This window comes from Microtus pennsylvanicus, chromosome 1, assembly GCF_037038515.1.
Source record: "Microtus pennsylvanicus isolate mMicPen1 chromosome 1, mMicPen1.hap1, whole genome shotgun sequence".
In the NCBI taxonomy this organism is placed as follows: Eukaryota; Metazoa; Chordata; class Mammalia; order Rodentia; family Cricetidae; genus Microtus; species Microtus pennsylvanicus.
The window spans coordinates 28509836-28791856 of NC_134579.1; the positions used below are offsets into that span (position 1 = coordinate 28509836).

The 282021-nt window shown below is 47.1% G+C and overlaps 1 protein-coding gene across 1 annotated transcript; it reads left to right on the forward strand.

Annotated features, from left to right (window-relative positions):
• The first annotated feature begins 76134 nt into the window (after positions 1 to 76134).
• Hunk (hormonally up-regulated Neu-associated kinase) lies at positions 76135 to 185736 on the forward strand. Its single transcript, XM_075959489.1, has 11 exons — positions 76135 to 76643; positions 121370 to 121662; positions 135156 to 135211; positions 140767 to 140902; positions 151768 to 151895; positions 159254 to 159389; positions 163557 to 163719; positions 168487 to 168570; positions 173499 to 173546; positions 180182 to 180362; positions 182372 to 185736. The coding sequence occupies exons 1-11, from the start codon at positions 76383 to 76385 to the stop codon at positions 183028 to 183030; spliced, it is 2145 nt and encodes a 714-aa protein (XP_075815604.1). The 5' UTR covers positions 76135 to 76382; the 3' UTR covers positions 183031 to 185736.
• The last annotated feature ends 96285 nt before the right edge of the window (positions 185737 to 282021 follow it).

The window sequence follows — 282021 nt, forward strand, 5'->3', positions numbered from 1 at the left end:
TGCTTCAGTTCTTCCACATTCCTACTTTGAGTTCCTGTCCTGTCTTCCCTCACTGAAGAAGTGTGACTTGAGAATCATAAGCAAAAATTAAACCTTTCTCCCCAAGTTGCTTTTGGCTACAGTGTCTCTGTGTTTATCATAGCAATAGAAAGCAAGCAATGCAGTTATCAATGAACATGTAATACCATCCCACTGTGAGCTGAACAACGCAGTTATCAATGAACCTGTAATACCATTTCACTGTGAGTTGAACAGCTCAGTTATCAATGAACATGTAATACCATTTCACTGTGAGCTGGAGCCATAATTACTAGTTTGCAACACAAAATTGGAGTATTGTTTGCTCACTTTTATGTGTAATTAGTTCATAATAAACATTATTTCTAATTTCCCTATTAGAAACATTTTCTATTTTCTGAATTACTGTCTCTTAGTTATTTCCTCTCTCTGCCTTAGTCCCTGGAGAAAAGGTCTGTCACTGTCCCTTGTGCTCTTGGCTAGACTGGCAGTCAGTGAGTCCCAGCCATTCTCCTGATCTCGTGTCTTCATGCTTGAATGCATGGCTTCTACCCTCTGAGCCATCTTCTCAGGCCGTTCAGTAATTTTTAATAAGGAAGCAGCCTACATTCCTTGAAGGTTGAATGGCTGCATTATACTGTTCCTTTAATACACTGGCGGACATGAAATTCTGTATCTTTGGTTCTTTATGTATGTTTTATATATATATATATATATATATATATATATATATATATATCATGATATATATATAATGTTACATGTAGCATGTGTGGCCAGGTCGGCAGTTATAACTGCATATCCACCATCAGTATTGTGATTCAGCACCAAGTAGCTTATACTTTGTTTTTATTTTCTTTCAAACCCCAGATTTATTTAGTAGAATGTTTAAAAATACCCAATAAATTAAGTTTAATTTTTATGTTTTGATTCCCCATCCCCTCCACTCTACCAGGAGCTCTCATCTAATTCCCCTTCCCAGGGTGATTCATGTGTTCCTCTTAGGGTCCTCCTTGTTACCCAGCTTCTCTGCAGCTGTGGGTTGTAGTCTGGCTATTGGCTCTACATGTAGTATCCACGTATGAGTCATGAGTACGTACTGTGAGGGGGGAGGGTGGAAGAGGGAGAGCAATGAAAGAGATATCTTGATAGAGGGAGCCATTATGGGGTTAGGGAGAAACCTGGTGCTAGGGAAATTGCTGGGAATCCACAGGAAGACCCCAGCTAAGACTCCTAGCAATAGTGGAGAGGGTGCCTGAACCGGCCTTCCCCTGCAATCAGATTGGTGACTACCCTAACTGTGGTCATGGATCCTTCATCCAGTAACTGATGGAACCAGCTGCAGAGATCCACAGTCAAGCACTGGCTGAGTTTTGGGAATCCAGTCGAAGAGAGGGAGGAGGGATTATCTGAGCAAAGTGGGTCAAGATGATGGGAAAATCTACAGAGACATCTGAACCTTGTGGGAGCTCATGAACTCTAGACCGGCAGCTGTGGAGCCTGCGTGGCACCCATCTAGGCCCTCTGCATGTGGGTGACAGTTTTGTAGCCTTGTTCGTTTGTGGGGCCCCTGGCAGTGGGACCAGGATCTATCCCTGGTGCATGAGCTAGCTTTTTGAAGCCCCTTCCATCTGGTGGGAAGGCTTGATTAGCCTTGATGTGGGGGGAGGGGCTTGGTCCTGCCTCAACTTAAAGTGTCAGGCTTTGTTGACTCCCCAAGGGAGGTCTTACCCTTTGGGGGAGTGAATGAGGGGTGGGTTGGGGGAGAGATGAAGAGGGATGGGAGGAGGGGTGGGAAGGAGAATTGTGGTTGGAATGTTAAGTGAATAAAAAATTTTTTAAAAGTTTAATTTTTATGGAAATTAAAACTTTTAAAGATTTTAGTTTTGTCTACGTATATGTGTTTTCATTTCCTTTAAAATACAATATTTACTTAGTAAAATGTTCAAAAATATTCAAGAGCTTTTATTTTTTGTGGGTTTTCTTTCTGATTTGTGTGTGTGTATGTGTGTGTGTGTGTGTGCTAGTCTCTTCTAAGGATGGTGTCTTATGACCTGATTACTTTCTGCATGGCTCCTTAAAGATTCTACCATCTCGGGCTGGAGAGATGGCTCAGAGGTTAAGAGCACTGACTGGTCTTCCAGAGGTCCTGAGTTCAATTCCCAGCAACCACATGTTGGCTCACAACCGTCTATAATGAGATAAATAAATAAATAAAATGAGATAAATAAATAAATAAAAAGAAAACCTATTAAAAAAAGATTCTACTATCTCCTAAACTGCCATATTGCTGATCTAGCACTCTATAAGTTAGGGGACAAACCATATGCAAATTATAATCCCCAGCCAAGAGCTTCCTCATAAGAAACCAAACCAACGAAGGGGGTTGTATCTTTAAGTTCTGTGTTGTATGACGAATGGCTAGAAAACACGGAAAATGAGAATAATAAAAAGAAGCTATGCCTATTACTGAAAACAAAGATCTGGATGCCTGCCGTAGGTCAGGGTTCAACTGGGCACTTCTCAGGCATTCTCTTCTCCCTGTGCGGCCCCAGATGGCTGAGTTTTATTGTTTTACAAATGAGTCAACCGAGGATCCGCAAATAAGCTGCTCAGTACCAGCCTAAGAAAGTGACAAAGGCAGGGTTTAAATTTACATCTTCCTGACCGTCCTCTACTGTGCCCCACAAAACAAACCCAGCCGCCCGAGATTCAAAAGCTACATGATTTTATTTTTTATTTTAGGACAGGGTCTCATTTACTATAGAGTCATACCGATTCTGAGTTTCTGATTGTGCTGCTTCTATCTTCTTAGATCTGGGAGTACAGGCTGGTACCACTATATCTGCTTTTATTCAGCATTGTTCTTTGAACCCAGGACCCTGTACATGGTGGGCAAGACCTCCACCAATTGATTCATGTAGGAGCCAGCCATAATAAGCTAAATAGAAACAGACCACCCAAAGGAAGTTCTTTATTTCCAACCATTATCACTTGTCAGATAGGACTCAACCATCAATAAATTTAATAGAGGCCTGAGTCTCAGGACTTTACCCTGAAGCAATACCTGGTTGCGGGAAGAACCACAATCTGAGATTACCCGAACACCACCCAAGAATAGATCATCCAAAGGAAATGCATAGCGTTCCAACATTTGTAGATAGGATCACCTGCCAGCACACAGGCACCAGGACACCTCTAGACAAGTGTCAGTCAATCAGGGGTCCTAAACCTCAGAAGCCCCTTACCCCCATCTTTACTATTATAAAAACCCAATTCTAACTGAGCTCGGGGCTCTCCATTTATTCCAATACATTTGACACACGGAGAGGCCGAGTTTGCAAACTTGTATAGAATAAAGGCTCTTTATTTTTACATATGGGACTCAGTCTCCTTGTTGGTTTTTGGCGGACATCGCGGATCTGGGCATAATAATCCATAGCCCAGCCATTAGTCGTTTGATTTTGGAAAGCCAGTGTTTTGTTTGTTTTCCTCCCAGCCTTGCTCTCCTCAAGGGTAGAAAGGCGATAAGGATGAGTCAGAGTCTAGGCCCCTCACAGTGCTTTGTTAAGCTGTCACAAAGGGAGGACTGTGGTTTTGAATGACCACTCTCTCCTAATACCAGTTATTTTATGGCCTGGAGGAGTCTGTGCTGGACTTTAGAGTTTCCAAGTCTAAAAGAAGACATTTGACCAGCATCTCTGAAATTTCCATGCTCTTGATCACATGACAGATCTTTCTATTTTAAGCGTTCAACTTTCTCTTTTGTTACAGTGCACCAACTTTGACCAAGTTTCTGTTCCTCAAATCAGTTTCTTTATCTGAATCAGGTAGGAGTATTGCATAAACTTACTATTGTCTGGAGTCGTGGAAGCCAGCACTTCCTGTGGGCTGGTAGGAAGAGACCTTGATTGGTTGTCATGAGCTCTGAGGAGGAGCCTGACCCTGGTGCTCAGCATCCCTGGGATCTTAGAGGAGCTATTCCACCTCCTTCTTCTCAGATCTCCGTGTCTGCAAAGTGACCAATAGAGCTCTTTCCTAGGGGTTCCTTCATGAATGACTTACAAATGACTGCGAAAGGCTGGGGGTGTTGACCTCTGGAGGAGTGTATGCTTAGCATGTGCAGGCTGTTCCACTACGTCTTACTGAGTTTGGGAATCATCTCTCTGTCCAATGTATCCATGCTGTATGAATCGTCCACCCATTAGTAAGGAGCTAGTTCAGTTATCCTATCAGCCATTTAGCTATTCCAGCTTAATAATGGCCCCCAAAGTACAAAAGTAGTGGTACCAGCAATTTTTTTAAGTTTATTTATTTATTCATTATGGATACAATATTCTGTCTGTGTGTATATCTGCAGGCCAGAAGAGGGCACCAGAACTCACTACAGATGGTTGTGAGCCACCATGTGGTTGCTGGGAATTGAACTCAGGACCTCTGGAAGAGCAGGCAATGCTCTTAACCACTGAGCCATCTCTCCAGCCCCTAGCAATTTTATTATTGATTATAGTATGCCATTATTATTGTTCTATTTTATTAGGGTTATTGGTGTCATTTCTTTTACCCTATCTAGATGTTAACTTTTATTGAAGGTGTGTATGCACAGGAAAAAAAATGTTGTATCCAAAGTGGCTGGTACTAACTACAGTTTCAAGTGTCTGGAGGAGATCTTGGAACATATCTTCTGTTGATAGGGACCTGCCAGCCAGATTCCCACCACAATGATAAAGTGCATGAGATAATTAACTCACTAAGAGTAAAGTTTGTTTCAGCTCACAGTTTCAGAGGAGTTCTTATTGGTTAACCTTGTTGCTTTGGGCCTGCACCAAGGTACCATATAACGCAAGCATCGCCTGGATCAAATCCACTCATTCCATTGCTAAAAAAGGAGAAGAGGAAAAGCACAGGGTCACAATTCCACAATCCTCTCAGAGGGCATGTTCCTAAAGATCTAAGGACTTCCCATCAGGCCCCTCACCCTACAGATCCAAACACTTTTCAGTGGTGCCATCTTCAGAACCAGGCCTTTAACATGCAGACATTTGTGACACACAAGATCCAGACAGCAGCTAGGGCACTGCTGTGATAGGACTCACCTCCGAGGAGCACGGGAGGGAAAGGCTGCGGTCAGGCTTATCTGTCCCAGCAGAGACACAGCTAGTTCTCCTGTAATTTCCTTCCTCTCAGCCGAGGCCAGAAGGTAGTGGGGTGCTGTGGAATGAATGGATGTTCCTTCTAAGTTCAAGTGTTGCAACTGACATCCCTGTCCCCGTGTGAGGGCATTAGGAAGCAGGTTGTGAAAGAGGAGTCCTCATGACAGAGACACATGTCCCTATGAAAGGGCCCAAGGGAGCACTCCCTCCTCTTTTCCATCATGTATGTACAGATAGACTTAGAAGTCAGCTGTCCCCACCGCGGCGTGTCTGTCTGTGTGTGTGTGTGTGTGTGTGTGTGTGTGTGTGTGTGTGTGTGTGTGTGTGTGTATGTGTAGGTGCACAAGGGGTGTATGTTCATATGTGTTTGTGTGAGTCCAGAAGTCAACCCTGGGTGTTTTTCCTCAGATACCGTTACCCTGCATTTTTTTTTCTTGAGACAAGATGGCCTGGAACCGACCAAGTAGGTTGGCCAATGAGCCTCAGCATCCACCTGTTTCTACTTCCCCAGTGGTAGGTGTTAGGAATATTTCCTAACACAAGCTCCCGCCGATGCAAAATTCCCAATCAAGCCAAATCAAAACAAGCCAAATTAAGACATATCCAGGTTTAATGGGAGATCTGCGCTCTCGGGTGGCCCCGAGGTGGGAATGCAACCCCAGGGAGGAAGAAAGGGAGACCACATGTTCCTCTTTTGAGGGATCACTTAAATACTCTGGGGAGTGGTCCAGGGAGGGGTCAGTACCTAGCCTGCTGAGATTTGGAGTCCAGACCAGGCCTGGGGGCTGTGATAGATGTGAGGTGCAGGGGCCTAGGCTCCCAACCTGACAGTAGGATTACAAATGTGCCACCATACCCAGCTCTTTCGAAACATGCGTTCTGGAAATGCAACTCAGATCCTCACGCTTTTGAGGCAAGGACTTTGCCAACTGAATTATTTCCCCGGGTCCTAGTTTTTACTCTTTAAGTTTGTGGTATTTTGTGATTGCGGCTGGAGCTTACCGAGATAGAAGGTCCTCAATCACATTCCTTCTTCTTGTTTATGGTCTGCAGTTGTCACAAATTAAAGACTCACATCTGTTCAGACAGGCCACGCCTCACCATCAGCATCTGCTGAGACAGGCCACGCCTCGCCACCAGCATCTGCTGAGACAGGCCACGCCACACCATCAGCATCTGCTGACAGCCCACACCACAGCCACGCCTTATCATCAGCATCTGCTGAGACGGGCCACGCCACAACATCAGCATCTGCTGACAGTCCACACCATAGGCACACCTCACCACCAACATCTGCTGAGACAGGCCACACCACCAGCATCTGCTGAGACGGGCCACGCCTCGCCATCAGCATCTGCTGAGATGGGTCACGCCTCACTATCAGCATCATTTACATTTGGCCCCCAGTGATTTGTGAGGGTTTCTCTTTATTAACTAGTGAGGACATAACAACAATTCATGATGTCACCTGCTACTGAGGGTCCATATTTCTATCAAAGCAGTTGTACCAGCCACAAGGTAGCCAGCGAGAGAAGTGCCTATCTCCTGGGTCCTTGATCAAACAGAATAACGTGAGTGATGACGATGAGGCCACGCCATGTGTGCAGATGATGTCTTCACAGGGAGTTGCTGCCCCTCAAGAAACCTGCCTATGTTTCCTGCCCTTCCTGCTTTCCTCCTCAATCTCCCCCACTCTAACCCTGCTTTGCTACGTAGGAGGTGAAGAAGCCCGAGGTTTGGGGAAAGTCCTGTTGATACAAAGCTAACCTTTTTCAGTTTAATAAGACTCAAGCTGTCGCTAGGAAGCACCATATGGACTAGTCATATTCAGTCCTGCTTCCAACTGGTTCATGCGTCACCTGTTCTTACTTGTAAACAGAACTCAGCATATGCCCAGTTTTAGAGGTTCCCCCAGCCCATTACTGTCAGTTTTCCGTCATGACATACAGTATTCCTGCAGAGTGGATCAGAATACCTGAGTGACCAACAAGTGGGCTAGGTTGGAAGATGCCTGATACCTTTTCTGTAACCAGATGCTTTTAATAGACCTGGGACATGAGGCCATTAAAATTCCTAAGTGCATTGTTAGGTGCAGTACAATTGGTGGACAACTCATATCCAGGAACGAAATTGTAAGCATTCTGCCTCAAAAGGAGTCTGCATCTTGCTAGATCCAAGAGCCTCTCTAGGGAGTGTTCTCTAGAGGACACTCTATGGTACTCTCTGCTCTCCTGCTCATCTTACCTGGCAAGGCACGTCCCTTTCATCTACCCTGTCACTGTCAGACGGCTGTTCCTTAAACAGCTGCTGACTGTGTTTAGATGTGTCCAGGAATAAAGATGTGATCATAGTTACGTAGCTAGCAGAAAGGGAAAGAGTTATGTCGATTCTGTAGACAGAGGTTTCTGTCCCACCCAGTTCTGTAGCCATTCAGTCCCAAAGAAACACACAGAGACTTGTATTAATTATAAACTGTTTGGTTTATTAGCTCAGGCTTATTACTAACTAGCTCTTACAACTTAACCCATAATTCTTGTCTATGTTTAGCCATGTGGCTTAGTATCTTTTCTCAGTGAGGCATTCTCATCTTGTTTCCTCTGTGTCTGGTTGGTGACTGACTCTCTGCATTTTCTCTTCCCAGAATTCTCCTAGTCTGGTTGCTCTGCCTACACTTCCTGCCTGGCTACTGGTCAATCATCATTTTATTAAACTAATAGGAGTGACAAATCTTTACAGTGTACAAGAACATTATCCCACAGCACTATTCTATCATTCCAGACTCGATTGGTGGGCATCCAGGAAGTCTAGTGTGGTATACAGCCTCCACTGGAGAAAACCCTTGGCAGCCTTTTGTTGGCTTTGGTGCTCAGTATTGAACCTTCAGTTCCACATAGGCTGAACATATGCTCCACTACTGAGCTCCACCATTGGCCTGAGCGTCATGTTTGTTAGAGCTAATACATAAATAAGGAACCCATCTAAATGTCCATGGACCAAAGCATAGATGAAACTGAGATCACAAAAGAACTAAGTGCCAATGGATGGATGGGTGGGTGGATGGATAGTGTGAGCAACAAAGGAAAGTCTCAGAAAAATAAGCTAATAACACTATATGATGTTTAGAAATGGTCGAACCAGGATTACATATAAGGAAGCATGCAGATATATTAAACAACCAAAACAAGGAGTGGCAAAGCCAGAGAGGGCAGTTCCTGTTGAGGGAGAGGGATGGAGGGTAACCAGGGTGGGATCGACAGGGAATTCTGCATACATTCATGGGTGTGATGTTGACTTTCTTAGCTGGTTAGGAAGACTATCCAGGATTTTCCTCCTCCTCTCCTTTTGCTGAACTTGGGATGGAATTTAGGGCATTACACATTCTAAGCAAGTGCTCTATCCCTAAGCTACACCTCAAACACTGCATTATTATTATTCCTTAACTCTTGCAAGTAACTACTTATGTATTCATATACATGTGTATGTATTTAAATAGGAATTTAGCTGTGTGGGAACTTGTTCTGAGGTCACCATTCTCTTTATTCCATGTCTTACTCTGTTTATCTTCTTGAACACAGGACTTATTTCCCTTCCACTTCCTGGTACTCTTTTTCTCTTCAAGTTGTATATTCTGTATTGTTTTTTTTTGCTCACCTCACTCCTTTTTATTATAAATCTTTATAAGCATGGGCACTAGAAACCACACGAGAGAGTCTACATTAGTCTGTTTTGAGATTTTCTCTGCCAATAGAATTACTCCAAATCTCTTCATTTTAGCCTTAGGCAGACTCTTCAGACAAGGGCAAGAAGCAGCTACTCTATCACCAATAATAAAAACCCAAAGACAGATATTGGGGTTCATGCTGAAGATCTGAAAAACAAAGCAGCCAGCCACTGGCTCTTACCTCTACCTCAGACTGAAGTGCGTGATCCTGTCTCACAAATTCTCATACTGAGACTGAGCGTGAGACCTGTCTCCTCCCATCTTATATTCCTCCTAGTGCTGAGATTAAAGGCATGCACCACCACTGCCCAGGCTCTATGACTAACAAGTGTAGCTGCTGGGATTAACGGTGTCTGCCACCACTGTCTGGCCTGTATGGCTGACTAGTGTGGCTGCTTTGCATTCTGATCTTCAGGCAAGTTTTATTTATTAAAACACAAATACAAGGGGCTGGAGAGATGGCTCAGAGGTTAAGAGCACTGGCTGCTCTTCCAGAGGTCCTGAGTTCAGTTCCCAGCAAGCACATGGTGGCTCACAACCATCTGTACTGAGATCTGGTGCCCTCCTCTGGCGTGTGGGCATACATCGAGGCAGAATGTTGTATACATAATAATAAATCTTTAAAAAAAACACACATATACAATACCACTATAAGCCAATTCTTTACTAAAATGTCACAAGAACAATCTCTAGGCCATATATTAACATTCTTTTTCTCTGAAACCTCTTGAGCAAGGCCTGTACAGTTCATCAAATCACCCTCAGCACTACTGTCATCTATGCTCCTAATCGTATAGCCCAGTAAGCAGTAATTATAGCATTCAACTGCTTTTTTAATCCACAGTCCCAAGGTTCATAGTCCTTCAAATAAAAGCATGGTTAGGCCTATCATAGAAATACCCCGGTTCCTGGTACTGACTTCTGTTTAGTTATAGTTGCTATTGCTGTGAAGAGACACCATAACCACAGAAATTTTATAAAGGAATACATTTAATTGGGGTGACTTACAGTTCAGAGGTTTAGTCCACTATCATCATAGCAGGTCCTTTATCATCAGGGCAGGACATGGTAGCAGACATGGTGTTGGAGAAGGAGCTAAGAATCCTACATCTTGATCCACAAACAACAGGAAGTAAACTGAGGTAGGTGTACCTTGAGCATGGGAGACCTCAAAGCCCAACTCCACAGTGACACACTTCCTCCAACAAAGTCATACTTCAACAAGGTTGTAGTTCTTAATAGTGGCATTCCCTTTGGGGGCCATTTTCTTTCAAACTACTACAGGTTGAATCTTAGGAATTACTAGTGCAAATACAATTCCAAGTTCTTGGCTGAGTTCTCAAATCATGGGGCCCAGGCATGGTGGTACATACCTAATCCCAGTACTCTGGAAGGAGAGGCAAGCAGATCTTTATGCGTTCAAGGACTGCCTGGTCTACATAGTGAGTTCCTGCCCAACCAGGATTGTATAATGAGATCCTGTCTTCCCCCACCCACACCACCACCACCACCACCACCACCTAAAACAGAACAGAGAGAGGGTACGGAGTATACATAGAAAAGCCTGGGAAGCATAAGAGATATGGTTATTGCTGAAAAGAACCCCTAACTTTTATAAAGCTTCTATGTGATGTTTATGAAATGGTTCTCCATTCTCCCAGTCAATACCCCTCTTTTTTTCACCCCTTCTTCTCAATATTTTCCTATTGTTTTCTTTGCCATGGTAACATTACCTGGAGACCTGGGGTCTGTTTGTAAGAGGTCCTTTGATGGCTTCTCTTTATCCTCCCCCTTCTCTCTTCAGGTGTACTGCACGTGCCTTTTAGAGCGTCTTTGGAGCTTGGATCCAATCACATAGCTCATCGTCCAGTTAATGAGTCTTCTGGGGCCCTACCACCAGACCGTCCTCGGAGTCTGTGACTCTCTCTCACATAGCCTGTGTCATCCCTGCTCTCTCTCTCTCCATCGACAGGAATTTACTGATGCAGCTCGTCTCTTCAGGCCCAGTTTAAACACCACCGTATCCATTTCCCAAGAAATCACACATGTGGATGTGATGGGGTTTCTTAAAGCTGTTTGAAATCTTAGACCTTTATTGTCTTGTGGAATTCCTATGAAGATTTTATAAAAGGTTAGCAGCTTTTCCATCTTCTATAAGCCATGAATTGACACTTTTATTCAAGAATAAAATATTCTAGATGTTGGATAATTTACAATAAAAAGAGTAAGCCTTGAATGTCAAATCACCTGGTTTCTCTCACACAACGCTGCTTTCTTGAGAAGCAAAGGATTTGATCTTTCACTATAGAGGTGTTATCAATTATGGCTAGTGAAATTGCTTTAAAATTGTTCATCATGTAGCTGCCGCCCCCCCCCCCCCCGACAAGAATTCACAAAAATCTAAGAGAGCTGCTGTTTAGTACTTCTGTATTGTTCAACTGAAGAATCCACATTAATGAACCAACCCACTCTGAACAGCAGAGGGCACTTATGTACATAATACAGAAGGTTGCCTGCTTTTGACTAGCGGCTGAGCAGGTGTGCAGGCTCCACGCCATCATCTTGAGAGCGATGAGTTTGATGAGTATAATTACTTTTCTCAAGAGCTCTGCCATTCATGCCTTTTAGTGTTTAAAACCCAGCTTCTTAAACTGTGGTTTAGGAAGTTGTATGGTACTAGGCCACTCAGTGGGAGGGTCATAGAAATCTGGCAATTAACTCAACATTAAACAATAGTGAATCTGGTGGTGTTTGCACATATTGCATCATGTGACTTCGCTGCAGCCTTGCAAGCGAACACTCTGAACACTCTACATTCATGCTTCACACCGTTCTGTTACACCACACATTATCCATGGACACAGCCTGAAGTACCTCAGTTTAGAGTCAAGACTATTGTATGCTACACATCAGTGTTTTTACTGTCCACTAAAACTTTTCTGTTCTTACAGAAAATAATGTTTTAATTATGGAAACAAAGATTTTTGATATTTGCCTACTCTAATTCTTCAGCATGTAAGTATCAAATGAGTATGTCTTTGGAATATATTATGTTAGGATATTTGGTTTTAAAGGTTGCTGCTTGAGTTCCTGATTTACCTCATAAAAATTCGCTGAATGAGGGGCTGGAGAGATGGCTCAGCATACAGAGTGCTCACTGCTCCTAGAGGCCCAGAGTTTGGCTCCCAGCTCACTACTGCTTGGGACTCCAGCTTCAGGGAATCTGACGCCTCTGGCCTCCGTGTGTAACTGAACTCACGTGCACAAGCACTCTCCAACATACATGTAATTAAAAATCATATACTCAAAAAATTTTTAGATAAAATTTGGCTCAGGATTAGGACAGAATTTTCAGTAAGTTTTGAAATGGCCCTAAGCATACTTCTGCTATTTTTTACTGTGTATTTATGATGTTTGTAATTTTGCATTTTCAGCATTGACCATTATAAAATCAAACTATCAACTCCAAAGAACACTGAAGATGCTGTATCAAATATTTCATTAAGACTTAATTCCTCCTTCCTTCCTTCCTTCCTTCCTTCCTTCCTTCCTTCCTTCTTTCCTTCCTTTCTTCCTTCTTTCCTTCCTTCCTTCCTTCCTTCCTTCCTTCCTTCCTTCCTTCCTTCCTTCCTTCCTTCCTTCCTTCTTTCCTTCCTTCCTTTCTTTCTTTCTTTTTCAAGACAGGGTTTCTCTATGTAGCCCTGGCTATCCTGGAACTCGGTCTGTAGACCAGGCTGGCCTACAGAGATCCACCAACCTCTGCGACCTGAGTATTGGGATTAAAAACAGCTCAACCAATGCGGGGACCAAATGTTCAAACACATGGCCCATGGGGGTGCCTTTCACACTCAGTGTCGACTCCTCAGAGATGCAGTTCTAGTTCCATCTCTGTTGCTATGAGACAACACTCTGACCAAAAGTGATGTAAGGGGGGGGAAAGACGAAAGGATTTGCTTGGCTTATATTCTGTGTCATAGTCCGTCACTGAGGACGTTAGGGCAGGAGCTCAATCAGGAGACTGAAGCAGGAATCTCAGAGGAAGGCCTCTTGCTGGCTCATTCACAGGCACTGCTCGTTAGCTTTCTTATACAGTCCACGACTGCCTTCCTAGGGAATAGGGCTGTCCACGGTGGGCTGGGTCCTCCTATAGCAATCGAAAATTAAGACAGCTGGGGATGGTGGCACATGCCTTTAATCCCAGCAGTTGGGAGACAGAGGCAGGAGGATCTCTCTGAGTTCAAGTCCAGCCTAGACTATATATTGAGTACTAGGCCAGCCAAGGCTACATAGTGAGATCCTGTCTCAAAAATAGATAAACTGGGTGGTGGTGGCACACACCTTTAATCCCAGCACTCGGGAGGCAGAGACAGGTGCATCTCTGTGAGTTCGAGGCCAGCCTGGTCTACAAAGCAAGTTCCAAGACAGCTATTCTGTCTAAAAAGAAAAAAAAAGAGAAGATCCAGGCAAATTCTCAGTCAAGGTTGTTCTCTCAGACGGCACGAAGCTACCTCACATGGACAGTTAAAGGTAACTAGGACAGAGACCCTTTGGATCCCATCTATCGTGGTCCAGGTGTTCTTCACTCTTCCTACCTGGGCTCCGTACGAAACACTTAACTACCCCCCCGGGGTTCCCCGCCAGCTCCATCACCAGTTGCCCTCAGATTCCATCTGGTGCTTTCTTCCTGGTATCTCTGAGTCGTATGTTACACCTCCTGGGATTACAAAATACAGGAGGAGAATTGAGAACATAAGCTTTCCTTCACCAAGTAAGTCAAAGCATGTATGTGGAAGGAACCGTACCAGTGCTAACCTCTTAACATCACCCCTTTATGGAAACCAGATGCTGGATGGCTTTGGGATCCAGGGCAAATATGACTATATCCACGAAAACAGACACAGTGACTCACCAGCATTGAAGCAGACGTCTCACCGGGATTTCCCTGACATGTACCGTATGAACTTCCCTTTAGTTAATAGTGGACATTCATTGAACATCCACTGACACACAGGGACAATCATAAATACAAGGAACCCTCACTGTGTGTCTACCATTCATCCTCCCTTCCTTGCCTACAGCATAGTCCACAAGTACATAAAACTCTCCAAGCTTGTATGTAATGCATGTTTCATTATTTGAGAGGCAGCTGCAGTGACCGATCCGTTAAATCTATCACGACAGTGACTTGAAGTGGCAACTTTGACTGCTACATGGTCATTGGGCAGACAGTCCATCCTCTCTCCTCTCTCTTCTCCCCACCCCACCTCACCTTATCTTTCATGTGTGTTCATTCATGCACATGTGTGTTCATGTGTCACTGTAGCTGCTCATGTACCCAGAATGTATAGAAAGCTAGCTAAGTATAAGTCTACCTGCCAGTCAGAAAGCCTCTTCCTTCATGGTTTCTGCTGAACTTCCTTGGCTTTGAACACGTTTCCTGAGTAGAGGTGATTCTGTGTGGAGGAGCAAGCAGACCTGCCTTCAAGTTCCAGTGTGAATTCTTGTCCTGAATTCCCTCAATAAAATAGACTGTAACTTTAAAGTGAAATAAACCCTTTCCTCCCCTAAGATGCTTTGGGACAGGATGCTCGTTCCAGCAGCAGAAAGCAAACTCAGACAATAGTTATCTCCGATTATATTAACTTTCCTGCAGATGACAGAACTTCCTTCTTTATGGATGAAAAATAATTCATGTATGTTAGAAATGACAGCTAATGGTTCCTTTTCACAGGTGCCTCAAGCCAGCTTAGGTTCAGCTACAAATGAGTGGAAGACACTCTACCCTGCTAATGTCTGCTAGTCTAACTATCCCCCCTAAACTCTGCTAAGATACTCCCCAAACTAGAAGTTTAGAATAGAAAATTACCAAAAGCCAAGGCCAAGGTCAGGCCTACAAGGTCACAGGGCTGGTGTGGGAGTCCTTCTGTATATGTGTTGCTTTTATTGGTAAATGAATAAAGAAGGCTGCTTTCGGCCAATGGCTTAACAGAATATAGCCAGGTTAGAAAAGACATATAGAGAGAGTAGAAAGAGTCAGGAGAAGCCATGTATTCTTTGCAAGAGAAAGATATGCTGGAACCTTGCCGGTAAGCCACAGCCTTGTGGTGATACATGGATTGATAGACATGGGTTAATTTGAGATGTAAGAGCTAGTCAATAAGAAGCTAGAGCTAATAGACTAAGCAGTGATTTAATTAATACAGTTTCTGTGTGATTATTTTGGTTCTGGGCAGCTGGGAATGAACAAGTAGCCTCTGCCTACAGAGGAAAGCTGAGCTTTAAAATAAAACAAAGATAATGCAAAATGTGGACATGAAACCACACAGTATTTGTTGAGAAAAAGACAAAGATAAGCAAGTGACTGAGGAATAGATAAGACTCAGATAATTGTTCCCTCCTGGCTATCAAAAAGGGAAGAAAGGGTCATGCATTCAGGGTTTACAGACTGTTCTTAGCCATGGTCAGTGCACCTGCCATTCTAGGCTGATGTCTGCCCCCCAAAGTCTTAAATAAAACTGCTTCAACTTCCCTTCTTGAGTCTTCAGTATTCTTTTCCATTTTAAATTTATTTATTTGCTTTATATATAAATGAGTGTTTTATCTACAGGTATGCTTGTATACCATGTATGTGCCTGGTGTCCATGGAGGCCAGAACAGGGTGTGGGATGGTTGTAAAACTGCTATGTGTGTGCTGGGAGTCAAACTCAGGTCCTCTGGAAGAGTAGCCAGTACTCTTAACTGCTGAGTCATCTCTCTCCAGTCCCTCCTAGACCATTATCTATCTGTCTATCTCCATATATATACATATACACAAAACATTTTTATCCATAATAAGTTTCATTTAGTTTTCAAAGCAGGATGCTGGAAACCCCTTCCTCTCTTTCTGCCTACTCGCTGTGTTGCCTTGGGCAGATACTGTAGCAGCGCTGGGGTACAGTTTCTCCAGTGGAAACAGTACCTGTCTATATAGGAACATGAAAGGCCCTGACCTTCAAGGTGGTTGTGAGGTCATCACTGCCACCAACACAGGCCTTTTTATCTTCAGCAGCAGCAGCAGCAGCAGCAGCAGCAGTGGCAGCCGGTTCTTCCTTCCTCCTTCTTCAGAAGGAAGTTTCTCTTTAGTGCCCTTACTTCCTCCTTGTCCTGGAAAGATTCTAAAGAAGCTTACTCCTATACCCTACAGGGGCACGTGGGGGAAGGAAGTCTTCAGTGTAAGAAAGAACCCAGTTTTAAACTAGGGAGCTGCTTGTGTGTGAATTGTCCTGAAGGGCTTTGCTGTTTGCTAAGCAGCGCTTCCCTCCTCTGTCTCCCTTCCACAGGTTTCTCTGCTCTCTGGAACGCACATGGCTCTGAGAATTAGAACCCGGTATTTCCTTCTTGGTTCTACATTCTGAACCAGTTTGCAAAATGCGGGAAAATAGAGTGTGATCTGAGTCAATTGCATTTTTGGGGGCGGGGGCAAACGTTGATTTCAATGTATGGGCAAAACAAGACAAACCGACCAAACCATCTAGGAGAAAAGAGTTGGCATCTCTGCATGGTAAATACCTGCTCTACAGGCTACCCCGCCCCCTGGTCTGGCTCACACAGGATATTATGGGTAGAGAGTGGAAGCTTCTTGCTGAGCACAAAGACAGTCTCTTAACACATCACGCTGGGGATCCTCTATCCACCAATGGCTTTTGAGAGAAAGCCAGTTTGGTGGGAGGGACGAAGGATGGTCAGTGGGTCAGGGGTTTCAGGCAGACTGGAGGGATAACTTCTAGCATTCTATAGTGTAGCAGGGTAGCTGTGGTCATGCACTGTTAATTGGGTACTTTGAGACAGTCTGTAGAGAACATTGCCCACACCAAGGGATGCTGTGTGTCTGAGGTAGTAAGCAAGCCAGTTACCCGATCTGGCCGATATACATAGAATGCAGGAATTGAAATGCCACACTGTACCTTATAAATATGTTCAACTACTGTGTGTCATCCCAAACTATAAAATATACAAACCCAAAGTTGGCACCTATGAGACGTTTCACTTCATACCTCACTCATCTCTCTCCTTTCAAAGTGGAGTGCTTGGATTAGCACAGTCTACTGTAGGAACCATGTTGTTCACTGAGAGTTCATCTTAGTCTTTTGGAAATCTGTGGGACATCTGTCCATCCATCCATCCACCCATCCATCCATCCATCCATCCATCCATCCATCCATCCATCCATCTATCCATCCATCCATCTATCCATCCATCTACCTACCTACCTATCCCCCCCCCTCATTTATTTGAGACAGATTGGCCTTAAAATCATGATATTGCCAGGGTTGACTTGAACTCCTGATCTACTGGCCCCCATGTCCCAAGTCCTGGGGTTACAGGCATGTACTATCATGCTCATATGTAGGACATGTTTTTGTAGTCACAGTAGTTGGAGACATTCCTAGTACTTTGTAGTACAAGCCAGGACTTGTAGGCATCCTGTAAGATATGGGGTTTTCCTCCATGATGAAGAACTGTCTCTAATGCCTGTTATTATTGCGTGTGTATTTGTGTGTGCGGTTGTGTGCATGTGTGCGTACTGTGTGTGTGTACGTGTGTGAGTGTGCACATTACACATGTTTGTGTGTGTGCACATGTGTGCTAGTGAGTGTGTGACTGTGCATGTAGTGGTCAGATGGATGTTGGGTGTCTCTTTTACTGCTTGCTACCTTATTTTTTGAGACAGTGTTTCTCATTGAACCTAGAGCTTGCTAATTTGATCGGACTGCCCAGCCAGCAAGCTTCAAGGATGCCCCTGTCTCTACTTCTCCCGTGCATTATAGGATGACAGGAGTGCACTGCTCTGCTGGTCTTTTTCTTCACATTGGTGCCAGGGATTAAACTATGATCCTTGTGCAAATCAAGCACAAGGCCTGGAGGACTCACTTTCCTAGCTGAGCTATCTCTCTGGCTTTTCTGCATTATTTTAAATTTTTTAATCACATTTATTCTCCCCCACCTCGTGTGTGTGTGTGTGTGTGTGGACAATTTTTGGGAGTGAGCTTTTTCCTTCTACTATGTGGATCATGCTCAGGTTATCAGGCTTGGCAGCAAGAACTTGCCGGGTCTTGGCTCTTTCTATATTATTTTTAATACCTAATTGGTCATTAATGTCAGTGAAAAACCCGTTGATCACAGTCTAATGCCAGACCTGAATTTCGTTTACATGTGATACGAATAACTTTTAAAACGTTAAGAATGACATGTAGTTATTTTGCATGTACATGTGTATGTGCATGCTGTGTTAAGAATGACATGAAGTTATTTTGCATGTATATGTGTATGTGCACGCTGTGGCACACATGTGGAGGTGAGAGGCAGCTTGCAGAGTCTCTTCTCTCCTTCCACTATGTGGTCCTGGGGACTCAGGTTGTCAAACTTAGTGGCAACTTTACCTGCTCAGCCATCTCATCTGCCCACAAATTATTCTTTTTAGAATTTAAATTATTCATTAAATGATGGACAAAACATAAATATTATACATAAACATGAGATGCACATGTCCAACCGTGCAATGTTTAAATCAGACTTAATGCAGACTGTTTTTGTTCTTTTAATAAACACAGAATTTCCCAATAGCATTACTACCTCTTCAGCACACTTGCTATTTCTCTTCTCCTCCTTTCTCTTTCTCTTCCCTCCTTTCTCTTTCTGTTCTCCTCCTTTCTCTTCCTCTTCCCCTCCTTTCTCTTTCTCTTCCCCTCCTTTCTCTTTCTCTTCCCCTCCTTTCTCTTTCTCTTCCCCTCCTTTCTCTTTCTCTTCCCTCCTTTCTCTTTCTGTTCTCCTCCTTTCTCTTCCTCTTCCCCTCCTTTCTCTTTCTCTTCCCCTCCTTTCTCTTTCTCTTCCCCTCCTTTCTCTTTCTCTTCTCCTCCTTTCTCTTCCTCTTCCCCTCCTTTCTCTTTCTCTTCCCCTCCTTTCTCTTTCTCTTCCCCTCCTTTCTCTTCCTTCTCCCCTCCTTTCTCTTTCTCTTCACTCCTTTCTCTTTCTCTTCTCCTCCTTTCTCTTTCTCTTCCCTCCTTTCTTTTCCTTCCTTTCTCTTTCTCTTCCCCTCCTTTCTCTTTCTCTTCCTCTCCTTTCTCTTTCTCTTTTCCTCCTTCCTCTTTCTCTTACCCTCCTTTCTCTTTCTCTTCCCCTCCTTTCTCTTTCTCTTCCTCTTCTTTCTCTTTCTCTTCTCCTCATTTCTTTTTCTCTTCCCCTCCTTTCTCTTTCTCTTCTCCTCCTTTCTCTTTCTCTTCCCCTCCTTTCTCTTTCTGTTCTCCTCCTTTCTCTTTCTGTTCTCCTCCTTTCTCTTTCTCTTCCCTCCTTTCTTTTCCTTCCTTTCTCTTTCTCTTCCCCTCCTTTCTCTTTCTCTTCCTCTCCTTTCTCTTTCTCTTTTCCTCCTTCCTCTTTCTCTTACCCTCCTTTCTCTTTCTCTTCCCCTCCTTTCTCTTCCTCTTCCCCTCCTTTCTCTTTCTCTTCACTCCTTTCTCTTTCTCTTCTCCTCCTTTCTCTTTCTCTTCCCTCCTTTCTTTTCCTTCCTTTCTCTTTCTCTTCCCCTCCTTTCTCTTTCTCTTCCTCTCCTTTCTCTTTCTCTTTTCCTCCTTCCTCTTTCTCTTCCCCTCCTTTCTCTTTCTCTTCCCCTCCTTTCTCTTTCTCTTCCTCTTCTTTCTCTTTCTCTTCTCCTCATTTCTTTTTCTCTTCCCCTCCTTTCCCTTTCTCTTCCCCTCCTTTCTCTTCCTTCTCCCCTCCTTTCTCTTTCTCTTCCCCTCCTTTCTTTTTCCCTTCACCTTTTTTCTTTTTCCCTTCCTTTCCATCCCCCCCCTTTTTTTCCCCATTTTTCTGAACAAAGCAACATACTGCTGTTACGCAAGTTCAACTGACTGGCAACTTTAATTCCTACACTCTCGTTTCCCTTTGCCTTATAACATGCATATTTGTGATTCTGGTAGTTAGGAGAGCATCATACCCTGCCCCTCACAGTTACAGAAATGTCTCTTTCCTTTTCCTAAAACTAACATGCTTAGATAGGCAGCAGGATTAGGTCTAGATTCAGCCTCATTCACTATCACTGAACTCATTGGTTTGGGTATTACTGAGTGGTATTGTGTCTTTCCCTAAATTGCAGTGATGAGAAAGACCTTTGTGATGACCTGTGTAACTCATATGTATTTTTTTACTCATGAGGAAATGGAGTTGGGCTGGTGAATAACTTCTCTGTGGTCTCCCAGACTGTGGGAGCAGAGGAAAACCTCTGCTAACATCCTTGGTTCTTCACCCACTGCTCCTGCTATTCTCTTCAATTATACGAAATTATTTATTTCTGTCTTTTCTAACCCTCAGACATGTGGGTTTTGACCTTCAGAAGGCATTTAATTCTCTGACTACCCCAGTCTCGTTGTGTGCCTGGGTCTGAAAGACAATTATAATAATGGGATAAGATGCTTACTTGATTTTTGCTGCATTTGCTGCCCAAGGCATATAATGAGTCAAAGAGGCGACTGCCTGGCATTTGGCCGGACTGCCATGGTATCGAGAAGATGCAGATAAATTGGAAGAGGTCGGGAGGAGATCAGCTAAAATGATGCAAGGAGGGGAAATTGAAGCAGCAAAACAGGGGATGCTTCACTGAGCAGCCAGTCGGCTGGAAGAGAGTGGGCTCTAGGAGGTCTTTGAACATTTTCAAGCTGCAACAGAATGGTAATTGCCTTACTGTTTTGGGCCTAAGAAGATGCACTGAGTGTACACACACATTTAGATAAATACATAAATGTAATAGAAATAATGAAATAAGTGGAGAGGAAACTTTGTTAAAATAGCCTTTAGGAGACATTTAATAGCGTGTTTTTGTATCTGATTAAGAACTTGAAGCTGTCAGATGCATCTCCCCTCCCTCATTGCCATGCTCCCTTTGAAATCAGTCAGCCCCTCCCCTGGATAGGACCACACACCTGCTGGAACAACACAGTCTCCATCCTACTACATTTCACATCCCGGTGGCCAACACTGAAGAGGGTTACTATACCTCCTTGCTGCACTTTATCATAAAAATAAAAAATGGCATTATTGGGGGACAGCCCCTGACTCCCATGGAGTTCATCCATCTGCAACAGATTGACTCAGTTGTGGCAGCAACCCTACTTCCCTTTGGCAATTGAGGGGGACCAAAACCCAACATTCAACATTGCATTGTGTGTGTGCGTGCATATACATTTGCCCAACTAGTTCTGGGGTACATTGCCCAGTGTTGGCCACAGAATTACACACAGTACCCCATTGACTTATTCCTCTTCTGAAATGTGCTGCTGAGATAGAAGCGGTGTGTGTGTGTATGTGTGTGTGGTTGGTGATGCTGCTCTAACAATGGTAGTTGCAGATGTTCATTCAAATCTAGAGCAAGTCTGAATCCCCGAGGGCAGATGTCTACCAGCGCAAGGAATGGAAAGGACTGAACTCAGCCCTTCCACCACCAGGGGGCAGGCTGGTTCCACCAGGAAGGAACTACAGCGGCTGCAAGTTGCTGCCCTTAGAACGTGAGCCTCACTGGGAAGGCAATCGGATCAGCTGTGAAGAAGGAAGCCCACGTCTTTGACTCCATGCATGGATTCCACTCCTGATTTCAGGCCAGCTCTGTGCATAAGCCCACGGAGGAAGCCCTCAGTGGCTGGGAAAGAGTTGGCCGGTGACTACAGGGATGATCGTGACCGCTCTTCAACTTTCCCACTATGGACTAAAGGTCTTTGGGGGAATACACGTTCGAGACACTTCTAAATGCCTAGTCTATGGCGCCTGTAATCTCCCCGGTACTGATTTTCCAGACTGTTTCCTCCAGGTTCCCAACCAGCTAACTAACACCAACCACTCTTTAAGAAGCAAATAATATTCAATGTCAGGCTTTCTCAGCCAGCAGGACTGGGCAATAGAATGCCCCACTGAAAGGTCAGCCATGTAGGATGTAGGACAGTTTTCCTTGCCGACGGTTTTTAGGGGATAGTCAAGAAGGATGGAGGCGGGCTGGTGGTACGTGCACTTCAGGCAGATCCCTCTGATGCCAGTATTGGCTTCCTCCTTCTTGGCTGAGTCGTCAAAGGGAACTCCTGGTGAAAGTGGAGGTGTAAGTGGGAGACGGTAGTAAAGTAGGGGTGAGCCTCTCTTTCATGGAACAATATGTCAAGTTCTTGATTATCCTCCAAATCAGTGTGGTCTGGAGATGCAAAGGTTAATGACATGCAATAGATCAGGGCTCATTCTTCCGTGCCAGACACTAATTAAATTTGCCATAATTTTCATTACTCCTTTTTTTCTGATAGATCTTAGGTCCTGGCGAAAGGCAGGGGGAGATATCAACAGATCAACATCACTTGTAGAGTCTACTCTCTGACAGATGTCACTCAAACGATTCAAATGTGTTCTCTCATTGAGTTCTAGGTATAAGTGGATGACTGGGGTTGCTTTGCTCTCTCTCTCTCTGGAAATCATGAACAGTATGGGGCAGGTCCCTTTGCACTGATGACCCCGAGTCTCGGAGATTCACAAACCAGCCTTTCAATCCAGAGGCTTATTGCTGTAAGCCTTGAGAACTGGAGGCTTAAGGCTCCAGGCTTTCAAAGCAGGAGGCTTACAGTGCCAGGGGCTGGAGGCAAGGCTTAGTGCTCTAGCATCAGAGTGCTAAGACCTGGTGGCCCTCTAGAGTCAGAGCTGTGTGTCAAGTCTCTTAGCTCTTTAGAGCCCTTGGCGGGGCTGCTGAACTCCGCCAGCGGCCAGGGCTTGCAGTCTTCACACACAGCCTCCACCCTCAGGCCTTTTGTATTCTGGAGTTTGCATGACCTCTCACCCTCCGTGCCCACCACTTTTTACACAGCCTTACTGTCCTGACCATTTGTCCCCAATGCTCTCTGGAACTCTCCAGCCAGCACCTGGTGCCGCAGCTCTGCACTTTGGGTATCAGGGTTCTCGGCTCCCAGGAACGGGCTGTGGTTATGAATCTTGATTGATAGCTTGGTGTGATTTACGATCACCTGGGAGACACCTCCATGTGTGTCCATGAGAATGTTTCCAGAGAGATTTAACTGAGGAGTGAAGAACCACCCTGCAGGGAGTGACACCAAGTTGCGTGGTATTTGTTTGTGTTCTGACAGATGAAGTTTGCCTGGAGAGCAGAAAGTAGAGCTAGCAACCAGTTAGCCATAGAAGCTGGGTAGTGGTGGCTCACGCCTTTAATTCCAACACTCAGCAGGTGCAGACAGGAAGTGATAAATTGGGGGTGTGGCAGGATCTCAGCACTTCTGCGCTGAGGGACGAGAAAGGAAGTGACTGGCAGCTGGTCCTGGTTCTCTGATCTTCTGGGTTTTGCTCTGATATTTGACTCCTAATTTATTATTGATAAGATTAATTCAATTTATGCTTCAACACCATCCATGGACTGAGGTCCTGGACTGAATAAAAAGAGAGGGGGGGGATAGAGGGGGAAGGCATGGCTTCTAGAGTTCCTTCTTCAGTGTGATCAGCGGCCTCATGACTTTGTTGTTACAGATGGGGCTGCTCTTGCTGCCAGCCCCACCCTGACACACGGACTGTACCCTCAAACTGTGAGGCAAAGAAAGTCTTCCTTTATTTAAGCTGTTTTTGTCAGGCACTTTGTGGTGGCCATGTGCTAAGACTCAGCCTGTCTTACCTGCGACAGCAGATCCTGAAGACTGTTTAGGAGGAGCCTTTAGTGGGGCTGCAACCCTGGGCGGGCAGTGCACCCAAGAGAAACTCCACAGGCCTGCGGTCTTGGCACGTGGGGATAGAAGAGGATGACCATGAGTTTGAGCCTAGCCTGTGTTCAGTAGCCACTTCCAAGCCAGTCTACAAAATGACAACAAATCTAAATCCGCAAACCGGCCATCTTCTTACAGCGTGGCTTATCTGAAGGGAAAGTAAACGCTAAAGAGTGCTTACGACAAAGACCATCAATAACCCTAATATTCCACAGACCAACCCTTTGAAAGTGTATATACATATATACATCCACACCCACACATACACATATATACATTTATATGAGTGTGCATATGTATATATATAGTATAGCTTAGCCAACTCCCCCTTAGTTTCTCTTATCCCGCCTTCTCTCCCACAGGATCCCTACTTACCAACAAGCCACTGGTGACCCACTGAACTTAGTTAAAATTGCACGAGCATGGGTGGGGGCTTGTTTACTAGCACGTGAGTGTTTTACCATGGGCTACTGGACTGCTGCAGGTCACCATAGACACTGTGAATTCATGGATACAGTGATGGTCATGCCGTGTCCAGCCCCCAGCATCTCATAGCGCTCCCCCCATCCTGTGGCTCTTACGTTCTTTCCACCTCCTCTTCCATGAAAATGAGTCTTGAAGCAGTTGAGACCAGTGTTTGGTTCAGGGCTAAACACTTGACGTTCCCTTATTCTCAGCACTGTGATTGGGTGTGAGTCTCTGCATTAACCACCACCCACTGCCAAGAGAAGCTCCCGTGACTACAGCTAAAAGCAGCTCTAACCTATGGACGTCAATGCCAACCCTTTAAACCATGTCCAACAAGACCCACACATGCTAGGCAAGCACCCTCCTACTGAGCTGTGCCCCTACCACTAGGAAAAGACGAATCTTTTTTAATTTGTTTTGTTTTTGTTTTTGTTTTTTTTTTTGTTTTTCCGAGACAAGGTTTCTCTGTGGCTTTGGAGCCTGTCCTGGAACTAGCTCTGTAGACCAGGCTGGCCTTGAACTCACAGAGATCCACCTGCCTCTGCCCCCCGAGTGCTGGGATTAAAGGTGTGCGCCACCACTGCCTGGCAGGAAAAGACGAATCATATCTGTTTTGTTTCCCCAAGAACTCTACAGAGTATTAACGCTGAAGACAGAGGTTTCTCATGGTGGTCGTCATGCCAGGTGTGCAGAGCAGACTGACTCACTGACATCTTTCTAGGTATTGCCTGGAATAACTTTATTCATCCGGGTTCCTGGCATAGGAAGATGTGGGTAAATAACACTAGTTCACACCTGTGGATGGTACCGCCTCGCACGCTCACTTGTCTATGAAGAGATAATTGTGTGATCTTTCCCAGCCTTCCTATGCCAGCTGTGCACATAACAGCACTTAATAAATCATGTAAGTATTCCGTGCTCTATTTTAGTCAACCAATGGAAAGTCTCCAGATACCAGACATGGTCTTCATGTCCAGAATAAGTCAGTAAACAAAGAACAAAGACATTCTTTCTCCATATCACTTAAATTTTATACCAAAAGAGACAAACTACCTTTTAGAGAGCTAAGTTGAAGGCTTTTGGGGGAGACGGAACGTATGTAAATTGCTTAAACTGTTGTGGTTGAGACGACTGTAAGAAGATTGGAAGAAGTACTGCAACGATCTGGAAGGATTCCACTCTCAAAATACTCCACAAGTGTCCTAAATTCTTCTATCTTAGGAAACTCCAAACTAGAAAGGCACGGATACAGTTTATCCAAGAGGGAAAAGAAAAAAGCCCTCAAAGACATCCCATCAACAAACGCAAAAGGCCACCCAAGCCTTTTAAGGTAAATAATATTTGTATTTTTCTTCTTAAAAAATGCATTTTTACTGTTCAAGAGCTTTAAAGATTGACAGCTTCCAGCTAGTTCCAAGTGGGTCAAATGATTTTCTTGTCTGGGTTTTGAAGATCTCTTGAATCAGAATTGCTAGGGAGCAGTGGTTTTGAATTCTGGAAGTGGGCTCTGGGTACCTGCAGTTAGACAGGTTTCCTAGGGACCCACGACAGTCAGGGCATGCCACACTCTGGGCCTTTCTTGTTCTGGACCTTGGCTTTGAAGATCATAGCTCCTGATAGCAGAAGAGTGGGGAGACAGCCTGTGCTGTCTTTCAGCCTTGTCAGTTTGATTACGTCATAAGAGAGATCTGGTATTGAAAGAAGTAAAGTGAGTACGTGATTGTGTGTGTGCGCGTGCTTGTTTGCACACATGCGTGTGGAAAGCAGTAATCAAGGCTGAATATCTTTCTCAGTTGTTCTATGCCCGAGACAGGATTTCTCACCGAATCTGGAGCTCTCTGACTCGTTAGGCTGGCAGGCCAGCAGGCATATGCTAAAGTACTTGGTATTCTTTTTTAAACATGGGTTCTAGAGCATCGGGCCTCATGCTTACACAGCCGGCTCTTTACCAACTAAGCTATTTTCCCAGCCCTCGGTGTATAATTCTTGGTACCCGAATTAGGCATTCCAAGAGATGAAAGGTGGTTAATCTTAAACCCTTTATTACCTTAAGATAAAATCAGCCTGTGACTCACTGAGCTGCAGTACTATACAGCGATACAGGGTTATTAAGATTGTGTAGTTGTTGCTACAGACTCTTCAGGGTGTGAGAGGCTCAGGTTGGCCCAGCAGTCTGGGCTGATTGGATATGGGACTTCAAGAGTTAAATCTGAGATGGCCCTGGACAAACTGGAGAAGTCGGTCACCATATCTGAGCGGGTGGATAGCCACCCAGAGCCGGGGAGGGGAGAAGAGCGAATTCTAATTCAGATGCACAAGCACCTCAGAATTCCTAGCACCGTTTGCTTAAATCCGGGTATTTTAAACCAAGCATGTTTCTAGCGATCACTTGGCATGTTGCTACAAGAAGTGTGATAGAGCTAAGTGGTTCTGCACGCTGAAGTGGCAACAATTCCGACGTGCACCCACCTCAGAATACAGGTTAATTAGCTGGTGTTGGCAGAAGCCTCTGAGAGCCGGCAGCACATCCCCTCAGCTAGATATTATTAGCCAGTTAGCGCCACCTTGAAAGCATACAACCCTATTTCTGTCCTTCCATCAGCCCCTGTTTCTTCAGACTTTTTTGAAACAGCTGGGTTTCTGCAGATTTCAGCGTAAGCGTCTTGCTGGAGCTGAAGAAGCCACAGTGCCTGTCATGTGTGTGACTTGGTTCTAAACCAACCCCAGGACTGGACTGTAGGGTCATCTTCCAAATGAAGCTGCTGCCTTGTTGGAAGGTGTTCTCTTTGTAGCTTAGTCCTAGATACCAATTACATACAATTCTCATGTATCCTTTTTATGCTATACGTGTGGAACCTCATAGACCCTGTGTTAGCTGGTCACAAGGTATCGTATGTTGTTTATTTATTCTTCTTTCTCTCTCTTTTCTCTTCCTGTCTTTTCTTCCTACTTATAATAATAGCAGATTAAATGTTCTCCCTGGGTTGAAGTTAGCTGACAGACATCAAGGCAATAACTAATATCCCGTGCATATCAGGTAGATTAAAATGGGTCCACCTCACATAAACCGGAAAAACCTTGGAGAAAGGTGTGAATAGAAAGTTATGAGAGAAAATAGAGCTTAATAAGTGGATAAATAAGGAAAAAGTGCCAAACGTTAGTAATTATTGACACAATCACAAAGAAAGGATCGAGCAGGTAGAAGAATGAAGACAGACTTCTGTGGACATGAAGTGCTTTGAAAACCGCAGGTACATAGACAGGGTAGGAAGACAGACGGTTGAGTGGTGGATTTGACATTCTTACCTTCTGAATTCCCTCTCAGGAAAACCCTTTCTATCCCATTTGTACAGCCCTGCCCACTCTTTGTTTTCCCAAGGGTGTGTCAACTGCAAATAACATTCTCTTTAGGAAATACACTGGCATTTCAATACAGAGCAGTCTCAGCCTACATCAATCCCACCTCCCCCAAGCCCATAGGTGCTCTTTATTACGTTCAGTTCCGCGAGTGCAGCAGAGGAGAGTTGCAGAGTTCTAGATCTTTCTGTTGTCTGGATCCCACACTTGGAGCTTTCAGGAGGGATGGAAGATGAGGGTACAGAGTACCAACGTCTTTATCTTAAGAAGCCACTACAGTACAACAAAAGAGAAACTTCTTTGGATTAATTTATATGGAAGTCTGCCCTTGCCCTGATGTACACATGCTGACTCTGATGGCTCTGTAGAAAGTGCCTTTGAAATTTTCTCCCACCTGCCAATTCCCAAATAACCATTCTGAGGCTTAATATTAATTATAAAACTCAGGCTTATTATTAACTAGCTCTTACAACTTAAATCAACCCGTTTCTATTATTCTATATTTCCCCCCGAGGCTCACGGCTTATTACCTCACATCTTACTTCCCCTGCAGCTGATGACATCTCCCTGACTCTGCCTCTCTTTCCCCTGTATCTTTGCTTGGATTTCCCACCTGGCTCTATTCTGCCTGGCTATTGGTCAAATCAGCTTCTTTATTAGCCAATGGTAATAAAACACATTCACAGCACACAGAAAGGCATCCCACATCAATCTTCTGAACATTGGTCTTCATAGTTTCTACACACTAAAAATTCTGACTTGCAATGTGTCTTTTACCTATGGGCAGCCAGTCACCTTCAATATGAGGTGTCCCCTTAGGCTCATGTATTAAGGCTTGGTTCGCAGGCAACAGGCAAATGATTCAATGAAGTCAATGGATCCTGAGGGATCTGACCTAATTAATGAATGATCAATCTGTTGATGGATTTCCAATTTGATAGCATTATTAGGAAGTGGTAGGAACTAGGAGGTGGACCTGATTGGAGGAACTGGGTCACTAGGCATGCCTTTGAAGAGTGTATCTTGTTCCTGGTACCTTCCTATTTCTCCCTTTGTTTTACAACCATCATGAGGTGAGCACGTTTGCTCTACCATGACCTCAACTCAATGGAGCCCAATACAGGATGAACCATGAAGGAACCTCTGAAACTGAGCAGCATCCCAGCAGACTTCAGACAAATTGGCCTTTGGCCATTGGTTTCCTTTTGCTTTAGAAATGATGGATCCCCTGCTACAGCCAGGGTTTGCATTGTTGTCCAAGGTTCCTGTTACCACTGAAGGCTGTATGGTCTCCTGAGATCTGGGCCATATTGGTGTCCGAGGGCGACACTGCCACTGGGGCCATTCCGATTTGAGTGGCATGCACTGCCACCTGGGGCAATGGTGACATCCTGATCTGGCTGCTGCCAAGGATCTTGTCTCAGTCCATGGTCCCTACCACAGCTGGGTCTGTGCTGAAATCCAAGGTCTGTATTGCCCCAAAGGTCACATAGAATGCCAGGATTGGGGCCACAACCTGAGGCCTTGATGGTGCTCGGGGGCCATGCTGTCCCCAGAGCCATCCTAATCTTAGTGACCAGTGCTTCTACCTGGAGCCAGGATATAGTCTGGGCCCAAGCTCCTGCCAAGGGTCATGTCTGGGTCTGTGGTCCAGCTGCATCTGAAGTTTGTGTTGATGTCTATGGTCCTTGTCACCTCAGGGGACCATAGGAAACATGTGTGATAAAATTAGAGGACCATGCCAAGCTAACTCTGCCCTTTGCCGGCCCAGGGAAAGCTGGCTCTGACCCTTGCGGGAGAGCTGACCCCTGCTTTCAGGGGAGATGGCCACACCCCTCACCACAAGTGAGGGAGAACCAACGTTACGGCAAGGGCATTGGGGAGCTGGCTCTATCCTTTAGCCTGAGTCAGTGGCTCAGAATGACCAGCTCAGCTACCACGCAGGCTCATAGGTGGGCCTTGGGTTGGCCCACCCCAATATCTACCCCATATAAGACCTACTGAAGCATATGAAGGAACTCGGTCTGTGGAACAATACCAGGAGGATCTTCATGACGCGGGGTGGTTGCGGGCTATCCTAGAGGAGATCTGGTGAGGATCCAGTAAGGATGCGTACCAGAAACCAGAGGCCTGGAACCAGACCAGTGACTCAGTGCATTGACCATTTGTTAGTAAAGCTGATAGGACAAAAGGGTGTACTATGTGATACACCACCCCAATGTCACCGAGATGAATGAAGAGATGTTAGAGAGGCGGGAAAGAAGAAATGAAGAGGTGTTTTTTTGGAGGTGGGGAGGGTGGTTTGTTCTAATTTTTGTTTGTTTGCTTCCTTGTTTTGTTTTGATGTTTAAAAATTTTCTTTTGGGAGAGTGCTGTGGGGGTGAGGGGAAGATACGGGGGGGACTGGGAGGTGAGTAGAATTCGGATACATGATGTGAAATTCCCAAATAATCAGTAAAGAAATAATGTTAAAAAAGAAGTGATGCTAGTCCCATGATGGCTCCCTCAATCAAAGTATCTTTTTCCTTACTCTCATCTCTGCCCTTCCTCCATCTCGACTACCCCGTTTCCTCAAGTTCTCCTCCCTGCTTCTCCTCTCCTCTTCCTCCTCCATCCTCTCTTCTCCCCTGCCCCTATAATCCCAATTTTGTCAAGTGATCTTGTCTATTTCCCCTATCCAGGTGGATCTATGCATGTTTTTCTTAAAGTTCACCTTGTACCTTGTTACTTAGCGTCTCTAGGATCATGAACTATAGGTTTAATGTCCTTTGCTTTATAGCTGGTATCCAGTTATGAGTGAGTACATACCATATTCATCTTTCTGGGTCTGGGAAACCTGGCACTAGAGAAATTCCCAGGAATCCACAAGGATGACCCCAGCTAAGACCCTAAGCAATAGAGAAGAGGGTACCCAAATTGGCCTTGCCCTGTAGTCAGATTGATGAATATCTTAAATGTCACATAGAACCTTCATCCAGTGGCTGATGGAGACAGAGGCAGAGACCTGCAGCAGAGCACTGGGCTGAGCTCCTAAAGTCCAGTCGAAGAGGTGGAGGAAGGAGAATGCGAGCAAAGAGGCCAAGACCATGATGGGGACACTCACTGAAACAGTCTACCTGAGCTAATGGGAGCTTGCCAACTCCAGCCAGACAGGAAAGGAAGCAGCATAGGACCAAACTAGTCCCTCTGAATGTGGGTGACAGTTGTATGGCTGGGGCAGACTGCAGGGTCACTGGTAGTGGGATTTGCAGGGTCACTGGCAGTGGCACCAGGACTAATCCCTACTGCTTATACTGGCTTTCAGGGAACCTATTCTCTTTGGATGGATGCCTTGCTCAGACTAGCTGTAGTAGGGAGGGCCTTGAACCTTCCCCAGAGCAATGTGCCTTACCCTCTCTAAGGAATAGATGGTGGGGGGCAGATAGGTGGAGGGAATGGGAGGAGGGGAGAGAGAGAGAACTGAGATTGGTATATAAAATGAAAAAAAATAGCTTCTTTTCTTTAAAATAAATTAAATAAAAAAGAAGTGATAGTCCTCTTGGATGGAGGGGGCCTCTGGTGTGCCCATCATTTGATTATTCTTGATTTTTTCTTTCTGTTCTCTATGGCCGTCTTTCATTTGATGGATGGAGAATCTTTTAATGATCTCTTAACATACTGTTTTCCTCCCACATATTCAGCAAACCACGTCTATATTTCCCCAACACTCACTTGCAGAGCAGAAACACATCTTTTCATAGATTTCTTATAATCATTATTCGTGTTATGGATCAGACCTTCCCAGTAGAAGTTTCTGCCATTGTGCAATTGTCCTCTGTTTTCGCTGTCTACAGAGGCCACAGTCTGCCTTGTGTACTTCAGATGTGACTACTGCCAGCCAGAAGCCACATTTTAAATGTTATACAAATTCAGTTTTAAATTGCTCCCTGTAGTCTGTGGCTGCAGTACAGTACAGTTAGACAACATGTATGTACTGTCCGTGGTTTCTCCTCCGAGTCCTAGTCACAATGTCTTTATTGGGTCACCCAGGTCCACTCCTTCACTGTCTCTAGGGTCCTTGACACAGAGGAAGCAAGCGCTCAGTGCTGTGCCCTCCAATTTCTGCCGCTCTCAGACTCCTTCACAAGCTGAGTGGGAGGGTGGGCGGGCCAAAGCTTACCGAAACGTCAGCAACCCCAGTGAGAAAATTCCAGTTCTTTGCCATGGGTTTTCTTTATTGACACAACATAGTTGCCTGATTCTGGGAAGAGGAGGGCAGCAACTATGTCCCAAAATGAGACACCCAAGTCACAGGTGGATCATAGTTCTATTTATTTTTTATATGTGTTTAATATAAGTTATTAGAGTTGTACACACTTGAAAACAGTAGAGTATCAGCATTTTAGAAGAAAGCTTATGGAAATGATAAATACACAACCAGAAAATTATTGCAGGAGTGAGTTCTGAGTTTGCAGAGGAAGGCAGCTGCACTTCACTCCAGCTTCCAGTAGAGGCAGCATCTCTTTAAGATGGTATAAGCTGACCACAGGGATGAGGGAGAAGATTGGGAAAGGTGGTTTATACAAAGGTGCCCCTGGGAGAACACAAGGACAAGGAACTTCCTGGGCAGAGAAAAGCTCATTTTGTGAGCAATCTTCAAAGTCAAATTGGGAAGCCTGCAAGCAGGGGGTGCCTGGAGAAAAGAGCATGGGAGATGCTGTGTATTTTAAAGGATCCAAGGTGCCCAGTGGCACTGGGGCAGAAGGTAGTGGGTCTGCCACAGAGTGGGTCAGACAGAGACTGTGTAAGGGACAGTTCTCAGGCTTGAAGGAAGCTCAAGAGGCCAGCACGTGTGGTTCTCAAGGGCTCTTTCCTGGCTTCTCACCATGCCTCACATCACAGAGAACTCTGGTCTCTTTTTCGTCTTCTAAAGACACAGCGCCACCATGAGGATCCCACCCTCCTGATACCACGTAAGTCTCAGCATGAACCTAGCCTGCTCACACCTTTGGATCTCAGAGTCTCCGCATCCAGGACTGAAATTAATTTCCATTAAGCCACCTGCTCTGATACTTTCTGGCTGCAGCCACAGCAGAAGGATACTACACCTACTGCACACTCCCATTAGCTTTCCGCATGGGTCTCTATGCTCCCCTTTGTATAACGGGAGAGTCCCGAAGAGGCCTAGGCTGATCATAAGAGGGGAGGTCGGTGACTCTGTGGGCTGGATGCTGTGGATGGGAGTCTCCCGTACCTAACGGATTTCATCCAGCTGCAAGGAAGACCCGGACTCCGAGAATAGGTTCTGTCTCAAGGGAAACAGGACATTGCTTTTCCAATTAGACCCCACTAATACCTGGAATGCATCTCCCCAAAAGGATGTGTTAGGAGCTTACCCAAAGTGACAATGTTGGAAGAGAAGCCTTATAGGAGGTATCAGATGACCAGGGCTCTGCCCTTGTGAATGGGTCATTACAGAAGGCTTTCTGTCTCTGTTGCTCCTTTTCTTTTCCCCTTCTCTGATGCCCTCTGCTATTTTATGATGGCAGGTACTAGCCTTTCCATCTTGGACCTTTTAGACTCCAGAACGATGCTAAATACAATCGTGTTTGTGGCAAGTTGCGTAGACTCCAATTTTCTGTCCTAGCAGTACAGATTGCGCTAAGACCCATCTAGCAAATTCCCCTCGTTTACATATGGCTGTCTACATGTAACTAAAGAGGGAGAACTGTATAGTCTGTAAATTCCAACTCAAATAAGCCTTCAGAAAAGGGAAATGAGCCATGGGAAAATAAATACAGAGTGGCTCAAGTTGTAGAAAATTCAGAATCCAGCTACTACGGCGAATGTGTCACTTAGGATAAGCCGCAGAGGTCTCGAGGGAATGTGTGCCGCAATGTCAGGCTGTGCCTGAGGTGTCATGGTACCCTGAGGAGAGATGAGACTAGGAGAAAAGACTACAGTGCAGACAAGTCATTTGGCTTTGGGCTGCAAGGTGTGTGGGAAATGTTTTCCTTCAACATGAGGGAGTTCAAGAGGTCGCAGCCGTAACTGTAACTGAAAAATATAAGTTCCCAGGTAATCGGGGCTTTTCCAGATTCTTTTGGTTTGCTTCACCAAGGATCTCTCTTCCATTTGGTAGCCTCATGGAGCTCAGTATCCTAGGAGATTGGCAGTATTGCCTCCTGTGGGCCCCCAGAGTGAGGAGGAGAAAACAAGTCCTGCTGCCTTTTCATGTCATCTGGGGGTCCTGGGGTGCATGCTTGCAGGGCACTTTCTGCTTCCGTGCTCTGAGAATGCTCCCTCCGCAGACTCTTCTTATGTATTTTACTCTGGACTTCTCTCTGTGTCTCTGTCCCGCTCTCTCTGGGAACCTCTCTTGGCTCAGCCTATGAGAAAAGCAGAAATGGACCCCGAGGGAAGAGACTCCCAGGCAAAGACGTGTTAGATGAGTAAATGTCATCTTTCCAGGTGGAGGAGCAGGTCACGATGCCAAGATGGGAGACACTGTGACTGGAGCAGCAAGAGACAGACCCAAGCAATGTGTGAAGTCCAGGTGGGTTAAGCAGTTTGAACTTGATCTTTTCCCCTGTGGCTATTGAAGGTTTTGAAGTAGGTGGTGATACAACCAGTGTTGACCTGTACCTAATGAGCAGTTACTCAGCCAGGCGTTGGATGCATTATCTTAGGAATCTCCACAGTGGTTCTGAGTTTGCATGGATGATCTCTGTTGATCCAACCATCATTTCTTTTAAATTTTATTTTAATTTTTTATTATTTCATTATTTCATGAGCGTTTTGCTTACCTGTATGTCTGTGCACCATGTAAATGCCTGGTTCCCATAGAAGCCAGACATGGGCATTGAATCCCCCTGGAATTGGAGTTGCAGATAGTTGTGAGCCATTATGAGTGCTGGAAATTGAAGGCAGATCTTCTGGAAGAGTGGCCTTTGACCACTGAAGCAACTCTCCAAACCTATCCATCATTTCTTTAAAACAGAGAGATGCCTTTGGACCACTTGCCATGCTCATGTTTATTAGGCAGATGAGAAACTGAAACTCTTCAGTCTAAGAGGGCCAAATCAGTTTCTGAAAGGTTAGTCATGGCCCTGATCAGCTTGAGAGACCTGGTCCTTGTCATTTCTTGTCTTTTTTCAAGAACTGAGCTTTTGAAAGGAAGGGTATAAAGAAAGGCAGCAATGAGTTCAACTTTTAGAGATGAACCGTGATTGGTTCTAAACCACTCACAGGTAAGATGATCCAGTTTGTCAGATCCTCAGGTTACTGTCCCTGTTTTGAATGCTGGGGGACTGTGTGACTAGGTCTTGATCAATGTTGATGTTTGTGAAAAATAGGTTTGGTTCCCCTTAATAGAAGGCAGGAAAAGTAAGGGATCCAGTTAGTCATGATTTCTAGAGCCATGGCAACCATCTTCTGACCATGAAGCAACAAACCAGCAATAAAAAGCCAAGACATGGAGGGTGACAGGATAGAAGGTGTAAGCCTGGGGGAGTGAGTGAGCCTCCAGAAGCAGCAAGGATTCCTGTCAGGAAGAGCACACCCTCAGGAGTTCACATTCTTTCATGACCTCTGGCTGATCATGGGCCGGCTACTGTGATGGACCAGTTAGGAGGAGGCAGGAAGCGGAGGCATGCCAGTCTGGGAGGCAGGTGATGGGAAGGTAGACTGCTTTGTTTTCTAACTGTTTCCAGTGCTGTAACTCTCCAGATTCCTGTTCTTTCTTTTCCATCTGTCCCTGGCCTCTCCCTCTTAGAACCCACATGAAGGCCGCATGCTCCATCTGTTTTTTTTTTCTGTGAGAAAAGATATTTCCTCCTCATGGATTCTCATTGTTCTGCCACAGTATCGGAAGTGCAGGCATCTGAACTCCTTCACTGGGCTCTTGAGAACGAGGCAGACACTTGAGTGCCTCTGAGGGAGGGTGGTGATTTAGAAGCTAAGTGATCTAGAGAAGGAAATGCCATGACAGACTCTGGGATGGGAGGAAGACACTTGTGACAATAAAATGGCCGAGACAAAGGGAGGGTGGCAAAGACAGGATGAAAGGGGGAGTGAGTGCTTCCTGTTGGTGCTGTCTTGGTATAGGAGCCATCCTCGGCAGAGCTTTGGTGACTTTCCTGCCAACACACTTGTTCTGCTGAATCCTAGCAGCCTTTTCTTCAGCAAAGGCAACTTTCAGAAGTGATAGGAGACTTCCCCTGTGGTGGCAGACACTGTTAGTTTGCCTCAAATGGGGCTAGAGAGATAACTCAGTTGGTAAAGTGTTTGCGGTGCATACATTGCAACCTGAGTTCAATCCACAGAGCCCATGTGCAGAAGCCATGTGTGCTAGCACATGCGTGTAATCCCTGCACTGGGGAGGCTGAGATGGGTGGTTTTCTGATGCTCACTGTCCAGCCAGTCTAGCATAATCAGTAAGCCTTGGGCCCCAGGAAGAAATCTTGTCTTAGAAACCAAAGGTTCTAGGGCTCCCGAGACACTACTGCTCAGGTTGACTTCTGACCTTCACATATACAAGCATATGCATACACATACATGTACAAGTGCATTTGCCTACACACACACACACACACACACACACACACTGGTCATTACTTTCCTCGTTTCATTTGAACAGAATCCCATGTTTATTTATCTATAGATTGAAGTTTCTGTCCTGCTCAGTCCTGCAGCAATTCAGTCTCAAAGAAACACACAGAGGCTTATATTAATTATAAACTGACCTATTAGTTCAGGCTTATTATTAACCAGCTCTTACAACTTAAATTAACCCATAATTCTTGTTCATGTTTAGCCATGTGGCTTGGTATCTTTTCTCAGTAAGGCATTCTCATCTTGTTTACTTTGCATCTGGTTGCTGACTACATCTCTGCTTTTCCTCTTCCCAGAATTCTCCTTGTCTGGTTTCCCTGCCTATACTTCCTGCTTAACTACTGGGCAATCAGCATGTTATTAAACCAATAGAGTGACAAATCTTTACAGTGTATAAGAGCATTATCTTGTAGCAATTATCCCCCAGAATATGATCACACCATTCAGATTAGAATGAGTCTCTAGACCAAGGAGAGGGGACCTTGTTTTCCTTTAGGATGTGGCGACGTGGGTGTGCGTTGTGTCTCTTAAAGGTTCATATAATAAAAATTTGGTTCCACTGTAATGGTAATGAGGTGGTGGGGACTTTCAGAAATGTTGAGGTCCTGGAGGGGGCACCACTGTGGAAGGGATGGATGTGGTTCTTGCAGGACCAGGTAAGTACCTTTGAAAATGAATTGTAAAAGGGCATCCACTATGCTGTAATGGAGTCTAGGGATCACCACAGATACAACCAGATGTGGCCACCAGATTTTGGACTTCCAGCCTCCAACTCTGAGCTAAATAACCTTTTTTCTTTCTAAGTCATTCAACTTCATTTATTGTAGCTTACAGTTTGTAAGGGTTTCAGTCCCTCATGACAAAAAATGCTGGAGGTGGTGGTGCCTCAGATCTTGGTGGGAACATGTGGAAGAGCTGTTCACATCATGGTGGATGAAAAAGAGGAGAGAAGACCAAGGAAGACCTACAAAGGTTTGCTTCTAGTGACCCAGTCTTCCAGCTAAGGCTCCCACTTCTTGAAGATTCCACCGTCTCCCCTCCCCCCCATAGCAACTCCAGCTAGGATACAAACATTCCAAATATGAGCCTGTGGGGAACAATTTAGATTCAAACCATAACCCAACACATTCAGCAACACAGCACACATTGGAGATCTCTTTAAAGATTGGCTATAAGTGTTCATGGGATTCATTTTTGGCCAATGAGGAAAGGGGACAATATCCACCAAAGGATGCAGGCTAATGTGGCCGAGGCCCATTGGGACAGAAGTTTTAAACACAGTTGTAGAGAGTGACTTGGTCATTTGTGTCCCTGTTGGCTGTGAAGAACCAGCATGGTACACAGGGGCTGCTCCTCCAACCTGGGTGCTCTCAGAGTGAGAGGGCATATGAGACAGACTTGTACCCTTCCTCTAATAAATGAGAACTACAGGCTGGATGGTGGAAGACTCGGGGGCTTAGGGATTGCTTATTACCCAGAGAAGACTGGTCACGTGTTATCTATTATAGATCATGAAACACCATCGACATGGCATAGCAGCACGGATCCTACAAAGTCCTCAGTCATTTATCAGGTCACGAGGGTGGCTCTCTTTCCAGAGGCCTGTCCCCACGCATGACTATGGCATCATTTCCTGGGCATCTCTCTATTAATCTGTGTTTAAAAATGGCTTTCATAAACTTCAACTCTGCTCATAAAAGGCTAAACAGGACCTGGTGTCTTTCTATCCCATGGTGGATGGAGGATGAATGGGTCTTGGGGACTTAGGCCTGGTATTAGGAAATGTTTGAGAAGGTCTCTAGACAAGGCAAAACTGGAACTTCGGAAACGCGTCGATGGGGGTGAAGCAATGGAGAAGAGCATGGGAGCAGGACCATAGGCGTACACAGAGCCATGGAGGTCCCAGAATGAAGAAAAGGGAACGAGTAAGTGGAGAGGAAGCTGGTCACCTCAGCGAGATCTCTTCCTCAGCATGTCTCTCACCTCATTTCCTTAGCCAGAAAGGAAAAAGCCGCCCCCTGCGGGTTTTGATGTTAGTGTTGTGGGTGGTTCCAGGTGCCCAGGAGACCATGCAGGTCATGCTCTTTCTGATCCAAACTGTACACGTTGGCGCATGTGCATGGCGTCTTTCCTGAGTTCGTCTTTCTGAATGTTCCTGTTTTCTTGACCTGGAGGTTTCTAGTCTCGGCTCTATTCTTTTCTTTCCTGTGTACACCGTTTTCCCAGGGGATAGATCGCCATGTTCAACTTTGTAAATAGTCCTTCTCTCCCACCCTCTCCCCTGTCCCTGCCCTTCCCTTGTCCCTTCCTTCCTTGGAGAACAGTGATTTGATGTCATCAACCGAAGACATTTCACGATCATCGAAATGTAGGTGGCAAGGATTTAAGTTTATACCTAATAACTACCTCAGCTTAAAAAAAAATATTTTAAGACTTTTTTTTAAAAGAAAAAAATCTAATTATGCACAGGAGAAAAATCACTTAGAATTAATTCACTAGGAATTAAACTAAAATTAAAAGGTAAGGATGCTAACAATCCTTTGAAAATAATTCAAATTAGAAACGCTAATTATGGAACCTTTTACATAACATGGGAAACAGCTCGCCAAGGCAGGGGAAGAGGGACTGCGAAGGGAAGCAGGAAGCTGGCTCACAGAGCACCAAGGTCCAACATGGTGGGGGTTGTGCCAGTGGGAAACTTAATTTCCTTTGATGGCTGCTGCCAGTTCTGTTTAGGGTCTATCCGGTGGTTTGAAGAGACTGCAGGGCATAACACGAGCTACATTCAGTTCTGGAGTCAGGTCCCAAATGGTTCATCCTCTCGGGTGGAGGGAACTGGGAAGGAAGGAAGCCAGAAGTCCTGATCAGAGCTGTCAGCTAGTTTTCCACATGACACGGCTGATTCAACAGTCTCCCCGCAGAGCAAGAAGATGCAGTGAGTCATAAAGGGGGGGACGTCTCTGTGGGCGTGTCCCACCCAGAGCTTTTCCTCTTTTCCTCTCATTAAGTATCACTGAGAACAGCAGATTAGAATTTGAGGGCGTCCTGGCCCACTTTCATGGCGGCAGAAGGTGTCATGCAGGGGGAGAAAAGTCATGGATGGTCTGGGCCAGGCATGATGTGCCCACTGGTGCAATAGTGGTATGACTGTAAGGAGGGTAACCCACTGTATTCTGATTGAGTTGGAGGCCCACCCCAGAGCAGGACGTATGGACGGGTACCATAAACCTGGTCGAAAGCTCATGGCTTGAAAGTCAGAGACCCTAGTGGAATGTCCTGTTATTTTTCTGGGTGGATATTGTGTCATCTGCCTACTAAAACATTTATGCGTAGATTAGTGCTGCCCTCGGATTGGTTAAGGAAGCCTCTGTTTGCGGGGGGACACAGTTAATGCATGGAAGCATAATTAGTGGAAGTGCTGAGAATGAGTGGCTCAGCCATAATGGGACATCTGTACCACCCTTCCCAAGGCTCAGGGAAGAGGGAAGAATGCTCAGAGCCGGAGGATGTCAGGAGCCTGAAACACCGTTTTCTGGACCTGGTATGGCCACTGCACCCGTGAATTCATAGCTGTGTTCACAAGACCCACATAACCTGGGGCCTGGGAACGCTCCATCGTGGACGGGAGGGGGACTCGCGAAATCCTCCCCTTCCCCAGGAGCTGGCTACTGGCGGTTCATGGTTGCTACAGGAAGGAGAGTCATTTTCTTCAGTGATGTAGTCACTGTTAATTTTCCCATGTTCCAGCCAATAACTCTCAAGTCAACCTCACACAAGCAGACCCTAAATTAAACTCAGTTGGCCACCAAAACAAGACAAAAGACATACACAATTAGAAGACAGTGTAAAAATAGGAGACGGACCAGCTGGGGAGAAGGAGGGGGTGAGAAAGGGTTAAAGAGCTAAAAGTTACAAAAATACGTTAAACACATGCATGAACTTATCAAAGAATTAAAAAAGTCTGAGGGTTGTGTCTTTTGACTCCATATCAAGGTTATATTAACTACTGGAGGAAGTTGAGTGATTGGCATATGCTCTTGAAGGGGATATTGAGACCCCGGCCCTTTCCTGTCCTCTGTTTTCTCACCGCCCTAAGGAGAACCGCCTGCTCCACCACATCCGCCTGCGCAATGTCCTTGCCCCTCAGTGCCAAGCTAACAGGACCACGTGTGGACTGAAGTTTGAGCCAGAAGGAACCTTTCTTTTTCAAACTTCGTTATCTTGGTATTTTGCCACAACAGAGGAAGGCAGCACAGGTTGAATCCCAACCTTTAGTTTATGGAATTAAATTAGCACATCCCAAGAGAAATATTTAAACAACAGAATAGAGTAAAGATGTGCGTATTTGGGGGCAACATGGACTGAATGGCATCTCTCTCCCTATGCCCCCACTCCTCCTTCACACTCTTCACATTCCGGGAAGCTGACACTGTTTACAGGTAGCTGTTCTGTTTGTTCACTATGTTCAAGTGGGGTTACCTAATGCAACGTAACCGGTGTCCTTACAGGAAAGGCAGATTCGGGCTCAGATACGCACAAGACGCTAGACCTTGCGTAGTCCAGTGGAGCACGTCACCATCGACATGCCAGAGAAAAGCTTTGGGAGGAAGCAACTCTGCTGACACAGTTACAGGCTATCTGCTCTCCGGAATTGTGAGATAATAAATTTCTGTTTGCTAGGCCACCTTGTCTGTGGCCCTGGCAAGCTAACACAAGGGCTGTTAGATTTTGAAATTAAATCTTTGATTATGTATGTTCTCATATTCTTTTTTTTAAAAGATTTATTTATTTATTATGTATACAGTGTTCTGTCTGTCTGTATGCCTGCAGGCCAGTAGAGGACACCAGATCTCATTACAGATGGCTGTGAGCCACCATGTGGTTGCTGGGAATTGAACTCAGGACCTCTGGAAGAGCAGTCAGTGCTCTTAACCTCTGAGCCATCTCTCCAGCCCTGTTCTCATATTCTTAAAGCTATGTAGCGTGATGTGGGAGCATCACCTAAAATGAGGCTGCTGTGGTCTATACGCTCAGACGGACGGCAGAGTGCACCTGCACTTCTCTAGGTGAGAACGATGAAATCAGGAGACCCTGGCTGTCAGAAGCTACTGGTTTCTCCTCAGTAGCGAAAGAAGGCTGTGGCTTAGCATATGGTCATCGTCTATCATGTCTGTGAAATTAAATGTTTCTGTATTACAGGGGGAGAAGCAGAAATACATCAAACAAACCAACCAAAACAAGAAAAAAATGGTTTAAGACAGCAAAACAGCAATCTTTAGTGAAAATTGTTTGTATATTTCTTTAAGGGAGCAACTTAATTGTATTGTAACTTAGCATTTGGAATTCACCTAGCAGCCTGGTAGAAAGAAAGACATTTTATAATTTACTTAAGACTCTACACTGGATAGCTTTTTTTGTTTTGTTTTGTTTTGTTTTTGTTTTAGGTCAGTTTGACACAGGCTAGAGTCATCAGAGAGGAAGGAGCCATAGTTGAAAAAAATGCCTCCATAAGATCAGGCTGTAGACAAACCTGTAGGGCATTTTCTTAATTAATGGCCAATGGGGAGGCCCAGCCCATTGTGGGTATGGGCTTTCCTGGGCAAGTCCTCCTGGGTTCCATAAGAAAGTAGGATGAACAAGCCATGAAGAGCAAGCCAGTAAGCAGCACCCTTCCATGGCCTCAGCGTCAGCTCCTGCCTCCAGGTTCCTGCTCTGCTTGGGTCCCTGTCCTGACTTCCTTCATTGATGGACAGTGATGTGGAAACATAAGTCAAATAAACACCTTCCCCCCAACTTGCTTTTTGGTCATGATTTTTCTTGGGAGCTATAGAAACTCTAACTAAAACAGACTCCATATCCTAAAATCTGTGCCTTGAATTTATCTTCTGAGTTCATCCTCATGCCGGCTCTCTATTCTCACCGTAGGCTGTAACAGTTTAAGTATTCTGTGCATCTTAGCAAGTTTTAAAAGTTTTTGTTGACCAAAATCAGGAGTGGACTCTCTCCATCAAGCTAATTCCTAGTCAGGTGGGAAGGAAATCTCTTGGGACAGCCAGAGATTGGGCATCTCAAAAGGCATTTTGATTTTCCCTCTGTTTTCTTCCTTCCTTCCTTCCTTCCTTCCTTCCTTCCTTCCTTCCTTCCTTCCCTCCTTCCCTCCCTCCCTCCCTCCCTCCCTCCCTCCCTCCCTCCCTCCCTCCCTCCCTCCCTCCCTCCCTCCCTCCTTTCTTTCTTTCTTTCTTTCTTTCTTTCTTTCTTTCTTTCTTTCTTTCTTATTACAGTCTTTCACATCTAATTGCCCTGATTTCTGTACTGTAGGTGAGATCAGTTACAGTTTCAAACACCTAGACAGATCAGGATTCTGCAGCTTGTGGGGGAGCCTGAGACATGTCTGCACAGAAGGTGGTTGTGTTGGAATTTTCATGGCCCCTCTTGTGGCACTGGTGTGATTGACAGCAACAGGAACCAATCACATCTCTCTGACCTGAGGGCGGGCTTCATTAGCTTTTCCTTTAGGGAGCAGATGGCTCACAAAGGCTTTGCCAGCAACAACACTCTGGATTTCTTGCTGTGGGATGGAATTTACCTCACAGAACCATGCAGATGCAGTATCTGTTTGTTTCTTTATTTTTATAGTACTTGGTATTAAGTTGAGGGACTTGGGCATGCTAAAGAACCTCCCAGTTAGTGGTCTGCATCACCAAATCTTGTTCTTGTTGTTGTTGTTTGTTTGTTTTTCAGTCTGTTAGCGTTAGAGTCAAGATGGCTGACCTCAAGTTCATGATCTCCTGCTTAGGTCCGAATTGCAACATGTGTAACCATGCCTAGCCAACTTTCAGGGTTTGTTTTTTTTGTTTTCAGTACAATACCCACTGGCGTTACATCGTTTTTCTCCCAGAAATAAGGAGAAAGCTATAGATTCTGTAGAAAAGTTGGACTAGACTTTTCAAGGGGAAACTGGCCAAGGTTTTCCGTAACAACAAACCAGGATTAGAGCATGCTCACACGATCTACCCTACATTCTAGCGGGAGATGTTCACACAGGTGCAGCGCCTGAGAGAACAGCTTGTTGACAAGGGCCAGACGAAGGCTACTGGACTAACAGGAGTGACAAGCAAAGTATTAGCATGAGACTTGCGAACTTGGGACGCTCTGTCCCGGAACAACCCACGCCCCAGACCTCCATGGCCCTGGAGAACACAGGTTTTTCAGACCTGCGTGGTGCAGTTGAGTAGTCGGGGAGACAAGCTAAGCTATCTTAGAATAATGGCAAAGACTCGCTTCTGACCTCAGTTTGGTCAGGCTCCTCTGAGCCCTCTTCTCAACTAGCCTTTGACCTTGGCTCTGTTCTTGCCAGGCCGGCCTCGCTAGGTCACAGTGAGTGCTGTCTTCGGTTTGGCCTGAGTCTCCCACTCTTCACATTTAATGCTCTTGACCTTCCTTCAGAAAGACTCCTGCGAGGTCAGCTGGCCTCTCATTGTCTCTTGGCAAATCCCCAGCTGCTGCCTCCTCTCTTTGCTAGCTGGCTTCAAGCCCTCACCCTCTGTATTTAGAGTTGAACTTGATGTCCCTTTCCTATTGAGTTAGTCTTGCATATTCCTGAGGTCTTCCTCACTATTTTAACAAGTGTCACAATAGGTTTTTGTTTTGCTTTGTTTTGACTTTAACAGTAATCAAGTAGACAATGTGGTTGCAGCAGCTTGAATGGAGACATTGAGTCGTAAGAGTAGGTGCCAGCTGTTTAATTTCTTCTGGATAGAACAGATCCAAGAAGCAGCAATCCGGAGCCTGATTTGTCTTGAACGCACGGATGCACAAGTCCCTGATCCACAACAATGTTCAGATGACCCCATTCTGTATGTGTCTCGTTCTGCTGTGGGGCTGCATCTTCAGGGGAACTGGATGGAGACCTTCACAGAGGAATGGTCATCTCTTCAGAGTGCATGTGTGTGGCTTCTCCCAGAAGGTTCTGTGCAAGCACGGTTCAAAGGACTGAGAATGTAGCCCTGTTGGGAGTGTGCTTGCCTGACTTGCATAAAGCCCTTGGTTCGCCCCCCAGCACTACATACCTATAATTCTAGAACTTGGGCAGGAATATGAAAACAGTCAAGGTCACCGTTGGCTATACGATTAATTTACCCTACTTCAGAAACAAACAAACAAAAATCACTACTCAAAAATCTGGCTTGGAAATACAGTGTAAATATAAGCAAAAAGGCAGGTAAAACAGAACAAAAGGTAAGTGTACGTAAAGGACACTGAGCGCCAAGTCAACCATCACAGAAGGAAACTGTTCGCAAGCCAAGCCACTAGCCTGTCAGCCAAGGATCCTCACAGCTCTCCAGAGTCACTGGTTGGAGGTGACTCTAAAGGTGCCCTCAGGGGAGTCCAGTAGCACTGGGTGGGGCTCGGGGCTCTGTGTTTTAAATGAGCACCTGTAGTAGTGTTCATCTTTTTAGATAACAGCCCTAGGCTCCACTGTCTGGAAGGAATACAGAATATCTGTAAGGAAAAAACCCAGCTGCTATTTTGACTTACAGAAATACTGCAGTAGGTAAGTTCTGATTGTGAGCAAAGATGGCATTGTGCACTATGCAAAACCACGTAGCAGGAATCTTAAAATTGTTAGAAGCTTCTAGAATGGTGGAAGAGGCTTATCTCATAAGAAAGAAAGGGCCAGTTGGGTGGTAGTGGCACACGCCTTTAATCCCAGCACTCGGGAGGCAGAGGCAGGCGGATCTCTGTGGGTTCGAGGCCAGCCTGGTCTACAGAGCTAGTTCCAGGACAGGCACCAAAGCTACATAGAGAAACCCTGTCTCAAAAAACAAAAACAAACAATAAAGAAGGTGCCAACCACTTGGTAAGAAGTAAGGAACTGTGGAGAGGCTGGGCTTAGAAGCGGCAGGGACGCAAAAGGGACTTTCTGAACAGTGACATCCAATCTGGTTTAAACTACTTCCTGTTTGGGGCTCTAAGCTCCTTCTATGACTTGTGAGGACCCCGTGGGTCTGCTATATAAACTGCTCTTGGTCCAGGGAGAGAAGTCCTGCATTGACAAAGAGGCCAGAACCAAAAGCCTCCAAAGCACAGATTGCAGGCTCCCCCACTTTCTTTGAGCAAACGCGTCTGTGAGTAAGGAGAAGTTTTGTATGTGGGCATCCCATTCCATTGTATGGAATCTATCCACAGACATGCAGTTGGGTCAAACATGGCTGTCACATGCTCTACATTCCTTGTCAATGGTTATTTTAGACTTTGCTGTTTGGAAGGCTGCTGTAACACAATGTCTTAGCTTGCCTCTCCGTTGTTGTGGCAGAACACCATGACCGAAAGGAACTTGGAGAGGAAGCTTACATTTCATAGTCCATCCCTGAGGGCACGGACTCAAGGCAGGGACCCGAATGCAGGAGCTGATGCAGAGTGAGCTGCCTACTGGCTTGCTCTCCATGTCTTGCTCAGCCTGCTTCTGTTATACAATCCATGGCACCACTCGGGAGTGGTACTACCCAGAGTGGGCTCAGCCCTCCCATGTTGTTCATCAATCCTGAAAAGCCTCTGCAGACTTGCCTATAGGCCAATTCAATAGAGGTGTTTTCTTAATTGAAGTTCCCTCTTCCCAGATGACCCTAGCTTGTGTCGAGTTGATAAAATGAATCATGCCATGTTACGTCAGCAGCCTCGTGCATCTTGAATTTCCTGCGCTCTTCGCTGCAGGGAGGAGCCATGTTGAATGATTGCACTAATCTATCCAGGCTCGTGACATTTATTTCACTATGTTTCTTGTGTTAAGAAGTATTCATTTCCACTTTAAAATTGTAACCATCTTACTGCATGTGAAAGTGACATTTCACCATGGTTTTAATGTCTGCCATCTGAATAACAGTAATATTGCAATCTTTTCATGGGATTTTTGGTTATTCATATAGCTTCTTTGGAGAGATGCCTGTTCCACTCTTTCCCCATACTGACGTCTTTATTGTTGAGTCACAGGAGCTCTTTGCACTGTTGTAGGATCTCCACCAGAGAAGACTGTATTTATTAGCCGCCCGGTGGCTGCAGTAGGAGTTTGGGATCCCAGAGTAGCCCCTTTCTCAGTGTGGGCTTCTAAGCACACAAACCATACCCTGGACTGACATACTTCAGTTAACAAGAACAGATAGTTAGAAACGGAACCGTAGAAGCCAAAAAGTAAGGTCAGTACATTTAGAGACTTTCCCAGAGCTATGGACTTTGATGAATTAGTTCTTTGTTTTAGTTTTGGCTAGAGGTACTGTCTATGTGCTGAGTTTCACAGCCTGAATAGTACTTCATCATGTAGTCAGTTGTGCTAAGGTCTGGGTGCCTACTAGTTGCAATATCTCCTGGATATGAAAGTCATATCAGATGTAGATTTTGGAAGTGTTTTCTTCCACTACGTAGGTTTCTTTCTATTTCCTTGACAATGTTCTTTGATGGGCAAACATTCTGAGTTTGATCAAGCCAGGTTTTTACCTGGATTTTCTCTTGTGATCTGTGCTTTTGGTGTCATATTGAAGAACCCATTGCCAAAAGACCATAAATTTTGGTCATTGATCATTTTGAGTTAATGTTCTCTGTGGTCTGAGGTGAAAGCTGATCTATCTTTATTCCTTCACTTGTGTGAACCTGTTGATGGAGCTAATCCGCTGAAGATATTCGTTTTCCATTGAACGATCTTGACAATCTTGGAAAATACCAGTTGATCACATAGAAATAGATTTTTTTTTGTATTTAAAATTATACTTCCCTGGCCTAAATGTTTGTTTTTATACTCGTTGTTTGGGTTATTTTTATCTTGCTAAAAGTCAATTGGAAAGCACAAGCTGTTATTTCCTAGGACACTGTTTGATTACCCAGAGTCCAACAATTCCATAGAACTGGCTTGGCTTTTCCCAAAAATTTCAGTAGGGCTTGTGTGTAAACTGTGTCATGTCCAACTCTTCCTTTCTTCCCTGGCCTGTGCTCTGACTCCCAGTAAGGCCTCTTAGCTGATCCCACAGGTGTCAACCCAGAAATTCCTTCCCAGGAGGCTCCACAACTGCTCAGCACCCTGTTAGTGTAGCGTTTGGAGCCATTAAATCAGCCAGATACTCAGTGTCTATCCTTTCTCCCAGAACTGGCTGAGTACATCATTAAAAACCACCAGCATGTCTCTGTCTCGCATCTGTTCCAGACCAGAGGCCAAACATCAGAGCACACTGTCTCTGCAGGCTGGTGAATCAGTACCTAGCCGAGGGACTGAAAAGGGACAGGCTGGGTATTTTGAGGCTCAGCTGAAAAACAGGCATGGAACGAAAGCTTAGCTTTCTAGCAATGCTTCCCCTCCTATGGTTGTATTTTAGTACTTCTGTGGTTAAATATGTTTTATAATTCATATCTATATACATATATATGCAATTCATATATATATTATATATATATAATATAGGGATATGTTGTATGTAACAGATTTATTTTTCCTCACACAATAAAAAGTCCAAAGGTAGGTGGCGTCTGGAATTAATTCAGGCACTCAAAGATTTCAGGGTTGGCATCCTTGCAATTCTTTTCGTTGCTCACTATTTCAAGATGGCTTCACTCAAAATTTCACACTTGCATTCACAACAGAGAGGGTGCAAGAGGCACCCCAGAGCTGATACCCAGAGGACATCTTTCCTAGAATTCTTGGAATGACCCATTTATTTTAGTAGCTAGAATAATGTTCCACGCTATCTGTAGTTAGGGATATCTGAAATTCCAGGGAACTGGGTTGTCAAGAGTGGATTCTATTATTCTTGGTCCACTGCCTAGAGCTGGGAGCATGGTCTTCCTTGATATGGCCGGGACTATGTTGGCAAGAACTAAAGGGGAGCAAAATGCCACTGTCACATGTGTGCACACTGGTGAAGGATGCCATGACATCTCCTAATGTGCCTTCTGCCTCCTGTGAGTCTGTCTCAGGAGTGATCTTGCCTTCCGTATTTCTCTATTGGGGCTGGACAGTGGTTTGGCACACAGAACCCGGTAAAAACAGAAGGATGTCACCAGCAGACAAGCATATGAGGGAGTATTTCAAGGGAGGGCTAGGATTGTGTCGCTAAGGTCTTGTGTGGGCTAGGATGAAGAAGTCAGGTTGAGCCCATTCGAAGCAGCTGCACTGTGTTTTCAAGGCCCCGAGTTCACACTTTGTGTTGTGCATCCTAATTCCATCCTTTGAACGCTGAAAACACTCTCTTTTCTTGCCCTTTAGGGGTGGGGGAAACATGTTTCGCAAAGCATCTCATCAATGATCCAATCAAAGAAATGCCATTCATGAGAAAATAAATAGGAAAAGAAATCCCCCAGTGTTGCATTTGGGCAGATTTAAACCGCTAATTTATATTTCAGGATGTGAATGTAAATTAAAAGGCTAAATACTTGAAAGTCAAAAAATATCCCTGGTTTGACATTAAAGTCAGCGAACTGATCACACTTGCAGAAGATAGCTAGTAAAAAGTGCTAATTTATGGCTAAGCAATTAAACAGGGAGACAGATGGAGAATCAAATGAGTTTTTCCTCACATCCCAATTTGCATACCGTTCCTCATGGTGCGTGTTCTCACTTCTGTGGACAGTGCCCCGCAGCACTGAGAATTCACAGAGAGATATGTAAGTCACTTTCATTTTCATGTATTCAAAGAAGCCAAGGGGGAGATACATGGATCCACAGACTTAGGAAAACCCAGGCCTCTGCGAGATGGTCTTTCCTGTTCCTCGCTCACTCAAAATGTTTCCCATTCTTACAGGAACAGCAGGCAACTGTCAAGGAACACAGTTATCTCTCTCCTCCACTGAGTGAGAGAAAGCACAGTGGTCCAGGAAGCAGTAGACTGCTCTCCTCCAGCTTCTCAGTGGCCAAGTGAGAGACGGCCAACAGCTCCCTTTCTCTACCTCCTGGTTGCTCACATCGCCTAGACTGCCTCAAGAACACAGGACAAGCGGTGAGAGCAGGCGTTCTCCTTTTGATCTTGGATCAAACCTCTGTTGGCTGGGTGACCTTGGGCACATTAGTTCAACCATAGTTCCTTATCTGCAAAATGGGGATGCTGGGTAATTGCTCCACAAGAAGCCCGGTCTATGATAATTACCACTCTTAGGTTAGGTGTTGATTATCTCTCAGAGTCTCCTCTGCAGTAAGAGCCCCTGTGTCTGCACGTTCAAGTACGAAGGAAAGTAGCTTAATTATAGTGAATCCAACCCGGTCCTGCCCGAGCAAACTGGCAATTTCTAGAAATTACTTGCAGGGATTATTTAACTCTCAAGATCCTACCTGTATTGCCCTTGACTCCACAGTACCACTGGAAGGAAGGTGTCAGCCTCTTCCAGGCTGCGCTCATACCTGCTAGGGCTGGCACTGGCTAGGGCCCGTGGGCCAGCATGCACTCATATTGTCCTCAGGCTGCGCTCATACCTGCTAGGGCTGGCACTGGCTAGGGCCCGTGGGCCAGCATGCGCTCATACTGTCCTCAGGCTGCACAGTCTTCTCTGTCTCCCATGACTTCAGTGGCTTGGAAGTGTGTATCCTTGGGGTTAGCAGGAATCTGAGCTGGAACTGCCCCCCCCCCATCCTCACTAATAAGGTATTGTTGGGGTGGGAAGTGGTCGCTTTCTCACTGTACTCAGAGGACTGTTCTTGGTCTTTCACTAGGCCTTGAACACCCCTGGATAGGGGGTCCCCACGATCAAGCTACAGTTGGTTATACATGCCATTTCATTTTCATGTCTGTGTTGTAGTCGTTTGGCTGGGGTTACAACAATACTGAAAAAAAAAAACCCCAACAAAACTACTGCTCAGAGATGTCCCTGGTGACCGTCACCATCTGGCAAGCAGGTGTTCTTGTTCCCACAAAACACCCTATGCACACTCCTTAGTGTTGTACCGTGACAACAGCGTTGTGCCCCTTCCTGCTGGAGCGTGACACTCATTCTGCAGGAGGCCACTTGGGCTCTCCTCTAACTGACTGGCTTTATTTAGAGACAGGGTCTCACTAGGTAGACCAGGCTGGCCTCAGACTGACAGAGATCTGGTACCTGCTTCTGCCTCCCAAGTGCTAGGATTACATAGGTGTGGGCCACCACGCCTGGCCCTCCCCTCAAATCTCAGGCAAAAGAACGTGAGATGGAATGCTGGTTGTCTTCGTCAGTGTCCTGTCGCTGTGAAGGGACGTGGTGACCAGGGCAACTCTTATCAAGGAAAACATTTAACTGGGGCTGGCTTATAGGTCCAGAAGTTTAGTCCATTATCATCGTGGCAGGAAGCATGGTAGACGTGGTGCTGGAGAAGAAGCCAGGGGTTCTACATCCAGATCAGGAAGCAGCAGGAAGAGAAAGTAGTCCTGGGCTTGGCTTGAGTATCTGTAACCTCAAAGCCCCACTTCCTCAGTGACACTCTTCCTCCCACATACTTCAACAAGGCCATACTTCCTAATGCTACTCCCTTAGTATTGACATCTTAGTCTTCGGGGGCCTTTCTTATTCAAGTCACCATGCGGGTCTTTTTCCACTGGTGTTTCCATCTTTATGTCCTAGAAGTTTATCCCTCAGACAGCAGAAGTGGATGACCTTGACTGCTTGCATTGGGCTTGGCCAATGGAAGACATTGTCAGATCAGCAGGTGAAGGGTTGAACTTGGGGGAATTCTCATGTTCCTCTCTGGTGCTGTGGGTTGAGTCTCTCTCTCTACCAATGCCTGTTTTCCATATGACTGTCCTAGAAGACAGCAAACCCCTTTCCACTTAGTGCTATCAGATTATTAGTATTGCTTTATGAGAACGTCGAAAAGCTTAAAAATCATTTCTAAAGCACGTGTTTTAAAAGATAAAATTAGGGCCTGTGAGATCGCTAAGTGGACAAAGGCACTTGGTTCCAAACCATCTGTGCCTGATCCCTGGGAAGGGTGTGGTGGAAGGGAGAGAATGGGCTCCTGCAGGTTGCCCTCTGACCTCTGCTTGCACGCTGTGGAACGCAGGTGCCTGTGCACATACACACATACACATACACGTGCAAATAAAGAAGAGGTAATAAAATGAATAAAAGTGAAATTAATTTATAGCCTTACCTTTTCCTTGACATTTTCATTTCTCTAAAAATATTTTCAAGCTTATTGTTCAATTTCTTTTTCTTAATTCTTTGAGTACTCCATTTAATTTTGACATTTCCGTGGCTCCATCACATTTTCTCCGCTAATTGACTTCTGACGTCATCGCACTGTGGTCCAAAAGCAAAGCTCGGAAGCTGGGATTAGTGATTGCCTAATTCATGCCTTTCCTGTAGAATTTTGTCCTGTGTTCCACAGAAGGGTGTATTGCTCCCCTATGAGGGGCAGGGTTCTGTTAATGGCTGGGCAGTCTGATTATGTTACAGTTACAGGTTTCTAAGGTTCTCTTTATTTCCAGTTGTTCAGATCTGCCAATGATCTGATAGCTGTTTCCACTACCGAAAGTGAAATTTGAAGCCTTCCAAATTATTGATGATTAGTTTATGTTCCCTTTATAACTGCTCTTTTTTTCCTTCTTTTTTGCTTCAAGTATTTTAGAGCTCTGTAGTTAGGTGTGCATGTGTTTATAACTGTTATGCTTTTAGATGGATTGTTCCAAACCGTGTCCTAATTTCTAGAATTCTGAAGTAGTGGATTTTGATAATTTGTGTTGTGTTTTTGATGCTTTTGTGGAGGGTTCCCTTCTGGAGGCCCCTACCTTGCCTTTCCTGTTGACCTCTCTCTACAGTTCTTAATGAGACCAAAGTCCCTGGTGATGTGGGATTCCCCTCTGTATGCTGTGAATACCAATGGTCAATAAAGAAACTACTGATAGGGCAGAACTTAGGTAGGTGGGGAAAACTATACTGAATGCTGGGAGAAAGGAGGAAGTTAGAGAGAAGCCATGTAGCCCTGTGGGAGACAGATGCCCAAACTTTGCCAGTAAGCCACTGCCACATGGTGATACACAGATTAATGGAGATGGGTTAAATTAAGATGTGAGAGCTAGCCAATAAGAAGCTAGAGCTAATGGACCAAGCAGTGATTTAATTAATACAGTATCTGTGTGGTTATTTCAGGTCTGAGCTGCTGGGCAGTCGGGAACAAAACAAGCTGTCCCTTGCTACACCCTGGAATTTTCAGAGAATGATATTGTATATACAGTGGGTTCTTAGAAATACCTCTTCCAGGTCTAGGGAGATGGCTCAGTGGTTAAGAGCACTGGCTGCTTTTGCAGAGGATCTGAGTTTGGTTCCCAGCACCAACACGGTGACTCATAAACATTGATAATTCCAATTCCAGGGTATCCGACCTCTTTGTCTGACCTCTCTGGACACTAGCACATACATGCACATATATCCATGAGGCAAATGCTTACACATGTAAAATAAAATCTTAAAAGAAAGAAGCCAGGTGGTGGTGGTACATGGCTTTAATCCCAGCACTTAGGAGGAAGAGGCAGGTGGATGAATCTCTGTGAGTTTGAGGCCAACTTGGTCTACAAAGCAAGTTTCAGGACACCGTTACTACTCAGAGAAGCCCTGTCTCAAAAAAAAAAAAAAACAAAGAAAGAAAAGAAAGAAAGAAATATGTTTTCCCTTGGACCATCACTTTTATTTGAAACAATCAGAAGATACTAGACTGAACTAAACCCTACTAACTGCTACTAAGCTGACCCTTTTTCACATAGACATTAAAGGTGGAGCACGGTCTGAATAATGCATTTCATTTGCTGATTTATTTTGTCGATTTAGTTATGTGGCTTTTCAAGTCAGGCTTTTCCTGTGTAGCCCTGGGTGTCCTCAAACTTTCTCTGTAGACCAGGCTGGCCTTGAACTCACAGAGATCCGCCTGCCTCTTCCTCCGAAGTGCTAGAATTAAAGGTGTGTGCCACTACCCCCTGGCTGCAGATTTTATTTTATCTTTGCTGGAGAAGTCTGCTGACTCACTCCTTTAAATGTTTACTGTATTAGCCATCTTTCTATCTGGGGTGTGTTGCGTTGGGCTCTTCTCGCAGTTATCAGTGAATAAGAGGCTGGAGATATGGCTCGATAGCTAAGAGCACACACTGCTCTTGCAGAGGACCCAAGTTCACTTCCCAGCACCCATGTTTTAAGCTTCTCACAACCGCCTGTCATTCCAGCTCCAGGGAGCCTGACACCCCCTTCCGGGTTCTGTGCACAATTGTTATGATGGCATCCCTCTCAATAGAGGGGTGTTTGATGGAGATTTACCCACCATGGGCTGTTCATGTGGAGATTCCACCTTCACATGTTTCCAATCCACTTACACCCTACACAGAGGAGCAGGAAAGCAATGGGGAATCATCACTAAAATAGCAAACAGTGAAGTGACACAGGAAAGGGAATCCACGGGAAATCAAGACGTTACAGATAAAAGTAAAGAGTGTCGAAACCCGACAACCCACACTGAGAAGGCAATACCAAGCGGAGCCTCTTGCTCTAAAGAGTTGTCTGAAAACTCTTGCATTACTTTCAGTATCTCACACACTAAAACCAAGAAAAACATGGGTGGACTGGGGTTAGGAGCCATTTAAGTGGAACCTTAGGACTTTGCATTAAGAACACTGGTGATTACAAACCTAAGAGAGAAAAACAAAACAAAACACAACCCGCAGTAACAGCTGGAGAAATGCCACGGTCGCTGGGGTTATTTACTTCCTGAAGGTGTCCTGTCAAGAACTGGGGGATGTTTGCCCAGCAAGGACCCGAGTTTGATCTTCAGGACCGTGAGAGTGACACTGGAGGTTGTCTTCTGGTCTCCATGTGCAGCCTCCACGTGTGCACACCTGGGCACACACACACGAATAAAAAGATGACAGTATACACTTCTTGTCTTAGCTCCTCGCTGTGTTGGTGAGTGAACTTTTTGTCTAGTCTGCCTGTTAGAGTGAAGGATTTTGCATTCCTTAAGTTTACTTACTTACTTGTTTGTTTGTTTGTTTTCGAGACAGGGTTTCTCTGTGTAGCCCTGGCTGTCCTGGAACTTTCTTTGTAGAGGTGTGCGCCATCACCGCCTGGCATTCAATTTCATATATTTAAATATAAGCTCAAATGCTTGGTCTGAGGAGGTGGAGGCTTTGGGAGGTGGCCAGGTGAGGGACAAAGCACTCCTGAATGTGGCTAATCTTTTATACCAGGGCCTCAGGGAGCTCGCTCACTTCTCAGTCCTAGACCTGAGGATGCAATGAACTCTCCGATGTTTGTAGCCTGCAAGGAGGTCCTCACCAGAACCTGGCCACGCTGGACCCAGGATCCTGGACTGCCAAACTCTAGAAGAGTAATTTCTGTTTTTATAGAAGCCACACGGGTGTGACATTCTTTTTTAGCAGCCTGAGCAGACTAAACCGCTGTCCTGTTGCTGAAGCTGCAGCCGTTTGACTGCCAGTTGCTCCCAGGAGTTTGGCTTCTCTCTTCAGAACTTCAGCAGCTATCACGACATGGACACCGACACCAAGCTTAGAGTGCACCTAACAGTGTCAGCTCACTTGCGTGCCGGTCCTTACCTCCTCCGTGCCCACTGCAGTTCCCTCTTCTCTCTTGTGTGTTCAGTTATACCTTTTAAATTGATTTTACAAATCTGCAGTTAAGGCAGCCTTTCAGGAAGGGGAGGGTTCTGATGTCATCTCCTCTCTTAGTCTGCTTTCTCACTAGCAGACTTCCCTTCTTCCATTGTTGACTCAGAAATTTCTTCTCCTAGGAGAGTGTTGTCCCTGGGAGCGATATGAACCTAGTGTCGTCGTGTCTACGGGGTAACACATAAGGAAAGGGGAGAGAAGGAGAGAGGGAGAGAGACGTAAGAGAGCACCTGCATCGCTTTCTGTTCATGGCAAAAACAACTTAGATGAGAAAACAGTTTCCTCTGGCGTAGGCCCACCATGGATACAGTCCATCACGGCGGGGAAGGCACACAGCAAGAGCATCAGGTTTGCCCGAAGCAGAGGCGTCATATCTCATCCACATGAAGGAAGTAGGGATGGGGGTTGTGGACCAGACTAAAACCTCAAAGCCCACAGCCAGTGACATACCTCCTCCAGCATTGCTCTGCCTCCTAAAGGTTCCATAACCCCCGACTAGGGAACCGAGTGTTCAAATACGTAGGGTGGGATGCCTTTCTCATCCAAATCACTGCAGTAGTTTTACACGGAAGTGTGATTTTTAGGCCAGTTGTCTCAGTCTTGTTGGTTTTTTAGTGTCATCTCTAGACACTTCAGTTGAATGATTGCTTTAGGACTAATTACCAATGTGTAAATGATTAGATCGACCCTTGTTCCTCTTGTCTATTTATTAGTCTCTCTGCAGTGGTTCAACCACAGAAAAAGATGGGATAGGAAACACTTAGCAGAGCTGGTTAATAGCCGTCATTAACGTCTCTGATCGAACTCTGAGCTAGAGAGTAGAGAAATAATTGGCTGGAAAAGACCTGGGTTTTTGCCAGTTCCCTCCCGTCCTCTTGCTTGGCACACACAAGCGTGAGCGTCACATCTGAACCCTGTAGAGACCATCCATTCATGAAAGAGAATTTGAAATTCTCCAGAGTTCCTTGGAGAGTCCTCAAAGAATTCCTTGGGATTAATATACCTGCTTATTTATTCAGGAAATATTCACTGGCTGTGGCCAGATGTCTAGCACTGGGTTGGATGTGATCCTCGTGGAGGGCGCGCTGCCAAGTTTCTGCTGTCACTCCTTCCTGCACAGCATCTCTGCCCGTGTCTGCTTCACAGCTGAGACCTCTGTAACAGCGCTGCCCCAGGAAAGCATGGAATCTGCTCGGGTATAAGGAAGCTTATTCTTTGCTGTTTGTTTTATTAAAGCATCCCTATCTCGAGGCTGAGCCTAATAGATATGAGAATTATACACCAGCACACGATGGACACCTAATGGAATCTGTGCTAATCATGGACCTCTGTAAGAAATGATCCCCAAATCTCAGTGACATTCGATGTGAAGGATTAGTCTTCCACTCATGGCTATGGCTTTTAAATGTTGGTTAGTGCTGAAACTCAATTTCAGTTGCCATTGTTAACAGAGTTGAGACACCTTTTGACAGATAGCATGGTTAGTCACCAGTCACCTCCCCCACCCCCTTTAGCTTGGCTCGTGCTGGCTCATATCCTTGTGCGGTAGACAGCATGCATCTACCAGACAGGGCCAGGGATCTCCTGTGATGAGGAGAAAATCATCATTTACAACTTAGAGATCACTTATGTCACTGAAATGTAGCTTAGCTGGGAGAATGTTAGCGTGAACCCATCCTAGAACCAGAAGGTGGGAGGCAATGTGACACCCCTACAGACCAGACGAGAAAATGGGAGGAGTCATAACCCCCTAAAAAAGTCTGCACTGCTGCTACCCCAAAGCCTCTCCCTCCAATCAGCTGCCTGGGAACTCCCGGCTAGGCCTGCCCACTTTCTGAGTTGTGACTCAGGAACCATAACCTTTGCTCTTTCCATTTCCCACTCTAGACCCCTCACCAAAACCCCAGCCTGCTTGTGTGGACAATCTGGGCATTTTCACTGTCTCTGAAAAATGCCTCATCCGACCCTAGAGATTCAGATGCCCTTAGGATTTCATTTCTGACGGCTTCTTGACCCCTAGCTCAGGAAACAGTGACATTTTTCTTTTCTTTCTCCTTCTCCCTCCTCCAAGAGACTGTGAGATCCCAATTTCCTTGTTCTGTTATTTTCTCTCTTAAGTGCTGAAAAAATTGTCCTCATTAGGGAAAAAATAAAGAGCCTTTAAACAGTGATGATATCACATGTGTGGGGGGGCATGGACGCATGTATATGTGTGTGTGTTCCTCCTTCATGACGTTATTGAAAAAATAAAAGTTGCTTTTTAGAAAGAAAGGGGCTGGTGAGATGGCCCAGTTGTTAAAAGTGAGGACTGGAATTCATGCAAGCATGGGAACTTGAGCTCAGTTTCCAGAATCTACATAAAAATGCTGGCTGTGGTGGCTGAGTTCTGAAAAGTTGAACATGGGGAATGCTCGGGCTGAGTGAAGGCATCAGAGTGACAGAGGGAGGAAGACACCTAAGGTTGACCTGAGGCCTCAGTGTAGGTACGTGCACGTGTGCATCTGCACATGCGTGCATGCACACACCACACACAAACACCACAGGAAGAAAAAAAAGAACGAGGAGGAGGGGGCAGCCATGGCAGTGGTAAATCCGGCTCCACACTTGGCATGCGTCTGTCTGTCCTTCTCCAATATGATGACACAGCTCAAAGTCTTGCACCAGCTACAGCTCCTTGATCCTAGAATTCCCATTCTCCAACCACGATCTAAAGACATTTGCAACCATTATAAATTCTGTTCTATCAACAGAAATTGGACTTGGTGACTCATGGCCACCATGCTGCTTCTTTGGCTCCAGTCTGTGCGCTGTCAACTCTGGGACTCAGTCGGGAACATCTCCAGTCCTTGGCAGGGGGTGGGAGAAGGACATGGTGAACCTTACATCGGCTCTTGGAGTTTCTGCCCGGAAGTTACAGGTGTCTGCTATTGACTTCTCATCGGATAGAAAGGAAGTGCTTTCCCTTTATGTCACAGGCACACAGACAAATCGTGTCTCCTCAGGGACTGGCAGCAAATATTTGGAAATGATAATGCAAAGACCAAAGCACTCAGTAAATATTTGCCGATTGTTTCTATGGAGTAAGGAATCACGCCCTAATCTATGACAAGCTTGTAACCCTGCAAGCCACACTCTCAGAAGCCCACGGTCACGAAGAGCTAAAACAAGCTTGGAATAATCTCAGATTTTAATTGCCAGATCTAAGCCACAACTACCTTGAAAACTCTCCACCACAGGGTAAGGATACCCCAGCCTCCATTTTCTGACCCTATATCCAATCTGCTTTTTGAAATACATAAGAAAATACTAGAAAGAGAAAGGTCTGGATTACAAAGAAATTCCCATCAGCAGAAAGTCAGGCTGTAACTCCCCCAGGACTGGAAGAGCTTTAGTTTCAGAGCCAGAATGTAGAAAACAGGGCTTTAAAAGCAATCTGGAGCCATCCTATGTAAAACAAATTTGAGGCCAGCAGGAAGCCTCAAAGGGGGCTGCAGAGTAGGAAGGAATGAAATGGATTCCAGACTGCCTGGAGGATTTTCTTGATTGAAACAAGACCAAGTTACAGAACCAGGCTCTGTGTGAGCCTGTAATTCCCCCATTTTCTGAAGAAGAAAAAAGCATGAAAGAAAGCACACAGAGTGTTTGGAGTAGCTGGGCTACACAGAGGAAAGGAGCTTTCTGTTAAAAAGGATGTCTAAGCAGTGCACTCTGCGGTGGGAGAAACTACACCACTCACCTTCACCGAAGCCACTCACTCTGGCTCTCAAAGCTGGATCCAAGAGGCCATGCACCATCTCCTGGACTCTCTCTTGTGGTCTGTTTGTTTGGTTTACTTTACAGACTGGGTTGCACCCATAGTTTTTCTGCGCTAGGGCTATGACTGCTGTCATATATACCTTGACTGAACTTCCAAATGTCTCGGAGCTGCCGGCAGCAGACCCGAGTCTTCACCCTGTTGTGTTCAATTTTGCAGTGGCAGGCCTCCTTGTGAGTTCCTCCCAGGTCTTCTGGCTATGCCGCTGTGCCACGAACAACCAGTGATCAGCCTCAGATATGCACATCCTTCTGCAGGAGGCTACCACGTCCGCAGAACTTACCCTGCACTACTGTTTTTCTAGACTCTGTTACCCCAAGATTTATCAAATGCCAACATCATTGCTGTAATGATTTCAGCCACATAAGGCTGATACTTCCGGGTTCTGGAGCCACGCATGGGCAGACTGGCCTTTAGGTGCAGAGGTGCCTGAATGTTAAAGGGCCCTGCATGACCCACGTGTGCGCATGCCTGGTTACGTCCACAGTGATTCAGCTAAGGCCCTGCACGCACGCATGACTACGTCCACTATGACTCAGCTAAGCTCCTGCGTTCATGTGTGAGCCTGTCATCTGCGTCATCTGCGAATAACGTAGTCACGCCCCCCTATGAGCATGCACTAGGCAGCTTTTAAAAAGCTGAATGCGCCATCTCCCCCCCCCCCACGGATTCCCCAGACCTGTATGCACCCCCCTCTAATAAACTCCTAAGCGGATTTGTTGCATGTTCCATGTTTTCTTCTCATTTGCACCAGGTGATTTCAGTCGCACCTGCCATCACAGCCATCCCCACTGGCCACGTCCTCCAGTGGTAATCTTCAGCAAAGGAGTCATTGCTTGTGATGATAGCTGTCACCGCCCAATTCTCCATTCAGATAGTCATTTTGCCCCCCCCCCCCAGATTGTAGATGAGAGTCAACTGAAGGTAAATATTCTCAGGTCTCTCTCCGGTCTCATCTGGCCTCTCCAAATACCATCTAAGCTTCAGACTTTCTCCAAGGGGCAGACACTGAGATGTGACAGGGCACACAGATTTTACTATGTCAAGTGTTTGTGAGGAAATAGAACCTGAAAAGGTAGGAGAGCTGTCAGACCGTGGAGGGAGGGCAGAAATGTTCTTGATTAGTGTGCAGTACTAAGAAGCTTGGTTCTTCAAAGACGCCAGGGTATCCCCTGGCCAATGCTGGCTTCCAGAAGACTCCTGTTTCTGAGTAGGACCAACTACAGAATTTTCAAGGACCATGAGAGAGAAACACTTAGGATTTCTCATTAGAAAATTATTGATATTTTCAAGACATCAATGTCAGATCTTCACTAAACAAAACTCAGATGACCGTGTGAGTCCAGAGCCTTGTGTGAGTCCTGTCAGAGCTTGTGACTGACAGACAGCATAGGGTCTTGGAGGGCATGAAGCTGGGTGGGGGCCCCATAAGTGCGGCACCGTGCTGAGTCATTGCCAGGAGCCATCGGTGGGTAGAGTGACCTCAGTGCCACACACGGATAGACTTCAGAGCCCACCAGTCAGGCTTGGGGACAATTAGGCTTTCTAAAGTTGGCCTCTAAAGAGCTTTCTCACGGCACCCAGGCATGGGAAAGATTTTTATGTGTGTGGTTTATGCTGAGGTTAAATGTTATTTTTTGTTTCTAGTTCACATTTTTCTTTTGCTGGTGTATATGGTGTGTGGGTGTGTGTAAGAGAGGGGGAGGGGAGAGAGAGAGAGAGAATGGTTTAGGTCAGAGGGCAAACAGCTGTGAGCCCTTGTTTCACTTTGAGACAGGGTCTCTCTTGCTGGTCACTGCTGTATACGCCAGCCAGCCAGCTCATAAACTAGAAATGTTCTACCTGTGTCTCCCATGTCCATGTAGGCACAGCCTGGGGATTGCAGATGTGGCCACAGCATTCCGTGATTACAAAGGCGCTGGAGAACGCAGGTGCTCAGGCTTGTTCAGAGAGTGCTTCACTTTGAACTCTGCCCAGCCCCATCTAACCCATTGTTTTTGTTTGAGGTTTAATCCTCGTTTGGTATGGAGATTGACTCGATGTTTGCCCTTAGCTGTTAATCGCGTGTGCCACCATCATTTATCGATGGTTATTATTTCCTCCCAATTTACATTGCCCATTATATCAAAGATCCCATGTAAATATGCACAGCAAGAAGAGAGAGTGGGGCTGTCCCCTAATGAGCAGGTACTGGGCTTGTGTTACAGCTCGGTTCAACAAGAGACATCACTTCTGGGACGAAGGTGGAGAGCAATGGAGGAGGATACCTAGCATCCTACTCCGGCCTCTGAGTGCAAATACATGGTCTTTACACCCCTATGCACATATCTCACACATACATACATACATGTGTACACACACATTACACTACATGTACATGACGGAACATGTTGTCTTTTTTTTTATGAAACCATGTTACCTCAATATTATACATTTTTTTTATGCTGTGTTTACAGCTATACAATGTCATGCTCAGCCTCTCATGGGTTTTGGGGATCCTTATGCTTGTGTGGTGAGCACTTCACCCACTGGAAGCCCGTCCCCACCTCAGCGAGCCCTTCAGGTCTCCCCTTAACGATCTTCAAGTGCTTGGTGGTATTTTTGTTGTCTACAGTGTTCTGCCTATTGAGACACGGCAATCACTTCGCTATGCCCACACAGTCACAGTCCACGGGTGAGGAACCCAGAGAGGGCTCCATGAGAGGGCTCGTTTTCTATTGCTGGGATAAAACACCGTGATCAAAAGCAAAGGAAGAAAGGGTTTATTTTGGCTTAAAGTTCCAGATGGCTGCATGTTTATAATGGTGATGAAGGCATGATGAGAAGGAAGCCAGGAGATCACATCTCATCGGCATGAGGGACACACACGGACACATGCAGGAGAGAGAGAGAGAGAGAGAGAGAGAGAGAGAGAGAGAGAGAGAGAGAGAGAGAGAGAGAGAGAGAGAGAGCTGGAGATGCAAACAGCAAGCTCCCAGCAGGAATGCATCTCCTAGTTTCCATACGCTCTGTCCAAAAGTGCCACCAGCTGGGGTCCAAGTGTTCAAACACATGGCCAATGGGGGAGTTTCCTCATTCAAAACCCAACACTGGGATGGTATTCTTGACTCTGGGCTTCCACTACCGAGGAGCCACAGGAACCTCGTCTAAGGTGCACCTTGTCTGAGGCACCTGGCACCTGGGCTGAGCAGGCTGAGGGCAAGCTGGGTGGGCACTGACGACAGGTGTGCTTACACATGGCATGGCGTGAGACACAGACACAGCGGGCTGCTGGGTTTAGAGAGGACTGTGCTAGGTTGCAGGAGGGATTTCTCTGTATTCCAAGAGGGATGTCTTCATAGCCCGGTGGGAGAGGATGTCTTTCCCAGCCTCCTTTCAGAAGTCACATCACATGACCTCTCCATGCTCTGTTGATTAAACTGTCACCTATCCATATTCACGAGGACGGGATACGGACTTCTCAATTCAAATCTCACACTCCGCACAATTCCAGACATGTAACAGGGACTCCACAATGGAGTCGAGTTTAGTACATGAACGTTGTCCAAACCCAGCAGAATAAATACTGCACTCTTCTATCCTTAACTCTTTTTTTGAGACAGGATTTCTCTGTAGCTTTGGAGCCTGTCCTGGAACTTGCTCTTTTAGACCAGGCTGGCCTCAACTCACAGATCCACCTGCTTATGCCTCCCGAGTGCTGGGATTAAAGTGCACCACCACTGCCTGGCCTATCCTTAACTCTTTATCATTGTTTTAAAGCAAAAGATACCACGCCCTCAAGGGCTGGTATCTCAAAGACTATTGGCTAAAGGAGCAAAAGGAGCTCCCACAACACATTATGACATTCTTATATACATACATAACATATTTTGATTGTTTTCTTCCCACCCATCTTGTCTCTTGTCTCCTCCGTCTGTGGATCTCCTTTCTCTTCCTCTTCTTCTTCCCCTTCTACCTTCATGTTTGACTTGGCTTTGTTTGGGTGACCAGTGTGTTTCATCAAGGTTTAGTGTTGTCTAGAGTGGGGTTCACAGAAGTGTGGACCCTGGGAAGTAGCTATACCGCTGAAGAAAGTGATGCAGGGATTGCCTTCTGATGGATATATCTTTGCACGTTGGAAAAAAAAAAACCTATGATGTCTTTTTATTTTGTTTCATGGTGTTAGGAATAAAACCAGGGTCTTGTTTATACTGGGCAAGTCCCTGCCACTGCAACCTCTCTAGCCTGCTTTTCACATTTTAAAAGGAATTCTTTTAAATATAAATTTCTGGAACTGAAATTGCTGGGTTAAAGAATGAACACTCTCAAAAGATTTTACACACACACACACACACATATATATATATATATAAAATCTTGTATATTTAATTTTATAATATGGCTTTTTCATTTCTAAAGAACCAGAACTGAACACTCTACAGTGTTCTTGTTCTTCTTGTAGATCTTAAATTTAACTTATTTTCTTTTTTTAAAAACATCAGGCATTATTGTGTTCTTCATTCTAAATATTTACCTTTATGATTTTAGCTTTGTTACAGTTGGTATTTCAATAAAATCAGTGGTTTTGCTGAAAAGAACTATCAGAAGGATTTCTAAAAATACCACTGCATTGTTGAAGTGTTCAGGTTTGAAAATGAAGTGTGCCCATAGTAACTGAATCCCGCTGTAAACCAATCCGACTCAGTTTCGGGGAGCAAAGCACACCGCACAAGAAGAGTCGTGATGGCAGCACATCACCCCTGACTCGCAAACTCACTTGAACAAAAACCACAAGCCCAGAGGCAGACAGAGAACGCAACTTTTAGTTTTGAGACATGATAACCAGCCTCATGCCTTCACATGTGACAGTGTTCTGGAAGTCTTAATATCTAAAAAAAAATTTCTGATTTTCTAATTTTTTAAAAATAGTTTTATTTAAGTGTATGGGTATTTCGCCTGCATGTGTGCGGGTGCCCTACATGCTTGCCCAGTGTGGCAGGAGGCCGGAAGAAGGTGTCGGCTCCCTGGGACTGGAGCTACGGACAGTTATGAGCCACTGTGTAAGTGTTGGGAAGAGCAACCAGTGCTCTCAACCATGAAGCCACGTCTCTGGCCCTGTAAGTGTTAACCTAGTGAAGGGATATTCTGTCTGCTATGGTTTTACTGGGGCTTAGTGTGTCCCCCAGAGGCTTGTGGGATTGAATCTTGGCTTCTACCTTACAATGTAGGGTTTTTGTAGAATCGACCGCTCTGTGAATCTGTGTTTTAAATATTACGTGCTAAAGTTGAACATTCTGGGTCAGCGCGGTGGCTCAGTGGGTGAAAGTGCAAGCACGTGTGTCCACGCCTGACAGCCTGAGGTCAGTTCCTGGAACCTACACGGTAGAAGAGGAGAACCAAACTGCAGTCAGCTCTCCGCTGACAATATGCAATACTCATGCATATTGGAGCATGCGTGCACCCCCCACACCCACACTCACGCACACAAAATAAATGTATAAGGTGGAACTAGAAAGTTGCTCATTCTGTATGTGGTTTCATAATACAAATATTTCGTTTGCTTGGCGTGAGGCCTAACGATGCCAATAGTATGAGGGCAATGAGCTATAAAACATCTATTTATCTAAGGCAGGCATAGTATTACATACATGTCTCAGCCCACAGGATGTTGAGGCAGGAGGATCACCAGCTTGAGGACACCCTAGGCTATATATAAGATTCTGTCTCAGAACTCCAGCTTCCCAGGGGCTAGGACATGACTCAGTGGTTAAGAGCACACACTACTCTTGTGTAGGACTTGAGTTTGGTTCCTAGTACAGTATTAGGCAGTTCACAGTGGTTTTAACTCCAGCTCCAGGGGATCCAACACCCTCTTCTGGGCTCCAACGGCATCACACGCACATACTCACACACAGGCACACTACACATAGTTATAAACAGGATACACATGAAAAATTTAACCAATGAAACACCCCATATACCTATATGTTACATGTTTATGCATAAGTATTTAATACTTACATATATATATATACCCATCTTTCTTAGAGTATGACTGTGAAATAAAACACCAAGGGATCCAAGTGATGAGACTGAATGAGATATATATGTGTGTATACACACACACACACACACACACACACACACACACACACACACATGCACTGTATAAGTGGCAAGCAGCAGTAGACTCTCATCTGAGAGCAGAGTTTATCTTCAATGACACGGTCATTGTCAGTGACTATTACTAATTAATGATCACTTGTGAAATTCAAGATCCTGTCCTTTCAATAAGCCCTTTGTGTCAGCTAAGTGAGATATCACTGTGAGAGATCATTATTAATTCTTGAGCAGGTATTGAGACAGATTCCAGACTGGTCTCTGGCTAGCGATCTTCCTCTCTCAGCCTACCAAGGGCTGGGATTACAGGCGTGAGCAGCTATGCCTGGCTGTGAGATGTTCTTTGAGACTCTCTCAGTCTCATGTCATGTGATGTATGTGTCTGTGAGCCTCTTCGCTTCCCCCTCTGCTGCCTTGGGGACATTAGTATTTCCTGCTATCCGTTTCTCTGGGACCTGAGAAGATGAAAATCCACACGGGAAGAGCTTCAAGATGAGCTTGAAAAGATAAAATAACCAGCAATTTAAGATTCTTTGAGTCTTCCTGAATAAACATAAAATTCTTCAGATGTGGAATTAGTTTATGTAAGTTCATTGAATAGAGATGACTAACATTTTTTTTCCCTCAGACCAAACAAATTTCTGTTAGACAAGGAATTTGTTCTCCCCAGTGAGGACTTACTTTGTAGGCTTGAATTTGGATTCAAGGACTGTACAGATAGAACATGAGGTCCTGGCTGGGTGGCGTCAGCCGGCCTCCTAGGACAACAGCGGACACTTAGAAGTGTCTGTACTATTTCCTCTTATCTTTTGGGTGCCAGTGTCCCTTGAAAGAATTTGGTTCCTGTTAACAATCGGTTGTCCTCATGACTTAGGCCAGAGACACTGTAACCAGTGCATCTGCCACCACCTGTGATGAATTCCAGATATTTCTACAGGTGCCACACGAAGGTACAGGTCCACCTCAGTATTGATGGGTCCCCTTTAGGATCCACTGACATGGGGAAACTTATGTTTAGGATATCTGAATTCTTAGTTATAGTTTAGGAAGTCTAGGAAGTCAGGGCAGAGGAAGAAAACGGAGACAGCAGTCTCATTTCACGAATAGCATCGGCTTCCCGCCCACATTTCCCTCTGGGGTTGGATTAAACTGGTTCCTTTGAGTCCATTTCCATGGTGTTATTTTATCTTAGAGCTGGAGTTTCTGCCTTGGACTCTTCAGCATCACTCTAGGGGTAAATATACCACTGGCCACCGAAGTCTTTTGTTGTACATATTTTCTATTGTATTGTATACTACCTCGCTAAAAGCTGTCATTTTGAGTTGAATTATTAAGATAGATCTCACTAAACTCTTTCATTGTGATTTGGTATAAATCTAGACTCAGCTTCAATTACACAGTTTTATACCTGTTTGCTTAATCTTAGACGTCTACTCCCTGGCTGATTTTCTTTTCAAGTTGGGTTTGTGTTTTGCATATGATGCTATTGATCCAGATAGGGTTTATAGTTTTAACATTGTTTGTTGTTTATTTCCACGTCCTTGGGGCACTCACCATCTACTGGAAGCTTAACTCTCTGCCGTGCTTTTCTTTTCTAGGTTAAGTTGCAATCTTTTTGTATTTAACGATGTATAAGTACATATACGTGTGTAGGCATGGATGTGTATGAGTGCAGGAACCATGGAGTCCAGAAGAGGGCACTGGATTCCCCTAGAGATGAAGTTACAGGAAGCTGAGCGCACCAGTGTGGGTGCTGGGAACCAAACTTGGGCCCTTTGCAAGATCAGCGTGTGCTCCTGACCACTGAGCTATCCCTGCAGTTCTCTGCCATGGCTTTCTCATATAAATATTTTGTTAATGATTTCTGTGAATTGAGCCCTTTTTATAAGAGATTTATCCACAAGAGCAGAACCCAATACAGGCCTAAATACTGCACATTGGAATTAAACTTTGATGTGCGTTTTGGAAGAAACACAAACATTCAAGATTTAGCAGGAGTGGCTTATATTCCACTTGCGGGACTAGAGGACAGTAAGGTTGGAAACTGAGGTGATGGTCATGATTTGTTCTCGGGGCAGCTGCTCTGGTCATCCACCCTTGACTCCCTCAGAGTCTATAAAGCAAAATGGTATCCTTGCTTGCTTGCCATCGTCTCACCACTAGGGATATCATATTCTTTATCAACATAGGTCTCCTAGGGAGAACTAACTGGGTGCCGCAAAGCTTCTACTCTCATCCCAGGGACTGCACCTGCCTGGCTGCTGATGGTTCAGTCCTGCCACCTGGCCTTTGTTAGTTCAAGATCCTACTGTACATGTCTAAGTGTTGTGTTGATATTTTCTAGAACAGCAGTTCTCAGCCTGGGGGGCGGGGTCACATATCAGATATTCACACTACAACTCATAACTGTAGCAACATTACAGATATGGAGTAGCAATAACAATAATTTTAAGGCTGGGGGTCACCCCAAGTGTATTAAAGGGGTGCAGCCTTAGGAAGGCTGAGAATTACCACTCTAGGGGAACGGAACAGATAGAATGAGTATACAGCAAGGGCATTTATTTGAAGAGCTTACAGGCTGTGGCGGTTTGAAAGAAAATGGCCCTGAAAGGGAGTGGCACTATTAGGAGGGGTGGCTTTGTTGAAGTGGGTGTGGCCTTGTAGGAGGAAGTGTGTGTGTGTTTCTGTGGAGGCGGGCTTTGAGGTCGCATTAAGCTCAAGCCACACCCAGTGTCTGAGCTCACTTCCTCTTGCCTGCTCAAGATGGAGGATTGTGAGCTCCCTCACCAGCACAATGTCTCATCATCATGACAATGGACTGAGCCTCTGAACTCTAAGCCACCCAACTCAATGTTTTCTTTTATTAGAGTTGCGATGGTCATGGTGTCTCTTCACATCAATAGAAACCGTCACTAAGACACAGGCCCAGCCATTCTAACAGTGGCTGTTTATGAATGGAGAGCCCAAGAATCCTGTAGTTGTTCAGTCCATGAGGCAGGATGTCTCAGCTGTTCTTCGTTATGTGTCAGAATCCTAAATAAGAAGGTTCTAATGCCAGCAACAGAATGGACTTGCCAGGAAGTACGAGAGCAAGCAGGCAGAGAGGAGAGAGAGAGAAAGCATCCTTCTTCTATGTCCTTTATAGGATACCAGTGGAAGACACAGCTCAGATAAAGGTGAATCTTCCTACCTCAGAAGATCCAGGTTAAAGATGGGCTTTTCCACTTTAACTGATTTAATTTAAATGAAATGAAATTGAATAAAATTAAAAAAAATCTCTCACAGGTGTGCCTAGCCACTTGGGTTTTAGTTAATTCCAGATGTAGTAACGGTGACAACCAAGATTAATCATCATGAGTATCAAGGAATCCAACTCTGCAATGGTGTCTCCTGCTGCAACTCTAGAAGGGGTATCAGTCAGGGTTCTCTAGAGTCACAGAACTTACAGAATAAATCTCTCTCTCTCTTTCTCTCTTTCTGTTTGTGTCTCTCTCTGTGTGTGTAGATGGAGGCTGCTCATTCGTTCCTGGCTGCCCAGACCCAAAATAATCACACAGAAACTATATTAATTAAAACACTGTTAGGCCGAATAGCTTAGGCTTCTTATTAACTAACTCTTACATCTTAAATTAACCATTTCTATTATTCTTTGTATCACCACAAGGCTGTGACTTAGTGGGTAAAGTTCTGGCATCTGTCTCCTTGGGTAGCTACATGGCATTTCTCTGACTCCACCTTCTTTTAATCCTCTATATCTGCTTGGACTTCCTGCCTTGCTCTATTCTGCCCTGTCATCAGCCCAAAGTAGCTTCTTTATTAACCAATGATAACAAAACACATTCATAGCATACAGAGGAGAATCCCACATTTTATATATATTAGAATGACATGCAAGTTGCAGTCTAATAATGGTTAGTTATGAATTGAAAGTCCAAGAATCTAGGAGCTGCTCAATCCCATTGCCCTTATGTAGGCTTCTAACAAAAGGTGTGGCCCAGATTTAAAGCATGCCTTCTAGCCTTAAGGTCTGGATTGCAGGCACTCTGTCTTCCTGCCTCAAGATCTAGATTACAAATGTGCTCCCATTCTGGATTATAGTTCGTTCCAGATACAGTCAAGTTGATAACTCAGAATAGCCATCACAGAAGGTCAGTGCTGAGCTAGCTCTTTGTCAGACAGACAGACAGACAGATAGATATACATCTGGGTGGACCCCACTCTCACAACCATATTCCTCAGCGTCTGAGCAGAGCCTGAGGGTCAAGCCAGCTACAGAAGCAGACACCCAGCTGTGTGTATAACTCCACTGTGACTGCAGCGCGGGCTTTGCCCTAGCTCACATCCATGCCTATGGGCAGAAGGGATCACTGATGACCCACTGGCGGGAGGAAAAACATAAGCTTGGATCTTGGATGCTGTACGAAGGTACAAGTCACAAGTTGAAAGTGAGTGGATTTAGCTGCCTTCGCGGAGGCCCCAGACCGGCAGTGGGGTCTTAGCGGTGTACGCGCTTTCAGGGTGCACCCGCTCATCTTCCGTGTGTAGACAGAGTTCATCTCCTCACCTTGCCATTGTCGATGACTTCATCATATGGCTAGCTGTTGATTAACTTCTCTACTAACATTGATTTAGGTATCATTTGTTTCCTTACTGTTATCTAGGCATCATCTATTTATCTAGAGTTTATTGATCGACTCGTATCTCTATTTGCCCACTATCTATTAGTCATTCTCTGATGACCTATTCTCTCTCTCTCTCTCTCTCTTTCTCCATAGTCTCACACAGGTAGCTCAGCCTGGCCTGGTACTCACTATGTGGTTTAGGGTGGCCTTGAACTACTAGCAATCCTCTTGCCTTAACCTGAGTACTAGGATTATGGCTGTGTGTTACGTGCCCACCTCATCTCTCTTTATCTGGTCATTGGACACTTAGTCTTATCTACGTATCATGCGTTGTCACCATCATTATCAATGTATCTACTTACCCGCCATATATTCGTTGCTTTCAATCATTTACCTATTTTTTTTGTACATTTTCTGTCTAGTCTATCTACTGATTTATCACCTTCAATTATTCTATATAGAGACTCATTGGCAGTAACAAATGCATCAAAACAGACAGTCCATAAGGTCAGGGTCAAGGAGGCAGGTGCAGAGGCTTGTGGGTGGGTCGCAGCAGTGAGCACAGGGCATGACGATGTCTCCAACCCAGTATTCTCCCTAGATGCTTCCATCGAAGAGTTGACAGCCATGTCATTTAAACTGTTCACTCTTGCTTTTCTTTAGACTTACCATTTTCTGACTTACATCTTCAATGACTGTGATATAAAACTGCCATGCGAACAGTAACAGCACACAGAAATGCTCTTCCCTTTCCAGAGGAAGAAAGCTGGACCTAGGAGATGAGAAACCACTGTGTGGTCCCTGCACCGGCCTTGTTACCGTGAAGGGAAAGCAGCGGTGTCCACCAGCAGGGGGCGCCCGCCTCTTCTTGTCAGCCCACCTGCCTGCTCCAGCCAGACCTCGGCCGTCAGTTTGGGCTCAGGTCATCGAATCAGTGCCAGAGCCTTTCCTCTTACTGTCTCCACACAGGCTTGCTCATCGTGTACTCGCTCTAAAGCTCCCTCACGCTCTTGCTACTGCCGGCTGTGTCCAGAAACGGATAAGAGGAGCAGCTAGGCATGATCCGTAAGCTTGGTACTGATGGTAGCCCTTCCCTTCCGGCTATAATCCACACATGTAACTTATCAGGGAGCTTTATCTCTGTGGCATGAATATTTATTTTTTTCATAGTGTTCCCTTGGGATGTATACAACTCCAGCAGGACCCAGTTTTTCTTGCAATTTCTCTTTTTCTGTCTTATTTATTATGGTGAGTTAAAAATTCCACCAACCACTCCAAATTTGTATTTGTTTTCCTCCCGGGAGTCAGGCTTCATGCACAGCACACTTAACCAAAATCCCAGCCCTCATGAGGCTGTAGGTCCTGAAGGGATACAACCAATAAAGGAAACTATGTAATTTCTCAGCTGACAATGCCTGCTATGAAAAAAATAGAAGAGGGAAAGAATACAGAGGTGGGCGCAGGGGGTGGGGTCTGTTTGTATTGCAGAGAAAGGGTCACAGAAAAGGCCCAGGCTGGCGACATTTGAATAGGCGGCGCAGAAAGTCCACAGGGCAGTGGGCTTCCTGTGCAATCTACTGCAGCTGGAGTGGGGTGACTGAGGGGGGATGAGGGAGGTGACACGAGACATGGGAAAGAATGTGGGTACCAGGGGGAGATGCAAATCTCAGGGCTTTGTGAAGTGATGGGGGGACACTGGTGTTGATGTGAGATGGGACACCATTTTGACCCGCAGGAGGACTGTGCGCTATGGTGTCTTCCCTGTGGAGTGATTTCAGCGCCATTCCTCCCCAATGCCTCCATCTGGGATTTGGAATCTGAGAGTCCCGAGATCCCTGATGCTGGAGGATACATTGCTCTTCCTGCAACAGAGCATCCTTTGGTTCCCAGGACTGAGGCAGGCAAAACTGTATAAAAAGTACAGCTTTCCTAGAGGGAAAACCATTGTCATCTTGTGTGAAAATGCACCCCCCCCCCCCAGGATGTCACTGTGGTGGCTAGTGGGAAGCAGTTGCGGAGGTTTGGCTTGGTAGGACCATCCACTGAAAATGCACCCCCACGCCCCCAGGATGTCACTGTGGTGGCTAGTGGGAAGCAGTTGCGGAGGTTTGGCTTGGTAGGACCATCCACATCCTGTCACCTTCTACTTGCCATGCCCACCCAAAGCCCAGAACCACCTTTTTCTCCCATATCGATGAGTCGAGATGAAGTTCTAGGTTGAGCATCTGCAATAAGCCAGGCACATGAGTGTGTGGAGCAAAGAAGTGGTAGAATCTGAGTCCCGTTTAAAAATAAAAGAGATTTGTTTTATTTGTTTTATATGTGCCTGCTTCTCTGCATGTGTGCACCACGTGCATGCAGTGCCGAAAGAGGCCAGCAGAGGGCACCAGATACACCTGAAATTGGATTTGTGAATTGTGAGGGTCATATGGTTACTGGAACCTGGGTTCTTTAGAAGGAGAGCTGGTGCTTGGAACCATTTAGCTGTGTCTTAGACCCTGATTAGTAAGAGAGAGTTTTGGCTTGGTGTAGAAGCAAAGGACCATAGTTGGGAGGTGGTTGGACTATGGTGACGGGGTGGAAGTGGCAGGTGATCACCAGATGATTTTAGGTAGAGACCAGGATTATCTGATGTGAGAGATACAGGGTTAAGGCGGAGAGGAAGCAAAGGATGACTGCAAGAAAAGCAGAAAGGTGTGGGTCACGGCGCCAGATCAAGCCTGAGATCCCATCAGACAGCCTGGTGTGATGAAGTCAATCCATGGGACTTGGAGTGAGGAAAGAGGTCCAACCTGGAGGTAATGAGGCATCTGCAGGGTTTGGGACAGTCTGAACTGACTTCTCTCGGTGTGCTGGTGGTCTGAATGAGAACAGACCCCATAGGCGCATGTATTTGAATACCTGTTCTGCAGTTGGTGGAACTGTTTGGAAGGGATTAGGAGGTGTGGCTTTGTTGGAGGAGGTGTGTCACTGGACATGAGCTTTGAGGTTTTAAAGCCCATGCCTTCCCTAGTGAGGTTTTAAAGCCCATGCCTTCCCTAGTGAGGTTTTAAAGCCCACGCCTTTCATAGTTAGCCTTTCTGTGTCCTGCGGCTGTCTCATCAAGTAAGCTCTCAGCTATTGCACCAGGGATGCCTGCCTGCCGGCAAGCATGTCATCACGATCACAGACCCTGTTCTCCTCAGGAACAATAAGCCCCAAATTAAATGCTTTCCCTTATAAGTTGCCTTGGTCACGGTGTCTCTTCACAGCGACAGAAGAGTAGCTAAGACCAATGAGAGAACAAGGAAAAAGAGACGAATTATAATATGACAGCGAGTGAGCTAATGCTGTTTTACATGTTAAGGAAACTGAGGCAGAGAGGTGAAAGGTCACTATTCCCTCATGAGAAGCCATTGTTGTGTGGGTACAGCTAATGCAAGGCTGCCCCTGCACACCAGACTTTATGGCTGGGGAACCCCTCATTCCTCAGCCTTTGCCCTGAGCATAGTCAACAGCTGGCTGTGCGGCAGGAATCACAGCGGCCATGAACTCAGGGGACACGGTTCAAATCCGGAGTCTGCTATTTACCGGCTGCTTTGCTCGCCGAGGACCGATTCGCTGATTTTTCAGGACGGGTTCCAAGCAACTTTTCTCCATGTCCTCTGCCTTTGCTCTGCTGCTGCTTCTCCAGCTACCATGCCACCTCTGCCAGCCTAGCCCTCCTTGGCCAACTCTCACTTCCTGGCAGTGCCAGCCTGATAATTTCTAATTGTCTTTGACTGCTTCCAGCTGGGTCTTGTAGCTGGCGTACTGTGGGAGCACACAAACAGTCTCTCAGCCATATGGAGGGAGGAAAAGGAGAAAAGGAAGAGCAAGAAGGAAGCAGCTGGTACAAGTCAACCGAAACAGCTTCTCCAGGCGCCCCCGGCCCCCTGCGAATGACGATGCTTTTGAAAGGGTCTGGCAATGATAAATGATTAAATCTGCTGATTCCCCAGAGGTAACAATGGAACAATAACTTTAGAAAGTAATTTTAAAGGTTTACCTGAGAGAAGATGGGGGTCTTGCTGTCCCCAAGCAAGAAAATGTCATTGGACACTGGGTAACTGATAGCCTTCATTCAGCCAGTTGCAAACACTCTTTAGACAAATTTGTAGCTCAGACACCATGCAGGGCACTGTAGGGCAAAATACAAACCAAATGAACACAGCCCCTGTTCACAGATTCTAAAAAAGAAGGACATCCAATAGGCAATCTGGAAGAGAGAAGGCGGATGTGAAGCTAATGGTACCCAGTGAGAAGAACAGAGGGTTCAACAGCTTATAGCAGCTCATTGGTTGGGAAGGGCTTCTCCTTACGGCACACCTATGATGGGGGAAAATGGGTCAGAAGCAGCAGTTTGGAGGTAAGCGTGGATCAGTGAAAGAGCGGAGTTAGGAAAGCCAAGCCTGGATGAAGACAGATAACTTGTTTGTAAAAATGCTTTGTTTTAAACCATGTATGCATGTATGCGTGCATGCATGTATGCGGGGAGCATGTGCACACAAGGGCAGGTGCCTTGGGAGGATAGAAGATGGCATTGGAGTTGGAGTTACAGGTGGTTGTGAGCAGATCAGTGTGGATGCTGGGAACCGATCTCTGGACCTCTGGAAGAACAATGTAGACTCTTAGGCACTGAGCCATCTCTCCAGAACAAAGGCTGCTAGCCTGTAATACCCTGAGAAACCCTACAAACTTGGGGCTTAGGAGAGGCTCTTCAGTGATGTGTGTTGGCTCCTCAGATATACATTTCCAGAATACCTAGTGTGACGGTGATGTAGTATTTTGTGCGCTTATTTATCTTCTGAAACGAATTCTGGAGACATTCCCTGTTGAGGAGAGCCACTTCAGACAGCAGGAACTGTAGTTCAAGAACCAGTTACTAAACCCAGTCAGGGGTGGGATTTGAACTTCTCTTTGGCATGCATCCCAGCCAATAGAATTAGCAGTGAGCTTGGAACAGGCCCAGGCAGCAGGCCTGAGGAAGATTTAATGGGCCTGTATTTTCTCTCTTCTTCACCCCTTTCCTGACCTCTACCCTGGGAAGGCATAATCAAAACATCAAAAGGATAGAAAGTCTCCATTTCATCATCAGTGACTTCCACCACTTATGAAGTGGCTCCTCTACAAATGAGCAGGTCTTTCTGGGATTTGCCTTGAATTGCAACAAACAAATCTCCAAATTTTCACAAAGAGCTAATTTCCTAAAATTAAATTATACAACATTGGGAAACTTTAAATCCTTTCCAAATGGAAGAGCCACCCCAACAATGGCTTAATCCTCCCCACACTTTGGACCTAGCATCCCCCTCTTTCCCCACCTCCCGCCTCCTTAAAATTAAATTACTGAATTAGAAACACGAGAGCAATTGGATGAGCCCTGCAGAAAATGTAGGAATTAAGAAGTCCCTTAAGTACAGCAAGAAAGCAGCGGAAAGCCTGTCTTTAATGTGGGAAATGCAGAGCCAGGAGACCCCAGCAGAAGACAAGCACCAGACTGGGTCATCATAGCAAGGGCGGAGACTGACAGTACGTAGTTCATAACAACTGACGCTGAAACCTGAAAACGGGCATTTTTCGGGTTATTTTTCAGATGGGTCAGGGACTCCCCCTCCACTTCCCCCCTTGAAGGGTGATAACTGTATCCCCTCCCCCACCTCAGAGTATTAATGTGGATCGATGATGTCATACCTGTTTACTGCAGGATAAACAATGAAATGAACTTTGTTAGAACCGAATCCTCTCGTTGAGCTCAGATGATGTGTGATCAGAGGTTAAATTCTTTGCATTAGACACGGCCACCTCAACAGGTCGCATTTTGGAAAAGCCTGTCTGCATCCTTGATTTGTTCAGGGGAAAACGAAAGAGGAGCTCTGGGCTGTAGGAGGATTGAGCACTCTTTTCAGTTCAGGAAGATGTTGAGGATTCTGGAGATATCTGGTAGGTGTCTCGGAACAGATGTAATTGTTTATGTGAGATCAGTACAGTCACAGGGCCCACAGAACAAAAGCATCCAGGAGCTGCAAAGCTCTGGTCCGGATCATCCAGCAACCACCTACATCATCGCTATGGAAAGCAGAGAGGGTGCAAACGTACAAGCATAGGCAGCAAACGCCCTGGTTCCTATGCTGCCGCCACTACTGTTAACTGTGGCGGCTCCTTCTTCACCAACCCAGCAATCTGGTCTGCGTGCGAGCACAGCCTGCTACGTTCCCGTCCGTCCGTCCATCCATCCATCCATCCATCCATCCATCCATCCATCCATCCATCCATCCAGGGTCCCTACTGTGTGCCGGGTTCTGGGCTGAGTACTCAACCCTCCTATAGTCCAGAGCTCCTTTTTTGTCTTTCCCCTGAACCTGGTGGGTGCGGCTAGTGCGGAAATTCACCCGGGAAAAATCCAGAAAGCTCAAGCCCAGAAGCAGCCCGATCCGCGCCGCCACAGGCGGCAGGTCTTGGGCAGCCCGGGAGCGCGCGTCTCCGTGGCCGCGCGGGGTCCCCCTGTCTGGCGCTCAGGTGGCTTCGCCGCCCACTCCACCGCTCCCTTCCCCTCCCCTCTCCAGAAAGGGTCGAGTTCGGCTGTTGCGCGCGGGGAAGGAAGGAGGGGCTACGAGGGATTTGAAAGTGCTCAGGCTGCCGAGTGGAGCTCTCGTCTGTCCCCGCCGCCCGCGAGCGGATTAAATTTCTGCAAATTTAAACTGAATGAGGCTTTCTTCTGCTGCCTTCCAGAGGGCGCCTGCAACCCGCCGTGCGCTCCTCTCCAGCGGGAGCGGCCCCGGGGTGCACCGCTGACGAACGGGCGGGCTAGAGGGCGGCGGCGCCTGTGTTTGGGGGACCTCGCCACCCGACTGCGCCCCTCTTGGACTAGCAGCCGCTGCGCCCAGCACCCGAGCAGGGTACCCGACGGGACGGCGGACGCGATCTAGGCGACCGATCCTCCGAAGACGAACTTCTCGGGGGCGGGTCCCCGGTCGCCCCGTCGCCAGCTATTGTCTGCGCGCCGCGCTCGCAAGGAGGCGCGGGGGGCGTGAGCGCGAAGACCCGGGCCGGGCGGGGCCGGGCCCAGGGCGGCTGCAGGAGGAGCCGGGGCAGTCCGGGGAGCCGGAGGAGGAGCGGCTGTGAGCGCGGGAGCCGAGCGGGCGCGATGCCGGCAGCGGCTGGGGACGGGCTCCTGGGCGAGCCGGCGGCGCCGGGGGGCGACGGGGGCTCGGAGGACGCAGCCAGGCCGGCGGCGGCCTGCGAGGGAAGTTTCCTGCCCGCCTGGGTGAGCGGCGTGTCCCGCGAGCGGCTCCGGGACTTCCAGCACCACAAGCGCGTGGGCAACTACCTGATCGGCAGCAGGAAGCTGGGCGAGGGCTCCTTCGCCAAGGTGCGCGAGGGGCTGCACGTGCTGACCGGAGAGAAGGTGAGCCAGGGCGCGCGGGCCTGGCGGGAGGACCTGGAGCACTGTCCCGCGAGCACTCTGCCTGACTTTCCAACCCTGTAGAGCTAGACGCACTCTCAGGCTCTTGCAGTGGGCCACCAGGCATTCACTGATGGGTGACTGGGGCAGGGGTCAGACTCGTGGGGTGGGGGACCCGGACAGATAGATGTACCCGCGAAACTACCCCGCACTGCCTTTCTGTTTTGTTTCGGAAGGGTGCCGCCTGGCGGACGCCAGAGAAGGGGGCGGGGGGGGCGCAAGCATAGAGTTGGCGTTGGGGGTCCTCCTGTTTCTTACCTTAGGGACGATAGAACTAGATCTAGACCGGTGTGTGTTTGGGGTGGGGGTGGGGAGCAGGGGGTGTCAGCCTTGCTTCTGGAATGTGAGGCGGGAGAACAGGGCAGCCAGTCTCTGAGACTGCTTAGTTTCATCCCTCCTGGGCTCTGGTGAGGACGTGGAAGAGAGCGGAGGCCCAGGAAACTACCCTCTCCACCCGCGTGGGCTGTGATGATCCTGCTTTTTGCAGGTGCAGAACTGCACAGCTAGACCCTACCCCCCGGGGGACTTTAGAGATTTGGAGATACCTTTTTATCTTTCTAGGGGAGGGTAGAGGAAAGGAAGCCCTCCCCCACTGGAGTGACACTATTTCCACCTAATCAGAAGTTAGAGGGTGTGAACTCTTGCCAGGCCAGGTGTAACTTAGATTTGTGAGAAGAAACCTAAGAGGCTGCCTTACTTTAGAGGCTGGGTGGCCCCACACAGGGAGTTACTCCTGGCTGCCAAGCTGGTACCCTCACTCAGGCATCATACTCCAACACTTCCCCCAGGCTGGGGGTTCATGCGGGAGGAGGAGCGCTCAGAGGGTCCTGGAAGCGAATAGCCTGAGGGACAAACCCTCGCATCTGCTGCTCTAGGTTCCCCTGCCCAGCCTAGGAGTTTGCCACAGTGTTAAATCGGGAGAACTCTAGTGACTGGCCCAAGCTGCTGCGCTTGCCTTGATACTTTGTTTCCCTTCTGGTTTCTGCTGTCTTGGAGACCCCTACATCTGAGCAATGGACTCCATCATCCTTAGAATTGCCCTCTTTTTCTGTTGCCGTCCCAAGTGGGGTGCCCCTTCATACTGGGTAAGCAGGGCTAGCCTGAGTCACTTTCAAAAGCACCTCTTGCCTGAATTCCCAAGCAAAAAGCAAGAGTTCAGTATGAGCTCACTTTAGCTCTTCAGAGAAGAACAAACTCTTCAGACCCAGCACTCGACGTTCTAATCGGAGTAAGCAAAAGTTTATTTACTCTTCCGTGTGCCGTGGGCTGCCTATCTGACGCACCGAGGTCCACTCAAGGTGGTGGGTTGCTGGGTGACTCTGTGAACGTGAAGTCACGTTCCTGTTCTTGTGGGGAGAGGTGAAGGAGTTGGTTTTTACGCCTAACCTCTAGGATTCAGCCTGGCCATGTGAATCAGCTCTTTAAAAAGGGGAATCTCCATGTTATCTGCACAGTGGCGAGTGCCTCCCGTTCCCCTGACCTATTGCTCCTGGTTCCTTAGAGGTTCTTGCCACATTGGGCTGGACCTCAGCTCCTCAATGGTGTAGTTTTGCCCCATGGCATAACACTTTTGACCTTGGCTGACTGCCTGGGGATGCATTCCAAGTTCAGCCCTCTACCCCTGTCCTCCAACAACACTCCCCCCCCCTCCATTTCACTTCTGGTCTCCTGTACTACTCTTGCCCAACGAGGAGTCCTTGGAATACAAGGAATTTCTACTCAACTGGGGCCCAGGCAGAGAGTCCCTTTCCTCTTGTCTCTACGATGGCTCAATTCATCTTTGCAGTGAGGAGATGCTCGGTGGATATAAAATTATTTCTCTGGTCTAATTAGAGACTCTGGTCCTGGATGGAGAGGTGGAGGCCAGGAAGGGATACTTGGTCATTCCTGCTGTGCTTTTCTGTAGCCAGGAGAATCCCCACTCTGGGGACAAGGCTGCATCAGGAGGAACCTGGGTTTTTAGCTCCTTCAGTTGTGAACTTTAAAGAAACAGTGGAGTCACTCATGGCTTTTTATCTCCCTCCACCTTTTGTGCTTAGCTAATAGATGTGGGCTTTAGCAGACTGTAGAGATGAGAAGGCAAGGGGAAGGGGAAGAGGGAGAGAGAGATATCAGTGAGTTAATGAGTCCCCAGCCGTCTTTTCTTTTGGGTTTTGCCTTATTAAGCAAAGCTAAAGGAAAAGTGAAGGCAACCTCAAGCCATTTGCAAACTAAACTGCAGGCCAAGGGCTTCCCTCAGGGGCAGCGGCTGGTGTGAAGCCTGCCTTCAGCATATCCTCCATTGCCCATTCTTGGGATGTTTGCTTTTAGGTGAAGCCTTTCATCTTTTCCTTCCATTTTTCGTGGGTACAGGTTTTCTTTTTAAGAATGCAGTGATGAATACTGCAGTGAGCAATAAGCGTGGAAGGCTTCAGAAGGAGCTCGTCCTGAGAAGTGGGTGCTTGGACCAGGTGATGGAGGGAAACACCAGGGCACAGCACCTCAGATTCCGCCTGTTTCAGAGCATCTCCTAGCAAAGCATGTGTTTTATTTTGGTTGATTTGTGGCCAAATTCAGACTCTTGTTAGTTGAAGGCATTTGAAGCAGCGTGGGTGGTGGTGTGGGGGGGTGTTTTGGATAAGGTGCACATTTCCAAAGCGCTTTGGATAAAATCCTCCAGGGTTTGCCTGGTGTTTCTGGCTTGGTCCAGGTGACAAACAAGTTCTCTTCTCCCCTCTTTCATTTTGGGCTCAGCCCTATCTCGAGAGGCTCCTATTGCTGCTGCTGCCTGCAGGGCAGGGCAAGGCAGGGCATTGTTTTCACCTCAGTGGCCTTTAAAGTTGGTTGGGAGTAACCTGAACCTAGATGGCCCCTTTACTGCTGGACACAAAGGACGCTTTAGGGCTGGAACCTAATTTTGCTTTCCTTTAGCTTTCGGTGAAGACTGTGAGATCTGTCCGTCTGACTATATAAAAATAAATATCCCCTTGATCATGTGAGGTTCTTAATTACTGTGTTCTCAAAAGTGACGTTTGTGCTGATAATCATGCATTAGGTTCTGAAAAGCGACCGTCACTGTGGCTTTGAGGTAGAGAACAAAGTTGCTGAGCAGGAATAGGGGCTGGCAACTCTGACAGCCTGGGGGAGGCTGCACAGTGCTTCTCGGTAGGTAAGACATACTTGTGTTAGCCCCCCCGCAAAGTTACTACCTCATCTTCAAAACATGGATAGAGTGTAGCTAAAACGTCTCAGCTGTTAAAGGAGTCTGCTGGCAAGCCCGATGACCCACAGTTCCTCCCGGTCTTCCCTTGGCGAAGACAAGCCCTGAGAGTTGCCCTCTGACCCTCGACTGCCACAGGTGCACTTCGGTGCACGCCCCCTCCCTCCCGCCGGTAAATGTAATAAAATTAAAAATACTGAAGAACAAAGCAAAGAAACTTGATAGGGGGAAAGAACAAGACCGCCTCGGACCCAGCCGGCTTGGCAGGCAAACTTAACTCTCCAGCAGGGCACAGAAGGGTAGCCGCCTTCGCTAACCTCCACCTCACCTGTGAGGAAGAGGCCAAGGGTGCACTGAGCTATTTCAGATAACTCATTCTAATCTTTGATTTTTATTTTTAAAAAAGCTCATTTATACATTTCATTAGAGCTATTTCGGGGCTAAAAACAAGGACTGCCTGCTCAGTAAGCTGCAAGTCATCACGCACGGAACACAACGGTACCAGGTACCTGGAGAGGAGACGTTACTAAAATTACCCTTTACTATGTTTTGCGAAGCAGGAGACATGACTAATTTTAGAGGTGGCCTTTTGGCAGACCCGTTTTTAGCAAGTATTTCTGAAACAAACAGATGCTAAATCCTGTATTTCTTCTTAAGTGCTAGGAAGTTCAGGGGCAGTGGCTCCTCTTCACCGTCAGCAGGGCCCCGTGGTGAGAAGGAGGGGTTTGCAGAGGCACCTGTCCTGTGTGCCTTACGTGGTGAAGCAGTGCCTGTAATTTCCTGGATTACAGGCGGTGCGGCTGTGGGCGTGCTCTCTTGAGCTTCCCGCCTGGCCTCATCTTTTTGAAGTACTGGGGGAACGGTGGAAATTGGCATGGAGGGTTTTTCTTAGCGCTCACTGATACCGGGCCAAAGGACTTCAAAGGGCGCCGTGAGTCAGCACTGCGGCGCGGACTGGTGCCCGCGAGGAGGAGCACACCTTGCATTTTCTCTGCAGGTGCTGAGTCCAGGCTCTTCGGGCTCATCCGCGTCTGCTTGTCACTGGCTATTCCGGGGAAGTGGCAATCGTCCAGAGTGGTGTTTTTCTTCCCAGCAGGGGTGGGGAGTGGCAGCCACATCCATCTGGAGAGATGGGCAGGTTGGGTCGACGGCTTGGGCATGAAGTGGGGTTTGTACTGGAGTGTTTTCCCCTTTCTATCATTCCATGAAAGACGAGACTTTCTGTCTTGCCTAACTGCGCCCCTGTCAATGAGCCTTATTTTATTGTTTTGTTGAGACAGGGTCTCACAGGCTGGCCTCAAAACTTGCTGTGTCACTGGGGAAAGTGACCTTGAGCTGCTTGGTCCTCCCACCCCCACCTCTAGAGTACTGGGGTTATGGGTGTTTGCCATTATGCCCCGTTTATTCAGTGATGGGGATGGCCTTATTTACTGCTCTATCTCTGTGAAGAGACACCAGGGCCAAGACAACTTATAAAAGAAAGCATTTAACTGAGGGCTTGTTTACAGTTTCAGAGGGTGAGTTCCTAACCATCACGCTGGGGAGCATGGCAGCAGACAGGCAGACATGGTGCTGGGGCCATAGCTGAAAGCTTACATCTGATCCATAAGCAGGAGGCAGAAAGGGAGACTGGACTGGGCTTGGACTTTTGAAACCTCAAAGCCCACCCCTAGTGACACACTTCCTCCAGGAAGGCCACACCTCCTAATCCTTCCCAAACAGTTCTACCAACTGGGGACTAAAGATTCAAATACATGAGCCTGTGAGGGCCATTCTTACACAGGCCTTCATGCATGCGAGGCAAGCATCTACCAATTGAGCTACTCCAGCCTTCCTGTTTGCTGTGCCCCTGCTCTGCCCACATCCACGTGCTGACCTGACCCCAATTTCCTGCTTTCTCATGGGAGTGTGGCTGGATGGGGAGACTGTCAGAGCTGTTGGACATGTCCTGAGACATTCTTTTCAGAGGCTTCAACCCAGATGAAGTTGGATTCTTAATGTTAGGGCAGAATAGTTCCAGGATAAGCAAGAAACAGAGTTGACATTTATTAAGAGATTTTTTTTAATAGCCCAGGGGGTAGGTAAAAGCCCTGTCACCCACACTGATGACCTGAGTCTGATCTCCAAGGGTCCACACGGTGGAAGAAAACAGCCAACTCCTGCCAGTTGTCCTTTGACCTCCACAGGTGTGTCCTGACAACCCCCCCCAAACAATAAAAAATGTAATAACTTAAAATTGTAAATTTCAGGGCTGGGGAAGTGGCTCAGTGTGGAAAGTGCTTGCTGTGCAAATGCCGAGTTCGGACTCCGGGTACCCACGTGAAAGCCCTCTGCACACGGTAGTCCGTCTCGAATCCTAGCATGGGGAAGCAGAGACGGGGAGCCCACGGAGTAGGCTGAGCTCGACTTTCTCAGTGTGCAGAGTGGAGAGCAGCTGAGGAAGACACGTGACATGTGCAGGCTTCCACACGCGTGTGCACACCCACATACACATACGCCCACATACATGTGAGGACACATGCTGGCGCGCACACACAAACACATAAAGAGAAGCAGTTTTAACATAGATTCCTAAACATGAGGTTGATGGAGCGGTGATTAGGGAGAGGGCGGTACACCCCCACGTGTGGGTGTAGCCTCTGCGAGGGAGAACTCTGCCTGATTGTCTCAGCAGTAGCCACACTTACGGTTTTCGTGGTTCTCTAGTTGTGTCTGAAAAGGCTGCTAAGAAGTCCCCCTTCTTTGTCCCCTCCTTTTTATCTTCAAAAAGAAAAATGAGACTATGATCGTTGGGCGGATCCTGGAGATGCCTTGGGAGGGCTATAGTTTGGTACGGTAAACCCGTGCATCATAATTGTTGTCTTTTACTGGAGATGGGGTTTCTTTAGGAAATTTCTGGAACATGGCTGGTGGAAGGGATATATGAAGAACTGTGCTTAGCCTTAAGCATAGTTCATTGTTGTTTTAGCATTCGTACGTAAAGGATCTCTGTGAAAGAGGTATTGACTATGCAGACAACCTTCACAGCCAGTGTTAACCGTGTTGGGATCCTTAACCAACCAGACTCCTGGGCGGGGCTTCTCTTCCTCCTAAGTTCCTTCATTTTCCCCGTCCTTCTATTCTACCTTAAGAACTAAGCAGGAAAGTATAGGAAAATCAGGGCCTGTGTGTCTCACACATTGGGTGATGCTGGTGAATTTGAGAGTCCTTGTCCTGAGTGCTAGTCCTGGGGCTGATATTCAGGATCTTCTGTGGATTTTCTCCTTTGATGCTGTCCGCAATGCTTCATAGGTGAGCATTCCCTTGCTAGTGTCTTTACCGGCATTGCCTAAGCAGAGGGATAGCTTGAGCAGATTTTCTCTCTGACTTTCTCTTAGTTTGCTAGGGTGGCACATTACTATAGATTCGGTGGCTTAAACAACATATATTTGTTATGTCACGTTTCTGGAGATCAGAGTCCAGAATGAAGGCCTGGGCAGAGACATGCTCCTTCTGGAGACTCTTTGCTTCTTCTAGTGCTTGGTGTTCTCAGCATCTTCAGTATCCCGTGTTGGTTGATGTGGCCCACCGGTTTCTGTTGTTCCTTTGTTTGTCTCCTGGCTGGGTTGCTTCCTTCTTCCAATAAAGGCACCCATCACTGAATTTAGAATCCATTCTAATCGAGTTCTGTCTCCTTTGAACTTGATTACATCTACAAAGACCCTATTTGCAAATACGACCACATTCACAGGCACTAGGGCACGGGTCTCCGCCCGCAGTCTCGACCCCTTTGGAGGTTGACCACCCTTTCACAGGTCGCATCTCAGATGTCCTGCATATCGGCTGTTTACAGTATGATTCAAACCAATAGCAAAATTACAGTTATGAGGTGGCAACAAAAATAGTTCTATGGTTGGAGGTCACCAATAACATGAGGAACTGTGTTAAAGGGTTGCAGCATTAGGAAGGCTGAGGACCACCGTGCTGGAGATTAGGACGTGAAGCTGTCTGTGTGGGAGTGGGGTATAGTTCACCCTGCTACACCTTAGGTCGCTGTATTGTGTCATAGCTGACTTCCAGGCAAGCTGACCGCGAGGAAGAGAGGAATGTGTTCCTAAGGGCTAATTCTGGAGGCTAGAGGTCCGAGGTCAGGCTTGGTGGTGTTGGTTCCTTCGGAGAGCTGTGAGGAGAGTCTCAGACTCTTCTAGACGACTGTCTTCCCACTGTGCCCTTCCATGTTGAAGGAAGCAGTCACCAGGTCAGCGTCCCCTCTAATGCCACCACCTCAACTCCATTACATCTCTAAAGACCTTGTCTCCGCATAAAGCCACACTAGGGGCATGGAGAGCTCTCAGCTGTGAATGTGGGAGGGGTGCAGTTGGACTCTTACTTGCGCGTTCACACCATGCATGCTATTTGTTCAGAGGGATGCAGTCGGACTCTTGTTGGTGTGTTCACACCATGCATGGTATATATGCTCAGAGGGATGCAAGGGACTCTTATTGGTGTGTTCATACCATGCATGGTATATGCTCATGAGTTCATATCCCCATTAGACCATAAGCTCCGTGAGGAGAAGAACTGCCCTATTCCTTATGCCAATAATGACTTCTGGCACACACAGGGCACTCACCAAAACTCATGATAGATGGAAGGATTGCTTTGATCTTCTTAGGTGTTATATAGCACTTTTTCTTCTGGTTGTAACAAGATGCCATCTTGGACTTTGCCTGGTAGCCATGGCAACTAGAGCAGAACAAGACAGTGCAAGCCAGGCCTGAGATAATGGCAATAGGACTTTAAAAAACACTCTCCAGGAGATGGAGGAGAGGCGAGTCAGGAAACCTCCCCTGAGACTCCAGCTACTCTTCCCAGCCCCCTTCCAGCAGCCTCAAATGATCCTAGGAGATTTGGAGTGCATGGAAAAGAAAGGGTTAATTAAAAGCGGGGCTCCACACTGTAGTGTCAATGAGGTCACCACCTATGATGGAATGGGATTTTTCAGTGATGCAGCTGTTTTTGTGGGGGGTCACCCATATTCCTGTGAGTAGCCCCTCACTCATGCACTGTAAGGTAGCCCGATGACTCCTTGATCTCGCTGAGCACTTTGGTGAGATTGCCTGCTGGTGGTGCCCATCCAGGGTGAATGAATGCGTACTTCTGTATCCCTAGGGAGAGTTACCACAAACAATTATGTGGGGAGGGCTTTCCGAGTGGTCGTCAGGCTGTGGATTCACAAACGCTCTCTTTCCCTCCCTGGGGCTGCTGGGAATATCCGGGGTTGAACCCATTGCTGGACTGCTGTCCGAAGAAACACCCTGGCCCAGTCACAGCTGTGCTTTCTCTAGAGATTCGTTATGGTGGGCAGCTAGTTATTGGAGTGCTGGGACAGACAGAAGACACATTTTCTGCAGATCATAACCCTGTTCTTGGGCCCTCAGCTTTCCCAGAGACTGAGCACCAACACTACAGCAGATGAGAGGTTGCTATTTGCAAACATACATTTTTTTGGATGTCTCCCATGGAGATATATGTAGGCTTGGAGTCTGTCTCTGTGACTATATTTTTCTCCATAAGTTTATTAGTCTCCTAACCCAGATTCTTGCTGAAACATTCTGTAATCCTGCAGGCTCTGCTCGCCTGTCTTCTGAGCTGTCTGATGAGTTTTGGTCTCATTCCCTTGTTAACCTTTGCCATTTTCATCCTCCGCTTGAGGTCTAGTTGTCTTATTGCCTGGGTACATGTCTGCCACGGTTTGAACACTATTTACTAATGTATGTGTGTGTTTGCTTACATGAGTTTATGCATGCCATGTGTGTGCAGGAACCTGGGGAAGCCAGAAGAGGCCATCGGATCAGTACTGGGAATTGGGCCTCTGTAGGAGCAATGTGTACTTTTAATTGCTGAGCCATCTCTCCAGTGTCCTGTTTGAACTCTTTCTCCATGAAATACCTCTATTGGTCACCTGCCCTTTGCTTCTAGACTAGGCAGAAAGCTTGAGTGTCCACGGAGCACAGAGGCCACTGAGGAGTCTGTCTTCAAGCTATGAATAGGACAGAGGTCAGAATCCTGCATCTCTCTGTGTGAGACAAAACAGAGTTTCATGGCCTCCCGATCCCCAACCTGCTGGAAAGAAATGAACGGGGACCAGGAGAGTAAAGATAAAAGGTGACCAGCTGCAGGCCAGGTCTTCCACGTTGTGTTGGATAAGATCTTTTCTGCCATGTGGCATTTTGTGTTGGTGCTAAGGTCTTCATTTTCCCCTTCAGCTTCCACCAGCATCCTAGGAACCTGTTAAAGTTAGCATGTGAAGGCCTACATTTTGGGAGATCCATTTGAGAACGACAAAGCTGGCTTTACCCAAGAAAACATTTCATCGGGGTTTGGGGTCTTAGCTGAGAATTCCCAGAGAAAAGTGTTGGTAAAATAGGCAGCTAACTAGGCCCTGTGACAGTGGAGAAGGAAAGCTGAGAGCCCTAGGCAGAGCTTGGGGACTGGTGGGTCATCACCTTCATGTGTGGTCCTGGGGAATGAGGGACACTGTCCCATACCTGTAATATCTAGCTGCTGTCTTTTGCAGGTTCACCACGAGGTTAAGAATACACACACGCCGGGTGGTGGTGACGCACGCCTTTAATCCTAGCACTCGGGAGGCAGAGGCAAGCAGATCTCTGTGAGTTCGAGGCCAGCCTGGTGGTCTACAAGAGTGAGTTCCAGGATAGCTAGGACTGTTACACAGAGAAACCCTGTCTCGAAAAATCAAACCAAACCAAACCAAAAACCCAAACACACAAAAAACACACATAGACATGCACCCCCCACAAATGCATGTGGATATATATAAAATATTAATATAGATTATATGATATTACTCTGGGCATAGATATAAGCAAGTAAAACTTTTTGGCAGCACAGTTTCTCGGTGAAAGGTACAGGATGTAGTGGAGGGGATGGGGTGAGGCAGAGACAGGACCAGCTAGCAAGTTTTGTAAGTTCCCAGGAGGAGACATCGAAGTGAGACACCGTGTCTCTCCCTTCCATTATCATTCTGCTGAAATTATAGACCCCCAGAGGAATCCTGTGCGGCAGGGAGGTAGAGGCTGGCACCCTGGTGCCGGCGGGAGGAAAACCGTCTCCCAGAAAGAAGTTTCACCAGGTCTGACAGCTTGGCAGGAGTCTTTCAGAGAGACTGGAGGTGAGACAAGGATGGGTGGGTGATGGGTGGGGCCACTGCTTAATTATGTCTTCTGGCCTGTGTTTAAGCCTAAACCTCGCGAGGGAGGGGTACAGCTGGACCTCTGGATGTGTTCCTTTTCCCAGTGGGCCACCAAATGGTCTTGGATGTGAGGTTCAAGGGCTTCAAGGAGGAAGACGGTCTCTTTGAGTAAAAGAAAAGTTACTAATACCACAGACAGTTGGCAGATGGCAGGGTCTCAGTAGCGTCCAGGCTCACACGGCAGAATGGCAGATTTCAGAGGACAGCGGCTCTGTCCCGTGCTGTTGATGAGTAGCCAGTAACACAGGGCACTGCCTCTTACTGGTGGGGAGGGAACCCCTGTGTTTCGAAGAAGGAAAGTGTGATCTTGAGGGTTTGTAGAGCAGTGTGGAGGAGGGTCTCACTCAGTTAATGTGTGTCCATCCCAGGGGCCGAGAGAATGGAGTCCGGTAGCCCGAGTCCTGTGTGTGTGTTCAGCTCTGAGAGGCAGGGAGACACAGCTGCCCACTGGCATGGCCTTAGCCATGACTAGGCTAACATCTCTGCCCTGTTAGCTTATATAAAGGAAGGGGGAAAAAAGGAGGGATGGAGAAAGATGGGATAGGAAGCCTTTGGTGGGGGGGCGGGGGATGGCTGTCTTAGTTTCTGACTGTTTCCTGCGGACTCTTGGGCGTCTTGGAGCCCCCATCCTAGGGCGATGGTCCAGAGCCTGGTGTCAGTACTCATATACTAGGAGGACCTTGTCCATATAAATACAGATGGCGTACTTAATGGTGGTTAGCAGAGGACTTGGAGAGCGATGATGACATAAGAATAAACACTATTATTAAAGGAATAACCACAGGTGTGTCAGGATGTCCATGAAGAGTTTTGAAGTCAATCTGAGTTGTATTTGTTGCGAAGTGTGGGCAGAAGACGTGCAGAGAGGTGAATTAAGCCAGATTTTAGGCGGCCGCAGGTGAGATTAGGTGAGATTTTATCCTCACGGTAAGGATAGATTTTAGTCTGGTTGCCATAGCTCTCCTTAGAGTTGATGTCATTAAATAGTTCTGATTTGGTTGCACGACTTTTAAGTCACATGATAAGGTAAGAGACTGCCTGTTTTTGTTGTTGTGTGTTTTCTTTTAAGGCTAAAATAGCCCGAGATGTAAGCTCTGGCCGGGGGCCGTAACATTCCAGCTCGCCACACCCGCTGAAGCGCTGGCTGGCTGCGCAGAGGGAGCTTGCTGAAGTCGTGCAAACACCAATGTTGCTTTCTTTTCCTTGGCTCTGATGAAGATGAGACTGAGTGACTGAGTTATCGGGAGAGAGAAATGGCTGCCAAGCCACCACGGGAGAAACTCCTGCATCATGTTAGTCTATTAGCCATGCGCCAGCCTGAGTTTTTATGTAGTATTGTGCCTAACACTAGAGAGATAAAAAAGCACAGGGAGCGGCAAAGTCTAAAGTGAGCGCTCTAGTTTAGACGGGAGAGCCTTTAAAATCTTAGGTCTCCCTGGCTGTAGTAAATGGCTCAAACTCCGCTATGACTTTTCTTAATAGTAGAAGGTTTTTGGCTATAAGAATTCAGATATAAAATATGAGAACTGTGCTGGCAAAATGCTTGGTCAAGGTGCTTGCTTCCAAGCCTGCCAAGCCAAGTTCAACCTACATGACCCACATGAAGGAAAGAGAAAACGGATTCATATATATATATATATATATCACACATCCTAAAATGGACTTTCTTTTGGCATATTTAAGATAAGTTTTTGTCTATCTTAAATTAGATTTCTTCATATACAAATTATACTGTGTAATCATAAAATACTTTTACAAAGACAGCGACACATTTGAATGTTTTTAAAGCTGAGAACGTGGTTGCAGTAGAGTTGAGTCTGGGTAAGTGAGCAGTTCTACCCAAACATGATTAAAGGAAGGGCTCGGTGCCATCCTCTTCTGTAGTCTGATCAAAACCAGGATTAGCATCATTTTATCCCTGAAGAATAAGCCGGCAAAGCCATAAACATCTTTCAAGTGTAGCAGGATTGAAGGAAAGTTAGAATATAGTGCTTTCCCTCCAGGCTGGCGGAGTCTTCTTCCGGTAAATGAACTCCGCCGACTTGTCTTCTTTCAGAAGGAACTTACTGTGATGGACTCATGATCCGATCCGTTTGTGGCAATCACTTAAATCACCAGATCTTCCGTCTGGTGGACTGAAGATCATAAGCACAATGAGGATTTTGTCTACCGGCCAAATTTATAAATAGATTGAATTATTTGTCTAACAGAATAAGTTTTATGATCACTGTAATTTAGCCAGAATGTCTCAAGTAGGCATAATTCTTTGTAAAAGAATTCTTTCCACTGTTAAACAGTGTCTGTCCAATAAGAGACAGCTTTGCCATTGAAAGTACATATGAGCAGGGTTTGGAGAAATCTAATCACAGGTTTTACATGTCTCATTCAGTAAAAGAATAGAACGCAATCATTATATTTCTAAGCCCATTTCTGTAAACATTTCTAAGGCAGATCTGTACTTCAGAATTTATTTTTTCTGTAAGCAGAGTATCAGGCATCATTAATCTCAGTATAATAGAATTTTGACCATAGGAATTAAAATTAATTTAGAACTAATAAACCATCTTTTTATAATTTTCTCATAAATTTTTTTTTTATTCAAAGCCTTTCTGTTCTTTAGGTTTTCTTTACCAAAAATGCACTTTATAGTGTGTGCATCCCTTAATAAACAAATGAGGACACGGGAAGTGACAGTGTGCTGCAGAAATACAGTGTAGAAGAGAAGTTTATGTTTAAAGTTCATTAATCTTACTGGTAAATTCCAAGATGTCCCTGCATGGAGAAAACAACAACTCTCTTTGCCTTATGCCTACCTTCCCGCTCATACATACGTACACTTCTTTTTTTTCAAAGATTTATTTATTATGTATACAATGTTCTGTCTGCATGTGTCCCCGCAGGCCAGAAGTTGGCACCAGATTTTATCACAGGCGGTTGTGAGCCACCATGTGGTTGCTGGGAATTAAACTCAGGACCTCTGGAAGAACAATCAGTGCTCTTAACCACCGAGCCATCTCTCCAGCCCTGTACACATCTTAAAGCCGGGAATATGGCACTCTATCACCTTGATGGCGGCCACAGGGCTTAGGGTTCGTTTGTGTGTTTTTCTCTTTGAACACAGGATGACTCGGGAAGATGGTGACCATGCTGGCAGCGAACGATTGCAGCTTGCAAAGTGACAAACAGTTCGGGGACAGAGGGCCACATCTGCAGCCTGAGAGGAGCTAGGCATGGGAGGTTTATATCTGAGCTGAGAGAGGCGCATTTGGGAGAAGGGAGGGGTGGCGAGGAGCCAGTTTGGGCGGTTTGAAACTTTTCTTTTTCCTCTAAGAAGGGTTTGCTACTTGGGGCTGATAATTTGGGGCAGAGGAGGGATATGGGTGAGCCGACATTTTCCTTTCAGGTGTGTAGCTCAGGGAGGGGGAGGGGAAGAGCTGTGGCTAATGGATTTTGGAGGCTAAAGGAAAACAATGTGGGAGCCTTCTGATTGAACCCAGAGTATCAGATTGCCTGGGCTTCAGAAGTAGTATGTCTTGCTCAACTCTGGAGTTGTTTGCCAAGAATCAAGGCCCCCAAACTAATGGATACTGCAGTCGCATGCTCACCCAATTCAAGAGATTTGCTAGTTGGTGAGGACTCTGTTTTTTGATCAGCAAGAATCAAGACTCACAAGCAGCTTTGATTGCCAGGGATCGAGCTAACTAACCTTCTTCCATCCCTTCCATTCGCCCCTGCCCTTCCTGTAACTCAAGAGCATTTGGTGTGGGCTCCAAGGCACGAGGGACCTCCTTTGTGGGTTCTTGTTTGCTTTGGAGTTAAATCTGGTTTTACTTTGAGTCAGTGGTGAGGAAGGGGCGTACTCACTATTTGGAGGGGCCAACCAGTTGGAGATGGAGGGCTGGGGAATTCTCACGGGGAGAAGCAGTGACTGTTTCCCGTGGCATACTGGCCTGGAGATGGATCCAGGCAGGGTGCCCATGTAGAGCGGAAACAGCCAAGGGAAGAAAGTTACTGCTGGGGTAGGGGGTGAGGGTGGGGGAGGGGCAGGAGCGGGAAGCAGAGAGAGATGCAAAGGTTTTACAGAGAAGATTTCAGAGGGAAGGAGAGTGGCAGTCAAGTATGAGGGATGCCTAAGCAGGAGAACCTGGCTGCCACCCTTAGGAGAAGAAGCTGAGCCTCTTGTGTGATCAGAGGAGGAGATTTGGCTGGGAAGGACAGAGGCAGGAGGCAGAAGCCTTGTTATCTCCTGAGGAAAGTTGCACCCGGCCAGCTGGAAACTCTTTTGAGCAGATTTGTAGTGACGTGATTTGGAAAGTAGTATCCAGTCAGCTGAGGGACGGCAGCTTTTCAGACAGAAAAGGTTCCAGTGGGAAGCCTGTGCCATTTGCCCCGCACTCTGTGAAGTTACCCGGATCTGTGTGATCTTTGGGATCAAAGTTACCCGTTGTGAGGTCAGGCGAGTTTGAAAGGAACAGGAGGAGCTGATGTCCTCCTGGGTGTGTGAGCAGTGTTACAGCCATCACTATACTGGCTGGCCTGGAACTCAGTATGTAGACCAGTCTGGACCGGAACTCCCAAACATCCTGGCCTCCCCAGTGTACCACCACACCTGGGCAGGTTTGAAAATCAAATTGCAACGCTCTGAGCTCTGATTTTGTATAGTAGGGTCTCCTGGGTGCCCCCAGGATTCCCAAATTCTTGTGTCCTGGGACAAGAGATTGGGTAGGGACAGGTGGAGAGTGGGAGAAGCAGAGAGAGTTTAGTCAGGGGCCACTTCTGAGTGAGGAAGCTAGCAAGAGCTGAGAGCTCCCTAGTGGTTTTTGCGGTGGACCGGGACTGTCACGGTCATTCAGAAAGCACGGGCCCCTCTGTACACGTTCAGCTATGTGTGTTTCTGGCATTGGGGGGGCTTCCTGTCTGGTTTCTTTTATATGGACTCTGTTCTCTACTTTCTTAGCACACCACTAGAATAGTGACTTTTCTACCGGAACCGCCCCGTTTGCCGACTTGATCATGTGGACCGGCTGGAGGCTGCACAGCTTTCTCAGGTTTTGTGGGGCCTCTCTTCCTCAAGGGGGGACTTCAAGGCCCAAGGAATGAGGAAATGGCCCAGAAGTGAAACTCTGAGGGAAGGCTGGCTGCTGTGTGTGTGTGCATGCCTGTGCGCGCGTGTGTGTGCGGGTGTCTGTGTGTCTGTCTGTCTGTAGGTCTCTGTCTTGGGGCCGCGTAGGTGTGGTGTTATGAGAGCATTCCTCAGAGCCCCATGTCACTGAAAGCGAATGTGGCTAAAGCTAAGTGTCGTCACTTACGTAATCTGGCTTTTCATCTGGAATCACCCTGCTCCCATGCAGAAACAGGGCTTCCTAAGTGCATTCTTTATTCCAGGTTAAAATTTAATTAGAGAAGCTAGTCTCTGACTCAGTTCTCAGTCGAACATTTACATTTAATAACACTAATAAAGAAAGCTTGTTTTGCAAACACGGCTGCAGGTTCGTGAAGTGTTGTTCCCATAGGATGACATTTGATTCTATTAAAAACGAACATTTGTGAGCAGTAGTTGCCATTTCAAGGCCAATTTGAAGTAATAAAACTCAGATTTCCCTCTGGAGGGAAAGTGCTCTGTGGCTATTGTACGCCCACGAAATTTATTTCTTCATCTCCCAGCTCAGAAATGAGTTGCTGTCTTGTTCTTTCTCACTTCCATTCCCTCCTCCCTCCCCTCTCGTTCCTTCCTTCTTTTTCTCCCAATCACAGAGAGTCAGTCGTTGAAGCAGCTGACAGAGAACCCGAGAGCACGCGGAATAACAGTCTAGTTTTTTGCAGTCAACAGACGAAGAGCGGTGGCTTCCTGCCTTCAAAAAGGCCATTATTCAGCAGCGTGTTTGTTTCTATGTGAGTCCGTGTACACGTGCGTGTGGCATGCGTGCATGTGTGTGTATAAATTACCAAATGCCACTCTGTTCTTATGATCAACTACACACATGGTACTAGGGGTCATATGTGTTGAGGACACAGTCTACCACATAGGAGTAACCCTCGCCTAAATACTGTAAAAATTATATTTTAAAACATTTTGACAAAGCATTTCCTATTTTGAACTTCAGTCATGGGAGTGCTTTCTAATTTTTGAGGTTTTTACACATTCAGGTCTGTCTTGGCTAGTGGCTGCCTGTGTTGTTCTGCACAGCCACTAGCACACTCTTTCGTCATCGAGTCTCTCTCTTGCTGTGCACTTTAAATTCCACGATCTACTCCCCTTTCATTTTAGATAACATTAACTTTTTTCTCCTGTTTAGTTAAACATACCCCCTTTTCTTGTTGAAAATATATACAAGGTTTAAATAAAAATTGCTTTGAGTCATAGAGTCCAGAGAAAGTCAGTATGAACATTTCATTCACATGCGCTCCTCACACACAACAGCTATATGTAGTTACATGTAGCACACACACATGATAGTTATGTATAGTCACAGATAGCACACATGCAGTAGTTATATGTAGTTACATGTAGTATATGCATGTAGTAGTTATATGTAGTTACATGCGGTATATGCATGTAATAGTTACATGTAGTTACATGTCGCACATGTATGCACTAGTTATGGACATTGCTAGTCTTCCTTTCCCCTTTGATTGTATATCCACTGTTCATACTGTTGTTTTTTTTTGTAAGTACCCCTTATTTTACTGGCAATTCAGAAACTGTTTTCCCACATTGTTAAATATTCTTTTAAAATGTGTTGTTTTGAGATTTATTTCATTATCTGAAGTTACTGCAGTATTGAAAAGGTGGGGTTGCCCCGTGTAAACCCTGCTGCTGGGACTGCCCTTGTGTCTGTATCTGAGCCATTCCTTAGGAACAATACTTCAAAGAGTGCTCACATAGCTTCAAGTTGCAATTCAGAAGGATTCTGTTGCATGACAACATTGTATGAGACTGACTTTTAAAATATGCATCTTGATAATTTGTCAGCAATTTTCGCCATGTTTTGCCTCCTTCTTGGCTTTCATGAGCTGTTTACATATTAAGGATGTTAACTTTACCTTTGTTGTGTTGTAGGTCTTTTCTCCTTGGTCATTTACTTCCCTTCGGATTCAGTTTATGACCGTCTTTGGCAGAGGGGTATTAAGGTTTTGTTTTGTCTAGTCAACCAATTAATAGTGTTCTTTAGTGTCCCCTTGTTTTCAAGCTTATCCAGAGGGAAGGATTTGCTGTTGGCTTTGCTTTGTGCATTGTCCGTGATTGTTGCCAGTTTCTTGTTGTTTGTGCAGGCATCTTTGTGCTGGGTAGGGAGCGATTTTTGACTGCGCCTCTTGTTTCTAGTGACAGGCTGCAGGCTCTGGGGGCTCACAGCTTCTGTCCACCATCTTTCTGCTTCTTCGCAGCTCTATGGTCTTGGGTAAAGTATGGAAACCCTCTTAAACGTCAGTTTCTCCATCTGTAGCATAGTGAAATATATCTCATGAATATTCAGTGACAATCATGTACATATGTGTATGTAAATGGTGTGTGTGTGGGGGGGCGTTTAATTAGCTTAAAGTATATTCATCACTGCACTGGAGAACACACGGCAGTTGGCTATGCTTTTCATTTAGACCCTCAGACCTCTTTTTAAACATAAAGGTATGTAGAGGTCAGACCCTGGAGCCGGCAAGACGTAGACCGCCCACTCAGTTTATCTGGATGATGGAGTTTTCTTCTGAGGAGGACAGAGGCGAGGGGGTGGAGAGGATCGTGGGACACCTCTGCAGCAGTCACCTCCCCAGGGCAGGAATGGCTCTGGACGTGCCGAGACACACATGTCTGCATTCCTCAGCTTCCACACCCTTCGTATCTGCCTGTGCCATGAGCCTCTTGGCAGCTTCCTTTCTCTGCCTGGGGAAGGGGCTTCTCTGTCTCTGAGCTCTGTTCCTGCTCTTTTTAGATCGTGTGTGTGTGTGTGTGTGTGTATGTATGTGTGTGTGTGTGTGTGCGTGTGTGTGTGTATGTGTGTGTGTGCGTGTGTGTGTGTATGTGTGTGTTGTGTGTGCGTGTGTGTGTATGTGTGTGTGCGCACGTGTGTGTGCTGCCATTCGCTGACCCCTGGCTAGAAGGCCCTGGAGTGTCTGAGACCTCCATTGACAGACCGGGACTGGGTAGGGAATGTGATCTTGTATTAAGAGTTCCTGGAGTTCTTTTTCCAATCCCACGGTGTCTCCGTCCTCCCTTCCTGCAAAGCCATTTTGTTCCTGTACCTCTTGGGCTGCATGTGGCTGCCAGTTGTCCCAGGATGGAGGCGGGATATTGATTGTTTCCTGTTGCCTGTGGGACTGGAATGCTTCTTGAATTAAAGCTAATTTTGGAGTTTGAAGTATTAAATGTCAAATTTGAAAGCGAACGTATCTAAGACTTCTTTGTTGCAGAAGAGGAGGTCATCCAAGGCCTAGGGGAAGGGAAAGGAAAAAAGAAATAGGAGAAAGAAAGGAACCGATTCCTTCCCTGTACCAAGTGATTCCCCCTACACTTATGGAAGCTCACCATTTTCATAAAGTTTGCTGTATTAGTATGCGTATCCCTCTATCAAAAAGTCATTTACTAGGTAAGGTAGCCTGAAACCTATTTCTTTTTTTCTTCTGTTTAAAATGATATTAAATCATTCTGTTATAGTGTTATTTAATATGTAAACTGTATTGCTATGCATAAAATATACTTTAATTTTTTTTTTTATGAGAAGTCATTTGGTAGGGACAACACTGGGGAAATGTCCTAGCTGTAGTTAACTGAAAGAAGACAGTGATAAACGGGTGACTGTGGGGGTCACCCCCTTCCTGCTTCTGTATCTGTGACGGTGCATGTGCGTTTGTGTGTGGGTTTGTGCACCCAGGAAAGGGTGTTGAATTCCTGGGGCTGAAGTTACAGGTGGATGTGAGCTCTCCAGCAGGCACTAAGACCCAAACTGCAGGCCTCTGCAAAAGCAGCAAGGGCTCCTAGCTGCTGAGCTATCTCTGTAGCCCCTCTTCTCTCTTTTCTTTTTAAAAATTTTTGTGTGCATTGGTGTTTTGCCAGCATGGGTGTCTGTGTAGGGATGTCAGATCTTGGAATTATAGATGGTTGTGATCAGCCAGCCATGTGGGTGCTGGGAATTGAACCTCTGGAAGAGCAGCCAGTGCTCTTAACTGCTGAGCCATCTCTCCAGCCTTCCCCCATTCTTTTTTTTTTTTTTTTTTTTTTTTTTTTTTTTTTAATTCAAGCAGCATTGGTCCCTTCTTTGTGTAAAGTTTCTGCTAATCACATGTATGGGCTCTTATACAAATTAGAGAAGCTCAATTAGAAATAGAACAACAGACCAATATCCTAGAGGTCTAGCAAATTGTTAGTTAAAACCAGCCGGCAAAGTCTATGCTGTGGCTTCCTCTAGAACAGACAGCAAAGGAGGGGGAGGACTGCGGAAGGGAGTTGGTCAGTGTGTGTGTTGCTTGCTGCCCAGCAGACCTGGTACCCCATCTTACGGAACAGGTAGAGTCTAAAAGAGAGAGCCTCAGGCCTCAAGACCTCCATCCTGTCTCCACTGTCTTCACCCCACTGGGTATGGGAAGGACTCATAGCGTGGCCAGAGCCCCAGAAAACGTTGGAGCTGGCAGCTTAGCCCCGCTCACCCCTTCCCACATAGTCTCTCCCACGGATGAGTGAGCACTGTGACAGTTTAATAAGAGGCTGTGACAAGGACATGCAATTGGGGAGAGTGGAAAAGCCAGAGCCTCTGAGCTGGGATTCTTTTCCTTTCTTTCTGGGAAAGGAATTCGGCGGTTTTGGGTTTCTTGGTGTGTAACCTGAGAGGCTCATCCATCTCTCTGTGACAGAACGCTTCAGCTTTGGGAGAGCAACTTCTGATTTATCAGGCACAGCTGGGTGGGCTGCTGCTCACTGGTGCCTCACTGCGCCCAGGAGCAAGTTGCTCAGCAAGGCCTCAGCCTTCCAAAGGCCCACGAGCTGGGGCTTTGTGTGCCGCAGTGGCCGCTGGGAGCTGTCACTCTGAGCATGTGTGTAGAGAAGCTCAGATGAAGGAGGGATCACTTGGCCCCTATCCAGTCTTGCCTTTGTCAAGGCTGAGTTGGGTCCCCCTAAAATTCCTTTATTAAAGTCTGAATGCTTGGTGCCTCTGAATGTGTGTGTGTGTTTGTCTTTAAGAAGGAAGGGGAACTGAAATCTTAGGTAGTAGCCTTAATCCAATACAATGTTTTCTCCTCCCCCAAAGGAGGCTTGGGCAGAGATGTGTGGCCATGGGAAAGACCTGGGATGGAGATGGTCATCTGTAGCTGTGGGGCACTCGGCAGAACGCTGCTCTGCCTTTCTAACAGGAGACAACACATTTCTGCTGTATAAGCTGGCCAGCGTCTGGAGCTCTGTGATGGCAGTGGTCGCAAACACTGCGTTTACACGCTCTGCATGCCCAGGGTCCCGCAGAGTCACGGTGGGAACTTTGGAGGTTAGTTACTGAGAGCTTTCCCTAGCCAGACCCTTCCACGCCTCTCTTCCTCTGGAAGGAGCCTTGGCTCTCATACCCTTTTCTTCACTGAACTCTTGCTCTGCGGTGAATTCATCACACCAAATACCACGTGCCTGTGCTGAAACACAGCCTCCCCACAGAGCAAGGGACTGAACTTGCTGCTGGGACCTTGGTTTGTTTCTGTGGTAGACAGCCCAGGGCTGGCTGTTTGAGTCGGGGGAGGGGAGGAATTCCTTTCTGGAAACACTGAGTCCTAATACTGGTTTCTTAATGTCCATGGCCTTTCCGTAACCATCTAAAGAGCGAAAGGAGGCTGAAGCAGGAGGATAGCCAGAAATGTTAGACCAGCTTGGGCTCCATGGTGAATCTCTAGCCTGCCCAAGCACTGGGACTTTGTCTCAGAAAAAAAAAGTCCCAAAGTCCCCATTAAAAGAATGAAGTGTTTTAAGTTCCAATTAGAAACTTTTCCCGGGTGTGTACACGGAATTATGTGGGCGCCCAAAGAGGCTTAGGCTGGTTGTAGGATACCTTCATGTGATCCGTGAGCATTGGGAATTTACCTGTGAGGTGTGAGAACCTGAAAGGCTGCTCTGTGTGCTTCCTCGAATGTTCCCATTGAGCTGTGGCTCTTGCTAACAGCCTTTCATGCAGAGGCCTTTGCAGAGGCTGTTGGTACAAAGTACCACTCACCCGGTGTCTGAACCACAGATGTTGTCTTGCGGGTGACATGGGCAGCGAGCGCCTTCTGAGGAAAACTCTCTAGACTTCTTTCTCCTAGCCGTGACAGTCTCAGGTGATCATGGATCTTTAATGGCCCATTTCACTGTTTCTCCTCTCCGTGTCTCTCCCCTGCCTAGATTTTGACTATGGTGACATTGCATTGGATGAGGGTCTATCCTGGTGACCTCATCTTAACTTGAACAGCTGCAAAGATCCTATTTGCAGATGCTGGGGTTTAGGACTCCAGCTTCTTTGGGGAAGATGCAATTCAATCCATAAGATAATGTGTGCATGTCATGGCCCATGTGTGGAGGTCAGAGGCAAACTTAGGTGCCAGCCATTACCACTACTTTATTTGAGACTAAATCTCGCGTTGCTTGCTGCTGTGCCCTCCAGGCTAGCTGGCCCATGAGCTTCCGGGAACTGTCCTGTCTCTGCCTCCCACTTCAACTTAGAGCACTGGGATTACAGCTGCCACCGTGCTAGCATTATGTGGGGTTCAAACACAGGTCCTCATGTATGCCCTGTAAGCAATTGCCCACTGAGCCATTTTCCCCAGCCCTGTTACGGTTTTTCTTATTGGCCTCCTGTGAGGACTAGTATTGATCAGCTTTACTACATGTGGAATCAATTAAGACCCAAGCCACTGGGCACACCTATGAGGGATTTTCTTGATTGGGTCATTTGAGATGAGACGACTGCCCTAAATCTGGGTCATTTGAGGTCAGAAGGCCCACCCTACATCTGGACCACACCTGGTGGTATCCCACATGAAAGCACAAGAAGAAGGAAGCTTTGGAGTTTTGCCTGCTTGTGCTCACTCTCACAGGGAAGTTCATCTGTTCTGCTGCTGTTGATGATCCCTTTGCTGGTAGTAGACCCTATTTCTCCAGGCTTCCAATGTCGCCTGAAGACCCATTGAGACATCCAGCCCCATGGACTGAAAAACATTGGGATTCTTGGCCTTTCTGTCAAGAGACACCCATTGTTGGACTAGCTGGACCACAACCTGTAATCTGCTCTAATGAATTATATACATATATTATAAGTATGCATATATATCCTTCACATATAGACTTATATAGGCCATATGTGCATATATATGTGTGTATATACATGTATATATATGTATATATTCCTGTTATTTTTGTTTCCCCACAAAACCCCGACTAATACACGTCCCAAAGGTCTTTGGTCTCACAAAGCAAAAAGCACGATACAGGCAACGTGAAGAGGGGGTGAGGTAGTCATAGCCAAGAGATATGCTGCTATTCTTGGGGGTTTGCAGAGATTCCAGGCCAGGATCCCCGTTAGATGCCAACATCTTCAAGTGCTCAACATTCCTTATGTGCAGTAAATAAATACACTGTATCATATGACCTGTGCACCTGTGTATTCCCAGTCATCCATCTCTAGATGGATTCTAAGGCTAAGAAGATGCAAAGGTGACGTAAGTTGTTGCTATACTTGTTTAAGGACTAACGCCAGGGTGAAGTCTGACGATGTCTAGGACAGACACCAGTTTCTTTCCCCAAATACCTTCCATCCGTGGTTGAACTAATGGCCGCAGACCAGAGCCTCCGTTCCTCCTGGCTCTTTAGGGCCATCTTTGTTGCCACTACCTGTGTTTTGGCTTTTGAAATGCCCATGTCATTAGTTCCTGTTCTTGTTGTGACGAAATATCTGAGACAAACCATTTGAAGGAGAAAGGATTTGAGGCTCACGGTTTACAGGAAGCTGTCAGTCCTGGGGAGGGCATAGTGGTAGGAGCGACTCTGGGCTGTAGCCGTGGGATAATGAGATACCTTGTTCACATCTCCGCAGAGCAGGAAACAGAGACCCAAGAGGGAAGCAGGGCTGGGGTTCATCTTCAAGGCCTGTCTTCCAGATACCCATCTCTTCCAGCCAGGGCCCACTTCCCAAAACAGCTCACCTGAAGACTAAGTGTGCAAACCCATGAGCCTATGGGAGACACCTCATATCAAGCCCATAGCTCCCACCTAGAGCTATTCACTCTTGGGGTGCTTGGGCTAATGGTGCAGCGGAGGCAGCGCCCATGTGGAGGAGACATGCATAGTAGAGACAAAGGTGGTCATGTGATCTGCTGAAGCGGGCGCTGGCAGCAGTCAGAATCCGTGATATCTTTAGTTGGTCTGACTTCCCAAGAAAGGCAGAGGCGAGCAATACCACATGGTCTCCTCCACCTTCTTCCCCCACCTGCCCTGTGGTGAGCGAGCTCCCGCCCAGCAAAGCTTCCTAGTTATTATTAGAGCAAGCTTTACATTTTGGGATTTTGAAATTAGGACAAAACTCATTGTATTGAACATTTTTTTTTCCAGCTCATGTGTCTTCTAGAAATTTGTAGGTCCTCTCTCATCCCTGTATTGAGCACTGTTCTGATGTGGACAGAGCAAGGTGGGCAGTTAGAAGCCTCGGGAAGCAGGGAATGGGGTTATGATGGGATGCCTATGCCAGACTGCTCTTCATGGCCGCCATTGAAAGGGAGTGTGGAAGGTTAGTTTTCATCGATACTAAGAGCTGATGCAAAGGCAAAGCCTTTGATACCCAGGAAGTATCCGATGGAGCCAATGGAGTAGTTGGTCAGGAGTCCCTTAAAGAATCCTGTGTGTGGGCTGCTTGTCTTTTGTGCTTTCGTGTTGCAAGCATTTTGTTTTTTGTTTTTTTTTGAGACAGGGTTGTTTGAGCCTGTCCTGGAACTAGGTCTTGTAGACCAGGTTGGCCTCAAACTCACAGAGATCCGCCTGCCTCTGTCTCCCGAGTGCTAAAATTAAAGGCTTGCGCCGCCACCATCATCTAGCCATTGCAAGCATTTGTAATAGATGTCAGGGAAGTGGGTTTGCCATGGCTCCATGGTAATCCTCACCATGACTCTCCCTAACAGACTGATAAGGGGGAAGGGAGGAAGGTGTCTCTGCCTTGGAGCCACACGCTTTGACAAGCTCCTGCTGTACCAGCCTCACATAGACCTGCTGTGTCTGGGGTGGCCATAAGGACGCAAGCTGTGGGCTAAAGGCCCTGGGGGCCACCAGCAGGAGATGGGATGTCAACACCTCCTCTGTGGGGAGGTACTTGGGCTTTGTGCTAATTTTTAGTGGTTGCCTGCAGTTTGTGGCTTTCTTTGGCACCTAACTATGTGTGGTAGCATGAAGAGGTCCCCAGGAATTTGCGTGTGAGAACATCAGTTGAGTAACTCCATGGGAGTGTTGGGAGGTCAGGTGGTTGTGGGCCCTACCTGCACGAATGGCTTGATGCTGTTCTTCCAGTCACTGCAGGTTATTATAAATTGAAGGGGTCCCTGGGTGTTGTCTTTCCGCACGTGTCCTCTTGTCTTTCATTTTGTTTGACAAGTCAGGATCCATCCATGAGGTCTTCATCGGAAGGAGCAGACATCATCCAAACCTTCTGCTCTTGGACTTCTCAGCCTCCAGCCCTCCAGCCCAGGAGTTAGATAAACTTCTTTCCTTTATAAATTCTTTATTTGTGGCAGACAACGGATTCAGACCCTTGTTTTGCTCTTTCTTTTTGTCTGGCTCTTCATTTGACCTTTCCCTTATGTGTGTCCCTGTGTCCCCTCTTCTTGTAAGGCCACCATGGCTGAGACTCTATAGACGAAGTCTTAATTGATTAGGCCTGTAGTGACCCTGTTTCTAAGTGGGTCACATTTAAGGGTCACATTTGGATGTACTGGGAGGGGGTATAATTTTATATCTTTGGAAAACACGGTTTGGAGGCTAATGTGTTCCAAAGTGGCTGTCGCCATGGAGGTGACATGGCTGTCGCCATGGAGGACTCTGCCTCCACATCTCCCTCACTGTGATTTGCTAGCTCTCTTCCTCAGCATCTTGTTGTCTTGGATTTTCCACCCTCTTGTATCCATTGGTTTGTCTGTTTGGCTTTCAGCTTCCTCTAAGTGATCAGTGTCTACCATAGCCTGATTTTGTCCTCCCTCGTCCTCCCTTCTGCAGTGCCTCATGCTATAATCCATGCTGACTGTCCAGATATGAACCCTAATCAGGCCACAGCCCTGCTAACAGCACCTGAGGATCTCGGAAGATTCCAGCTGGTTCTGTGTGTCCAAGATCGTCAGAGTCAGCCCCACGATCCTCAGTTGTGCTGAGGAGCTCTCTGTCCTCTGTGGGGACCTTCTGGCTCCCTCTGCTTCCCCCTGGTGCCACAGTGAGCAGAAGATTCTGGGGCACTAGCATTCATCCACAGAGCTGTCATTTGCTTGGATCGGGTAGTTTCTCCTACCTCTTTGCTCTGCCTCCTTGCCACTGCTCATACTACACGTGAATTTCCAGCATTAACGAGTGTGTGTTGGCTTCTGTATCAAATCCTATGATTTCTGGCAGAATTGTGCACTTAGAAATTTTAAAAATATACTCTTCTCTATCCACCACGATTGTTCCTAAACAGTGGCTGCTTAGTCAAGCTCAGTGGAGCAGAGGACTCTGGGAACTTCTGGCCATAGTCAGGAGGCTCTGTTATGGTCCAAAGGTTTCCTTTTCGGGCCCTGAGTGCACAGCAACACCCAGGTTAATCAGTGTCCACAAGTTGGCCTTTCTCCAAAGGCACTTACATCCCTGTAAGGGATGGACCTGTGCAGGCCAGCCATTGGCTCCCGTGTATGATCCACTGCTTCTTTTCAGAGGCTGGACAAGCAGACATTGCCTTCTCACTACCTGACCTAAGACATAAAAACCTTTTCTATACCTGAAAAAAAAAATGGTGACTTATGTATTAGCTTCTTGGTGGGTTGGATGCAGAGCAGCTGGAAGGAATTCCCATCGATGGAGTCCAGCTCAATGGAGGGAACCCTTGAGAAGTATGTTGGATTCCTTGAGCTGCCTTCATGGCGCAAGGTGGGGGCAGAGAAGCGGAGATGCACTGTTCCCTGGTTCTGAAGGCCAGAGGGCCAAGACCAGGGTGCTGAGAGGCTGCATGCCCTCTGGGATGCTAGCAAAGTCTTGTTTCTAGGCATTATGTGGCTTCCCATGGTGCTGTGGCTCATGGTAGTGTAAAAACAGCTTTTACATAGTATTCTCCCTGTGTGCCAATTATCTTTTTATAAGTCCAGCATCCTAAGAAGCTCTTTAGTCTATTGTGTTGAGGTCCTGGGAGTAGGACTTCAAATGCTTCAGAAGACACCTTTCGACGATAGCCGTTGCTAGCCTAGGCTCTCCTACAGAGCCTAGAACATGTCTCCTGGGGGGATTATTGAAGTTTGTCTGGTCAGAAGGATGTATCCTGCAGGTAAGGAGGTAGCACCTCTATACACTCTGTCCCCATTTCGTCCCTGGGGAGTTCTAGCTTGGTACATCCGGCTCATCAGGAACAGTTCTCCACCCCGGAAGCCTTGGGCTGATAGCCAAGGGCAGTCACCCTGGGTTGAGCGTGCATCACGTCACCCCAGCTTGCTCTGTACAGAGGCTAGGGGGCTGTGTTAGAGTGAGCTTTTGAGATCTGTGTTGAGGCCCTGGGTTAGTCACGAATGTGTTTAGTGACACTTCACCTTGTCCATCGCCCTTGTCTGGTTAGCCCTGCCCTGCCTGGATTGTTTCTTTTTCAAAAAGCCAAGTTCTGACGGTTGATGACTGGGTTCTTGCTGGTCACGGAGTTCTGCAGCCAAGTTCTGATGATCAGTGGTTGAGTTCTGATGAGCAGTAGGTGAAAGAGTTCTTAGTAATGAATTCTGATCATTGACTTCTGCCGATTATTGAGGGAGTTCTCATGGTCAGCGACTGAAGCCTAATGGCTGGTCACTGAGTTCTGATGACCCACGAATGAGTTCCGGTGGTCCGTGAGTGATGGTCAGAGATCAATCTCTAGTGGCCAGTAAAGGAAGGCGGATGGTTGGTGACCAAGTTCTGATGGTCCATGGTGGAGTTCTGGTGACTGAAGTTTGAGTTTCTTTTCCTGTTTCTGAGAAAATACTCTGACCCAAAGCCGCTTCAAGGTGAACTTCCAGTTCACTGTTGAAGGTGCGTCCATCATGGTGGGGAAGTGAAGGTGACCGAGCGTGAGCAGCTGGCCATGGAGTCCAGCCACAGAGTGATGAATGCTGCTACTGCTGCTGCTGCTGCTTCTGCTGCTGAGGTCACCTTCTCCATGTATACAGACCAGGATCTCGGCCAAGGAATGTGACCACTCACAGTGGGCTATCCTTTCTGTGTGTGTGTGTGTGTGTGTGTGTGTGTGTGTGCGCGTGCGCGCGTGTGTGTGTGTGTGTGTGTGCGTGTGTGTGTGCGTGTGTGTGTGTGCGTGTGCGCGTGTGTGTGTGTGTGCGTGCGTGTGTGTGCGTGTGTGTGTGCGTGTGTGTGCGTGCGTGTGTGTGTGCGTGTGCGTGTGTGTGTGCGTGTGTGCGTGTGTGTGCGTGTGTGTGTCCGTGTGTGCGTGTGTGCACATGCACGCGCATGCATAAGCACCACAAGGTCGGTCCTGGGAGCCATCTACCCTGGTTTATTTTGGTAACAGAGCCTCTCACCAGTTAGGCTAGACTGGTTGGCCATTGAGCCCCAGGGATCCACTCACCTCTGACTCCCTAGTGCTGGGATTGTGAACACCACCCACACTTGAGTATTTTGAATTTGGGGAAAGGAACTCAGGTCTTCAGGCTTGTACTCCAAGTCTGTTACCAACCGAGCAGTCTCCTCAGTCCCCTAACCTTTTCTTCGTGAATGATTACAAAAGATGCTTAGTAAAATGAGAGCCTGCCTCTTGATCATTTTTTGAAAATATGATAACAATCAAAGTGTCTTTGCTTTTTTCAAATTCTGACTATTTTTGATGGGTGAGAGGTTAGATTTGTAACCAGCACATCTTGTTTCCCACGAAAGCAACATTAAAATCTATCCGACCTGATTCTGACCTAGCAAAGCTCCGTTAATTGCGATGAAGGAAATAGATAAGCCAGTCGTTAACCCAGATTCTTGGGCTGAGGCCCACCGGGACAGGCACTTAAGATCTGAAAATGGTAGCTGGCGATCACAGCGGCCTCCATGCGGAAGACGAGGCAGTACCTCAGGATTTACAGGGTATTTTCAGTTAGCGATCACATTCAGTGGAAAACAGGCCTTTGGAGTCCGTGATGGTCTCCTTTCTTGAAGTGGTTCTTTTATTGACTTGATTATATAAATATTCATATCCCTGGATGTTTGCCTTTCACACTTCTTTTTCTTTAATTAAAATTTTTTTTTACATTTGTATATTTATTTTGTGTGCAGGGAGTGGCTCGTGTGTCTGCACTGTTGCAGAGCTCAGAGGACACCTTCTGGGAGCTCTTGTCAGGCTTTGAAGCAAAACCCTTTACCTGGTGAGCCATCTCTCTAGCTGATATAGTCCTGGAACTCGCTCTGTAGACCAGGCTGGCCCCAAACTCACAGAGGTCCGCCTGCCTCTGCCTTCCGAGTGAGACCTGCACCACCACCACCTGGCTATTTTTTCCAGCTATTAAAATAGTTTATTTTAAAAATTGTTTTTGTTTTTTTTCCTTTAACTATTATTGAGTTAAAAAGAAAGTTCAGCACTCAGGAGGCAGAGGCAGAAGGATCTTTTTGAGCTCAAGGCCAGCCTGGTCTACATAGAGGGTTCCAGGTCAACCAGGTCTATACAGTGAGACCTTGTCTCAAAATTAAACAGACAAACAAACAAACAAATTCAATTATTTACCTCTTATCCACACAGATCTACTTATTCTTTCCAGAAAAGAAAAAAAAGAAATTTCTTTTATAACTAGGTGGTTGATTAAATGATGTTAGAGATTTTCATTCTGAAATAATTCTGAAAGTTGATATTGAACATAGAAGAGGCATGTTTATGCTTCAGTCTTGGGATGGCCACCCGTCTGTGTGACTCTAGTTAGGTCCCCAAGCTCATCCCTCCCGCAGACGGAAGCTAGCTGGAAACCCTGAGTCCTTCTCTAAAGGTCACATTTTCGGGGTGGGGAGGGGGGCAGTTCACATTCCCAAGATGGATCCAGAGACTTTGGAGGACTGAAGAGAATTGCTTCAAGTTAAAATGTGCTCAGGCTGAACAAGCCTGGGTTCAACCTGAGATGCATAACTGGTCAAGATGTTGAGCCCGAGGTGGGACATCTTTATCATCTCCTCTCCCACAAGGCTCAGGGAGGATCTCAGAAGAGGAGGCGGAGCATGGGGAGGAATGCTGGGTAATGCTGTCTTCAGAATATGATGTGGCTATGGCGGTAATGAACTCAAAGCAGCTGCGGTTACCTGCACAAGCATAATGTCTACACAAGGTCAACAGCCACGGTTCCTGCATAGGAGGGGTCAACAGCCACGGTTCCTGCATAGGTGGGGTCGACAGCCACGGTTCCTGCATAGGAGGGGTCAACAGCCACAGTTCCCACATAGGAGGGGTCAACAGTCACGATCCTGTATAGGTGGGGTCGACAGCTACGGTTCCCACATAGGAGGGGTCGACAGCTATGGTTCCTGAATAGGTCTGGTCGACAGCCACGGTTCCTGCATAGGCAGGATCAACAGTCACGTTTCCCACATAGGCAGGATCAACAGCCACGTTTCCCACATAGGTGGGCTCAACAGCCATGATTCCCACGTAGGTTGGGAGTTCCCTCCAGAGCCCACCCCTTCCTGAGGCGCTGTTGGCAGTTGATAGACTCTGGGGAAGAAAGAGTCATTCTTTTTGAGGGTGTGGCCACTAGTAGGCTTCCAGCGCTGCAGTGGATGGCCCTACACCCGTGAACGTATGGACAGCATTAGTTAGACGCTGTGGCTTATAGAAGGAGTAGGAGAAGATGATGACCTGAGATTGGGATGAATGATGTCTCTTGTGTCATGATACCATTAAGAAAATGAGACAAGGGCTGGAGAGATGGCTCAGCCCTTACAGGCTAGGCTCTCAACCAAAAAGACAAGCAAACGAAAGAAAATCAACTAGGAAAATGCCCATGTGCTGGTGGCTGTGAATTCATCACGGGACAATTTCAGTGTCTGTAAAGTCTCAGAATCAGTTTTCTGGGACGTGGTGCCAGCGATTGTTTCTTCCCAGAACCAGCTTGACCACCCCTGCTCTTGTGAGCTAAGGTGTCAGTTGTGACTCTCCATCTGTGTACAAACCATGGCCCTTGACCACAGCAGACGACAGGCTCACACCTGTCAGCCACCTCTGAAGTCCTGGAGGGTTTTTGACATGGGCTTACTTTAGGAAATTCTCTTTTGGGGTCTACTTTTATGGTCTCTGTTTCTGTTTAGTCTTTTGCTACTCTTTAATACTTGTGTGTGTATGCCAGAGGACAACCCCAGCTGTCATTCTTAAGGAGCCATCCACCTTGTGTTTTGAGGCAGGGTGTCCCATTGGCCCAGGGCTTACCAATCGATGACAGCCTGGCCGTTCAGCGAGCCCTAGGGGTCCTCCTGTCTCAGCTTTTCCTGATTTTCCTTCTGAACTTTAGCTTTCAGTGATGAAGACCAGAAAGGATATTAACCTGTTTCCCCTAAACTTTCTCACTAAAAACTGCTGAGAAGGGAGAACTCAGAGTGCAGATGAAGGCGTGGGATCCAAAGTTCAGGCGCAAGAGTTGCCTTTATTGATAAAGAGGTTAGTGACTCAATCGGAAGCACACTGTAGTGGCCCAGCTGGGGGGCTGTCTGGAGACTGGCCAGGGTCAGCTGACTCGGTCACTTCTCCTGCTGGGCGCTGGGACTCCTGTCCTTCAGCTCCTACCTCCTTCGCATCTAAATACATGAACTCTCTTGACTCTGTGGACCCTCCAATTTATGTCAAAGCTGACTCCCAGGACCTGGAAGACAGCTGTTTTTACAGTGTCTTTTAGAGGGACTGAAGTTTAAGGGTCATCTTCAGCATGGGCTCTGGTCCAGGCTGACTGGTGTCTATACAGAGTGTGGATTCTTTTAAGAGATGTCTGGTTGATGCAACGGAGAGGGAAGGCCCAGAAGAGACGTGGGACGACTGTGTATCACAGTCAACTCCTTCAAGGAGTTGGTGCATGGTGAGGAGGAGCCAGGCAGGAAGATGGAGGGAGCTGGTCCTACAAATGCTGAGGGGAACCGAGAGAGTGAGGACCTTTCCCGGGAGCCAAGGAGATAGATATACAAGAAAACGTGCAAGGGGCTGGTTGAGATAGCTCTGTGGGTAAGGTGCTCGCCACAGAACCTGATGACCTGAGTTTGGTTCCTACATTATAGATGCAGAGAACTGACTCTAAGACGTTGTCTTTTGACCTCCACATACCCGCGGTGACACTTGCAACCACACACATGTACAGCCCTCAAAGTAAATGTAATTAGAAAAAACCAAGAGAAGTTTGTGTACAGGCCCGGGCTCATTGAGGACAGCATCCGGCCCCACTGTGAGAAGAGGCCTTCTCCAAACCACAGCGAAGCCCCACAAGAAACCACCCCTGTAAGATCTCTGATCTCGGGCTTCTGAACTTTAGAATTATGAGGCCACCATTGTGTGGCAATCTAAGGAATGAATAAGTATTCGGGGAGATGATTAACCGGGGAGGTTGACGGAACAACTTGTGTTAAGAAGAAAAGGAAGAGAGACCTCGGTTGAGAATCTCAGCCACCAGGTTCCACGCAGCCCGGCCCTGTTCACAGAAGCCTGCCAACACAGGCTGCCCCCCCACCGAGTTCCCCTCTCTGCTTAGGCTTCTGTGCCCTTCCTGAGCGGTTATCTGCTCCTCTCCGGAGCAGAGCGTCTAGTCTTCCATGGAGTGGAAAGGAAGCCAGGAAGACTTATGCAGGCCTTGCAGGAACACAAATTCTGCTTTATTCAGACTGACACTGTAATTGCACACGGATAAATCAGAGTGGAGTCGGAGAAGGGACTTCTTTTCCCTTTCTGAGAAATGCAGCACCAGGCCTGGTTTGACAGCAGGCGATTTAGGCGGGACTTAGGTGGCAGGAAGGAAGCCACCTGCATTGGGTTGCTAAGGAGCTTGCGGGAGTGCGCACTGGGAGACCTATTGGAGCCTTGTGCGAACTTCTCCCTTCCTCCACCGTGTCTGTCATTCCCCCAGGTTTTGTCATTTCTGCCTCCTGCCGTCGACTTCTGTGCCCTACGTGCAGCTGTGTTGTTGTTATTATCGGCTCAGTTAGGATCCGATGGGTGACGCTCACCATGTGCTGGGCACAGCGCATTCTATTGAATACCGTTACCATCCCCACGTGACTACCGTTACTATCCCCATGTACTGGAGGGGAAGTTTCTTGCCTGGGTTTTCTCAGTTCCGGGACCCTGACTTTAGATGTGAGTGCCAAGTATTTCAGACACACTTTGCATATGAGTGGACAGAGGCTCTTCTGCCCTCATGCCTCTGCCTGACTTTCTGACCGAGTTCCGGGTCTTCCGCAGGCAGTGTGCTTAGAGAACAAACGATTTGTCCAGATCCATGTGGCTAGAACTTCCCTATAGCTGCTGTGGTTGCTCTCACCACAGATGGCTACTGAGGCCTAGACATACGGGTGAGTATAAAAGATGTGCTGTCGAATATAACATACAAATCAGAGTTTCAAGGCATTGCAAGTTGTAGAGATAGCTCATTAAGGATTCTGAATACAGGGGTTGGGAAAAATGGCTCAGCGGTTAAGAACACCTGTTGCTTTGTCAGAAGACCCAGGTTTAGTTCCTAGCCTTTATATTATGGCTTACAGCTATCTGTGGCTCCAATTCTAGGGGATCCCACACCCTCTTCTGCTCTCCTCAGGCACTAGTCATGCATGTGACACACACACACACACACAGAGACACACACACACGACCTGGGGGTTCACTGGCTAACCTAGCCCACCTAGTTGATGAGCTGCAGACCCCTGATGATCCTGTCTCAGAAAGCAAGGTGGAGGGCTCCTGAGGTTGACCTCTGTCTTCTGCACAATCACAGACCCCTGCAAGCGCATCCTCACACACACAAATGCAAGCACATATCAAATGCTGAAGGTGGTTTAGTTACATGTCATTTTAAGAAACTAAAAAACGAGAGAGAGAAAGAGAGGCGGAAGTGGGGCACAAGGGAGGATGAGAACCGAAGACCAGCAAGGCGGTCCAGCCACACCTGAGTTGGCTCTCTGGGCCACATCAGAGTGTGAGAAGAGAAATAACTCCACACAGTTGCCCTCTGACCTGCATGCTCAGGCTGTGACATGTCCTCCTCCCACATCTCATACCCACAGACACACATACATCCCATAATAAACAATGGACAAAATAGAGGATCTGATGTTCCATAATGGCTATTGTGAGAAGGCATTTAAAGGATGAAAACTTTATTTGAGCAAAAGCAATAGCGCCACACGAAAATTGATAGAACATCAGCCGTCAAAATGAAATTGTTCCAAGAAAAGTAAAGAGAAGGAGCAGGGTGCAGGCTGGTACCAGATCATGGAGAGTTTCACATTTCTGGTTAAGAAATCTTTTAAAAAGAGTTCCTGTCATGAACAGTTAAGGGCATCTCTTCAGCCTCAGTGAGTTATAGATGGGGAAGAAGAGCAAGCTAAGAGCACGTGCTATGCATGCAGCCTTGGAGGAGGCTAGCCCAGATGGAATGTTCTGGAAGAAGAAGCTTGGTTGTGAGGAAGAGCAAGGATTTGGGTTACTGTAGCCGTGGGTGAGAACATGAAAGAGTCTTATGGGACCCAGGGGGCTTTTCTCAGGGAGTCTCAGTCGTGGTTATGACCTTAGGGATGGTGCATAAGGAATGTGGGGTACAGAATGCCCACCTTGGGGTGTCCTTGGACAGTGGGGTTTCTGCTAACCTCCATGAGTGAGTTCAGTGGTCAGGGAACCCTTGCTGTCAAAACCCACCCATTGCCCTCTGCATTTCTTGGATCTCTTTGCTTTCAGCTTATATAATTTGAGGCTTTCCCCTCTGTTGCCATTGGTTTAGGCTCTTGGGGGAAAAATGGAGCGAAGATGGCTGGTGGAGAACTGATGGGGATTTGAGACAACCGGAGTGCAGTGTTTTAGCTCCTTTATCTATAGACTGGCTTCAGAGGGCGGGGTACCGAGAAGGGTCAGCTGGCCTCTAGAAACTTCTGCTGGGAAGAGAAATGACATTTGCATCCCGGTTTCATTAGCTCCTCATTCGCCCGTGAGATGCCCCAGGTTCCTCGGTCCTACTTTGTACACTGGTTGACTTGGTGTCCTTTTATCATGGCCTACAAAGGCAGCCTGGCCATGAAGAAGAAAGAGGCAGACTTTGGTAGGAATTCCAGGCACTGCTGGCACCTGTGTCTGTAGTCCAGCCTTTACCAGGCCTGCTCAGAAAGCGGCTGTTTGCTTTCTTTTTTTCCTTTTAACCGGTCCAGCAGGATCCAGTTTCTTGTTTCCCACCAGCAGGGTGTGTTTCCAGGGTGATTTGCCCAATGAATTAGAGCCAGAGTGGAGTGTGTGCAGAGTAACCCCGGGAAAGTAGCTTCTGAACTCCACGGGGAGGGCAGCGTGGGAGGGCTTCCCGGCCCTGCAGCGGCTGACTGTTTTCTCCCTTTCAAATGGGGTGGAGGCCTTGGCTTTTGCCCAGTGCTGGGTTTGTCAGTTATCGGGGAGATCTGTTCTAATGAGCTCTGTGGCTTCATCTGGGGAAGGAAGCTTCCCCCACTCGTTTTTAGTGCTGGGGGAGAAGGCACTTCCCCCATTTAGAAAGAGAAGAATTTTAGCTTGCAGCCTGGGTGGTGGTGGTGGTGGTGGTGGGAGGCCAGCAGGGAGCCCGGGGTCGGGTATAGTTGTGTTCAGCTACATAAACAGCAGCAATTAGTGGGTCCCTGTAAAAGACAGTCATGCGTGTTTGTCGTCTGGCATCTCTTCCTCTGTGAATCAGAGCAGCACTGAAATTAATTATGAAGACGGCAAAGGATACTTTTGCTTCCTGTTAACTAAGTCTCGTGCACGCAGGAGCACGTTCCAGTCGGATGCATGCACACACAGTTTCTGAGGAAGAAGGCATGAAGCCAATTGATTTTCAAACCTTCCCAATGGGTCATGCTAATCATGCCGGCGTTGGGCCCTTTTACACTGAGTTCTGGCTAGGGCTGGAGAAGCAAGGCCCTAAGCCCCTTGTCACTTTTCTTCCTGGCTTCTTTGGAGGCTGGGAGCATCTCTCTTTTTGCTGATTTCATGCTGCAGGGTCACCCAGATTTTTATTGTGTGTAATGAGGTTTACCAAAAGTGGTGCTAGTAGCTAGTTCGTTTGCTCATAAGAGAATCCCAGGATGGGCAGGGAAACCACAGTCCAGGCCTCGGCAGTCCATGCCTCGGCAGCCCAGGCGCAGAGGTTTTCTTTCTCCCCAGGCCTCTCTTGGTCCTGCAGATGGCCGTTGTCTGGCTATGTCTTCACATGGCCTTCTTTTAACTCTCTGGACAGGGATGGAGGTACTCTAGGAAGACATTTGCCCTCTTCCTTTTGGTGATCAAACTATTGAGACAGTGGTTCCCCCCAAACTGTAACTTCCCCAGGAGTGGGGTGGGGTGGGGCTTGTCTCCCAAAGAGAGACTTTACACAGTCCTGACTACTTCTCAGACCACCTTGCAGGAGGGACTGCAGGCTGAGACAGTCATGGGCCAGCGAGATGGGCCAGCGATGGGTGGGACTACACCCTGACCTGGTCTGCTTTCGTTAAGCATATCCCATGACTGTATTTAAACCCAGCCCTCATGTCAGGACCCCACGGAATGGGTTTGGAGGTCCCTAGACATCTTTATTTCTTCCTTTTTCTAACGTGATCGAATTGAGTAAAGCTCCTTTCTCTGCTGTTTATTGTTCAGTTGGTCTATTGAGGATGGCGGGCTAGCTCATTAGGGCCACCAGGGCCCAGGCCCTGACCCAACTCTTTACTAAGTGCTAGAAGGCCAAACACGGTTTCAGCCTCTGTGGGGGTATTTCAGTCCATCTTTCCTTTCTCCCCTTCTCTCCCCCCACCTCCCTCTGTGTGTGGTGTGGCAGCCAGGGAGGAGGAACCGGTTGGTGGGAGTGGCGGGATAGAGTGTGTAACCTGAGTCTGAGGGAGGAGTGTGCCTGGGAGGAATTTCCAGGCCAGGGTGAGTGCAGACCAGATCAGGGGCCAAGGATAGTGGGGGGGGGGATGTGACCCAGGTCAGTGTAGCGATGGGGGGTGGAGGAGGGGAAAGAGAAGGGAGACTTTAGGAGGTGTAGCTAACCGGCCTTGTGATTAATGAGGGATTGGGCTAGGGATGGGTGGGGGAGTGGAGAGAGAAGGGGAGGAGGTTGCCAGCTGGGACAGCCTGTGGATACCTGGAATACACAGAAGAGGTACAGGCTGAGCGGCCTTTGGAAGACCCACACAGATGACTTCAAGCACGTGAACGTGGAGCAGAGCCCTCTGCCATTGCCTGTGGGCATCACCTGAGTCAGGACATAGAGGAGGGACATGGGCTTTCCTTAGGCGAGAAAAGTGGCCTTGTCCAGAGATAAGAAAAGCAGGAGGTGCTACATCTGGGAGCAAGGTAACCAGGTGGGGCCAGAGAGAGTTTGGATACTGGAGTAGGTATCTCATGACACTGGGGACTTGAGGGGACAGTGGCAGGGGATGGGGGAGTTGGACTGCAGGAGTTTCCTGGCTTCTGTTTTTACCTTCCTTTCTCGTGCAAAACACACTTACTACTTAGAGGAATCTGGTGGTTGTTGTGCCAAGAGTTCATTTACTTCTCCAGCATCCTAGACGGCAGGCATTAGAGTCTCTTCTCCGTTATTCAAACCAGTGAGGGAGTCTTGAGAGGTCCAAGCCTCCAAGGGGCACAGTTGGAAGTCTTGTGCTCAGCTTGTACCTTGAGCATTGGCCGTGCTGAAGTGGTACTAGGCACTCTGTGTTGTCTGTGGCAAGCAGGCTGAGGACAGAGAGGGGCTCTGAGAACTGCCTCAGCCTCGGTGACTGAGCCCTGGTGCCTTGTTCTTACTGTGGGGGGCCGTGGAGAACTTGTAGGATGTTCTGTGGCCCATTTGTCTGCTCAGCTTCTATAATGAGAGCCCACAGACGGAATGGCTACAATGGCTCACATTCATTTTCTCTGGCTCTAGAAGGTTAGGAACGGAGATGTAGAAAGTTTTCTGCTCAGGCTTGTCCCCCACTTGCAGTGTCCTCCAATGGCCTTTTCTGTGTATAACAAAGAAAGAGACAGAACTTGGCTCTCTCTTCTGTTTCCGTGGGGACCCAGCAGCATCGGGTTAGTGCCCACCCCTATGACCCCACCTTACTTTCAATCTCCTCTTTCAAAGCCCTGTCTCCAAATATCGTCACACTGGAGTTAGGGTCTCAGCTTATTCATTTGAGGAAGGAAAATTCATTTTATAAGAGTAATTTCAAACCACTATAACTAATCATGAACTGTCCCTACAAATGAGGTTGAACACTCGAGCCAGTTATGGGTATAGTTGTTACCTGGAACAGTATCCAGCGTGCCATAGTGCTGAATGCCTGTTCATTAAAGTAGAAAGATTAATTTCACTTTAACGCACAATATCCATTAAGAAACCAAAGGGCTCCAAAAAGAAAGCTTCTGGGGGCTCATTTCCATGTAAAAAGAAATCTAGTTGTTAGGGCCTCTTGTCCCTGAGACGAGGGGGCATGAACGCCCCGAAACCCAGCCTCCTCTGTGAAATGTGTGAAGCGTGTGTATACCTCCGTTGTGTTAAAAGGAGTCCATCTTTCTTCCAGCCACATACAAGGCTCATTTTATACCTGAGTTTCCTCTTTAGGGACTTGGTTCATCATTCTGGATCTGGCTTCAGAATGATTGATGGGTAGAGAATCCAGGAGACAGAAATGAATTGGAAATGCTGTGGACAGTCTCGACCAAGCCAGTGTTTGGAGATGAGAGACAAGATTGGTAGACTGCTGCCTGGGAACTGGAAAGTAAAACCAGTGCAGAGCGTTCAGAACACTGAAATGCAGGCCTGGCTTCTTGTTTGTGGGCCACGACTGTGGGTCAGGGCCGGGAATGTTTTTCCATCAGTTGACTGGAGCCAAAGGCTTTCTCGCTCCCTCCCGGCTGATCTGCTGAAAGTAAAGTGTTGACAATAACGGCATCAGTTTAAGGAGGACTGACGAGGTGTGGGACGCAGGGCTGAGTGCTTGGTGTGATTAGGGAATTGTGGGCCGTCTCTGTGTCCACATGTCATGCTCTCTACCATCTTATGATCATAGACTCTCTCCCCGCAAAGCAGGTGACAAAGGCACTGGGCTTCCTTTCCTCCTGGGTGTGGACCCCGGAGAGCGACACCGCTATTCCACGCAGGACAAAGCCTTCTCGTGTTCCTTTTGGTCTACCTGTTTGGTTTTTTTTTGAAATTAATGTCAAGGGATTTCCATTTTTCTAGTGAGCTTATCTCACTATTTAAAGGTTGATTTCAGCCATCTTGGTTGGGCTCTGGGTTTGTTTGGACAGGGAAAGAGGAAGGAAGTTGGAGGGAGTGAGGCAGCCTCGGGAGGCTCGCTGTTTCTTGTGGGGGCATAGATGGATGAGCAAGCATCTTCCAGCTGTGCGTCAGACCTGTCCACAGCTCTGCCGTTTAGCATGCTGGAAATATGGGCAATCTTTGAAAATAGATTCCTTTTTCTCCACTTTTAAAATTTTATGTGTTAGGATGTTTTGCGCGTGTGTGTCTGTGTATCACATTCTTGCCTGCAGAGGCCAGAAGCAGCTGTCAGATCCCCTGGGACTGGAGTTACTATGTGGGTGCTAGGAATCAAACCTGGGTCCCCTGGAGAGCAACCAGTGCCCTTCATCACAGAGACACCTCTCTAGACCTGAAAGTAGATACCTTTGTAAAATTCCCAGACTTTTAAACTCAGATCCTTGGTTTCATGGACCTCGTAGAGAATCGGTTCTCTTGATTTTCTCAGGGAGACATGTAGGCCTAGATTGTCCCTTATCTTCTCTCCACTTCCCAACCTGGGAAAATGAAAAACCGCACATACACCTCTGGCCGGGAGTTCCTACACAGCGTTGCCGTGGCCCTGACCTCCAGTGGCTTTGTAGCGATGGTCTTAGCCACTGGTGTCTTCTCTTCCGTGGTCTAGGCCATGCCGGATCTGCTTACTTTGTGGTTGTTTGTTGACAGCTTTCCTCTAAACCTCTCCTGCCCGCCACAGTTTTCTCTTCCCGGCAGAGACCCAGGCTCACTTTGGCTGTTACAGCGATGGAACGGGTGTCAGACATGTTCCTGCAGATATCTGATTGCCGTCTTATTGAATCCAGGCCTCCCTGTGTCGACCGTTGATTGTTTTCTCCTTGACTCCCGCTCAGCTTGTGTCCCTGTCCAGCTGTTGTGAATGCAGGTGGTGAGATGGTTTTGTGCAACCGGAATGGCCTTCCTCTGGAAGCGTTATCAGTGTGGAGCCCCGTCAGTGCCGGGTGAAATGGAAGCAAGGCGTTGGTTTGGAAGACGAGGAGAGTTTAATAGGCAGCCTTTTGTCCCTGCGGTAGCTTTAATCCTTGAGGGTGTTCCCACAGGGCCGCCGGACTGGCAGGACTCAGGAAATAAGACATCACATGAAGGGGACATGCGATGTTAGTTTCCTGGCTGCTCTGACAAACTGTCGTGGACTTGGTGGCTTGAAACAGCAGGAAATTATCCTTTAGTATCTGATATCCAAAGTCCAAAATCAGCTTTATCAGTTCCAAATCAAGATGACCACAGGGCTGCAGTTCCTCTTGGGACCCTCGGGAGATCTTGGCTTGTTCTGTTTTCTGGTGACTGTACTTACTGGTCATGGTTTCCTTCTTGGAACCTTCTCTGTGTGCCTGTCTGATCTTCCTCATCCTCTAAGGCCATCTGGGAAGGTCTCTGAGACTTGCTCCATCCACGTAGGGCAAGCTCCCTATCTCAAGCCCATGTTACTAGGTTGATAAAAACCCCTTGCTTAGTTAGACAGCATTTACAGGTTCCCCGACTTGGGATATGAACCTGTCTTTGTGATTTTTAGTTTCCACATTATTATTACCACGGACCTCCGAGAGACAGCTCAAGGGTAGGGCTGAGGTGATAGTTTGAGGGTAAGGGTCGTGGTACTCTCTGCCATGAGTCATCTGAGGTGCTTCCTGCTGAGTCATCCAAGGTGCTTCCTGCTGAGTCATGCCGTTACCTTTTCCCCCTTCCCTTTCCAAAAGTTGAGAGAAGGGGGAGATGGTTGGGAAATGTGGACATTCTTTGACTTAAGATGGTTCAATTTAGGATGACTTGATTGCAATAGCACAAAGGTGACGTATATTCAGTTAAAAAGTACACTTCACTGTACCGCATCAGGGTCATTTCCTGAGCTGGCGCTGTGTGGTCCAATGCCCTTTCCCCGTCAGTGGTCATGTGTGACAGTCCATTCCTGACACCCCGCTGTACCGTTGAGCCAGGAGGCGTCATATGTTAGGGGTATGCCGTCGCGAATTCCTGCCATGGGTTTATCAGGGCACAGACCCATGATACAAAGAGAGAATCCTGCACTGGTGAGTGTTAATTCTGTCACTTGACAGAATCCAGTGTCCTGGCCGTGCCTGTGGGGATCCTTGTCAGAAACCGCTGACATTACAGAGGAGAGGAGTGAGGTGGGCCTTGTGCATGGCTGGCAAGGGAGGTGGGCATGGGTCCTGGAAATGTACTCTTAGAAACGTGCACCCAGGCAAAGTTCCCCTCTGTCCTCCGGGGAACTTATTTGTGCCCTTGTCGCTGCTATGACAAATTTCTGCCAATTTGATTGCTGGCAGTTGTGAGAGATTGATTCAGATAGAGTTCTGGGTACCAGAGGTCTGAAACCAAAGTGCTGGCTAGACTTTCTGCCCCTCCCGAGGCTCCTTCTCTCTTCCAGGTTTTTAGTGGTCACAGGTGTCCTTTGGCTGGTGGTCCTGTCTGTTCTCTACCTCCTTCGCGTGGCCTTCTCTGCTGTGCCCTCCGCAAGCTCCCTGCTGCTGCTATGGCAAAGGAACACTTGGGAGGATGTAGAGCCCACGCTCGTAGTTCAGGTTAATCTTACCACATCCCGTAACCGTGTCTACAAGGGTCGCTTTTCCAAAATAAAGTCACATTGATGTGACCTTGGGATTAGCGCTTCATATCTATAGATGGTCGTTCTTCAGCCTAGGACAAGCAATTCATGAGCTAAGTAAATGATCGTATTTTTGCTAGCTTTTCGACTACTGTTTATTTGTTGTGCTTTCAAGACTTCATTACCAAAAGTTGTCCTTTTAAAAACACCCACACAGAGATAAGCAGAGGCAGAACTTGGTAGTGGCTTTTCAGCACCCTCCCATCCCCGAAAAGACAGATCTGTCTGTCTATGTGATAGATATACACATAGGTGCATACATATAAGTGTGTGCATAAAGGGGCACCCGTATGTCTGGGTGACCAATGTGTGTACACGTCTGTCTACACAGTTGACCCCCAGTCAACTGTGACCGTCATTCGTTACACACTACCCCTTTTGTTTTTTGAAACAGGGTCTCTTAGTTGCCTGGAACTTGCCAAGTAGGCAAGCCTGATGAGCCAGTGAGCCCTAGGCTTCCACCTGGATTACTAGCACACACCACCATGCTGGGCTCTCCCCTCCCCACTGTGGATTTTAGGGATGGAACTCAGGTCTTCCATTTGCAAGGTGAGCACTTTACCGATGGCGCCATCTCTCCAGTCCAATACATATACATTAAGACACAGACAGACAGACATACACACACACACATACACACACACGGGCCAGGATCTATAAAGCTGTGAGGTTAGCATCTGGAATGAGTTTGGGACACATCACAGCCAGAGTGTAACTGTAGCTGGACCATGAGCGCTGGCCTGGGAGGTCAGGGTAAGATGGAAGATGACCTGTTGTGAGGGAGGAGTTGAGCACGCCTCCTCCAGCCTGTCTGTTCCCTTGCTGACTGCCCTGCGGAATTGCTCTGCTCTTCATATCTTTGGGCTAAGAGTTTAGTCCCTGTTAGGAGGAAGCCACAGTAGACTCAGGGCGCACAGTCATGTGCTCTTCAGTCATTTCATTGGCTAGTAACCTCTTGGCTACCACTGTTTATAATGCACTGTGATGTGCAGAGGGAACGGGTCCTTCGTTAGGAATGGGGGTCTTAACACCCGACAGCAGCTCAGCGTGCAGGGGTGTGGAGGGGGTCCTGCTGGCCATCTTGAGTTGGCTTATTAGGGTGTAGGGACACACAGAGGCAAGGAGGGTGGCAGAAGTACGTAGGTAGTGTAGACATGTCTCAGAGGGTTGAGGGAACCAGATACTGGAGACGGGCTGCACCCTGGGTGGTTTATGGTGGCCTGATGAGAAAATGTGCAGCTGCTTCTGCGTGCAGCAGTGAGCGAGCCCCAAAGCAGTTCACCCAGAAACCAGGGACAGCCTCCTCCATCCAGTGTCTATATCCATATCCAATGTGAAGTATAGACTGAATTCAGGGGAGGTCTGGGTCGTGGAATTGTTAGGCTACTGATGCCGTAGTCCAGGCTGACTGCTACTGGCCATTGCTTTGCTAATTTAAATTTGTCTTTGGCTTGTTCTTTTTCTCATTTCCTGTTTATTAATAGTATTTTTATAGCTCCATTGAGGCTTAATTGACAGCTACAATGTGCACGTGTTTATTGTGTGCAGTGTGCTGTTTTGATATGTGTGGATGTTGTGAAATGATTTCCACCCTCAGGCTCGTTAGCATCCCTGTCACCCACATTTCCTGTGTATGTGCTGAGTGTGTTGAAGCCCACGGTGCATTACTGTTACCCGCAGTCACCTTGGTCTTTGTGAGACCTCGAGTCTTAGTGACCATGAACAACATCCAGAGTGTACTATCTGAGCCTCCCACCGCAAGCGTATCTATTTACATACAGACCTACCTTTCATTTATGTGTAGAGCTGTACCCGTGCTTGGTCGCACTGAGTGTGCTGTGCACCGGGTACCAAATCTGGTTCTTCAAAAGGAAACAGAGAGGAGTGTGAGGCACACATGCTTCCGTTGCACCTAGGAGCGTCAACATCTCTTACGGAGCATCCTCCAGAGGTAGCTGTGCTGGGTGTGAGGGAGTCAGCATGCCAATGGACTGAGAGGAAGGACAGATGGGGAGATGAACCCCTGGCAAGGTGAACCGGAGTCCTGTTCACTGCCCGGCCACACTGGGAGGGGGATCGAGGGGGAAGAGAGGGTGTATCTTAGGACCTGGAAGGTGAAGAGGTGACCCCCCAAAGGAAAGGAGAAAGCTTAGCGTGCTGCTGATTTGGGTGGATGATAGAGTCTTCACCTTTTGTCCGCTCTTCTTCCATATTTAGGACAAGGTCGTTGTGTGGAAATGGCCCAGAAGGGGCGTCTGTGGGTGGTTGCTATGTGAGGTGGGATCTTGACAGCGGGGTGAGAGTTTACCCGAAAGTTGATTTGACAGGGAGCCACCACCGGGTACCAGAGGCAGTATGACAGCAACCTGTGCAGCTCACAGGGTGGGCAGAGCTGAGCCTGAGAGATCTGCATCAGTGACGGTCCCTCTCCAAGCCCTCTAACTGTGCCTGAGAACTGAAGATGGGGTTCTAGGTGTAGCTGTTTGCGAAGTGGGGCCTTGGGAATCACCAGACCCGAAGGAAGCAAGTGGCAGAGCCCTTAGTTCCAGAAGAAAGTAGTGTCCCATCTCAGGACCACCCTGTGGGGAGCAAGTTTGACGTGGTCTCTTTGCTGAGTTGTCAAGATTCAGGTTTGCTTAAGTTAACGCTGTTTTTCTTCCTTTAAAGGAATTTTTTGATGTTTTAGTTTTCTCATCGGATGCTATTTGATGAGCTGGCTCGTTGTTTTATTCATGGCGCTAGGAGGGGACGCATGGCCTCACGTGTGCTAGGCAGGGGCTGTGCAGCTGTGTCCTTCCCAGCCCCCACCACTCTGCGTCAGACCCAGGTTTCTCTGGGGCGACATCTTCCCCAGAGTTCTGGAAGCCTGCCGAGGACCGAATGACCTTTGCTTACAGTGTCTGGTAACAGCTCTGCTTTCTGGTTCACCGCAGGTCGCCATCAAGGTCATCGATAAGAAGAGAGCCAAAAAGGACACCTATGTCACCAAAAACCTGCGGCGGGAGGGCCAGATCCAGCAGATGATCCGGCACCCCAACATCACGCAGCTGCTGGACATCTTAGAGACGGAGAACAGCTACTACCTGGTCATGGAGCTGTGCCCCGGCGGAAACCTCATGCACAAGATTTACGAGAAGAAGCGCCTGGATGAGGCCGAAGCACGTAGATACATCCGGCAGCTCATCTCTGCGGTGGAGCATCTGCACCGGGCTGGAGTGGTTCACAGGTGAGAGCCGCGCATGCGCCGATCCCCGAGCCTGTACTGAGGGGACCCTCCTAGCAAGGCTTCACAGTTGGCGGCTCTGGGTCTTGGCTCCGCCCTTTAGCGGCTGTTTGTCCCTGGGTACATTACTTGACCCCTCTGAACAGCCTCTTCATCCGTGAAATGGGAGTGCTGACATGCCTCTCTCCAGTGAACCAGTGTTGGGCCAGATCCCTAGCAGTGTTTGATACATAGATACACCAGGCCAGGCTCTTCTTACGTCCAAAGGCAGCCATCTTGGCTTCCCTTCCGCAGCTTTGATAAAATACCCCAGCGAAGGCAACTTAAGGGGGAAAGGCTCAAAATTTTAGGTCACACTGTGATGACATCAACAGCGGCAGGAGCTTGAATCAGCTAAATATTGCATTCGCGATAGAGAGCAGTGAGCGCCCACATGGCAGTTTACACCTGTCTACTGTAACTCCAGTTCCAGGGGAACCCGACACCCTCACACAGACATACACACAGGCAAAACACCAGTAAACATAAAATTAAAAAATACCTTTATTTATATAAAAAAGAAAAAACAAAAAAGCTCAAACCCAAAGCACCCAACCAACCCAAAACAAACAAACAAAACCAGAAACAAAAACAAAAAGGAGAGAGAGAGAGAACAGTATGCGGCTCTCTAATAAATGTTCTTTTATTTTTATAGAATTTTAAGTAATTGCCATATTCTTGAGAAAAATTGAAAGTCGTTTAGCTCATTTTAAGAAGCAAAATCAAGGCATAAAATGCATATGTATGCATTTTTACATGTATACATGTGCATTTGAATGCATGTTGAAATGTGAAATTGGGATAGAATGATAAAATTCACAATAGAAAATGCACAACTGGTTTAATGGTTTTAAGAATATTCAGAGTTCTGCAACATCACTACATCCAATTTAGAAATAGTTGTTATCCCTCACCGAGAGCCCTGTCCCTACCGGCAGTCACTCACCATTCTTCCATCTCAGCGCCTTTGGCTAACTCTTCGTCTGCTGCCTGTCTCTGCGGACTCGCCTGTACCATGGTCTCGCGTTGCTGGTGTCTTAGGCGGCGTGATACTGCTCAGAAACCTCCATAATTTGCTAGTGCTTTCTTCTTCACAGTTAAGTGATATTTCCGCGTGTGGATTCACCATGGTTTATTACTCTCTCCATTTGCGAATGGACACTTGGGTGGCTTCCTCCTTGGGGCCATTGTGAACAGTGCTTTGGCAAGTGTTCATAGTGGCCTTTTCCTGTGGCTGCTGGGGAATTCTTTCCTGCACGGGGAGTTACCAGGTCTACCTCTGCAGAAACACGTATTTTCTTTACATTCAACTTTGAATGCTGCCTCTTCGCTTTCTGAAAAGCCACCCGCTTCTGATCAGTGAAGGACTCCACCTAATAAATCCCAGCACTTCCCAGTTCTACAGGGCTGAGTTCTCCCCAGTGAGTCAGGCACCTGGAGTGCTCTGCCCTGAACCTAGGGGCAGCTTCAAGGACACCCCGTGGCTTGCTGCTTTTCTGGACAGGCTTTGGCTGGTCACCATCTGCTCCTGTCATTTAGTCCCTGCTGAGGTGAGGACCCTCTCCATACAGGCAGCCTTAGTCACACACCCTCAGGCGGTTTCTCTGTCAGCATGGAAGGGAACATTAGCAGTGGACGGGAACATTAGCAGTGTGTGTCACTGCTTTTGACTTGAGTGTCCTGCGCTGTCACCTCGAGCCTGTTATAGGGGAAGGATGCAAAAAGGGTGCCTGGCTCCGTCTTGCTCAGATGACAGAGGGAAACCTCAGGACTGAGTCAGCTTGGACTACTGACTCCGTGGGTCACAGCAGAAAACAGAAGCAGGACCACAAGCTGTGGAGTGTTTCCTTGGACTTGATATTTTCTTCCCAGGGTTCTGTGCTAAGTTAGGCGAGTGCTGGGCTTCTGAGGGTTGGAGGACAACACAGGAAGCTGAAGCGAATCCTGTGGGGGTGCCTGTGGGTCTCCCCTGCAGGAAATTCTCAACAGTCCCTCTAAAGCAATTTTTAACAAACTCCAATCCCGCAGTGCAATTACTGTCAGAATGTCAAAGGAAGGAATTTAATAATGTTTTGATAGCAGAGACAGGACGCTTTTAAAAAGCTCTCAACTCCAGCTTTTTCTGTCTTCCCCTCTCTCCTTGGAAATAGCGTTATAATCTAATACCGGCTGGAGCTCTGGCCTTTTAGAGTTAGAAGAGAGGGAGCAGGAAGACGGACAAGTATAGTTTGCTTTTCTCTCTGGAATTCATACTGTGTGTGTGTGTGTATGTGTGCATCTTCCATGTGTGTGTGAGAGCGTATGTATGTGTGTGTGAGTGTATCTGTGTGTACATGTACGTCTGCATGTGTGTGTGAGCGTATGTATGTGTGTGAACATATGTATGTGTGTGAGCATATGTATGTGTGTGAGCATATGCGTGTGAGCATATGTATGTGTGTGTGAGCATATGTATGCATGTGTGAGCATATGTATGCGTGTGAGCATATGTATGTGTGTGAGCATATGTATGCGTGTGTGAGCATATGTATGCGTGTGAGCATATGTATGTGTGTGAGCATATGTATGCGTGTGTGAGCATATGTATGCGTGTGTGAGCATATGTATGCGTGTGAGCATATGTATGCGTGTGAGCATATGTATGCGTGTGAGCATATGTATGCGTGTGTGAGCGTATGTATGCGTGTGAGCGTATGTATGCATGTGTGAGCGTATGTATGCGTGTGTGAGCGTATGTATGCGTGTGTGAGCGTATGTATGTGTGTGAGCGTATGTATGCGTGTGAGCGTATGTATGCGTGTGAGCGTATGTATGCGTGTGTGAGCGTATGTATGCGTGTGAGCGTATGTATGCGTGTGAGCGTATGTATGCGTACGTGAGCGTATGTATGCGTACGTGAGCGTATGTATGCGTGCGTGAGCATATGTATGTGTGTGAGCATATGTATGTGTGTGAGCATATGTATGTGTGTGAGCATATGTATGTGTGTGTGAGCATATGTATGCGTGTGAGCATATGTATGCGTGTGTGCGCATATGTATGCGTGTGTGAGCATATGTATGCGTGTGAGCATATGTATGCGTGTGAGCATATGTATGCGTGTGTGAGCATATGTATGTGTGTGAGCATATGTATGCGTGTGAGCATATGTATGCGTGTGAGCATATGTATGTGTGTGAGCATATGTATGCGTGTGTGAGCATATGTATGTGTGTGTGAGCATGTGCCTGTGTGTGTGCATCCCTGCAGGAACATGTGCATGTGCAGGCCAGAGGTTGACATTGGGTCTCTGTCAGTTGCTTTTCCACCTTAGTTTTCGAGACAGCCTCTCACATGGCCTTGAGCTTGCTGATTTGATTTCAGTGGCAGGCCCTGTTTCTTCCTCCTCGGTGCTGTGTCTACAGGCATGGTCCTCTGCGCCTCGCTTTTATGAGGGTGTTGGGGACCTGAACTCAGAATCTCATGCCTGTACAGCAAGCACATTAGTGCCTATGCTGTCTCCCCAACCCCCTGCAGCCTAGTAGGTGATGTCATCCTCCATTCACAGCGGCTTTCTTTCAAATGTCTTGACTTTCAAAAATCTCACACGACTGACTTTTAACTAACTAATTATTTATTTGTTTTTTTTTATTTGACATTTTTGATTTAGGGGCCATCAGCATACTTTTGCCTGCCACTCCTTTGGTCTCCGTTCGGCCCCAGTGGTGGAGAATTTTCTTTTTCATGTGGTAGTGGAGGAGGGAAGCTCATAAATGATTCTAAGGTTAGAGAAGTTAGCATTTCAGAGAAGCCGTGGTCTCTGGTGGGAGGAAGCCTTGTGAGTGAAGAGGAGGAAGCAGGCGATAGGGATGGAAGGGATGGAAGGGATGGAAGGGATGCCACTGGCTGGCTCTGGGTGCTTTTGTTGGAGGATGTTAAGCTCTCAGAGTTCTGAGGATTCGAACTTGGGCCTCACACCTGTGCATCAAGCGCTTCCCCGCACTGAGCTGTTGCCCAGGCCTCTCTGCCCCCAGTTTGTTTTATTTACCTCCCCTAAAATGCTCTCGCAGCAGGATGTTGCCATCAAACAATTCACCTGCTGTATGTGAATTGACTGTTGAACCCGCAAGAACAGCATGATGGGAAACTAATCTGAGACTCATCTGGTCATTCAAAGTAGCAGATTCCAACCAAAGATGGCTAGAGACACAGCAGCATTCCGGAGTAATATGATACCGCCTGTCCCTAAGCAGGAAGAGACAAGCCACAGGCCTGCGGGCCAGAAGAAAGGGCTCCGTGATCAAAGGGGAACTGGAGCCCATGCTTAGACAAGTGTTAGCACCTCCCTGCCCAGGGCCTTGACCCTCCTTATTCATCACCATTGGGGAGGTGTTGTCCTCCCTGAAGGGGGACAGCAGTGGGAAAGAGGGGTGCCCTTTGTTCTCTCAGACTGACATGAAGCAGGCACGACTGGACAGGTTGTATAAATCCTTTTAACTTTTAGGATTTGTTCCTTAGCAAGGGGAGGAGAAGGCAGGTCTGGTGGAGAGATCCCGTCTGTCACTTCCAGGACCTGCTGAGGATCCCAGGGCCTTCTGTGGGGAGCAGACATCTGTCTGTGGATACTGGATACAGCCAAGGCTGTGTGTGTGGTTGGGTTTGAGAAACAGGGTCGTGAATGGTAGTTTTAGTCCAAGCTCGTTGTGGATAGACGTGTACGGCAGCAACCAGGACTCAGACGGCTGCTCTCTAGACTGTCCCTGCTTATAGGCTACGGTGGGCAGGTGATTCAGGCTTCCTGTGTCTTTGGCAATATGTTTTACAAGGACTTTGGGTCATCCACTGTGTGTGGTGACGGGTCAACGAGTGTCAAGTGTTCTGAGCGAGCTTCTCTGTAGGGCTGAGTCTGTAGGGAGTGTTGGAGTCCCCGTCTGTGACGAGCTCTGGACGCTCACGGCCACCACTGACTGTCCTCTGCCCGCGCTCTGCCCGCGTTCTCTGGTCCCGCTTCGAGCCTGCCTCCTCTGGGAAACGCTTCCGGCCAGGCACCCTGGTCACATCCACACACACCAAGCATTTACTTCCCACACTCATGATCCTGGAGCGTTTTGCCTGGTCTCTCTCTGTCTTCTGCCCAAATTCTGCCTTAGACCTGAGCTCAGCCCAGGGCTCCTGGAAGGAAAACAAAATGAATTCAGCAAATGTCAGTCTTGGTACTAATGGTGCTTTTCTGGGATCAGTCCCAGGTTCTTTGTGGAATATTCCATGGTCTCCCTGTGATTTCAGGGGAAGTTTCTTGGTTCACTTGGTGTGAGTTTATTTACTTATTTATTACTATTTTTTCGTTGATTAGCAATTTGCTTGTGGAACATAATAGCAAATAAATATTTCATTTTAGATAAATAGATCAGGCTTCACAGGTTGTATGTGTCTTTTATACCACCAAGCCATCTTGGAAACAGTCAGATTTATAAATCAGTGTTTCTGAAGGGAAGACACCAGCTCGCCACAAAGAGCCCGTTGCCTTGAGGAGCTGGAGGCTTTGCCCCACCCACTCTTATTCTGAGCTTAATACTATAAAGTCTGTCTGTGGCTGTCCCCCACCCCAGAAAAGTCTCTTCCCCCAAGCTTTATCCTGCCTGAGTGTGGTCTAGCTCTCCCTGGATTCCACCCCTCTGACTTCCTTTGGGAGGGTTGTGCCCTTAATACTAATTGTTTGTTGCCAAATTGTTTATCCTTCATAAGTCTTTTCTGGAGTTGTCCTTCTTTCACAGTATTGTGTGTGTGTGTGTGTGTGTGTGTGTGTGTGTGTGTGTGTGTGCAGGTGCTCATGGGATCTAAAGGTGTCAGATCCTCTGGAGCTGGATCACAGGTGGTTGCAAGCCTCTTCACATGGTGCTGGAAGCCAATCTAGAGAGCTCTGCAGGAGTAGTATGTGTCCTGACCCTCTGAGCCATCTCCCAGCCCTGAAGGATGCTATTTGTTCATTTTGTCTTCTTCTAAAGGAAAAATAAAAAGCTCAGGGAGTTCGAATGACTTGCTTGGGGCAAGTCGGTGGTCAGTGAGAGAGAGCGTGGAGCCCACGCCGCCTTCCTCACGTTTGTCTACTGTCTGCTCAGGCCCCGGCTGTGGGAGTCCCTGTTCTAGCATCTCAGGTCCCTCTCACCTCTGCAAATCCTGGCTGCCTCATCTCATGGCACGTTCATTCCCAGTGCTTCTCAACCTGTGGGTCACAACCTCCTCACAAGCCTTTATCTCCGAGAAATATTTACATCATGCTTCATAACAATAGCAAAATGACAGTTATGAAGTAGCAGTGAAATAACTTTCTGGGTGGGGGTCGCCACAACAGAGGAACTGTGTTAAAGGGCGCATGTCAGGAAGGCTGAGAACAAGGTCTACTGTAACCCAGTCAAGTGACTGACGCACGGGTCTCCCCTCCGGTCTCATAGCTGAGTTTTGGTTTTCATTTTTGGAGATTTTGGCTTCTTTAGTTCCTTATATACTGAGTTTCCATGTTTCTCCTTTGGTTTTTCAGGGTTCTGGCTGAGAAGTTATTCTGATAAACTTAGAAGGGTTGCAGCTATCAGGAAGGTTGAGAACCTCTGATTTAGGGTCTCATTCCTGAGCGTGTCCCTTTGGCTTTTTCCTGAATTCTTGCCACTCCTACCATTCCTTCTTTTTTTACTATCCCATGATCCTGGAAACATGTGACACACACACACACGCCCCCCCAATCATATCTGTTCTGTCCACATGGATATGTACATGGTCTCGTGTATGTGTGTGCATGTGTTGCATTCGTAGTTTTGAATACTAGGACACACATTGTGCATGCATGTATGTGAACCCCATGCATGCACACATGCATGCACACATGTACATGTAATGCTCTCGTGTGTGGGTGTGTATATGTCTATGAGTATGTATGTGTACTCATGCCCACAAGCACACAGTGAATACAGTGTGCTCACATGTACATCTGAGCCCCCTCTCCTGTGCCCCTTTGTTCCGCAGGATTTGGAACACAGTTATTATCCCTGCGTAGTCAAGATCCAAATGTGTCTGACAAGAGTCCCCCCCTGGCTCTTTCTTCCATCATACTCTTTTGTCTGGGGGGACAGTGGCTGGAATTCCTTGTGACCAGTTCCCCCAAATTCAAGACGATTATCTTCAAAAGCTTCAAGCAAAGTTTGGGTGGGTGAAGAAGGAAGGAGACACACATATGAACCTTAGGATTGGCCTATTCTCTGTCAAGGACCTAGACCAAAGGTCCATTGGTATGCTCTCTGTGAACCCCACCGGACATACCCGCTTGGGCATCAGCTGCGGCCTCTGGCTCTTTCCTTCTGGAGCTGAGCACTTGGCAGAGATGGTCCAGGGACCTTTTGTTTGCCTACTTCCCTTGTCTGTCTGGTGACCTCATCTTGGCAGGACTCTCTCCTTGACAAAAGGCAGCTCAGGTGGGTCTCCTCATTGGTGCCTTGGTGTTGTTCTTTGTTCTGAAGACTTGGTTCCCTCCAGCACTGTCCCAGATCCCATCTTCGGAGCCACCTGGTAGCACAGCCTGCTCCATCCTCATCTCCCCCACTCTCCCAGGCCTTTTTAGTACAAAATGGTTTCATTTTTCTTTCCTTTTAAATATTTTTAACTGACACATACTTTTGCACGTTTATTGGGTACCGAGTGATGTTTTAATAGGTGCATACAATGTGTGATGGTCAAGCTAGGGTAATTAGCACATCATTTCAAACATCATTTCCTTGTGTGAGAAGAGCCCAAAGCCTATTTTCTACTTGCTTCAATTCACACTAGATTATCTTAACTTTCATCACCAGCCAGGCTGTAGAACCAGATCTGGCTTCTCTGGTTTCTTACCTGTATCTTCAACCTCTCTCTGCCCTCCCTCCCTGAATCCTCCCCAGATTCTTGCAAAGGCTGTCCTGCCTCCTCTTTAGAGGAAGTCACTTCTTTTGCCTTCCCAAATGGTTGGGAACATTCAGTATTTATCTCCCCGCGTTTGGCTTATTTCATTTACCACGCTACCTTTAGGTTACAGATCCAGAGGATAGAAGAAGTCCAGGGGCACCTGCATTGCCTGGCTGTCCATCACAGGCGGTGGACAAAATAACACGGCGCACATACACAACAGTCATAGAAAAGAGTGGCAGACCGTCGTTTGTGGCAGCATGGATGAGCTTCCGGACACCGTGTTACGTGAAATAAACCTTGTTCCTCTTTGAAGCCCCGCAGCCTAGGAAAAGTGACTTTCACAAACCAACACTGAACCGCATGGTCTCCTTGCCATGAGGACACATTATTAATATTGTAAGATGGTGGGAAGATCTGCTCATTTCCCCTCCTCTGTGTTGGCCGTTGGCACCACTCTTCCCCCAGGGTCAGTGAACACCTGGGGGGATGGGGGCTAGCATGTTCCTAACCCTAGGAAGAGAAAAGCGTAAAGGCTCCTTGGAAAAGATCATTGACTTTGTAGAGAACTGCACAGAAACTCCAGGCTCCCCATTCACCTTCCCTTTGTCTACTTACATATCTCGGGTAGCCATAACACCCTGTCTTAGTTGGTGACCTAGGACGAAGACATGGACATTGACTGAGGGCAGCAGTTGGCACTAAGTTTCATGGCATCGTGCATTTCTGTGAGCCCTGTAGATCTATGATGCCGTGGATACAACAGCACAGACCCACAAAGGCCGTTTCACCAGCACCCCAGCATCTCCCATCCCATCTTTCAGATACCCCAGCCTCTGAAATGAAATGACCTATCTCGTGTTTGCACAGAGCCCTTGTAATGGCTAAACCAGTGCAAACACCACGTTAAGTTCCACTGCCCTCCACGACAAGGACAGCGTCTGGGTACCCTCCGCACAGGAAGTGTTTCTCCTCCCATATGTTTTCAGTCTGAGCATGGAGAACTCCTGAATCCAGAGGGCTTGCTGTGATCAGGAAAAAGCAACATTAGAAAGCTGGACATGAAGGCAGGGGTGGGCAGCTGAGGCAGGAGCATTGCCACAAGTTCAAGGTCAGACTGAACTGCGTAGCAAGACACTTCCCTTCCTCAACCCTCATTCCACCTCATCTTAAAGCAAGCAAACAAACAAAACATGCCTTCCCCTAAATTTGGACATGGGAGACCACGGGGAAGCAGTCTCCTTTCAAAGCAGGAAGTTGGAATAATGTCTGAGAGGCCCAATGCTCCAGCCACCTCAGCAGTCAAGATCACTTGGTACCCAGAGACTTCCTGTCCCCACCGCTAGCCTTGGGACATCCTGGTAGTGAAGCTGGTTCCCGCTGGAATCATCTAGGAAGCTGAACAAGAGTATTATGGCGTGGCCGCTTGCTAGCTAGGTTTGTTCTCTCGGTTTTTCCTGGTGACTGGAGTCGAGCGCTTCAGGAGAATTGTGCGTAGGAAGGTAGTGTGGCTTTGAGCTGGTTTTATTCTCCTTTTACCAAATAATTATATTTTATACTTCCTCTTGGTTTTATAAACTTTCTCTGGTTTCTGTAGCTATTTTTTCTTTTATAGTGTTTCTTTTCTGTGCTTGCTCTAATCATTACTGTTTTTTTCTAGGCATTCATGGCTCCAGAATTGCTCGGCTTCGATTATTATTCTTATCAATTACTTTCTCCCCCCCCCCCGACTCTTTAAGCTGTTTTTTTGTACAATATTTGTTCTGAACAATATTTTCCCCCTTTAATGCCTGACCGTGACCTCCTTTAGGCAGGGAGGCTTAATTTCACTTGAAGCAAACTGTGTCTTTTCCTTAGATTGAAATAGTGCCGTGCTGTGTAGTCAGTATTCACCGAGTCACACTTTGGCTGTTCCTGGCTCTCTGCTGTGTTTGTCTGGGTGTTGGAATTACCATAAGTGCGCGAGTAAAAGTCAGGCTCGTATAAAGCCGCGGTTATCTCTGGGAAAGAAGCCGTCCTTTGCAGGGTCTCTCTGGAAATCCCTGTCACCGACCCAGCCGTCGCTGTAGAAGACACATCACACTTGATTTGTGTCACCGATGACACTGCGGGGCTCCAGCAGTCATCCTAGGACGATGGCAGAAGGGACGATGAAGACAATGGACACAGCTTCTGGAAGAACGGCTCCAGCTGTGATGGCTTAGGGACTACACGGAAAACAACCCATTGAGTGGTTAATTTATGGGGATTTTAAATGGGTGCCTATGGTTTAGGGTTTCAAGCAAATATTAACATCCACAGATACGCATTTCCGCAGTGTTAGCTAGTGCTGAGTCTCAGTGTGAGAGTTCCTGCAGAAGTGTGCAGGAACCCAGGACCGTACCCCAGCAGCAGAGGACAGCCAGGTGTGCCATTGTGAATGTCTAGCTCAGGAAGGCTTAGCTCCCATGCGGTGACCCAAAGAGACATTGGTTCTGACTTGTGGTAGTGACGCTGTTTCATGAGATGCAAGGTGGGGGTGTGTGCAGGTAATAATTCTAAAGTTATGGCTGGGTGTGGTGGTGTACACCTTTACTCCCAGAACTCGGGAAGCGGAGGCAGATGGATCTCGTGAGTTCTAGGCCAGCTAGATCTACATGGTGAATTAAGTGGGCATTTGAATATATCATCTTTTGTTTTTGTGGTGTTGGGGCAGAAACCAAGGCTCCACGTAACCTTATAGTCTGATGTAACATTGCGACTTCAAAGCTGAATATTAGCCAGCGTGACTCGGTGGTCCCATCACGGTCCTGAAAGCTGACATCACGTGCTTCCAAAACCCTGATTCAAAGGGAGGTCTGCCTATTGGGAAAGCGGGTGGGGCTGCTTTACATTTAGGGTGACCTGATATTTGGGCACACGTGTTGTCTTTTCAAAGCAGTGTCCAGTGAGCCGTGCATAGTTTCGCTTGAGCTTAAGATGTACGGACTTCTCCCCCAGTTACGTGTGCATTCAGAGGGCATTATATGTTTATATTCTCTAACTTGGTGTTACCACACCCCTCATCCACATGCCAGGCCTCAAGGCTCCCGGCAGCCTTCTGGTCTTGAACTCACTGACCACGCCCCATCAGCTGACTTCCTGATTCTTCCCATTCTAACCCATCCTTGGTGGTTCTGAGGAAGCCATCTCCCGGCTCTCTCCTGCCCAGTCCTGCTGCAAATGGCTGGACCCCGCAGGGGCCTGTGCACACAGATTTGATTTGATTTTTGTTCCTCCTGTTTTCTACCCTGGACCTGGACAGTCCCATATCTCTCCTGAGCTTCATCTCCTACTCATGCTGAGTTGAGAATTGGTTACTCGCAGGCCACATCTTGCCTCAAGCTTGACTTGCATAGTATGGTTATTGTTATTTTACACGCAAGTTTGCTGCCGGTATTTAAAAACTGAGACCAAATCAAGACTTCCGGCTTTTCACAAAATGGGCAGGCTGGCAGCACTTGAACTGGGCTATAGGCAACCGTCGCTGTTGAGTGGGACATTGCTGCCCTGTTTGGTGATGCTCATCTATTCACGGACATTGCCGGAAGGTGTCAGCCGCCATTTTTGCTTCATTATGATTACACTGTTAAGTTACCCATAACAGACATAAGAAAAAGAGTATTTATTGTCTGATTTCTCTATTCCTATGTAGGAAAATTAAATCAGGACCAAACATAGTAGATGATGTATAAATGTGTATATATATACATTTATGGAAAAGTATTATTAAAAAGATTTTTAAAATTTTGTGTGTATGAATGTTTTGCCTACATGTATGAATTTACACTATGTGTGTGCACTCACAGAACCATAGGAGGCCAGGTCTTGGATCTCTTGGAATTAGAGTTATAACCAGTTGTGAACCACCATGTGGGTGCTGGGAACCAAACCTGGGTCCCTTGCAAAAGCAGCAGGTGCTGTGACTTGCTGAGCCATCTCTCCAGCCCCTAGAAAAGTACTCTTCATTAATGTTCAGCGTATGTCTGAGTCAGTGTAAGATTCCAGAATTTGTGTGTTGACTGAGACGCTTCTGAGATGGCTCGTATATACACACATTCGTACAAATACACATTTTGCTTCAGAAACCCAGGACGTTCTCTTTGGCTTAATTTTGATTTGTAGTGGTAGGGATCGTGCACATCAGCCAGTTACCACAGCTCCAGACCCCAAATGATCTCTTTGCTAATCTAGCTTCACTCTGTGTTAGTGACTGACTACCTGCAATGAGCAAGGGTTCCCTGGTACAGTGGAGAGAAAGGCAGGCCTGATCCCTGCCTGGTAGGAGCTTACAGTCAGCTTGCACAGCGCTGAGTCTCCCACTCAGAGGGCTCTATTTGCTTTTCGTCTCCCGCCTGTCACCTCCGTGCCTACGAGTGACGTCACCTACCATCCAAGGGGCATTCTTCCTTCCATCTGCACACCCTTTGCCATGTCAGGTTAGCATCCACTCAGGCATGGCACCAGGGATTAGGAGGCTGACATCTGTGAAATCCATTATTCCACCTGTGATAACATCTGTTTGCTAAATAGATTAAAATATTATCATCTGCCAACGTGCTGTGACATTTACAGGCTAAGCGTGGAGGCCCGTGGAGGCTGTGGAATGGATGTATTAAATCAACTTTCAAGTTTTATTTATTTTACTGATGTTGCTTTATTGATAAGAGGCAGGGGAGGGTGGACCATAGCATGTGTGGAGGTCAGAGGACAACTTGCAGGAACTGGTTCTCTTCCTCCACCATGTGGCTTCTGGGGTTGAACTTGGTGGTCATGCCCAGTAGCGAGGGCCTTTGCTCCCTTAGCCCTCTTGACCCTGTTTTGTTTAAGTTCTTCCCCAGATCCATCGGTGGCTGTAGCTGGTGCTGTTCACAGTGTCACCACCCCGGCCCCAGAATCCGTAACTGTGATTCTCAGGCAGCACCTGTGTGAACATTTGTGTCCCTATGTTTACTTACTGATTTCTTTCTTTCTTTCTTTCTTTCTTTCTTTCTTTCTTTCTTTCTTTCTTTCTTTCTTTCTTTCTTTCTTTCTTCCTTTCTTTCTTTCTTCTTTTTTTTTTAGATTTATTTATTATGTACAACACAGTGTTCAGCCTTCATGCCTACAGGCCAGAAGAAGGCGCCAGATCTCATTACAGATGGTTGTGAGCCACCATGTGGTTGCTGGGAATTGAACTCAGGACCTTTGGAAGAGCAGTCAGTGCTCTTAACCTCTGAGCCATCTCTCCAGCCCCTTATTTATTTCTTGGTCTCAGTTACGTTTAATGTTCAGATTTGAGGTCCACTCTGGAAACTGCTCATCTCTTCTGCCCCCTTTCACGCTGGATTCCCTGAAATCCTTCAGTTTTTTATACCCAGCGGTAACTAATTATGTCCCTTCTTATAAATCTTTACTCCCTGGCCAGATTTCGGCAGAGAGGGTGAGGGTGGGTTCCAAGAGGTCCTCAAAGCTTTCACGTTCTCCAGGAACAAAATGTCACTCTGTCCTCCCGAATGTTTATCTGAAGTGTCTGGTTTTGTTTGTTTCAGAGACTTGAAGATAGAAAATTTGCTACTAGATGAAGACAACAACATCAAGCTGATTGGTATGGCTTTTCTTTTTTTTTAAAGATTACCCCTTAAGTGTCGTGCTCCTGATTATTAACTTTGGAAGTTGTTCATGCTCTGTATCTGATCTGAAGTCAAGATTTCCATATTACCCCTTGTACTTCTAACATCTAATAATAGTTTTGAAAATTAATTTAACAGTTTATTTAGATAATAAATTAAAAGTAGTGTCATTTGATTGTAAAATGAATTTTATACTTTCAAGTAAATATTTGTTGATCACATATTTCTTTGGACTTTGTAAACTTCTTATATGTGCCATGTTTGGTGTATGCATGCACACACGTGTGCATGTATGTGCATGCATGTGCACATGGATATGGAGGGCAGAGGTCAAGAGTCTTCCTCAGTCTCTTCCCACCTTATGTTTTGAGAAAGGGTCTCACTGAACTCAGAGCTCACCCAGCTGGTTAGGCTGCGAGGCCAGGGAGCACCTGGGACCCTCCTGTCTCTGCGTCCTGAGCAGCGGAACGGCAGACATGTGCCACTGTGACCAGCTTTTCCCTTGGGTGCTCGGAACCCAAACTTGGGTCCCTTTGTAGACGATCTTCAACTTTTAAAGCATTGTATTTTTAAGTGTGAATTAGCAAGAAAATATATTGTTAGTAGTAGAAAACAGTTTGGCTCAGCAACATTGCCCATAGCTTCTTCATATCTTATTACCCTTCTGTGTATCTGAGGATGCCCCAGGACAAGGAAGGGCGAGAATGGCTTTTCCTTTTCAGTAGAATCTCATGCAAACTTTGCAGCAGGCTGGGTGCTGTGAAGAGAGGGGCCAGCAGGGGGATGGCTCGAACCTGGGTCCGCTGAAGGGAAGCTGCAGGACGTTAGAGGTTGTGACTTCCCCGTGGCTCTTCAGGAAGAACTGGGTTATTTTTGCTGGTGATGCTCTGAGTGTGTGTAGTTGCTCTTGACTGCCAAAGTCCACATCCAGCCATGAGGTAGCCAGCGCCAACTCTCATTTCTCGCTTTTCTTTCTTCTCCTCCTTCACATGCGAGACCCACTGGCATCTGGGATCCCACTTAGTGAGGGATACGCTGCTCCTGGGCTGAGGGACTCCAGCCTGCTTTTCTGCACAATTGATGAGGCGTCCTGACAGGTGGTGATGGACTGGTTTACCTGTTAGTGGAAAATTAACAGTTCCGAGGAAACCAATCTTCCCCACCCAAAAAAGGCCCTTTAAGGACCTATTTTTAGCAGGTGATTTAGAGCAGACCAGTGATTTTCTTTTTGTTAAATTGCTTTGCTGATTTCACCGTGAATGCCCTGAGAGCCAGACACAGAAGCCGTGAACAGAGGCCCTGCCGGAATGCCTGCAGAATATCTTCTGGTCAAACTCTGGGATTTCTGGCTTTTAACAAAAGAGCCTCCTGGAGGGTAAGGGCTGGAGGGAGGGCGATTCCACCCATCCATGGCTAATGTGTGATTTGTCTTTGGAAACTGTAGTGGTGGCAGTGACAGAGATGTTTTAATAGCAGAGACCCTGAGAGAAGAACCTTGGTGAGGGCCGACTGACGTCACAGTAAGAGCGCCAAGAATTCCCGTCCATCTTGTTGATAAGGCCCCCTCCAGCAGAGCGCCTGGCCTGTGGAGAGTTTCCAGGTCCTCCCAGGGCACTGGCCACACTGCAGTCTCCTCACTCCTTCACCTCGGTGCCTTTCCTTTCTGTCAGGCTGTAGCGCTAGGTGACCCCTTACAAATCTGTCCTGTCGTACAGCAGCACTGCAGAAGACAGACCTCTCTGTTGACGAGGTGACGCTAGGCCAGCGATCTCATGGCTGCTGTATTCACAGTGCTGAGGGTTTCTCATTGAAATAGCAGGTGCTTTTAGAAGTAGCCAGAGATTGGCTGAGTAATAAACTCTCTTAGAGGAAACTCACACAGACACCATGACCACAGCAACTCTTATAAAGGAAAACCCACGCATATTTCAGAGGTTTAGTCCATTATCATCGTGGTGGGAGGCATGACAGTGTGCAGGCAGACATGGTGCTGGAGAAAGAGCCGAGAGTTCTTACATCTTGACTCACAGGCAACAGGAAGTGGTCCGAGACACTGGGCGTGGCTTGAGCATATATGAGACTTCAAAGCCCGCCTCTACAGCAACTCATTTCCTCTAAGATCACACCTACTCCAACAAAGCCTCACCTCCTAAGAGTGCAACTCCCTTTGGGGGCCATTTTCTTTCAAATCACTCTAGGCAGGCTGAAGAGAGGGCATACCTAAGCTAGAGCCTGGAATTCTCTTCTCAATGAGTATGACGATTGCTTTTGGGAGGTCAGGAACCTCTCTCTTCACTTTCTTGGGTTCTCACCTCCTGGCTGGTAACCATGGGAATAACACCCAGCCAGGTATTTCAAGTCAAGTCTGTAAAAAGACAAATCACATCTAGTTGTTCGACCAGATTTGCCTTTGAGAGTCTCGCAGTCCTGACCATAAATCGTTGAGAATACCCTGGCCTGCTCTGCGTGCATGTTGTGTTTATAGCAAAGGAAAGAAATGACGTACAGGAAACAAGCAGGAGAGAGGCAGAGTGAAGCTGATTGACCCACCCAAGACTCTGTTCCTGTGGTAAGAGGAGTTGCAGTTCATTTACTTGTCACAGTAGGTCAGAGTTCACTATGCAGGGAGATGTCTTCCATCCAAGCTCAAACTACACAGTGACATCTTTGGCCAAATTGAACTGGGCAGTAAAAGATGGGCCAAGCCTGCTGGGAAAAGCCCCGGTGTCAAAAGCCAGGATAGACAATTGTGAGGAGGGAAGCTCTGGTTACTGGGGTTTTCTTAGTCTCTTCCTTCTGTCACCTCCCAGTTCATTCATGACTTAAATGATACTATAAATGAAAGTCACATCGTCCTAGCCTAGAAGGTAGCCAGTTCTTATATTTAGCCTGCTTCCCTCAAGGGGAAGTGTCTGTGGCTTTCTAGCCCCTGGGATGGCAGTGTGGATCAAAGGTCTTTCCTAACCCTTATTATTACGATGTTAACTTGAAAGCCCTTTGAACCTCTTCCCTTCAAAGGATTTACTTAGGTGTTTTTTCAAAGAGGATTATAGCTATTATCATTTCTTCTTAATAGTTTCCCTGTTTTTGAAATCATTTGGTTTAAATAAACTTGCTTCAGCCATGTTTCAAATTAGCTAGAATTATCAAGAGTAAGATTTTTGATTCAATCATATATTTTTCTTCTTAGAAGAAGAAAGGAAAAAAAGAAAGAAAAAAGAGAGAGAAGGCAGCCGGATGTTTGCCGGATGTCCCCCCACCAGGGGGGATAACTCCAGTTTAGATGAGCTGTGAATATTCTCTGGGGCCTTCTTTTGAGATTTCATTTTGCAGCTCTCAGAAAATTGAGTGATAATTAGCTTATGTATTTACCAAATCTAATTGAGGCCGACCTATCTGACATTACTGGGAGGCAAATTTCTCTCTGGTTTCACCATTCTAATTATAGGCATACGTGTAAAATTTTAATAACCATAATTATGAATGTGAAATATTCTGCCGTTTATTTCTCTACAATGTCTTTAAAATCGAGTCTTCTTGGCTAGATGAAGAGATCTTTAAATGCAGGTTCTGCCCTGCCGCTTCCCAAATCCTGAACTAATTTATCTTCTTGGAAAACTCTTGAGATAAGGCCAGGCTCTGTTTCCTAGCTTGCCCGGGACAGTGGCCGGTGCTCTGGCCTTTTATCTGATAGATCTGATAGATCAGATAAGGGGGAAGGGAGGAGGTGCCCTAAAAGACTCCGCCCTTTGCTTTAACAGAGCCCCCGTTGACCTGAGGAATGGTAGCTTTGCCTTTAATCTTGGAAATTCAGAGACACATTTTTCTGGAACCGCTGTGTGTTTGGGCTTCTAACAAGACAACTTTTCTTAAAACTTTGACTCCCTGCAGCACTGCCACTCCCTGGGCTGAGCTCGGGACTGCACAGCAGGGGTTCTTAAGCCAAGAGGCGTGGGTTCCTCCTGCTAGTGCTCCCCCCCCCCCCCAGCTCGTGCGCTGCAGTATCTACTGGGGTCTGGGAACAGGGCAACTCATCTTCATTGCAACAGATACTCTCTCAGATGGGAGGCTAGCCATTCTCTGTGTTCAGACAGGCTTTTTTTCCCTAGTGTTTTCTTGTGGTACCTAGTTGGGCAAACTGGACCAAAGGGGAAGAGAATGGTCAGGTGGAGGTAAACGTGAGGGGGCAGGAGGAGGGGGACAAGTGGAAACAATCCAATCAAAGACAAAAGAAGAGAAAGGTTGGTGTTGAAGCAACTTTCTGGTGGTTCTTCGGCTAGATCCCTGAGGGCTCTGTATTCTTCGGAGCCTGAAAGAGCCGATTGGGTTCTCTTTGAACAAGCTGTTCAGTTATACAGCCCACTGCCATAAGTGTTAGGGATCTCTTCGGCATCGTCATCGCGACCCAGGGTGTGCAGATGGTGTCACAGCCTCCCGGTTTTCTCCTGGGCCGTTTGTCATTTCTCTTCCCTATGGCTTTTGTGATGGGTGTGCACTTGCAGGTGGAGCCAAGCGAGAGCCAAGCAAAAGGCGGTCATGAAAGGAGACAGAAATGGCGTCAATGCAGAAAGTACGGGGTGTGGTCGCAGCCTCCTCAGAGCCAATCTCTGACCTGCCCTGAAACTTGGGAGTCTTATGCCTATAGGTTCGGAGCTCAGCATTTGCAATGGAGTTCAAAGGATGGCCCAGGATCTCAGCCCTTCAGTCCGAGATCAACAAAGATGGAAGAAGATACTAGGGGAGGGAAGAGCACTAATAGCTCCCTAATTACCCTCTAGATGCAGTATCTTTAGATCAAAAGTGAAGCCTTCACAAAACTCCTAATAGACCCGGAGTAGCTGTGAGGCCCATCCGGGCTTTCCTGCAGGCCTCCCAGATGCCTTCCCATCTTAGAACAAAGCAACGCCATGAGGTCACTTAGTCTAGTTGGCATCGCCAGCCTGCTCCATGTTCTTTCTCCAGCCAACACGCAGGGCTGTTCAAACAGTCCTCCCCCGCCCACCCCCAAATTACAGTATACCTCTGGAAGGAATTTCTCAGAGACTTTGATGAAAGAAACCGAGCTGAAGAAGGCAGCCGTAAGTGGCCAGAGATGCAGACGGCCAGCCGCAGACAATCAGTCACCGTTCGGGTTCTCCCCGACGGCCACCAGGCAGCCAGGATCTCAGCATGCTCTCCGTTCCTGCCTCAGTCCTAGAAAGCTAACAGTCTCTCTTCACCCCAGATGACTCATTTACAAGGCTCGGTAGAAATATGTTTTGGCTCCTCACACTGTTAGGTCTAGCCGGATTGTGCAGCGAGGGCTGATGTAAGATGTTCCACCGAAGCAAGGGAGCCACCACCCGGCACGCCTTTGTCTTGAGAAGTCTAGCAGGGGTTATGGTTTGCAGCTGGCGGGTTTCCTGTTGGATGCTAAATTATGTGTTAGCCTGAGAGAATGTTTCCTTTTCTGCTTTTTCCCCTTCTTCTTCCCTCCTCGTTTAAGCAATTTTCTAATTTAGAGTTCGTGTTTGTCTTCTCATCTCTGCAGATTTTGGTCTGAGCAACTGTGCCGGGATCCTGGGTTACTCAGACCCATTCAGCACACAGTGCGGCAGCCCTGCCTACGCTGCTCCGGAACTGCTCGCCAGGAAGAAATACGGCCCCAAAATTGATGTCTGGTCAATGTGAGTTATCCAGCTTGTAAAAGTCAGTGTTGCCTCCTAAGGTCACTCACTATCTGATGAGAATGTACCTACTATGCCGGGGTCTCATCAATGATTCTCGGAGTCCACCCTCCTTTTTTATTTCCAGACTTTTCTTCATAAACTTTCAAAATGGCATTTACAAACATTTCACTGGGGAGTTGGGAAAAGCGCAAAGTCTAGCCTTCACAGACTTCCACTGGTGTTCCATGAACCACCCAGGTTGTATGTAAACCTTTTTATAAAGCCAGATCTGAAATTACAGCTACCCAAGAGGCCAAGGCAGGAGGATCGCAAGTTCAAGGCTGAGTTTAAGGTCCCATGGGCAACTGAGTGAGACTCTGTCTCTGTATCACAAGGATAGAGTGGATGGAAAGGCAGCTAGTGCTGAAATCCTGGCTTAGTGTATGGTAGGTTCTAGGTTTAATCACCTGTGCCACGAAACTAAACCAAACCAACACATGTGCTCATGTACACACACACACCCCAAACCAAACCAAAAACACAGGCCTATGCCCCTGTACGCCTGCCGCCGCCGTTCACGCTCCCATTTGTGAGCTCCTTCACTGTCTTCTCCATACTTTTCACAGTCTTGGAACAGCTGGGGAATTCATTAACACGCCATGGAAGAAATGAAAGACTGTGGAAGCCCCAGATGCCAAGGGACATTTCAAGGGTGTTGTGTCCTGTGGTGACGGGGAGGTGACCAAAGGGAAGGTGGAATCAGGGAGCAGATGGCAGTTTGCTCCTTGGGGTCAGGCTCTTAAGGGGATGGACATGGCCCCAGGTGTGACCACACAAGCTGAAGCCGGAATCTCCTGCGCGTAGCAGGTGTGTAGAGGAGGGCACAGGTCCAGGCTCCTCTGCCGCCTTGTGCTAACTCTGACACAGAGTGAGTCGGTTATCCACATGGAGATGAAAGCCCAGGCCGAGCAAGGCTGGGTTTTGTTTTTGGCCTTTTTGCCAAGTTGTTCGGTCAGGGGAAGGAATTCATATTTAGCAACCGCTGACACCCCATCTCTCAGTTCTATGACTAAGATAAAGGGCCGTGCTCCTCAGGGAAGCTTCTTCCCCCATTTTCCATGGCCGCCAGCTCACTGTCTGTCTAGAAGCGAGAACTCTGTGTCTGTCTGGAAGTGATGGTGACAGGTGACACTGGAGAAGAGGAGGGGAGATGGTGTCCAGCCACAATGCCTGGATGCGTCAGAAGCCTTGTCTGCTGCCAGTGACCAGTGGGCTTCTTCCACTCATCCATCACGGACAGGTCCCTCCTGGCATTCCTTGGCGTTTCTGTGTTCGCGTTCACTTGGTGAAATTATTCTCCCCAAGAAGACAACGCATAGCTGTAGGTGCTCAGAAAATCTCTATGGCTTCATGGTGAGCAGACACAGGAGCAGGGCATGGAAGGTGTAGAGTTCATTCGTGCCAGAAGAGTCCCCGGAGCAAGATGGCAAGCCGCAGCACCCAAGACCCAATGAGTACTTTCTTGTCTCCTTTACTTGTGCCTTAGTGGGCAGAGCCAATTGCATGGCTCAACCTTGAGCTGGGAGAGACCTTCTCTCCTGCTTGCTGGGTATAGCCAGTGTCTGTGACTCACTTGCCTTCTTCTGTGACCGAGTTGTGTCACCCAGTCCCCACTTAACCTTCCGAAGCCCCAATGCCCCCGGTCGAGGTATTTGGTGATGGCACCTTTGGGATGTATTACTTTCAGATGTAGTGAAGAAGGCGGAGTCCATGCTGCTATGGGTGTTCTTCTAAGAGAACTTGTGTTGTCTGTGTGCCGTGTGAGGTCTCCTGAACCCAACTGTTGTGTGATCTTGATCTTAGACTTTCAGCCCCACAACTGTAAGACAGTATCTATTGTTTGAGTTCCCCGTTCTGTGGTAGTTTGTTACGGTAGCCTGTGTTGGCCAGCTTTTCATTGCTATAACCGAATACCAGAGATGGCGAGCACATGAAGAGTAATAGTTTATTTTGGCGAGTACCTCTGAAGTTTTCAGTCTGTGATGGATTGACCTCATTGACTGGGGCCTGTGTTGAGGTGCAGCACTGGGGATGGAGCCTGTGACAGGGCAGAACTGCTGGGGTTACACACCAGGGGCAAAGAGAAAGTCCAAGTTCCCTTTCAGAGCATGTACTAGCTGCTTAAGGATTTCGGCTAGACCCACTCCTAAAGACCCCACGTCTACTCCTAATGCCTGTCTGGGAATCAGGCCTTCAAAAGCACACGAACCTCTGGTGGAGATTTGCCCAACCCACAGCGTAGACCAGGCTGATGAAGACACATACCTGCCTACAAGCCCCCTGTAAAAAGATGCAGTGTCAGGCAGCCTGGAGGCAGACACACAGCTGGATGAAACTGAGAAAGTGGTGTGGGGGTGAGGGGCTTTAACCTGCTCTTGAGAGCTGAGTGAAGCTGGCCAGGTAGGGGAGGGGGGACGGCTCCCGGCCGTGTACGGCTCAGGCACTGCTGGCATCTGAATACTGCCTGCTCGGCAGGTCCTGGCGAGAGCATGAAACTTCAGAGCCTCCGTTAGAAGATGGATTTTCCACTACCTTGGAGTCCTCTGTCTGGGGGAGGGATTAGGTTTCTGTGTGGTACCCACGGCTTTGTTGACAGAATTGGGAAATAGAAAACCCAAAGAGAATTTAATTCAACACCGCTTAAGATGAGACGGGAAATGGAGCCACTGGCGCCCTGCTCTAATACCGTCATTACAAAACGCCTCTTTTTGTGTTTAATTGCTGTGAAACAGCATAGTAAGGAATTGACTTCTAAAATCAAAAGCAAATATCCCTCTCCAGAGGATTTTGAGCCTGCTGGATGGCAGGGACCAACTCCGAAGCTTCTGAGGCTGGTGAAGAAGAAACCAGCCTGTTGCATAGGAAGGCTTGGAGCATCCTTCTGGTAATGTGAGCATTAGCTGTGCAAAAGGGGATAGGGTCCTGGGGCGCTCCTCCTTGTCAGTGGTGTCACGTTCAGGACCATTTAAATCATCCTTAAAACCATGTTTACCTTTCTCCTTCACTTCAGTCAGAGGTCTTATATGCTCACATATGTGCGCACGCACACACAAGCACGCGCGCACGCACACACACACACACACATTCATTCTCTCCCCCCTCCACCCCTTCCCCTTCTCTTCAGCGAACTTTGAGGTTTTAGACACGAAACTGTAATGGTCACTCTAGTACATCAAACATTTATTATTGCTTCTTGCCTTTTCCTCCGAGTGGCATGCATTATGATTTGAAAATAGCGTTAATGCAGACATCTTTTTAATTGAAGAGAATTTAACTTCAAGACTATTACAACACTTGCTCGAGAACCTCAGCGAACCTTTAAAGGTTAGAATGGACAGCAAGAATCTTGTCCCCCAGGAGATGGAGGAAGCTCCATTCTCACAGCACAGTGGTTTGTCCTGGTGGCTGTGCAGCCTCGGGACCTAGTGCAGAGTCGTGCACAGACATGGTGCCCCACCAGCCCCATGACCCCAAGCTTCCTGAACCGTTCTTTCGCTGAATTCATGGGAGGGACCTGTCTTTTCCAAATTCCTTTGGGTAGATAAGTTGGGCAAGGCGTACCATGTTGTTCCAGCTCATCTGTCTCTACAGAACACGGTGTTCAGGAAGAGAATGACAAAACCAGGCTGTCATTTACGGAATGACACCAGATGCTCTCCCCTGCAGGCAGGGGTCACAAACAGAAGGATTTTCTTTGTATTCATGATAAAAGCTGATGAGGAAGGTGCAAGGAGAACTGTGTTCATTTGGGGAAGGTGAAGGCTTTTGACTTTTGAAAGAGAAATTCCGTGCTGGCCAGGCATGGTATACTCGCCCCCAATCCCAGTGTTCAGGAGTCAGGGGCCGGAGGCATTTGAGGCTATCCTGGGCTACATAGTGAAACCTCATTTCAAAGACGAAGCCTCCTTCAACTGGTATTTCCGTGCTCTTGTAGCTAGCACATTTACTGAAATAGAGCAGGGAAGGGAAAGGAACAAACACCTTGAAATCCACCAGACTTATTTTCCTGCCAAACGCAGACCATTTAACGGAAGAGGGCTGAGACGGGGGCTTTTTCAGATGGAAGCAGGATTCCTCCTTTCCTATCAGGACTTCTTCTGGGAGTTGTTGCTGAAAATTGATGCAGAAAGATACATGTAACCTTCTGGTGGAGGGTTAAGTTTAGATTCTTCAAGGTAGTTCCTTTCTTAACCAAGGTGTGCTTGGTTCCCCTCACTGTCTTTGTGTGAGCTGGGTGGTTGCTGAGGCTCCTGGCCACATGTCCCCAGGACTAGTGACCTCACCCTCCACCTGCTCAGACAGAGTTCATATTCGCTCTTTCCTTGAGTCTGGATAGTTTCTGGCAACTTTTCCAGGGAGCAGCGACTCAGTGTCCTTCTTGGAGGAATAATAATGAATAATAATAATAATAATGATAATAATAAAATATTCCTCCAGGGAATATTTTAATGTGTCGGACTGACTGTCAGGACCAGCGCATGCCTTCTGACTCAGTACCGAAGGTTCCACACCTTCTCCACAGGGCCCCTTTCTTTCTTCCAGCTGCCCATCACTGCCACCGGTTCCTTCTCTTTCGACATCAGACCGTTGTGCAATGTTCTTTACCCCGTAGGCTTTCCCGCCCTGCAGTGGCTCCCTGCGTTTTCTGTCGGTTGTGAAACCAGGGCTGTTGGATTGCTGCTCTCCCCGGCCCTGTCTCTGTAATCGCTGGCTCTCTTCAAAGCTCTCTTGGAGTTGTAGAAGTTCCATGTCTGCCGCAGAGAACCCAGGAAACCCCTGGGCCATATTTCAAACGGCTTTTCAGGAAATTCTGAGCATGTTTGGAAACTCTGCCTGATTCTATGGGATTACAGGCTTTATAAACCACATTCCACATCTCCCTTGGTATTCTCGCATGCTTGTGAAATGTCAGAGGGGCTGCCTCTCTCTTTATCCACCTATTAAACATGGATGAAAACTCTAGGGGAGAGGAGTTAAGATGCCCAATCTGGTGTGTCTTTTAACCTCTCCTATCCAGTTATTAATGTGGGTTTCCATCGTCATTTCCCCAAAAACAATTGTATTTCTTATTGTTGTTTTGTTTTATTTAAAAATGAGGTTTTTTTTGTTCCTTTTTGTTTTTGTTTTTAATGTGACAACAGAGAAGATTTATTTGGTGTTTAATTTACTCCAGATGCAGCACTCAACTCTTCCTGTGGTTTCAGTTATTTGGCCTTCGTGCTTGGGATGAAGGGAGAAAAATCTCTCAACGTCTGTGAGTTTGTAATTGATAATAATCCATAATAACTGGAAGCCTTTTGGTAAGACAGTCACGCTCTTGCTTGGAGTTCCCTGGCGCCGTCTTGAACACAGTATCTCTCATCATTATCTGTGGTCCAGGGTATGTAAGGAGGAGACAGAGACCAGTGTGCTATGCAGTGACACAGGGAGCTGGTGTTTTGTTTTGTTTTTGGTTGTTAGTTCTTATTCTTTGAAGCCAACTGTTGATAAGAAATCAAGTGATTTTCTGTCTTCAGGTCACCCAGAAGAAACTTTTGCAATAGTTTTAGAGTTTCACTTGGTTCAGACTTCCAACGAATCCCTTCAACAGGGTCCTTTCCCACCACACAGCATCCTGCCTTCAGCCGGGTCCTTCCCCACCACACAGCATCCTGCCTTCAGCCAGGTCCTTCCCCACCACACAGCATCCTGCCTTCAGCCGGGTCCTTCCCCACCACACAGCATCCTGCCCTTCAGCCGGGTCCTTCCCCACCACACAGCATCCTGCCTTCAGCCGGGTCCTTCCACACCACACAGCATCCTGCCTTCAGCCGGGTCCTTCCCCACCACACAGCATCCTGCCTTCAGCCGGGTCCTTCCCCAAAACAGCATCCTGCCTTCAGCCGGGTCCTTCCCCACCACACAGCATCCTGCCTTCAGCCGGGTCCTTCCCCACCACCCAGCATCCTGCCTTCAGCTGAGTCCTTCCCCACCACACAGCATCCTGCCTTCAGCCGAGTCCTTCCCCACCACACAGCATCCTGCCTTCAGCTGAGTCCTTCCCCACCACACAGCATCCTGCCTTCAGCCGAGTCCTTCCCCACCACACAGCATCCTGCCTTCAGCTGAGTCCTTCCCCACCACACAGCATCCGGCCCTTCAGCCGGTCCTTCCCCACCACACAGCATCCTGCCTTCAGCCGGGTCCTTCCCCACCACACAGCATCCGGCCCTTCAGCCGGGTCCTTCCCCACCACACAGCATCCTGCCTTCAGCCGGGTCCTTCCCCACCACACAGCATCCTGCCTTCAGCCGGGTCCTTCCCCACCAAACAGCATCCTGCCTTCAGCTGAGTCCTTCCCCAAAACAGCATCCTGCCTTCAGCCGGGTCCTTCCCCACCACACAGCATCCTGCCTTCAGCCGGGTCCTTCCCCAACACACAGCATCCTCCTGCCTTCAGCTGAGTCCTTCCCCACCACACAGCATCCTGCCTTCAGCCGGGTCCTTCCCCACCACACAGCATCCTGCCTTCAGCCGGGTCCTTCCCTACCACACAGCATCCTGCCTTCAGCCGGGTCCTTCCCCACCACACAGCATCCTGCCTTCAGCCGGGTCCTTCCCCACCACACAGCATCCTGCCTTCAGCTGAGTCCTTCCCCACCACACAGCATCCTGCCTTCAGCCGGTCCTTCCCCACCACACAGCATTCTGCTGCTGGAGGCTTCCTATAGCACTGAGAGCATTCTACCTGCGACAAAGAAGCCACACGTCCCCAGCAGATGAGCTATGGCACGAAAGGTGACAGGGCAGTGTCTTCAGGCTCGAGTGTTGTATGCTGCCCTCTGAGCCGAAGAGCATGTGATGTCTTCACATGTTGACTTAGGTATTTCTCTGGTTTGTTTAAGTGTTATGAGCACATAAATCCAGAATTATATATCAATAAATGTGTGGCCTTGTATAACTAAAACGCCCAAACTAATTACGTTCTAGTAACTCAAAGACACAGGAGCCCCAGCGTATTCCAATGAGGATATTAACACAATGCAGTGGGGCCAGTGCTGAAGAGGAGCTGGATTGTGATCTGTAGTCTGTGTGATCCTCCCCGCCGGTCCTCCCTGGCAGTCCTCCCCGCCAGTCCTCCCCACCAGTCCTACTGTCAGGCTCACTATGATGGCTTGACTCTCCCACTGTCTATGTTTTATCCTCCCAGTGGATTTTAAAGCAGAGTGCATTCAGAGAGTTAAAAAAAAACATCATTATTGCACTTAAGTACATTTGTGTATGTGGTGTGTGTGTTAGAGAGAGAGAGGGAGGGAGAGAGGAGAGAAGGTTTACATCTCAGTGTCATGTGGAATCAGAGGACATTGCTGTGGAGTCATTTCTCTCCTTTAATTTCTACGGGCATTCTGGCACTCACATGCACTTCACCAGGCTTGCCTGGCCAACACCGATGCCTATTGGATTATCTCACTGGCCCCAGCAGGATTGTTAAGCCACACATGACAAGGCCTGGTCTGGGAGTTTCTGACTCTGAGTCTGGAGCCAGCCCAGGAATGTGTACTTTCAAATGTTCAGGTGCTGCTGGTGTGCGGAGTGAGGGACACACTCTGGGAGGCCGTGTTCAGGAGGTGCTGGTGTGCGGAGTGAGGGACACACTCCAGGAGGCCGTGTTCAGGTGTTGTTGTTGTGCGGAGTGAGGGACACACTCCGGGAAGCCGTGTTCAGGCGGTGCTGGTGTGGGTGCTGGTGTGCGGAGTGAGGGACACACTCCGGGAAGCCGTGTTCAGGCGGTGCTGGTGTGCGGAGTGAGGGACACACTCCGGGAAGCCGTCCGTGTTCAGGAGGTGCTGGTGTGCGGAGTGAGGGACACACTCCGGGAAGCCGTCCGTGTTCAGGAGGTGCTGGTGTGCGGAGTGAGGGACACACTCCGGGAAGCCGTCCGTGTTCAGGAGGTGCTGGTGCGCGGAGTGAGGGACACACTCCGGGAAGCCGTCCGTGTTCAGGAGGTGCTGGTGTGCGGAGTGAGGGACACACTCTGGGAAGCCGTGTTCAGGCAGTGCTGGTGTGTGGAGTGAGGGACACACTCCGGGAAGCCGTGTTCAGGCGGTGCTGGTGTGCGGAGTGAGGGACACACTCCGGGAAGCCGTGTTCAGGTGTTGTTGTTGTGCGGAGTGAGGGACACACTCCAGGAAGCCGTGTTCAGGCGGTGCTGGTGTGCGGAGTGAGGGACACACTCCAGGAAGCCGTGTTCAGGCGGTGCTGGTGTGCGGAGTGAGGGACACACTCCGGGAAGCCGTGTTCAGGCGGTGCTGGTGTGCGGAGTGAGGGACACACTCCGGGAAGCCATGTTCAGGTGTTGTTGTTGTGTGGAGTGAGGGACACACTCCGGGAAGCTGTGTTCAGGCGGTGCTGGTGTGCGGAGTGAGGGACACACTCCAGGAGGCTGTTTGCCACTGCCCTTAGCAGGAGACTCGCAGGTGCACCCCTGACACATCAAGTCCACGTTGGCCTCCTCGTCAGATGGGGATACAGTAAAGCCCTGGCTGTGGGCGAGTACCTGGACTTGTTCCAGAAGCCCTGTACAGAAGGCAAAGACTGGCTTAGTGTTTGGCCACCCGTCCTCCGTCAGCCCTGCACCGGAGAGGTCGCCTCCAGGCCTCTGGGAACAGTTCATCTTGGAGGTAACTGTTTGGTGGTCTTCAGTAACCGTGGGAGAGGCCAGAGTTTTCCACTCGTTAAAGCCTATGTCTAAGGCCTCTTCGTAGATAGGGCATAGTTTTGAGACTTCCTAGTTTTTTTTTTCTGTCAGTGCTGAAGACTTCCTAAAAGCCAAGCATTTGGCCCTACCTAAAAAACACATCAAAGATGCAAGCCTTCACAACAGGTCTTTAAGATAAGCCGCAACCTCGGCTCTCCTCCCCTCCCCTTCCAAACTGCCTCCCTCAGCTACTCAGTTCTATCTGTCACTGTGACTGGTCTGGTTTCTGAGTTTTAACTTGGTGCATCCCTTCATATGCCTACTTTGTGAAATCTATCACTTCGTTCTGACTGATAGCAGTACTATGTGCTTGCTGCCACCCTCCCCAGCTCTCCAGTCTGAGCCTCTTTGGTTCGCATATGTGGGAGGGTGACTCGCTGTGTAGGTAACTTGTATGGCTGTGGAAGTTTTTGTTCACCTCTCTTCATGCCCTGAGGAATGTGTTGCACTGAACACACGTCAAGAACGACTGTTGTCTGTAACTGTGCTTCTGCCCTGTCTGTTTGACTCTTGGGTTATGTAATTTGTCACGTGGCCTCGTCCAGCCGACTGAAGGTGTATAAGCTCATACATAAAACACTCCCCGAAGAGGCTGCCAGGTCTCTTTAATCGAGCTTGTGTCAAAAGCAGTGTCCTCCTCTCTCTGATCTCATTTTTACTTGAACGGGTTGTGTTTATTCATGTGTTTGCCCATTGCCTGTTCCTCTCCAGCTCAAAATCCAAAATGGCACCATTGTCTGGCTGACAGAACTCCCAGTCAGAGAGAGGCATCCAGCAAGAATCTGTGGAATGAACGTGTCTGTCCCCTGACTCCGTTCTGAGTTCAGAGAGAGAACTGGGCCTCAGATTACATCTGGAATCTGAGCGTGCTTGAGGCTGCAGCGTGGGCTCCAGTACCTGTCATTATATGGCTTGCAGAATTCAGAGGCGCCTCTGTGGAATTAGGCCCGAAGGGTCTTAATTTCAATCAGTCTCATTGGCTCTGTTTTGACTGGAAATCCTGTTGCCTTCTTTAAAAAAAAAAAACACATCCGCCCCGGGTGGGCGCCTTTGAAGAGTGGAGGCCTCTTTTCCCCAGCAGGAAACCTCATCAACATGATAGGAGCTTTATACATCAAGAGAGTAAAATCCTCCCAGAAGGCTTCGCTGTTCTCTGGGTTGGCTTTGGTATAAGCAGTTAAGTCCGCTCATCAATAGCTCAACCATAGCTGAGATACTGGTCCAGGGCCTGGTGGCAGATTCCCAATAATGAATCAATTGAGAGATGAGCCTGGGAAGGACTTCCCAGAGCAAAATTCAAGAGATTGGAATGGGTATCGTGGCTTCGCTTACTAGAGATGGATAGAAGACTGGCTTTGGGTGTGGAGTTTTGGTTCCAAAGGGCTGAGTGCTAAGCCAGAACCCTCTTAGCCCAGAAGGGGTGCCCTGTATTATTTAATCTTGCCTCTTCTAAGTTCTACCTTGTATAGCATATCTGGAACTATTACAGGCCGGCAGGATCACTCCTAAGGCCCCTAAGAGTGTGTCCCACATGCTGCCATTTGGAATTCTCTGGTGTTGATGTCTTCGCATTCAACTTGAGTGTCCCTTGTTCAAAAATGCTTAGGGCCAGAACCATGTTTTGGTTTTGAAATATTTGCATGTGTGTAATGAAGTATTCTGAGCATGGGACCCTAGTTAGTGTTCTGCATAAACATTCTAGACCCAGCCTGAAGGAGATTTTAGGTAGTACCCTTGGTGCACTACCACATGAAGCCAGAGGGGGCGTTTCCTGCTTGTGGTGTCATTTCGGTAGTCAAGACATTTCTGAATTCGGGGCATTTTAGATTTTCCAGCAGATACTCAGCCTGAATCCAGAGTGAAGACAGCGTGGTTTCTCCTCCAGAGGCAGCTCTTCCTGTTCTTGCTGATCTCTGAGGCCCTCATTACATCTTCACAGTGTTCTCACCCCAGCCTTTCGGGTGTCAGCACCTCGACTATGACATGACTGGAGGGTTCTAGAAAGACGCCTCAGCTGGCTGTGTGCTCTTTGTCTTCTGCACCCTGGGACCGCTCTGTTCTCACGCTTCGATGTGTCTGTTTTCAGAGGTGTGAACATGTACGCTATGTTGACCGGGACCCTGCCTTTCACAGTGGAGCCTTTCAGCCTGAGGGCTCTGTACCAGAAGATGGTGGACAAAGAAATGAACCCGCTCCCCACCCAGCTCTCCACAGGTAACGTGTCTGCTGCTCTGGACTCTGTCAGGTTAGGACTCCCCTTGTGGTGATTTCCTTTCCCTGTCTAAACAAGAGAGACTGCTGGGCTTCCCGTCCCCGGAAGGCCGGTCTGTCCATTGCATGTGCATTCTCCTTTCCACCGTGATTCAGAAGCCCTGATCCCCTCCTTCTGTCTCTGGTACAAACCACATGCAGCAAGAAGGCCTTGCCGCCTTTGCTTGAGAAAGAGCTGCAGGCTCACACTGTGCAGCGCGGCCTCGTTTGCTTCAGCCACTTTACTGCAGAGAAACATTGGTTTCATTCAAGTATTGGCTCCGTGATTTGTTTTATTATGCAGGTTTTGAGGCCGTTCAAAAGCTTTCGGGCATATGTGGACTCGGTTACTTCATTAGAATAAACCAGAGATGATTTTTGAGAAGTTCTCTCATACTTCAGCCCCTTCAAATTGCAGTAAAAGACTTGAATAAAGATTGGGTTTCAGACTCAGTAAATTGATAGGATTCCATCTTTTGTTTGGTTCACAATTCACATCAAGTTCCTGGCCTGTGCTTGGCCCTGAGGGGTCATCTAATTGCTCTGTTAGAATAAGTCTAGGGCCACTAAAATGAGGTTTTTGACAAAGAAAGGCTAATTATTTAATTTCCCCTTTCCTGATACATTTTTTTGTTTTACCACTATTGAGTATTTTCCCCTTGGGTTTGTAAGCATGTGGGGAACTGACTTGAGATACACTCTGGTCAATGGATCCAACTTGAAATGAGTTCTTGGGCATGGTTATCCAATCCAGCTACACTTTTGCCTTGCAAGTAGATTATAATCCCTGGAGGTTGAGAGCCAGGGAGGCGTTGTGTCCTTGGGAAGAGAGGTTACAGTAGTGACTTGTGGAAGAAATAGTTCTGCACTGGGGGCCCTGTGTTGAACGAGTTGCCACACGAGGCTTCTGGGCATTCAGAGGTGTTGGAGGTGCCGTAAAGCACTAGGGAAGTGTCCGTTCATCCATCCGTGTATTCATCACTTCATATCTGTTCTCTTAGTCATATGCTGGGTGTGTTCTAGATGCCAGAAAGAGAGCCATAGGTAGCCTCTGCTCCTACAGAGCACATACATCTGTGGAGAGAGGCGAATATATACATACATGTATATATGTGTATCTATACACACACATATATGTGGATAAATAAACATGTCAGATAGCTGGTAGTGTTGGTGCTTTAAGTGAGGTGGCATCAAGACACACAGTTGCATTGCAAGAACTGCTCCGCCTCCCTGTATGGGCATTGTCTCCTCCCTCCCCCAGCTCTGCAAAGCCTTACTGGCCACTGTCCCATCTCCATCTCTCTTTATGTTTTTGAAGTGAAGGCATTATGAAGATGGAGAATACATACAAACCCCTTGTCTCGCTGCAGTTCTGCTAAGATCTCTTTTCCCTGCTGAGTTGTGTCCCTGGAATGGGCAGACCATGGCTTGTTTAGCCAGTCACCCGCTGAAGGACCGCTGGAGTGTTTCCAGTTTGGGGCTGCTGTGAACATTCAACTCCAGATGTGTTGAATGTGATTTCTGTAAGACAAGTGGTCAAGAGAAGAATTGCTGGGTCGCGATGATAACGGTCAGCCCCAGTTCTTGGTGGCTGAGAACACAAGGGCTTACTTTGTGTGCTTCATATTAATTGAAGGTTGGATCAAAGATTGAAGAGGTCCGAGCCCAAGTGGGATCTCAGCCCCATTGCTGGTCCATGCAGAGAAGATAAAGGAGGAGGTCCCCGCCCTGCAGTAAATGCCAGCCATGCGTTCTGTCTCTAAGCATGGCACATGGCCTCCGTCAGGCACTAGGGAGGGAGCAGTGCCACCCCCCACAGGTGCTGATGGTGAAAAGGCAGAGATATGTGTGGACAGAACTAGTGTGAGCCACGCACAGGCTGTAGGAGAAGCAGGCTAGTGCAGCAAGCTGGTCGGCCTTCGTGCCCCTGTTATCAGCTGTTATACCCAGAGATACTAGTTTGCCAGTTCCAAGAGAAGCAGTCCCTTCCTGGAGCAACAGAATGAAGTTCTTTCCCCTGTTCCTGCCCTTTCACTGAGTCAGGCAAGGTGGACGCCATTGTTCCCAATTTACCAGTGAGTCTCAGAGTGATTACACTGGCTTGATTGAAAAACCCACATTTCCCTTCATACTATGCTATTATTTTCCCTTTCCTTTTAAAAACACATGTGTGTGCACATGCACACACAGACACACACACTCCACACACACACACACACACACACACACACACACACACACACACCCTCATATATGTACAGCACCTGCAGAGGCCAGAGAGGGTGTCTGAACCCCTGGAGCTGGAGTTATGGGTAGTCTACCTAATATTGGTGCTGGAACTGAACTCGGGTCCTCTGCAAGAACAGCACTCACTCTTAACTGCTGAGCCACCTCTCTGGCCCTCTTTCCTTACTTAACACATGATCTGTCCCCTCCACAGCCCACTAAATTCCAAGTCTTGTCTCTTGTCTTTAGGTCTTGTGTTTTGAGTGATGTTATTACAAATTGAAAATGCACAGATGTTACCTCTACCAGGAACACATATCATCTTTAGTTTGATATTCTGTCTGCCCTATTTGAAATGATTACATCAATTAAATCTTATGATTACCATTTAGATTAAATTCAAAGTTTTATTTATTAATTTATTTTTATTTTAGCAAAGTTCAGTTGGAAAAAAAATTGCAGTGCTCCTGTCCTTGCTAATCTATGAAATGTTCCCATCACACAATTGGAAACCCTCAGCCTTGGGGGCCTTCCCAACTCTCCTCCAGTTGGTTTCCGCTTTCTGCAAGTTGCCTCTTGCACAGCAGAGTTCACGAATGCCTTTCGCGGCTGAGAGAGTTTCCCAACAGTTTACTCTTTCGTCATGGTGCCATAGCCAAAGCATTTCTAATGTAGTCCAAGCAGACACTTCCAATTAAGAGGATTTTGTCTCACAGATGCACGGAGAGAGAAGCCGAGGAAGAAACGGCATTGCTGAGGGTTGGGCCCGGTTAAGGTTTCCAAGAAGGCTTTACCCATCCATTGTGAAAGGATTCTTAGCTGAGAGGTGATGAGAGGGCAGCCTCCCTCGAGGACAGGCCTCTGCTTGCGTTTGCCTGGCTGCTGTAATTTAGGGTGCCTTTGTCTGGTGCCTGCAGCCCTTGCTTTTGGCAGTGTCCAGTGCTCACGTAAGCCAGTTCAGACTCGAGAAGTCTGACTGCTCCTGAAAGAAGCGGTGTTGGCCCCCCAGTGGTGCCTGCCTCCTGGTGTGTGCAGGTGATGGAGCCTCCATTCGGCTCCAACTCTCTCAGCTCGAGTATAAAGCCCAAAGGTCAGCTCTCAGGAGACCATGATAGATCTCACTTTCTGGGTTAGCAGGGAATGCGTCATCCCTCTTGGCCCCAGAGACACGGATATTTTCAAGATCCAAGGACAAACTTGGAAGCACTCTGAGGATGTTCACAAAGTCTTTTCAGGACAGCGGTGTGATGACTGTGACGTCCAGAGGTGTATGACTATCAGCAGGGACGTGGACTAAAATTATGTCTGCTCATCAGCAGTTTGTGAAGATTTAGAGCACTCGGTGGTGAAAATAGAACAGAAACACACATCCGGGTACCCTTAGCTCTTCTGATTAATCATTCTTCCAAGAAGCTTGGCCCGGCTGTGAATGGCTGCCAGTAACCTAGGCGTGGGCATCAGAGAGCTCAGAAGGCACCCAGACTCAGCCGCCCCATCCAAAGGGGTGGGCATCAGAGAGCTCAGAAGGCACCTCGACTCAGCCGCCCCATCCAAAGGAGTGGGCATCAGAGAGCTCAGAAGGCACCCCGACTCAGCCGCCCCATCCAAAGGGGTGGGCATCAGAGAACTCAGAAGGCACCCCGACTCAGCCGCCCCATCCAAAGGAGTGGGCATCAGAGAGCTCAGAAGGCACCCCGACTCAGCCGCCCCATCCAAAGGGGTGGGCATCAGAGAGCTCAGAAGGCACCCCGACTCAGCCACCCCATCCAAAGGGGTGGGCATCAGAGAGCTCAGAAGGCACCCTGACTCAGCCGCCCCACCCAAGTCAGTTCATCAAACCCACCATGTTGTCCTTGAACAATAGATACCCCTGCTTAGTGGTGGGTTGGGGCGGTAGCTCAGTGAACAAGAGGGCTTGCTCTTCAGAGTTCAGATCCCCAGATCCCACATTGAAAAGTCTTACATAGTTGTGCATAGGCCTGTAACCCACCGTTCTGGAGGACAGAGACAGGATTTGTTGGCTCTTGTTGGCCTCCAAGTTCAGTGAATGGTGACAAAGCGGGACACGTGGCACCATCCTCTGGCTTCTGTCCCTTCCCTCACATGGGTGTACACAACAAACAAACAAAAACCCCAACCCCCCAAAATCCTCAGGCAACTCCTGTACTGTCGGGAGCCGAGGAGAGGGAAAACATTCAAAACAGGGACCTCTTTTTGGGCGACTTTAGGAAAATTTTATTTCGAGACTTAGCTATAAAACTGACAGTGTTGAGGCTGAAGAGATGGCTCAGCCGTTAAGAGCATTTGCTGCTCTTCCAGAGGACCCAGGTTCAGTTCCCACCACCTACATGTGACTCACAGCCATCTTTAACTCCCGTTCCAGGGAACGCCCTCTTCTGGACCCTGTGGGTACTGTATGCACATAGTGCAGTTACATCCACGTCTACAAAACCATTCATAAAACGAAAACTTAATCTTTTTTAAGAAGTCTGACCATGCTGATGTACCTCATGGCTCTTATGGCTTCTGAACCTTCATTTGGCTCACTGTATTCTTGAAGGCAGATGGCCACATCCACTGGGTGCTCATGCACAATTTACCTACGGATGGGGCTTAGCAAAGGGCTATTCCTCTGGAGCCGATTCTGATCACAATTGGCCCCTCTTTTGACAGCTTCATTTCCGCCATAGCAAAACTCACAGAAGGACCTTCATTCTTTCAAGTACGGTATAAAATGACAACCAGGGCAGATGCAAAAGTGAATTTCCATGACCGCTCCTGGATAAACAGGGTTCGGTTAAAACCCTGGGGAAGAGCTCTTGAGAGAAAGAGCCATTTGGAGCCAAAGCAAATGGAGATTATATTCTGGGACTTACGATTTGATCCGGTAGATTTGGACATATAGAAAATGAAATAAAAGAAGTATTTGGTGGGGGACCTAAGAGGATGACTTGGTTGATAGAACACTTGACTTGCAAGCCTAGAACCCTATGTTTGATTCCCGAATCCCACATGAGGGTGCTGGGTGTAGTGAACACTATGGGGCATATGCTTGTTATCCCAGGGCTGGAGAGAGGGAGACAGGAAGATCCTGGCGCTAACTTGAGCTCCAAGTCAGGGAGAAGCCTTGTCTCAGAAGTGGGTGGCATTCCTTTCGGCCCTTCATTTTTAGTTAGTTCTTGGAGAATTTCATAAATGTATTTATTATATTTACCCCCTCCCTGACTTCCCCCAGATCCATGCCCCCTTCCCATGTCACCTTAGGTGGTCCTCTAGCCTCTACATACATGTACATGAGAGTGTACACACCTGCTTGCGCATGTGTACTTAGATAGATACAGACATGCTTACATAATAGTATTTTCTGCTTCGGAGAAGGAAGAGGATGTACCTTATGCCTGAGGTTGGCCTTGAACTTGCTATGTAGCTGAGAGTAACCTTGAACTCCTGACCCTTCTGCCTCCACCTCCCAGGTGCTGAAATCATAGGCTTGTGCCTGACTTATATGGTATTAGGAATCTATCCCAGGACTTCTTCAAGCTAGACAGTCACTTTGCCGGATGAGATGTATCTCAGTGCCTTGCAAGACATTTATGATAAGGTGTCATTGAACAGGAGAATGGAGTCTCAGAACTCAGGAAAACCAGGTCCCTGTGTGTGGAATCTCATTCTGTCTATGTATGAACACTCAACTCTGTCCGTGTGTGGGCTGTCTGTGTGTAGACTCTCAGTGTCTTTGTGTGAACTCTCACTATCTGTGTGTGGACCCTCACTCTGTGTGCAGACTCTCTCACTGGACAGTCCTGTACCTGCGACCTTCCAGAATATGGTTTTGCATGTTGTCTCGTTGTCTCTGCTACTGGGATCTTAAAGGCTACCGACATCCAGCTTCCTGCCCCTAGAGTCTGGGTAGATCACAGGTGTTCTGTAAACATTCGTTTAGTGAGAGGAGGCCCAGGGTATTAAAACAAATTGCTTGTGCTGCGGATGGAAGTAAGAGGGGCTGCGCGGATTTTATAGTTTTGTCGATGGTTTTCACATCCTTCCTTACACTTGTCTTTAGGCTGAAAATAAGAGCAAATACTATTGGTGTGCATTCTACCCAGGCATCTCCTTCCGTTTAAGGGACAGCAGCAGAGGGGCACGGGTTTGCCTTGGTCTGCTTGCTAGAACCCTGTGACAAACTAGGGCTTAAAGACGTAAGTTAGAGTTGGCCTAACACCTAGACCATGCAGATCTCTGCTGTCCTGTCAGCCTGATGCATGTGGCTAGGCGAGCGTGTGTCCAGGCTGGACTGGGCACTGTGTTAGAATCTCACAGAGTTTGGGGCAAGTGTGGGAGGCGGTGAAGAATAGCTTTGAAAGAAGAAGACTGGACTGTCAGTAATGCATGTGTGTTACCGATATCAGGGAGGCTGAGGTGGGGAAGATAGACGTCTGCCTAGGCTACAGAGGGCGTTCAAGGACACCCTGAGCTACTTTGTGAGAGCTGATCTCAAAATAGAAAGTAGGGTAGGGCTGAGGGCATAGCTCAGTGGTGGTTCCCAGGCGTGTATCATGGCTTAGGCTGAGGGCATAGCTCAGTGGTGGTTCCCAGGCGTGTATCATGGCTCAGGCTGAGGGCATAGCTCAGTGGTGGTTCCCAGGCGTGTACGATGGCTCAGGCTTAATCCCTGGGTCATTAAACAATCAACTAACCAAGCAGCCAGAAAGCACCTCACGAGACACTGTGCCTGCGGTAAGGATCAAACTCAAGGGTCTAATTCAAACTCCTTCGTCTTTCTTCCTTCCTGATGGATAGCTCAGTCGCCACCATGCTGTTGGGCGTTTTCTCAGTTTCTGCACTTTCATCCCCCACATGGAAATAGTTCTTGTCTGTGGCTGATCTCTGAGTGACTACAGGAGCCCACAGATTGTTCCAGAAGTGCATGGTCCTGAGGATGGGGACCGAAATCATGATCTGTGCCTTATCTAAACGAAGCCCTTCCAGAGACCCTAGATTGGAGGCTCAGAGGAGATAAGGAAGCAGACCCGCAGCTGCAGAGTCTACAGTGTTCAGTCCATAACGTGTGTTCTTTGCTGACTGTCTCACAGGGGCCGTCAACTTCCTGCGCTCTCTCCTGGAACCAGACCCTGTGAAGAGGCCAAATATTCAACAAGCACTGGCAAACCGCTGGCTAAACGAGAACTACACTGGGAAAGTGCCCTGTAATGTCACCTATCCAAACAGGTAAGCCAGTGCTTGTGGAGGGATACCTTCTCCAGTGCGGTGGGGCCTGTCCTGTGAGCCTCCCACAGCTCCAGACAGGAGCTGTAGTGACTGAAGTCAGTGCTGTTAACCTAAGCCTTGCCTGGCCTTGCCCGCCTCTGCAGCCACTCTCCTGCAGACAGACCCATCTCACCGGGCAAGAAGATGCAGCCAGGGCTGTCCTATGTCTTTGTGCTGATTGGGTCCTGTGGAGCCTGGTTGGAGGGATGGAAGCTGAGCTCCAGGACATGCCCCCTCACCAAACCTTGCTATGATGGGTTACATATTCTCTAAGGGGCACTGTAGTTCATTTAAAGGGTCCATTTAAATGAACTGTGACCTATGTGGTATGTGTGTGCGTGTGTGTATGTGTGTGTGTGTGTGTGCCAACATTAAGCATCTGGAATCTCATGGAACTAAGCCTTTGAAATCACCTGTTAAACATGTTGTCTGCTGCTTGAGTCTTGATGTGTGTTTCAGCTCCAAGTCCCTTGCTTGAAAGTTCTGGGAATGGGTACAGATAATGTCGGATCATTTTCTTCGGTTGCCATATTGTGGGCTTGCCGTGGACGGAGGCCTTACCTTGCAGTTTCCACGAGGGCTCTGGACGGGTACACTGAGTCAGTTCACCTGGCCTGTGTCTGCTGGGGGCAGTCTACAGAGCGGAAGACCAGAACAAGAAACATCTCCGTGCGCTTCGGGACTCATTTCTCTACTCTCAAGTACTCTGAGTGAGGGATAAAGACCCTCCCTTGGTTACTCTAGTCCATATGGAGACCACATGACTCCAGCCTTCTGGGGTAGCCCATTTCCCTTCTTTTTTAACCCTTGAGAGCACTTCACATTCTACCAAGCTTGGATGAGGATCAAAGAACTACAAAGGAGCAGGGGAAGGGTATCCTCTGGGACTGTAGTTTTGAAAATCCCCCAGTCTTGGTCGAGAAAATCTAGAAACATCCACCAAGCCTTTGGAAGCTCAAGTGCTGAGTCTCTTGAATAAGGGCTCTCACTTGGGATGGACTTGCTTAAAGTGCCTGGATGGACATCCCTGGGATCCGCGTCCAGGCTACTTGACCAAACTTGCTCTCGCCCTGGGCATCGAGGAGATGACTTGATCGAGTTACCATGTAGAACTCCAGCATTTGGCTCACGAGTGGTAATTTAGACAAAGTCCGGGGTTACCCAGGTTGTCAAGGGAACCTGGAAATAGACACTGTTTTCCAATACCTGCTCAGTCTGGGCCAGGAATGGAAACAGACACCAGAACGATTAACCCCTGTGAGCCTGCAAACAAGCTGTGGGCCCTGCCTTGTTTCTGCAGAGCAGCTCGCGGGCTGCCTTCTGTAAAGAGGTGGCTCTGATGGCAGCCAAATGAGTCGTTAAGCTAATGTAATCACTGTCTACCTGAGCATAACCATCTGTGTTGGGGGCCACAGAAGCTGTGGAAGGCTGTGGGGCTGGCACTAGAGACACAGACAGCTTCTTCTTCAGTGCCAAAGACTTACAATGTGGCTCATAGTTTTTAGCCTCCCCACAGGGGCAGGAGGCAGGCTTTGGTGAGGTGAACGCAGAGTCAATTCCTTATCCTGGTTTACTAGCCAGCTTAGTTTTGTGTGTGTGTGTGTGTGTGTGTGTGTACACACGCAAGGGTGTGAGGATGTGTGGATGTGTGTGAATTATGTGCATGCGAGTGTGATTATGTGTGTGTGTGTGTGTGTGTGTGAATGTGTGAGTTGTGCGTTTGTGTACACACGCAAGGGTGTGAGGATGTGTGGATGTGTGTGAGTTATGTGTATGCAAGTGTGATTATGTGTGTGTGTGAACGTGCGTGTGTGTGAATGTGTGAGTTGTGCGTGTGTGTGAGAGAGAGCAAGCGAGCGAGCCAGAGAAAGAGAAAACAACTAACTAGTAAATGGTAAATGTGAAAACGGCAAAGGTCTTGTTTAAAGAAAACAGCAGCTTGGTGTCTTCTGTTATCTAAGGCCTGTGGCTCATTTTGACAACAGACAAAACAGAATTCTGTTTCTAAGATAGGAGACCAGAGTTCTAATATATTGGGGGAGGTATGTGTTATTTACAGCTTTTATTTTGGAAAAGTGTTAGTTTTTGAGGCAAAAAAATATCTATTTCTGGTAACTGTTTTTCTGGTTTTACCAGCCCTTAAATAAAAAAGAAATATACAGCCAAAGACACACACTATATATATATGTAAAATCTATTTTCTAGTTTCCCGATACTGCTGTCTCTTGGTTTAATTAGTTTAGATATTGTCAGTGTTCCTTTCCCTTTGGGAAAGTAAGGAAAAGTTTCACAATATTCTGCACGACTTTCTCCTGTGAAGCCATTCGGCCTCTAAGCTGGTCTCCAAAGGGTAGGATGGAACAATGTTGTAAGAAATATTTTACAGTAAACACTCATCCCAGCTGGCCAGCAGGTGTTGGCTGGGTGCCTGGCCACTCTTCCTGGTGTGGACAGAAGGCCTTCCTTCCTCTTCCTGTCTCCCTGTGGGACCTGGACAGCCCACACCCATAGTCAATTCTGTTAATGGGCCAGAATGAAACCAAAATAGTGTCAAAGCAATTTAATGTGAATTTTCTTAGCTCAAATTATAATTCGTTACATGATCTGGGCTAGCCTGATGCTCACTGTGCAGCCCAGGCAAGCTAGAAGCTTATAGTGAACCTCCTGTGTTCCTCCTGGGCACTGGTGTTGTGAGTAGGAGCCACCACATTTGGTGGTTATCATTCTCTTTATCAGCCAAAAACTGTAAAGATTCAATAACAGATGTATTAGAACCAAATATATTCATTACCAGAAAAGGTTCAAGATTACATGACTCTCAGTCAAAACCCTACATTATGGGGGAGTCTCCTGGTTCTCCAGACAACAGCTCCAGAGCAACGAGATGGAGCGCTACCCCGGCTAACATCCCTCTTACCTGCATCCCTCCCTCTCTTCTCGCTGGGGTGGCACACCGCTCCTTCCCACATACTATGAGGCAGCACACAGGAGTGGGGTCATCCCTACACGGCCATGGTTTGCTCTCACTGGAGACACCAGGAGTTTTCACACAACTGTGCCTCATGTGTTCACATTTTTTTTTTTTTACATTTTCTGTTTAACACAGCTTGGAATTCTTCTGCCCAAGTCTCTCCAGTAACTGGGGTGACAAGCCTGTGCCACCAGGTCTGGCTGTCCTTTGGTTTTAAGGGCATACACTGAAGTATTTGGAATGACATGGCATGCTGCCTACAGTTTAAAATATTTTAGCAGCCACAGTAACAACCGAAAATGAAGGAAGTGTGGTGAAGTACTCTCACACTTCCAAGTGATGGTGCACACACTAATCACAGGTGTTGCCCTGTATCGGTGGGATGCGCACACCTTTAATCCCAACACTCAGGAGGCAGAGGCCGGCAGATCTCTGTGAGTTCAAGGCCAGCCTGGTCTACAGGGTTATAAGGTGAGCTGCTTTCAAATACCCCACCCAAAAATCTGCAGACACTCAAGTCTCTTATATGAAATGGTATAGTTTTCACATAAACCACACAGTTCTTCCATGCATTTTAAATCACCCTGGATGATTTATAATAGTTATTCTATATTGCTTAGAAAATAATGTCAATTTAAAAAACCCCTTTATTTTTAGTACGGATGTAGTTATTTTTCCCCTGAAATGTTTTAAGATTAATTGAATCCTAAGGATGGAAAGCCTCCAAATATATAAGGAACATTATATAGTAAGCCCACCATCTTTCTATGTACATGAAAAATTTCAAAATAAAAAGCCCACCGGGATTGGATACGTAGCTCAGTTGAGGCAGTGTCTGCCTGGTGTGAACTAAGTCCTGGCTTCTGTCTCAGTAGCACACGAAACAGGCATGGCAGGTGTCTCCAATCCCAGCCCTCAGAGGTAGTCGCTGGAGGGACTGGTATTCAACGTCATTCTCTCAGATGCTCCAAGAGTCTGAGCTAGCCTGGGCTGCATGAGACCCTGTCTCAAAAAAAAAAATCAAGAGAATGAGTGAGTGTGTGAGGCCCCAGTTGTCCCTGGGCCCTGTGTGGGCCCCCTTCTGTCCGCCATGTTTGTGAGCCGCTCTGTGAAGGTGGAGTGGTCAGTGACAGGTTCTTGGTGTCTGCCCCTCACAGGATTTCTCTGGAAGACCTGAGCCCCAGCGTGGTGCTGCACATGACTGAGAAGCTGGGCTATAAGAACAGCGACGTCATCAACACGGTGCTCTCCAACCGCGCCTGCCACATCTTGGCCATCTACTTCCTGTTGAACAAGAAACTCGAGCGCTATTTGTCGGGGGTAAGTGGGACCCGAGAGGAGCCTCTTCTGGCTAGGGTTACACAGATACTAATACTTGATCCATGCTGTTATTTTAGCCTAAAACGTGAGGCCGGGTCTCTTGAATGTGGCAAACACCATTTCTTAGATGGTGCTCCTGGTCAGAGATGTGTTCCAGAGGTTTTCTTGTAACAGCCCTGGCAGAGCGCTGAGGGCCTTCAGCGTTGTTTGTCTTCTGTTCTCAGCTGTCTGTTTTTCTGTCACCTCTTTGCTCTTTGGGTTCTTGGCTTTAGAGGAACGGGAGCCTTCAGTGCTCTTAAAAGTTGTGGAGCTATACCTGGATCTATAAAGCTAGCTAGAAAAAGCCACTGGGAGGCACTCTCTCTGATGGTTTGTGTCTACAGGATTCAACCAACCACAGATCAAAAATATTTAGAAGAATATTGTATTAGTGCCGAACATGTGCGACCTTCTTTTTATTCCCTAAATAATAGTTGCGTGGCATTTGCGTTGTATTAGGTGTTGTGATTCAGAGATTTAAAGTGTATAGAAGATATGCATAGTTTATATGCAAATATTGTATGGTTTCCTATAAATGACTTACCCCAAAATTGGGGGCCTGGAACCAGGTGCCAAGAGAAAAAAATTGATTAGGGTTTCTTCTCCCCAAAATGAGAACACAATGTGCTTCACTGGGTTGACTCCAGCAGCTTCACACAGGCCAGATGTTAGAGAATTCAAGTGACAGGGTAGAGCTGGCTCAACAGTTAGAGCACTGTTGCTCTTGCAGGGGACCTGGGTTCCATTCCCAGCACCTACAAGGTGGCTCACAAGCATCTATAACTCCAGTCCCAGGGAATCCAACACCTTCTCCTGGACTCCTCTGATACAAGGCACACACATGATACACATACATGTAGGCAAAACACACACACACACACACACACACACACACACACACACACACATAAATTAGTAAAAGAAAGACCAAGTATGCCTAGTGCCACGGTGGAGTACTGTCGGGATACCCACTTTACCAGTAGTACCCTGATAGTGTGGTATCTTTATCATCTGGGCATGGTAGTTCATATGTCAGTAACCTCCAAATGGACAACCTCTTGAAAAGCATTCTGTAAGGCAGTGTATAGATTCTAAGCAAACAGTTCTGCATTCATGCAGAAAGGCAGATGCAGTGCTGACCGGCTCTGACGGGAAGCCAGCCAGATAACCTCAGGGTTGAGAGAAGCCCATCTGAGATTTGGTCAGACACCCACTCTCTTAAAAGTGACCCTGACCCTGTGTATATTGCACCATGAGATCTGGCGGTATGCTTCTGCTAGGAGGGCAGAGTCTAGATGATAAGATCAGACTTCTGGAGATCGTTCGATACTGGTTAAAGTCACGCAATAATCTAATGTGTCAAAAAAAAAAAAACCACCAACCTATCAGTTTAGAAACATTTTTAAGTTTCTATCTTAGAGCAGAAGATGAAATTTACCTGCAGCTGGAGAAATGGGTCCCCTTGACAGAGTAGAAATGACCAAAATAATGTCCGTGGGGTGTGATGTCCGTGGGGTGTGATGTCCGTGGGGTGTGATATCCGTGGGGTGTGATATCCGTGGGGTGTGACGTCCGTGGGGTGTGACGTCCGTGGGGTGTGACGTCCGTGGGGTGTGACGTCCGTGGGGTGTGACGTCCGTGGGGTGTGACGTCCGTGGGGTGTGACGTCCGTGGGGTGTGATGTCCGTGGGGTGTGATGTCCGTGGGGTGTGATATCCGTGGGGTGTGATGGTCCTGTTGAAGCTCCTGTGAGTAGGCAGGCTGAGAGGCAGCTAGATAACACGTCTGAAGAAGCTTGACCCGAGGTCGGCCAAACATCTGGACGGACGTGCAGGTGTTCCCAGGCTGAGTCAGCATATAATTTGGTTCCAGGAAAATTTAACCAGTGCTTTCTTGGTGTGTGTGTGTGTGTGTGTGTGTGTGTGTGTGTGTGTGTGTACGCGCACGTGCATGCATGTGGCGAAAGAAAAGACATGTGAAAGGAAACACTAAAATGCTTTCCCAAAGAAGAAAAACCATTATGAGTAAGTAAACGTTTTGTCTGGAGTTCTGAGTCCGTCAGTCAGTCATAGGACAGTGGCATTAGGTGACATGTTATCTTATTCTGGTGCTATGATTGGGGAGGAAGAGGTTTGGTTGGTTTCTACTCCCAAGTCACAGCCCATCATGGAGGGCAGTCAGGGTGAGGACTGGAGGCGGGCATGAGTGAGGGAATGCTCCTAGCGGCTTGTCGTCTAGCTTGCTGGCTTTCTTACAGAGCCCAGAACCACCCGCCCAGGGAGGGTACTGCCCACAGTGTGCTGGGCCCTCTGCCAATTGATAATCAAGACAGTCCCTGACAGACATTCCCACAGACCAGCCTGGTACACACAGCTACTCGGCTGACACTCTTTCTTCCAGGTCCTTCTAGGCTTTGCCAAGTTGAAAGTTAGCACTTAGTAACATAGGAAGACAGGGTCTGCAATTGCAATCAAGCTTAAATATGTAATATCAATATGTAATATATATTAATCAATATGTAATATATATAATATATTGCTATATACACACACACACATATATGTATATGTCTGTCTTCTGTTACTATAACAAAATACCCAAGGGGCTGGACACCCACTTTAAAAACAGGCTTGTTTGAGCCTTAGATTTGGGAAGTGAAAGTCGAGACCATGCCCTAGCCTCTAAGGAGCGTCTCCACTCTGTCACAACTTGCCCGAGAAGGGAAATAACCTTAGGCAAAGGGCCAAGCGAGTACGGTGCCCGCTTTTCAACAGCACTTTCCTGGTAACTGATGTGCTGGATAAGATGAGTACCAATCCCTTCTATGAATGATGCCCCGATGACCTAATTATCTTGTGCCCGTCCCCTTTGTCATAAAGGCCCTACCACTTCTTAACACTGTCACCTGAGGAACCAAGCTTCCAGCAGGTGAACTTCCGGGGCCCCCAGGCAAACTCTAGTGGTGTAGTCTGTTATTTCATAAGTGGTAAGAAAGGAGGAGCAAGACAGCCTCCATGCCACACCATGACTCTCCGCTCTCAGCAGAAGTCCCTAAGAGTCGGGTGGGAGTGGAGGCTGTTTTTCAATTTTCTTCTGCAAGAGACCTCATCTCCAAGTCTCTTTCTTATCGCATCCTTTAAATTCCCACTTTGCTGTATATTTTATGATGTAGATGATGCATGAGTGCTGCGGTACATGATGAATTATAAATATGAGTATTCTTGTAGACGCCTCTGTGCAATGTTTTCATTCGGGCTCCAGGTGATAGCACGTGGAGATCATGCCAGAGGCGAAAAGCTAATCTTTCAAATGGCTTCCAGATCAGAGGAGGATGCACGCACACACACCGGTTTTCAAGTGATGAGTGTTGCTCGGGATCCTAGCGTGCCTTGATGGAGCTGACATGTAGGGAAGTCTTAGTTTCATACATTACTGAACGATGTTGCCACATGGTGGTCTAGATCAGTGTGTTTTCCAAAGTTAGATGAAAGCAGTGTCCTATGGCTGCTTCTGCGTTTACACCCAACAGGTTTGATCATTCACAGTCTCTCGATACTGTGCCATAGCTCATGTCAAGCAAGAGGGACATTGTGTTGGAAACTCTTAGCCAGTGCCTTGCTCTCCCCGGGCTCCTTGCCTTCTGCTGTCATTTCCTCTCTTCAACTTTGTCTAGTATCAGTTTTGAGTGCTATAAAGCTGAGCACGGCAATGTCCCGCGGAAAGCATCCCCAGAAACACAGACCTGCAGATCTCACTGGAGAAGCATTTGACTTTTTTGAGCAATGATTCTTAACTCTTCAATTGTAAGACGTACCTGGACCGAGAATCCAAGCTCTAGGCGAGAGGAGTGAACTGATCTCTGCCCAGGACTGCAGCTGGTCTGCTCTGTGATAGCCAGATGTGTGTGATGATAGCCAGATGTGTGTGATAGCCAGATGTGGCTCATCTAATTGCCCTGTAGGCACTGTTGGTCATCTTCTTTGATCATTAACAATCCGTATGGGATTTTGAAATCAGTGAACTAGAATGCCTGTCTCCCCTTGTTTGTCATTTCTTCCTTTCTCTTCCATTGTCTTATTTTTTAGAATCAAGAGATATTGTAAGCCACGTCCTTTACTAGCTTCCACTGTGACTTGCTGTGGCCTTCCTTTGGGTGTTGTGTTTTCATGCTGCTTTTGTTGGTTTGAGACTGGGTCTCCTGTTCCAGGCTAGCCTCAAACTTTCTATATAGTCAGAGATGGCCTTGAACCCCTGTCGCTCAGCACCCGCTTCCCAAGCCCTGGGGTTACAGGTGTTTGCCGCCATGCCGGGTTTTTAGTGCTCTAGACGGAACAGAGCTCACGAGTGCTGGGTAAGCGCTCCACCGACTGAACTGTGTTCCGCGCCTGTTTACTATAAGCAAGTGAGCGTGCTGCCTCCTACCCAGTGTGGTTAGTAGGTCGTGCTTCCAGCTTAACTGTTTGGTTTCTGTTTCTCCTCCTCCAGCAAACACCGGGCAGATGGAGGAACTCAGATTAAGGAGAGAGCAGAGACTGGCCCAGGGCTGCCTAACTCTGGGCCCTGGACTCCCCTCACGCTCAGTGTATGAGACGCTGCCCTGCAGCTTGCTGTGTGCCAGCCATTCTTTGACTTTCTCTTAGCCAAGCACTGGTTGGAAAATTCAGGACTGTGTCATGAATGTTTCTGTTTGCCAAGACTTAAGATACAATTTATTTCTTTCTTCGGTAGAAATCTGACATCCAAGATGGCATCTGCTACAAGACCCAGCTCTACCAGATAGAGAAGTGCAGAGCCAGCAAGGAGCCCTACGAGGTGAGTGGCCCTGTAGGGCTCTCAGTCCATTTTAGTGCAGGCTGGAATGAAAACCAGCCGCCATAACCCAGAAATACCAAAGGACAAACACCTTTACAGTTACAGCAGAGCCAACATTGCTCAGTCTCCAAGCCACAAGGCCTATGTGCCACACATCCCTGGGACATTTAAACACCTGTGTGCTCAGTCCATACCACACACCAGTGACATCCAGTCTCGGGAGGCAAGACTCTGTGTCTTTGTTTTTGTTTCCCAGTCTGTTCAGTGAGATTTGTTAAATGCCTTTTATTTTTCAATTTACATTTTATATATTAGTTATAAATAGTATTACTTTACATAAGAGCATGTCATACAAGTACATAAGGTACTTTTGACCATATTCCCCCTCCCTCCCCTCTTTTCCTTCCCCCTTCTTCCTTCCTCCCTCTCTCATCTTCCTCTCTGTCCCTCCCTCCCTCCTTTCTTCCTTCCTCCCCTCTTCCTTCCTCCTTCCCCTTCTTCCTTCCTCCCTTCTCCCCACCCCTACTCTAGAATTAGTCCTTTATTCCCTTAGTTAGTTAGCTCTGTTTCTACTTTCATGGCACATACATACGTGATTTTGTGTATCTGTAAGGTCTAGGAACCACACATGAGAGGAAAATGCTATTTGTCTTCTGGGGCTGGCTAAATTCACTTAATGTGATTTTCCCGTCTCATCCATTTTGCTGCAAAGAACATGACTTTATTATTCTTTATTGCTGAAACCACAAAACAACCAAACCCTTGGTGTATGTCACACATGGACAGCAGGGTCTGTTCCATGGCTTGGCCACCGTGAGTAGAGACGCAGTAACTATGGGTGCACGAGGTCCCCGTTCTCTCTAGGGCAGCTGCCCTCCAGCGTTCTACAAGCAGCGTTGGTCTCAGCACCTTCTCAGTTATTTAAGGGGATCAGCTGATGAACACATGACTTCCCGTGTGGACCGTGAGTCCCACAAGAACAAGGAGCATGTTAGCATCCGAGAGCCGGCATGGTCCCTGGTATGGCGGAAGTGCCATGTCATTCCAGTAAATACTTGCTAAGTGGTCAGATGAAATGGACCTTGTCCTGTGTCAGAAATTGGACTGAATCGAGGCTAGCAATGCCTTTTCTTCTTGTCTGCTCTCTCACTCCCAGCCTTCCTAGCTGTGCCCGTAAGTGCCAGCACCCTGACGGGAAGAGCCCCATCTCTCCTTCAGACTCCCTTCCTCTGACGGTTATTTCCACTTGGCCAGAGGACACATGGCGAACGTTTTAAACATTTGTTGAAATATTGAACAGCTAGGATTTACGTAGGCGCACTAACGGGTTCCCTGCGATCCATTTGTTTCTCCAGTGTGCATTTCTTCTGCTAATTGAATTACAGGCTCTTACTAGATTGCTCAACTTGTCTCTGTCGGAACCCAGAGAGTGGAGTGGGGCTGGGTAGGAAAAGTTCTCGGAAAGTCTTAGATGGCTCAGGCTTTACTGGTGCAGCCGCGGGGAGGCCCCAGTTTCGCTTCAGTTGCCGTGGGCGGGCATGAGAAGGGAGGGGAAGACAATGCAGGGGTGAGAATGAGGGGAAGACAATGCAGGAGTGAGGGTGAGAAGGGAGGGGAAGACAATGCAGGGGTGAGGGTCATAAGGGAGGGGAAGACAATGCAGGGGTGAGGGTCATAAGGGAGGGGAAGACAATGCAGGGGTGAGGGTGAGAAGGGAGGGGAACACAATGCAGGGGTGAGTGTGAGAAGGGAAGGGAACACAATGCAGGGGTGAGGGTGAGAAGGGAGGGGAACACAATGCAGGGTGAGTGTGAGAAGGGAGGGGAACACAATGCAGGGGTGAGGGTGAGAAGGGAGGGGAACACAATGCAGGGGTGAGTGTGAGAAGGGAAGGGAACACAATGCAGGGGTGAGTGTGAGAAGGGAGGGGAACACAATGCAGGGGTGAGTGTGAGAAGGGAGGGGAACACAATGCAGGGGTGAGTGTGAGAAGGGAAGGGAACACAATGCAGGGGTGAGTGTGAGAAGGGAGGGGAACACAATGCAGGGGTGAGTGTGAGAAGGGAGGGGAACACAATGCAGGGGTGAGGGTGGATGGGAGAGTGAGGTCGCATTTCACTGGGAATTTGGCTGGAGGGTCACAAGCTCCAAGGATGTCATGCAGTTGGGTTCTGTGCTCTGAGTGCATGGGTAGCCTATTTTATTTCTTCATTTCTATTCTTTTCTGTACTAGAGGATAAATAAATTTAACTGAGTTTTCAAAACTTCCCTCTGGGGATTACAGTGCTGTGATATAAGAATTATTTTTCCTCTGCCTGTAAAAAGGAAGAGACTATTTTGTAAAATTGGAACAATTAACAGGGTGTGGTGGTGCATGTCTTTAATCCCAGCACAGAGGCAGAGGCAGGGGGATCTCTGGGAGTTTGAGGGCAGCCTGGTCTACAGAGAGAGTTCCAGGACAGTCAGGGCTCTGTAGAGGGACCCAGTCTTCAAAACAAACAAACAAACAAACAAACAAACAAACAAACAAAAGCAGGTGGAATGTGTGGTGTTCAGTGAAGCCCGGGGCCCACTGGGTAGAGACAGGCTGATCATCATTTTTAACCTTGCTGTTGAAGGTGACTTTAGACGTGCTAGGTGTAAGAGAGTGTGCTTTAATGGAGCACTCAGGAGGTGGTGTCCTGTACAACTCCATGAGTTCAAGGCTGGCCAGGGCTACAGAGTGAGAACCCATCTTTAAAAACAAAAATGCTGCAATGCCATTTTGGTTGAAATCCCTTAAAAATAATGTCAATTTATAAAATATAGACTAGAAACAGGAGATGGCTCCAGAAAAGACCGTGGCCATGGGGCAGCAGGGACAGGGCAGAAATCTACTGTCCCTCAATTCTAGAGGTCAGGGTGACTCAGGGCTGATTCCTCCTGAGGGACGGCAGAGGGAACCGGCTGCTAGCCTTTGCCTAGGCTTTGGTACTTGCTGTTAATCTTCCTTTCGGCTGCCTTCCTGTGCCATCTTAGATGCACCCCCGTGCCCAGCCCTCCCCCCCACTTTGTGACAACACCAGTCCTACTGTAAAAGGGTTGTCCTGACTTTAATTCAGCTATCACTATGAAGACTTGACTCCAAACAAGGTTGTATTCTGTGGTCCTAGAGGTCAAAACTCCAACATGGAAATTTTGAGATATTGCTGACATACTGAGGCTGTAAGTTTAAAGGTAAATATTAAGGTGTTTAGCTTACGACTTATTTAAACATCTATATGACTTGGGGCTGGAGAGATGGCTCAACAGTTAGGATTCTCGTAGAGGACCCTGGTGCTGCTGTTCCCAGCACCCACACGGAGGAACACAATAGCCTGTAACCCCAGTTTCAGAGTATCTGACGCTGCCTTCTGTCCTCTGTGAGACCTGCATATATATGATGCATATAAATTTCACACACAAATGAAGAATGGCCAAAGGGCTATTTGCAATTGATACCTGCTACCAAAGGGAAAATCTGTTTTCTCCAGTGGAGTATTATTGGGTATTTCAACCACATTCCAGGCTAGGGTAGTCCAACACAAAACGAACACCATGGATTTTTGTAAGCTGCTATTATTATTATTATTATTATTATCATCATCATCATCATCATTTTGTTTGGGTATTTTTTTTGTCTTTTTGTTTTGGATTTTGATTTTTGTTGTTTGCTTTTTTGTTTGTTTTTGCTTTTTTTTGAGAGAAAGAACATAAAGTTGGTTGGGAAGGAACTGGGGGAGAAGGAAGCAGGATCAAACTATATCATACAGATATTTTATTTTTTTTATTTTTATTTTTTATTTTTTGGTTTTTCGAGACAGGGTTTCTCTGTGGCTTTGGAGCCTGTCCTGGAACTAGCTCTGTAGAATAAAAAATCAAGTGTCGAGTCAGGTCAAGTGATTTGTGCTGCAGGCAATGAAAATGGTAGCTACACCTGCGACAGAGAGTCTGGGAGGAGAGCTGTCAGATGGCTCACAGGTGAAGGAACTTGCTACTTTAGGAATGGAGCTCGCTCCCAGAACCCACATGGTAAAAGGGGAGACTCCTGCAGGGGGTCCTCTGACCTCCATATGTACACCATGATTGATGTGCCCCCATACTCACAATTAACTGATTAATTAATTAAAATTAAAAGTTTTAGAAAAAGAGTTTGGGCTGGGAGAAAACTCTGAGGAGAAGCATTGAGCTGCTGGTGGGATCTAGTTCCTGATGTGGGTGCTGTTTCCATGGCGCTGAATTGCTCTTTTGTCAGGGGAGCACGTCTCCCTTCTCAGTCTTAGAGTTGAATAAACTCCGTCTAGAAGATCTGCCCTAGATGTGGATATATGATTAGTGTAGCACGATTAATATAAACCCAGATACAGAAATTGGGTTTCAACCTGATGGTCAGAAAATCAAAACAGCCAGACACTGACTCTTATCTCTGGCCTCATCTGAAATGGCGATCCTGCCTCCAGGAATCTCAGAATGAGACTGTGTGTGAGAGCTGTCTCCTCCCGTCTTATGTTCCTCTCTAGGAGTGGGGTTAAAGACATGCACCACTACCGCCCAGTTTCTATGGCAAACTAGTGTGGCTACTGGGATTAAAGGTGTGTGTCGCCACTGCCTAGTCTGTAAGGCTGGTCAGTGGGGCTGTTTCACTTTCTGAACTTAGCAAACTTTATTTATTAAAATACAAATAAAATATCACTACAGATTCGGACATCTGCCTCTCCTTACACTGCAGTTCAGGGCAGTTGTTTTATATATATGCATACACACACACACACACACACACACACACACACACACACACACACTGAAATAGTATTCCACCAGAGGTGAAGGGGGGATCCTATGGGATAGAGTTTTGGAAATAAGTAGTAGATGTAACTTCTTGAATTGGTGAAAATTGGTGTCCTTCACAGGCCTCCCTGGATACCTGGACAAGAGATTTGGAATTCCATGCTGTGCAGGTAAGAGCTTGGGGATTTCTGATTGGTTAGCCAGGCTCTCCAGAGAGATGTAGTTTCTCTCACTTACATTCACACATGAAAACAGAAATATGGTGGAAAGATAGCTAGAGTGATAGATAGATAGATAGATAGATAGATAGATAGATAGATAGATAGATAGATGATAGATAGATAATAGATAGAGTGATAGATAGATAGATGATAGATAGATTGATAGATAGATGATAGATAGATAGATAGATAATAGATAGAGTGATAGATAGATAGATAGATGATAGATAGATAATAGATAGAGTGATAGATAGATAGATAGATGATAGATAGATAGATAGAGTGATATATAGATAGATGATAGATAGAGTGATAGATGATAGATAGATACATAGATAGATGATAGATAGATGATAGAGTGATAAATAGATAGATAATAGATAGATGATAGATAGATAACCATCTTTTAGTTCGTGTGTGAGAGAGAGAGAAAGAAAGAGAGAGAGAGAGAGAGAGAGAGAGAGAGAGAGAGAGAGAGAGAGAGAGAGAGACTGTATTGGGCACCCTCTTCTGTTGCTTTGTATCTCATTCTTTTGAGGCAGGGTCTCTCCCTGAGCCTATAGCTGTTTTTTTGTTTTGTTTTTTAGCTAGGCTGAAAGCCCCCCCCCCAAATCCTCTTGTCTCTGCCCCTCAAAGTGCCAGGGTTGCAGGTATGCCCAAGACCACTCTGGTTTCTTACATGAGTGCTAGCATCCAGGCTCGCGTCTCATGGTTGGGTAGCAAGCACTCTGAGGCACTGAGCCCGCTCTCCAACCCTGCCCGTTGTGTTCTTCGTAAGACTTTCAACAGACTGGATGAGACCTAGCACTCTCCTGTTCTTAGCCTGCTGATGTGGATGTTAAAGATGCTGAACATCCTCTACAGTAGCATACACACTGGTGTTCACCATTCACTGGATAACGGAGAGTAGCCGAGTTGACACATGGGATTCACTGTCATGTGATCCTGACTATCAGCCAGGCTCTGCCCTGTACCAGCCGCTGCAACCCTTTTTCCTTACCCAGAATCCTATGGAGAGGACTCTCCTCAGATGGGCTGCGTTCTTGCTGTGTTGAGCTGTGTCTTGCTGTCTTGCATTCCTGCTTCTTCTGCATGAGACACAGGCAGGATTTGCAGCAGCCCAGGGGTTCCTGGCTCTGTGGTCTGCTTTATGAATCAACCCCTCTTTTTATAAACTCACTCATAGGTTTTTGTTGTTGTTTTGTTTTCTGCTGCTGCCAAATCTGGCTTTCTCTAATATGATAGACATGAAGGAGCCAATACCAACTGTCTGATGGCATTTGGGAACATCAGCCGTCCAGGGTAGGAGAGGTGGCTGGCTCTGATGCACTAAGCAGCTGGGTGAAAGGTCTTTCACTATCAGTCAAGCTCCCAGTGAGCCCCAGGCTCTTCCATACCATAGTCACTCTGTATGGGAGAGAAGTCAGTGTCCCAAGGGGCAGTTCTTCCGCCAACCTGGGACAACAGGAGGCGTCCTGCCCTTGTTAAATCAGAACCTGTTCTTGCTAAGTCGGGGTTTGCCATTGTGAATACCACACAGATGCAGGATGGATTCTTCTCATGCTGCAGAGCTGGGAAGGACCTACCTCACTTGCTGTTACAGATGGGGATGCCACTTCCCTGGAGGTTGCAGAGAGTCAGGGATGGAGTTCACCGCCACAATCATGGCGGTTGTTCTTTGCTGACGGTTGTGCCTCTACTGACAGCCAGGAAGGGAGACTCTGAAAGGGACCAGCTGGGAGCTCAGGGCTTAGAGGCTGAGCACTGGGCCGTCCCCTCAGCTTGGCTATCAGTGGCAGCTACACATCTATCTCTAAATGCTCAGTGGACCTCCGTTTCGTGCATTGGTACAGGGTACTAAGGAGTTTGGTGCACGCCACCCTTTCTGGGCTCACGTTCAGTCATTTTGTAACTGTTAGTATATGCCTCTAGTGGGTAGGGTTGGTGGCCAGAGGTCAGGTTTCTGCTTGTGGGGCTGGAACAGTGGCTCAGGGACGAGGTACTTTGCTGTGGTGTGAGGTCTCGAGTTCAGATCCCCAGCACCCATATCAAAGCTGGGTGGGCATAGTGGCCCACCTGTAGCCTCAGAACTCAGGAGACAGGGATCCCCAGGGCTAGGATCCCCAGGGCTAGCCGAATCTGTGCTCTCCGAGCTCCACGAGAGACCCCGACTCTGTAGAGTAGGATTGAGAGCGACAACTACTATCAACTGATGTCCGTCTGGCCTCCGTAGACGTGCGCGTGCGTGTGCACACACACAGAGCTTGGTCGACCCACCTCATGTGATCCTTTCTGGTCTGACTTGATGTAAAACTGTCCTGTGGGTTTTAAGGAAACGATGCTAAGAGTCGAGACTGTGGATTTCCTCACCTGTCCTCTGGGCCTCATGGATGTTAGGGAACCCTGACGGAGGAGAATCAGGGAACCAGGACCCTGCCAGCCCCGGAACTGGTGGGCAGGACGCATGCCCTCGGAAGAGTGTAGTCTGTGTCACTGAAGACTGTTTTCTGTTGTATAAGGCACTGCTACCATCCTGCTCCCTAGGGGATGTCTTTTGCAGAAAGTAGGTTAAGCAATGGAAAGGTCTAACCGGGTGATCACTGGCACGCGTGTGAGGCAGTGGGATCAGCGGTAAACCCTGTTCCGTTGGACATCTGCGCTTACGCTTACGCATGGACTGGCCCGAGGGTCGTCCCCTTCAAGGGTGTTCTTCAGTGCTCCCTGGAAATAGTTACTATAAAATCTCCGTGGAGATATATGTTCTGATGGTTTGCACAGCATGCTGGGACACAAGTTCAACAAAGATGGCCTTAGCAGAGATACCTGAAGGTCTGGACCAGTAAGCAATCCCCCCTCTTCTCCCATAGAAGGCCCCCTGTGCATTGCCAAGTATTCCTCCCTTGGTCTCAGGAAAACTTGGTCTCCCGGGCCAGCCTTGGACTCCCCCTGCAGCAGACCCTCCCATCTCTTCTTGCTACTGGGTAGGGAGATTGGACCTGGATTGGATTTATAACCTGATTTTTCAACTATCAAGAACCCCCAAAAGGACTGGGAAGGAGCTGCAGTAGACCTCCCCCCCCCCCCCCACACACACAGCTGGGGGTAGACCTCTGTGCATGGGGCTGAATAGCAGCCTGGAAGAGCCTTTGCTGATCTTTGCTGGCCTTGTTTTGTTTTGTTTAATTCTAAACCAGGGCAAATGCAATTTGATCTTTTCTATGAAGTTTTGTTTTAATGTGCATCTCGTGTGTGTTTCTTCCAGCTGTGGTGTTAACGTGCATCTTGTGTGTGTTTCTTCCAGCTGTGGTGTTAACGTGTATCTCGTGTGGGTTTCTTCCAGCTGTGGTGTTAACGTGTATCTCGTGTGTGTTTCTTCCAGCTGCAGTGTTAACAGATAGAAATGGTGACTGCATAAGAACAGAGAGATTAAAAACAAAACTGTACAAAGGAAGAAGTTCTTCTGAACTTTTCAACACAGACCCTTCATATCCTCCTTTATGCTACAGAGTGTGTTTGTATGCATGTGCATGCCTGAACATGCGCGTGCATGTGTGTGTGTGTGCTTGTGTATGTACATCTCTGAGTGTGTGTATATCTGTGTTTATTTGAATTTCTGTGTGTTTATCATCTGTCTGTCTCTGTGTGTCTGTATGTGCATCTGTCTGTGTGTCTGTGTCTATGTGTACATTTGTGTGGCTGTGTGTGTGGCTATGAGAGTGTGTTTGTGTGTTTATGCACATGCTTGTTTCTGTGTACGTCTGTCTCCACGTGTGGTTGCTATAAAAGCTTGTTCTCCTTTGCCTTAGAGAAGGTAGAAGGGTGAACTGTTTGTGTCTTGTGGAAAGAGGAACAGAGAGCAGTGGAAAACTGGTCATCTCCTGCTGGCTTTCCCATGATCACTTGGAATACAACTCATGGTATCCTGGACAGCTTCATGCATTTTCTGCTGTTATAACAGAATGCATAAGACCAGATCATGTATGAAAACAAAAGTTTATTTCTTACAATTCCGGATGCTGGGAAGTCCTAGGACTCGGTGCCAGCATTTGGGGAGGGAAGGGCTTCTCGCTGCATCCCTGCGTGATGGAAGGTACCGTGTGTCCGGAAGCACGGCTGGAAGGCAGAAGTGCAGCTGAAGTCTCCCTTTTATTAGGAGTCTCCTCCTGCCATGTGTCCCTCAACTGCCACCTTCTGACCCCACCCCAGTCGTGTGGAGTCAGTGGCTCACAGTGCTGGCTTTGAGGGCTGTGGAGATCCATTTCGGTCTGTTCCTGGGGTCCATCACTGGGCCGCCCCAGTCTGTTTCCTCATCACTACCCACTGTGACCTCGGGAATGGCAGTGGCAGCTATGGAAGAAGCTGCAGGAGCTGGGCGGCCTCTCCTCCGCCTCACTCGCCCTTCACTGGCTAGGGGTTATATCTCCTGTGGTCCTAAATACCCAGCATCCTCACTTCCTATTCTCCCCTGTTGTTCTTTCCTGAGCGACCCTGTCATCAGGAGCTCTCTACAGAGGTGCTGGGCATCCTTGTTGGGAAGGGCACTTTGTGAAATTGCAGAGATGCTTCCTCACTAAGCTTCTCAGAACATAAATGAAAAATAGATGAGCTCCTCGGATTGCAAAACCTTCAACTTAAAGGCAGAAAAATGTGGGAAACTGCCCTTTCCCCTCACCCAGCACGCAGTCAGGGATGCCTTGTTTAACAGTAAATATCAATGTAGTCGTCAGGGCCAGGAAAACGATTTCCCCTTCTGCAGTTGCTTCGTGGCCTCACCATTCCCAGAAACTTGAACTCAATTAATTTTAATTCAGTTCAGTTTCCACTGAACATCTCTCCCTCCAAACAGCTGAATGTGAGGCTGTTTCTAAGGACCTGGCTTGATGCCAGAGGCCACGGGGCTGAAGGCAAATCAAGCAGTCAAGTCCACTCCCATTAGAGGGATTATGATCTAGTTCTATAACGATGCAATCTACAGCCTAAAAAATAGCAGCATACATGCAAAGCTCCCATGCTTAGACAATAGAAAGGGTTACAAACCCAACAGGACTTCTCGGGGCTCTGTGCAGTTTAGACTAAACACACTGGGTCTAAGATTAAATGAAATCAGCTATCTCTCTGTTTGTACAGCTTGATGATGGATGGACGGGTGGATGGGTGGATGGATGGATGGATGGATGGGTGGATGGATGGATAGATGGAAGGATGGGTGGATAGATGGATGCATGGGTGGATGGATGGATGGATGGATGGATGGATAGATGAATGGATGGGTGGGTGGACGGATGAATTTGGACAGGATCTATGGTGGACTTTCTCATTGTTGTGCTATCTGCCTGAGAAAACAACCTATAGTACAATTTATTTTGCTTCCGATCTCAGAGGTTTCAGGCCATAGGGTTAAGGACACAGCAGAGCTGGTTTTATCGTAGCAGACAGGGAAAAATGGAGTGACGGGAAGAGGCCAGGACAAAATATAGCTGCCAATAACACACACTGAGCAACCTTTCTCTCTCAGCCAAGCCCCACCTCCCTAGGTGTCACCTCTCCCCAACATTCTGTTAAGTTTAGAAGCCATCAGCAGATGCGTCAATAGGATCAGTGCTCTCATGAGCTAAAGGCCCTAGGAATGGCCCTCATAGACACCCCCAGAAGCAGGCTTTTATAGTTCCTACATGTTTCTCAATCCATTCAAGTTGAAGGATTGACCACAGCCAGGTCTCACTGTGTGAGTCAGGCTGGCCCTGAACTTGAAATCCTCCTTACTTAACCTCAGAACAATAAATTAGAGGTCTGCACCCCCATGCCTAACTTGGGCAGTATTTCAAATGCATATACAGGGCAGTACTTCAGAGGCACAAAGTAGGGCAGCGCTTCAGAAGCACACAGTAGGGCGGTGCTTCAGAGGCACACAGTAGGACAGCGCTACAGAGGCACACAGTAGGACAGCGCTACAGAGGCACACAGTAGGGCAGCGCTACAAAGGCACACAGTAGGGCAGCGCTACAGAGGCACACAGTAGGGCAGCGCTACAAAGGCACACAGTAGGGCAGCGCTACAGAGGCACACAGTAGGGCAGCGCTTCAGAGGCACACAGTAGGGCAGTGCTTCAGATGCACACAGAAGGGCAGCGCTTCAGAGGCACACAGTAGGGCGGCACTTCAGAGGCACACAGGAGGACAGTGTTTCAGAGGTACACAGTAGGACAATGCTTCAGATGCACACAGTAGGGTAGCGCTTCAAATGCTCACAGTAGTTCTTTAGAACTCTGAGTTGTTTGCTCCTTAGTTCCTTCAGATTTTTCCAGAATACCTGGTCACATAGGGTGGCCTTGACCACTCTGGAACACATTGATGCAGGGCGAGTGAGCTAGAGAGAGACCAGGTTTATTTGCTCCCGGGCAGAGGGAGCTTCCGCCTGGAGCATGGGCTAGACCTCAGCCCCCACCACCCTTCATCCACACATCACAAAGTATATTGCATTTAAAAGCTGGAGTTCCCCTCGTCTATTTGGGTGACTTTTCAGAGAAGACTCCTAAAGTCAGTTCTCGTGGGTGTCTCACTGTGTCTGTTTACTTTGATTGGAAGGATAAAAAGCCCAAAGAACAAGAGAAAAGGGGAGATTTTCTTCATCGTCCGTTTTCCAAGAAGCCGGACAAGAGCCTGCCCTCGCACAAACAACCCTCAGCCTCCCTCATCACCCAGATCCAGAACACCAAAGCCCTCCTCAAAGACCGCAAGGCCTCCAAGGCGGGCTTTCCCGACAAAGGTGGGTCAGCTCCGCGGTCCTGCTCCCTGCGGGTGCTTGTGAAGGCTCAGGACAGAGGTGACTGTGCCTTTGGGTACATTGGGTGTGGGGTACAGAGGGAGCGGAGGCTGGGGTGTGGGGTACGGAGGGAGCGGAGGCTGGGGTGTGGGATACGGAGGGAGCGGAGGCTGGGGTGTGGGGTACGGAGGGAGCAGAGGCTGGGGTGCGGGGTATGGAGGAAGCAGAGGCTGGGGTGCGGGGTACTGTAGGAGTGGAGATCGGGTAGATAATTGTGGTTTGAGAGTCTGGGGGCTCGTGGCCTGTAGGAGCAGAGATTTGGTTGCGTGGTATTGTGGGACCAGAGGCGAGGGTATAAGGTATCACAGAAGGAGATTTAGGGCATAGGACTAGAGGCTGATGTGCAGGCTGAGAGATCGGGCGGCACACACGATGTTGTGGGCCCAGAATGAATACATGAGATTACAGGATCAACTGGGTAGGTAGGTAGGAGCAGGAGGTGGAGCTGGAGGGTGAGATCTAATTGGAGCTTTTCTTAGAAACGGTCCCATGAGGCATTCAACTGTGGCTGCTGTGGCTGGGTTCTGGAGTGGCGGTAGGGTTCTCAGACCCAAGTTCAAGTCCCAGTTGTTGGGGGCTGAAGGCTTTCACTGAGTCCCTTAGTTGTAATTGCCACTGATTGCTGGACCTTCTAAGTAAGATTAATGTGTTCTGATTCAGAATCCAGTCCATTGTTGATAACTGATACAGGTGAGGCTCCTTCCAGGATGTCACAGGTTTGAGACGCATGGGAGAAACACCCCTGGGGAGGGAGACACGGAAGCTGGGGGTGTCCTAACGTGGAATCTTCAGGCGGGACTGCTCCCATACTATAGGCTGGTTGCAGCGGCTTTATTATTTATTTATAGAGGCTCACAGAGGGCTGTGGCCATCTGAGGTTAATTCAGGCTTGTTGCTTTGCTTAGCGTGACTCCGGGGTGGTGGCTAATATCCCGTCATTGCCCAAAGCAGCCTGTCTTGGTACACAAACACAGCAGACCTCACGGAGGAAGCAATGCTCACGAGCCAGCCAGAGCACTGACAGTATTAGCCATTAAAGAAATCTTACTTCGTTCTGCTGTCGCATCTCAGGCATGTGCTGCCTGAGGAGATTTATTTCTGCGTCTGAGCATTTATTTATGTGAGCAGGGGAGATTCTCAGTGGCCTCGACTGCTCCTGAAATCACCCCCACCGGGCAGCAGCTTGTTCCTGCAGCTGGCCGGTGATGAAGCCCATAAAATGTTATGCACTGAGAAGAGCCTGAGACAGGGCTTATTCTGCATAAACTTGGCTGTATTCCCCCACCTGTCAAGCCTCTTGGGGTTTTCCATCTCTTTCCTGGTAGGGTTCACAAACCTGGATTCTGGTCTCTGCCAACTTAAAAGGTCTGGGCATTGGCTGGTTCCTTTGCTACGTATTGCTACATATTTCTGTTTGAAGGTGAGGAGGCTGCATTGTGTTCAAAGCCACTAGGGAGGCTGAACTGTAGACAAAAATAACCTACGTTGATGAACTTTCTGTTACATATCTCTTTTTTAACCATGATAAACTTAACAAGAAAATTGGGGGACACAAGTCCTTCCAGGGTCAACAGTCAAGGAGCCAGATGTGTGGGTGTTCAGTATGTCAGACTCTACATACCTCCAAGCTTTAATGGGTGTTCTGTTGAGCAGGTAAACCTGAGAGTTCAAAGGACTCTTGGTAGCGTCAGGAATTTTCAGTTATCAAGGGGCAGTAGATGTTAGACTTGGCTTCGGGGCTAGCCTCTGTACTCCTTTACTCTAGAAGGACTTCTGGGGCTCCGGCTGGGATGTCAGGAGCTTTGGTTGATGCTTCCTCTAACTATCCCAGGTCCTTGGTTTCCTGCCTTGCACCAGGTTGCTTTCTCAGTTAAGCTGGGGACAATACAGGCAAAATGGCCGTGTAAGTCTTTTCTGAAACGATTTTCATGGTCTTGTTTTCTGGTATGCAGATTCCTTCGGTTGCCGCAATCTTTTCCGCAAAACCTCTGATTCCAATTGTGTGGCTTCTTCTTCCATGGAATTCATCCCTGTCCCGCCTCCCAGGACACCCAGGATTGTAAAGAAACTAGAGCCACACCAGTCAGGGCCAGGAAGTGCCAGCGTCCTCCCCAAGGAAGAGCCGCTGCTACTGGATATGGTACACTCCTTTGAGTCTGTGGACCGCGAGGACCACATAGAACTGGTGTCCCCTTCCCACCATTATAGGATCCTGAACTCACCTGTGAGCTTGGCTCGTAGGAATTCTAGTGACAGGACACTCTCTCCAGGGCTACTGTCCGGAAGCACGTCACCTCTCCAAACTCCACTGCATTCCACGCTGGTCTCTTTTGGGCATGAAGAGAAGAACAGCTCCCCGAAAGAGGAGGGCGTGTGTTCCCCTCCTCCAGTTCCCAGCAATGGCCTCACACAGCCTCTGGGAAGCCCCAACTGTGTGAAAAGCAGGGGAAGATTCCCCATGATGGGTATTGGACAGATGCTGAGGAAGCGGCATCAGAGTCTGCAACCTTCTTCAGAGAGGTCCCTGGAGGCCAGCATGTCCCCCCTGCAGCCCACAGCCCCCTCCAGCCTCTCCTTTGACATGGCTGATGGTGTCAAGGGCCAGTGTTAACACGGGATGACAAGATTCGTGGTCTTTGATGAGAATAGCAATGGAACAGAGCTCCACACACACACCAGGGCATGAGCAGTCAACCTCTCAAGAGCATCCTTCATCCCTGCCTCACAATGTCCCAAGCTCGGACCAGTTATAATCCACAGACTCAAAGCCTGCACACCCAGCCCAGCCTCACTTAGGGATCATCTGAGATGCTGAAAATCAGGAGGGCCATCTGTAGGGGCCGTTCATTCCAGTCTGAGACCCTCTTTCCTACAACCCTTCATCCAGCCCTCTCCAGTATCCCCCAGCTGGGTTCAGAGCTGAAAGCCACACCTCCGTCGCTGGACCACTCTTAGTTCCAGGTCGGTAGGAGGCCTTCCTTCCCTCTGCTACGTGTGTGCCTCTCACAGACTGCTCTGTCCAGTGACCAGTCACGGACTCATAGGGACCATACCACTCCACGGATGTCCACCCAGCCTAGGGATTCTACAGAGGGAAGCAACCCTTCTTCCCCGAACAGTGAGTCCCTGCGGGAGGGCAGGAGTGTTGAGTCACACTGCCGGACCCCAGGAACCCCAGAGGAAGATGGGATAGAGCCTCAGACAAAGATGGAACCCAACAGTGAGATCCCACATGGACCACGAAGACTAAAAAAGCCCTACAATGTTTTCTCTAATTTGTCTTTTCTGTCTTTCTTTTTCCTTTTTTTTTTTTTTTTTTTGATTGAAACTTGCTGAGGATTGAAAGAACTTGTCCAAAGAAATCTTTCTTTATATGATGCTATTAAATTGAAGTAACTTTTTTTTGGGGGGGGGGGAGTCAGGGTCTCCCTTAAGTAGCCCAGGCTGACTTTAAAGTCTTCATCCTCCTGCCTCAGCTTTCAAAGTGCTGGAATGGCAAGTGTATACCCCTGTGTCTGTCTCAAAATAGCAATTTAAAAAAAAAAAAACCTCAATGACCAGATGAGAAGTGCTTCTCCCAAATTCATGTTTTCCTGAGGGATGCAGCTTCTCTCAGGTGGCCAAAAAGCTGTCTCGGGTAGTGATGGCAGTAACGTTAGACCATGGTGGCCTGCATGAGGGACAGCAACCTGGCCAACCTGTGTTTGTACTGTGGCAGCAGCTCCGGGTGGTTCCGGAGAAAGAGAAGGGGTTCTCGAGGCAGAGTCAAGATGACGGCAAGAAAGCGGCACGCACTGTGCAGTGCTATCTCTCGGCTGCAGCTGGAGCTTAGCTATGCTGGGGACTGGGAGCAGGCTCGCCCACTGGGAGCACGTTCACGGATAGTTTGTCCCCAAGGAAAGCAGGGTCCCCGAAACAGGCTCTCGGTCCATGTTGTCTTCTGCACCTTTCCCCTCCAGGATTGAACCAAAGATGCGTTTCTGATTTCGTGGCTGTGGCACCCTGTGTCTCTTGTGGAATCTGGTGTTGTCGAATCCTGTCCAGCTGGCACTTGATGGGGGACTGTCTCATGTGGATCCTGGTCCTTAGCGGGGGACTGCTCAGTCATGGGCAGCTTTGTAAGGAGACGAAGGACCGGCACAAGTCCGGTTACAGTCGGTTTAGGAGATGAGTTATGGAATAGCCCAGAGTCCTCGATCTTTGTCTATTTCAGATGTGATCAGAGACCACAGCTGTAGGCATGTAGTCGGGTTCGTCATCTCAGTCCACTGATTGTAAAGTGGGCTAATTTCTTTAACGTCACAAAGCCAGTCGTGGCCATGGAAGGATGAGACACAGCATCACCGTCTCTCATTTGCCAGTGGTGGGTTCCTTCGGCCTCCCTCAGCTCTGACAGGGCAAGAAGAACACACACATTTGGCTGACCCTGGAAGCAAGATGCTCTAGTCCTTGCTGAACTTGGCAAGACCTGGGCTGCTTAATCCCAGGGAGGGGCTCCCCCACTCCCTAGGGACCATTAAGAAGGCCGGTTTCCTCCCGGCAGCCAGCGCTTCCAGAGCTTAATGTTGAAACAGAACTCCGCAAGCAGAGGGAAGAGAAGACTCATCTGCAGATGCTGAATTGGCGTCGTGTGCTTGAGTTTGACGGATGAAGAATCCTTTCTGAAGCATCTAACTGCCAGCTGTAACCGCCTGGCTCTGCCAGTTGGCAGGATGTATACCTGTGTGCTGTGCCCCCCTTTTCTGTAGCCCCTTATGTCTCTTTCTGGCTGTTTGCTTTCCTCACACGTGTGCGTTTGTGTGTGCCTGTGTTGGTGTTAGCTCATGGAGAAAGTGTTTCCCATTCTGCGAATGCGTCAAGAAAGGTGTCAGATACACAACTAGCTGCCTGCGTTGCCAGGGGTAACAGACTCGGAACTCAGGTGTGTGGTGAGCCCAGTGGTAGAGCGTGGAGGGGAAACTAGCTGCGTTTTGCGGTGTGTCTACACCTGACAGACAAATCTATGAAGCCAAGTGAAAGAAGAATGTTGAGTTCTTTGTTGTTCTATTATATTTATATGGAAAACTTGACTACCCTTTTGTTAAGTACAGAGTGTGTTGTCTGTTTGGCCCATGACTGTCCTTCATGAGTCTTTGCCTGTGATTTCAGTCAGCCTGTGGCTACTGATGGGAATGACCGAACTGTCACTGTGTGAAGTCCAGGAGGAAGAGTCCATCTTAGCTGTACGGTTTGGCCATGAGTAAGGACTGTATTTATGTCACCATTATTGACTATATGTACTTTTATAATGGCTGTGAAATACACTTTTTCCTCACTATGGCTGCTTCTTTATTTACTCCTCTTAAAACATTGAGTGTGTGGTACAGAATACCACCATTCACTTAAAGCTCTGGGTACAGATCTGAGTGGGAATGGAGGGGGGAGGGACTCGGGAGCACTTTCTGTTCTAGTAGCCTGGTTAATTTCACCTGCAGTGAGTGTTTACAAAGGTTGAGACAGCTGATGGACTGATTGGCAGCTCAGGATGACACAGCGTATTTTTCACATGGATGGGTCAGGGTTTCCCAGGGAGAATCACAGAAGGATGGCCGTGAGTCTTGCTTGTGGCCTTTGTCCTTGTTTCTGGTCCTGGGTCAGGGAACGAGGTGGGTATGTGACGGGGGTAGGTGGACATTTGCTGTATGGATTGTCCTAGTCAAGACACCATTCGTAACTGTTCGCAGGACATTTTCGGTAGGTGCCACCGTCCTTAAATCATTGTGTCCCTTTCCCACAGGGACTACAGCTCAGCAGGTCGCATAGCTACAAAGCAGGCAGGGGCTCCTGTTGCTACCGCACAGGCTCGCTCTGAAGTTAGAGATAAAGGGGCAGGTGTGTGGTTTTGATGTTTTATTGTAAGAATCGCAGCGTTTCAGAGCCGGAAGGAACCCAAGATTCTCTAGTGCAGCCTTAGCCTCCTCCTTCCTCTCTTCCCCTTCCTTTCCCCCTCCTCCTCTTCTTTCTCCTTCTTCCACTGCTTCTTTTTCTTGTCTTCATCTTCAAGGTCATCCAGGCTTGCCGCCATGAAGTCATAATCCTCCTGCCTCAGCCTTCCGAGTACACATTGATGCACTGCCACCATACCCAGCTATCACGGTCCTGCCTTGGCCTTCCGAGGGCTGAGATTACAGATGTGCACCACCACACGCGGTGACCCCAGGCTTTTTAAAGATGATATCCCAGAGTTCCCAGGTGAACTGGCGGCCATGTGCTGAGAGGGAACTTGAGGGAAATCAAGCTGTCCCTGCAGAAGGCACTTCTGAGGTTCCCAGGAGGCACTGTCTGGGCATTCTTAAGTCACACTCAGAAAAGCTGCCCATGACTGAGGAACAGCAGATTGTTAGGCCTCGGACCTTACTACACTCCACTGATTGCTGATGCTCGACAGACAGACCCCTTTTTTGGACTCTCTTGTTTTCTTCTGAGTCTGTTGTAGAAGAAGCCCCTTGTAATCTCTGGGGGTTTGTGGGGCTAAACCAATCGAACATTTACACAGGGACGTATCACAAAGTGAGACAAATTTGGAAAGAATGCAAAACTGACTCTTTCTTCAAGCAGGGTCTAGAAAGCCTCTTGTTTCCCCTGTTTGTTGTCTGTGTACCACGGACACACTGAGAATAATTCAGAGCAGTGCTGGGAGTGGGTTCCACTTGATGTCATCACTTTTCCCTGGAAGAAGTGCGTTTCCTGAGTGGCAAGTGAATGTATTATCTGTGGCTGCCCTTTGCTCAAGGAGCTTCTCAGGCATCTGGTTCCAAATGCAAATGGGGCGGGGGGTATGTATTTGTACTTCTTTGCTACAGACGTGTTGGCACAGCACTCTCTTCTAGGATTTGGTATTCGTGGGCACACAGGAGCGGTGGGGGAGGGTGGCCAGGAAGTGTGACTCTGCCACTCACCTTCCGCAGATGCCTGCATCCGAGATGTCACACACGCAATGAGCTGTCTGGGGGAATCCCGTCTGGGAGTGTAGACCAGCTAGATATGGAGCAAACTGGGACCAACTGGAGTCAATCAGCTTATGATTGAAGGGGGCCCAGGGCAGAGAGAACTCCACCAGGAACCAGATTTGCTGGTGAAGACGTAAGTGGTTCTGGCTTCCAGGCTGGAACCATGTGCCTCCCCTACTTAGAAGATGGCCTATGTTGTAAGCAAAGGCCTTAACTTCTGTTCAAGTCTGTAACTTATATTTAAGTTTCATGCAATAACAAAATTCATTTTTTTTCGAGATATCTCACCACGGACAGCTGACAAGGGGCAGACAGCAGTCTTGTGTTGGGAGCAAACTTTTCATCCTGAATTGGACAGAGGTTCACCAGGGTCCTCCCCTCTAGCAGCCCGTGTGCGGGATCCTTTGGACTTTGCCTGCCTAACAGCACATCCCAGATCCTAATGGTCTCCTCAGCAAAGATGTGTCCCCTACACAAATCCTAGTGAAACTCAAAGCCTGCCACAGAAGAGAGTAAACTATTTTAGGAGCCAGAGGTTGGGGAGGACCCAATATGGGCACAGACCAGCATCTTCTCAGAATGACTGGACCACTTACTAGGGTTACAAACAGGACCGTGGGTGACTCATACCACCCAAAAGTCCCCGGAGTGACTTTGGACAGCCATCCTACCCCAGTTGTTTACGTCTCTAGCGCAGTGATTGGGGCCTTGGGGAGGGTCCTTAAGAGGATTTGCAAAAGCCTTGGGAGTCTCACGACCTCTCTTCTCCTGGAGGGAATGTTCAGCGTATCTCATGAGGGTCCTAGGCAGAGCATCACAGCCAGTCTGCTTCAAGATGGCGGTAGTCTTGTCCAACCTGGAAGAAACAGCTATCTCATATTCCCCTGGCTGATTTTGGTGGTATATGCCTGCAGCCCCAACACTGGAGAGATTAAAGCAGGGAAGATTGCACCGAGGCCAGGCTGGGCTACAGAGTGAGAGGCTCTATCAATAAATACTGCTGAAATCGGACAAGCCTCATTCTACTGTTATGCAGTGATGGCAGCTATTGGCAATCAAAGTATTATCTTCCCTTTGTGTCAGTATGTGCAAGAGCTCATGCGGGTACATGGAGCCAGAGGGCATCCTTGTCTGACACTCATTCGTTGCTCTCCACCTGTATTTTGAGATGAGATTGCTAATGGGCCTTTCCCAGTAGCGAGGCTGGCTGACCTGTGTGTGTGTCCCTGTCTGGGCGTGCCCAGCACTGGGATTGCAACCGTCACATCCCGGTTTTTGTTTGCTTTTTTTGTTACTGCTGTTTTCAGCGTGGGTCCTGGGGGAGGGAGCTGAGGTCTTCACGCATACCAGGCAGGCAATATAGCAAATGAGCTGTTGGCCCAGCCCAACGGTTATTTTTGCTAAAGAAAGGGACCACATTGGTAAATTCTAATCTCATTTGTGAAGAGCACATTAGGGTGTTTTGTGTCCTCTTCAAATTCATGCTGAAGCCCTCAGTACCTCAGAATGTGACACCTTTAGAAACAAATTAAAATGAGGCCATTGGGGTGAGACCTGATCACCTCCCAGGAGGGACAGCAGACAGGAAAGATCCTGTGAGGACAGGGGAGAACGCAGCTGTCTGCAGCAGGAGGCTGGCCTCAAAGCACCTCAGATCCGGACTGGGGGACAGGTAGATGGCTGTTGTGGAAGCCACCTAGTCCAGAGTGAGCTTTTGTTTGTTGGCTTGTTTTATTTTTTAAGGGGTGCCCTACAGACTAACATGGAGAGCCATAGAGTAATGTTTAAATAATAATATTCTACAAATCTTGTGACTTTTGTCCCGTCTGCTGTGCTCATTTACGCTTTTCCTTGCCGTGAAATGACTTCCAGAAAGTTCCCTGGTTTGAGAATAAAACTTCTACCTCTTCCATGTGTTCCCAGTGTGCTCAGCTAAATTTTTTTTTTAAAAAAAAATCCCCTCTTAAACAGAGCTCTGCCAACTTTTTCTATAAAGGACCACCACATTTTCATTTCAGAGGATTATCTTTCTTTGTTCTGGTTTGGCTTTTAAACAACAATAACAACAACAGCAACAAACTAACAGAAATGTCCTTTTAATTGGTCCCTTTTCACAAGGATCTGAGATATTAAATCTATTTTATCTGGTGAATATACAAAGCCAGACCACAGTTGACTTTCAGCCCTCGGGACATAGTTGGCTGAGCCTTGATTTTGTCTCCACTGTCAAGTGTCATGTTTTCTTTTTTTCTTTTGTTTGTTTTTTCAAGACAGGGTATTTGGATGTAGTTCTGACTGTCCTGGAACTCCTTCTGTAGACCAGTCTGGTCTCGGACCCACAGAGATCTGCCTGTCTCTGTCTCCATAGTGCTGGGATTAAAGGCGTGCGCCACCACCACCTGGCAAGATGTCATATTTTCTGTGTCATAAATATGTTCAAGGTCCAGAGAAAGAAGGTAGGAGAAAGGAAAGAAGGAGGGAGGGAGGGAGGGAGGGAGGGAGGGAGGGAGGGAGGGAGGGAGGGAGAAAAAAGGGAGACAGCAGACAGACAGAGAGACAGAGACAGATAGACAGACACACAGAGCGTTCCCTTCGTCATGCTTGGACTTTCTGTATTCTCAGAAGGGGCAGGGCATGCTAACTTACAGTGTTTGGAAGGTGATTTAACCTGATGGGAAGCAGAGGTCAGGAGAGACTCTGACTTTTCAGACTTTATCGTTCTTTGTTTTGCTTTGGGGATTAGTCTACGTTCCATGACTCTAACCAAGTGCCTAAGGCTGTATAACTTTATTTCAAAAGTTTATTTAGCTCAGGGTTCTGGTCCCAAAGTGAGAAGACCTTCCTGGCTGCTGCAGAACATTACCTGCTGAGAGATGTGGAACAGATGTGTGTGTCCCTGCTCGGGCCTCTCTTTCCTCCAGAGCCACTACTGTTCAGCAGTGGAATTCCATCTTCATGACCTCATGGAGTCGCATCGGCTCCCAGAGTGCCTCCTCTAAACACAGAGGTGTATAAACATTTCCATACTTGTAACACCTCACAATGGGGATCAAATTTCAATGCGTGAATCCTTTAGGGGCACACATCCAAGCCACACGCAACCCACAGCGGATGTCCAGGGTCCTTTGCCATCACGAATGCAGCAATGCTTGGGTCCAGTCATGCTGATGATGCCAGCCTGCTGATGCCAGCCTTTGAGTAACCCACACTGGGATCCTTTCCTGTCTCCACTGTGAAGAGGTGAACATTGCCCCCGTCATCAAGCTCCTTCCACTTCAAGCCATTTCCCATTTCTCTTTTGCGAAAGGGAGCGCTTACTCAAGATCTAAATGGAGGACCGATGTGAAGCTGTCTGACACTCCTAGACTAGTCACGGCCATTGTTCCAACTGGATGACGTGGGGCCACGGGCCGGATAAGTATCCCTGCCTCTGAAAGACAAATTGTGTCTGAGTCAGAGCTCCAAATAGCCCATTCAAGTGTCCTTCCCACCCACGGCCACTTCAATTACATGAGCCGTTCTCTCTCTCAGATTGGCCATCTCGGAGATTCACAGCGACCTTGGAATTGACCTGTCTCTGGGCTCCAGTCCTTGGAGTGTGAAGCGACACCAGGAAACACAAATTCTCAGGATGAGCACAGGGCAGCTGCTTGAAGTGTAGCTCTTATAACTCAGCTGATTTCTCAGCAGACTTTAACGTTTCCTGAATGTTCTCAGTCCAACTCTCCTTGTTCCATCTGCTTTGGAACACTTCAGCAAAGCATGGCTGGAAGCTGAAGTCATGAACTTCTCTTTAAGGCCAGGATGGAGAAATGATGCCTCGAAGAACACGTGGTTGGGGGTAGCACCATCTGTCTCAAGCACAGTTCTCAAACCACTACCTCAGAAAAGGAGTCCAGAGTTAATAGATACCGCAAGGGGAGTGTCTTCTTTAGGAGGCCTTGGCTTCTGGCATTAAACTCACTCCCTTTTGCAAAACTTTAGCCTTCATGGAAAGTGGACATAAACTTTAGCCTTCATGGAAAGTGGACATAAACTTTAGCCTTCATGGAAGGTGGACATAAACTTTAGCCTTCATGGAAAGTGGACATAATCTTTAGCCTTCATGGAAAGTGGACATAATCTTTAGCCTTCATGGAAAGTGGACATAAACTTTAGCCTTCATGGAAAGTGGACATAATCTTTAGCCTTCATGGAAAGTGGACATAATCTTTAGCCTTCATGGAAGGTGGACATGAGGATGAGTATGTTAAGAGATTGGGATCTGGGGTGGGTTTAAAGGAAAAGGGTTTGTGTGGATTGGATTTACCCTGCCCTCCTCTTGGCAAGTTAGCACTGCAGCCCTGATATACTGAATGGCAGTCATTAAATTTATGAAGAGCTTGGGATAACCCCTCACTTTTTCTTGTACCGATGTGTGGGGTCCAAACACGCAATTATAGGTAGGCAGGAGGGTGGATGGATGATGCACTACTTACCTTTCTCATCACCATAGCCTAATACCTGACCCAGAAAGGATTTCTAAAGACTGGATAAAGTTTCTGTTCAGTTGTCTTCATGACAGAGAGAGAGCATCATGGGGCAGTGTTGATGGAGGTTTCTGTCCCGACAAGTCCCTCAGCTATTCAGTCCCAAGGAAACACACAGAGGCCTACTTAATTTTCATCTGGTTGGCCTGTTAGCTCAGGCTTCTTATTAGATAATTCTTACATCTTAAATTAGCCCATAATTCTTGTCTGTGTTAGCCATGTGACTTGGTACTTTTTTTTTTTTTTTTTGGTTTTTTGAGACAGGGTTTCTCTGTGGCTTTGGAGCCTGTCCTGGAACTAGCTCTGTAGACCAGGCTGGTCTCGAACTCACAGAGATCTGCCTGCCTCTGCCTCCCGAGTGCTGGGATTAAAGGCATGCGCCACCATCACCCGGCAGACTTGGTACCTTTTTTCAGTGAGGCATTCTCATCTTGCCTCCTCTGTGCCTGAGTGACAACTGTAGACTGAGCCTTTCCTCTTCCCAGCATTCTTGTAGTCTGGTCACCCTGCCTCTACTTCCTGCCTGGCTACTGGTCAATCAGCATTTTATTAAACTAATACAAGTGACAAATCTTTACAGGATACAAGGCCATTGTTCCACAGTACCCCCCCCCCTTTTTTTTTTTTTGCAAAACAAGAACTCTGAATCTGATCTCCTTTGTTTTTTTTCTTGACCATTATCTATAACAACTTGTAACCAATACTCTAAACAAAGAAAAATATCCATAATCCATTGTTTTGTAGTTTCTATGCTAATTCCTGATGATTGGGGATGCTGATAATCTTATTGGGACCTAATGAAAATTTAGAATTATGGTCAAGTTTTGATTGGAATATTTTTGTGAGGCTTGATTATCTCAGCGAACAGTCTTGAAGCTGTTCTGGTTGTAGAACTCAGAGAAAACTGCAACAAATGTACTCTGAAATGTTGGATCATCTGGGTCATCCGTTCCCACTGGAGATTTTCCAAGGGGTCGTTCTCAACCAAACTTTATTTTTCTTAACCAAGAATGAACCCACAGATTCTCATTTCCTGTGGAAACAAAAGCAAAACCTCTTCTCCAAAGTTACATATCTTTTGAATTAAATTTTGAAGTCAAGGCATTTTCAAAATTATATGTTGGATTTATCCAGCAGCATTTATAATCAAATATCAAGGCTAATGAATGGATGACTGGCTGAATGGGTGTAAATGCATTAGAGGTAGGACCCCTAGAGGGGTGATTAAGATGACCTCCTTAGGATAGACCCTCATCTGGTCTCACCCTCATCCTAGTAAGAAGAAGAAACATGAGCAGTCAGACACCAGGAATTCAAGGACAAAGCATGAAGGCAGCCATCTTACTGCTAAGTCCTCAGAAGAAACCCATCCAGCAATAATTTTCTCTTGAACCTCAGTCTCCAGAACTCTAGGATGTAGGCTTGTAACAGGTCTTTCTTTGGACTACCAGCTCCCAAATAATGACATGGAGACTTCTTATTAAGTATGAAAGCTCAGTCTTAGCTTAGGCTTATTCTCAACTAGCTCTTAAAACTCAAATTAATCCATTTATAAAAATCTGCATTCCACCATGTAGCTCATTACCTCTCCTCTATATTGTACACCCATCATCCTCTGCATCTTGATGGTGAATCCCCACCCCAGATTTTCCCCAGAGTTTGTACCTCTGCCTGGAAGTCCCACCTATCCTTCCTGCCTAGCTATTGACTGTTTGGCTTTTTATTAAACCAATCAGAAGGTGCCTTAGGCAGGTGAAGAAGGACAGAGACACATCTTTATACAGTGTGATCAAATATCCTGCAACATAGGCTTGTTGTTTAAACCATCCAGCGTGGGGTTTTATCATGCCTGCTCTACTCTAGTCAATCATTCACAAATACCAGAAACAGGGCAGCAAAGTTTACCCTAGAAAAGCAGCCTGATGATTCAAAGCTGTTGTAGCAAGGTAGGTGAACACTAGACTTTATTTGCACTTGACAGATTCACAGGCAGAGGGCGGGGAGGCTAGTGAGAGGAAAAAGGAAGGTTGTGGGTGCTCACTGGTTGGCAGTTGTTGGCATGAGGAATGTGGAGGTAGACTATCTAGATGGGCTGGCTAGTTTTATGTCAAAATGACCCAAGCTAGAGTTATCCGAAGGAAAGAAACCTCAGTTGAGAAAATTCTCCCTTAAGATCCAGCTGTAAGGCATTTTCTGGATTAGTGATTGTTTTAGGAGGGTCCAGCCTATTGTGGGTGTTGCCATCCCTGGGTTGGTGGTCCTGGGTTCTAAAGAAAGCAGGCTGAGTAAACCACAAAGAGCAAGCCAGTGAGAAGCACCCCTCCATGGCCTCTGCATCAGCTCCTACCTCCAGGTTCCTACCCTGCTTGAGTTCCTATCATGGCTTTCTTCAGTGATGGACTACAATGTAGAAATGGAAGTCCATCAAACCCCTTTCCCCCCATCTTGCTTTTTAGTTATGGTGTTTCATCACCCTAACTAAGACACTAGTGAATGAATGATGTCTAAGACATTAGATGTAGGACATCTTTTGTGTCTGGTTTAAGGAGCTTATCTGGCTTCTTTCTGATTGGTTTGGAGTTGGAAGCAAAGCCCACGGTCATTGAACTAACTGTGGCCATCTGGGCCCATTGCTATAGAAGTGTAGCTTCATGGACTATTTACCTTAGAAGTGGGGGGTCTGAATTCTATTGTCATCTATAATCTAACCATTTCCTCATTTTATAATCAGTCTGCCATGGGTTGTCAGATGCTTCCTCACCCATGTTTCTCTGGCTGTATTTATTTCCTAGGTCTGTAATATAAAATTACCATGAACTTTATGGCTCAAAATAGAACCATGTTCACCTACAGATCTACAAAGGATGAAACTGGGGTTCTAACAAGGCCATGCTGCGAGCCTCTGGGTCAGGGTTCTCCCCTTCTCTTCCTGCTTCAGGTTTTTAGTGGTAACCTTGGCTTTGTTTGGTCCATCCTCTACCTCTGACTTCACATGACATCTTTCTATGTGTTTGAGTCTTCACACAACTGTCTTGTGAGTATATCAATAACTATATTTAAGGTTTGCCGGGGACCAGCAGGGGTCCTGTTGCAGATCCCTCACCTGAGAGTGTCTGTTTTCACCACGGTCAGAGGAGTTACAGGGGTCTGTCAAGAAGGCCGTAAATGACACATCCCTCCCAGGCTGCGTGTGGTGGTCAGAGCCAATCCATGCATGTGTGGTCCCTCTTCCTACAGCACAGTTCAGCTTCCTCCCTTGAGAAGCTCTCCCTTCCCACTTTCTCTACTGTAGCCTTGGTAAGTCACTAAGTCTAGCACTCTCAGAGTACAAATGGACAGGATAGAGCCCATGTCCTAGAGAGGGAGTATTTACATACCCCATGTGGCGGTCTCCTGGAAGGAAGACGGGTCTCCTTTCCCTCACAATGTTATTCGCATAATCACGTACCTTATATCCGCATGGAATCACGGGTATTTATTTTTTGGGTTATAACCTAATGCTGCATTATCTATTGTTGCTCAGCTGGTTCTCCTGTTGGCTTCTGGACTCCTTTCTGGCCGACTCTGGGGCTCTTTACCATGCTTCTTTCCCATTGCTTTTTGAGCCCTTCCTTGCCTCCTGGCTCTACCACTGCACCAGGATCATCTAGAATGTTCCTTGCCCCAAACCTAGAATCAGGTAAGTTCTCCAAGAAGCCCTAGTTCCTTATGCTCTTTGACTGTTAGCAATGGTGGCAAATCCAATTCTTTTTTTTTTTCTTGAGTGGATTTAAAAACCAGATTAACAGTAGAAAGTTCTTTAGACCCATGTGTGCCGAAGCAGATCAGTAATCAAGCACATGACACAGCCTCTTCTGTCAAAAATTTCTTTAAAGAAAGTAAGCTGCCAGCCAAAAGGAAAACCTGGCCAGCATTTACTTACCACCTTAGTGTCTGTGTGTGAAAGAACCTGGTCAGCTCAGCCTTTCCTTAGTGAACAATGTCATTGACAGTAAGGGACCAAGTTAGCGTCCTCTCGCCTTCCGGTTTTAAATGGGTTTTCCCCCCTAAGTCTTGGGATAGAATTGAAGTCTTGCTTCAGGATTATAATAGAAACGCCATGTTCCACGATCAGTTACTATTTTTCTCAAAAACATGTGTTCTCCCCCCACCCCGCCTCTCAAACTTCCCTTGAAAAATCAGAGCAAATGCCAAGACTTCATAGTTTAAGTTCATGATTCAAAGTCCTTGGCAAAATTTCACAGACATTCCCCGGGTGGACAAAGTTTCCTTCCATCTGAACAGAACACGTCGGCCACTGTGCTCACAGCGCATGGTCTGGCATGATGACTTTGTCACCGCTTGTCAGTGACAAAGCAGGCCCTTTGTGATCCACGGCTGACTTCTGTCTTTGCCATCTGCTCATGGCCTTGTCTCCAAATGTTCCCTGCCACACGACAAGTGCCCCACTTGTCTAGTGTTCTACTTTGTGTGAAGTTTGGGACTCTCTGATCCTGACTCTCTATCATTTTCATTAAGCGTAAAGCTACGTGCTGTTCCAGCCTCCAGCACACGTTCCTCTATAATTGACTTTTCCATTTCCATAAGTCTCAAGGACACCTTTTTGGACACATCAAAATCCACCTCGACGGATGGAGAGAACGCCGTGGCCCCAAGAGTTAGAAATGTTGATTCTGCCATAAAAGACTGCATGTCCCTAGGCAAAGGAGCCATTCCACATGAAGCTTTAGTCCACAGTGCTCCCCCAGATGAGGCAAGACGCTCCAGCTCTGCCCTCACCTGACACGACAGAGTTCAGGCTTGCATCACCCCGCACTTTCTCCTTCTCATCCAGCTTACAAAACCTCACTGAAAGCATCGAAATGAAACATCTTGACTCAGAACCACTGCCTGCGTTTCCTAACATGGTTCGGTTTGTCTTGGACCGGCGCCTTCTGTCTTGGTCGTCTGTCAAGCAGCAGAGTGGGAACGTAAGCACAGAGAAGTGTGCCGGCTTGTGGCTCTGCAGGCTGCAAGTCCAGAGGCAAACCGCGGGTAGGGTTGGCTCTTCCCGGAAGCTGGAGTGAGCTCCTTCTGTTTCCGATGGCCTTGGGCATTCCTTTGGCTTGTGGATGGCGTTTCTCCGGCAGCTTCACTTCCTCTTTGTGTGTGTCTGTCTCTGGGTCTACACTGCTCTGTTTCCAAGGATATCAGTTACATTGGATCAGGATCCACTTTAAACATCTCTTCTTATCTTGGAGATGTCTGTAACTGTAACCCAGACACTGTTTGAGTCGGCTTGGCTTCCCAAAAGGAAAAGATGTCCTCAATGTAATGAAAATACTGTAAAGAGTGGGACATTTGTGATCAGGGTCCTGACATGCTGAGCTCTGGTGAGCTGCCTCCTTGTCGAATCCTCACATGGTAAACAGAGTGAGATTTGGCGTCTTCCTCTTATGAGGGCGCTAATCCCCCCAGAAGGGCCCCATCCTTCTCACATTTTTGGAACCATTTCCTCCTGTGATAGCCCTTTCATCACTGACAAATACCTAGAAACAAGTACCCGAGAGACCTAGGAACAGGACCCCAGAGAAAGAACTTAGAAGGAAGAGGGATTTGCTTTGGCTCATAGTTTAGAGGTGTCGGACCACAGATCCGTTGCTTTGGCTTTGACGCAACCGGGTGGGGGTGCTGTGATAGTGAGAGCTTGACAGGGCAAGGTGGCTCATCTCATCCCAGACAGGAAGCAGAGAGAAATGAGTCCCCTCGAAACCACCCTCCTACCCAGTACCTCAACAGCTCCTTCAGTTTTGAACTCATTAGTGCCCTCATGATCCAATCACTCCTTGATAGGGTACCATCTGGGGACAAGCCCCCAACCCATAACCTTCCAGGGGAAATACTTACACCCTAAGCATACCACCCCACAGAAGCTCCGCTTCTTAATATGGTCACTTTGGGCTGGAAAATACGAATTTTGTCAGGGAGAGACAGGAGGTATTCGGTCTCTAGCCACCCCCCCCAGGAGGTAAGGTCTCATTCTAAAACAGTGGGGGTTGGGATTCCAATATATTTTTTATAGTGAAGGCACAATCCAACCACAAACTGGCTAGCTAGGTAACCAACTTGTGTTCAGAATGTGCCCCAGACACTTTTGTTTACTCTAGAGAAACCTCTGCAGTTTGAGGGCAGGCTGTGGGAACAGCGTGGATGGGGTGTCGGAGTCTGAGGAAAGATACCAGAGCCCCAGCATTGCCCAGGCTTTATGCCTCCTTCAGCAGTCATGGGGCTGGATTCCATCTCTGCTAACAGCAGAGATGCTGATTACAGTTGATCTACAGCTATAATTTTCTAGGTCCTGGGGAAGTTGTTGGGAATCTTAGGATGGTTTTGATCCTTGAATGTGAAAAGGAGAACCACAGGTCTACATCAAGAGAAACATAGCAGGTGGGGCTAGCAAAGCTGACGTCCCCACAGTTGTTATCATAAAGGCGCATTTGCAAACCCAGCAGAGGAGAAAAAAAGGGGGAAAATCATTTACCCCAGAAATCACATTTTTTTTAAAAATTGAGACAGAAACTCACCTAACCCAGGCTGGCCTCAGACTCACAATGTAACCAAGGATGACCTTGAACTTCCTAGCTACATGCTTCTGTCTCCTGCACGCTGAGGCTGCTGCCATGTGCTGCTGTACCTCGTTCACACCTTGTTCACACAGAGCTGAGTATCCACCTGGGGCCTCGTGCACGCTAGGCAAGCAGTCTGCCCACCGAGTCATGGTTCCGACTCAGGAATATGTTCCTTTAAAACAAGATTTATCTTTAAATAATGTGTTTTGATTCTTTGGGAATTCCGTACGTCATATTTTGATCACATCTGCTTTCCCCCTAACCTCTCCCAGATCTACCCCTTCAAAGATTTACTTTTTTATTTTTGCATATGCATTAGTGTGTTTGTGTATGTGTGAGCATACGTCTTCACACACACACACATATGCAGGTAAGCACACACGGGCCTGTCATTAGAGGTCAGAAGGAGGTGTCGGATCCCCTAGAGTTGGAGTCACAGGCTGTTATAAGCAGCCTGGTATGGGTGCTAGGATTCAGACTCTGCTCTTCTGAAGATCACCCTCAAAGACTGAGCTCTTCACCTCTTGGTACGTGCATTTTGGATATTTTGTTTTCTTTTCTATTTTTATGGCAAATGCATCTTTGTTGGCACCAGCTTTACTGACTTAACAAAATCCATATACATTAAAAAAAACATTTGGCACCAGTCACTAAACTCCATGAATATCATTTGATCTGGCCGCCTCTTGTTCCCTGAAGGTTCCGTGGCTTTCTTGCAGGAGAAGCAGGGAGGGAGGAGGTCCGAAAGTGACACTGATGACACTCATTGTCCTTGGGCTGTCCCACATGTTAGTGGGTTTGCTGTGTACTCAGTTCAGTGACTGGAATGGGGTGCCATCTTGGGGTCATTGACTTCCCGGAATGTGCTTGGCATCCACATCCCCTTTTCAGCTCACTGGAACAAGGTTTGAGACTTGACAATACCAAGAAGCGAGGCCACCAGGGAGGCTCAGAAGAGAAAGCAGCAATTAGGGAATGAGTTGGCTCCAGCAAGGGTCCATTGCAGAGTTGCTCTTAAACAATTCAGCTTGGCCTTGACATCAGGGAACCAAGATGACTGGACCTCAGGGCTGTGATCCAGGACCTTACCAGCTGCGCTAGCTGTCCCAACTGTCCATTTCTCTGATTGGTGGCCCAGTAATCCACCCCCCAGCCTGAAGTCCATAATCACAGGTTCCAACAGCTAGCTTCCTGTGGCTCTCACACCAAAACTTCCCGTACTAAATGGTCTAGAATATCACATGTTTTCTCTCCTATGGTCAGAGGCTAGAAACTGGCCTCAAGGTGTTTAAAACCAGACCTCTTAAACACTGCTTGAGAGGTCCCAAATCTTTCTGCGTGGGGTCCCTGTGTGCCATCAGCAGCATTGGCTAGTAAGATTCTCAGGGGGTACTCAGTCCTTGGCCCAGATCTCCTGGAGTCTACTTTCCGTTCTGTGTGTCTTTCCTCTACGGTGTACCTGCAACCATCTTCAGAAGCCTCTGATGGGTCCGCTTCTCCTGCATGCATGTGTGTGTGGGGGAAATGCAGGTAGCTCAAACATGAGGGTGAGCCACAGCAGGGCTGACCCTGATGGGGTTCCTATGGTGGAACAGGGCTGGTGACACCTCGGGCTTTGTAGGTAGTGTGAGAGAGGACATGGGGACCTCTAGGTAAGATAACCTCCTGGGCCCAGTGCAGCCAGGACTATCCTGCTTTTAGCACTGAAAATCCATAAAACCATTGGTCACAGACACCTCAGCAAGACTCCGCTGCTGAGAAGGTAGCCTTCCCGGGCACTCGTCCTGCCTCTGATATTCGGGTTAGTATCATTGTGCTTGCAGGGGTGATGGGGGAAGCAGGGATGCTTGCTGTGGCTGCTACTGATGATCCTGGCACTGCTGTGGAAGGGCCCTTGGGTCTCCATGTCCCCCTCCCCGGCTTCACAGCCAGCCCCACTCCTCTACCTAGACTGCTGACAGTAGCCAGCTTGTAGCCAGGAGAGTGGGTGGCAGGGCATCCCCTGCATTGCCTCCCTCTTTGATTTGCTGGTGTGTGTGGAGGGGATTCCTTGGGGGCTTCACATTGGCACCACACAGGAAGCTGTGATGAAAAGCAGCCAAGGAGACATCATAATCTGCAACTGGGAACAGGCATATGGAGCTGGCATCCTGCCTGTCCCCATCCGCGTGGTGCCAATAGCTCCTGGAGGTACACAAATGGCCTGTGTCTGGAGTCTTCCTTGTAGTCCGTAAACCCCAGTGTTTATGTGTGAAGGGATTGAGGCAATATATACCCTCACGGTCAGGCCGTTCGGTGGTGTGTCTTTCTCACAGGGTCCTGCGGTCATGTTTAGATGTTTTGGTGAACTTTTCCCACAGTCATAGGAACAGTGAACAGTTAAAATCTACAGAGCCCCTGAACTCACCCTATCTAGAAAGTGGTTGGAGAACTCCTGAATACAAGCCAAGGTTTCCCCCCACCCCCTTGACATTTAGAGCCGCTGCAAAGTGGCTGTGGGAACTGTCTGAGTCCCAGGGGCAGGGTGACGCATCCTTCAGTCTGCTCCCTGACGTGTTTAAGAGTTGTCATGTTCAGAGGTCGGACACGCGTGCACCAGGCACTAGAGCAATGCCTTACTCTAGTTCTGCAATGCAGAAGGTTCCAGTACAACAAACACATGCTTCCTAACGCAGCCAAAGAAGTCCAGACAGGAAGGGAAAGGGAAAAGGGAAACCCCTTCTAGCGTGTGCGATAAAATCTGACTTTGACAAGTGGAGGGTGAAGGGGTCGCGGGAACATTCCATCTGGCGTTTCCATTCTGAGAGGACACAAAGCTATTTCAGCTTCATTTCAGAGGGGCCGAGCTTTTCGACTGCACCCGCAGATGAGGGCAGAAGAGCTGCCAGCGATGAAAGCACCTGAACGTGAACGTAGGTCGACATTGGTCTTGTCCAGTTGCAGTGGACATGTTGATGACAGGGCTGCATGGGACCCGGGGCTTGGAGCAAGCGTCTGAGCATGGCACGGGAGTCTGGGTGACATGGGGACTGGCCAACCTCTGACAAAACTCAAGGCTATAAGGAAAGCACGTGACGCAGGCATAGGAAACGCCCATCACTTCGTACAATGAGCACGCCAGTTTGCATTTTAGTCAAAGGCAAACGATCTGCACAGGAGGGAACCGAGGTGGCGTCTAATCTAGGGTTTGTAAAGGTAATCTGGCAAGAAAAACAGAAACCTCAGTGCGGGTTGTCAGTCATGATTTCTCTGAACGAAACCTGAGATTACGAGAAAGGACGGCAGCCTCATGGGACATCCCTGAGTTGGGTCCTCAGTGTTCTCCCGAATTCCCACAGCTGCAGCTTTGTGGATACAACAATACCCTTTCACAGTTGTAAGTGTGGAAACCAGAACCTTTGCATCCCTTCTCAGAGAGGCATAGGGCACAGGTCCCCTCTCCCCCAGACTGGGTTTCTTTGTGTAACTGCCCTGGCCATCCTGGATCTCGCTCTGTAGACCAGGCTGTCCTCCAACTCACAGAGCTCTGCCTGCCTCTGCCTCCTGAGTGCTGGGATTAAAGGCGTGCGCCACCACTGCCTGGCAAGGTCTCCTCGTTTGGTGGTCTTTCAGATCATGACCCCCAGTCACTGAACCCCCTTTGAGGACAGGCACCACTGGTTTTGACTCCCATTTCTAGGGTAACTAGTGAATTTGAATATCTGATACTTATTGACCATTTGCAAATTTCTAAAGCCTTTAAACCACATCTATTTGTTAACTCTGCCTAGACTCATTTTATAATTGTGGAGAGTTATTGATGAAGAAAAGAGGGGTGTGTACTAAAGAAAGGAGATTGTTCTCAAGAGCTCCCCACTCCCCACCCCAAGAAGCACCCTTTGTCCTGGGGCCAAGTTTCCTCTACCCCACTCCCAGTTTTCCCTCCAAGGTTGTGGTGGTTTGAATAGGAATGGCCTCTGCAGACTCATGTGTGTGAGTGCTTGGCCCATAGAGAGTGGTGCTATTAGGACGTGTGGCCTTGTTGGAGTAGGCGTGGCCTTGTCAGAGGAAATGCGTTACTGGGAGGGCAGACTTTGAGGCCTTATATGCTCAAACTAGCCTAGTGATGCAGTTTCCTGCTGCCTGCAGATCAAGATGTCAAACTCTGCTCCAGCACCATGTCTGTCTGTGTGCTGCCGTGTTTCTTACCATGACGATAATGGACTAAACCTCTGAACTGTAAGCCAGCCCGAATTAAATGCTTTTCTTTATAAGAGTTGCTGTGACCATGGTGTCTCTTCACAGCAATAAACCCCTACCTATGCAGAGGCCTTCATAGCCTCTTAGCCTATTCCCAGGGTCCTTCTCATTCGCACAGGGAGAACTCAGTCCTTATCCCAAAGCCCTTTCAGGTGGAACTACCCATGGAGACAAAGGATAAATCGCTACTGTGGCCGTTGGCCACTATTCTATTATTATTTAATTATTTCCTTTCATTAGACAGAAAGCAAATGGATGTAGTAATAAGGGCGGTGGGGCTGCGTCCCCAGCACCCCGGCTGCCTGGCTAGCTCATGCCCGAAATAACAACACACAAACTGTATTCATTTAATCACTGCTTGGCCCATTTCTATCTAGCCTCTTCTAGGCTAATTCTCACATATTAATTTAGCCCATTTCTAATCATCTGTGTAGTGCCCCTAGGTGCGCTTACCGGGAAGATTCTAGCCTATGTCCATCCTGGGTCGGAGCTTTATTGCATGCGTCTGCCTGGGAGCTGGGAGCATGGCGTCTCTCTGAGGCGTCTGCTCCCGAGAGGAGAGCTGTGGAGTCTGAGCTCACTTCCTCTTCCTCCCAACGTTCTGTTCTGTTTACTCCTCCCACCTATCTTCTAACCAATGAGGGCCAAGCAGTTTCTTTTTATTTAACCAATGACCTTCCTCCATCAAATGGAATCTCCCAATCCTGGCACTTTGGCCTTTTCTCCCGCATAGGAATCCTCGAAGGCCACGGTTGTGGGAAGCCCAGCTTTCCTGGGAGTTTCCCTGTGAGGGAAAGCCCTGCTCTGACCAGAAGGTAAGTGTCATAGGCTAAGTAAGCTTCATGCTTTTTAGAACTCACAACATGTATGTGTTTGTAAGCTTGTGCGGGGCCTGCATGCTATTGCATGCTTATGAAGGTCAGAAGACTCTCAGGAGTCAGCTCTCTCCTTCTAATTGTAGGTCCTAGGGACTGAACGCAGATCTTCAGGCGTGGCAGCAAGTGCTTTTCTCCCCTGAGCTGTCTCACCGGCCCTCCAGTTTTGTTTTGTAACTGTGTATGCCGTCCAGTCTTTGCCATCATGGGGGAGACAGCTTGGTCCAGCCACAGCCTCCAAGTGCATCCTGAAATCAATTCCAATGGTCCTGGAGCAGGAGTGGAGAGCCAGTGAGGATGCTCGGGTCTGGTGGCTTGCTAATTCCACCTAAAACCTTCAGTGAGAGGCCTGGGGTGAGGAGAGGAAAGGGCAGATGTACTCCCAATAGCTTCCAGGCTGGGCGGGGGAAGACCACCCACTGAGACCTGGGTGACATGATGCTCTCCCAGGCTCTCTCCGCAGGCTCACACTAGGTTAAACAGAAGCTTAGTCAGTCAGGCTTCTGGTGAGTCTCAGACTAGGACCTCTGCCCCCTGAACTTTGCCCTTAGAGTCAGAAGTAAGGTCAGTCTGTGGGCGCTCTCCAGACTTCGCTTCTTCCCAAGCAGAAGAGGAACAACAGAGGAAAATGCTGGGTTGGCAGGATGGCTTAGTGAGGGAAAGCACTTGCTACCGAGTCTGGAGAGCTGAGTTCCATTGCCAGGACCCTCATGGTGGGAGGAGAAAAACAGCTCCTATGAACTGTCACCTGATTTCCACACACACACTCACACACACACACACACACACTCACACACACACACTTAAAATAAATACTGTAACGTGAGAAAGAGTGGGTGGGACATGCGTGTGGGAGAGGGTGCAGGAGAAGGCTATGATTTGGCTCTAAGACAGCAACCTCCTCAGAGCCTCCCTGGGACCATCAATCACTTTCCAGCGGGTTTTCCTCACCTGCCTGAGCTAGACCAACTCATCAGGGCACATCTCGTTCAGCATCGGAAGCCCGGATGGCTCAGGTGTTTTTACTTCAACAACAGAAACGAATTAAATAAGCAAAGCCAACTTTCCAAAAAGTGTATTAAGTTCAACCATATGGAGCTGCTGCGTTTACAGGCCAAGTTTATACGGTTCCACTTAATCCCCACCAGTGCGCCAACCGCTAAAGCAGCGATTCTCAAGTTCGGCTACGGGAGATGCACTGGGGAGCTCTGAAAGCAAACAAAATTAAAACAAGAGCCAGGCCGTCCCTCAACTCACTGGGTTGAGATCTCCGAGGCTGGAGCATAAATAAGAGTCTTCAAACCTGAGAGGTTTTGATAGGCTGTGAAAGTTAAGCGTTTTCAAAATAGAGTGTGTGGTTTCCGCTAATGCATCAGAAGTCTCTCCTCACGGACAGTCGTTTAACAGATGTTTGCCGGGGATGTGGTTGGAGGAGACCTCAGGAGGTGGGAGCCCCTGCAGGAACTCTCCGGAGCTCTGTTCCCTTCTACCCGCCCTCAGCATGGAACATCTGCACCTGGAAGCCTGCCTGTGAGCGAGCCACGTGGTCGGGTGGGCTAGGCTAACAATGAACCCCTTATTGGCTGCTTTTCTCGCTGTTGCGACAGAGACAGACAAAAGCAGCTTAAGGAAGGGTTTCTTTTTCCTCACAGGTTGAGGGTACAGTTTAGATGCAGTGGCTCTCAACCTCCCTAATGCTGTGGCCCTTTAATATAGTTCCTCATGTTGTGGTGACCCCAAACCATAAAATTATTTTTGTCGCTACTTTATAACTGCAATTTTGTTATTGTTATATGAATAGCAATATAAATATCTGTGTTCAAGTCTTTGGGGGCTGGGACCCACAGGTTGAGAACCTCTGGTTTAGAGTGGTTCTGGAGGTAGGAATATAGTGTGGCTTCCTCCATCAGGAAGCAGAGAGAGGTGGGTGCCCAGGCTCCTGGTTTACCTTCTTCCCTTTTATGCACTCCAGATCCACAGCCATGAGATGGTGTATTCCATTTTGGATGAGTCTTCCCACCTCAGCAGGACAGCCTAGAACCTTCTGCACAAACAAGCCAAGAGGCCTGCCTTCTGGGTGATTCGAGACCCTACCACGCTGACAGTCAACGGTTCCCAGCTGTTCTTCTGCACAGCTTTTCCTCAGGGGTGTTCCCTGCAGGCCCTTCTCACCACTCACCTGAGAGCCACACTTTCTGTGGCCCCACTTAGAAGCAGTCTCCTCTGTCTGTAGGGGTGTATTTTCAAGGCCTGGGTCAGGGAACTCTGGTCACTGACCCACAAATGGATGCTTGCTTAAGTGGGGTCCAGATAGCCCCCCTGGACCCCTAACTCAGACTCTCTGCAAGGTAGATCCTTGGGAATCCCCATGGTAAACAAGGCCCCCTCCCCCACACAGGTGACCAGTGATTAGTATGGGGTGTCCTTCTGTATATGTATTGCTTTTATTGGTTAATGAATAAAGAAGCTACTTTGGCCCGTGACAGGGCAGAATAGAGCTAGGTTGGAAACCTAAACAGAATGCTGGGAGAAAGAAGGCAGAATCAAGAGAAGCCATGTAGCCACCTCCGCAGACAGATGTGCTGGGACCTTTCCGGTAAGCCACAGCCACTGGAGATATGTAGATTAATAGAAATGGGTTAACCAAAGATATAAGAGCTAGCTAGAAATACACTTTAGTGATTGGTCAAGCAGTGATTTGAATAATATAGCTTCTGTTTGATTATTTTGTGGTCTGGACAGCTAGGAACGAACAAGCCGCCTCAGCTTACAAGCAACCTCAGAGCTTCATGGTCAGCTGCGAGGGTCTACCTGACTGCCTGGCCAACCGGGCCAGGGACTTTCTGGTGCCCATTCCTTCAAAGTCATGTGGTTCCTTTCTGCAAGAATGGGACACACAGGTCATCTCAGGGAGATGTGAGGCCCAAACACCTCTATTCTTACCTCATTCGGGAATGTGTCCCAAGACGGCCAGTGGATTGCAGAAACTTAGGTGGTGCTGAAGCCTCCATTGGCTGTCTTTGCTTCTATTGTAAGTTAGGCATGGTGAGAGGACAGAGTGGGAGCTTTATGAATGCAACATCTGTCATGGAAAAGTCAAGAAAATTTTTGATATTTTCACACTGTGGTTGATTTTTGGGTAACTGAGAAAGATAAGGGGTGATGACTGTACGGGCAACTTGTTCTCTGTCTCCCTCTTTCCTGCTTGTCCTGCCTCCATGCCGCTCTCCGTCTTTCCTTCCCTCTCCCATCCCTTCCTTCCTCCTTGCTCACTGAAGCCTCCACACAATGCGGGCACTCTTCTAGACAATCAGGATGTGCAAATGAACAGCACGGCGAGCAGCTTCTGTCCAACGAAGGAGGAAGGAGGAAAGGCAGTGTTTTCTGAGGACGCGATGGCGCTAAGATGCAGAACTGATGGGCAGATGCGCTCCTAAGAGCGGCACAGATGTCTTTGTGAGTATTGCCATTCCTTGTTTAAACATCTTTCCACGTTCTCTACAGCTGGGAATCCGCACAGAGGCTCCTTGCTACCCATTGTGAGAAGCTGGTGCCCTGCCTCAGTCCTTTGTAGGTGGCAGGGTAGGTGCTGTGGCTGTTTCTGAAATGACTGTGGCCTCAGCTGGTTTTTGAAGTTGAAATGGAAGTAGCCAGAAGAGGCCCGTGGTCACTCTGAGTATCCGGAGAGGAGTTTCTGAGGCGCGGAAGGCGGACAGCAATCACAGTAACGGTTCACGCCAGACTCGACGGGCCCAGCCTGTGTTCCATTGCTTATTTCCTCTGCAGGAAGCAGGCAACACCACCCTGGGCTGTTCAGGCCAATCTTTGCTAAAAGGACGAATTACAAAGGTGTGTGCAAAGCCTGGAGCTAACAAGAGAAAGGAGCTTTTACGTCTTACCACCTTATCTGAGAAGTAAGAGAGAGGGTGACCCCAAGTTGAAGAGCATAGCGCATGTCAGGTTTCCTCTAAGGGACCCATGACATCTGTCTGATGGACACAGTCAACCCGAGCAACTCATCCAAGTAGGAAGCAGGGAAATAAATATCCGGAAAAGCAAGCATGCCACCCTCCTGCTAACCACACCAGGGCTTCCCGCTGTGGTCAGATGGAGGGAGGCTGGCTTTCACTGAACAGCTGGCCTCCCAGGGTGCAGAGCCCACAGGCCAGATGAAAAGCATTCAGCCTGCCCCTTTATGCTGGAATATTCCAGAAGACCACACATCCAGTGGAAGGGTTCTGAAGACCCAGGTTTCCAGATGCTGCGCAGGTTTTTGTGTGCCTCCCAGCCTCCTGTAGGTCAAGAAGACAGCAGCCATCGCCTCCCTAAAAAGTCCCATCCAAAATGCCCTCAAGAGACACAAGCCTGTGGAGCTGCACTGGCTCTTTCGAATTGTTCAAATAGGCAGCATCTTCCCCCATCACCCTCATGGATGTAAACATGTGCTCTGTATCTTTGGTCCTCAGTGAGTGGACAATAGCCATGTATGTGTCTTTCTCCTGCACCCTCAGGGACTCACCGACCTGGGACACAGTCAACGCTTCAGTGGCAGCAACTGGTGGCTCCTGATCTCCACTGAGGGAATAAAAGATTATTTTGAATTCACAGAAGTGAGGACCACTCAGGACCATATTTAGCCGGACACCTCCTCAGAGATGTAAAAGCAAGACCTGCATCCACTTCCCATGGCGGTCTGCTGCAGATGTGATAAGCAGGCACTCAGTGAGGGAAAGGGTAAGGAGTGAGAAGAGGCAGGCCTCCCCTCTGAGAGCACGTGCAGTCCCCTGAGAAGGAAGCAGGATATCACTAAAGCTGTAGTCTGGCTGGGTTTATTAGGTGCCTTGTCTCGCAGAGGGCAGGGCTTGCAGCATGAGAACCATAAAGTCTGGACAAAGGAGACTTCCTCTCCTCTGGACCCCAGCAGTGGATTCTGGAATCTTGAACTAAAATGGAAAGTCACCACAGGGGCCAAGAGTCCCTCAAGAGTGTGGGTGATTCTTCCCAGGAGACATTGGGCAATATCTACAATCCTTTTGAGTTGTCGTGATTGGTCAGGGAGTGTGATCTAACTACTGTGGGCTGGGCTCCATCACTTGGAGACTCCACCAACATACAAGGAACACACTTCTGACACATGGCACTTTGTGGGACACACGCAACCAACATCCAAACCCAGACCATTCTGCAAATGTGTGTGACAACCAACCAGTAACATCCTGGAATCTGGTAGGCCAAGTCTAAGGACATTACCAAACATTCTAGAATGTACTAGATGAACCTGAACAAGAAACTGTAGGGAAGAAATATGGCTGAAATGTTGTCTTGTTCTTTGGTAGTGTTCAGTCTACAAATGGAGGTTCATGTAGCCACACAGAAGAGGGGGGCATAGTGCCAGGGAGGCTCTTACCAAGACCTAAGTTCCATGTGGATTCTTCTTATGTGGCACTGGGTCACACACATTCCCAGAATAATCACTAGTCAAAGGGAAAGTGGCCAACTGTGACTGTCTTAAGAGGTTTTTACATGCTCACTCACATGCCCGCAAAACCAGTTGCTATCACTATTTCTCACAGAAGGAAATGGAATGACTGCGTATGATTCAGCCAACAGTGTCTCTCACATTGCGTCCTGGGATCAGGTCCTCCTGACTCTCATCTCTTTATCGCAGCCCACAAAATACGCTCTGTCCTTTGTACTCACAGGAAAAAAAAACCCTCTTTTTTCTTCTTCCCTTTTTATGAATAAGCAGAGCTTGAATTCAGTTTAATAATGTCACTGTAGAGTTCAGTGTATTGTGTTAAGAACAGGATGATCAAGGGTTGAGTTGCTTCCACCTTAGATTGTGAACAATTCATTGTGACTCCTAAGGGTTGATTCATCCCCTGACCAAAAGGCTTTACCAAAGCATTGCATTACTGCAAAAAGACACACAGACTCACACATACATACATACACACGCTCACACACCACACACACGCAGACACAAGCATACACACAGACACAGACATACACATGCAGAGACACAGACACACGTGCACACAGACACACATGTACACACAGATAGACAAACACATACATACATATACACACACATACACACAGAGAGATACATATACACACACAGATATTAAATTTGTATTACTCCATTTCTCTGTTGCTCTAACAAAATACCCAAGGCTTGGAACTTTAGTTTAACAGGTTTTTCACTGATGGCTTTGAGTTTGAGGATACAAACACCAGATTCTGCTCAGCTCTGTTGAGAGCCTCCTGGCTCCATCCTAACAGGACAAATGCATTATGGTAAAAACTCATTTAAGAGGAAGAGGTCACATGGTAAGACAAGAAGCTGGAGAGATTTGGGGTTCAGATTTGCTCTTTTTGTAATGTACTTTCAAGGGAACAAACTGGGGTTCCCTGAGATCCGCAGTAAGTTTTTCTGAGATTGACACCTCCAGTGACCTAACCTTAGGCTCGGCTCCAACACTTGGAGACTCCACCACCATATGAGGAGGACACTTTTGACACATGAAACTGTAACCGGAGACGTTGCTCTGTCTTGTCCAGCTCTACTGGACCAGTTCTTCTCCCAGTCCCACAGCTGCTTTTAAAATAATCTCTCAGAGGCTTAATATTAATTATATACTGTTAGCTCAGGCTTCTTATTAACTAGTTCTTACAATTTAAACTAACCCATTTCTACTAGTCTATATTTTACCATGAGGCTCGTGGCTTGTTACCTCATATCTTGCTTCCTCAAGGGCTTCTGGTGTCTCCCTGACTCAGCCTTCTCTCTCCCTCTCTCTCTCTCTCTCCTTGGATTTTACGCCTAGCTATATTCTGCCCTGCCATAGGCAAAGCAGCATCTTTATTAACCAAAGGTAACAAAACATATTCACAGCACACAGAGGACCATCCCACATCATGAAACTTTGTGAGACACACTCAACATCCAGCCCAGACCATGCTACAAATGTGTGTGAAAAATAACCATGACACTCATACTAGGAGAAACATCCAGTGACAGCCATTGTCTGGTCAGTTGTGTGTTCAATTGTTCAGCTTATTACTGCTACAAGTACAGCCATATGTAGTCACATCCGCCATTTATTATACAGTTACCATTAACCCGCACTACGGTCACTATGAGGGTTTGTGAATTCTGATTATCTCATGAGGAAAGAGAAAGGGATCTGTGGGGGTCATTCTCAAAGGCACCTGGCCAGTATGAACACAGCCAGGATGCCTCGAGGCTGTCTAGTGCTCTGCCTGCACATCAACCCACCACTCCAGATGTGGAACAGCATGCACATCAAGCCATCACTCCAGATGTGGAACAGCATGCACATCAATCCACCACTCCAGATGTGGAATAGCCTGCACATCAAGCCATCACTCCAGATGTGGAATAGTCTGCACATCAAGCCATCACTCCAGATGTGGAATAGTCTGCACATCAAGCCATCACTCCAGATGTGGAATAGTCTGCACATCAAGCCATCACTCCAGATGTGGAATAGTCTGCACATCAAGCCATCACTCCAGATGTGGACTAGCATGCACATCAAGCTATCACTCCAGATGTGGAATAGCATGACATCAAGCCATCCCTCCAGATGGAATGGCTTCTGAACAAATGAGAAAACCCTCTGTTAGGGTTCAGGAAAACCATGGGAAGATGGGGGTTGTTAGGTGTGCATTGGAGAGTGGAGGACCAGTGTTCTCACCAATCTCCACTTGATACACGAGAACGGCTGGACTGCTTTGGGTCCATCCCTTTTTCCTACTTCCATTGCCTGAGGAGTCTTCTCTTTTTCCCTCGCATAGACAGCTGAGCCCCGGGTCCTCAGCCTTGGTGGCAGAGCGTCCATCAGCATAGGTTCACCTTCACAGGATGCTCCTGCTCCGCTGCCTTTCACCTTACACCTGTGCACCTTACACCTGTGCACCTTACACCTGTGCACCTTACACCTGTGCACCTTACACCTGTGCACCTTACACCTGTGCACGCTCTCCCTTCCCTCAAAGGCAGAGAATGAGAGGTCACCTGCACACTCTGTGGCTTTTAGACAGTCTCACATGAGAACTAACTGTGGCTTATTGTCTCCTTTTCCAGACTCACCACAGTGGCATCATGGGCCACGGCTGTGGCTGGCTGAGGAGGCCCGGTGAGCATCCTGTCAAAGGCGGCGTGGTGGGCCTGGAAGGAGAAGGGGGTGTAGCTCATAAGTCTTATATGTTTTCAGGAGGGTCGGCAATCTCTATACCAGGTGATCTAGTCTGGCCTGGCCTGTACACTGGGAACTGCAGAGCAGGCAGGCGCTAGATAAAAATAAAGTTGTGAGTCAAGATCCTCCTCACCCCAGAAGGTGTGTGGCTCAAACTGAGGTGCCACCATAGTCAGGGCTCTCTCTCCGCCCCCTCGAGTTCCATCTAGTCTTTACATATTATTTTCAAATAAAACCTCTGCTTGCTGGTTCGTCTCCTTATATCTAGTATTGACAGCGGGAGAGCAAGGCCTTCAAAGCCTGGTTCTGTGAGATGTTATCCCGAGACTGTCTTTACACAGGGGTTTACTTGGTCACCAGCCTCTTCTACGCCCTGAAGGATGAGTTCACCGTAGATGGCACTAACTCTTCACCCTACACGAAGGCGTCACAGGCCGGCCTTTCTCTCTGTAGTCTCCACTCCTCTCCCGACATGAACACTTGAGAAGGTTGTGTGCACGTACGTGTTTCATTTGGAGGAAGGTGCTCTTGGAACCCAGGGCATCACGTAATCCACGTATTTGTGAGTCTAGGGATTGACAGGATGGCTGGTTGCGTTGTATCTGGACTTGTGTTTTCAGGTCTGGGTCTCGTTCCTATGGGGGGAAGATCTGTAGAGGCCGAAGGAAACTTCACTGTTCTGGTTTAGGGTTCTCTGACATGGCCTGGGGGTGGGTGTTTGGGAGAGGATGCACTTACTTTATTTCTGTGAGAGTAAAGTCTAAGAGGGATCAGGATTACATCAGCCTTCTCTCTTCAGAGACCAGATGGTTTGAATCCATCCCCAAAGTAAGAGACCCTGACCCTCAAATTTATATAGAGATGGGATGTTGGAGGTGAGTGGGTTGATCTACTCATGGGTTATGGGCTTAGTGGTATTATGGGATTGCCATAAAAGTGAGGATTCTGACAATCCCGTTTTTTCTTGCCTTGAGCTTAAAACCCTAAATTTAGCAAAACTCTATTAGGACTTGGATGTGAACTGTCTCCCACAGGCTCATGTGTCTGAACATTTCTTCCCCAGCTATGATGCTGTTTGGAGAGGCGGAGATGGGACTTGCTGGAGGAAGTGTGTTGTTGGGGCACGGTCCTGTATGGCCGGTCAGTAGGATGTGAACAAGCTGTGTGCCAGGCTCCCATGCCATGGGCAGGAGTCCCTGCCACTGCCAAGCTTTCTCTGCCATGAAATCATGAGCTGCCTAACTCCTTTCTGCTTTAAGTTACTTCTTGTCTTGTATTTGGCTACAGGAGAGGAGAAAAAAAATCACTAAAGCTACCTCTGTTCTCTATGGCTTACCAGGTCTGTGGTGTTCTGTGATAGCAACAGGAAGAAATACAATGAGCAGGAAGAGAGGGCAGTAAAATATTTAACCTAGAATTCTTTACACAATAAAATTCTTCAAAAGTGAAAGAGAGACTTAGCTTTGTTGGGCTACTCAGTGCTGGTCAGCTGGTGCTAAGATATTAGTGGCGATTAGATATTAGTGGCGATTAGATATTAGTGGCGATTAAGAAGAGATCAGCACCACCGAGGTGACATCTACGAAGTATTTCCCTGAAAGCCCAGAGAAGCTATGGCAGCCAAGGTTTTACCTCGTGCTGGCAGCCAGACTTGGTAATGTGTAAGAATCACCTAGGTGGTACTGGTTTTAAAGATATGAAGTCACAAAGAGCAGCTGACGCTTGGCACTGGGAGAGGCCAGGAGAGGCCATTGGCAAAGGTGCCGCCTCAGGGGCTGTTGAAGGCCCACGACTGACAGGGTCATGCAAAGAAGTTGAGGCTTGGCACCATGAAGAGAGTCTAGGAGAGGCTGTTGGTGGCAGTGCAGACCCCAGTGTTTTAGAGATGCCAGGACCATGGAAGACCACCAAAAACAGCAGCGGAAGTAAAGTGGAGCCGACCAGAGCCTAGAAGACAGCTCTGTGTGCTGCAGAGGGCAGAGCCGGAGCAGTGACCCAAGTACTTTGGAGGACTCGAGTTCTTGAGTAGGTCCCGGCCATTGGAATTTGGTTTTGCTTTGATTCGATCATGACTGTGTTCTGTTTTTTTCCCCGTTGAAGTAAGAAAGTATTTTACTAGTGCCCACCATTGACTTTGAATTTTAAAGATTGGCTACCTTAAAGGGACTGAAATTTTAATATGTTTGAATTTGTAAAGACTGTGGGACTTTTAAAGTTATTTATGTTTTTAATGTGAGATTTTGGGATGAATAAAAAAAGAAAGGTTGTGGTTTAGTAGTTATGTGCTTGTGTGTCAAGTTGACAAGGGGTCAGTTGTACTGGCTGGCTTGTGTGTGGCAACTTGACACAAGCTAGACTCATCAGAGAGGAAGGAGCCTCCGTTGAAGAAATGCCTTGATGAGATCCAGCTGTAAGTCATTTTCTCAATTAGTGATCAATGGGGGAGGGTCCAGCCATCCCTGGGCTGGTGGTCCTGGGATCTATAAGAAAGCAGACTGAGCAAGTCATGGTGAGTAAGCCAGTAAGCAGCTCCCCTCCATGGCCTGTGCATCAATCAGTTCCTTCCCCCACATTCCATCCCTGCTTGAGTTCCTGTCCTGACTTTCTCTAGTGAAGGACTATGATCTGGAAGTGTAAGCCAAATAAACCCTTTCCTCCCCATCTTGCTTTCTGGTCATAATGTTTCATCGCAGCAAATAGAAACCTTGGTAAAGACAAGAACAAGGGAAACCTTGGTGATCCTAGGTGGATTTCTGCACCCCCAGGCTCCCAGCCTCTCTTTCGCTCTCTACCTGATATCTTTTGGTGACTGCCAGTTCTTAATTTGCTGAAAGCTGGTAAGTTGAAGTTTCCCACAATGCTTACTGTCTTGCATGTCTTCTTAGATCAGGGAAACATTTCCCTGCTTTTGTCTGGATGGCTGTTTACTAATCCCGTTTAGGTTATGACGGGTAGGGATCTGGTTTCTGAGTATGTTCTGGGGTGCTGGCAAGAGAAATTCTTCTCAGTACGAAGAGTCCACTGGCCCAGACTTTGTCTTAATCCACGTTTCTATTGCTGTAACAGGATTACCCCCAAAGAGTCCTTTATCATGAGGAGAGGTTTGGTTTGGGTTGTGGTTCTGAAGGCCAGGAGATTCATCATGGGGCCGCTGTGTCTGACAAAGGTCTTCTGCTGGGTCCACTCAAAGTTGAGAGACATCTGGGCTGATCTGCAAGAGGCAAAACCCAGAGAGTAGCATTGCTTTAAAACAACGCAGCCCCACACTGTCTGTCCAGCCCACGAGAATTTACCCGGTCCTGCAAGAAGCTACACAAATCCATCCTAAAACCGTAATCATTTCTGAAAAGCCCCATCTCCCAAGCCTATCACTATGGCAATCAATTTCAACATGGCAGAGAGGTCAAAGCTTTCAAACAACAGCCGAATGATTTCGTGTAGTGTTGCCGTTTCTCCTCAGTTCTGTGGTGCAAGTCTTTCATACAAATCAAACCAAGTGTGTACGCGTAAGTGGTTCCCTGCTTGGACTCTCAATTCTGCTCCATCGGTCGGTCTGTTACTGCATCAATCACACACGCCTTGGCTGCTGTGACTCTCCAAGTCTCTGTCTACAGTACTCTTTAGGTGTCTCAGCTGTATTTGAACTTTAGAACTGCATGCGCACTGGATACCTTACCTGTTTTCTCCAACAGCAGCCTAGCCTTTTACCGTAATCACCTTAATAGATGATGTGGCTGCACTGATCCATTGGAGAGAGTAGACACCTTTAAACCCTAGAACAGGGGTTCTCGACCTTCCTAACGCTGCGTCCCTTTAATACAGTTCTTCAGGCTGTGGTGACCCCCAACCATTAAATTATTTTCTTGCTACTTCATAACTATAATTTTGCTAGTTATGAATCCAAATGGAAATATCGGATATGCAACCCCTGTGAAAAAGTCACCTGGCCCCAAAGGGGATGTGACCCACAGGTTAAGAACCACTGACCTAGCAGCTTCAACTTTATAAACTAATGTAAATTTCATTTTGTAATAATATTTTCTATTTTTCCACATAGAGGTCTTATGTATTTTTTTAAACATTTGTTTCTAAGATTTAAGAGTCTCAGTGTTGTGAAGGCCCTTCTGACCTTCCTTCTGATTTGATCCTGTGACGAAGAATGAAGTTTGAGCCCTTAAGTTAGTGTAGGGATAAATCCTTTTGGTTGTTGGTTTTAAAAAAATATTGAACTTGGCCAGAAGCCACCAAACTAAATGTTGCCACAGTCACATCCCTCTGGAGGTCCAGGGGAGGAACTTTCTTTGGTTCTTCCGGGTTCTGGAAACTCCAGGAGTTCCTCAGCCTATGACATCAGACCTGCGATCTCTATGTATTTGCACAATGGCTTCCATGTATCTGCATCTCAAACGCCCCTCCCCCCGATAAAGATACTTGTCTTTAGACTTCGGGGACCCTCTAAATCCAGGATGATCTTATTTCAAGATTCTGAACTTTCTTACATCTGCAAAGACCTTATTTCCGAGTGACGTCACATTCCCAGATACTGGGGATTAGGAACTGAATATTAATTTTGTGAGTGCCGACAATAGCATTCAAACACCTATGTCTATATGTGTGCATATGTTTGTGTACATATTCCATTAGTCACTACTATGACTTGGGTCTAAATTGTCCCCCAAAGGCTTAGACCTTGTGGTAATGTTGTGAAGAAGTAGTGGACCCCAAGAAAGAAAAGCCTTGTGGGAAGTTCTTGGCCTCCAGGGCCATGCCTTTAAAGAAGATTGGGTGACCCTAGTCTCTTTCTCTACTTCTCCTTTTCACAGGATTTGTTTATTTATGCCTGTGTTACTTTTCTATTGCTATGATGAAACCACACACCCGAGGCAAACAAGGAAAGGTTTATCTGGACTTGCGCTTCCAGAGGGATACGTGTCCTTCATGGCAACAAGCAGCAGCCGTGGTTGGTAGGAGCGGAAAGACGAGAGCTCACATCTTAAACCGCAGAGAGAATGGACTGAAAGTGGCTCCAGGATATTTTTATCACAGCCACAGAAAAATAGCCTCACTACATGACGTCATTGTGATGTACCGTTACAGCCCTGCAAACAGCGGAACCGGTCCTGTACCGGAACCTCCAGAACTGCGAGACAAAACCACCTTTTATCTGTATGAGTGGGTTATGGCTAGTATTTCGTTATTCAATGGAAAGCTGACTCCTGTGTTCACCTGTGTTCAACCTGTGTTGCACCTTGCTCTTACTCACGTAGCAAAATGTCTGAAAGATGGTTCCCCCTCAGCCCGTCAAGAGTTCATGCTCTCGGTGGGTGTGCAATGCTGTCTAGTGGGGAAAACACCGCCTGTTGAGGAGCTACGTAGTTTTAGACATTTGAGAGGCTGCGGGTCCTTCTGAGGCAGGGGGACCTTCTGGGTAGGCTGCTTCCTAGCTGGCCTCCAGCTTCTCCTCTGTAAAGTGGGTGGTAAGGAGGCGATCATAGCTGCCTTCGGGACCTGCTGTCCTGCTGTCCCCTTCCTTCCTGTCTGCTGGCCACTTGCCGACTGCTCTCTGAGTTCTGTGGCCACCGTGTCCCTGACTGGCTTTGCTTCTTGACCGGGTCATAGATTTGACAGTGAGATTTATGGGAGAGGAAGAGGGAAGTGACAGGAGAAACGAAAGATCCAGATTCACTTTATAGAAGCCAGGGAAGAGGGCAGAGGAAGAGTCCAGAACAAAGTCCAGATGGCTGGCTGCTCTGTGAAAGTCAGGGCTGTCGGCTGGAGAGAGACTGCCAGATGTTCATTGCCTGCAGCACCGAGTCCCGGTGGAAGCGGAGCGAGGTCATCCCGCGCCTTCATGGGGCCCCATTTGCTTTTCCACATCTTGCCTTTGTTTTCACAATCCTCTCAGTGACCTCTGTGCTACAAATAAAAACCAGATGTGCACCGACTCCGTCCTGCGGGTGCTTCTCTACGGCTCCCTCGGAGCCTCTCAGACCTCAGGTGACTGCCGCAATCATGTGGCTGCCGGCAGGGGGAAGGTGCTCAAACTCCTCTGCAGAATCCAGTGTCACAATACTATTGTCCAGCATGAGTTACTTACGGTAATTTCCCTCTCCTGGTGGCAGCTGGGTAATCCTCTGGCGGTTTGGTATTCGGGCTGTTGGGGTTCAGGCGAGTCTTCCATTCCCTCTTTTGCCCTTGGTTTGGCAGCCTCCTGGTGAAAGCCTGCCTTTTTTATTCCCAGAGGTCGCTTGGCATGGATTGACTGTGCTCTGTAAGCCATCCGGTCCCCATCTGCTGTCCAGCTAACACACTCTGGAGCTTTAATAGGTGTCTTAGTAAGAGCTTCTATTGCTCTGATGGAACACCATGTCCGAAAGCAAGCTGGGGAGGAAAGGATTTATTTGGCTTATACTTCTATATCATAGTTCATCACTGAAGGAATCAGGGACAGAAAAGAACTCAAATATGGCAGGAACTGATGCAGAGGCCATGGAGGGGAGCTGCTTACTGACTTGCTTCCCCTGGCTTGCTCAGCCTGCTTCCTTATAGAACCCAGGACCACCAGCCCAGGGATGGCTCCACCCACAATGGGCTAGGCCCTCCCCTCTCAATCACTAATTAAGAAAATGCCTTACAACCTTGCCTACAGACAGATCTTTTGGAGGCAATTTCTTAATTGAGGTTCCCTCCTCTCAGATGACTTTAGCTGGTGCCAGGTTGACATAGCAAAATAGACTAGTTTACCTAGGATGGGGCACCACGTATCAAAACTGTGGCCCCTGCTCACCTTCCTCCCCAGAAATGCTACTTTTGTTTGAAAAGTTTTCAGATAGCAGAGCAAAAATTAGGGCTAGGTACAGGTGTCCATGGGGGTAACAGAGGTTTGGCATCAGGAGACTTCCTGCCTGTCCTAGCATCTCCATCTTGAGCTGTACCTCGGAGACCCTGGGTCTCAGTTTGGTTGCTCGGGCTACGGAAGGCATCAAGAGTAATTTGAATTCCCTGAGGCTTACCAACTAAAGTGGTCACAGGCATGGAGACAGTTGCAGAGGCATTTTAGGTGTTTGGATGGGTCTGTAGGGGTGACTCTGAGGGTGCCTTGGGAGGAGCTCAATCCTCCGAGCACTGTGGAGGCTGAGCGGGATGCACCAGGTGCTGAGAGGTGTGTGTCTATTTGGGACAGAATGAGAAGGGTGTTCTAGGAGGAAGAAAAGGAGAAAAGCACAGACGTGTCTCACACGGTACAGGTGTGCTGGGAAATTCCCAGGAAGGTGATGTGGCTTGAAGATGGGGATCAAGGGGCAGGGGAGGAGATGGGGCAGGGACAGTGTGCTGTCTGAACTGCCCGGATTCTACTCCTAGGATGCTGGTTGTCCATGAACACTTTTTAAATTGTAGCCACCCAGAAGATGGAGTTGTTAGTAGCACCTTTCAGGTAGAGGCCAGGGACACTGCTAACCACTGTAAGGACACACGAGATCCATCAACAACAAAGAACCATCTGATCCCAAATATCAATAGGGCTTTTTAACATCCCTAGCTCTAAGCAAAGAAGGACTGCTGGTGAGTTCTAAGAGATGGGGGGAGCAGCCACAGCTTCCTCTTGAGGAAAAGCATGAAAATGGGCATTGAAGGAACATACCAAGAGGAAGGCAGAGCTAGGGTGACCTAGGCTACCCACTGTCCTGGTGTCTCCCACCCCAGTCTAGCTTGTCATGTACTACTGTATGGTTTACAAGATAAAAAATTCATTTTATGTTTTTCAATGGTTAGGAAAAAAGGTTAATATACTGTGATATGTAAAAATTATTGCTATGTAAGATTGCAATATCAGGACCCACAAATAGTCCAGCTGGAACAGTCATACTTGTTTCTTTACGGTGTTTCCAGGGTTGGCTTGAGCTATGATGGTGAAGGTGTAATTGCTTCTAAAACCATATGGTTTGTAAAATCCCAAACATTTTTTATTTCACCCTTTATAGAAATATTTTGCTAAGCCCACACTTAACACAAGACAACAGAGCAAAGAATAGAAGAAAGGCCATGAGACTGTGAACGATGCACAAGGAATAGGATTACTGGTTTTTATCAACTAATGTCTACTTCCCAGATAGAGATGAGAGGAGGAAAGTAATTCTCCAGTTTGAAGATTTTGGTAAGAGAAAAAAAGAGTTGGGTTAATCCGTTGGGATCTGGACATGACTGAATTGCAGGAATTGAGGCATTTACAATGGGACAGGAGGAGGATAGAGATTCACACATTAGCCTGGAAGGATGAATAAAATCAGTCCAAAGATGAAATGGTCCAAGACAATGGCTTGTCGTCTATTGTGTGTGACAGGAGTCTTAAGGTATTCAGCAAGCGCTCTGGCCAGACCTTTGGGGAAATAATCTTCACATTGGAGAGCTTAAGAGATAGCTCAGAGAAGAAGAGCCTTTCTCTGGCTTGTCTGAATGCCTGCACACATATGCACATACACATATATATACAAACACATAAATAAAAATCTTCCAAAAAAAAAAACAACCCAAGACCCTTTATATGAGGCTGGGTGGTGTGGCACACATCTTTAATCCCAGTACTCAGGAGGCAGGGGCAGGCAGCTCTCCACCAGTTTGAGACCAGGTCTGCATAGTGAGTTCCAGGTCAGCCAGAGCTACACAGTGAGACCCTGTCTCAAACACAAAATTTCACATGGCTTCTGGATTTGTGTGCATTCCCAGAGACACAACAAAAGTACATGGCCTAGAACGAAAGCTGAGAACAAAACAGGGCTCTGCATGGGCTCTTGGGGCACCGCAGGGTGCAAGCGTGTTTGGGTCTGCATGGGTTCTTGGGGCACTGCAGGGTGCAAGCGTGTTTGGAAATCCAGGATGCTGTGCAGAGAGGCGGGCACTCTGTGACCTGAGGCCAGGGAGGGAATGTGCATGGATGGGTGGGAGGTCCGATAGCTCCCTGTGCTACAGAGAACGTGACCCCAGAGGTGGAGGGTACTTTCTCAGGATGTTGGTAGTCATTGTGAGTGAGCTTTGCTTGGACTTCTAGGGTGCTGGGGTTTGGATAACTATCTCAAAGCCGTGTGTGAATGCCTCAGGTCCCAGACTATGGCATTATTGGAAGGTGATGGCAACTCTAGGAGGCAAGGCCCAGTGGGAGAGGTTAGGACACAGAAGACACACCCCTGAGGGGCATGTTGGGACTCCAGAACCTTCCTCTCTCACTTCTTCACACTTGGCCATGGGGTGAGCAAGCTGCTTCTGCCACATCTCCTCCCATGCTGCCCTGGGCTGTCACAGGCCCAAAGCCAAAGAAATTTATTGGTCAAGGCCTGAAACCTTCAAAACTGTGAGTCAAATCCGACATTTCTTCCTGTCTCAGCATTTCTAGCGCTGTGAAGAGACAGCAAGACCTCAGCAACTCTTATAAAGGAAAACATTTAACTGTGGCGACTTACAAAGGTTTAGTCCATTGTCCTCATGGTGGGAAACTGCAGCGTGCAGGCTGACATGGTGCTGGAGAAGGAGCTGAGAGTTCTACATCTTGAGCCATAGGCAGCAGAAAGTGGACTGTCTATCACACTGAGTATAGCCTGAGCATAAGAGACCTCAAAGCCCACCCCCACAATGACTCACGTCCTCCAGCAAGACCATACCTATAAAGCCACACCTCCTAATAGTGCCACTCCCTTTGGCGGCCTTTTTAAACCACAACACTTCCTTTAAAGTTGATAGAGTAACCGAAAGCTGACTTACATAAGGGGAAGGAGAAAAATAGCGATAAGATGATGACTAGCCGTGAGTGGGAATGAGGAAGAACAGACACTGAGTACAAGGACTTCTCTGGAGGCATTGGGTGCGGGGAAAATGGCAATCTGGCAACAGTTGTGGGATAAGTCCACGGAGCAAGAACAGTCAGTGTACATTGCTGGGATTGTCTCTCAGGAATAGACTCAAGTCCTGCAATATGCCGGAGATACTGAAAACAGAGAAGGAAGAGGAGGTGAGGGCCCAGATTCAGGTACCAAGAGCCATGGTGCAGAGTCGGGAGGGGGGACCTGGAGCTTCACTTCCCACCCCCAGTAAATATCATTTCCACGTCCCTTCTCCTTACTGAGCAATACCTCCTGCGCTCACTGCAACCCACAGTACTTCTGCTGCGAATCTGCGGCTCCTCTAGCACTTCCTGCAAAGCTGCGCCAAACTCCAATACGGCTGGAAAGCACTTTGAACTGTAGTGGAAATACTTTCTCATAGCTCCGCTCTCACCAGAGCAGCCTGAAGCACTAAGTCTTTGAGCTGACACGGAACGATGTTACTGGCTGCACTTAAGGGAATGGCAAGTTCAAGGCTGATGTTTTAATTGGGGTCTTCTCCTTGAGTGTCAGGTAGTAAAATTTTAAGGTATTTGGACAGACTGTCTATGCACTATGTCAACTGAGAAGTATAAATTATGAACCATCCTTTTATAGGTATTGCTGAATTTAATGGCTCTATAGCAGAGAAATACGTCTGTGATGATTGTACAGGTTTTCAGTCTGCTGGCATTTCCAGTTCATTTGCTAAAATACTCCTGCAAGTGGTGGGTATAAGAGAACTTTCTGGTCCCCAATCAATGCACCTCCCAGCTTTCACACCATTTGAATCTGGGCAGTCTATATCCCCCGTCCATCAGTCAGGGGTGGTGGGACCAATACCACCCCTATTTTGAATTTATATTGTTAAAAGACTAAAGAGCTTATGCTTTAAATATTTTGGAGAAATCAGCTGATATATTTGAAGGCCAAGTGCCCTGAAGTGACCTCACCAAGAGGAAACCCAGGTTAACCAAGAAAAAAAAGCCATGAGGACAAGAGCCAAGGGCCTGTCTCATCCCTACAATAGTGACAGCCACGGACCCAGGCCCATGACCCCAGCTGAACGACTCCAGCCATTCCAGCTGTTCAAGTTAGCCAAGGTGACTCGTGGTGGATACTGACAGGCTGTCCCCATGCGGCGTATTTATGCAAATAATGAAGTCACAGCTACGAAAGACATCAGGTCTGGAGAGCACTGTTTTGCAGTAACAGGACTGCGAACGAGGAGAACGGAGGAGAAGCGTGCAGAGGGAAAGGCTGGAAGGATTTGTCAGCCCAGTTGAAACAACTAGTTTGCCATGGGTGGGAGACAGAGGGTAAACTCAGATGCTTGACTTGAAAGGATTAATTCTGAAGATTATTCATAGGACGTTTCTGTTGGATGTAAGATGTGCTATTCAAAGGGTTCCATCATCGGATTTGGGTCTACTTGGATGTAACAATGAAAACAGAGCAGGACATGAATATTGTATAAAAATATGCATTATATATTATACATTTTACATTTAAATATTATATAATATTCATATAAAAGAAGAGAAAATAAAAGTTATCACAGTCCTATCATATAGAACACCATTTTTATTCAGATTCTTCTTGGGCGTCTACAATGTTGTGTATCTGCTGATAATCATAAAATGGGCTGGTATTGTTTGACTTCTATACAATTTGCTTTATTCCACACTTTATTGTGAATATTTTTCATGTCTATCAAAATGCATGGATTGTGGCTGCTCAAGCTGCCATCAACTGATGCACCATTATTTATTCTGCAAACTCATTATTATTAGGTACCAAGGCTGTTTGCAGCATGTCAGCTCTGTAATGAATGCTTCAGTGGACATCTTTGTAGCTAAATCACCATGCATATACTTAAAAAATAGAATGTACTTATTTGAAAAGAACTGCCTGGTAAGTTCACATGTAGGAAGACCTTTTTGATATGAAATTTCAAATTACTCTCAAGAGAAAAACTAAAAATTCACCTCCTCCTCGGAGGCATGAGAATGCCTTTCGCTGTTTGTGGTTCTCTCTGTGACTGTAGATTCTGGTTTTTGTTTTCAAAGAAGGCCCTGCTCTGTGCAGATTGTTAAAAGAAAGAATGGCTTGGTTGGAGAGATGGCTTTAGCAGTTCAGAACACTCTCTGTTCTTCCAGAGGACTTGGGTTCAATTCTCACAGCCATCTGGAACTCCAGTTCCAGGAAATCTGTTGCCCTCTACTGGCCCCCATAGGTGCTACACTTACTTGGTGCACAAACATGCACATAAAACTTAAAATCTGAGAGAGAGAGAGAGAGAGAGAGAGAGAGAGAGAGAGAGAGAGAGAGAGAAATGGAGGAGAGAGGGGGGAGAGAACTAACTGTTCTAGAAGTTTCTGTTCACAACTTACCCTATACTGTTTTGGGTCTCTGACAGTGAAATCAAGGAGCATGGGACAGAGCGGAGTCAGTCGCACAGAAAGGAAGGCGCTGTGACTCTAGCACAAGGATGTATGTTTTTCAAGTCAATTTCCAGTTTCAGAGGGGAGTTTATGACTATTAATGGTATGAAGTATGGCAACAGGCAAACATGTTATTGGAGCAGTATCTGAAAGCTTACATCTGATCCACAAGCAGGAGGCACACACACACACACACACACACACAGAGAGAGAGAGAGAGAGAGAGAGAGAGAGACTTGACCTAGAGTGCATTTTGAAACCTCAAAGCTGACCCCCATTGAAACACCTCCTCCAACAAGGCCACACCTCCTAATCCTTCCTAAACAGTCCACCAACTGGGAACCAAGCATTCACACGAGCCTATAGGGTCATTCTCGTTCAAACCACCACACACCCATAGATTAGTGAATACCTCAGCTCTCATTAGAGGAGCTCCCTTTTGCAGTAGATGGCAATAAATACTGAGACCCACAGCTAGTCAAGATGCAGTGAACAAGTAACCTGCAGTTGAGAATACCGAGCCCTAAATGGGCATCTCCATCACATCCGCTCTTTCTAGGTTCATGGATCACTGTAGAAAAGGGAGCGAAAGAGTCAGACAGGTGGTCGCTATACTACAAGGTGTTTTCCTGCACATAACAGGGTAGTTACATGCTTGAACCCACAGCAGTGTGGTGGCATGCACAAGAACTAGGTGAGCCCAAGGAGGACAAAATCCCAGCCTGGAGAGGGGAGGTGGGCTTGAAGTCCCACTCTTTGCTGGCTATCGACAGTTGACAGATACTGAGGGAGGAAGCGTGTGTGCATGCTCCAGTGTGAGACCATCCAAGAGTGTGTGAGACACATGGGCCAGACTACAGGGTTTAAAGGAAGAGAATGCCAAGCTGGGTGGGTAGGGAAGCAGGGGCGGAGCTGCAAGGACTAGGGAGGGGGGAAGGGATGGATATGATCAAAATGTGTTGTATGAAATTCTCAATGACCTCATTTAAAAAATACAACCATGGCTTAGACTAAAGTTGGCTGCTTGCAGGAGTTTTATGTAAATTTGTCCTCAGGGTTAAGGTTAAGGACAATCCTGTCAATGGGAGCCTGGACATGTCACCTGTCACGTTACAGGGCTCATTCTCAGTTTATAAGATGAAGGGTTTTTTTCTCTCTCCATATAAGTATTACATAGTTATAAACATAATTAAAGGTGTTAGTATATTCATCCAGAAGAACAATTTGTATTAACATTTTGGTTTAGCCCCAGCACTTGGAAGGCAGAAACAGGAAGATCTCAGTGAGTTCGACATCAGCCTGGGCTACAGAGTGAGTTCCAGGACAGTCAGGGCTGTTACACAGAGAAACCCTGTCTCAAAAAGAAAGAAAATTCTTGTAGAAGTTGGAGCTGGGGAAGTAGGAAGGGAAGGAAAGACCCAAACTGGGAAAAACTGTGTATAACGGAACAGGGCTTTCTCTCCCCCTTCCTTCCAAGTGTGATTGCTGACCCTAGCACAAGGATGTGTGTTTTTCAAGTCAGTTCCCAGTGAACGGACATTGGAGCCTTCCGCGGTTCCCCTGTGTTATAAATAACAATACGAGCGTCTGTTAGACTTTATCGATGTTTTCACATCTTTTATTACTTCCTGTCTCAGGCTCCAAGGGCAAGTGCCTTTCTGTCTTCCACAGGCGTGTCTGGGTGTTTCCAGAAAGCCTGCATTCATTCACTACAGCAGGCTGGAGCGATTGTGGTCACACCCCTAGGAGAACCCTGTTGCCTAAAAGTATTTTCTCATTTTGATAACTAAGATGATATTGTTGATTGGCATACTATGGACTGAATTTGTTTTTTCTTTGTGTATGTGCACTTTCCACTTGATTTAGTTTATGAAATGTATATTCGTCTTCATTGTTATTTTGTTTTATCTCCATTTCCTGGTAAGACTCCTTTAAATATTAACAGTGTGAAAATATTGCACAGATACCTATTGCCTCTGGTGCCAGCCTTTGTGGTCTATCTCTTAGGTGTGTCTTTCCAACATGAATAAATTCTGAGTTTCATCTCTCCAATCCCAGCAAGCTTTTCTCTGTGACTCTTTCACTTTCAAGTTTGGGAAGTTCATCTGTGGGATCATCCCCTAACCCACAGCACCTTTGAAGTTTCTTTTTGAGTAGCTTCCTGTTTTATGTTTAATTCTTTAAGTCATCTGGAATTAATTTGGGTCTAGGTTGAAGTCAAAGATCTGACTTGATCCCCTGCCCCACAAAGCCAACCATTTGATCTGGCTCTGCTCACTAATTCTCCCCCACACTGTTACTGTGCGTGACTTTCTGCTCTGCAGTACTGGGACGGAGGAAAGGAGGGCACCATGGAGGGAAGGAGGAGGAAAAGGGGGCTGGAGGAAATGGGGGAGATTGGTCAGCCACACAGCAAAGCTGGATAGCGGTAGACGCTGCAGAGATCTCATCCCCGGTGATGGGACCTACACAAATGACCTCTCATGTTTCACCAAAACTCTCCAACCACACTGCCAATCCCAGAACTGCGGTTCTCAACCAGGAACTGGAGAATTGGCCAGAACCATTTCTGGCTCCAACTCTGAGACTTCTGATTCTGCTGACCATAATGATCAGCTTGGGGATGAGCGGCAGGCGCCTCATTCTCAGGTGTTCAGCAGGCTCTGTGGTGTTTCCGGGAAGAATCTACTGGTGAAGAGTGTCCCCCCAGCACCTGCCACGAGCATGTAAGCACACCGTAGTGGCAATGTTCATACGTAGGCTGCATCCCGTCACTTGTCATCTGGAGTTCAGACCCTGGGTCACCATATTAGTAGGCTGTGACCTCCCTCGGTGGTTTTTGCTCGGCTGTGCTGTTCATTTGCATTTTACAGTATGGGTTCCAAAAGACTTGAGCTATTCCCAGTCTGCTTTCTGCCTCCTCCTTGCGGTCTGAGCTGCCCTCATTCTCCCATCCTAGACTCTAACCCTCTGAAATTGTAAGCCCGGTTCAATGACGTCTCTTATGAGTTTCTTTGATCATGGGTTTTATTGCACCAATAGAAAAATCTATGAATGGCAGAGGATGTTAAACGATGAGGAAGATCATACAGCGGGAAAGATTAAGCCAAAATGATTCTTTTATCAACAGCCCAGTCTTGCGATTGCCAATATACTCCCCAGAACCCAGAGGGAGAAGAGCAGCAGGGAGCCAAAGATAACAGCTTAATTGGTTCACGAAGGCGATGCATCAGGACTGAAGCACCTCTTGATACTGTTCCAATGACTAAAGTCAATAGGAGTTCTGGCAGAGCTCACACTCAGGTGCCTTCCCTTTCAGTCATTCTGCACCTGCTTCTCCACCACCGTTTGCCTGGCCCCAACTGCCTTCTGCTCCTTCCACACTCACAGTAACACAGTTAAAAAAACTGGCACAAGATGCCCTTTGCCCTCATCCCTGAGGTGCACAGCCATAGGGCGGTGGCGTGTGTAACTGGAGTATGGGGTATTCACCTGAAAGCAGCCTTTGATAAAAAAGGTCACATCTGCAGAGAGACTCACATTACAGTCATAATAAGCCATGGGAGCTCACCTGGCTCACAGGGGAAGGCAGAGCCAGAGAGGGAGGCAGATGGAGCAGACCAATGGGACCCAAGCCCACTAACAAGAAAACACTCTCTAAGATAAGTTGTATTTTCCTCTGCAAACTACTTTCCACATAACCTTAGAGATGCAGATAGACCTCCTGGAGGTAGAAATACAGGACTTTCCTTGCACGGTTCTGCAGGAAAATGTCTGCAGAAAACTTGGGTGGGCTGGGGTGGTTCAGAAAAAAACGCTTTGTTCAGAACATCAACAGTTGTATTGAGTGTATGGGGAAATGCGGAGAAATATAAATGGGATCCAGAGACTAATCTGTGTACCCCAGATCTGAGGACTCCCAACTTTGTGCCAAAGGCTGCAGCGCGTTCTTTGCCCATGTTAACTCATGCAGACCTCAAAGTCATGAGGGGAGACGCCACTATCATCCCCACAGAAATGAAAGCCAACAGAGAGGGTGCAGCAGAGCCAGGGTTTGAACCCAGGTTGAGTCACCCCAAAATGCTCGGTTATGCCAGTTTGAGCGCTCACTGTCTCAGATAGGGAAGCCTGATCACTCTCAATCCGGCCAGCAAAGGCACAGACATAAAGGAACTGTCACAACTCTATAAAATTTGTGTCACAGTGGTTCTTGGCCAGCAAGCCCATTGTACTCTAAATGACAGTATTCCTTTCTGAAATCCTATAAGAAGGCCTTTGTGTGTGTCGGGTGGAAGGTGCCGTATGCTTGTGTGTATGTCAGCACGTGTGCACATGTGTGTGTACATGTGCAACCGAAGGCCAGAGGCTGACACTGGATGTCTTCCTCGATTGTGCTTCACTTCTTTTTGAGACAGGGTTTCACACTGGAGCTCACTGATTCATCAAGATTAACTAGCCAGCCCGCTAGGGATTTTCCCGTCTCTGCTCCCCGCTCCTCAGCGCTAGGAATACAAGTCTCCACTATTGCAAGTCTGGATGCTGCGGATCTGAATTCAGGTCCTCACGTTGCACTACAAGTACTTTACTTGTTGAGCACTTTGCCAAGCCCCTGGAAGGAGAGTTTTTAACCTACTAGTCAGCAACGCCTTTGAAGATCTGGTGAAAGTACGGACTCAAGCACAGAGCAAAAGACACTCAACATTTTACAGGCAACAGCAGGGGCTCCCAGGAACCCTGCGGATGTTGAGACAAGAATCCCAACCCACAGAACACATCATTCTGTCCTTAACCACACACCCCCTACTGCTTGCTTCTTTTTAAAATTCTCAGCAAGGAAGTGTACCTGGGAAAATTACTTGATTAGAGTCAGTCATTAAGGCACAGATTTCCTGTGCTTTGATAAACATCTGTCTTAATTAGCGGGCTCACTGTGGAATAAGGGCTCAGGGCTGCCAGGAAACAGGGGAGACAGAAAACCCTCAGGATTAGGCAATCCATCCATTGTCGAACCAAGGATACTTATTGCTTAAGTGACCCTCGGCCTTGAGTAGCTGAAGGAATATTCTAACTGGCAGCAGATACAGCTTCATGGGTTTCGATGTTTCTTCGGGTTTTGCCATTCTCTGCACAATTGGCTCACTGTGAAATGCTTCTCTCCCTGTGTATCTGTCCTGGGAATAAGTACATTAAGTAGTTAAGAGGCTGCGTGTGATGCTTAGAATATGTATGCAAACGTGACAAGCCTAAATTCTCAGTTATTTAATCAAACACCAATCTCGGTGCTCCTGTGGAGACACTTTCAGATGTCACTGACATCCAGATCAGTAGATTTTAAGCAGAGGATGCTATTTGATAACACGAGTAGTGGCCTTGATCCAGTCCTTTGAAGGCCTTATGTGCAAATGAACAAATAGGTTTTCCGAACAAGAGGCAGTTCTACCTCAAAATTGTTGTATTGTATTTTTGACTGAATTCCCACCCTCCTGGGTGATCTACAGATTTTGGATTTAGCATGCCCCACTATTGTACAATGATAGATATAAATATATGGTTTATATACTTAGATAGATACTTGCTAAATATATGATTGCTAAATAGAGTCATGTAAAGTATAGATCTATCATTTATCTGTCATCTATCTACCTACCTATCATCTATCTATCTATCTATCTATCTATCTATCTATCTATCTATCTATCATCTATCTATCTATCTATCCATCCATCCATCCTAGTTACTTTCATATTGCTATGACTAAATATTTGGCAGAAGCAACTTCAGTGGAGAGAGGTTTGTCTTGGCTCGTGGTTCGTGGCACACAGTCCATCATGGTGAACAAGGCATGGAGGTTGGCGTGACACAGTTCATGGTAGTGGGGGCTACATCACGGCTTACTAATACTCTGGCAGATCAGGAAATGGGGAGAAAGCAGGACCAGAAGCAGGGCCCAGGTATAAGTCCTACATCCAGAGGACTGTGTCTTCCAACATGGTCATGTGTCCCAAACCAGCATGGCCAGCTGGAGAGCAAGTGCTCAAGGCTATAAATAAGCCTGTGGGCGACATTTCAGAGCTGAACCACAGCGTGAAACCATCCTGCTGCAGCGATCTCTCTGCCTGTAGAGCTTTCCAGCAAAGATGCTCCCTTATCTTCTACACTTGCTGGCTTACCCCCCTTTTCTCACTTCTAGCCTTTCCTGGACCTGGAAACAGATGCCTGGCCTCTCAAGCGAGGCTTTTCGGGGTCTATTTAGTTTGGAAGTTCTGATCTTGCTTACAGAACCCATATGGAGAGAGCAGGAGAGGGTAAATGCTGGGAGCAGAGAACATTTTCTTCCCAAGAGGCATCTCTCCTGGCTCTCCTGGTCCTTTGCTCATCATTGCTCAGAGTCAATCCTCCTGCTTGTTTGTGAGCAAAGAATACATACATTGAGGAGGAAGAAGCTGAAACCCAGGATTGATGTCAATACTGAGGTTGCCACTGATTTCCTTCCCCTGCTCAGCTTCTCCCATCAATCACAGAGAGGCCATATCTGGCCTGGACCAGGACTTGGGGGACCTGTCTTAGCTCTGTTCCCACTGCTGTGTAGCCTTGCAAGGGTTTACTAGCCTCTGGGGGTCCCAGGATTCCCTTCTGGCAAAGAGAAGCGATGCCAACAGGAATGCTTGGGAAGGCCAGGCAAAGAGCACAAAGGACCTTAGGTGCGTGGTCTTCCTCTGTGACTCTGAACAAATGGCTTTTTCTTGTAAGTTCCAGGGTTAGACTGTGAACGCACGATGCCAATGTGATCCAAATTCCTCATTAGCATCAGGGCCATAGGAAGAGCTTGCCTGCCCTACCCTGTGCTTCTGGCCATCCCTGCTTCTTTGTCTGGAATAACCTTTCTCAGAGATTCTATTTAATTTGTTTTTGATTCAATTAGAAGTCACAACCTCCAGAAGCCATCCCCAACTTCTCAGACCTTTGGGGATTTCTATTATAGAGTTGTGGATACTGGTCACCATTCTGGTTCTCTGATGTGAATCAGGGTTTTTCTATTAGAAGTTTGTCATGCAGATTCTAGAGTTTTGGAGAACACTTTGTACTGGTGGCCAATCAATAAAGGCTGGCCGGCTAGATGATAAAGAGTAGATGGTGGGAAATCAGTTTTAGTGTGCAACAACAGTAGTAATCCATGGATAAGAGACTGAGTGAGCGCAAGAACTTTGTAGACATGTCTTAAGAATGACTGACATTTGATATCTGTTTTCTCGATGTCTTGAAACACTGCCAAGAGGATACCCTTGCTGGCAACTCTGTGGATCAGCAACTGGCACAGTAAGCCGAGGAGAGCAGATGGGTTTTTAGCAATAGATTAGTTCACTTAATGACACACCTACCACTTGGGAGATTTCAGACTGCATTTAGTCAGCCTCGGAGGACTGGCCTGCTGTCGTAGCAAGCTTGCCTTGGTTGGAAGTCAATACCAGCCTACTTTTTCCACTCCTAGGGAAAAACGGCTGTGACTAGACACAGGCAACCACAATACAGCCTTAGTGAACAGAAACCAGTCCTTGTTGTCCATCGGGAATCTCTTGAGGTGTGGGAGGACATGACCCGTCATAGCATTTAGCAAGGATCACTGGGGTTAGAAGGCAGGACACCTGATCCTGGCCTAGTTATGCTACAGATTTGCTCTGGGGTTTGAGTAACCCTCCCTCGTCACTTCACCAGACCTCACCTTGAGAGAAAGGGAGAAGTGCATCAGCCCCAGTTAGCTCTGCAGGGCCAGCAGCCTCCTGGCCCTTGACTTTGCCCATTGTGACTTCAGAGGCATCTCTTCTAGGCCTCCTGCTCTGACCTGGGAGCTGTCTTCCCAGGGAGAGGAGAACCCATTCTGATGGAGCTGCCTAACGTGGTGGTCAGCAGCAAAGAGCTTAGCTCTGCACTGACAAGACAGCTCAGAGAGTAAAGCTCGTGTTACCAAGCTTGATAACCTGAGTTCGATCCCTGGGACCTACATATGGAAGGAGTGAAGTGACTCCCACAAGTTATTCTGAACTCCATGTGTGTGCCATGGCATGAACACACACACATGCACACACACACACACACACACATACGCACACACACACACGCACACACACACACACACACGCACACGCACACACACGCACACACACGCGCACACACACACACACACGAGTATATTGTAGGGGAGTGGGAGTGTTGGAGCCATGGAGCTGCCAAGATATCCTGACCTACTGGGAAGCCAGGCTGTGCTTAGAGCCGCAATAGGACAGCTCAGCCCTGAAGGGAAAGGTGTTCTGACTTGTCGGAAGTCAGGCTACCTGAAATCGGGGTACAGTGGGGGATGGTTGCCCCACAGGATATAGCAATCCTGCTCCTCTCCTGGAGAGCCACTGCAGCTGAGCTCTGCTCTGTTCCCCTAAGATAAGGTCCTAACAGAGCCCAGTTTCTTCTTCTCTGGCCCAAGATGTTACTTCTTTTGCTAACACTCTGCTAAAGGGGAAGCCCTGGCAGAAATGTGGCATCTCCTCTGGTTCCGGTGAAAAGTTGTTACTTTTTCTGCCCAGCCTTGTTCAGCCCCTCTAAGGGAGCATCTCGGCAATGTTCTTTCTGTTCTGTTTTGCTCAGCCTTGCTCAGCCCCCCACCCCCAAGGGAGATTCTCAGCAAGGTTCTTCAGCTCAGTCACCTAAGGGATGCCCCAGATTCGTTACCCAAAACTCTTTTGAGAAAGAGATTTATTTGGGAAGGAGTAGTCCAGGAGAGTGGCTGCCTCTGCCTCTTCATGAACAGGAAGAGGGACTTATATAGAGTTTCTCAGGGATGAAGTTTGCCCAGGGAGAAGAGGGATTGGTTGGTTTCCCCTATTCAGGGATTGATTAGTTTAGTTGTTCAGGGGCAGAGATGGCTCTGATTTCAGGGCCAAACTGTGTTTCTTTCACTGACTGGCCTTTTGCCTCTAATCCTAGGGCCAGCACGTATTTCTTTCACTGGCTCTGATTCTAGGAACTAAGTGTGTTTCTTTGGCACTAGTTTCAGAGTCAGGGTATGTTTCTTTGGTTCTGGGTTGAGGAATAAAATGTTTCTTTCCCTAACTCAGGTCTCAAATGCAGAGTGTGTTTCTTTTGCTGGCTCTGGGTTCAGAGTCAGGATGCTCGGGGATCGGTGCTCGGGGATTGGTTGGTTTTCCTACTTCAGTTGGCCCTTTTCCACCACATTTAATCTTTTTTCAGCACTCTGCTCCATTATCTCTGTGATCTTCAACACCGGTGGTCAACCACAATTGCCACCTTGATTGGACTGAGGTACACCGAGAGATGTCCCTCTGTGGGGACTATAAATGCACTTGGCGAGGTCAACTGAGGGATGAAGACTGGTCCAGAATTCGAGTAGCACCATCCTGGAGGCTGGGGATCCCATTGGAATAAGAGGGAGAAGAAGAAGTCCAATTAGCTTGAGTGTTCTCTCTCAGTGTTTCCTGGCTGCTGTGCTGTGAGCTGCCTTGCTCTGCGGCACCTTCCATGACATGATGAACTGAAAACTTTGAAACTATGATCATGATGAAGCTCTACTCCTTTATACTGCTCTCCCAGATGTTCCCTGCACAGCTGCTCTCCCAGATGTTCCCTGCACAGCTGCTCTCCCAGATGTTCTTGCACAGCAGCTCTCTCAGATGTTCCCTGCACAACTGTCCTCCCAGATGTTCCCTGCACAACTGTCCTCCCAGATGTTCCCTGCACAGCTGCTCTCCCAGATGTTCCTGCACAGCAGCTCTCTCAGATGTTCCCTGCACAGCTGCTCTCCCAGATGTTCCTTGCACAGCTGCTCTCTCAGATGTTCCCTGCACAGGTGCTCTCTCAGATGTTCCCTGCACAGATGTTCCCTGCACAGCTGCTCTCCCAGATGTTCTCTTCATCTCCCTGGTTCTCTTGTCTCTCCTGCGGAAATACAACGGGACAATCAAAGGACTGACTTGCTGGGTAAATTAGATAAAGAAGGAGCCTCCTCTGCATAAAGTGCCCACCATGGAGTCTACTGCAGAGCAAGAGATGGGAGTCACGATCATGACTTTTCTGACAGGATTTGTGATTGGTGGAGGCCACTCCTTAGTTTGGCCTTTCATCCTTTTAATGTCTTGCAGGGCAACTTCAGCATGAGGAGTCTTATATGCAAAGGTTCTAGATTTTAAAGGCATAGGCAACCTATGTGCTCCTGGCTAGTGCTCAGACAGAGCCCTAGCATTCTGAAGTCAGTCACTGTCTACGCAAGAGTGGATTTGTTCTCAAAGTCCACAAGAGGCTCTGGAGCAATGGCCTTCCCATTCTTCTGTGGGCTCGAGCCTCTTCCTCTGCTTCTCCTCATTGGGTTCTTGAAGCAAACTGTGCAACCTCAACATCTCTGTCTTTTTCTTCATTTTTTCCCCAGGGGAAGATGGATGGCTTCCTCCACTAGGTGCCCCTGCTATAATATGCTGCCTCATCATAGACTCGAACAACAGGATCAACCAACCAATTGTGTGCAGGAACTCCCCCAAACTGAGCAAAAGCACAACCCTCTTTCTTTATCAGTTATCACATGTATTTGTTAGAGTAACAGAAATCTAACACAAGGGTATTGTGAGCAATTAAGAAAATGGTACATATGAGAAATAAGCAGGCCCTAGTGGATGCTCAGAACAGCAAAGTGAACGGAAGCAGAGCTAAGGCAGAAGGGGCACAAGGTTCCTGTTAACTAGGTCTGTAGTGTAAGCAGCGAGTTCACGGGACTATGAGAGCAGCACCCGCCAGAGGGATTCTTGAGGACACTGTATCAACAATGCCTGAACTCCATGGTGCCAGCGCTGGGAGGGGTGGACAGTCAGGCGCTGCCTATGTGGGCCCCATCCAGACTCTGCCACCTGGGTGAGTCCCCACCTCCTTCCCAGCCTCTCCTCCTCGAAGTGGAGGTAAGGGGAGTTGGTTCTGGTGAGGGGTGTGGTATGGAAAGCTATGGGAGACTGGTTTCCGCCCCTCCCTCTGCTGGTGGGTGACTGGCCTTCTCAGTGTACTTCCTGGTTGGCTGTAAGGAGTGGGGCATTGCCGGTAGAGCCAAGAGTCAGAGGTGAGAGAAACCACCTTCTCTTTTCTTTGCTCTGACTTCTGACTCCAGCCATGAGTTTCTGCTCTGATCTCTCTTTCTCTCTCTCTCTCTCTCTCTCTCTCTCTCTCTCTCTCTCTCTCTCTCTGTGTGTGTGTGTGTGTGTGTGTGTGTGTGTGTGTGTGTGTGTGTATGTGTACTTCAAGCACAGAGCATCACAGGGACCCTCATCTCCTGCGTAGGGTACCTTCCTTCCGTCCACATCCTCTGACATGGATAACTGACCCCTGACCCTGACAGCTTGCTGGCTGGCCACCAAGGGACTTCAGTGTCCGCCCTTGATTTCACACTTGAGGTTTCTATGCCCAACAGAGTTAAGCCAAGACAAGATGTTCCCAGAGTAGCTGAAAGGCCAAAGAGGAAAGAAGTGAGGTATTATTAGCTTTACAGCCATCTTGTTGCACTAAATTTGTTTTAAACTGAGTAATAAATCATTCACAAGGCCCTTCAATAATGACACACCCTTTATTCCACTATGTGAGGCAAATCATTGGAATGATTTTTTTTCAAGCAAGAATAAAAGAGCACTATCTTGTGCTAGAATGCAACGCTATTTTTTTTATAAAACAAGAGATAGCAGTCTATTTATAGTACATAATGTCTATCAAAATATTTTCAGGAAAATTAATGACATTGTGTCTTCCTTTTGGGTGCTTAGTTCATTCTGTGAGGGGATGGAGCTTGTCACGCTTTTGGCTCACAGAGAGCCCCACTGGCTAACACCACCGAAGCTGTCCTGTGAACCTTTGAATTTTCCAGAAGACTTGTGTTTTCAGTGGTAACTGGCGTTTGCTGAGAGCCTCCTGCCTTCCGGGTCTTTGATGTGATGGAGCTCATTCAGTTCTCTGACAGCTCTGCCAACAGGTGTTTGTCTCCCTGCTGTAGAGAGGACGAGGACAACAAATAGCTCAGGTGCTGGGGCCACCGGGCCTTGTCCTGCGTGTCTCAGCAGTTTACACCTGCGAGTCCGGACTCTAGGTTGCCGCCATCCCATCATGCACTGCTTGCTCCAAGAATCATGGGCTCAGCCTGACCATGTGATGTAAGACACACGCCTTGCTGGAGAGTCAGGAGCCCGAGCAGGTGCACGAGAGAAGGGGCAGAGAAGAGAAGACCTAGAGTCGGGATCAGCCCACTGGGGTATTCCAACATTCCCGCCATGGTCACAGGAAGCTTGGGGAGAAGCTGTGAGTCTTCCTGGAGGCGCCGATGAGGTCACAGGAAGCACCCGACTTTGTGGTTGGAGGATGCCTCTAGATTTCTACCTCACCTGTAGCCTGTTTCGCTATCACTTCAAGGAGCACCCTGCAAACCCTGAGAACTCCCAGGGACAACCATTCCCAACGGAATACATTTCAGGCCTCCAACATTCCTCAGACAGCATCCAGAATTGGTCCCCTCTCCGTGTGGCACTGTGGATCCCTATCACCTCCTCTGTCTCCTGTGGTCAAGGATGGCCACAAATTCCCCATGTAGCCAAGGACAATTCCTGATTCTCCTGCATCTACTCTTGAGTGCTGAGATTACAGGCATACACCACCACACCCTATTTATGTGGTTCAGGGGTTCAATCCCAGGGCCTCGTACTTACTGGGCAAGCATTCTACCAACTGAGCTACACCCCCAGCCCTGTTATTTCTTAGGAGAACTTGCACAGAAGGGGTGAGCTGGGTTCAGGGGTATGCATCTTTACAGTGTTGTAAAGACGGGTTGCCAGACAGTTGCAGAAAAGACCCAGCAGCTTACATTGTTGGAGGAGAGCTGGTTTCCTGCTTTGCCCATGGACTAAGTGAAAACCTGGCCTCTTTTTGTTTCCTGTGCTCTCTGGGAACTGAAGAGCCCGGCACTTTCCTCAGGCATCAGTTGGCTCTTTGCACCCGTTAGAAGATTACCTGGTTTTAACTCTACCCCATTTGTTCTACACTGAGCTATTTGTCTAACTGCTTTTCCAATTTCTTCTTATTTCATGGAGAATGCTTGTGTTTAGAAGACACGTCACAGCTGTTTCCCAGATGCAATCTACCTTCCACGCTTTCATTCCCAGTTTTTAAATTTATGAGCAAAACATTTTTATCATCTTATATTCCCATATGCCACTTTATTGATTTTTTTTCCTTTGGGGTTATACTTATCAAATTTTTCCGTCTACAAGTTTATATAAAATTTTGCCTCTCCTTCCTTCCAATGCTTTTATGTTTTTGAATATATCTAAACCATATGCCCATTATTGCCATGGCTGTGATGGAAGGGAACCCAAATTTCTTTTTGCCAAACATTTTTGTAAATGCTTGGAGAGTTATCTTAAAACCGTAGCTGGAGCTAATGCTTCGCCACCTCAGGTCCACCGTGTGTGCCTCAGATGCAGAGACACAGCTGGGCTGGAGCTGTGCACCCCACTCCGTACCGTCTCCGTACAGATGCCTCAACTTTACCAGTAGGCCACAACCAAGTGGTAAAATAGAAATTAATAGAATGGGTTAATTCAAGATGGAAGAGCTAGAAATATGCTAAAGTCATTGGTCAAACAGTGTTGTAATCAGTATAGTCTCTGTGTGATTATTTTGGATCTGGGTGGCTGAGAAACAAACAAGCAGCCTCTGCCTGCAATTCTTGGCTTGCAGGTGGTAACTTCTTGGCTATGTCCACACACAGTAGAAAGAATGTGTCACACACAGTAGAGAGAGCGTGTCACACACAGTAGAGAGTGTGTCACACACAGTAGACAGTGTGTCACACACAGTAGAGAGAGAGTGTGTCACACACAGTAGAGAGAGTGTGTCACACACAGTAGAAAGAGTGTGTCACACACAGTAGAGAGAGTGTGTCACACACAGTAGAGAGAGTGTCACACACAGTAGAAAGAGTGTGTCACACACAGTAGAGAGAGTGTCACACACAGTAGAAAGAGTGTGTCACACACAGTAGAGAGAGTGTGTCACACACAGTAGAGAGAGTGTCACACACAGTAGAGAGAGTGTCCCACACAGTAGAGAGAGTGTGTCACACACAGTAGATAGTGTGTCACACACAGTAGAGAGAGTGTGTCACACACAGTAGAGAGAGTTTGTCACACACAGTAGAGAGAGTTTGTCACACACAGTAGAGAGAGTGTCACACACAGTAGAGAGAGTGTCACACACAGTAGATAGTGTGTCACACACAGTAGAGAGAGTGTGTCACACACAGTAGAGAGAGTGTGTCACACACAGTAGAGAGAGTGTGTCACACACAGTAGAGAGTGTGTCACACACAGTAGAGAGTGTGTCACACACAGTAGAGAGTGTGTCACACACAGTAGAGAGAGTGTGTCACACACAGTAGAGAGAGTGTGTCACACACAGTAGAGAGAGTGTGTCACACACAGTAGAGAGAGTGTGTCACACACAGTAGAGAGTGTGTCACACACAGTAGAGTGAGTGTGTCACACACAGTAGAGAGAGTGTGTTACACCCAGTAGAGAGAGAGTGTCACACACAGTAGATAATGTGTCACACACAGTAGAGAGAGTGTGTCACACACAGTAGAGAGAGTGTGTCACACACAGTAGAGAGTGTGTCACACACAGTAGAGAGTGTGTCACACAGAGTAGAGAGAGTGTGTCACACACAGTAGAGAGAGTGTGTCACACACAGTAGAGAGTGTGTCACACACAGTAGAGAGTGTGTCACACACAGTAGAGAGTGTGTCACACACAGTAGAGAGAGTGTGTCACACACAGTAGAGAGAGTGTCACACACAGTAGAGTGAGTGTGTCACACACAGTAGAGAGAGTGTGTTACACCCAGTAGAGAGAGAGTGTCACACACAGTAGATAGTGTGTCACACACAGTAGAGAGAGTGTGTCACACACAGTAGAGAGAGTGTGTCACACACAGTAGAGAGTGTGTCACACACAGTAGAGAGTGTGTCACACACAGTAGAGGGAGTGTGTCACACACAGTAGAGAGAGTGTCCCACACAGTAGAGAGAGTGTGTCACACACAGTAGAGAGAGAGTGTCACACACAGTAGAGAGTGTGTCACACACAGTAGAGAGTGTGTCACACACAGTAGAGAGAGTGTCCCACACAGTAGAGAGAGTGTGTCACACACAGTAGAGAGAGAGTGTCACACACAGTAGAGAGAGTGTGTTACACACAGTAGAGAGAGTGTCACACACAGTAGAGAGAGAGTGTCACACACAGTAGAGAGTGTGTCACACACAGTAGAGAGTGTGTCACACACAGTAGAGAGAGTGTGTCACACACAGTAGAGAGAGTGTCACACACAGTAGAGAGAGTGTCACACACAGTAGAGAGAGTGTGTCACACACAGTAGAGAGAGTGTCACACACAGTAGAGAGAGAGTGTCACACACAGTAGAGAGTGTGTCACACACAGTAGAGTGTGTCACACACAGTAGAGAGTGTGTCAAACACAGTAGAGAGAGTGTGTCACACACAGTAGAGAGAGTGTCACACACAGTAGAGAGAGTGTGTCACACACAGTAGAGAGAGTGTGTCACACACAGTAGAGAGTGTGTCACACACAGTAGAGAGAGTGTGTCACACACAGTAGAGAGAGTGTCACACACAGTAGAGAGAGTGTCACACACAGTAGAGTGTGTCACACACAGTAGAGAGTGTGTCACACACAGTAGAGAGTGTGTCACACACAGTAGAGAGTGTGTCACACACAGTAGAGAGTGTGTCACAAACAGTAGAGAGAGTGTGTCACACACAGTAGAGAGAGTGTCACACACAGTAGAGAGAGTGTGTCACACACAGTAGAGAGTGTGTCACACACAGTAGAGAGTGTGTCACAAACAGTAGAGAGAGTGTGTCACACACAGTAGAGAGTGTGTCACACACAGTAGAGAGTGTGTCACAAACAGTAGAGAGAGTGTGTCACACACAGTAGAGAGTGTGTCACACACAGTAGAGAGTGTGTCACAAACAGTAGAGAGAGTGTGTCACACACAGTAGAGAGAGTGTCACACACAGTAGAGAGAGTGTGTCACACACAGTAGAGAATGTGTCACACACAGTAGAGAGTGTGTCACAAACAGTAGAGAGAGTGTGTCACACACAGTAGAGAGAGTGTCACACACAGTAGAGAGAGTGTGTCACACACAGTAGAGTGTGTCACACACAGTAGAGAGAGTGTGTTACACCCAGTAGAGAGAGTGTGTTACACCCAGTAGAGAGAGTGTGTCACACAGAGTAGAGAGAGTGTCACACACAGTAGAGAGAGTGTCCCACACAGTAGAGAGAGTGTCCCACACAGTAGAGAGAGTGTGTCACACACAGTAGAGAGAGTGTCACACACAGTAGAGAGAGAGTGTCGCACACAGTAGAGTGAGTGTGTCACACACAGTAGAGAGAGTGTGTTACACCCAGTAGAGAGTGTGTCACACACAGTAGATAGTGTGTCACACACAGTAGAGAGTGTGTCACACACAGTAGAGAGTGTGTCACACACAGTAGAGAGTGTGTCACACACAGTAGAGATAGTGTGTCACACACAGTAGATAGTGTGTCACACACAGTAGAGAGAGTGTGTCACACACAGTAGAGAGAGTGTCACACACAGTAGAGAGTGTGTCACACACAGTAGAGAGAGTGTGTCACACACAGTAGAGAGAGTGTGTCACACACAGTAGAGAGAGTGTCCCACACAGTAGAGAGAGTGTCACACACAGTAGAGAGAGTGTGTCACACACAGTAGAGAGAGTGTCACACACAGTAGAGAGAGTGTGTCACACACAGTAGAGAGAGTGTGTCACACACAGTAGAGAGAGTGTCACACACAGTAGAGAGAGTGTCACACACAGTAGAGAGAGTGTGTCACACACAGTAGAGAGAGTGTCACACACAGTAGAGAGAGAGTGTCACACACAGTAGAGAGTGTGTCACACACAGTAGAGAGAGTGTCACACACAGTAGAGAGAGTGTCACACACAGTAGAGAGAGAGTGACGCACACAGTAGAGAGTGTGTCACACACAGTAGAGAGAGTGTGTCACACACAGTAGAGAGAGTGTGTCACACACAGTAGAGAGAGTGTGTCACACACAGTAGAGAGAGTGTGTCACACACAGTAGAGAGAGTGTCAAACACAGTAGAGAGAGTGTCACACACAGTAGAGAGTGTGTCACACACAGTAGAGAGTGTGTCACACACAGTAGAGAGTGTTTCACACACAGTAGAGAGAGTGTGTCACACACAGTAGAGAGAGTGTCACACACAGTAGAGAGAGTGTGTTACACCCAGTAGAGAGAGAGTGTCACACACAGTAGATAGTGTGTCACACACAGTAGATAGTGTGTCACACACAGTAGAGAGTGTGTCACACACAGTAGAGAGTGTGTCACACACAGTAGAGATAGTGTGTCACACACAGTAGATAGTGTGTCACACACAGTAGAGAGAGTGTGTCACACACAGTACAGAGAGTGTCACACACAGTAGAGAGTGTGTCACACACAGTAGAGAGAGTGTGTCACACACAGTAGAGAGAGTGTGTCACACACAGTAGAGAGAGTGTGTCACACACAGTAGAGAGAGTGTGTCACACACAGTAGAGAGAGTGTCACACACAGTAGAGAGAGTGTCACACACAGTAGAAAGAGTGTGTCACACACAGTAGAGTGTCACACACAGTAGAGAGAGAGTGTCACACACAGTAGAGAGTGTGTCACACACAGTAGAGAGAGTGTCACACACAGTAGAGAGAGTGTGTTACACACAGTAGAGAGTGTGTCACACACAGTAGAGAGAGTGTCACACACAGTAGAGAGAGAGTGACGCACACAGTAGAGAGTGTGTCACACACAGTAGAGAGAGTGTGTCACACACAGTAGAGAGAGTGTGTCATACACAGTAGAGTGTGTCACACACAGTAGAGAGTGTGTCACACACAGTAGAGAGAGTGTGTCACACACAGTAGAGAGAGTGTCACACACAGTAGAGAGTGTGTCACACACAGTAGAGTGTGTCACACACAGTAGAGAGTGTGTCACACACAGTAGAGGGAGTGTGTCACACACAGTAGAGAGAGTGTCACACACAGTAGAGAGAGTGTGTCACACACAGTAGAGAGAGTGTGTTACACCCAGTAGAGAGAGAGTGTCACACACAGTAGATAGTGTGTCACACACAGTAGAGAGAGAGTGTCACACACAGTAGAGAGAGTGTCCCACACAGTAGAGAGAGTGTGTCACACACAGTAGAGAGAGTGTCACACACAGTAGAGAGAGAGTGTCGCACACAGTCGAGTGAGTGTGTCACACACAGTAGAGAGAGTGTGTTACACCCAGTAGAGAGAGAGTGTCACACACAGTAGATAGTGTGTCACACACAGTAGATAGTGTGTCACACACAGAAGAGAGTGTGTCACACACAGTAGAGAGTGTGTCACACACAGTAGAGATAGTGTGTCACACACAGTAGATAGTGTGTCACACACAGTAGAGAGAGTGTCACACACAGTAGAGAGTGTGTCACACACAGTAGAGAGAGTGTCACACACAGTAGAGAGTGTGTCACACACAGTAGAGAGAGTGTCACACACAGTAGAGAGTGTGTCACACACAGTAGAGAGTGTGTCACACACAGTAGAGAGAGAGTGTCACACACAGTAGAGAGTGTGTCACACACAGTAGAGAGTGTGGCACACACAGTAGAGAGTGTGTAACACACAGTAGAGAGAGTGTGTCACACACAGTAGAGAGAGTGTCACACACAGTAGAGAGTGTGTCACACACAGTAGAGTGTGTCACACACAGTAGAGAGTGTGTCACACACAGTAGAGAGTGTGTCACACACAGTAGAGAGAGTGTGTCACACACAATAGAGAGTGTGTCACACACAGTAGAGAGTGTGTCACACACAGTAGAGAGAGTGTGTCACACAGTAGAGAGAGTGTCACACACAGTAGAGAGAGTGTGTCACACACAGTAGAGTGTGTCACACACAGTAGAGAGAGTGTGTTACACCCAGTAGAGAGAGTGTGTTACACCCAGTAGAGAGAGTGTGTCACACAGAGTAGAGAGAGTGTCACACACAGTAGAGAGAGTGTCCCACACAGTAGAGAGAGTGTCCCACACAGTAGAGAGAGTGTGTCACACACAGTAGAGAGAGTGTCACACACAGTAGAGAGAGAGTGTCACACACAGTAGATAGTGTGTCACACACAGTAGATAGTGTGTCACACACAGTAGAGAGAGTGTGTCACACACAGTAGAGAGTGTGTCACACACAGTAGAGAGAGTGTGTCACACACAGTAGATAGTGTGTCACACACAGTAGAGAGAGTGTGTCACACACAGTAGAGAGAGTGTCACACACAGTAGAGAGTGTGTCACACACAGTAGAGAGAGTGTGTCACACACAGTAGAGAGAGTGTGTCACACACAGTAGAGAGAGTGTCCCACACAGTAGAGAGAGTGTCACACACAGTAGAGAGAGTGTGTCACACACAGTAGAGAGAGTGTCACACACAGTAGAGAGAGTGTGTCACACACAGTAGAGAGAGTGTGTCACACACAGTAGAGAGAGTGTCACACACAGTAGAGAGAGTGTCACACACAGTAGAGAGAGTGTGTCACACACAGTAGAGAGAGTGTCACACACAGTAGAGAGAGAGTGTCACACACAGTAGAGAGTGTGTCACACACAGTAGAGAGAGTGTCACACACAGTAGAGAGAGTGTGTTACACACAGTAGAGAGTGTGTCACACACAGTAGAGAGAGTGTCACACACAGTAGAGAGAGAGTGACGCACACAGTAGAGAGTGTGTCACACACAGTAGAGAGAGTGTGTCACACACAGTAGAGAGAGTGTGTCACACACAGTAGAGAGAGTGTGTCACACACAGTAGAGAGAGTGTGTCACACACAGTAGAGAGAGTGTGTCACACACAGTAGAGAGAGTGTCAAACACAGTAGAGAGAGTGTCACACACAGTAGAGAGTGTGTCACACACAGTAGAGAGTGTGTCACACACAGTAGAGAGTGTTTCACACACAGTAGAGAGAGTGTGTCACACACAGTAGAGAGAGTGTCACACACAGTAGAGAGAGTGTGTTACACCCAGTAGAGAGAGAGTGTCACACACAGTAGATAGTGTGTCACACACAGTAGATAGTGTGTCACACACAGTAGAGAGTGTGTCACACACAGTAGAGAGTGTGTCACACACAGTAGAGATAGTGTGTCACACACAGTAGATAGTGTGTCACACACAGTAGAGAGAGTGTGTCACACACAGTACAGAGAGTGTCACACACAGTAGAGAGTGTGTCACACACAGTAGAGAGAGTTTGTCACACACAGTAGAGAGAGTGTGTCACACACAGTAGAGAGAGTGTCCCACACAGTAGAGAGAGTGTCACACACAGTAGAGAGAGTGTGTCACACACAGTAGAGAGAGTGTGTCACACACAGTAGAGAGAGTGTGTCACACACAGTAGAGAGAGTGTGTCACACACAGTAGAGAGAGTGTGTCACACACAGTAGAGAGAGTGTCACACACAGTAGAGAGAGTGTCACACACAGTAGAAAGAGTGTGTCACACACAGTAGAGTGTCACACACAGTAGAGAGAGAGTGTCACACACAGTAGAGAGTGTGTCACACACAGTAGAGAGAGTGTCACACACAGTAGAGAGAGTGTGTTACACACAGTAGAGAGTGTGTCACACACAGTAGAGAGAGTGTAACACACAGTAGAGAGAGAGTGACGCACACAGTAGAGAGTGTGTCACACACAGTAGAGAGAGTGTGTCACACACAGTAGAGAGAGTGTGTCACACACAGTAGAGAGAGTGTCACACACAGTAGAGAGAGTGTCACACACAGTAGAGAGTGTGTCACACACAGTAGAGAGTGTGTCACACACAGTAGAGAGAGTGTGTCACACACAGTAGAGAGAGTGTCACACACAGTAGAGAGAGTGTCACACACAGTAGAGAGTGTGTCACACACAGTAGAGTGTGTCACACACAGTAGAGAGTGTGTCACACACAGTAGAGAGAGTGTGTCACACACAGTAGAGAGAGTGTCACACACAGTAGAGAGTGTGTCACACACAGTAGAGTGTGTCACACACAGTAGAGAGTGTGTCACACACAGTAGAGGGAGTGTGTTACACACAGTAGAGAGTGTGTCACACACAGTAGAGAGTGTGTCACACACAGGAGAGAGAGTGTGTCACACACAGTAGAGAGAGTGTCACACACAGTAGAGAGAGTGTGTCACACACAGTAGAGAGTGTGTCACACACAGTAGAGAGAGTGTGTTACACCCAGTAGAGAGAGAGTGTCACACACAGTAGATAGTGTGTCACACACAGTAGAGAGAGAGTGTCACACACAGTAGAGAGAGTGTCCCACACAGTAGAGAGAGTGTGTCACACACAGTAGAGAGAGTGTCACACACAGTAGAGAGAGAGTGTCGCACACAGTCGAGTGAGTGTGTCACACACAGTAGAGAGAGTGTGTTACACCCAGTAGAGAGAGAGTGTCACACACAGTAGATAGTGTGTCACACACAGTAGATAGTGTGTCACACACAGAAGAGAGTGTGTCACACACAGTAGAGAGTGTGTCACACACAGTAGAGATAGTGTGTCACACACAGTAGATAGTGTGTCACACACAGTAGAGAGAGTGTCACACACAGTAGAGAGTGTGTCACACACAGTAGAGAGAGTGTCACACACAGTAGAGAGTGTGTCACACACAGTAGAGAGAGTGTGTCACACACAGTAGAGAGTGTGTCACACACAGTAGAGAGTGTGTCACACACAGTAGAGAGAGTGTGTCACACACAGTAGAGAGAGTTCACACACAGTAGAGAGAGTGTGTCACACACAGTAGAGAGAGTGTGTTACACACAGTAGAGAGAGTGTCACACACAGTAGAGAGAGAGTGTCACACACAGTAGAGAGTGTGTCACACACAGTAGAGAGAGTGTGTCACACACAGTAGAGAGAGTGTGTCACACACAGTAGAGAGAGTGTCACACACAGTAGAGAGAGTGTCACACACAGTAGAAAGAGTGTGTCACACACAGTAGAGTGTCACACACAGTAGAGAGAGAGTGTCACACACAGTAGAGAGTGTGTCACACACAGTAGAGAGAGTGTCACACACAGTAGAGAGAGTGTGTTACACACAGTAGAGAGTGTGTCACACACAGTAGAGAGAGTGTCACACACAGTAGAGAGAGAGTGACGCACACAGTAGAGAGTGTGTCACACACAGTAGAGAGAGTGTGTCACACACAGTAGAGAGAGTGTGTCACACACAGTAGAGAGAGTGTCACACACAGTAGAGAGAGTGTCACACACAGTAGAGAGTGTGTCACACACAGTAGAGAGTGTGTCACACACAGTAGAAAGAGTGTGTCACACACAGTAGAGAGAGTGTCACACACAGTAGAGAGAGTGTCACACACAGTAGAGAGTGTGTCACACACAGTAGAGTGTGTCACACACAGTAGAGAGTGTGTCACACACAGTAGAGAGAGTGTGTCACACACAGTAGAGAGAGTGTGTCACACACAGTAGAGAGAGTGTCACACACAGTAGAGAGTGTGTCACACACAGTAGAGAGTGTGTCACACACAGTAGAGGGAGTGTGTCACACACAGTAGAGAGAGTGTGTCACACACAGTAGAGAGTGTGTCACACACAGTAGAGAGTGTGTCACACACAGGAGAGAGAGTGTGTCACACACAGTAGAGAGAGTGTCACACACAGTAGAGAGAGTGTGTCACACACAGTAGAGAGTGTGTCACACACAGTAGAGAGAGTGTGTTACACCCAGTAGAGAGAGAGTGTCACACACAGTAGAGAGAGTGTCACACACAGTAGAGAGAGTGTGTCACACACAGTAGAGAGTGTGTCACACACAGTAGAGAGAGTGTGTTACACCCAGTAGAGAGAGAGTGTCACACACAGTAGATAGTGTGTCACACACAGTAGAGAGAGAGTGTCACACACAGTAGAGAGAGTGTCCCACACAGTAGAGAGGGTGTGTCACACACAGTAGAGAGAGTGTCACACACAGTAGAGAGAGAGTGTCGCACACAGTAGAGTGAGTGTGTCACACACAGTAGAGAGAGTGTGTTACACCCAGTAGAGAGAGAGTGTCACACACAGTAGATAGTGTGTCACACACAGTAGATAGTGTGTCACACACAGTAGAGAGTGTGTCACACACAGTAGAGAGTGTGTCACACACAGTAGAGATAGTGTGTCACACACAGTAGATAGTGTGTCACACACAGTAGGGAGAGTGTCACACACAGTAGAGAGTGTGTCACACACAGTAGAGAGAGTGTCACACACAGTAGAGAGTGTGTCACACACAGTAGAGAGAGTGTCACACACAGTAGAGAGTGTGTCACACACAGTAGAGTGTGTGTCACACACAGTAGAGAGAGTGTGTCACACACAGTAGAGAGAGTTCACACACAGTAGAGAGAGTGTGTCACACACAGTAGAGAGAGTGTGTTACACACAGTAGAGAGAGTGTCACACACAGTAGAGAGAGAGTGTCACACACAGTAGAGAGTGTGTCACACACAGTAGAGAGTGTGTCACACACAGTAGAGAGAGTGTGTCACACACAGTAGAGGGAGAGTTTCACACACAGTAGATAGTGTGTCACACACAGTAGAGAGTGTGTCACACACAGTAGAGAGAGTGTCACACACAGTAGAGAGAGAGTGTCACACACAGTAGAGAGAGTGTGTCACACACAGTAGAGAGAGTGTCACACACAGTAGAGACAGTGTGTCACACACAGTAGAGAGAGAGTGTCACACACAGTAGAGAGAGTGTGTCACACACAGTAGAGAGTGTGTCACACACAGTAGAGAGAGTGTGTTACACACAGTAGAGAGAGTGTCACACACAGTAGAGAAGAGTGTGTCACACAGTAGAGAGTGTGTCACACACAGTAGAGAGAGTGTGTCACACACAGTAGAGAGAGTGTGTCACACAGTAGAGAGAGTGTGTCACACACAGTAGAGAGAGTGTGTCACACACAGTAGAGAGTGTGTCACACACAGTAGAGAGAGTGTGTCACACACAGTAGAGAGAGTGTCACACACAGTAGAGAGTGTGTCACACACAGTAGAGAGAGTGTGTCACACACAGTAGAGAGAGTGTGTCACACACAGTAGAGAGTGTGTCACACACAGTAGAGACAGTGTGTCACACACAGTAGAGAGAGTGTCACACACAGTAGAGAGAGTGTGTCACACACAGTAGAGAGAGTGTCACACACAGTAGAGAGAGTGTGTCACACACAGTAGAGAGAGTGTGTCACACACAGTAGAGAGAGTGTGTCACACACAGTAGAGAGAGTGTCACACACAGTAGAGAGTGTGTCACACACAGTAGAGAGTGTGTCACACACAGTAGAGGGAGTGTGTCACACACAGTAGAGAGAGTGTGTCACACACAGTAGAGAGTGTGTCACACACAGTAGAGAGTGTGTCACACACAGGAGAGAGAGTGTCAAACACAGTAGAGAGAGTGTGTCACACACAGTAGAGAGAGTGTGTCACACACAGGAGAGAGAGTGTCACACACAGTAGAGAGTGTGTCACACACAGTAGAGAGTGTGTCACACACAGTAGAGAGAGTGTGTCACACACAGTAGAGAGAGTGTCACACACAGTAGAGAGTGTGTCACACACAGTAGAGAGTGTGTCACACACAGTAGAGGGAGTGTGTCACACACAGTAGAGAGAGTGTGTCACACACAGTAGAGAGTGTGTCACACACAGTAGAGAGTGTGTCACACACAGGAGAGAGAGTGTCACACACAGTAGAGAGAGTGTGTCACACACAGTAGAGAGAGTGTGTCACACACAGGAGAGAGAGTGTCACACACAGTAGAGAGTGTGTCACACACAGTAGAGAGAGTGTCACACACAGTAGAGAGAGTGTCACACACAGTAGAGAGAGTGTGTCACACACAGTAGAGAGAGTGTCACACACAGTAGAGAGAGTGTGTCACACACAGTAGAGAGAGTGTGTTACACACAGTAGAGAGAGTGTCCACACAGTAGAGAGAGAGTGTCACACACAGTAGAGAGTGTGTCACACACAGTAGAGAGTGTGTCACACACAGTAGAGAGTGTGTCACACACAGTAGAGAGAGTGTGTCACACACAGTAGAGAGAGTGTCACACACAGTAGAGAGAGTGTGTCACACACAGTAGAGAGAGTGTCACACACAGTAGAGAGAGTGTCACACACAGTAGAGAGAGTGTGTCACACACAGTCGAGAGAGTGTCACACACAGTAGAGAGAGTGTGTCACACACAGTAGAGAGAGAGTGTCACACACAGTAGAGAGAGTGTGTCACACACAGTAGAGAGAGAGTGTCACATACAGTAGAGAGAGAGTGTCACACACAGTAGAGAGAGAGTGTCACACACAGTAGAGCTGTGTCACACACAGTAGAGTGTGTCACACACAGTAGAGAGAGTGTGTCACACACAGTAGAGTGTGTCACACACAGTAGAGAGTGTGTCACACACAGTAGAGAGAGTGTTTCACACACAGTAGAGAGAGTGTGTCACACACAGTAGATAGTGTGTCACACACAGTAGAGAGAGTGTCACACACAGTAGAGAGTGTGTCACACACAGTAGAGAGAGTGTGTCACACACAGTAGAGAGTGTGTCACACACAGTAGAGAGAGTGTCACATACAGTAGAGAGAGTCTGTCACACACAGTAGAGAGAGTGTGTCACACACAGTAGAGAGAGTGTGTCACACACAGTAGAGAGAGTGTGTCACACACAGTAGAGAGAGTGTGTCACACACAGTAGAGTGTCACACATAGTAGAGAGAGTGTGTCACACACAGTAGAGAGAGTGTGTCACACATAGTAGAGAGAGTGTGTCACACAGTAGAGAGAGTGTGTCACACACAGTAGAGAGTGTGTCACACACAGTAGAGAGAGTGTGTCACACACAGTAGAGAGAGTGTCACACACAGTAGAGAGTGTGTCACACACAGTAGAGTGTGTCACACACAGTAGAGAGTGTGTCACACACAGTAGAGGGAGTGTGTCACACACAGTAGAGAGAGTGTGTCACACACAGTAGAGAGTGTGTCACACACAGTAGAGAGTGTGTCACACACAGGAGAGAGAGTGTGTCACACACAGTAGAGAGAGTGTCACACACAGTAGAGAGAGTGTGTCACACACAGTAGAGAGTGTGTCACACACAGTAGAGAGAGTGTGTTACACCCAGTAGAGAGAGAGTGTCACACACAGTAGATAGTGTGTCACACACAGTAGAGAGAGAGTGTCACACACAGTAGAGAGAGTGTCCCACACAGTAGAGAGAGTGTGTCACACACAGTAGAGAGAGTGTGTCACACACAGTAGAGAGAGTGTGTCACACACAGTAGAGAGAGTGTGTCACACACAGTAGAGAGAGTGTGTCACACACAGTAGAGTGTCACACATAGTAGAGAGAGTGTGTCACACACAGTAGAGAGAGTGTGTCACACATAGTAGAGAGCGTGTGTCACACACAGTAGAGAGAGTGTGTCACACACAGTAGAGTGTCACACATAGTAGAGAGAGTGTGTCACACACAGTAGAGAGAGTGTGTCACACATAGTAGAGAGAGTGTGTCCACACAGTAGAGAGAGAGTGTCACACACAGTAGGGTGCATGTGTTGCACACAGTAGAGAGAGTGTGTCACACAGTAGAGAGAGTGTGTCACACACAGTAGAGAGTGTGTCACACACAGTAGAGAGAGTGTGTCACACACAGTAGAGAGAGTGTCACACACAGTAGAGAGTGTGTCACACACAGTAGAGTGTGTCACACACAGTAGAGAGTGTGTCACACACAGTAGAGGGAGTGTGTCACACACAGTAGAGAGAGTGTGTCACACACAGTAGAGAGTGTGTCACACACAGTAGAGAGTGTGTCACACACAGGAGAGAGAGTGTGTCACACACAGTAGAGAGAGTGTCACACACAGTAGAGAGAGTGTGTCACACACAGTAGAGAGTGTGTCACACACAGTAGAGAGAGTGTGTTACACCCAGTAGAGAGAGAGTGTCACACACAGTAGATAGTGTGTCACACACAGTAGAGAGAGAGTGTCACACACAGTAGAGAGAGTGTCCCACACAGTAGAGAGAGTGTGTCACACACAGTAGAGAGAGTGTCACACACAGTAGAGAGAGAGTGTCGCACACAGTAGAGTGAGTGTGTCACACACAGTAGAGAGAGTGTGTTACACCCAGTAGAGAGAGAGTGTCACACACAGTAGATAGTGTGTCACACACAGTAGATAGTGTGTCACACACAGTAGAGAGTGTGTCACACACAGTAGAGAGTGTGTCACACACAGTAGAGATAGTGTGTCACACACAGTAGATAGTGTGTCACACACAGTAGAGAGAGTGTCACACACAGTAGAGAGTGTGTCACACACAGTAGAGAGAGTGTCACACACAGTAGAGAGTGTGTCACACACAGTAGAGAGAGTGTCACACACAGTAGAGAGTGTGTCACACACAGTAGAGAGAGTGTGTCACACACAGTAGAGAGAGTTCACACACAGTAGAGAGAGTGTGTCACACACAGTAGAGAGAGTGTGTTACACACAGTAGAGAGAGTGTCACACACAGTAGAGAGAGAGTGTCACACACAGTAGAGAGTGTGTCACACACAGTAGAGAGTGTGTCACACACAGTAGAGAGAGTGTGTCACACACAGTAGAGGGAGAGTTTCACACACAGTAGATAGTGTGTCACACACAGTAGAGAGAGTGTCACACACAGTAGAGAGAGTGTCACACACAGTAGAGAGAGAGTGTCACACACAGTAGAGAGTGTGTCACACACAGTAGAGAGAGTGTCACACACAGTAGAGACAGTGTGTCACACACAGTAGAGAGAGAGTGTCACACACAGTAGAGAGAGAGTGTCACACACAGTAGAGAGTGTGTCACACACAGTAGAGAGAGTGTGTTACACACAGTAGAGAGAGTGTCACACACAGTAGAGAAGAGTGTGTCACACAGTAGAGAGTGTGTCACACACAGTAGAGAGAGTGTGTCACACACAGTAGAGAGAGTGTGTCACACACAGTAGAGAGTGTGTCACACACAGTAGAGAGAGTGTGTCACACACAGTAGAGAGTGTGTCACACACAGTAGAGAGAGTGTGTCACACACAGTAGAGAGAGTGTCACACACAGTAGAGAGTGTGTCACACACAGTAGAGAGAGTGTGTCACACACAGTAGAGAGAGTGTGTCACACACAGTAGAGAGAGTGTCACACACAGTAGAGAGAGTGTCACACACAGTAGAGAGAGTGTGTCACACACAGTAGAGAGAGTGTCACACACAGTAGAGAGAGTGTGTCACACACAGTAGAGAGAGTGTGTCACACACAGTAGAGAGAGTGTGTCACACACAGTAGAGAGAGTGTGTCACACACCGTAGAGAGAGTGTCACACACAGTAGAGAGAGTGTCACACACAGTAGAGAGAGTGTGTCACACACAGTAGAGAGAGTGTCACACACAGTAGAGAGAGTGTGTCACACACAGTAGAGAGAGTGTGTCACACACAGTAGAGTGTCACACATAGTAGAGAGAGTGTGTCACACACAGTAGAGAGTGTGTCACACACAGTAGAGAGTGTGTCACACAGTAGAGAGAGTGTCACACACAGTAGAGAGAGTGTGTCACACACAGTAGGGTGCATGTGTTGCACACAGTAGGGTGCATGTGTTGCACACAGTATAGACTGTGTGTCCACACTAGACACCGTGGACTCTAGACTTCTGTGTCTACTAATCACACTATGGAGAAACTAAAATTAAAGTGAGATTTGTTTCACACAGTGTGTGCATTTTCCTTGGTGTCCCTGCCACTTGTCTGACCCTGGACCCAAGATGTTTCAGCTTGAAGCACCTCAACATGATGTTTGGGATCAACGGTAGCTACTGTTGTGCAAGGAAAGGTACTTCCCCTGTTCCCACCTGAGTCTCACCACCTTTCGATCTGAAGCCTGCAGAGGGAGGTGATGGCTGAACCTGTCACATGTCTCTGCCCCCTTAGAGGATGGGGATGAGAGAAATATTTCTTTATTTGAGTTTGTAGGATAGGGAACCATTCCTCACTGTGATGTGGGCTCCCTCAAACCAAAGGAGAAGGTGTGTTGCTTGTACTTATATAAGGAAGGAAAAGAGGGATAGGGAGGGATGGAGAGAGGGAGGGAAGAAGGAAGGGGAAAGAGAAGAAGAAAGGAAGGGGGAGAGATCAGATTTCTCCATGTGAAAGTTTTCTTACCATTTTTAGTTTTAAAATGTGTGTCTGAATTATCAAATCAAAACTAAAATTTTCAAGAGAACTGTAACCATATTTTTGTCAAAAATGTAGATAACGTCCCTCCTTAATGAGCCTTCCCAGCAAGGATTACTAAACATGACAGTGGGAAGTGCATCCTATTTGAAACTCTTGTTTGATGCCCCCATATGCATGGGGCCAATCTGATTTCCCCTCTTGTTAGCCTGTTTTGGCACCCTCCCAAATGACCCATTTACAAAATAGCACCCTGAATGGACAATGGTTGCCTCCCTAGGCAGGGAAGGAGTGGTGTCAATTTCCCATACAAGACTGCATAATAGACCTATGTTTCTTGTTGAGAGATTTCAGAATAGTTCTCACTCATGAAGGATCCCTTTCAGAACCAAACACCACCTTGGGTTCTGAGGTTCAGAAAAATCAGAGACAAGTTCTAGAGATTTCTTTATTGTCCTAAGTGGCCTCCTTGGAGCTTTTGAAGCCTTGAGAGGCTGAGGGAAGTGACTTCACTGAAGAAGAACATGTAAGGCCCTGTCAAGTGTCTTCTGAAACAATACTTCTTTTCTGGGGCAGCCAAGGTTTCTCTCTGAGAGGAAACAGCCCTTGGGGGGAAGACTTCCCAGGGGCAACAGTCAAAATTTTAAACAACCTAAATGGATGGACTCAAATAATCAGAACAGAGCTCAACAGTTCCCTTAGAGTCACATGTGCTCCTGATTCTCTCAGCTGTCTTCAATCACTTTTCCTGGTCACCCAGACTTCTATGTCTTCTTGGATGCTCTGAAATCCATGGTGTCCAAGGAGAGAGGAGATGAAGAGCTGCTAAATCTCATTACCTACTTTTTATGGTGTAGGATGCCACCCTCACGTGACCATATAGATCTGCATGTACAAGGGAGCATGCACTTTGTTCATGGTGGGTGTTTAATTAAGACTGTGGTCTAAATCATCAACACCAAATTCATAGAATCAAATCCTGCCACTGTAGGATGCAAAGAGAAGTAGGGCTTTGGGGTGTGATGCTGAACACATTGAAAGGAGAGAACATGGGTCCAATAATCCCATACTAGCTCCAAATAGGGTATTCTAAGGTTTTTCTTTATTAAAAGGGAAAACTCACAGAACAGAAACAGTGGTTTAACATCAAGGTGTGGAGCATGGGAAGAGAGGGGAGAGAGGGTGGGGCAGTGGTCTTTTGGTACCCCAAAGCCATGCCTCAACCTGGTCAGGCCTCTCAAAGGCCATTGGCTGGAAAAGGTTTCCAATCATCTCCCCCTTTTGTTTAAATAAGAGAGTTACAAACCTAATACAAAACTATATACAATAAGAAAATATATCAAGTATAAAAATTAAAATTATAACAAGCATAAAGAATATTAATCAAGGAACATATGCTAAATGTTTTCAATAATCATTCTATCCTAAGGAGTCTAAGTCTTGTATTAGAAATGACTTGACTAAATCATAAGAGGAAAGTAACTTTGACAATCTAATCTTAAACCCTATTGAAAGCCTGACAAGGGAGATAATATTACTTGAGTAGGCAGGAATTTCAATCAAGCAGTTTCCAAAATGTGCAGTAGATGACAGAGACAACAGGCTACCTGGGCAACCACCCAAAGTCTCATTGCAACATTGGAGAAACCAACTTTGGATAAGGCCTAGAGTAACTGACAGACCATTCTCAAAGGCAGGAATTTTTTTTAAACTGTCTTACTCTATCTTGACAACTTTGACAGTGTTTTTTCTTACATCCTGTTTGTCCAGTCCAGACAACGTGCATTTTGTCAGTGGCCGAGGTATGGGCAGTTTCTTGCCCAAAGGTCAGTTTTGCCAAGAAAAAAACTAGCTCAAAGTGGAGCATCTTCGGTGCTCAACATTCTCTCTGGAATAGATCAGTGCTGCCAGGAGCAATTGTGTCTCACGTCAACAGAACCGTAAGATATTTAAATGCCATGTTCTAAAGTTCCTTGAAGTGGTTGAAGTTTACCTATTTACGCAGAATACAATCTCTATGTATCTAAAGAACCTGATTAGTCTAAATATAAGTATGGCAAACATTAATGACTATTGACTTATAATACTAAATACCTGTATAACTTAAAGACTAAGACTTCATATTCGAATACTAAACAAATTTTAAACAACTGTGCAGCAAATGAGGACAGTGACCTCAAAATGTAAACAATGTACAAGTATCTTGATCAGAGGTAACAATGTATAATGCAATAAGATATATGTATCCTAAAATTGTATCCATATACAAAATGTCTTAAAGACAGAAACATGCATGCATACAATCTGACAATATAATTTGAATAGGTATACAAATATTATAAACAAAAATAGGAGCATATTTGATATAACAAATATAATTTGAACTTGTATCAATATACAAAAATCTATACCAATGTAAATTGTCCATAAATAATAGCTCACAAGTATTAACCCTATTACTCACTATTATTATTATTAGTGTGAGTAAGCTCACACTAATCTACCTATTATCCCATTAAAGTTTCCTTAATTTTCAAAGAGATCTCTGAGCTTACATAATTTCCACCCCAACCCCCAACCTTATACCAGTAATAATCAACCCCTAATGATGTCCTTATCCCTGAGGACGAACTTTGTTGTGAGAGGAGATGTCATCTTCTAGAATTACTTCCAGCTGCCAAGGGGCAATGTTCTTTCTATGGAATCCTATAAAAGTAAAATGATAGTTAAGTTTCAGGATTACTCTCTGGTATAATTGCAAATAGTCTCTGAATAGGTGATAAGGTTTTTTGAGGTTCATATTTGGAGTTCTGGCCAGAACATTGTAAAAAGGTGCACCATTTCAGCTAACCAAGTTGGAGCCATCTTGAGCAGCTGGTACCTGGTGTAGGAGGTCTTTCTTTTTATCTGTTGCTTGTATTGGTTAATGAATAAAGAAACTTCCTTGCCTGATAGGTCAGAACTTAGGTAGGCAGAAAAGACAGAACTGAATTCTGGGAGGAAGAAAGCAGAGTCAGAGAGAAACCATGGATCTTTTGCCTCAGATGGATGCCGGTTAGAATCTTGCTGGTAAGCCACAGCCACGTGGAGATACATAGTTTAATAGAAATGGGCTAAATCAAGATGTAAGAGTTAGCCAATAGGCAGTGTTTAAATTAATACAGTTTCTGTGTGGATACAGTTTCTGTGTGGTTATTTCTTGTGTAACTAGCCAGGCGGCTGGGATGAACAAGTGGCCCTCTCCTTACAACAATTGGCACCCAACATATATAGATATATATGATATCTATATATCTCTATCTATCTATCTGTCTACATATATATATATATATATATATATATATATATATATATATATATATATAGAGAGAGAGAGAGAGAGAGAGAGAGAGATTGACATAGCTTTTTGCTGTTTGCTAGTGGTGTGCTGCAAAGAGATTTTTCTGACTCAGCAGCCATAGCAGAAAAAAAGCCACGAGGTTTAAAACGCAGCTTCCTGGGATGAGCCACCAGCACAAACTCTGACTATAAAGGGTTTCAATGGTATCTGTGGGCCCGGGTGTTTCTGTGCCCACGAGGGTTGGGAGGAAAGTGGCTGAGACCATGCCTGTGGCTTGATGCTCCCTGCCTGGGCATAAGGTGGGATCAGGTCTACTGGGTGTGCACAAGCAGGAGAGCATGGCAGATTGCTGCCACCATACACAGAGATGTTTCCAGGCTGCGCAGTGCTCTGCATGGCAGATTTGGCTGTAATTCAGATAAAAAAGGGTTTGTGTGCTGCACGCTCATTCTCAGGGTTGGACTGCTGAGCGTGGCTCCTGCCTGGCAGCCCCAGAGCTTCTGGTGGTGCTCCTATCATTTTAAAATTGGAGAGAGGCAGAGCCAACATCCAGAGCAGCTGCAACTAAGCTGTTTAGCATCTTAAAAGCTCTTAAAGACAGTAGAGAATTACAGACAATGCAATAAGGACAGATTTAGACATAAAAGACCTAAAAATGGGTCACAGTGTTGCATAAATGTATGTAGGCTTGAGAGAGAAAAGAAAAAAGAGTATAGAAAGTCATAAAATGAAGTTATTGTTTTAAAAAAAGGCGTGCATATTGCCTTCCTGAAGAGATGCTTTATTTGTTAACCTAGCATAACTTTTCAACAGGTTCCAATTGTTAAATTCAACAACACAAATTCTTTCAGATAATGTCTGAGCATCCTTTGACATTAATTGTATTATGTCTGTCAAACTAATGTTATCTTTTTCAATAGTATTAATTTTTTTCAACTAGCTTTTCATTATTAGTATGTAAAGACTGTATCATTTCTAAAAGTGCCTCATTCTTGGCTCTGCTATCAAGCCATTTTTAATGATATAATATGAAAAACATAACTAATTCCCAAAATCAAATAAATGGATGTATAAGAAAAATACATTTTAAGCTGTATATATTATGCTGAATATTATCCATAATGTATGCAAAATGTTTATTAAGTTCCTGAATGGTAATATGGTCAGTAATCTTATAACTTTCAAATTTATCAGTTCACTTATCTGCCTTACGCAATTTCAGTGAATTGGAGTATGTGTAATAATCTTTATTAGCCATCAGGTGTCACGGTTGTAGCTGTGTGGTGGAGGGACATGGAGAAGAAGCTCCTGCCAACTTCTCTGGGATTGTTCGCTCTGGTTCTGTGCACTGTCATTTACTTAGATACTGATAAGTATGCTTTGTTTAACAAATTAAGAGCAAGTATTAAGGACAGTCAAAACAATTCTGAGAGTTGGTGGTCAGAATAAGAAAGAAGCCCAAAGCTTTCCATCAATTGCGAGCCATGAACTATACACGTCACGCCAGCAGAAAAAAAAACGCCACAGGGATCAGAACATCAGGTTCCATCATCTGGCACCCCACATGGGAACAAGTTCACCCTTACCAGGAATCTTCTGGTTTGCCAGCCTGGCTAGGTCAGTTGGTAGAGCATAAAACTCTTAATCTCAGGGTCATGGATTCAAGCCCCACACTGGGTACCAGATGATGCTGAATGCTTCAAATTGGGGAAACACAAGTCCAATAATCCCACAGTAGCTCCAAATAGGGTATTCGAAGGTTTTTCTTTACTAAAAGGGAAAACTCACGGAACAAGGATGGGGGTCCAACATTAAGGTGTGGAGTGCGGGAAGAGAAGGGCAAGTGGGCGGGACTGTGGCCTTTTGGTACCCCAAAGTCATGCCTCAATCTGGTCCAGACTCTCAAAGGCCATTGGCTGAAGGAGGTTCCCCATCAGGGGTATGAGTTTTTCAGGATTAAAAACAGACTCCCTAGAAATCTTGATTTTGCTGTAGTGAAAGACAGCCATCTAGGAAGTGGACTTCGCTGAATTTACTAGAACCGTGATCTTGGACCCTTATCCCACAGAACTGTTTCTCTGTTTATCAACCTTAATGGACAATGAATACATTTTACCTGGAACACACAATTCTCAGAGTGTTATGATCCTGGCTCTAGAACTCTCTCCATCGTCAGGTATACATAAAACATACAGTAGAGATTAAATAGGGCATTAATTAGCTACAGAGGTATTCTCCAGTTCTATGTGTAAAGATCTTCTACCTTATTTTTGCCTTCAAAACCTTCAATGTGCAGCAATCCTGTAGGTATCCCAATCTAGCATGACTTAGCTAGAGGAAGGAAAGGGAGTTTGGATGCAGTTCTTCTTCAGGCAAGGCAGAAATGGGAACAGACCCTGCTACCTGCCAACTTTCAGGTGTCCCTATTATTCATCATAACCAATATAACTCAAATACCAATTTTGGCTGAGCTTTTTTTTAAGTGGTTTTAGTTAGATGACCCAGATATAGACTTTTTTTGGTTAACCAAAGAGGAAAAGCACAGAATGAAACAAGCTCCTGGAGTCACAGGCCCTGGATATGACACCCTTCTTCATTGTTGCCCAACTTCCACACAGATTTTGGGCACTTATCTACTTTTATGGTTTTGACAGTGTTACTTGAATATAAGAACAGCTTCATTTCTGTGTGGTCTTCCACCACAGTTTCAAACCTCTGATACCCTGGAGAGAGATTCCTGTGGTAAAGAAGGAGTCTTATGCCAAAAGTGACTATCTCAGTGAAGAGTTTCGACATTTGCCCTCGGCTTCTGAGAGGTTACCTTTAAGGTACATGAAGGTTCTATGAGATGGCAATGCACTTGGTTCCATAGCAACCTTGGTCTGTGCCAGAGTCCTTGCTAGCAATGTGACTTACTGTGGGAGCATGTTGTATAGCAGTATCCTTCAAAACTGAAATGTTTCATCCCATAAGGAAGCTTCTTAAGCCAGAGAGAAACAACTCAACGTACCTTCAGGAAAGCCCTGAAACTGGTCAGATTCACTAGGCCCCTCCCTCCTAGGAGTAAACAATAAAGGCTGATGAGAGTCACTCTCAGACAAGACAAGCTGCAAAGAAGACTCTGATGCAGACGGAGGCTGGTTGTTCATTCCGGACTACCCAGACTTGAAATAATCACATAGACACTGCATTAATTGTAATACTGTTTGACCAATAGCTTAGGCATATTTCTAGCTAGCTCTTACATCTTAAATTAACCCATTTCTATTATTCTGTGTATTACCATGAGGTTGTGACCTACCGGCAAGCGTCCATCCAATGTCTGTCTCCTGTGGAAGCTATGTGGCATCTCCCTGACTCTGCCTACTTTCTCCCAGCATTAAGTTTAGTTTTCCCTGCCTAGCTCTATTTTGCCCTCCTGTAGGCCCAAACAGCTTCTTTTTTCATTAACCAATAAAAGCAATACATATACAGAAGGATTTTCCACATCACTCTGAGGCCAGATCAACTGCGTGGAAGAAGTAGAAACCATCAGAAGAAGTTTAAACCAGAGTCGCTTGGAAAGGATGCTCTCCAAGCTGTTAAGCTGCCTGCAGGCTGTGCAGTGTGCTCCAGGTTCCCAGTTTTGTGAGCTGTCACTGGGGTGGGCTTTGGTAATGCGGATATCTTTAAGACATTTCTGCTCCTGTAAGGAATCCCAGTAAAACTCATTGGTTCACCAAGTTGGACTTTAGTGGTGTCCATACTTTGGACTCTCATGGGTCACCTGTCTGACATGAGTAGATATGTGTCTGTGTATGTGTGTGCACTTGTGTGTATGCATGTGTTTGTGCATGTATGTGTGTACATATGCACGTGTGTATGTGTGTGTGTGTGTGTGTGTGTGTGTGTTGCATCTCCCCAGGAAAATTCTTGTCACAAACCAGAACCCTACATAGCTCAGGATCAGCCTGACCTCTGGGGACAAGGCATTCTTTCCCTTTAATGGATGGTCACCCATGTGGATAAGACATGTCTACATGACAGGAAAGCCTCAAGACAACAGTGAGTTTCCAGGTTAATTATAATCTGGAATCCATGACGTATTGGGAAGAAACCCGTGTTTTTCCATCTCACGCGTGAGGGCACTGCATCCCTTGCTTGGTCTGTGTATCCATTTGCTGTAAAAACCTTAAATGTGACCACAGTGACTTTTCTGAGCTTCATGAATCCTTCTGAAAAACTATGAAGGTGATCTTGGGGACATCTGAATAGTTTTCAATATCAGAAATGAAGATGGTCTTGAAGATGCTGAATTTTGCAGACTTGTATGCAGAACCTCAACATTGATGTATCTGGTCGTACTCCCATGAGAAACAGAAAGCAATCTCACCCCAACCTTTGCAGATATTTTGTTCTCGCTCCTTTCCCAGTTGATGACTCTCTCGCTGACCTCTCAGGCTTAAAACATCCTCTTCCTGTGGTTTCCCTTCTAGTTCCCTGGGGTGATCTTTCCTGCCTCATCGTGGGCCAGGTGAACAGGTGCCCGCCTTTCCTATCTATGTTCTTATAGAAATGTCCCTCCCTCATCTTGTATGTTGTCTTCTCAGGCACCTACCACAGCTCACCCTATTCAAATGAACTCCTCCTATCTGTTTCTGAGTCATCAGAAATCACATCCTCTGGGCTAGAATTGCCATGCCATTCCAGCCTACTGAAATTAAGTTCTTTTACACAAACACAAGAGAATCCAGGTAACAGACCCAGAGAAATCCACCGAGGACTTACCTGAGGACTTCAAGGAAGATCCTGATAGAGATTAAGAAAGACAGGAAGCCCTTGGATTGCACAAGAAGAAATTATATAAAAATTAGAAAGGACAGTTTTGCAGCCTCTGTGAGAACAAACCATGGACCACAAGAGAAAATTAACTATAGCTTTAAGATCTAGCTAATGCTTGAACTAAATACTACTTAGAATAGCATCATGTTTCTTTAAATTCTAAGTTAAACGTTAAAGAAGTGCAGAAAAAAACAGCAATTTGAATCAATTGGCAAAAGGCTAAATATGAGTCAATTAAATTAGACTTGAAGAATATACTGGAAGAAATACAATTATCTGACTTCCAAATATTTATGAAGGTTTAAAAGAAGAAAAAAACAAATGCAAGTCTTGTGGGCCAGTGGTAATAAGTAGGCAATTTAATATATTTTAATTCAAATTGGGGATACTCCATTGCTTTAACAAAGAGCAAAAGAATTCCCATTATTAACCAGGCTAAGTGTTTTCCTTCTGTGATATCTAAGACTATTTAGTAAAATTTATGAAAGCTTGCTGTTAATGAAGTCAAGATTCAAGAGAAGAAGAAAGATGGAAGAGAGACCTAAGTGCTAATGAAGTACTGTTTGAATTACTCTGTAGCGTGAACTGACATGCTGTAGACTTAGAAGTTCAGGATGCAACTTGCTTTCTATGCCTAAAAGTAGACACATATGGAGAAATTCATGGTCTAAAAGATACTATTAATTCTAACCATTCCTTTATGGTTTTGTTCATTCACCTATTCATTCATTCATCTCAGAGCTTATATTGTGCCCCAACAGTTCAAAGATATGTAAAACGCTCCTACTGGCTACAAGGACTTTAAGATCACTGGAGGCAACCTAATTTCATAAGATAAATGGTGTTCCAATATGTTTGGGGCAGGAGTGGAGGACACTCTTGTGAATTCTGAGCATGGGGCTGCTTATTCCTCAGCCTCCCTTGAGATCATGTGTGGTGCCATGACCCACTCTTCCCATAAAACAGAGACAAGCTATGTACAACCTGTCGCTGGGTCCGAACCTTGAGAGATGCGTATCTCTCCTGCCTCTTTCCGAACCCACCCCACCTTCTGGGGCTAGTATTTCTGTCTTATTCTAGCCCACTGAAGGTAAGTTCTCACACACAGATGCACAGGGAACTTACTCAGTGCTGCAAGGACTTCCAGTTTGGAGAGCCAGGAAGTCCTGGGATGGCACAGCAAGAATTGCGTGAGAGTCGAGAAGGATGGTTTTTCTGTCTTCCTGAGACCCATCTGTCAATCACAAAACAGTGGTCCAACTTTGGTTGCAGACAAGAACAAGGCCACTGAGCTTTGGAAATGATGGAGCGATGATCTCACAACCTGGAAGCAACAGAGTCCTTACCCACAGGCCTGGCATCCTTGAATGGACAGATGGGACAGAACTGCCCACAGGCCTGGCACAATTTCTCTGAGTTGTTATTTCGGAGGTTAAAAAAAAACAACTATAATTTTAAAACCACTTTATAATGAGATCATTTTATTCATATTTACCATGAAAATTTTGAGCATACAGTAAAGCTAAAATACAGGGCATATCCATATATCCACAGGCTGAGTGACACTCTTGGCACTTTTCAGAATTACAGACCTATCCATCTTTGTACCCATCCTCCACCCACCAGTTCTTCCAAGAGAACTGGAGAATTCCAAGAGAATGTCGAGGTCCCAGCATCTTATCCTGAACAATTCATCACATATACTATTAAATAGACTCAATTGCTTTACACTGCATTCATAACGAAAGACCCAAATCTTAGGTGTGTGTTTGCTGAGTTTTCACAAATATTGTGTCCATATAACACACACCTCTGTGCAAGTAGAGATCACTCCATTTCTCCAGATCTATTTGGCTGTTTCTACTATAGCAACTTAGTGTTATCCTAATTTGTAAACAGAGAAATGATTTTAAGACTAATTTTAGGAGATGAACACTTGTTTTTGTTTGTTTGAAACAAGGTTTCACTATGTATACCCATCTGGCCTCAAACTTTCTACACAACCCAGGCGAGCCCTGAACTCAGGAACTTCCTGATTACATACATATTTCCTATGTTTTGAACTCAGGAACTTCCTGATTACATATATATTTACTATGGTTTGAACTCAGGAACTTCCTGATTACATACATATTTACTATGTTTTGAACTAAGGAACTTCCTGATTACATACATATTTACTATGGTTATGGCTCTAATCAGGTTGCGTATTTGCAACTGAGCATCACTGAGGTCATGGAACTTTTAAGAAGTAGAGTGTAGGCGAAGGTAGTTAGGTCATGGAGCTACCACCCTCATGAAAGCATCAATGTTGTCTCATGGGAGAGTGTAAGTACTGTAGGATTCGATTGGTTCCTGTGAGGATAGGTGGTGTAAGCCAGCCTGGCCCCTCCCCTGAGTCCTACTTCACGCATTCCTCCCCGTTCTTCCCTGAGTTCTCACCCATGCAATGACATGCTCCGGGCAAGCTGACCACACATGAGTTCTCACTGCTGCAGGATCATCCACCACACAACCCTAACCAAAGCTAAATAAACACAGGTCCTGTGTTTCAGAACTGCACAAATTGTGCATTAAAATAACATTTTTCTTTCTTTTTTCTTTTTTGGTTTGGAAAAAAACGGAGGGAAATATCTTTGGTATAGCTCATATGAAACTAAAATTATTTTTATAGATTTGAGTTAAAGATATAAATTTCCATAGAGCAATCCCACTCTGAGGAGGTGTCCTAGAATACAGAAAGCATGCTTATATATGACAAATTCAAATGGAAAAGATTACAGTATATTGTTATGATAGCAACAGAAAGATATCCAGAAATGTCAGTGCTATATAGAGTAGCCATTACATAAACACTGTTTTCTGTCTGTATATAGGATGTGTGGTACACTGGGAAGGGGAAACTTTTGATTTATTTATTTTTGTTTTGTTTTGTTTTGTTTTGTTTTTCGAGACAGGATTTCTCTGTGGTTTTGGAGCCTGTCCTGGAACTAGCTCTTGTAGACCAGGCTGGTCTCGAACTCACAGAGATCCGCCTGCCTCTGCCTCCCGAGTGCTGGGATTAAAGGCGTGCACCACCACCGCCCGGCCAATTTATTTATTTTTAAATTAGCATAAAAGTAATGGGTTTCATAATGGTATTTTCATACACATATGCCATTTTATTTTGTTCTTATCCGTCATAGATGAATAAAATCACATTGTCCACAGTATTATAATTCCTTTAGCATTCACCTGCTGATACTGTCCGTAGTGATTCCAGAACAGGGGTCTAGTGAATGGCGTTGTAATTAGCATGACTATCCAGGTGCAGCTGGTCTGTTGATTAGGAATCCTCCGAGTATACAGCCAGGAGTGTTATGGGTGGGCTGTGTAGTAGCTCTAATTTTGATTTGTCTGTCTTTGTGTGTGGTGGGAGGGGTATTCAAAAGAGCTTATCTAGGAAGAAAAGAGACCTAAGTTATCATTGAGTCTCAGTCTTTGAAGATTGAGCTATATCTACTCACAAAAGGGAAAGCTTCCTACAGCATAGTCATCACTCACCAAGTCACAAAAGGGTGATGCTGTGGTATTTGGAGGAACTCTGTCTTTAGGGTAGTGATGTAATGGTAGTGAGAGAGTTAAACATTCACCAAGGTTCAAATCATTGCTCACGAAGTCACAGAAGGGTGATGCTGTGGTATTTGGAGGAGCTCAGTCTTTAGGGTATAACGTAATGGTAGTGAGGGAGTTAAACATTCACCAAGGTTCTGAGGATTTAATGAACAGATCTGGCCCTATAGGCAATGAAGGGCCAACAAAGGAATGTAAGCAGGGAAGTGACATAATTAGATTTATATTTTATAATACAACTCCAAATGTTACTGTTGATATAGAAAACAGCATAAAGGAGCAATAGCTACTATAGAGCTCATTAAGTAAAATATGGATGAGTTTTCTCACCCTGGTTATTCACATTCCCCAAACTTCCAGCTTATGCTGTAAGTATGTCTCTATTTATTTCACGGTGAGCACTGCTATCATCTCTCATAATATCCCTCCACTGTTTGCCACAGTGATAGAAAATTTGGTATCATCAATCCAGTTCAAGATGATAGTGTGCAGCCTCCCTTGCAGCTATGTGTCAGGTTCAGGTCTCTGGGGTGTTAGCAGAAATCGTATGTGAATCTTCTGTGATCTTCTTTGCTTCCTTTTTTCTTTCTTATGGCCTGGAATGTGGAGATGCTGGAGAGCTATCCTTCACCAATTGCTTAAGAAAACTCTTGCGAGGCCAGCCTGGTCTACAAGAGCTAGTTCCAGGACAGGAACCAAAAACTACGGAGAAACCCTGTCTCAAAAATTAAAAAAACAACAACTCTGCAGTGGTAAAATGATAAGAAAAAGGTCTTGCTCCACAAACAGTTGAGCTGTGGCCTAGATCTCCAACCTAGCCTGTGTCATGACAAAATAAAAAGTCTTCATCTCATTTACGTCATTGTATTCAGGAAATCCTGTTATGGAAGGGCACAACAATGAAACACTCTAGAGAGACTAAGGGCCGGGTGGTGGTGGCGCACGCCTTTAATCCCAGCACTCGGGAGGCAGAGGCAGGCAGATCTCTGTGAGTTTGAGGCCAGCCTGGTCTACAAGAGCTAGTTCCAGGACAGGAACCAAAAAAGCTACGGAGAAACCCTGTCTCAAAAATAAAAAAAAAAAAGAAAAGAAAAGAGAGAGAGAGAGAGAGAGAGAGAGAGAGAGAGAGAGAGAGAGAGACTAAGGAGGTGGATTCCTCCATATAGCTCCCTTATGTGCAAACTACAAGTAGTAGAAGAACCTTAGGAGTAGAAGGTTTGGGGTTTGAACACAGATAAACACGCCATCTGTTATATGGACTTGACCAAACTTTCTACCTTCCTTGTATCTAGGGTTTTGTTGTCATTCCTGTTTTTTTTTTTTTTTGGTTTTTTGTTTTTTTGTGGCTGTAGTTTCTTTCTGTAGAAAAGGGGAAATGGCACTGATGTATGGAGGACAGGGGTGGAGCAGGAGGAGCAGGAGTTCAAAGTCTCCTATGTAACTCTATGGTTCTAGGCCAACCTATCTCACAAGGTGGAGGGGGTATTTGTAAAAGTCCGCTCTCAGTTTGTCTGGCATGCAGTGGGTCTCTGTGACAGTGGTTATTGTCATCGTGAAGGACCTAGGATGAAGAAATGTGGAGCTCCCAGCCCACCCAGGTGTCCTGGAAACTGGAACCTGATGCACTCGTTTCTTCAGTTTGCATCATACTGTTGGATTTTTTTCAATGTTATTTCCCCCCTTGAAAAACCGATAAAGAAAGGAATTTGTGAATAACCCAAGTCTTGTACCTGAATCCCAGTGCAAAGGAAAGAGGCTGTCTTGGACAAGGTCAAGGACTTCTGTGATATCTGGATATTTGGGACTAGACTGGACAGACTAGCTCTGCTTGTAGTTGGACTTGTGGGGTAATGTGAGTTGCTCCACTCAAGAGAAGACCCAGCTGTTCTTCAGTTAGCTTCATTGTGCACACTGGGAATGCATTTCCTCAGTGGAAATGCCATACCTGGCCTCCTCCCACCCTGGGGAGGACTGTCCTTCAAACTCACGGACTGCCTTCACCTGTGTGCCTCTGGTCCTGATGCCTCATCTGATTGGAGAAGGAAGGAAAGGGGAATGTGTTTCATAAGGCCAGTGGGAAGGTATTTGCCTGCTAGGAAATTTGTGGTCTGTGTTTTTTTGTTGTTGTTGCTGTTGTTCTAGAAAGAATAATCTTATTAAATAAGAAAGTCCTTCCTTGGGTTTCTTCTTTTCTAAAAAACATTATTATGTATTCATTGCAATAAGCAATGGGTCTCATAATTACGTTTCTATTCATGTACACCACTTAATTTGACCTTACTCACCCATTACCCTTTCCTTCCCCATCTGTCTTCCTTCTCTTCCCAAATAGTCTCCCTTTTACTTTAACCCTCCATGTGTATATATGTATGTGTGTGTGTGGCATATATGTGTGGTGTGTGTGCATGTATGTGGTGTATATGTATGTGTACCTGTGTGTGTGTGTAATGTGTGGTGTGTGTGTGGTGTGTATATGTATATGTAGTGTATGTATGGTATGTGTGTAAATGTGTATATGTGTTTGTGTGTGAGTGCATATATGTGTATGTATGTGTGTGTTATGAGAGAAATATGATATTAGTCTAGGTTTCTGTCTACATACCTTAGACCAGCATCAATCATTCTCATGGTGGGTCAGGCCTAGTGGAGAGCTTTCAGGAAGTTCAGATCCTTCTGTCCTTTTGCCCAAAGTATTTCAATCAATTGATCAGAAATGGCTCCAGGACTGGTATTTTGAGCAGAATCTCAAATCAGAGGCTTTTTCGGAGAATACTCCAGATGTCATCTTGGCTGATAACTTGCTGGCCGTTTTCAGTCAAACAGTAGTCCCTGTGGAGAGACACTGAGATCCTTTCTTTGTCCCGGCATCTAGAAAGCTTGGTGTCACACAGCGCCACACCCCCATCCCTGTTTTACGTGCGAGGAGAGTCTCCAGCCCAGTCTAGGAGCAGAGCTATAAATATAGACATGCAGTAATTTTAAAGTGAGAGTGTCCACCCAGATGAAAGATCCAAGAATTTTCAACCTGGGACTATTTTCCTGAACACGGGGATTCTGAATCCCACAGGGAAAGGGGGATGATGCCTTTGCCCCTACAGGGTGGGGGCTTTACATATTGTTTGACTCATGAATGCATAGTTCTGATCCTTTCTTCACATAGACTTCTATCTGTGCCCAGTCCTATTGGATTGGGACCCCACCCCAATACGACCTTATTTTCACCAATGACACCTGCAGTGACCCTGTTTCCAACTAGGGTCACCCTCTGAGCCACTAGCATGGTAAGATTTCAACAAGGCCTTCTGAGATGAAGGACATAATTTAACCCAGAACACCTGAGCTGTATGTAGACAGGCTTGAACTAGAAATTTCTGAACGCCTTATACTGAGCAGGCAGCATATAGAAAAAGAAAATCTTCCTTTTGTTCCTTCCTTTTTCCTGCTTCCCTCCTTCCCTCCTCTCTCCTCCCCTCCCCTCTCCTCCCCTCCCCTCCTCTCCCCTCCCTTCCCTTCCTCCTCCCTAGCTCACTGTCTGATTCCTTCCCCTGCTTCTTTTCATTACTCCTTTTCTTCCCCCTCCTCTGCCCTCCCACCCTCCTGTCTTCTCTCTTCCTTCTTTCTGTCACTCTTGTGTCCCGTCCCTGTCCCCGCCCCCCCGTGTCCTCCTCTCTCCCATCTGTCCATCTGTCTGTCTCCCTTGGTGGCTCCCACTGAGATGCACAGATGAGGCTTGCCAGGCATTCCAGGATGGCACCGGCTGGGTGGCTGCTTGCAGACAGCTTCTGGGTCCTAGAGAGGGGGAGGGAATGGCCTGCTCTGTCTGAATGTCCTTCTGTTGTGCAAGGCTGGTCTCCACACTTGCAGGGACACTGCCTCAGCCCTCACGGTGTCATCCAGACCGCGGGTGATGCTGAGGCCCTCCCTCCCTGCTGCCAGGGGACACGCTCTGCCCTGCTTTCCTGACATTTAAGAGTCTGGCTGGACTGCTAAGGACAATGCTGTAGTTTCTGTGGACACCTGAGTGTCCATGGGGGCCCTCAGGGGGATGCTGACTCCAATGGCTAGGCTCTGCTGAGTTGCCAAGAGGGGACAGTAATTGGCCTTCTAACAGGTCTTGTCTGTGGCCTGGGGGCATCACCCACTCACTCCCCTGGGTCTCCACTGGTTTCTCTAGCCTAGCGCCTTCCTGAAACACACACACACACACCCCACAAATAGCTGACCTCGGAATGGATTGTCTTGCCAACTCTGTGGGGCTTTTGTGGCTGTGGGATATGAAAACTGGGGTGATGGAGGGATGGCAGAAGGAACAGTGCCTGCTTGAGCCCTCCACAGACAGAGGTACAGAGAGGGAGCAGAAGGCTCAGTTTTGGTGAGATGCATTTTAAGAATTGGAGCCCCCAGGTGGCATCATGATACTACCCAAACTAAAATAATGCAGTGAGTGGGGTCCTGCCTAGCTCCCACTTCCTCTTAACGCTTCCCTGAGCCACAGCACATCTCAGGAGCTCTGCAGGCTTTGGCTTCAGAGGACTTTAGAGTAGAGAGCACAGATCATGGGCACGTTCTCCCGCTTTGCTGGGCTGAGTTATGAAGCCCTTGGAGACGTTGCACGGAGATCCCAGGACAGAATTACTTCAGCTGTGAAAGATGATCACAGTTGCAGCTCTTAGTTACACCATTCGGACAGAGAGCTCGACAGCTGAGCTCTGTTTATTGATTTGGGAAAATAAATATCACGATTGTTTGCTGAGTGTGGTTCTCCAATATTCTTGCTCCCTTTCCACTTCCTTCTGCTGATTGTAGACCTGGCCAACCAAAGACTGCATTTCCCAGTGCCCTCTGCACACAGCCATGGACATATTACTAAGTTAAGAAAATGGAGCCGGGCGGTGGTGGCACACGCCTTTAATCCCAGCACTTGGGAGGCAGAGGCAGGTGGATCTCTGTGAGTTAGAGGCCAGCCTGGTCTACAAGAGCTAGTTCCAGGACAGGAACCAAAAGCTACGGAGAAACCCTGTCTCAAAAATCCAAAAAAAAAAAAAAAGAAAGAAAAGAAAAAAAATGGAACATTGTGGAAGAGATGTGTGAACAGATGCTGGGGAAGCTGCTGCCCTGTGCACCCGTCACCATGACTACAAGATAGCTGACTTAGGATTTCTACTTCTCTGAAGAGACACCATGACCACGGAAACTCTTAGAAAGAAAAACGTTTCATCGGGACTGGCTTACAGTTTCAGAGTTTCAGTCCGTTCTCCTCATAGTATGAAGCATGCGGCACACAGGCAGACATGGTGCTGCTGGACTCTCGCGTCCAAACACCGAGAAGGAGTCGCCCCCAGAGACCGTCTCACACACCACAGCCGATGCAAAAGCATGAGGATTTTATTAATTCTGTCATGACAGGGTCCCCCAGCATTCGGGAAGCCAAGGGGCCTCGAATAGTTGGTACAGTCTACTTTTAAAGGGTCCACAGAAGCAAGGGGGGTTGTTCTTTGACTATTCTGATTGACTTATTTGAAAAGGCTATTACCAATAATTGACTGGAGAGCTGTTGCCAGATCAGATGAGGTAAGAGGTCATTTTGACCCCATTTCCCAGGGGACCGAACCAAAACATACGTATATGGGTAATCGTTCAGGAACTGAGTACGTGCGAGTGTAGCTGTTAGGTCCTTGGTTCCCAGGGGAGGAGGGGAAGCACTATGGCACAGAGGCTGAGAGGATTCAGAATTGTCAAAAATGGCTTCAGGATTGTCTTAAAGTCTTATAGTGCTAGAGAGGTAGCTGAGAGTTCTGCATCTGGATTGGCAGGCAGCAGGAAGAAACCGTGACACTGGGCTTGGCTTGATCATCTGAGACCCCAAAGCCTGCCTTCAATGACACACTTCCTCTAACAAGGCCACACTTCCTATTAGTGCCACTCCCTTTGAGCCTATGGGAACCATTTTCATTCAAATCACTGAAGTAGACTTGAGGATTTTGACAGTTAGTTTTGGTTGCCACATACAGGGACTAGTGTACTAATACTTAGTGTATTAGTAGGATACACCTTTGGTTGCATCTGGGAGAGTGCTTCCCCAACTGTGGATTAGTAGTTTACTTTAAAATATTCTGACCTAGGCCACATATATACACACATACACGTGTGTGTGTGTGTGTGTGTGTGTGTGTGTGTGTGTGTGCATGCCATGATTTTTGTTGAGAAATGTGCTCACAACCCCATTGGGCCCCCAAACACTACGTCATCACCGGTCGTTCTGAGTGTCAGCCCAGGCGGATCTAAACTCAGAGGGACCACTTCCTTCGAGCCCCTCTGAGTTGACCTGCTCTCTTCCTGCCTGTTTCTGTCCTGATCTGCACTCATCCACAGTGGTGCTTCTTCATCTTCTTTTTTCAAAAGAAATTAAGTTCCTTTACAGACTAAAGTTTGGTTACCCCAGCGTTCCTCACAAATGCGCAGGATTAAAACTGGGTCACAGAGCCGTGACTGCTCCTTCTTCCAACCAGACAATAGCTGCAGGCACTGCCAGGGTTCTGCTCCTCTCTGCTCCCTCCTGGAGTCTGGTGACCCTGGTGGAAGCAGGTAGCTGGCCTCCCACCCCCGTCCTCCCTGGGCCAAGGGCACTTGCCCTTGTCACTTTCCAGTCAGAGCCTAGCTGTCCCCTTTTCCTTTCCTGGCTAATTTATGCTACTGGCCTCCAAGGGGCTCCTCTCTGATCCCGCTTCCCTCCTGCTCCTCCTTCCTCCCTCCTCCCCCTAGGATGATTCAGGATCAAGGACAAGGACATTTTATTAGGTCGCCATCCTAGAGGCAGAACTCTTTGTCTATCCTCCAGGACTTAATGCTTCGAGACTTCTGTGGATAGCATTATTATGCTCAAGTGTTTACTGGCCCCTCCTGACAGGAATGATAATCCCTTACTTGTCTGTATCCATTGGCATTAGATTTGACTTTGTGGCTTGGGCTTGTCAACAAATGCAAGTAAAGTCATGTGACATGCGCCACTCTCAAGTAAAGGCCGGTATAGGGTCTTTAGTAGTTCAGCATCATACAGGGGGAAATGTTGGAACCAAAAACTCAGGTTCACATCCGAGCTCTGACACTGTTCTGCCCCTGGAAAGTTTCTGCTTCCTTTGCTTTGCCTGAGTTCTCTCTGCAAACTGAGGACGGCACACTTCCTGTCTGCTGGAGCAGTCATTGCTGGCCTCTGAAAAGCAGAGAAAAGTTGGATGTCAGGGGGCTTCTCCTAGGTGACTGTCTGCTCATCTTGTATCTGTTTTCTCCTGCATAGAACGAGGAGAGAGGGTACGGAGAATCTGATGTGGATAGCACAGAAGCCGGCACCATTCTTCCTGTTACTGGAAGTGCTCACCGGATAGGTTCATGTCCTGGATTCGGTGGCCGACGAGGCCTTCCCTGGACCCTCCTTTGCATGGTGTCATTGTTACTATTACTTTAAAATACGTGGCTCTCACAGACCAATAGCTTGTTTGTATATTTTGCATCCTGCGTGTTTGTATATTTTTGCATCCTGCGTACCCCTCTCTGGAACCTGCAGCGATGGTCTCCCCCACCCCAATGGGAAGAGCTGGTTTCCAGGGACTACATCACCAGGCCTCCAATCTGCTATGCTGCAGCAGAGCTCTTTCCTCCTTTGCTCTGCAGGTAGCCAGGTACCAGCGTGGATGAGTTCAGTCAAGGCAAAGATGTGACACCTCGCTCCTCGGCATCAGAGAGCTGATGTTCCCCCTCAGTACCCAGGCCCAGGGAGTTTCTGTGGCAAGGCTTATTGCTCTAGAAGGGAGCTCTGACTAATGTTCTTCCAGAACAAATAATGGAAATTTAGATCAACAAAGTGTGGCTGTGTTCAAACATTCATTCAGGCACCATGAAGTCATCTCTATTATTCCTAATTCATGCAGGAGGGGGCCCAGGGAAGCTGAAACACATAGTAATACACGGGTAAAGCTGGGGTGAAATCCCGAGTCCGCCTTCTCTGCTTTGCTATTCTGCAAACACGGTTCTAGCCCAGCGAGCTCTGAGCACTGTGACCCAAGATAGGATTTCTTCACAAGCACTGACCTTACTTCCTCCATCTCAGACCCTGCATCCTGTGTCTGAGGCAGCATGAGAGTTTTGCACAAATGCACAGGCTTGGGCCACAGACACAGACTCTTACCCATAGCCTGATCCAGGCACTCTTCTCCCCTGCGTTCCCCACCTCCCACAGGGCTCTGAGTTTCTGTCAGTGGGTCCATTACTTATTTGCATGCTGTGATCAAAGTACTTGACAGAAATAACTAAAGGAGAAAGGATGTATCTTGGCTCGTGGTTTCAGAGGATCATTTAATTTGTAATATTCGCTAATCTAACGAAGCTGACAATGAAAATTAACCAGCATAGCAAGCGAGCTGCTGTCTACCTGGAAGGGTCACAGACGTCTTCCCCTCGTTCTCCAAGCCTCTTGGAGAAGGACCTCCCGCAACATGCCACCATGGCTGGTTTACCAAATTGCAATAGCCAGTGTGGATCAGGTACTGGTTCATCAACTACTCAACCGGAGCTGGCGCCTAGTGACCTGTTTCCAACCCAGCCCAGTGGGGAACCTCACTTCGAGTAGGAAGACTCCTGGCCCCGGGTTTTCTGTTGCCAGGACAGATTATCAGAGACGAGATAATTTATAAATAATCCGTTTGTGTAATTCTTGGTTCTGGAGACTGGGCCATCCAAGAGCATGGTGCTGGCCTCTGCCTGGTACCTGTGGGAGCTTTTATGGTCCATCGTGGCATGGAGGAGGGCGTTACACAGGCGAGACATCAAGCGTGCCTGTTCAATTCACCTTTTCCTTATAAAACCGCTAAGGGCATCATCAGGGCCCCGACCTCATTGAACCCCTAAGTACTTCCTAAAGGGTGCCACCAAATATCACTGATAGGCAGAAGACAGTGCCTATAACACATTAACTTTATGGGGTACACTCATGCTATACCAACTTTCTAGACCAGCAGCCAACAGCATCTAAAACAAACCACACCAGGTTGTGACAGGCAAGTCCCTCTCTCTAGCTCCATGAAACCCAACTCTTAACAGACAGCATCCAGAATGCTCCCTGTATCCCTTCACAAAATACCATGAATACCTGAGAAGAGGAGGCTTAGCTCAATCCCGTCCTGTCCTTCACTGGTCTCCATTAGCATGAGGAGGGGGTGTGCTCACCAGCCTAGAAACAGACCCTCCATACAGCCTGACTCCTACTATCCAGAGGCTGCACTCCAGACATGGGCTGGAAAAAGACTGTAACCAGCTTGTGTGATCTCTCTAGTTTATACAGATGTCTAGGAACTCCTAAGAGACCGTGGGAAATGTCTCCTCACATCTTATGGAGCAGGGCCTCAAGGAGTGTGTGGGGTCCCTCCTCTTTCAATCGTGTGTTTCTTAAGAAGTGTCCTCTCATCCTGAGTCAGATATACCCTCAGAAGTTCCTCGCAGTCTCCTGGTACACATACCGGGGTCGAGGAGCAGGCCGCTTGCCCTTTCTGTGAGTCCTTTCCTGTTTAAGAACACAGCTGCTCTTTCCTTGAACTGAGTGTATTTTATTCTTCCTTTCAGGATGATCTGAAATGCCTTGGCCTTCAGAGAGCCTTGATTGGAGAATTACTGAGACTGTTAATGTCCCCTTTAAAGATGTGCTCAGGTACTGAAGCCCCATTAGAGTTCGTCAGTGGTATACCCTGTGGGGGATGGAACAGACCTGCCGTGGTCAGGCTCACCCAGGCGTGGGATAATGATACTTTCCTCGGGATCTACGATGCCGTTGGCTTGTTTGGATCTTGTCTTCTCACATACAGTGCTGCCATGTATATTCTCTCACATCCCAAACTTAGAAAAGAGATTTCTTTCTGCCTAAATGTAGGCTGTCACATTGACTACTATTCAAACCCATCTTAATCCTTTCAAAAGAAAATGTGTTCCCCATCAATAGCAATAGTATCCATTTCAATACATCTTCAAATCTGAAGAAAAAATAAACCCTTACACATTTATCCAAGAGAAATGCTGAAAAGAATCCCACAGGAGGAGGAAGAGAAAGAGGAGGAGGAGGAGGAGGAGGAGGAGGAGGAGGAGGAGGAGGAGGAGGAGGAGGAGGGGGGGGAGGGAGGGGAAGCAGAAGGAACTACTTTGAGTTAGTTATTAAAAAGAATTTTCCAGAAAAACATTCACTAAAGAGATATCCTACCAAGCTGGTCAGCAATAAATTCTAAGCAGATGGTCTGAAAATAGTTACAACAGCATAGAATGAGAACGAGAGATCGGGAGTCAACAGTCTGGTTAACAGACAGCTGTAAGAGGCACTAAGATTCTGTCTCATTCACAAAATGGTCATGGTGGACTTTGCCAAACACTTTGTGGAAATGAGATCAAAGATTAGTCTCCTGGCTTTTAAAATTAAAACCCTTAGAAAATAGCAATAAATGATGTCAGTTTGTTTTTAAGAATGTACACGTTTTCCTAGCTAAATCAAAATGTTCTTCAAAGCATGGTTTTAAAAATTGTTATTTGTGTGTGTGTGTGTGCGAGCACGTGCGTGTGCACTCCCATGTGTGTGGCATGTGCCTGCATGCCATGGTGCACACGTGAAGGTCCGAGGACAACTGTCTGAAGTCAGTTCTCTCCTTCCACCTTTACATAGGGTCAAACTCAGGCCAATACAAGTGCCTTTACCGACTGAGCCAGGTCATGGGCCCATGAAAACATCTACAGAGAATCTACTTTATTTAGGTCGGTTGGAAGAATCTCTTTCCTAAACCCATTTATTAATTCAGTGGTGGGTATGAGACCCAAGCCAAAAGGATCAGTTAGTTCAGAAAGTTTCACTGGAACCCTGTGGAAAGAATTCTCTTTGCTCTGAAAGGCTGAGTGGAGGGAAGATTCCTGGGAGCTTCAGGAAGCTTCTGTGTGAGGGGACCGGCCTGGAGTGCAGATGGTAGAGAGGATAGCAGCGAACCAGCATGGGAGACTACCCAGTCCTCTGACGTTGTTTCAAAACAAAACCTCACTCGAAATTTCCAGTTATACAAGCCAAAGATTAGTCTCCTGGGTTTTAAAATTTCAAATTTCAGTATAACATATTTAGCTTCTTGTCTGGGGTCCCTTCCCTGTAGGGGCTGTGCTCCTTCTCTTCTCTCTAGTTCTAGAGGGGTCATCAGTCACTGTCAAGTCCTCCTACAGAAACACGTTCTCTAGAAATGGACACGTGACCCAGGTTGGCCAATCTGAGTCTTCCTTGGGAATTTACTACAGAGCTCTGAAAGAGGAGCACCTTTTCCACCAATAAAGTCAGTATGTGAGGTTTCCATACAAGATTCCAAACAAGAATGTGGGAAAGGCAACAAATAAAACTGAAACAAGCAAATATGATAAAAAGAATGAAAAAGACCCCTGATAGCAGCATGAACTCTTAGACCCTTTGGAAACGTAAACTTCCTCACTAAACATGATGGCACAGGCCTGTAGCAGGACTTAGGAGACAGATACAGGAAGATTGTGAGTTGGAGACCAACTTGAGCTACAGAGTGAGCTCCAGATCAGCCTAGACCATATAGTGAAACTCTGTTGAGACAGACAGACAGACAGACAGATAGATGATAGATGATACATAGATAGATAAATGTTAAACTTTCTTTGTTTTTTTTCCATTTAAATTTGGATAATAGCCTGAGACCTGAGTTGCACTGTGGCCAAGCTGTGCACCTCTGACTTGACCTCTTGGTAAAGAGTCTCTGTAAATATATTTAACTTAGGACCTTGAGATGAAATCATCCAGGATTACTGGGTTAGCACTAATCTCAAGGTGAGTGCTCCTGACAAAAAATTATGGAAGAAAAAAGGAGGGCGGCCATATAAAGGTAGCAGCAGAAGTTAGATCCATGCAGCAGAGCCCAGAAGAGCCACCATCCAGCAGAAGCTGGAAGAGGAAAGACTATAACCTTCATAACTGACTCTGGACTCTGCAGCCCTTTCTCACCTTCATCTTTGGCCTCAAGAGTTACAAGAGGACATATTTCCATTGCTTGGAGGTTCCATGCTTGTGGATTTGCTATGGCAGCCTTGGGGCATGAGTACGTTGCTCTAATTTTGAGTCAATAGAGAGGGAACTGTGAGGAGTGAGTGACATGTGGGTCCTCTTGCCTTACATTTTTTCAGGCCGTTGGGACTGTGCCAAGAGACACCACCATCACAAGGTGTTTCAGGTTGTCTATCCCCTCTGACAAACAGGGTTTCTAACTGGCAGAATCCAGTCATGCCTGTCTCATGCTTCATCTAGCATAAATCATCTGTGTGACTTTAAAAAATAGCCTTGTAAGTTCATTGTTCCCACCACCTGACATACAAACAAAATACATATTTCATACACATTGTCGGAGGATAGCGCTAGTAGCCCAAGCCCTGGAGACAGTTAGACCAAGATTTTACTTCAACATTAGCTTCTTTCTGGACTTCCAGGTCCCAGGTTTTCTATCTTCAAATGAGGGATTTCCAACTCATGATCTCTATTGACAGCAAAACCTCTTCAAGCACTGTCAGTGACAGGGTCCATAGCCTGTTTATTCAAAAATATAAACCACAACATGTTCCTAGAGAGGCTAAAATCTGGCTTTGAACTTGAGTGGATAAAGAATTTTAATACAGTTAGGGCAAGAAAGTATTTGTCATTTCTCATGCCCTCGTGACTGAAAAACTAGCTGCAGCTTCGTGTTTCATCAACTTGACATGGGCTAGAGTCCTGTGGGAAGAGGGAACCTCAACTGAGAAAATGCCTCCATCACTTTGAGCTATACACAAATCTAGGAGACATTTTCTTGAGCCCAGTGTGGGTGGTACACTCCTAGAATGGTGGTCCTGGGGTCTATAAGAAAGCACGTTGAGCCAGCCATGGAAAGCAAGCCAGTAAGCAGCACCCTCCATGGCTTCTGCTTCAGTTCCTGCCTCCAGGTTCCTGCCCCCAGTTCCTGTGCTGACTTCCCTCTGTGATATGTTATCACTGGAACATGCTGGGATGGATTGGGATTGGGACATGCTGGCAGAGAAGCCTCTCCTCCCCATGCTGTTTCTGGCCACAGTGTTTCATCACAGCAAAGGGAGAAGGATGTGTTTTGCTCGTGGTTTAGTGGACACAGACCCTCATGGCTGGGGTGGATTTCATCTGCGGTGGCAATGGTCTTCAGCTTGTCAGCATAGCTTGCTGCACCTAGGCAGAACAGGAAGCAGAGGGAGGGGTGGCCTAAACTCCCAAGGTTTACCCTTAGCCCTACGTCCATTCGTTAGGACCCATGTCCTAAAGGCTGTACAACCTCCCCAAAGAATGCCACCTGCTAGGGACCAAGTGCTCAAACAAATGGACATGAGAGAGAACCTACACACAAGCCCCAAGCTCCCAGCGTGAAGTTCAACATGCAAAGAATGGTTTAGGTGTAAACATAAAACCTAAATTTGGCCAAAGGGGTGAAGACAAAACTTACTAGTTTTTAAAGAAAGAAAACGAGCAAATCTAGGTCTTCGGACTCAGCTTTGGGGTTGTGTAGTGTGCAGACACAACAGAATGCTGACAGCCATTAAATAACCAGCCAGCCCCTGGGGATGACTCCCTAATGCCAGCAGCCGCTGGAGGGACCAACTTACCAGTTGCCAGCCTGAGGTGACAAGCTCCAGCCGTCTCTGCCACGCTTGCAGCTGGAAACATTCTTAAACAGTACCCAGTGTTTAAGGTTGTCCCTGTCAGTGATGCTGGGACTTTAAGGTTAATAAACAGCATCTTAACGTGGATCCGAGGTAGCTACCACTGTCCACCACTCCCTTCACAAGGCCCGAACTCCGTCAAGTTTCCACCTGAGGGTCCTGTCGTCTATTGCGACATTCTCGGTACCAAATGGAAAAACATGTTAACCAACATCATTCTCCCCATGCATGGGGGATCATTTTCCACCGTGGAAACAGTTTTCACATTAGATTTCAAGCAGAACATATGCTCCATCTGTGGACTTGGGGAACAAGAGGGAGATTTTCTCAACTGTGTGCTGAGCCAGACACAGCTAGGGTCCTGGTTATCTGGCCCTGGAACCCTCTTCATCTCCGGAGGGGAGCTTGCTTCTTTCTTTTTTATTCTCCCCCACATCAGTTCTTTTGAACAGTGGCCAAATTCCCCCATCTCTCTCTCTCAGCAGCCAGACAGGCCTCCCTGGAAGGAAGTCCCTACTGCAGAATGATGAACAGTCTCGGATTTAAAGTGGGCTGAGGAGAAAGCCCCGTCCTGTGGTGGATAAATACACTCGGCTGTCTAGTGCTGTCTCTGCACTGAAGGAGTCCAGGAGAACGCGTTCTAATAGATCAGGTGGGTGCTAAAGGAGGTTTGGATTACACGAATGTTCAGGCCTCACCTTTGTCCTCTGTCTTGGCATCTTTCAGGCTAGTCCCTGCTCCATCCTTATCTCTGGGTCTACGGCCATAGCCTTCTAACTAATGTCTGTATTTCTACTTTTGCCCCCTGCCCCGCCCAGGTCATTCTCCAAACAGAAAATCTTAAAAATCAGAAATTATCCAAAAGCAACCCTGTCCTTCCCTTACTTGTTGTAGTTTCACATCTCTTCTCTTATCTGGGATTAAAAAAAACCAACAGAATTAGAGTATGCAGGTCTGGCTTCATGGAGGTCCCTCAAAGCCTCCAAACCCACAACCCACGTGCAGGGTACTTGCTGTCCCAGCTAGACACAGCTGACTCTTCCGCCTGATCAGGTTGTGTAAATTGCTAACGAGCTCATTGAAAATGTGCCCTTGGTCATTTTTTTCTGGATCTTTTTTTCAATAAATAAAGAGAGAAACTTATTTATATTTATATGTGCCTCTGTGTATGTGTGCCACTCAGGTGACAGCTGAGGCCAGAGAAGCTCCAGGTGGTGGCGAGCCTCCTGAATGGGTGCTGTGAGCTTGGGTCCTCTACAAGAGAAGCAAGTGCTCTTAGCCACTGAGCTATCTTCTTCCATGTGGCTTTTGAGATTCCTGGGCTGGGCCTTCCATCAGGTCTAGCTAGAGGTCCTCAGTGGGAGGTCCATCATGCGGCTTGCCACTCTCTTATTCAAAAGTGTCTTAGGGTTTCGAAATTAGGGTTTTGTTTCCAATAAACCTGTTAATGAAAAACATGGGTTTTGTGTGGTCATGCATTTTCATTTCTTTGGCGGACATGCCCAAACGTGCAAATAGCAACTAACAGGGTACATTGTTTAATTCTTAAAAAGGGGGGGGGGGCAAATTATATTCCAGAAAGCTGTACCATCTGATATGCTAATTCTGATAAGGCAGATTTATTCATATTTTCCACAGACCATACTTTTGACCTTCTGTCTATGAGCTATACCTTACCCCAGGTTATGAGGTTTTTTTTTTTTTTATATCTTCTAAAAAGTTTTACAAGTTCATGTTTTCCACTTAAATCTCAGATCCAGTCAGGATTGGTTTTGTATATGCTAATATGTATTGTGTTTAGCTCAAGTCCTTTTTCTTTCCTTTTTGGTTTATTGATGTCCAGTTGCTGCGGCACCAATTTGTTATCATTTCTCCTCTGAGTTATCTGTGTGTCTCTGTCACAAATCAACTGGCCCTCCTAGCAGGCTGTTCTGGGGATATTGATAAACTGTATCTAAAGGGAGACAAAAGATGCCTCGTATCCACCTTAAGACAGAAGGACAAAGAGAAAGTTGGAAGACAGAAGCCGGCAAACTTCAGGACTTCCTCTAAGGCTGCAATAATCCAGGCAGCGTGGAACTGGTGAAAAGACAGACAAGAAGATGCACAGAACAGGACAGGGGCCCAGAAGTAAACTCCTGTAAATGTAGCCAACTGACCCCTGACAAAGGAGTGGAGACATTTCAGGGAACGACTGCAACGGCCGGGCTTCCTCGTGAAGAGAAATTAATCTGGATAGAGATTTTTACACCCTCCAGAAAAACATTAAGTCAGTGACGTCAAAGAACTAAACATAAAGCGCTAAGCTAAGAAAGCTGAGGATGGCGTCTGGATGGCGTCTCCCTCTGCGACGTAGCAGTCGCGTCCCTGTCACCTGTTTGAGCTCCCGGGGGTGTCATTGCCTCGTCATGGGGTGCAGAACACATAAGACCTACAGGGTAAATGTAGGGTAGGGCAGAGATAGGTGATGCTGTGTGCAAGGCCCTGGGAGATGGAAGACACATATTAGCAGTGACAGGAGGCTCCTGTCTAAATGACTATAGGTCATTTCTATAGTCGTAAATGGATTCATGTTGATAATAAAACTGGGTCGAGCTGCCCAGACTGCAAGCCTTTAAACAGGATGAGATTCTTTAGCTTACCCAGGTAAGAGATGACACAACCCCATCTTCTGTCAGGACCCCTCCTGGTGAGCCTTGTTCTAGCATCTCTGTCCTCTCCCAGATCTGCCTCTGCACAGAGCTTCAGGCAACTGCCAAACACTCTCTGCTGCCTTCCTTCAGAAACTGGGATCTTTAGGTCCAGAGATAGAAGGCAAGAACACTCTTCTAGCCCAGGGCTTGAAA

Coding starts and splice junctions, on each gene's coding strand:
- Hunk (XM_075959489.1), top strand. CDS start 76,383: ATGCCGGCAGCGGCTGGGGACGGGCTCCTGGGCGAGCCGGCGGCGCCG. Junction 168,571..173,498: donor CCAGCAAGGAGCCCTACGAG/GTGAGTGGCCCT, acceptor TGTCCTTCACAG/GCCTCCCTGGATACCTGGAC. Junction 180,363..182,371: donor GGCGGGCTTTCCCGACAAAG/GTGGGTCAGCTC, acceptor TCTGGTATGCAG/ATTCCTTCGGTTGCCGCAAT.